Here is a 235231-nt window from a genome sequence, read left to right as displayed (position 1 = left end):
GTGACCAGAACATTCTTAGGATGTTTGCTGTGTAACCTGTGCTGTAAAGTTTCATATCTGGGCATAAACTATAAACCGCCTTGGGTCTCCACTCAGCCAACCGTAATATCTGTGTGTATCATAAAAAGATAGGAGGGAAGGAATATGTTTGGTGGAGGCACAGTAAGGTGTGGGGGAAGGGGGTGCCTCTGTGGGCCCATACTGAGGCTTCTCCTCCTCCCCCTCTGAGGTACCAGCCACAGGACAGTATAGAATAGAGTTTATTCAGGGCACCTGGAGGGGAGTTGAGAGAAAGGGGGGAGGGGAGAGAGGGAGAGAGAGAGAGAGGGAAGGGGGAGAGGGAGGGGGGAGGGGAAGGAGAGAGAGAGGGAGAAAGAGAGGGAGAGAACAAGCGAGAGTAGAGAGAGAGTGGTAGAGGCTGGTCATGAGCACTCGGAGGGAGAAGGAGGAGGAGGAATGGGGAGAGAGGGAAGCAGGAGCAAGAAGAGAAAGCAAGAACAAGAGGGCAGGAGAAAGGCAAGTGAGTCAGGCACACCTGGATGTTGGCAGGTAACTGTGGGTGGAAGCCCAGACTAAATGCCAAAACCATGGTCTTTATTCTTACCCTCCCTACACTGACATTTCATCTTAATTACATTTGCTTTCACTAGAAGGACATCTGTGTTCCCAGTGACTGTCAGAAATCTTGGGACATTGCCCCTGAATTGCATCCCTGTCCTTACACGTTCGTGACGGATATGCACCTCTAAAACAGTAATGAGCACGAGACTCCTCCAGGTATGGAGGAGGAGAGATTTCACTGTAGAAATGAGGCAGAGCACAGAGGGAGGCATCTGGTAGGGTCCAGACTGACCCAGGCCACGGAGGGTGGGGTGAGAGGAGGCAGGAGCAAAGAGACTACTTGGGAACCCGAGGGCCAAGGCTCCAAGAGGTGAAAAAGGACCAGGAGCCAGCATGGCTGAAGTTATATAGGAATCAGAGAGGCTAAGAGGAAGGGAAGTGCTGGGCTGGAGAGTTTAGGGTAGGGGGTGGGGCATGACAGTCAGGAAGACTTTGTAATGACTGTACTGAGAGAGGCTGGGAGAACCTGAAGGCCAGGTCCTCTTCGATATGTCAAATAGGCACTCCAATTAGCCTTTTGTCTTGAGTTTGAGACCTAACAAAAGGATATTAGGGAGTCTAGAAAAAAACAAAAAACAAAAAACTAGGAAACTGGAAATCTTTACTCTGCCCTGTTAATGCCCCACGAAAATAAAATATATTTAAATAAATGGATTGTAGCAGGGTGACATGTTGAAAACACAGATCATAATTAGAAGCTACTCGGACTGGGGTTGTCCTTCTCACCGGGCAGCAGGTTCTGTCTTCTAAGTGCCTGCGCTATTTGAAGTAACAATTCTTTTTTGTTACATACGGAAATCTGTGGTCAGGGAGAGGCTCCCCTCCTGTTACATTCAGGCTAAGAAGTACTAAATGCCTCCCAATGCTGAAAAGGACTAGGGGAAGGGTTCTGTCCTTAGTCTCTAGACTGGAATGGAAGTCACTGCCAACTTTGCCTTTTAGTGCCTTTACAAAGCCCATTTCTGATACGGAGGTCTGTGACTTTTCAGGTGGATGCAAACAGTTTCAAAGGCTGGGGAGACAGTTCAGTGGGCAAAATGCTTGCCCATAAGCACAAGGATGAGCACTAAAAACAAAAGAGCAATATTTCAATAAATCCCCATAGGTTCCCATGTGCACACCTGTACACCTAAAATCATATGACACTCACGGAACTGACTGGCTGATTTCACAGTGTTGGCCTCTTTGCTGGGAAGATATGTCTGATACTGAATTTTTATTTAAGGCGAGAATTGGGAATTCCTTTCACAAACTCCTCCTTCTCCTGGCACTGCTGGGTGTCAAACCTGGGGCCTCACACACGCTACATCAGCGCTCTGGGCATGAAGATACACTTCCAGCCCTTCCTTTCAGTAATTTTTCTCTTACTCTTTGTGCATTCACTCCACTTGTACCATTCAAGCCATTCATCCTATTTTTTAGCATTACTAATTTCATTCTGCTTCTTCTGATGCAGTCTCCTGCATGGTTTTCCATTTCCCCCTCTTCTCTGATTTCTTACACTGTTTTATTATTTCTCTCTGTTTCTTTTAAAATGTTCGTACGTATGCATGCATGCACGAACATATGTGTGTGTTTATGTGTGTGGAGGGGTATGGTGCCGGAGTACGAGGAGGCGGAGGCCACCACAAGATGTCTGGTGTCAATCTCTATTGCTCCCTGCCTTGAGCCAAGCTCCCTCACTGAACCCAAAACTTACCTTTATGTTATTCTAAGAGACATACTGGCCAGTGAGCTCTCAGAATCTGCCTGTCTTTCACCCCAAATGTTGAGGTTGTAAGCGCTCACTGGCTTTTCTGTAGGTGTACAGAGGCGGGGATGGGTGGAAGGATGGGGGTGGGGAGCGGGGCAGGGGCGGGGCATCCCTTTCAGGTTCCCACGCCTGTTAAGCATGCCTTCGCTCATTCATATCCCTGCTGCATATTCTTGTCTCTCATGAAACAACCGCTTCATTAAGATTTTTCTCACTTTCAATAAATACATGGTTTTAATTTTTAATTGCCAGTTGGCAACTTTCTTCTGGTGAGTGTGTGTGTGTGTGTGTGTGTGTGTGTGTGTGTGTGTGTGTGTGTGAGGGAGGGAATACCATATGTGCGTAGGTGTCCTCAGAGTCCAGAACAGAACTGGGCGTCATAGCTGAACGAGATGGAGCTGCAGGTAGTTGTGAGCCACCAGACATGGCTGCTGGGGACCAAACTCAGGTCTCCTGGAAGAGCGACAGACATTTTTTAACAGCTGAGGCATCTCTCCAGATGGTCTGCTTGTTTCTCGAAGGAGGCAAAGCTCCTCCTCCACTGCCAGGAAGCCAAGGTTGCGGTTGATTCTAGAGTCCTCACGTAGCATGTGTGAGGCCCTGGGTTCAATGCATGGAACCAGGTATGGTGCATATGTGTGCATATCCCAGTGCTAGGGATATCGATGAGAGGCTAAGGCCATTCTGCGTAGCATAGGACATTTGAAGCTGACCCTGTTTAGAAAACCAAAGATCCCCTTTCTGTTCCTCAGGCACCGCTGTGTGAGAGACAAACTGATTCTTACAGTTGGTTCACACTTCCTTCTAAAAACATGGCATCCCAGGGACACAAGTGTCTGTGAGTTGGGCCCCATCCACCCCGCCTATTTCTGTTCTGACTCTTTGTGAGATAACCAGTTGCAGTATTTTTCTCTCTTTGGGAGCCTCTGCCTGCCTGATCCTCACTGTGATGGAAGGCCCTTTCACCTGCTCTGTTGTTTGGATAAATTGGATAAAGTAAACTGCTGTCTACGATCATGTAAAATAGCTTTATTGCGTTCCTTTCTCTTCCCTCATTACTTTTGGGGGGTTTCCAGACAATGTCAGCCAAGCCAGCCCGCTGCTGCTGCTGTTTCCAAACAAGACATCCCTGTCTTGAATCTGAATGTTTCTTTTTCTTGCTGTTTGCAACATTTTCTTTCCATTCCTTTGTAGATTTGGTTTTGTGCTTAACAAACGAGTCAAAAGATCCTATCTCTGAATTTTCACTTTTCTGTAATGTGTTATTATAACCTAAGGAAGTTCCGATGGACTTGCGTGCCACACTTTTATGTCAGTGGAATTGGTTCTCAGGGCCAATATGGTTGAGCATCTCAAGGTCGCATCTGATGCTGCTTTTGGTCCATTTTATATTTTATGCTTGACTTCTAGTCTGGATGCCATACTGAAATCCTTTTCTACTTATTTAGTTCATTAATGTGCATGTGTGTTTGTAGGTACACATGTACAGTGTGTGTGGGTCCTCTCAGGGGCCAGAAGAGAGCATCGGATCCCCTTTAACTGGAATTATAGGCAGTTGTGAGCCACCATTAGGTGCTGAGAACCAAACCTGGGTCCTCTGCAATGGTAGTTAGTGCTCTTAACCAGTGAGTCACCCCTTTAGCTAGGGTTTACTTTAAAAATGAATGATTTTTTTTAGAGTAGTATATGAAGTCACAGATTCCATTATGGCATTTTAATAAAGTCATTGAACTTTTTCATGATTCATCCCCCTCCCCCACGGCCTCCCCCAGCCCCTGCTTCCCTGTGGTGGACCCTTCCTTCTTCAGACAGCCTCCGTTCTAGTCTCGTGCCTTCTGTATTCCAGTTCCTTTTTCCTCCTTCCTCTCTATTAGCATATCTTCTTTGCTCATGGCCTCTTTCCAGTTTCATATACTTAATACATAAGTAGTATACATATAGATGTGTATGTATGTGTGTATGTGTGTGTGTGTCAGAGTATGTTTGAGTGTGTGTGAGTGTGTGTGAGAGAGAGTATGTTTGAGTGTGTGTGAGTATGTGTATATATGTGTGTGTGAGAGAGAGTGTGTGTGTGTGTGTCAGAGTATGTTTGGGGGTGTGTGTATATGTGTGTGTGAGAGAAAGTGTGTATGTGTGTGTGTCAAAGTATGTTTGAGTGTGTGAGTATGTGTGTATGTGTGTGTGTGAGAGGGACTGTGTGTGTGTCAGAGTATGTTTGAGTGTGTGTATGTGTGTATATATGTGTGTGAGAGAGAAAGTGTGTGTGTGTGTGTCAGAGTATCTTTGAGTGTGTGTGAGTATGTGTGTATCTGTGTGTGTGAGAGAGTGTGTGAGTTTCTACAGACGAGAGAAAATTATTTGCTTTTCTGAGTTTGGCATGTTTTGCCTCACACACTGATTTCTGGTTCTCTTCATTTCTTGTGCATGTCATGACTGCTCTGTGACTCTGTAAATCCCATTGCTTACACATGACTTGTTTTATTTATTTCTCCACCCATTTCATCTAGTTGCAGAGTTCAAGCTCCCTTGGATGCACCTGAGTAAGCTATTCCAGCAGCAGATCAATGACACCGCTGAGTCCCATGTTCTTCCTCACGTCCTCCTTGTCAAGGCTTGACTGTTGCCTTCTTTCTCCTTCTCTTCTCTTTCTAAGAGAAAAGAAAACTCTCTGGAGCTCCCTTGACTCCCTTGACAATACTGCTTCTCCTGCCAAGAGCCAGCTCCTCACTAGCTCACTGCCGCTATGTTCACATACACTCTGGAGTTCAGGGTATGTTCACCTGCGTGCGTTAATACTGTGGGAAAGCCAGACATGCCACTGAGAGAAAACTAGGCTCCTAAGAAACAACAGTGCTTGCAGACTTGATTATGGGTTGAATCAACATTTTTTGTTTGTTTTCAGTTAGGTGTTTCTTTGCCTAAAATGGCAAGAACTCACTTTTCCAGTTATGGCAACCCGTCGCTCTGTCATTTCTAAACAGAAACCCAGCTTTGCATCGTCAGCTTAAATGACAAGTTATTAAAGACAACTTATTATTTTCAAAATTTATCATGAGTTTTCTAAGATATCAATAAATAAAAAGTTTTCTGTCAAGTTGAATAAGGTTTCTTTCTGTTTGACAGATTTTTTTTTTTTTTTAATTTCCGATGTCAGGGGACTTTGTTTTACATAGGGCTCTACCATCCAGGGTCACAGAGTTTTATTGCAGAATCTCCTGCGTTAAAGGGTGGAATTAGATTCCAATTCATGTAAATATATAAATGTACACACACACACACACACACACTTAAAAATAAATCCTTAAAAAAGTAGACATTCCAAAGTTTTAATAGTCTATAATCTGGCAGGGCGTAGGAAGGCACTGAATTATTGAAAAAGTCTATTGTTCTTGACTTGCTTGATTCTGCGTACTTATATCCATCACAATTAAATATTCTCTTTGATTAAATGTGCAAGTAAATAAAGTTGACAGCTTTTAAATGTCACAATGATAGATCTCTCTCTCTCTCTCTCCTGTCATATTCTCCAATGTGAATATAATTCAGTAGTTACATCAGTGGGCTTTTTATTTGTTGTTTTGTTGTGTGTGTTTTTTGTTTTGTTTCTTGTTCTTGTTTTTGTTTATTCTTTATTCTGTTTTTTCAAGACAAGGTTTCTCTGAATAGCCCTCACTATCCTGGACCTCACTCTGTAGACCAGGCTGGCCTTGAACTCAGAGATCCACCTTTCTCTGCCTGCCAAGTGCTGAGATTAAAGGTATGTGCTACCACGCCCAGCTCCTCGGTGTTTCTAGGAGTATAATTAACGTACCACAAAAAGTTACACGGAGTTCATTATACATTCTAACGAGCTTGGATGGGAACAACTGTGCTATCATCACCACAACAAAGTGCTGAGAACACACAGCACCTCTGCGAGTCTTGCACACTCGTGTGTGTGTGTGTGTGTGTGTGTGTGTGTGTGTGCGCGCGCGCGCGCGCGCGCGTGCGCGTGCGTACTATGTGAGTGCAGTGTCTGTGGAGACCAGAAGAGGGCTTCAGATTCCCCTGGAGCTGGAGTTGCAGGCGGTTGTGAGCTGCTGCACCCAGATGCGGGGAGCTGAACTCTGCTCCTCTGGAAGACAGCAAGTTATAGAAAGCTCTCCACCAGCTCTTCACCCCGGCTGGCCTCTTACAAGGCGCAATATTTTACCGGAGAATAAATCACATTTCCCTATCCTACATCCCGTCTCTTGATGGACATTGCATTTGTTTCCAAGTTTTAGTCACCATGAACAATTTCACGATGAAGAACTTCAGGGGCACAGGTCTCTTTTGAGATTCTGGTTTCCATTGGACTGTACACATGCAAGTAAGTGGGATTGCAAGATCCTATGGGAAGAGGGGAGGCGGAACCCGGGTCAGGCAGAATCTGGTCTGATTGGGAGCAAGGGATACCTGAAGGGGGCAGGAGGGGAGAAAGGCTTCCTGGAGAGTCTTAGGCACAGCTCTTGAGTTGCAGGCCTCACCCGTGGCAATCCTTAATGAAGCAGCTCTCCGAGGAAAGTCTTGCTTGTTCGTATTGGTTTATTTGATGGTGTATGTGAATGTGTACACTTTGTTAAGGGTGAACTAGGGATTAAATACCGTTTAGTGGAGGGAATACCCAGGAAGGGTAGCTCATTGGCTGAAGGCACAAGGCTATACAGATACCTCATTAGCATAGAGAAGAACTCCAGGTGTTACCCTGTGTGACAGACTGCACCTGGTCCCTCCCAGTGGGCTGTCACCTTTACCTGTTACAGGTAGGGAGTGGCTCCACTCCTACCGTCTCAGATTTCTGTGATTCCCAGGGTCTGAGCTCACTCAACCTTGCCAGTTCTTATGTCTGTCTGGTAGCATGGTCCCTCAAGCCTGGCACGAAAAGGAGTGAAATAGTGTCTCATTTTGGGCTTAATATGCTGTCTCTAATGATTGAGTTTGATTTTTGTAAACAAACATCTAGTCAAGTCTTTTACCCTTAATTTAACTTTATACTTAGGATCTAAGGAGGTTTCATATGTGTTGAATTTTGACCCCCTTCCAGACGGGTTTTGAACACACACCTTCCCACTTGTGTTGTTAGCTTTCTTATTCTGTTAGCTTTTTTAAAAAGTCTGGATATAGTTTTCCTTGTCAAGTTTTAATTGTTTATGTTTGAGTATCAAGTCAGTATTAATGTCAAGAAACTTTTCTGCACTTGGAAAATGAAGGCGAGGTCAGGAGTGCCCTGAAATTTGAAGCCAGACTGGAGTATTTAATGAATTCAAGGACAGCTTGCACTGCCACAAAGAAACAAAGAAACAAGGAACCAAAGAAACAAGGAAGCAAAGAGACAAGGAACCAAAGAAACAAGGAAACAAAGAAGGCCACTTTCTCCCTTTGTTTTCTCCGAGGGGTTTTAATGGTTTTGAATCTTACCTTAAAGTTTTATCTTGAGCTGAGTTTTGTGAATGGTATGAGAACCTAAGTATATGTATCTTTGGCATGCTTGTCTATCAAGCCAAGAAGGATTCAGAAAACAGCATGCACAATAAAACCAGTAAGTTTTTAAACTATTAGTTATGTCAAAGGTAAATGAAATAGGCTCTCCAATCAAAAATTCATATAACGAATGCAGGCATGGTAGTGCACACCCATTCATCCCAGCATCTGAGAGGCAGAGGCGGATGGATCTCTCAGAGTTCAAGGCCAGTTTGATCTTCATTGAGAATTCCAGGTCAGTCAGGGGCTAAATAAGGAGATTCTGTCCCAATTTTTTCTTTTTAAATGGCAAATAGTGTCCAAATGGAGCAAAAATATAAGGTCTGGCATATGCTGTCTACTGTGCCAGCTGCTCCCTTGACTTAAGGGTACTTAATGGAGTCCAAGTGTAGGAAAGGTTGTGTGATGCAGTGTTAGCCAAAGGCAGTGCTTACACCAGACAGAGTAAGGTTAAAAGCAAACACTGTGGACAGAACGAGGGAGATCATAAGTGAATGAGGAAGACACAGCAATTGTGGACAATATCCACCTGACACAGTAGCCAACAGCACAGAGCAAGTGACAATTACAGGATTCCAAAGAAAGACAGGGGGATGGATGGTGGAACTCCCCCACCTTCTCCACAATACATTCATCACCCGCACGCACAGACAGTCAGGAGATGCTGAACCCCCCATTGTGCTTTAGACCAAATGGTTCTAGCAGACAGGGGTTTTCTTTCCCTGGGAGGGGAGTAAACATTCTCCTCAAGGCTTCATGGAATATCCATGAAGCTAGATCACAGAAAAACATAAACCTGAAGAAATAAAACTTAACGTACACATTGGTCTGTGCGCAGTAGCAGGAAGCGGGAAGTCAATAAGAAACTGAAACTTTGTAAGAGTTAGTTGACTGTAAAGTGTGAGGACAAACTCCATTCCTGGGACTCGATGAGCATGTCTATATTTCCGTCCCCCGGAGAGCCTCAAAACCGTACATTCTCACGCTGTCTTTGCTGTTTTAACCTCACAGGACACAAAATAAAACCGGGCAAAATGTATATCCGTGGGAAGAGACTGCGGAATGTGGAGAAACACATTTGTGAGTTTAAATTGGAATGTATTCCTACAGTCAGATCATAAGTTATAAGTGACAAGCGTCAAATGAACATGCTGATTAGCAGAGAGAAGAGAGAAGAAGCAATCAGGAGTGGTTGCTTACTGTTAAACACAAACAACTTCAACACTGTTCCTAAGATGTGCAAACCATCAAAGACCGGACAGTATTCAGAATCCATCAACAAAGATGAAAAGTCATTTAAAATGTCGAGTTAAATATTAATAAATTTTAATTTTATTTGAATAATCTTTAGTTACAATAAGTTTATGTAAATGTATTTAGATGCAGTAATTGTATTTCTTTAAGGAATATCCTAGTGTCATGATGGGGTTGGTTAATGTTGTTTTTATAACCTGTGGGAGCCCTTACCATTCATGAGAAGTCTCAGACGGTGCGAAGATAACATTTGGGGGTAGCTCAGCAGCTCAGTGCTTTCCCAGCCTACACAAGGCTGCGGCTCAATTCCTTGTACTGCAAAGTAACTCACAGTGGGATTTGATGAGACCCTAAAGACAACAGAGGCATGCATTCTTATAGAAAGAAAGCACTTAAATTGAGCAGGAAAGCCCACAATGGGCTAACAGCAGAGGCCTGGTAATCTTAATGTAAGATTTGACTCACAGAATTGAAGAATGTTACAGGAATATGCTGCTTAACTTACACGCATTTGTGAAATTTTAAATCTTTGTATTATTGAAGATGATGGTCAGTCTCATACTGTCTTTGGAAAATTCATCACAGACCTCACCTCGAACATTCCGGAAGTTGTCAGTTTTTCTTTATGAAACACTCTTTGTGTTAGAAAAGCAAAACCAGCGTGGGAGATTTGTCACGCGTTTTCTTACAACCGAGGAGGCAGAGAAGTCCCAGCATTGTCTATCTACAAGCTGGAGGCCTGGGTGGTTTCAGGGCCATCTCCAGGGCCTGAGGCTGAGAGGACCAGGAACCTACAGGTAAGTCTCAGTTCAGGTCTCTTAGCTTGAGACCAGAAGCCATAGTGTTGAGTCCTGGCTCAAACCTTCAGGCCTCAGACCCAGGAGCACAGTTCTGAAAGGAAGAGGAGATGGTGTCCTGGCTGACAGAGCATACTTCCGTTTTCAGTCAGTGGCTTAGGTGACACTGCACACACACTGGTGACGCCTTGGCGACGCCGTCTTTCCCAAGCCAATTCTAATACCTTTCAGGAACAGCACTGCAGAACGTAAGCCAATAAACATGTCCCAGATGTCTATGCACCCTTACCCCCTGTCAAGGAACACAGGAAAAGAACCACCCAAGTTCCACCCGTCGTCAGCCGGGCAGCACACTCCTGCTAGTTCACACTTAATCTTCAGACCAGGATAACCACGAAGCCACGGCTCTACCTAGGCATCGAGGGCACGACATGTGCAAATAAATCAGGAGACCTGCGTCCATCCTGGGAAGGATTTGGGGGTTTACTCTTCCTCCATCTCGAAACTTAAACAGGAGGAGGAATAGTTGACTTGGTACTAATAAAGTCAAAATGCCTTGATTATGTCACAAAGATAGAAGGCCCGCACCAGTCCAGGCTGTTTTTCTATAACTGCTCACCTGTCTTAGCTAGTGTTTATCCCTATCTTCCTATATCACTCAGTTTATAGTTTTGGGTTTTGTTTTTCTCTACCGGGTACCTCAGTATAGCTGGTAGGATGACCCAAGTACTGACTCCTGTAGGATTTGTCTGAATGGACAACTTGTGTTTTTCCCCCACTGACCTTAACATCGAGGCACTGAAATGTTCCCACAGATTTAGAGAGGCTCTGATTTCACTGTGCAGTAGTTGCTCAGTTTCCCGTCGGGAGTCAGGACCAGCCACAAAAGCTGGCACCATACTTCAGTCTTTGCCTGTTAATTCAGAGGCCCGAGGAGGGCAGAGTGGTGAGGTGACAATCAGTGGCCGCCATCATTGTGCCTTTGGCTTGAGAGCATTCCTTCCTCTGTAACTGTGACCTTGTATGCCATGGGAACAAGAGGGAGAAAATACATTGGAGAGTCAAAGGCCTAAGACTGAAAGGCACCACTTCTATTTCCGCTTCTTGTTTACTGGGTCAGTGAATTTGGTGTCATGTACTAGCTACCGATTCAAAGTGTGTACAGCCTTTGTGGGCTCACCCCAGTCAGACAAGATATTGCACCTGGCTAATGTTGCAATGGTCTCCAGAAGGCCACTGCACAGGTCCACCACTCCGTCCGCTTCAGAATGTTAACGAGGCAGGTGAATTCTAGGAACGCGGACCTTTCGCTACACTCCCTTTTGCTGTGAAGTGAGTTTGTTGACCATAGATAATGCTTTGTGGGACATCTTGATGGTGCACACGGCACTTTGCAGGTCTGTTGCAGGAGTCTCTGGAATGAGCATCCCAACACCAATGAATGTAGAAGACAGGAGATGTATGTACTGGTAGACTGAAGCCAAGATAGTTCTGGGCCCACTTGCCATTCAGTTTATTCTCTGAAACCACGAAGTGGGTTGGGCAAGCAAGCAAGATTTTACTGACATGTACGCAGCAGTCAGAGGGTTAAGACCAATAGCCCGTCATCTCAGCTGTTCCTCCTGGTCTTTCTGTTCTAGGTAGCGAATGACATCAAGCCTGGCAAATAGGAACTACAAGCAGTGCTTTCCCTAAACTACTAGATAAACCAATAAATCACCACCTAATAATCGGTCATTGCTTTCTTATTCTACTCCAGGAATAATACGGCATCAAAGTTTGGTGTTAGGGTAGGCACTTGGTGATGGCTGGATGGATGGATGGTGAGTAAGCCCATGTCACTAAGGCATGAGTAACCTCCATTGCTGGCACCGTGGTCCTTTGTCTACGAGCCTGTTTGGCAATGACAAGGCTGGCTGAGGAAAGAACCCGCTGGTGTCTGCAGAGTGGGTTGACTTATGGTCTCCATTCCCTTTTAAAATGCTCATTCTGGGAAGTCAATCTGCATATCTCCGTGATTAATTTCCTCTCTCCCTGCCCCCGCTGCCCCTTTAAGACAAGCTCTCATCTGCCCCACTCTGGCCTCACACCAGCCAGGAAACTGACGACCCTGAGTTTCTGATCCTCCGACCTCCACCTGCCAAGTGCTGAAATTACCACTGGATACCACCAGATGTGACATTCCCAGTTATGTGCTTTCCAAGTTCACAGTCACACAGCCAAACCACTGAGTACAGTCTATGAACTGCTACATCACCTCATGTGTTCTGTAGCTGTCCATTTTTAGACGGTGCCTGCATAGCATGAAGAACCATCTGTAAGCCGGGCGCCAGTCTTCTCAGGCTCCGTCAGCTTCTCTTAGGGAATTCTCCATGAAGACTTAAGAACTGGTTGAGAGACAGAGGAAGGGCAGCAGGGGTGGGGACCATGGGCATTTGGAAACTTTATTTTGTAAGTTACATGTCATATATATATATATATATATATATATATATATATATATATATATATATGTGTGTGTGTGTGTGTGTGTGTGTGTGTATGTGTGTGTGTACTTATATACATATACATATGTCTACATATGTATATGTATATACATAAATTGTATGTGTATATGATGTACATGCATGTATCATAGAGTCTTCCCATTAGTGATAGAGTACAGCTGTACACACTCAGCTTTATGGTCCCGTGTTTTAACACAACAATCACTTCCTATGCGTGGTGCAACTCACATGGTAACTTGGTGCCCTCTACGAAGGCTCAGTAATGGAAAAAGAGATTTCTCTTTTCTCTCAGATGATGTTAGGGCCTTGCTCTAAAAGTCCCACACTGTGAGTTCACCGTTAGGGCTTTCCAAAGGCCCTGGGCAGCAATGGCTACTGCTACTTTAAACATAGCTGCATGCGTTGGGTTACACATCCAGTTGGCATGGAAGCTTACGTTGAGCCTCTTTCTCTTGTTCTGGGTCCCACTCAGAGATAGCTGCCTTTCTGGTTGCCCAGTAATGCTCTCCAGTGAAGATTATGCTGACTTCAAACCCAGAGTGCTTGCCTCTGTGCTCTTGCTTGAGAGGCTGTGGATGTAACAGCTGACGCTTAACCTAAAAGCAGATGCCTTGAAATGTGTTCCACCACTGGCCCCTAACAAGCTTTGCATAGGGAAAAGGTCCCAGAGTTTAACATTCATGTGGTGTGCATGCGCGCGCGCGCGCGCGCGCGCGCGCGTGTGTGTGTGTGTGTGTGTGTGTGTGTGTGTGTGTGTGTGGTGAGTGTGAATGTCAGAGGACATTGTGTGGGAGGTGGCTTACTCCTTCCACCGTGTGAAGCCTTTGTGTCAACTCAGGTTGGCAAGGTTGGTGGCAGGTACCATTACTGCTGAGCCACCCTCTTGCTTATCAGTGATGTCTTCTGAAAGGAAAGAGTAATCCGGATCCTTGCATGGGATGTAAGATTAAGTGCTAGCATTGGTCAGAGACAGGGCAGTGAAGGTGTATTGTTAGCCGTACCTGCTGGAAGCAAGTCCATTCTGGTGAGTCTTCTGGTAAAATATAGAGGGAAAAAAAAGAACTAATCACTTACTAGACCCACAACTGCATCTGAGTTTCCAAGGTACACGTGGGTCTTCCTGACAATGAAAATCATATCTGGTGCAGCTGCTGTAACTGGAGGTACAGCCTGGCCAAGCTCCCAGTATCCCACCATCTTTCTCCATGACCCATTTGTTTTCTACACAGGCAAAATGGAGCTGACCAGGGTTGTGGTGGAAACCACCCTTAAGAGCACTGGAGTTGGCAAAGGACACACCAAGACCAACTTCTCAGCATGAAGGAGATTCACTTGTCCCGGAGGGTCAAAGGGCAGGGAATAAGAGACAAAGACAGGAGATGGAGGACAAGAGAGAAGGGGAAAGGAACAAAGGAGAGAGAGAAGGAATATTTGCCCTGGAGAGACAAAGGACTGCCTCTGGGTAGAGAGGAGTCAGGCAGGACCCATGAGCAAATGGTAGTTTATCAAGGGAAAGGGGGACCCAGTGTTAGGATGAGTTGTTTTATTTTGATTGGGCATTTTTTAAAAAGATTTTTTAAAAAAGATTTATTTATTTGTTTATTTATAAGTACACTGTAGCTGACACACCAGAAGAGGGCATCGGATCCCATTACAGATGGTCGTGAGCCACTGTGTGGTTGCTGGGATTTGAACTCAGGACCTCTGGAAGAGCAGTCAGTGCTCTTAACTGCTGAGCCATCTCTCCAGTCCTCGATGGGGCATGTTAATTGGGTGAGCCAGAAGGGGGCTTTTGGTTGCTGGACTTCAATACTTTGTAGTTGGACTTTGGTTGCCTCAGGAGGAGGAAGTGGCCAAACAAGGGACTAGACCATCTAATGGTTTAGCTGGGAGGAGAGAGAAAGGCAGAACCTGTTGGAGGGTGCTAAGCTTGTGTGCTCTGGTCTGCCAGAGCCCTTTGACCTGTCTTCAATGCTCTCTGGTTTCAGCATTACACTAACCTTGGCGTTTCTCCAGGAACGCAGCATTGACTCAGATCACCATTGCTCTTAAATGGAAGGGACCCCGACAGGCACATTTGGCTTTCCCCACCATCTTAGTTTGAGCGCCACGGATCAAGGAAGGCTTGTTGACATTACACCTTAACTGCCAACTGTGCTTAACCCGATTATATGTTCTGGAACTGTGAAAATCACACAGGGGCGATCAGTGATATGGACATAGAGTGGTCCCTGACCCCATAAGCCTCTACTCTAAAAAGTCTCAGTAGCACTATGGTCACCCGCATCCACTGTCATTTCATAGACAGCTTCTGGAAGTCTCCCAACGTTCTGAGCAACTGATTTTTGCCTTGTGTAAAGATATCCTGGTTAAAGGCTAGAGATCTCTTTAGGGAGAGGCTGGGAGAAATATTAACCATATGAAATGTTTGACTGAGAACAAAGGTTTTCTCTCTCATTCCAAAGCGTTTGATTCTGTAAACTGACCCAAATATAGGGATTGGACAAAAGGCTGTAACTTTTTTTTTTAAATGATTCGAATTCGAGTTTCATTGGCTGGACACAGAAGTTTCTCTTGTCACATATGGGTGAGAATTGAACCTGACTTGTCTATCTCACTCCTAGACTCACTATGATTAATGAGCCAAGGCCTTAACTCTGCAGAATCAATGCCTCTGGTATCTGTTCTGGCTGCACATCTTGTTGTCTTGGTGACTAAGGACCCATTCCTCTCATTACACTCAGTCTTCCCCCTTTCATGGCTGCATCCCCCAACATTTGGTCTAGCCGATGAAGTGAGCCCTTCAGAGTTCTTCAAGGATGCTGTGGTTCCCACCGAAAATCTACTTCGTACGCTACCTAGAAAAAGTATGTCTTTCGGACCCTCCTTACGTGGGCAAGTGTGCCATAAGTGACAAATGTACTCATGCGTCACTCCAGCCTCTCCGAGCCTTTGGATCCCTTCTTTACAAGAAATCAAAGCACGTTTAGTTCTTCAAATCCGCCCACAACCTCGACATGAACAGATGAAGGATGCCTCTTGTCCACAGAAACAAACACTTCCCCCACCCCCGACACAATGCATTGTTCTCAGTCACTGAAGTAGAACAGGAGGGGCCTAGTGTCCTGTGGTAACGTGACGCTGCTCAGATGGGAAAGTTTTAAAAATATTTTGTTAAGTTATGTGTGCACGAAGGCAGGCGCGGGCCCGCAGAGGGCAGGAGGAGGCATCCAATCTCTTCAAGCTGGTAGCTGTGAGCCGCTCACCATGGGTGCTGGGGACAGAACACGGGTTGCTCTTCAAGAGCAGCTAGAGCTCTCCACTGCTGAGCCGTCCATCACTCCAGCCCCTGCATGAAATAAGTCTCAACACACAGAAAGGGCCTTGGTCCTCAGTTGCCTTTCACCTCGGCTGCACAAAGAGTTTGTGTTGAAGCTAGACATGGCTTCAAACCCCATTCCGAGGTTCTCCTAGCTGACTAACTCAAGATGTCAAAGTTATCAAGGCTTAATGGAAGCCACAAGTGGCCAGCAGATAGGGTGCACTCAGAGTGTGTCAACCGAGGAGGAGCTTTTCTGGCTACTGTCACTGTGAATGTCATTGCTGTGCCTGCTGTGCACGGTTGGGGACTGCAGTGGTAAACTCAGCAGAATGAAAGTATATCTGGTACTTTGGGTCCCTCCTCGATGATGTGCACGGCCGGAAGGCTGCGAAATCCCACGCTGATGAAGGGAGACAGGACTGGAGGGAGGAGAGGAGTCTCCTTGGCTCTGCCCTCTTTCCCTTCAGGGCTGGCTAGAGTCAGCTCACAAGAGTTGACTGCTAAATTTCTCAGAATATTTTAAAGCCAAATTAAACATAACTCAGATAGATAACAAATCGTAAGAATTTATAATTAAATAAAGCTATGCTGGGAATTCATTATCAAAGTATGTTTTTATTTAGATCAGTTTTATTTTAGTTCTTTGTCAAGGGGATAAGGACTCCGCTCACCTTAGCTCAGAGAACTGCCCTTCAGCCCTCAGTGAACAGAAGATAGGAGTCTGAGCAGCAAGCACATCGCCTCAGAGCAGGGAACTTCTGCCTGATGCAGGCAGAGCCCCACAGCGCCCCACAGAGTCCCACACAACTCTCCTTACTGAACATTTTCCTGCATTACTTTTTGCCAAAGTTGGTGTATGTCAAACTGCTATTACGTCACTAGCATTTCATATCACATTTAGTCCTCTAACCTTATCAACTCGAACTGTTCCTCCACTGAGCACTCCGCATATGTGACCGACTCTAGCTATCAGGCTCATTTATTTAGGTGTCTTATTTCTGAGGCAGGGCCCCATGTAGCCCAGGCTGGTCTCAAACTTGCATGTTTATAGCCAAAGATGACTTCACTCCTGATCCCCCTGTATCTTTCTCCAAAATTCTGAGATTAAACCCAAGCAATGGCTTATAGGCATGTCACCACGGTGTCCAGGGTATGGGGTGGGGGCTTTGTGCATGCTAGGGAAGTACCCTACCAACTGAGCTTCACCTCCTCCCCAGGAAGGACGTGGTGAGAATTTTGTTGCTGGTCCTCCTTCCTCCACTTAGTCTCTTCTGCTTTCTGTAGGATAGTACTCAGTATGCACACACACATACACACACATACAATACACACACGTACAATACACACATGTATATTCACATATATACACACATATGCACATATACATGAACATGCATATACACACATACACACATACACACATATACACATATATACACATGCACATATACATACACACCAAAACACACACATACACACATGTATATTCACATATGTACACACACATACACACATACACAAACACACATATACACACATATGCACATGCACATGTGCACACACATACACAATGCACACATAAACACACACAAACACTTACACATATGTATACGCAAACATACACACATACATATAGTCTTACATATATGCTCATATATTCTGCTTTCTCATTTTTTCTAAATAAATGATAGGATTATGCATGTAATCCTATTTTATAGAACCACATTTTTCTTTTCATTTAAATATATGCAGAGGTGTAAGTCTGTAGTAGCATTGTAAATATAATCATTTAATAAAAAGATGGAAGGAAATAATCTGAATTTTAATACCAAGTAAAATTAGAATCCCTTGCAGGCTTTTGTGGAAATTGATTACTGCTGCATTGTGAGAGTTGCTTATTGACAAATCGAATCAATTGGTAATCAGAATTTAATGTCTTAACTGCACATACTGTAACACACACACATACACACAGAGTGTCTACACACTGTAACACACACATACACACAGTAGCTTTTGCGTTTGTATGTGGTTTTGCTGGTGTTTGTACACTGTAAAAAAACTGGCAGGATTTGGGCTGGTTAGTAACATTTTAATTCTCTATATAGTTAAATAAGACTCAACTCAAACTAGAGACACCTGGGCAAAGTGACGCTCAGTAGTGCAACCAGCTCCATTGATTGGTCTGTGCACATGCCTGTCTGTGGGAGAATTTTCCTGATTAATGACGACAGTGGGAAGCCTCAGCCCACTGTGGGCATTAACAGCCCTGGGCAGGTGGTCCTGGGTCCAGTTGAGCTCACAAGGAAGCAAAGTGAACAAGCCTTGGAGAGCAAGCCAGCAAGCAGCACTCCTCTGTGTTCTCTGGTTCAGCTTCAGCCTTGAATTCTTAGCTTCGCTTCCCTCAGTGACAGACAGGAACCTGTAAGCTGAATGCACCTCACAAATGTCTGTGGTCACAAGTGTCTGCGGGTTAGCGTTTTATCACAGGGAGAGAGGAACAAGCTAGGACTGTAATATGTAAAGAATGGAGTCTAGTGAAACAGTGCAGTATACTCCCTGGATTGGCATGATCACGTGAACAGAAAGCAACTGTCTGGTGAGACAGTAGATGGCGCACTAAGTACACAATTGGGAGAGCCCAGGTTTTTAAGGCACACCATCACACGACTTATAGTTAATGCTTAAAGTGTCTAATGCTGCTCCCAAAGTGAAATATTTAGTCCATATTTCTATACTGTGACTTATTCAGAATTTTTAAAATGAAATTTTATTTGTGACGCTTGTATGGTTTTGTTTATGTTTTATCTGTAGGTTACCCCCAATGCTGAGGTCTACACATCTGCCTTCAGTTTTATGTAATAACTTAATAAATTTGTCACTTCAGTGCCACATTCAAGTTGCAGACAGACAATTCCTCTAACACTAACCAATAGGTTATGTCCTTGATACACTTAAAAATTGCCAATATTTTCAAAACAATAATTGACTCAGTGTTCAAAACAGTTTTGCTTGTCTTCCTTAAGCTTCTCTGCTTGCTTACTTAGTTATGTGTGTGCTTATTCGTTTACATGTACTAGGGACTCAACGGAGAACCTTCTATTTGTCAGACAAGCACTCTGTGGCTGGGCTACAATGTCTGTCTTTGTTTTTGCACCTTTAATTTTGCTCTCAAGGCTGATTGGATCTGTGATCCTCCTGCCTCCACCTCCCGGATGGCTGGGCTTGCAGGTGGCCGTCATGAGCATCCTCCTGCCTCCACCTCCCGGATGGCTGGGCTTGCAGGTGGCCGTCATGAGCATGGCTTGGGATTTTTGTTTTTGCTTTGCTCTGTGGTGCTTATGAGCTCCATTCTACTTCTGGGTTTCAGTCCTCAGGTCCCCATCCATAGACTTTTTTTTGCCTACCTTTCTTGCTTTTTTGCTTCTCTCCAACCTGTCCCGGACCTGTGGGAGTGTCCCAGAGAACCACCTTTAAGGACTTCTTCTCCTTCTCTGTACATTGTATCTTTTTTTTATTGGATATTTTTACTTACATTTCAAATGTTATTCCCTTTCCCCATTTCCCATCCATAAGTCCCCATCCCATCCCCTCCCCTTCTTCTATAAGGGTGTTCCCCCTCCAACCACTCCCTTTCCTGCCCTCCTGACATTCCCCTACACAGCGGGTCCAGCCTTGGCAGGACTAAGGGCCTCTCCTTCCATTTGTGCCCAATAAGGCCATCCTCTGTTTCATATGCAGCTGGAGCCATGGGTCTGTCCATGTACAGTCTTTGGGTGGTGGTTTAGTCCCCGGAAGCTCTGGTTGGTTGGAATTGTTGTACATTGTATCTTAACTGTATCTTCCCATGCCCACAGTTGAAGTGAGGACTGTTTCCCTGTTTCCTCAAGACTTAACTTTACAGGAGTGACTGCAGCAAGGTAAAGGGAAGCTGGTGTAGACAAGAACTCACAGGTAATCCACTTATCCTGCTGGTCTACAAACCCATGGGGCGTGCTACTTGAAGTTCTGCATCCCATCTGCACAGTGACAATGCCCAACGTGATAAGGCTGCCCCAAACTCCTCTCCGGATCCCAGACTTATAATTAAACCACCTTTAAAAATCTCAAATTGGATGTGCTCCACGTTTTCCCTCTTCATCAACTTAGATAATATCAATGCTGCCCTTGTAATTGTTCAGACCACAATGCAGAAAGGTCTCTGACTCACTTATTTCTGACCCACCTACAATCCCACTAGCCAGATCTGCGTGCCCACAATCTGACTACTGTCAGGATCACCTACAAGTCCATCATCTTATGCCTGAGTTATCACTAGGTTGGATAAGCTAGCCTTCCAACTAGCCTGGTCACTTCCATACTTCTCGCCTTGCACAGATGAGGCAGTGTGACCTTGTCCTGATGGAAGCCAGATCACATCCCGCTTTTACTCAACACTCTGCCCCATCACTCTTGAGTCATTCCGGATGAGGAATTTTCCAGCTTCTGGTGAGGATACACAGCGCTAGGGTTGGGACTGTGACCTCTTTGAGCTCACTTCTCTCCTCTTTTCTTCCCACTTCAGCTATCCTGGTCTCTGGGGCTTGATCAAACACAGCAGCACACTCCAATGTCCAGACCACTATGTGAGCTCTCCCTTTCTCTGAAAGGCTCATGGTCTTCTGACACTCATAATGTACCTCCTGATGGTAAAATACACTAAAATGTTTAACAGAATTTACCTGTTGCATCCAAACCGATTGCATGCCAAATCAGACAATCCACTGTCTTAAACAGATCATTGATAGCTCTAAGGCCCATCTCTAAGGACTCCTAGCTCAACCAAAATTTATTAATTTTAAATAAAAAAGATTAGTGATATTTATGTTGGGCCTCTGTATAACCTAGATCCAGAAATGTGAAGCTGGATTATCTCACATCATCATGATGCCTGCGTGAAGACAGAACAATTTTCACACGCTGACGCTATTTTAACAGGAGACAGTCCAATGTGCCACTCCAAGTTTTTTTCCATGGAAAAAGGAACTCTTTTCTTACCATAAATTTGGATGAAAAAATAATATAACCAAATATTTCTTATTTCTTTTTGAAAATCTCTCTCTCTCTCTCTCTCTCTCTCTCTCTCTCTCTCTCTGTGTGTGTGTGTGTGTGTGTGTGTGTAAGCATGACTTGTATGTAGAGTTCAGAAGACAACTTGCGGGAGTCCGTTCTCCCACCATTTAGGTCCCTGGGATTTGACCTAATGGCAAGCACCTTTTCCTGGCTGAGCCATCTTCAGCACGGAACTGGAAACTTGTGTGTGAAGATGACTTTTCCTCTACTCCCACAGTCAGGCCGCTAGTGACCAAACTGTCTGGGGATGAAATGACACACTTGCTTCCATACCTGGGTCTCTGGGGACAGCTAATGACCAGAGAGAGCGTGGGTTACCCACCACCTCCCCATGGTCCCTCTGCATCAAATCCACTGGGGAAAGCATCCTTTTCTCCGAGCCACCGGTGGCTCAGAGTCACACAAAGTCCCTTCCTCTCTCATGCCCCTGTGTTCCTCGAGTGACTTTTTAGGCCCAGGGATGTTCTGCATCCCTTTTATTTTGGGATTGCATGTCTTGAAGCAGCTGGAGAGTGTTAATGGGCCGGCCCAGGCGTTCAGGTCTGCACGTCCGCTCTCCGTTCTTCTCCTCACAGAACGAGGGAAACATCCTGGGCTGTGGTTCTCACAACACAAAGGGGACATGAAGCCTGGGGATTGTCTTCAGTGGGAGACAAACTATTTTTCAATTTGGCTCTGGACCAAGTCGCAGAAAATGTGAAACCATTGATTACATATGACTCCGTTTGGCCCCGAAGCAGAAATTATACAAACACACAAGAACAACCTTTAATTTTCCCACACTCTTTATTTCCCCAGATATATTGTTTAAATTTGGACTGCTCTACCCCAAGTCCCACGGGAGTGACACTTCCCACATGTCAGACTTTTAGTTCAGTCCTAGGCTCTAAGGGACAAATTTTAAGGTCACATAAAACAACCTCAAAAAGTCCTTGTCTGCCTCTCTTCTCAGGAAGGGAAGGAAGACTCAGGCCATTTTAGACATCACAGATCACGTTAACCTTTAGTTTGGTGGGTCCTCCATGAAATTTCTTAAGATTAACAACCTTTATTTTTAGTGCCGTCTGTTTATTAAATGAGTAGGTGTTCTAGGAGACACGCAAATGGTTTGATCTTCCTTTTGGTCAACTCTACTCTTTTATTAACTTAAAAATGATAAATTATGTCCTGTGAGATTTTTGTTTGCTTGTTTGTTTGCTTTTTAAAGATTTATTTATTTCATATATGTGAGTACATTGCTGCTGTCTTCAGACAGAGGGCATTGGATCCCGTTTCAGATGGTTGTGAGTCACCATGTTGTTGCTGGGAATTCAACTCAGGACCCCTGGAAGAGCAGTCAGTGTTCTTAACCGCCAAGCCGTCTCTCCAGCTCAATGTTGTTTTTCTTTTAAAGAGATTTTCTTCCTGTAGTGGTAGGGATTAAAGTCAGGCTTACTGCAGGCTAGGCAAGAACTCTACAACAGAGCTGCAAATCTCAGTTTTAGAGTTCTTTTTTAAAGGTTAAGGTTCTTTTTTTTTTCTTTTAAAACATGTAGCAATATCCTAAGTTAATAAATTATTAGGTTTAGTTCTTTTTAAAAGATTTATTTTTATTTTATTAGCATGAGTGTCTTATGTCCATGAATCTGTGTGCATTGTCTGGAGCCTGCAGAGGCCAGAAGAGGGCATTGGAATTCTGGAACCGGAGTCACAGATGGTTGTGAGCCGCCATGATGGTTCTGGGAACTGAACGGCCTCTTCAGAGTGTCTAGAGCTCTTAACTTCTGAGCCATCCCTCCAGCCTCATGTGCCAACCCACTTACACACAAAAAATCATAATTGTAAAGTAAAAATATGAAAAATTAGGATGAATATATTTCTTAAGACTCAGGGATTATATACAGGAGAGCATGGAATATTCTAGAATTCAGACTTGCTGGTATGCTTTCCCATATAAGAGCTAATGATGAACAGGATGGAGACTTGACTGGTCACCTCGATGTGTCACCATCTCCTGGAAGAAGATGGTCTCCCAGGTGAGCTTTCAGTGCTTCAGGATTCTTCTGGGTCCTCTACTTCACCTTCCCGTGAAGCTCCCTCTGGGTCTTGTACGTTAAGGTACCTCAGGGCTGCGGGGCCCCAGGACTCAGTTCCCCAGCACCTCACTAGCACAGTGTGCTGAGTAATCACCACTGCTCACGAGCAGAGGTGTGCTACCAGCTAGAGTGTGGATTTCAACAGTTCTGCTTTGCAGTGGCAGAAAGTGGAGCTTCTTCTGTGCACTGTTGTCCAGGTCAACAGTGACAGGACCCTAGGGAATGTTCCTAGCCCCCCTCATTTGGAGATAAGCCACCTGAAGGAAGGAGAAGGCGCTCCAAGGAAAGTTTGTGAATTCACCTTGAAAGGTCAAGAGAAGAAACCAGTATCCATCTGAAGACCTTAGTGAATACGTGGCACTGAGCTGAGCTGAACTAGAGGAATGACACAGCCCCTCACAGTCCCCATGCTGACCGGACAGATGGATATCTGATAAAGGTTCCTCAAAGGCATCTGAGGAAGAAAAGCAGAGTCTTGTGCAGCTCATCCTCAGGCATCAGCGGGCATGTAGTTCTGCTGCTTCTGCCGTGAGTCAACTGGGCAAGTGTTTTGTTGGTATTCCCCAGACAATTCTAAGAACCCGTCCTTTATGAAAATGAACACCAAAGTACAAATGGCTGCCAGTCAGCTTCCTATGCACAGACAACCAAAAGAAGCTTTTAACGCCAGCTCTCTAGGTGTGTCAGTGCAGTGCGGTTCTATTTTTCTAAGCCCAAGGAGTATGGCCACACTTTCCCCTGGCCGTTTTGACTTCTTAACATTTCATTGTAGTCAAATTATCGTTGACATCTGTTTTCCAGCAAGGAGACATCCCCACAGTAGTAAAAGCATGGATGACTTCTCCACACAAGCAAGGTAATAGAAACACAACCACATGCATTATGAACCAACCGTTGGTGCCTAGGGACAGGAAGACCTCTGGTCACTTAGTGCAAGCCTGATTTTGTGCATAGCAATGGGAGAAGGAGGATATATTTTTGTAGCTGTATTTGTTGAAATCTACAAAGAAGAACCAACTCATGACAGCCTTTCAGTTATTCAGAGCTCACCTCAGCCAACCGTGCAACCCCTCTGTTCATTCCAAGAGTCCCCAACATTGCCCTGAAATTTCAGTATGAGGAGGTGTGTGTGTGTGTGTGTGTGTGTGTGTGTGTGTGTGTGTGTATGTGTGTGTGTTGGCGCAGTGGGGGAGGCAGAATAGATATATGTACATAGAGTCTTTAGAGCTCAGGTTGGCTTGGAGCTCACTCTGTATGTCAAGCTAATCCAAGATATCATGTTATCACTGACAGTGGAAATAGTGTCCCATTCTGTCTCCTCTCCCTGGCTTTTCTTTCTTTTCTTTCCTTTCCTCACATATAGAACACTTGACTTCCAAATAGTGGAAACTTGGAGGAGTTAAAAATGCAAGAGCCTTGAGTGAATTGGGTTCAGAAAAGATGACCTTGTGACACTTGCTCACAAGCAAGTTGTGATCAACAAGTATGTGGATAGCAGCTTCATTCATAACAGACAGAAACTGGTTAGGACAACCTAGATGTCCCTCGAGGGGAGAATGGATAAAAAACATGCGGTACATTTACACAACAGAGTACTACTTGACTATTAAAAACAGGGACATGATGACATTTGCAGGCACATGGATGGAACTAGAGAAGTCCATCCTGGATGAGGTAGCCCAGACCCAGAAAGACAAAAATGACAGGATCCTGACATAACTGTCACCCAGCAACTGATGCAAACAGATGCAGAGACCCACAGCCCAACACTAAGGCAGAGCTTGGAGAATCTTGTGTAAGATAGGGAGGAAGGACTGAAGGAGTCAGAGGGGTCAAGGACACCAGAAGAAAACCTACAGAATCTGGACACATAGGGGTTCATTGAGACCAAACAGCAAACCCGAGGGCATGCATGGGACAGACCTAGGCGCTCTGCACGGATGTAACAATTGTGCAGCTCAGTCTTCTTTTGGGACTCCTAACGACTGGAGCAGGAGCTGTCTCTGACTCTGTTGTCTTTTTTTGGATCCCTAACTGGGCTGCCTCAACAGAAGAAGCTGCCCCTAGTCTTACTGCAACTGGAAATGTCAAGCCTAGTTGATATCCACAGGAGGCCTCTCCTTTTCTGAGGAGAAAGAGAGGAGGGGTGGATGGGGGTGGGTGGGTGAGAGGAATGGATTGGGAGGAGAGAAGAGAGGGGGAGTCTCAGTTGAGATGTAAAACAAAGAAATAACTTAACTAATATTAAAAAATGAAAGCCTGCCCTTGTGATCAATGTCAGTGGATGAGCTTGGACTCGGAAGTAGCCGTGGTCTTCGGAAGACCATGGCTGTGATGAGCGGCCCTGTCCTAAGGCAGGACCCCTCTTATGATCATAGGACCACATCTAAGCTCTTAGAAATTTCAAGGAAGCGGGTGAAAAATAATGGACAAAGAAAAGTCTTGAGCCATTGAGTAATAAGTTGATTGCTTTCAAATCAGAAACTGTGGTCTTTCCTTACTACGAAGTATAAGTTTTTTCTACCATGCACGTAGAATAGGCTGCCGACATAAGTGTCTGCAGCAGAATCAAGAAACAGCAGAAGGGGTTGGGGATTTAGCTCAGTGGTAGAGCACTTGCCTAGCAAGCGCAAGGCCCTGGATACTGTCCTCAGCTCCGGAAAAAAAAAAAAAGAAACATCAGGAAACGGGAGACAACAGGGACAGAAGGCAAGACTGGCTCTGCAGAAGCCTGAACTCATGGATGTAAACAAAAACAAAAGCAACAAACAAACAAAACCCCCAAAACCCAAAACTTCAGAATAACTGAGGTGCAAACGAAGGAAGGAGTGTTGTTGCGTTTGTAGTTCCACACAACGAAACAGACAGAAATCCAATTAATTCAAAAGCAAAATTGCTAAAATAATATTTGGATGTTCAGTAAGTATGTCTGTTTCCAGGCAGATTGTATGAACAGTGATTCGTTAAATTTAAAAGTCAAGGGGCTGGAGTGATGGCTCAGTGGTGACAATGTTTGCTGCTGTAAGAGTCCGTCAGAAGACCCCCACTCAATAAGGCCACGGACCGGAATGGCTGCAATCCGCAAGAGGTTTATTGTTCCAACATACGTTGGGGTCCCCCAGCATGCAGGCAAGAGGAGACCCTGAGCTCACAAAGCACACACTTTTTATAAACATTTTGGCGGTGAACTCAGTGGTCACCTGAGTTGGATGGCTGCAATTGGTTACCCTGAGCAACATTTAAAATTATTGGTCAACTCGAATGGGAAGGTTGTCCCCTTCATTTGGCCCTGTCCTGTGCACAATGGCAGTTGGGGGGTGCCAGTCAATGCATCCACAATGCTCAGAAGGAATGAATACAATCAAATGCTACACATACCCTAGGCACACAACCAAGTCTCGCTCAGAGTCAACTGGTCACACTCTCGTAGGTTTCAGTGACTGTAGGCCCTGAAACATTTTATGACTTTGAAAAGAAAATCAAAAAACTATCTTAAGAGCAGAAGAAACAATGGCTGTTCCTGTAGAAAGTGAGTGACTTCTGCCATAAACGGTATTAAAACTTCTTGATACGCAGAATGATTTAACATCTGTTCTTGGGCATATAAAAAAATGAGGCTCAGATATGTGAAATACTTGTAATGTTGGAGACCGTCTTCCAGAGGTGTTTGAAATAGAATGGTGTTATGGGTTGAGAGGCCAAACCTACTCCATCTTGGAACCAACCTCCATCCTAGAAAAAACAAACAAACGAACAAAAAACCCCCCAAAACAAATAAAACAAAATGAAACAAAAAGCACTTTACCTGCAGGAGAACCCAAGCTGTATCTGCGTACCAGGAAGGACCCCTTGGCTTGTCCCTGGTCAGAGTCACTCCCTAGCTGCTTTCTGGTAACACTTCATCAATGATTAACCGACTGTTTCAGATGTACTTTTAGATGTTGGCGACTGTATATGGTCTTGCTTCGGAGCACCCACCTGTCGGCTTACAGTAGACATTCAGTTAAATGCTTGCCAGGACAGAGCTCCCTCACTTACTTCCATTTCCTATAAAACCTTGTCCCACTGAGGGTTCAGGGCTGCTCTGCCTTCCCTTCCTGTCCTGTTGGGTCAGGGTTCGGTTGGAGGAGAACCCAAGCCCAAGCTCGTAATAAAGAGACCCTAACACTGTTACATCGGAAATGGTTCCTCGGTGGTCTTCTGGGGTTCACGTATACTTCCTGGCGCAACAGGTGAGAGAAGCTTGGAGATGAAATGGGTGAAGGCTCCTGCTTTGGTAGGATTGTAACTGTTCATTTCCTTATTTAAGATCACAACCTCACACTTACCTGCCGACAAGCAGCCAGGGTGCATCCTGAGCTAGGGTTTGTGGCCAACGCAGCTTAAGAAGTTAAAAAAATACAGTTTCAAAGCCCTAACCCCTTTCAATAATAAAAAAAAAATGGTGGTTCTAGCCACCAAAGTGTGGATGCTTCACTCCTTCTTAGAAGGGAGAACAAAAATATTCATAGGAGGAGATATGGAGACAAAGTTTGGAGCAGAGACTGAAGGAATGGCCATTCAGAGACTGCCCCACCTGGGGATCCAGCACATATACACACAGCCACCAAACACAGACAATACTGCTGATGCCAAGAAGCATGCTGACAGGAGCCTGAGATAGCTGTCTCCTGAGAGGCTCTGCCAGAGCCTGACAAATACAGAGGTGGATGCTAGCAGTCAACTATTGAACTGAGAACAGGGTCCCCATTAGAGGAGTTGGAGAGAGGATTGAAGGAGCTGAAGGGATTTGCAACCCCATAAGAACAACAATACCAACCAACCAGAGTTCCCAGGGACTAAACGACCACCCAAAGAGTACACATGGACAGACCCATGGTTCCAGCTGCATGTGTAGGCCTTGTTGGGCACCAGTGGGAGGAGAAGCCCTTAGTCCTGCCAAGGCTGGACCCCTCAGTGTAGGGGATGTCAGAGCATGGAGGCAAGAAGGGGGGTGTTTGGGGAGGGGGAACAACCTCATAGAAGAAGTGGGAGGGAGGATGGGATAGGGAGGTTATGGATGGGAAATAGGGATGGGGGATGACATTCGAAATGTAAATAAATAAATAAAAAATCCAATTAAAAATGGTGATTCTAAAGTTCCTATGGAAGAATGAATGGGTAGAGAAGCCAAGAAAAATAAAAGAAAAATACAGGAAAGGGGAGAGAAGAAAACATGTCTCATATTATACTTTCCAACCCTCAATGTATCATTTTAATAAAGTCCTTTGCTTCTTGCAAGGAGTTAGATGCCGGCTCTAAACCCATGTTGTCCCAGAGTCAGAAGTGACAGTCTTTGCATCTTGTCCTAGAGCTCATGGGAGAGGAACTCACCAATCAGGTTCTATAGGGAAGAGAGGTGACCATTGCTGTGTCCCTTCCAAGGTACTTTTCCCATCACTCACCTGGAGATTTCAAGATACCTTTTGACATGTCATCATTCCTTTGTTCTAGATCTTGACCCATTAGCCTAATTTTACCAGAAGTTTCTGCCACCTACCTGCAGCCCACTAAACCATGAATTTATGCAGGGACTGATCCATTAAAAATAAAATCAGATCCCTACAGAGTTTGCCGGTTTTTGGCTTAGTGGTCTCTATTTCTGCTTTACCACATCCAGCACCGCCAGTGAGTGGAAGTGGAAATGTGTAAGTTCTGGAAAGTTTCTTTGAAGAACAGCTGGTATGCACCCTTTGACCGATCTGCCCCAGCTCCTGTCTCCTTCCTGCAGCTTGAAACACAGATGTGGGTGATAGGTGTGGGTGGAAGGACCAGTCCGGAGAGTATGTGTGGTTTGTATAACTGACCATACAGCCCTCAGCTTGGATTGCACTCTCTGATGTATCGTGAGTTCAGCCTCTGTCTCACGGTCTTTTATATAATCAGGGAACCCAGTGCTAAATCACCACTCCTTCCTTCTCATAAAAGGCCAGTACTTTCAAGAACTAGAAGCCAATGGAAACTGGCAGCAGTGTTGTAAAGCCCAGGTTACGTTCTGAGGGACAGAATTAAATGAAGCGTGGGCAAAGATTCCTTCTCGTGTGCACCGAAAAAGAGGAACTGTTTAAGGTCACATGTTCAACATATTTTACTATTTTATTCTCACAAATGGGACCATTGTGTTGTGGGTTCCGTCTAATGCTTGTATTATGTTAATTGGGTCCCCAAAAGAATCCACACAGAAGATGCTGAGGGTCCCTGCCCCTAGTTGGTTTTGATTGGTAAATGAAGTTGCCGGCAGCCAATGGTCAGGCAGGGTGATGGAGGCGGGCCTTTTAGGATTCCAGGGCAAGGGACCAGAGGTATTAGGAAGCCGCCATGCCGGAAAAGGAGGAGCTGCCATGCCTGAGACGGAAAAGGAGTAGCTGCCACGCCTGGGAGGTACGGGACAGAGACAGCCAACATGGATGAGCCCAGGATTGTGGCACAGGAGGGCTGCAGGTCTGAGGCTAGGACATCAAGATGCAACATAGGTTTTGGTATGTGATGAACTGGGATTATTGGAAAGTACATCAGCCACGTGGAGGTTAGGAAGTAGCCCAACCATTGAGCTATTTAAGGCATATTAAAATATAAGGATTGAGTGTGTGTGTGTGTGTGTGTGTGTGTGTGTGTGTGTGTGTGTGTGTGTGTGTTTCATTCTGGAACCCCCAGAATATTGGAGCAGGTAGCGGCTAGGACTATTTATTTGAGTAGAGGTGTTTGGGTTATGCTACACTATAACTCCTCTGAGATGTTATCTTTTTTCCTTTTTTTTAAGAAACAGTTTCATGTGTCCTAGGCTGATCTCCAAGTCACTATGTAGCCAAAGATGACCATGAACTTCGGATTTTCCTGCCTTCACCTCCTAAGTGCTGAGACTGTGAGTGTAGGTCAAAGTGCCCAGTTTAAAACCTTGTGATATATGAGATGGTGCGGTGGTAATGGAAAATTCTCTGGAATTAGTTACTAGGGCCATTGTCATTGAAATAAACATTCTTAAAGTGCAAACATTTGGGAATAGCATCCTTCTTTGTGTCTCACTGCAGTGTTATTTTTTAACGTCTATTTTATTTAACTCACAGGATCATCCCATTTAATTCTTCTTTATAGAGCACTAACCCAAAAGGCAAGGACAGGCACTGGTCACATGCAAATCTGGTCACTCATGGCGTGCAAATCAGGTTGTTTTTTTATCCTCTTCACAACAGAGGCTACACTGGTAACAGTAGCTCCAAAATCTAAAATAATTGTGGTGATAATTTTTTTAAATCAGTCCAATGCAATTAGGGGCATCTGGGAAGAGGGAACCTCAGCTAAGAGGATGTCTCCATCATATTTTCCTGTAGGCAAGTCTGTGGTGCACCTTGTTTAATCATTGATGTGGGAGGGCTCCACTGTGGGCAGTATCATCCCCTAGCAAGTGGATGTGGTTGTTTAAGAAAGTAGCCCAACCAGCAATGGAGAGCAAGTCAATGAGCACAGTTCCCCATGACCTCAGCCTCAGTTCCCTCATTCAACTTCCTGCCTTGAATTTCTTTCCCAACTTCCCTTTGTGACAGACCGTAACTTGTAAGCAACATAGAATCCCCCTCAAGTTGCTTTAGGTCATGGTGTTCAAACAGGATACCAGTTATCCACAAAATGCCATGGCTTCTGTCCATGCTAGACTTGCACTTGACGCCATCCACAGGCAATGAGGGAAAGTTGAGAATCAATGGTATGCGTCTGTATGGTAGAGAACAGTAAGAGGCCAAACTCACATTCAAACAGATGCTGAGAGCAGAGAGTGAAGCCAGCAACCCCCTCCATCATGGGCATAGAAGACTAAAATCTTGATTTTCATTTTTCTTCTACAACCCTGTGTATGCACATGTATATCAAGAATGAGAACCATCTAATGCTTGTGTGCTCTTAGCTATTTTAAAACCTTTCCTGACCCAAGAAATATGAGCTCTGTCTGTTTTAGCTTTGTAGAACCTAAGAAAAAGATATTATTAGGACAAATACAAGGAGAGATTGAGAAATTAGGAAAAACATGGAAAGGAGAAAAGGTGTCATGTCTCAACAAAACAGTGTTTATAAAATAACAGCCCCCAAAGAATCTTTTCAGAAATCGAAGTGTGCACCTTTGGTTGTCTTTCATAAACACCCTTGTTGATTAGCATGCTAGTTTAATTGATTTTAGAATCAACATGACCACAAACCTCTTCAGTGGTCTGTAAGCATGTTTCTGGAAAGCTTTAACTGAAGAATGGAGACCCATCCTGAATGTGAGCGGCCTCATCCCACAGACTGGAGTCCTGGCCTGAATTAACAGAAGAAAGTGATCAACAGAGCACAAGCGTTCAGTCTTAGTCAGGGTTTCACTGCGATGAACAGGCACCATGACCAAGGCAACTCTGGTAAATGGCAACATTGAGTTGGGGCTGGCTTACAGGTTCAGAGGTTCAGTCCATTATCATCAAGACAGGAAACACAGCAGCGTCCAGGCAGGCATGGTGCAGGCAGAACTGAGAGTCCTACATCTTCATTCATTCAAAAAAAAAAAAAAGGCAGAAGTAGACTGTCCTTTGATGGCTAGGAGGAGGGTCTCAAAGCCCAACCCCTCAGCGACACACTTCCTCCAAGAAGGCCACACCTGCTTCAACAAGGCCATACCTCCTAATGGTGGCACTCCCCGGGCTAAGCATATCTAAACCATCACACTTCACCTATCTCTTTCTGCTTCCTGACTTGGGGTACAATGTGACCAATTGGCTCATGCTCCTGCCCCCATGCCTTCTTTATCATGATGGCCTGTGCCCTCTATGACCCAGCATCAACTCTTTCTTGAGTTGCCCTATAGAAACTAATATGGTCATATTAAGTCCCTATAACTCATTGGGATGTTTAAATTAGACCCATATTTCCTCAACTATTGAAAACATGTGCCCATCCACACACATTCTAGACCACTCTACTTCTGGGGATTTTTTTTTCATATCCTACATAATGCACTTTAATGGTAAAACTCTTGACAGCACAGTATGTATCTGACACGTCTTCTATTCTAGCCTTCATCCAGGCATCTACTTCCGGGGATTTTCACAGGCCTTCTAGGATACAGGTGAATGTCTGCATTTTTTCCTTCTAAAGTGATCTTGTCAAATATTACATTTTGTAGATTGTTTTATAAAACCAAAAGATTTGGTGGGCATGTGGCTCATGCCTTTAACCCTAGTACTCAATAGTCAGAGGCAGGGGGAATCTCTACACATTCCAGGCCTGCATAGTCTACACAGTGAGTTCTAGGTCAACCAGGGATAAAAATGAGAACTTGTCAAACAAGCAAACAAGCAGCCAAACAAAATAACCCCCTGCGACTCCAATGATAAGAACAAACCACCTACAGATATATATTTTTCAGAGGATGAAGGTATCTTACTTTGACTAGTACATGACTTCTTATGCCTAAATCCAGCCAGGTCCCTTTCTACTCCTATTGTTGTAGTGAAGAGTCCTGCTCCAGACCTGAAATGTAAAGGATCCTCCCAGTGAATCAGAATCAAGTGGGGTTCACTCTGGTTTGGGGCTGCGTGGACTTGGGGGTGTAGACTGAGGTGAACAGTGAGGACAAGTCTGGAGTCAACAGCAGACCACTGAGGAAGTAATTCAGGCGAGCTGTCACCCAGGAGACCTCACTTGGCAAGCAGCCCTCACCAATGCCAGGAACCACGGGATTGCCAGGAACTCGGAAGTGCCACCCATAACAGTGAGAAAAACCAGAAAGCTGAAGGACACACCATGCGTCAGTCACTGCTAAATTAGGAGATGCCAACTGGGTTCTTTCTGTGTCTCTGAACAGTGTGGCTAATGCTTTGAAGAATGTTAAAAAGAAATAGAACGCATGATTTCATTTGATAGCTGGTGAAATAGTGTTATTCGTGACACAGACATTTCCGGAACTTTGGGCAGACCCATAAAAACCACGCTGTATGTTTGATAATTTGGTCATTTTGTCATGAGTACTGGGAAGGTTGCCATTTTCCTCTGTGGTGTGGGCACTGGTAACATATCCTTGCTCCAGGAAGGACATGTCTGTTTGAATAAGAACCCTAGGCAGTAGCAGGGCGCTGTCTAAGAAGGGTTCCACTGGGAGAGGGGGTGGGCTGTGAGAGGGTATTTGGGCTGAAAACATCTAATATTTGTGGGGCGGTGGGCTGTGAAAGGTACCCTGTTTCCTGGTCGAGATAGGTCGAATCATTGGGAGACCCTAAAGGACAGCAGGAGCATTCCCAGTCTCCCAGGAGATCACATGGCTACAGCTCCCATAACCCCCTGTAGAGAGGTTTGAGGAAAATCAGTCCCATAGGGCAATGCTCCACGCCCCTCCTCCACAGGTGAGGATGTGACCACAGGTCACACAGGCTCAAGACAGATCAGTTACGTAGAAGCAGGACCACACACTCAAATATGTAGACAATGTATTCCCTGTTGTGGTATAATTTAAAAAAAAGGCTTGACCAGTTCTCACAAGTCACTGCTGCACGCTGGGCCCCTGGTACTCTCGTACCCTAGCCGTCGCTCCCTAGTGTTAGTTCTGGCACTGTAGGGCCATAGAGAACTAATCTTAATTTATCTCAGCAGCAGCTGGCTTCAGTGAGGTACCATGCCACGTTAGCCTAGCTATCTTCTGACCCCAGCAGTCTCTTCACCCGCCTTACAAGTCACCCTGATCAGCCCTGACCAGCTAGGAACTCTGGTCCCAGCTACCCCATAATAACAAGACTCAACAAACTGTAACCCAACAACTAGATTTATATGTTAAATACTCAATCCACAATACATCCACACAATAAACACAACCGATTCATGAGGATATAAACCATCCATCTAGATAAGGTAAATCTGTCTACAGAAATCCATCCCGGCTACCTTGGCAATTTAGGACCACCCAGATCTGGGTCATCCTTCTCAGTCTCCACCTTGATTCTCCCTCTTCTTCTCTCCCTCCCTACAAAAACTTTGTTCCCGTCTTATTCTTTTACTGTCCAATCGTGGCCTTGATCTAACTTGTGCCAGCCCTCACCTGCATAATGACTTCAACCTACAATTCCCAAGCTCTCAGGTCAAACCAATGGGAAATACCTGCTGTCAGACCCTGACCCATCCCGAAACTGTATTTAAGAATCCTATTCAGAAGGATTAGAGATGTGTGCAGGAATTATTCCACTGCTTGGAGAAAGAGATCTGCTCTCCTAAAATTGCAGCTAGAAGTTCCCCGGCACCTTTTGCTGGCTAGTCAGTCTCCTACGGAGCAGCATCAGCTGTGAAGGCCACAAAAGTGAAAGCGTTCCCCCTCCCTGCCCGAGTTCGTCCCCTTCACCTGAACCTGCCCACCTAGGTAGACCAGAGATCTCCATGGAAAGCCTCCAGCATGGAGGCCCACACATATTCATTTTATATGTGTATGAAATGGTCAAACGATTAAAAATTGAGGGAAAGATTTTCATTGGGAGATGTTTGTGTGTGTGAAACTCTATTGTAATGGTTAATTTGGCTTGAGAATTTTATTGGGTTAAGAAATGGCTAGGGGGTTGGGGATTTAGCTCAGTGGTATAGCGCTTGCCTAGGAAGCGCAAGGCCCTGGGTTCGATCCCCAGCTCTGAAAAAAAGAACAACAACAAAAAAAAAAAAAAAAAAAAAAGAAATGGCTAGGGTTGGGTTCGGTCCCCAGCTCCAAAAAAAGAAATGGCTAGGGTCTCAGGGAGGCACACACGTGAATGAGTCTGTGAGGGCACTGCCGAGCTGGTCAACTGAGGAGAGAGGACACACCTTGAATATGCGGCATTGTCTCATGGTCTGGAGTCCTGAACAAAGGAGGTGAAAGGAGCAAGTAAATTGAGAACTGGTATGAGCACCCCTTTCCTTCTGTTTCCTGTGTCACCCAAATGTAAGGATGTGGGAGAGCTTGGTTGGCACGGACAGGACCCTCAAACCATGAGCCTCAACGGACCCTTTCTCTCCTCAGTTGCTTCTTACCATGATTTTGACCACAGCAATGGGATAAATAACAAATGCAATTTCAGTATGCAAATGTAATAATTCTTACAGACTTTCTACCAGTTTCAAACCTGCCAAAGCTAAACAAATTGTGAATGTCTCTTAAGTCAGCACTAGAGGGAGCAGCGCGTAGAGGAAAGAGCTACAAAACTTGTGAGCGTCACAAGGTAACAAAGGTTGAACGTTACAAAATGGCAGAAAGAATGGCTAGAAGGTGGGGCGAGTCGCAGCCAGTGAGAGGCTTGGGTCTGCTAGTGAGGCAGCCTCCCTTCTAGGTTAGACAGTGAAAATTAAGGATGCTTTTTGGAGAGCCGAAGGCTTCTTCAAGGAAAAAAAAAAGATCGACAGTGGAGCTCATGCTCTAGGCAGAGGGAAGGAAACCCACCACTTTAAGGCTTTCTGCTGTGAGCTGCTAAGCAGTGAGAAGGTGGAGTGAGCAAACAACAGCTTGACCATGGACAGCACCAGGAAGACCATCCCACATCACCTCCAGGGATTCCCATACCAGAGGAGACGGCTGATATCTTACTGAGCCTGATGGAAAATGGAATCCTCTCACTCCCGTGAAAGCATCTAACCGTGACCTTAACTTTGCCTCTGACCGTGAATTCCACGTTCAGGGTCCAGATCAGAGGTTGCCATCCGTGGCCGAGTCTCAAATGTGATAAGAAGCATCATAAAGGCAGCATAGATGGTGACTTGAAGCTAGGCAGTGTGTTTCCACAGACTAGGTGACAAGGCTTGGTGAGGAGGGCTGAATCCTTTAGGGAGAACATGGTAGTGAGAGTTAATGTTAGCAGCTGTGGGTGGAGAGATGGTTTGATGGACACGAGAGCTTGATGTTCTTACGGAGGCCTGGGGTTCAGTTCCCAGCTCCCAAATCAGGAAGTTCACAACCTCTTATAACTCCGGTTCCAGGGGTATGACACCTTCTTCTGGCCTCCAGTGGGTACTGTGACACACACGTGTGTACACACACACACACACACACACACACACATACACACACACACGAATAAAATACACCTAAAAAAAATAGAAGAATATAGGTTGTGAGCCAAACACCACATTCGGGACTGGCTACATGTTTTCTAACCACGTGACCCCGAGTGACTACGTGTCCCGAAGCAAGAGTCTTTGAGAATCAAGAGTTTAGAATGCGTCTTGAGTGTGACGAAAGCTTACATCTAGACCTGTGTGAGTGCTTCACTAGAAGGGACATTGATATCAGCTATAGGGAAACACGCGTTTAATTTGTATGTAAATAAATTTTAATGTTGAGTATTTTAATAGACGAACATCTGTTGTCAGGCTTAGGGAAAGCATGAAATGTCCTTAACAACCGTAGGTCTTATGCAGCTTTTCTGAGACAAGGTACTATGTACTGGGTACTGGGATTACAGGTGTGTGCAGTGCGTAGTTTGTGTGGTGCTGAGAATTAAACTCAGGCCTTCATGTTAAGCAAGCTCTGCACTAATGGAGCCACACCGCCAGACCATGCAGTCTTTAAAATATTATGTTCATTAAAACTGTGCTATAAAAGTAAGTAATTATAGGGACCAGAGTGATAGCTCCATAGTTAAGAGCACTTGTCACTCTTGCAAGGACCCAGGTCCTCTTCCCGGCACCCACCTTGGAGCTTATACAGAATGTTTGTAGAACACTCTGTAACTGTAAAACCAGGGAATCGAACACTTCCTTTTGACCTCCTCAGGCACTGGGTACATGCATGGTACACATACATACAGTTAGGAAAAATACTCATATGCGTAAAATAAACAATAAAATTTAAAAACAAGTAATTATAACCAGAGGGTTTTTGTTTTCTGACAAAATAAGGCTGCTCTATAAACCAAATCTCAACATGACACAGAGACTTTGCATCTTAGATGGACTCAGCTTCTGCTCCCTGTACAGACTGCAGGGTTGAATGTTTGCTCTGCTCTTTAGCTCCTTATCTTGTTCCTGTCAGACCTGATGGAAACCTCTGTCCTTCTGCCACATCTGCTGTCTTGCCTTTAAATGACACACACACACATACACATACACACACACCACATCACACATACACACAGCACACACGTACACCACACATACACCACACACACATCACACACACCACACTCATACTACACATACGTATATCACACGTATCGCACACACACAGCACACACATGTACACCATACATATACCACACACACACACACACCACACACACCACACACACCGCACACCACACCACACACAACATACATACACAACACACGCCATACACACCATACTATGTGTATGTGTACCACACCAAACACACACACACACACACATCACACCACATACACATACACCACACACACACCACCACACACACATTACACACATATCACACCACATACACACCACACCACACACACAGACACACCATACATACCACACCACACACATGTACACATACACACCACACACAATGCTCACACACACACACACCACACACACATAGGCATACTACACACACACACACCACACATAGACACACACCCATCACACCACACCACACACACATACCACACCGTACATATATCCACACATATCACACATACACACTCACATCCCCCCGAACACATACACACACACCACATATATACCACATACACCACACCACACACACCACACATACACCACACACACACACACACACACACACACACCCTTCCTCTTCTGGGGCACCTTTCACAGGTCTCATTCACTCCTCTTACTGTTTTGTCAAATATCCCCTGAACAGATACCTGAGACATCTCTGCCTTTGGGGTAACAGAAGACGAGGACAGACAAGACAGACACAGAATAGCACAACAGTGGGAAGCGACAGAATGGCAGGAGATAGAGCAGAATGGACAGCAATATCCCATCCGTGCAGAGAGGGCCTCACTGAGTGGTGGCAGCCACAAGAAAGTAAGACTCATTAGAGCAGTTTTACGTTTTCTGGTTTATTCTGATCCATCACTGTCTCTCCGTGCTCCAGAAAGGACAGAGGATGAAACAGATCCTCAACAGACACTTCCTACTGTACAAACGCAGAGCAGACTGGAATGTGAGGGTTGTGTTTTCCAGGCAAAGAGACAGCGAGTGCCAAGGTCCCGAGAGAGAGGAGGCTCCAGGGAGAGAAAAAACCAGGGAACCATAAGAAGGTAGGGGAGTGGAATGTGACAAATTATGATTCAAAGGATAACAGGAAGCCACTGGGGGCAGATGAAATATTCACATTGTTTCCTTATAGATAAACATGGCACACACATCATTCTGCCCTTTATTAGGGATGAAAATGAATTTACTAATGACTATGGTACCTATTTATTGTCACATGAAGTACTAAATCTTGGGTTGAACATCTGATTCCACAGAACGTAGGGCATCTTCACTACTTTTAAGAGTAGGTCGATATCTTGATTTTATAATTGCCAACGCTGAGAACACTTCTTTGCATAAGTTTGTACTATGAAATGCCCAGAATACGTTTTGGGCCATTTCAGAAATTGTAGGATATTCAGTCATAATCACAAGTCAAAGTTCATCTAACAATCTTTTATGAAATTCAAGCCAGCAACCAGGAGACAATTTTCAAACCAAATATTACAACGGAGTACACTTTAAACAAACATGGTCTTAATACTTAACGGGATCTTTTTCTGTAATTAGTCTATTAATTAAACATTAATCTGTTGCTATCAGAACAGAAAACTTTGTGTGTACATTGAAAACACTGTAGTTTATAACACTAAATAGTCTGGATCTGAGCCCAAGTACTACCTGCGGTGACAGTCCGAGTTTTTTATTTAGAGCCAAGGCTGCATGAAGTCCCAGGATGCAACACGGGTAAGTGCTGTAGGTATCAGGAACGCACTGTCGGGATTTATCTAAAAATATTTAATACAACAGAACCCCCTCAGAGCCATTATTTGACTTTTACTGAACTAACTACTGATCCCGGAGGAGATGGAATCACAGACGGTTGTTAGCCAAGACGCGGGTGCTCGGAATCAAACCTGAGTCCTCTTTAACCACTGAGCCATCTCTCCAGCTCAGCTCAGCTCGGCCATTTTTAGTTGCTTCTGTCCACATTGTTCCTTGAATCTCAGAATCTATTTTTCTGAAGTACATTTCTTTCTTTAGTGAGAATTCTATAGCCACCATCAGACGATACCTGAAACACAGTTTTCTTCCTGGGAGTAGTACTTCCTTTAAGAGGCAAGCATCCTCCACTCTGTAAACGCTATCCCACTGTCTTGTGTGAAGTGGAAACTAACGTGTTCTTTGGAAAGTCGGTCGGTTGGTGTTTTGCTGGGGCAAACATGTGAAGAAATGCTTAACTGAAGCAGACACAGATAAACGTATGTTCTGCTAAAGCAAACGTGTGAAAGGACACGTGATGAAGAACTCTTTGCTAGTGACAGGCATGTATGGGTCCACCTTACACTGTGTGGTTGAGCTGCATTTAACTTCTGGTGGTGCTTTGCAGTTTTTTGCTGCTTCTGCCGACGTGGCTGATTGGCAGAGCAATGTCCGCTGAGATATATGCATGCCACGGCGTGGAGGACACGTGATGTTTGAAGGGCGCATGTGCAATGCTTGTTGGTCTCAAGTCTTCTTTGTTTCACTTAGAGACACAGCCGAGAACTTCTCCTGGCGTTCCTGTCCCTCTGGGTCCCTCCTCCTTACTTGAGTTGAGGCTGGGACCTGGCTGTCTCTGCTAGGCACTGCCACGGCTGCTGATTCCTATTTGCTATCCTGTCTATGCCGAGCTGGACTGCTGCTGTATCTGTGAAGTGTGTGTGTGTGAGTGGATCGAGCTGCGGCTGCTGACCTGTGAACTGAACTGCAGATTTCCAAATAACAGAGACCGGAGTTGCTCCAAAGACCCTTCCTAAACAGGTCCACTTCCCCTGTATCTTTTCTTTTCCAGAAAGAAAGGTGGTGGGCTAAGGGAGGTTAAAGCGTTTAAGAACCATCATTAAAAATAAGGTTTACAAAAATAAAAGTTACACTTGTGGACTCTACTGTTGCTGTTGACTCTTGGTCCTTCTATCCTTCTTTATAGATACTATGTCCTCTCTGTCTCTCTGTCTCTCTGTCTCTCTCTGTCTCTGTCTCTCTGCCTCTGTCCCTCTCTGTCTCTCTCTGTCTCTCTCTCTGTCTCTCTCTGTCTCTCTCTCTGTCTCTCTCTGTCTCTTTCTGTCTCTCTCTGTCTCTGCCTCTGTCTCTCTCTGTCTCTGTCTCTCTCTGTTTCTCTCTCTCTCTCTCTCTCTCTGTGTGTGTGTGTGTGTGTGTGTGTGTGTGTGTGTGTGTGTGTCTGTGTGTGTACGAGCTGTCCACCCGAAAAGGGTACTGGCTACTGGATGGGCAAGAAAGCAACTCAAATTTACCCTCAGAAAATGTGGGAAAAAAATGAGCTCATGGAGTTGGGTGAATCGCTAGACAGGCCATTCTCAGCTATGTGTCCTCAGGAGGACTACAGATTTGATTCCACTTGGCACTTGGAGTGTGACCAGATTGGGGTCAATATGTCTGCCTTTCAGCTCGGGAATTTTTTTTTACAGTACATGGTTTTTTTCTTTTGTTTTGTGTTAATCTCAACCTATCAGAAGTATAGGCCAAACGAACCCGTTCTCACGAACATGTGTATTTCAGGGCTTAGCTATGGGCATCAATGACTAATACCTCCGTTTTCTCGTGCATTCTTCAGTTGTCAGTATGTGACTTTTAGCATTCCCTCGGGCTTCAGAACCTTTCTGTAGTTACAACCCTGCAGTATTGCGATGACTTAAATCCCAAGATGCTTTCCCCCACTTTCCCTTGCTATGTCACATCAGTAAGCATCAAGTGATATTGGGTCCATAGTCAGAAGTCTCCTCCCCCTATCTCTCAGCTCATGCCCTTCTGCTCCCTGCAAGTCAAGCACAGGTCTTGTAGCTAGTAGGACTCCACACATAAGCCAGTCTCTTCTCCATCAACCAATCTTCAGGTTGCCATCAGATATTATCTACCTCAAACAGAGCTTAGATGACCTCCCCCACACTAACTTATAAGTCTTCGATCTTTTTCAATCTTTCATTTTTGTTCTGATTGAATTTCTTTTTTCTTCGATATTTTATCTATTTATATTTCAAACGTTATCCCCTTTCCCTCCTAATTCATACCCCCTCCCCCTGCTTCTATGAGGATGCTCCTACTCCCACCCACCCACTCCAGCCTGAACACCCTGGCATTCCCCTACATTGGGAAAATCAGCCTTCACAGGCTTTTCCTCCTTTTGATACTGGACAATGCCATTTTCTGCTACAGATGTGGCTGGAGACATGGGCCCTCCATGTGTACTCATTGGTTGGTGGTTCAGTCCCTGGGTGCCCTGGGATCTGGGTGGTTGATATTATTGTTCTCTTACGGTGTTGCAAACCCCTTCAGCTCCTTCAGCCTTTTCTCTAACTCCTCCATCGGGGTTCCCTTGTTCAGCCCAATGGTTAGCTGCAACCATCCTCATCTGTATCAGCAGGGCTCTGGCAGAGCCTCTCAGGAGACACTCATATCTGGCTCTTGTCAACCAGCACTTCTTGGCATCAGCAATAGTGACTGAGTTTGGTGACTGCATATGGGATGGATCCCCAGGTGGGGCAGTCTCTGGGTGACCTTTTCTTCAGCCCACTCTTTGTCCCTGTATTTCTTCCTGTGAGTATTTTGTTCTTCCTTCTAAGAAGGAATGAAGCATCCACATTTTGGTCTTCCTTCTTCTTGGGCTTCATATGATCTGTGAATATTTCCTTAGGTTTTCCAAGATTTGGATTATCCATTTATCAGAGAATGCATACCATGTGTGTTCTTTTGTTACTGGGTTACCTCATTCACAATGATATTTTCTAGTTCTATCCATTTGCAGAAAAATTTCATGTAGTCATTGTTTTTAATAGCTGAGTAATATTCCATTGTGTAGATGTACCACATTTTCTGTATTCATTCCTCTGTTGAAGGGCATCTGGGTTCTTTCCAGCTTCTGGCTATTGTCAACAAGGCTGCTATGAACCCAGTGGAGCATGTGTCCTTGTTATATATTGGAGCATTGGGTGTATGCCCAGGAGTGGTATAGCTTGGTCCTCGGGTAGTACCACTTTTCTGAGGAACCACAACAATTCTTGCATTCCCACCAACAATGGAGGAGTGTTCCTATTTTTCCACATCCTCACCAACATCTGTTGTAACCTGAGTTTTTGATCTTAGCCATTCTGACCGGTGTGAGATTTGCATTTCCCTTATGACTAAGGATGTTAAACATTTCTTTAGGTACTTCTCAGCCATTCAATATTCTCCAGTTGAGAATTCTTTGTTTATCTCTGAGCCCCCCCTTCAAAAATAGGATTATTTGATTCTCTGGAGTCTAACTTCTTGAGTTCTTTGTATATATTGGATATTAGCCCTCTATCAGATGTAGGATTGGTAAAGATATTTTCCCAATCAGTTGGATGAAGTTTGTCTTATTGACAGTGTCCTTTGCCTTACAGAAATTTTGCAATTTTATGAAGTCCCATTTGTCAATTCTTGAGCTTAGAGCATAAGCCATTGGTGTTCTGATCAGGAAATTTCACCCTGTGCTCAAGTGTTTGAGGCTTTTCTTGATTTCCTCTTCTATTAGTCTCAGTGTATTTGGTTTTATGTTGAGGTCCTTGATCCACTTGGACTTGAGCTTTGTACAAGGAAATGATAAATCGATTTTCATTCTTTTACATGCTGATCTCCAGTTGAACCAGCACCATTTGTTGAAAATGCTGCATTTTTTCCACTGGATGCTTTTACCTCCTTCGTCAAAGATCTAGTGATCATAGGTGTGTGGGTTCATTTCTGGGTCTTCAATTCTATTCCACTGATCTACCTGCCTGTCTCTGTACCAATACCATACAGTTTTTTTTATCACCATTGATCTGTAATATAGCTTGAGGTCAAGGATGGTGATTCCCCTAGATGTTCTTTTCTTGTTGAGAATAGTTTTCACTATCCTGGTTTTTGTTTTGTTTTGTTTTGTTTTGTTTTGTGATTCCAAATGAATTTCTGAATTGCTCTTTCTAATTCTATGAAGAATAGAGTTGGAATTTTGATGGGGATTGCATCGAATCTGTAGATTGCTTTCAGCAAGAAGGCCAGTTTTACTATATTAATCCTGCCATTCCATAAGCATGGGAGATCTTTCTATCTCCTGAGATCTTTGATTTCTTTCTTCAGCGACTTGAAGTTCTTGTCATTCAGATCTTTCACTTGCTTGGCTAGAATCACACCAATGTATTTTATATTATTTGTGACTATTGTAAAGGGTGTCATTTCCCTAATTTCATTTTCGGCCTGTTTATCCTTTGAGTAGAGGAAGTCTACTGATTTGTTTGAGTTAATTTTATATCCAGACACTTTGGTCAAGTTTTTTTTTTAAACCAGGCTTAGTAGTTCTCTGGTGGAATGTTTGGGATCACTTAAGTATACTATCATATCATCTGCAAATAGTGATATTTTGATTTGTTCCTTTCCAATTTGTATCCCTTTGACCTCTTTTTGTTGTCTGATTGCTCTAGCTAGAACTTCAAGTACTATATTGAATAAGTAGGGAGAGAATGGGCAGCCTTGTCTAGTTCCTGATTTTAGTGGGATTGCTTCAAATTTTTTCATTTAGTTTAATGTTAGCTACTGGTTTGCCATATATGGCTTTTACTATGTTGGGGTATGGGCCTTGAATTCCTGTTCTTTCCAGGACTTTTATCATGAACGGGTGTTGAATTTTGTCAAATGCTTTCTCATCATGTAATGAAATGATTATGTGGTTTCTTTCCTTGAATTTGTTTATGAGTGGATTATATTGATGGATTTCCTTATATTGAACCATTCCTGCATCCCTGGGATGAAGTCTACTTGATCATGATGGGTTATCATTTTGATGTGTTCTTGGATTCAGTTTGCATGATTTTATTGAATATTTTTGCGTTGATATTCATAAGGGAAATTGGTTTGAAGTTCTCTTTCTTTGTAGGGTGTTTGTGTGGTTTAGGTGTAATTGTGACTTCAAAGAACAAATTGGGTAGTGCTCCTTATGCTTCTATTTTGTGTAACAGTTTGAAGAGTATTGGTATTAGGTCTTCTTTGAAGGTATGATAGATTTCTACACTAAACCCATTTGGTCCTGGACTTTTTTGGTTGGGAGACTTTCAATGATTGCTTCTATTTTTCTTGGGGTTATGGGACTGTTTATATGGTTAATCTAATCATGATTTAACTTTGGTACCTGGTATCTGTCTAGAAAATTGTACATTTTTATCCAGATTTTCCAGTTTTGTTGAGTATAGGCTTTTGTAGTAGGATCTGATGATCTTTGGAATTTCCTCAGTCTCTGTTGTTATGTCTCCCTTTTCATTTCTGATTTTGTTAATTTGGATATTGTCTCTGTGCCCTCTGCTTAATCTGGCTAAGGTCTTATCTATCTTGTTGATTTTCTCAAAGAACCAGCTCGTTGTTTTGTTGATTCCTTTATAGTTCTTTTTGTTTCTACTTGGTTGATTTCAGCTCTGAGTTTGATTATTTCCTGTCATCTACTCACCTTGGGTGTATTTGCTTCTTTTTGTTCTAGACCTTTTAGCTGTGCTGTCAAGCTGCTGATGTATGATCTCTCCTGTTTCTTTTTGGAGGTACTCAGAGCTATGAGTTTTCCTCTTAGCTCTGCTTTCATTGTGTCCCATAAGTTTGGGTACGTTGTGCCTTCATTTTCATTAAAATTTTAAAAGTCTTTAATTTCTTTCTTTATTTCTTTCTTGACCAAGTTGTCGCTGAGTTGAGCATTGTTCAACTTCCATGTATATGTGGGTTTTTCTGTTGTTTTTGCTGTTATTGAAGACCAGCCTTAGTTCTTGGTGATCTGATATGATGCATGAGATTATTTCTATCTTCTTGTATCTATTGAGGCTTGTTTTGTGACCAATTATATGGTCAATTTTTGAGAAGGTACCGTGAGGTGCTGAGTAGAAGGTATATTCTTTTGTTTTAGGATGAAATGTTCTATAGATGTCTGTTAAATTAATTTGGTTCATAACTTCTGTTAGTTGCATTATGTCCCTGTTTAATTTCTGTTTTCATGATCTGTCCATTGATGAGAGTGGTGTATTGAAATCTCCTACTATTACTGTGTGAGGTGCAATGTATGCTTTGAACTTTAGTAAAGTTTCTTTTATGAATGTGGGTGCCCTTGCATTTGGAGCATAGATGTTCAGAATTGAGAGATCATCTTGGTGGATTTTTCCTTTGATGAATATGAAGTGTTCTGCCTTATCTTTTTTGATATTCTTTGGTTGAAAGTCGATTTTATTTGATATTAGAATGACTATTCCAGCTTGTTTCTTGGGCCCATTTGCTTGGAAAAAATTTCCCAGCCTTTTACCCTGAGGGAGTGTCTGTGTTTGTCACTGAGGTGTGTTTCCTGTATGTAGCAAAATGCTGAGTCTTGTTTACCTATCTAGTCTGTTAGTCTATGTCTTTTTATTGGAGAATTGAGTTAATTGCTGTTAAGAGATATTAAGGAATAGTGATTATTGCTTCCTGTTATTTTTGTTGTTAGATGTGGAATTACGTTTGTGTGTCTCTCTTATTTTGGGTTTGTTGCAAGAAGATTATTTTCTTGTTTTTTCTAGGGTGTAGTTTCCCTCCTTGTGTTGGAGTTTTCCATCTATTATCCTTTGTAGGGCTGGATTTGTGAAAAGATCTTGTGTAAATTTGGTTTTGTCATGGAATATCTTGGTTTCTCCATCTATGTTAATTGAGAGTTTTGCTGGATATAGTAGCCTGGGCTGGCATTTGTGTTCTCTTAGTATCTGTATGATATCTGTCCAGGATCTTCTAGCTTTCGTAGTCTCTGTTGAGAAGTCTGGTGTAATTCTGATAGGACTGCCTTTATATATTACTTGACCTTTTTACCTGACTGCTTTCAATATTCTTTCTTTGTTTTGTGTATTTTGTGTTTACTATCATGTTACAGGAGGAATTTCTTCTCTGGTCCAATCTGTTTGGCATTCTGTAGGCTTCTTGTATGTTCTTGGGCATCTCTTTCTTTAGGTCAGGGAAGTTTTCTTCTACAATTTGTTGAAGATATTTACTGGCCCTTTAAGTTGGGAGTCTTTGTTCTCTTCTATACCTATTATCCTTAGGTTTGATCCTCTCACTGTGTCCTGCATTTCCTGGATGTTTTAGGTTAAGAACTTCTTGCATTTTGCATTTTCTTTGATTGTTGTGTCGATGTTTTCTATGGTATCTTCTGCCACTGAGATTTTCTCTTCAATCTCTTGTATTCTATTGGTGATGCTTGCGTCTATGACTCCTGATCTCATTCCTAGGTTTTCTATCTCTAGGGTCATCTCCTTTTGTGATTTCTTTATTGTTTCCATTTCCATTTTTCAGTTCTGGATGGTTTTTTTTCAATTCCTTCCTCTGCTTGGTTGTGTTTTCCTATAATTCTTTAAGGGATTTTTGTGTTTCCTCTTTAAGGCTTCTACTTGTTTACCGTGTTCTGTATTTCTTTAAGGGAGTTATTTATATCCTTCTTAATGTCCTGTATCATCATCCTGAGATGTGATTTTAAATCCAAATCTTGGCTTTTTTTGGTGTGTTGGGATATCCAGTATTTTCTGTGGTGGGAGAACTGGGTTTTGATGAGACCAAGTAGTCTTGGTTTCTGCTGCTTTGGTTCTTGCACTTGCCTCTCACCATCTGGTTATCTCTGGTGATAGCTGTTCTTGCTGTCTGTGACTGGAGCTTGTCTCTCCTGTGGACCTTTGAGCCTGTGAGCCAGTGATCTTTGGAATGAGAGTGATCCTAGTAGACCAGCTCTCTGCAGGCATGGTTTGGGTCTGAGAGCTGAAGAGACTGGAAGGGTTCCGTCCCAGGCCATGCTGAGGCTCCCAAGTCCTGTGCACTCCTGGTGGGTCTCTCCTTGGATAGTCAATGGAGAGAAATTGAGGTCCCACCTGTGGTTTTTGGGCTTAGGAGGGAGAGCTACTCTTAGGCCAGCTCTCTGCAGGCAGGTTTTATGCCCTAGAGGTGTGGTATAGCCTTAGCTCTTGTCACAGATGGAGACTGACTGTTCTAATTTTTAATGAAATAGTAAATTCCTTAGTCTGCTGCATCAAGTTCAGGATTTGCACCTCTTTTTTCTTGAGTCTTACCTACTCCTCTGTAGATCTTCCTGGATTCCTGTTGTCTTAGTTAGGGTTTCTATTTCTGCAACAAAACACCAGGACAAAAAAATCCAAACTGGGGAGCGAAGAATTTATTTGGCTTACACTTCTAGACCATAGTCCATCACTGAAGGATGTCAGGACAGGAACTCTCACAGGGCAGGAACGTGGAGGCAGGGCCTGATGTAGGGGCCATGGAGGAGTGCTGTTTACTTGCTTGATCCCATGGCTTACTCAACCTGCTTTCTTTTTTCTTTAAATTTATTTATTTATTTATTTATTTATTTATTTATTTAGATATATTTCTTTACTTACATTTCAAATTCTATTCCCTTTCTCAGTTTCCTGTCCATAAGCCTCCCATCCCCTCCCCCTCCCCCATACACATATCCCCCCCCCCATCCATCCCCCTTACCTCCCATATTTCCATGCACTGGAGGTCCAACCTTGGCAGAACCAAGGGCTTCCCCTTCCACTGGTGCCCCAACAACGCTATTCTTTGCTATATATACAGTTGGAGCCCTGGGTCAGTCCATGTATAGTTCCTGGGAGCTCTGGTTTGTTGGCATTGTTGTTCTTATGGGGTTGCAAGCTCCTTCAACTTTTTCAATCCTTCCTCTAATTTCCCCAAAGGGGGTCCTATTCTCAGTTCAGTGGTGTGCTTCAGGCTTCTTTCTTATAGATCCCAGGGCAATTAACTCAGGGATGGCACCACCCACAAAGGGCCTTCTTTCATTGACCACTAATTGAGAAAATGCCTTACAGCTGGATCTCATGGAGGCGCCTTCTACAACTGAGGCACCTTTCTCTCTGATGATTTGTGTTAAGTTGATACATAAGACCAGCCAGTATACCTGTGGTTTGTATATGCTTGGCCCTGGGAGTGACACTATTAGGAGGTCTGGCCTTTATTGGAGTAGGTGTGGCCTTGTTGGAAGAAGTGTGTCACTGTAGTAGTGGACAGTGAGATACTCCTCCTAGCCATGTGGAAGCCAGTCTTCTGTTTGCCTTCAGAACAAGATGTAGAACTCTCAGCTCCTCCAATGCCACACATGTCCCTGCCTAGACAGTGCCATCCTTCCTACAATGAATGTAATGGACTGAATCTCTGAACATGAAAGCCAGTCCCAATTAAATGTTGTCTTTTATAAGAGTTGCCTTGGTCATGGTGTCTCTTCCCATGCCAAGACACCTGTCAAACTCAATTGGCTACTGCTCTAATTCCATGACAGCTTACAATGAAGCCATCTCCTCACGTTAGTCTGTTTCCTTTGAGTGCTCCTTGCTTAGCCAAGTGTTTGGGTGACACTCAGCTCTGTAATGACGGGAAGCAAGGAAGTCCTCGTGGTATTTCCTCAGTAAAATCCTGAATTTCATGAGACCTTCTTCTCTGCTTGGCCTGGCATTTAAGTGGCAGTTGACAATCTTACAGTTCTATGTTTTGTTTTGTATTTCTTCTATAATCAGTCACTCACTGTTACCCAATATTGTTAAATGTCATTCGCATACACACAAAAAATAACAACATTTGAAATATAAATAAAGAAAATATCCAATAAAAGAAAAGAAAAAAGAATAAAACACACACACACACACACACACACACACACACACACACAAACAGCAACAACAAAAATTAAGAAGTTTTTAGGCAAGTTTGGAGGATCATGGGAGCCCTCTTACACAGATTTGCTTTCCTGCTTAGATAATTCTTCCATTTGGCATCTCCCATCTCTTTATTTTTCTTCTCGCAGATAAGGGCTTTCAAGTTAAAACCAGAAGATGTTTGTCCTCCTCGTCTCGGTTTAGATCCTGGCAGTTCGGAGTGAACATTAAATAGCGTCCAACTCAGTGACGAAGAAAAGCTGGAGGGAGGGTGTGGGGGGCATGGAGGGATGAAAGCGTTCCAGGAACTGAAGTGGAGGAAAGTTGATGTCCTCAAGAAGGATAAACAGGAAGAAGCCTCCACTGCTCTCAGCAGAAGCTGGAGTGAGTGCGTTTCTCCATGGCTGACAGACCCATTCTGTTTTAGTAGGATGAAGAGGAACCAGTAGGAGAAGTGTCTTGTTGACGTGTCTCTGTGTAAGGATGCCACTTGTATGCAGTGCTCTTTGAGGCCAGAAGACAGCATCTGGTTCCCTGTAGCTAGAGTTACAGATGGTTGTGAGCCGCCCAGTGTGGGTGCCAGGAACAGAACGAAGTTCTCTGGAAGAGCGGTAAGTGTTCTTAACTGAGAGCCAGCACCCCAGCACGGACTCTGACTTTCTTAGAATGCAAATGGCTGGACCAGATATAGACATCCTAGGTTGTTCTTAGTGTTGGGCATAGGAAAACCAAATAGATCACTTCAAGGGCATTGATATTACTCTTGATTGCTGAGTCTTCCTAACTTGGCAGTGCAGAAGAAGTCTGGAGAGATGGCTCAGTCAGTAAAGCGCTTAGCACAGAAGCACGGAATCCACTTGAAGAAGCTGGGTGTGTGGCACACACTTGCAAACTTTGAGCAAGGGGGCTGGAGACAGGAGGATACCTCTGGTTCTCTGGCTACCTGGCCTAGTCTAACTGGGAAGCTTCAGGGTCAGAGAAAGGCCCTTCTCCCCAAAACAGAAAGGAGAGCAAAATTACACCCCTGAACACATAAACAGAGCCACGGGCTCCTGAAGGACATTCAAGGTTGATTTCCGGCCTGGCCTCCGACACACAGGAATGTACATTTGCACATTTATGTGTGCTTGCACACTAACATGAGCACATACATGGTAAATAACAACCTTTCCAACTCACTGGGTCCTCTTGGAAATGGCAGTAATAGAGACAAAGGGATAGAGACTGTATGTTAATATTGACAACATAGGCTTGGCAACATGAATTATGAAATCCTACATTCAGTGCCTTTTGGTATCTAGATGTAATCCCAGATACCTGGGAGGCTGAGGCAGGAGGAGTGAAAATTCAAGGTCTGTCTGAGCATCAGAGTAAGTACAAGGGCAATCTGAGCACTTTAATGTCAACTAACTAACCAACTAACTAATTAACTAATTAACTAACTGACTAGCAAACTAGTTAAAATAAGAAAAGGGCTAGGGGCATAACTCAAGGGCAGAGCACTTTTCAACTATGGCATGGCCTTAGGTTCCGATCCCAGTGTTCTGTAACATATATCAGAATGTCTGAGTAGAGACCAGAGCCTTTAGTCTTAGGCTGCTAGGTAGCTGTAGTGATCATGTGTCAATGGGACCATAGCTGCCATTTTGAACGTTGGGACACTTGGGCATCTTATCTTGATGAGGATCAGGGGATGAGAACACTGACGGGTTATTCTGTGGTTCTCATCAGTCACCTTTCTATTGCTTGGAAAAATACCATGAGCAAAGCCATTTCAGGACGAGTTTATTTCACCTTACTTCCCTAGATGGCTTGGTGTTGCTATTGGTGGGGAAGGTGGCCGGATCAGGAAGCTGAGCGATCTCATACTTATCCACATAACAGGAAACAGAGAAGATATACGTTCTCAGCAAGGTTCATCATGCCTTGCAAGTTTCATGACCTCCCCAAAGAGTGCCATTAACTGGGGACAAGGTGTTCAAATACATGAGCCCTTGTGAGACATTTCTCACTCCAGCCACCGTAGAATGTTATCATGTGTGACACCCATTAAGAATTTACTTGAGAAGCACTTCCGGGGGTCATATTTTCTTGAGAAATAAGTAGTTTGAGTGTCCCCCACCAAAATTCATATTGAAATGCACTTCTCAATATGAGGTATTCAAAGAGTAGTAACTTAAGCTGAGGAGAGATTCTAGGGAGGTAATTAAGGTTACGTGAGGCTATAATAGTGGGGCCCAATCCAATGTGATTGTGGCTTTACAAGCAAAGGAAGGACAAACCTAGGCTAGGATGCTTGATTCCTTTCACCGCATGGCGCTCTCTACCACACTGAAGAGCAGCAGGAAGGCCTTCACCCAAGCTTGCAAGGTGCACATGCTTTACTTTGGATTCTCTAGCCTAATACTGTGAGAAATCAATTTCACTTCTGTATCAATTACCTATCCTGTGGTAATCTGCTCTCAGCCGCACAAATGGGCTGAAATGACCACAGATTTCCTTTCATCTCAAACAGTTCTTTTGTAACCTTGTTTTAAACCAGATTGTTGAGCTCTGAAAGTGTAGGGGCCTATGTAAGGTCAGAAGTTGACTCACTTTCTGCTTTCTCTTCATGAATCATCCAAGCCTGGTGACACTCTGTGTCTCCTGAGGATGCTGAACTGAGCTGCTAGGATCTCCCTTCCAAACAGCTTCCCACCCCATAAGGGGAGTGAGGTATTGTAGTGTCCTGTAGTAAGATGCCCTAGGACATACTCAGCAGAAGTCCAGCTCTTCTCTGTGTGTCCTATGAGCCCGAGACTAAGCAGACCAGTGCTGTAAGGTGACAGACAAATGGTTTAGCATTGGACAGTTTTGTGATAGAGCTCCCTGCTGTGCAAGCCCGAACTGCCAAACCTGATATGCCTTCTTCCTTCCTTTCAATACTCTACAAGAAAAGGTACTCTGTGTGTCTCGCCACCTGTGTTCTCTGTCCCCAGGAAGGAAAGCGCTCTGTCCCCAGGTGATTCAGTTCTTCCCGTGTTGGAGCCCACAGCCTTTGTTAGTTCTTATGATGATAGTCAAGTCTGTACCATGGCAAAGATGGGGCAGAGACTGAAGGAATAGCCAACCTTCGGCTGGCCCGACTTGGGACCCATTCCATGGGCAAGCACCAATCCCTACACTATTAATGGTCCCCTGTGATGCTTGCAGACAGGAGCCTAGCATAACTGTCCTCTGAGAGGCTCTACCCAGAGGCTGACTGAAACAAATGCAGACATCCACAGTCAAACCTTGGACTCTTATGGAAGAGCTGGGGAAGGACCGGAGGCCCTGAAGGGGAGGAACTCCACAGGAAGACCAACAGAGCCGACTAACATGGACTCCTGGGAGCTCTCAGAGACTGAGCCACCAACCAAAGAGCAAAGAGCTTACACGGGCTGGAGCGAGGCCCCAGCACATATCCAGCATAGTCTCCTTGTGGGTGTCCAAACGACTTGAGCAGGGACTGTCCCTAATCCCGACTGTGGAATCCATTCCTCAAGAGGGCTGCCTTGCATGGCCTCAGTGGGAAAGGATGTGCCTAATCCTGCAGAGACTTGATGGGTGTGGACACCTTCTCAGAGAAGGGGAAGGGGGATGAGGGAGGGACTCTGTGAGGGGTGAACCAGCGCCGGGGGTGGGGGTGGGGGTGGGGGAGGGAGAGCAGCGTTTGAGATGTAAACAAAGAGAGAAAGAAAGAAAGAAGAAAGGAAGGAAGGAGAGAGAGAGAGAGAGAGAGAGAGAGAGAGAGAGAGAGAGAGAGAGAGGAGAGAGAGAGAGAGAGAGAGAAGAAAGGAAAGTTTAAAAAAGAGGAACGGGAAAGGAAAGAGAAAAGGAGATCCAGTGTTAGATTCGGACTGGTCTGAGCTTGAACTCTACCTCTGCCCTGAATGGTCACTGTAAAACCTAGCTATTCCTTCACAAGAGCCTCAGTTTCCTTGGAGTCTAAGCCACTAATCAATTTACCATTGGTGAGAAACATGGACGCTACCATCGCAAGCACCCGGGTAAATCTCCCGGACAGACCCATAACTAGTCTCTTGAATTGAACGGAAAGAGCATGCGCAGAGCAGAGCCAGCATTTAAAGGGGTCTTTGTACGTTTCATCACCTAACAGTGGACATAGTCGACTATAAAGGGAACCGAAAGGATAAACAGCTAATAAATTAAAAAAAAATAAAGTTTTGTGCATCTTCATGCTCGTTGACTACGTTTTACCTCAGCTGCTGCTTTTATTTCTGAGTGAGGAGGCACAACCGATCTCTAAAGCTAACAGGCTAATTTCAGACATGGAGTATATCCATTGTGCTGTTAGCTATTCTTTAAAAAAAAGAAACTTGGCTTTATAGGACTTCCTCTTTGTCCTTTAAAATAATCACTCTAAATATTTTCCTTGGCATTTCCCCAAAGAAACAAAACAACTGAGGAGGGGGGTAGGGAGGAGCATTATGGAAAATGTTCTATGAGAACTTAGCTGTTTTAGACTTTTTAAAAAATTTCCTGGCCAAGTTTAAAACCATGAGGTCTAAACTGGATAGTAAACGGAAGCTAACGTGGGACAAAGAGGACCTGGTTGAAACAATGTCACAATTCTTGTGTTGACGAAAGTATTGTTTTCCCCTAGTAAGTATGTATCACACACAAAGAGCAAACAAAGCAATGTCTTACAATTCTGTGGCGGAGTGCCATCTGCCAAGGACTTGATCATATGCTGACGGTGTGTGAAAAGATTCTCAAGGCTGAAGCACTGTTTAGCTGTTTAGATTCTACAGTGTACATCATCAGTGAGGCAGACTGTGGGGAGGGAGTCATGGCGTGCTGACACAATCGAGTCCAAGGGTAGCAGGCACCCACAAACTGGCTTCCTTACTATCGGGGTGGGTGGGAGACTTGAGAGCCACAGCCCAGCTACCCCTGCGGTGGAGTGAACTTACGGAGTATTTCCAACTTCACCTCTTTTTTTTGGGGGGGGGTTCTTTTTTTCGGAGCTGGGGACCGAACCCAGGGCCTTGTGCTTCCTAGGTAAGCGCTCTACCACTGAGCTAAATCCCCAGCCCCCCAACTTCACCTCTTAACTTAGCCCCTCATCCTTCAGCCTTATCAAGGATGATTCAGTAATTATGACCTTTGTCCTCCAAGCTGCAGTTTCCATGCACTGGCCTCACGTGATCATCTTGTAATCTAAATCCCCTTCTCAGGGCATACAGTTAAAGGAACTTTCCCCAGTTCAGAGGCTATAGGACTTAAAGAGTTATCCAAGTGGATCTGTATACCTTGTTTTTACAAAGCCGAAGCCCTCATAGTATTCTACTTCACTTTGAGATCTGGTATCTGCCGGCCTGAGTCAGACTTCTATTTTGATGGCATTCTAGAGATGTTTTTGTAGAGCTGCCCCTCCCCTGACTGCTTGCACAGGTAAGTAAGTGTATGCAAGAGAGTTGGTCCTCCATCAAAATGGATGGACTATCCTTTAGTAGTCAATCCTCATGTCAGATAATTTCACGTCTCATGAAACCATCCTATGACACTTTTGAAATATTTATTATTATTATTATTATTATTATTATTATTATTATTATTATTATTAGTGTGTGGGAGGGTGTAGGTGTGTGGATCCTGGTACTGGAGTTACAGACAGTTGTGAGCTGTCTAATGTGTGTGCTGGGAACTGAACTCAGGTCCTCTGGAAGAGCAGCCGGTGCTCTTAACCTGGGAACCATCTCCCCAGTCCCTTTCTCAACATTCAAACACGTATTTATTTATTATTTAACTATTCCTTCACGAGAGCCTCAGTTTCTTTGGAGTCTGAGCCATCAATCAATTCACCATTGAGTAGGCACACGGACTCTATCATCGCAGCACCCAGGTAAATTTCCCGGGTGCTGCAGACACCTGTTTGCTGTTACTCTGTGTGCTCAGACACACAGCTGGACGATGAGATCATGACTTCTAGAAGGGGTGTGCCTAGCTGTGGCCAATGTGCCATGTGTCTCTCCTGAGGGTGGGTATTTATGAATCACCTTTGACTTTTCTTCACTCTGTCCCTTCCTTATTCGGACCTCTCAGCCCCACCACCACAGTTGGGATTTAAGTCCTGTGAGGCACTTTGACATTGAAGTTCCCTCCCCTTATTTTGATTTAATTCTTTGAGAATATTTTATATTGTGTTTTGATCATGTTTACCCTATTCTTCCAAGATTCTCCCCATCTCCTACCTTCCCAACTTTGTATCATTCTTTTAAACCTCACCAAGTCCTGTTTGCACTGTCCATTCACTCTCAGATGTGTGGCCTTCTGCTGCTGCATGGCTGACGGCCACTCTCTTAAAGAAAAGGGACTCACCATCTCCAAGGAGCTTGCTGGCCTCTCCTCACTCTGTGTATAAAGGTGAGAAAAAGGCATCGGATGCTGGAACTGGAAGTGCAGGTGTCTGTGAGCCCCCTCGCAGGGTGCTGGGAACTGAGCTCCAGTCCTCTGACAGAGGAGCCAGCACTCTGAGGCTCTGTGTCATACCCCAGCCTCAGGGACTCTGGGCTTCACCCTTACAATCCCACTACAACCCAAGAAGTGTCCAAGTCTTTTTATTTCTTAGAAGTGAGGCTGTAGAGACTAGGGCTAAGGAGTGTGGTTAACACTTGATAACTATTTGAGGAAAGAACAAACTGACAATAGCCTGAATATTCTGTTCTAGAAAACAAATGCTTTCCAGGTGTGGTGGCACACAGGGTTAATCCTATCTACGTGAGAGACAAAGGCAGGAGGGTGGCAAGATCAAGGACTGTCTGGGCTATGCTGTCTATCTATCATCTATCTATCATCTATCTATCATCTATCTATCTATCTATCTATCTATCTATCTATCTATCTATCTATCTATCTATCGATCGATCTATCTATCTATCTACCTACCTATCTATCATCTATCTGTCATCTATCATCTATCATCATCTATATATCTATCTATCTATCATCTATCTCTGTCTCTCAGTCTCTGTCTCTCATACACACACAAACACACACACTCTCTCTGTCTCTCTGTCTCTCTGTCTCTGTCTCTCTTATACACACACACACTCTCACACACACAATACACACACACACACTCTCTCTCTGTCTCTTTGTCTCTCTCACACACATACACACACAACTCTCTCTCTCTCTCTCTCTCTCTCTCTCTCACACACACACACACACACACACACACGGAAGAGAGAGAGAAAATCCCTGTGGCATCCTGTGGATTCCTGCAGCCAGCCAGACCCTTTCTGGCTATGGCCCCTGTTTCCCACATGACTCATTAAAGAAGGAAGTGAGATCTTCTTTAAGTGGCTCATATTTGCAGTGAATGAAAGCTGTGACTTCGTGACAAAGCCAACATAGCCTTCAGTGCTTATCTAGCTTCTTAAAGGCCGGGGATCGGCCAAACCCCCTAACGGTCTCTGTGACCTGCTCTTCCAGGAACAGCAGTAGTTTGCCATTGACCTTAGGTCTTCTTCTGCCATTTCCGAAGCCGTTTGTCTGATTCACATCCTCAACAGGACCTTTCACACGTTCCATTTTCTGTGCATGGATGTGAGGCCGGATTTGCAGGCTTGTCAGCTGCGCCACGATGCAGAGATGGGACTTCAGTGCTCCCATCATCTGTCCTCCCCACACCTGTCTTCTTGGGAGGATGTCAGGTTCTTGACTCATGCAACTGACTATGGCTCTGGTTCAGAACCAAGGTCTTTACTTTCAAAGTGATTTACCTGGTTCAGAATTCTTTGGGGATCATGTCTACAGAGGGTGTTTTTTCCAATAGCTCTTTAACAGTATCTTCAACTCTACCCTTTTCCTCCACTAGAATGTCTGTGCCCAGGGACCATGGAGTGTCCAGGGCAGCTGCTCCTCTTAGTGGCAGCCAGCAGACCGAGGTGACAGAGTAGGGTCTTTGGTTTCTCTTTGTGAAACCTGGTCAATCTTAACACTAAGAGGGAGATGAGGAGGAACGGTGGCCACTGGGGCTGATGTCACCGGGAAGGAGGGGCAACGAGTGTAATGACAGGAACAGAGTTGGAACAACCATTCAGCTTTGTAGTGTGGGTGACAGAGTGCTCCAAGCATGGTTGTGTGACACATGGAAATAGGATGTATTTCAGAGAGGGAAAAGCAGCAGGATCAAATAAATGGTCCAGACATTTGACTGAACAAAACTAAGCATAGTGAGGTGATGGGGCTAGGGGTTCTGCGTGGCAAGCAGTAGAATTTGCTTGGACTATTGAACTGAAACAAGCTTTGAGAGGCACTTTAAGTAGGAGTGATGGTGTGAGCGACCCACAAGAGCCCAGGAATGTACAAATGTGTCATCTGGCCCCTGGCCCCCCTCTCTCTCTTCCTCTTTGCTTCCCGAATGCACAAGGCAAAAATCAATCCCAGAATGAAATAAAAACACTCATAACAAGTGTCCAAGGCGGCCGGTGTTTATTAAGTAAGGCCCTGGACTACATTGCAATGGGGAGAATGATAGCAAATTGAGGGTAGCGTTCTTTAGAAGTGTGTAGGGGACTGGGCCTTGGTTTGGTGAGAGAAATGCATGCCTGAAGTGCACAAAGCCCTGGGTTCTAACCCGGCATTGCCTAAGTTAGCTATGCCAGCACAATTCCTTCACTCAGGAAATTCAAAGTCATGCTTGGCCACATAGGGAGTTCCAGGTCAGCCTGTACTACAGGATCTGAAAAATGTGAGTTCCTTTTTATTATTATTATTATTATTATTATTATTAATGAAAATATTGGATGTTTATTTTGCTATAGAACACATTTCTGCAGTTTGGTATTAATTTTCATAGCCTAACATTTTCGATCCTGTGTCAATCCTATAATAATTTAATTATTATTTCATTATATAGAGGATGCTTTTTTTTTTAGACAGAAGACGGTATCTCACTATATAGCTCTACAGCTCCAGGAATGGCCAGGCTGGCCTCTAACTTACCTCTGCCTCCTGAGTGCTGGAAATGGAGCGGTGTGCCACCCTATCTCGCCACAGCAGGTGTATCTTAAATAAATTACCTACTAGAATTAATTAAAATTATATTTAGGAAAAGATACTATGGACAATTCAGAATTGAAAGCTTAATATCGCAAGGTGTGTTTAAGTCACAGAATGAAACATCATAGCACAATTTAACTTATTTCTATGATCAGTTCTAAGTGTCACTGGAAAAAAACTTACTGTAAAAGGCAAATTATGTGGTGTTACCAGCAATCAAAACATGGATAGCAAAAACAGTGTGAGAGCAGCACGCTCGCTAATGCTTACTCCAGGGGAGAGTCTGATGCCTGAACGTAAGTCTGTAACACATGAACTGGGACGTGCTCCACCGAAGGACAAAAACAAGGAGCTCTCAGAATTGTCCAGTCATTGAGACAGTGAGCAGAAGTGATAACCAGAAGTCCAGCTAGTATTGCTTGCTCTTGTCCTCTTCATCCTGTCTGTCTGTCTGTCTATCCATTCAACCATCCATTTATTCATCCATCCATCCATCCCTCTATTATCTATCTATCCATCCATCTGTCCTATCATATATATATGTATATATATATTCATCTATCCATTCATCATTTATCAACTATCTATAATGTCTATCATCTATATCCATCCACTCATCTAGCACCTATATCCTATCTACCTACCTATCTATCACCTATCTATCTAATCTATCAATCTATCAATCATTATCATCATGAGATAGAAGTAATGATTGATAGATTAGATAGATAGGTGATAGATGATAGAAATAAATGAGATATAGATAGATCCTATCTATCTCTCATCTGTCCATCCTATCTATTGTCTATCTACCTATCACCTATTTATCAAATCTATCACCTATCTACCTAATCTATCTACTATCTCTCATCTATCTTTCTAATCTATCAATCATCTATCTATATCTTATTTATTTCTATCATGTACCACCTATCTATCTAATCTATCAATCTATCAATCATTATTTCTACCTCATTTATCTATATCATCTATCTATCTATCATCTATCTATCTATCTATCTATCTATCTATCTATCTATCTATCTATCTATCTATATCTACCTACCTACCTACCTACCTACCTACCTACCTACCTACCAACCTATCTATCAGTCGGTAATCTTTGGTATATCCCAGGCTTGTTTGAACGCCTTGCCCATCAGCCTCTATGTGCTTGGTTCCTGGCCTGCCTCAAAGCCTGGCAGGCTTCCTTTCCATGCCCTTCTTTCATCCACACAGCACTTTGCTTTTATTTCTTATGGTCTGACACATGTTTTGCTTAGTCTTGTAGGTGGTAGCCTTGGTTTGTCTTACTTGCTCACATCTTCCAATATTTCTACAGTGAACCTATTTAATTACAGTATATGACCTTAACAGGAGATATTTTAGTGATAATTTCTTTTAAAGATTCATTTTTATTTTTCTAAATGTTTGCCCGAGCATGTGTATGTGGTGTAGTGTGTGCACCTGGTAGCTTCAGAGTCAAAAACGGCATCAGATCTCCCGGAAATGGAGTCACAGACACTTGTGAACCCCCTCATAGGTTCTGGGATTGGGGTTCAGTACAAGCGCATCAAGCAGTCTTAGTCACTGAGCCGTGACTCCAGTCTCAATAATAGTAATACGTTTTAAAACTCCAAAGCACAATTTCCTTTTGTGTATTTCCATTCAAACTATCTGTCTCCTAGTTCCCAATTCTCTGCCTGACTTGGTATTTCCACATTCTGAACACGGTTCTGAGTTTCCCTGTTCTCGAACCACACACGCTCTCTTTTCTTGTCCCCCAAAGCTTGCTATGCAGTTACATGCCATTCTGAGGCTGTAAGACCAGTCCCAGGACCCTTCTAGGTGCCACCTCTCTCTGGCCTTGTAGGTCCCTGGTAGTGGTACGTTTTGGCCCTGGAAGCTGGCCAAGGCTGTAAGGACCTTCCAAGAAAATGACTTCATTCTCATCTCCTCTGGGGCATGCTGTGCTGGGGTCAGCTTCTGAACACCAACTTCTGGAGGCCAGGAGGCCATGGGGTGCTGAGTTCAGCTGAGCGGCCAGTGCCTTTAGGGACAGCATGAGGAACTCCAAAGGCACCAGCCTGCCGGGCTGACGATCCTTTATCAGATAAGGACAGTTGCTACAAACACTGATTACTGCAAAGGACTCAAAACCAGCCCTTGGGAATCTCGAGAGTTTATTCAAGAGTTACTGGGGCCAAAAATTACCCAGTGTGATCGTGGCTCGCATCTGTAATCGCAACAATCTAGAAGCTGAGCCAGGAGGATTACTGCGAGTTTGAGTTCAAGCCAGGGTGTCAAACCTTCAGCCCCTTTAAAAAAACATTAAAATTAATTTTAAAAATTTAAGATTCATCCCTTCCTGCCTGATGGGAAGGTATTGTGGAATGTCACATACATGACATATCTATATCAAAACCATGCGTGCATGAGTGTGTTTTTGTGTGTGTGTTGGTGTGTGTGTGTGTGTGTGTGTGTGTGTGTGTGTAGCTGGCTTCTAACCCGTTATATATCTGTTTCTTGCTTTAAACTCCCTGTATCTTTCTCCCAAATGCTGTCATTTAAGAACACTGCCACACCCTGCCTTCAATAGATCTTGTTTTAAGCAGGTTATTTCAAGAGTTAATTATATCTATACTTTCTGAAAACAATGAAACAAACAAACAAACAAACAAACGTACTGTTGGTGTCGAAACTCGGAATCAAATTCAAAGTTTGGGGGTGCTCAGACAAGTGCTATTGGTCTGTCAGTCTGGAGCAGCAGGCAAATTTCCCGGGTCACTGGAGGAGTCTGCCCTGCTCCTGACCATCAAAGTGAGACACACTTGCTTACTTAGCCTGGTGGGGGGTTGTTCTGCCTAGAGTGAGCCAAGCCTTCAGTTCTCAGTCCCGCTGGGGGCAAAGCTGGGGGAACGGATGGCACTTCTAAATCTATTTCTTGGTGGCTAAAGCAAAGGCTGCCTGCGGAGCTGGCACTCTGCGTGTTTTCCTATCTGATAACCCTCCTCTCTAGGGTCCGGGAGTCAGTTTGTACAAGTTCCGCTATCTTGTAGAGCCACATACGGTGTGAGTTTGGCACATCTTCGCTGTGCTTACCCATAGCCATAGCTGAGCAGCTCCGGAGGGGTGGGGAGGGGTGGAGGAGCGTCTGGGGGAGGGTGATCCTGCGTGGGGATGGCGGGAGAGATGGAGGGTCTCAGGTGGGGATGATCCGGGTGAGGGGGGTCGGGGTGAAGAGGGTCCTGGATGGGGAGGGTCTCCCGCCTCAGGCGACGCGTCCCGGGCTCCTGCAGTTTCCTGCCTGGGCGCGGCAGTGTCCGCCCTGGCCCGGCCCGCAGCTCAGCGCAGCGCAGTGGAGAAACGCGATAGGAGGCAGCAGCTGGCCTCCCACCACCCTAAAAATAATCCACTCGCCGCTGTCTGCTGACCCGGGAGGAAAACTTGTCATCCCATGGAGTGTGTGAGCTCCTCGGCTTGCTCCAGAGAGATCCCCAACCGCTTTGAGGAGTCAGTGACTGTAAGCTGTTGATTTTGATTTGTTTTTTTTCCTCAGTAAAGGCATTCTCTATTTCTAGGATTGGGGGACTTGCTGGAGAGGAGAGCGTGGGGATCAGGTTTCCAGTCGGACTTACACAATCCTGCCGGCTGGAGTCTAAACCTACTGGAAACAGGGAAAGGTGCCACTGATTTAATACAGAGAGACTTTCTTAGCCATTCCCTTCACAATTCATGCAGCAGCTTCCTGTCTACTGACATTTGTTACTCTGCTCTGTAGGAGTTCTGTGGACTTGTTTGAAATTTACATCTTCAGACTGTGCGCAGGCGGTTGGAAGGTAGATCAAGTGCACCAGTAGGGGGACTAAGTTCCTGAGCCAAAGTCAAGGTAATTTATTTATTTATTTATTTATTTATTTATTTATTTATTTATTTATTTAATTTATTTGTTGATTGATTGCTCCGTGTTGATTGCAGTGTCCAAAAACGATCTTATTTGTGGAGGGGTCCCAGCACATTGCTTTTCCTGTGTCACAGAACGTCATAGCCCCTGAGGGCTAACTGCCTGGATAATCTAGTAAATTTAATAAACGACTAGATAATCAAGTCAGTGGTCATCTTTGCTAGGAAATTTCCTACTTGGATCTGCACAGAACCTGCCAGACAGCTAGCTAGATAGCCAGACACATCTACTTATTTCGTGAGGTCTCCAACTGAGCAAATTCAGTGAAATGGTTGCAGCATTTGCTTTGGTGGGTGACACTTGACATCCTGCGAGTGTTGTGGCTAACAACTGCCTTAGGTGCTTTAAGGGATGGCTAAGTGCTGAGAAACTCAGGGGTGAGCTGTTCCACATGCAAGGAGGAAAGCTTGGCTGGCACTGTCAATGGGTCACAATTGACAGCTTCTGCTGGGGGACCAGGGAGGTGGCTGCTTCTCAGCTACTCAGAGTCTAAGTTGGAAGCTGGAGGCTGGTAAAAGTAACTTGCAATTAGTTCTTGATACATTATTATATTTTAGTGTTTTCTTCGGTAGAAGTATCAAAAGAGTTGATAGATGAGTTACTAGAGTTCTGAACTGATACTGTGTCTTATAAATACCAGGAGGCACGGAGAACTCCTTTCTCCTTTGTATTCTGTTCTGCAGGCCACCCCACAGACCACATTTCACTGCTGATCTGTTTTAGAGTTGGTTCCTTCCAGTTCCTCATCCCTAACGACTGTTGTATACACTTGACTGTTTTGGAGGATTATGGACATAGGGAGAAAGTGTTCAGCTTTCCCTACTCCCTTTCCTCCTTGTTGTGGCTTCTGTGCATGAACTGAGCCTAGTCAGATACAGGGGAAGGTCACTGGCAATGGATGCCAGGTGACAGTTTGGCCCTCAAGATCAACAGTGTATCGCCTTCCTCAAAGCTCACAGCAGCCTGCACCACAGATGCTATTTGAAAATTTCAGGGTTTATTAGAAGGCTGGGGTATAGTTTGGTTTGTAGGGTGAATGTCTGACATTATGAGGATCTGGATTCAAATCCTCGAACAACATGTATAGGTGCACACACACACACACACACACACACACACACACACACACATCTCATTATCATCATCATCACCACCATCATCATCATCATCTTGGTTCAATATCTCTTATAGCTACAACAGCTAACATACCATCTGCAGTAAATTTCCTCTTTCCCTCCTTCTGGTTGGTGATGTAGCTGGCTATTACAACCTTCTTCCTGGACAGTGGCTTTAGAAAAAGGAATCTAAAGGTCAAGGGGGGGAGTAGAAGAGATGTCCAAAGGAAACATCGACATCTGTATAAGGAGCAGAGAGAGTGGGAGCCAGGGCAGGGCTCGGAGGCCACAGCAGAGGGAACACAATCTAGATGCTTTTGTGAACTGTCATCATTGGGCTGGGGATGGAATGCGTTGTTCAGTGGTAGAGCATTGGCCAGCATGTTCGATGCCTTGGGTTTGGTCTCCTGCGCTGCAGAAACAGATAGACAGACAGACAATCAAGTAAATGACAACGTTTCATTTTATCTTTTCACTGAACAAGGGAATAGTCTTAAAAAATCTCATTGCTAGCTGCTATTTTCTGATTGATTTTCTACCTTTGTCAAAATATATCTACTGATGTACACATAAGAACATACAACTTTTGCTGTAACTTAAAAAATTTCATTTTTTACCCTCCCATATCAGTTTTATATAGTGGTAATGATTTACCGAATCTATGGTCAAATCTTGAGTTTATTTTAAAAAATATGATTTTTATATCAAATATATGGTCGAATCTTGGGCTTTTTACTATATATATATATACATATATATATATATATATATTAAAAAAGATCTCAAGTTGAAACTCTATCAGTGACTTATCAAAATGGGTTTATCAACTATAATATGTGTAAGGGACTGTACACAAATGTTTGGGCTACAGTCACACAAGCTTTGCAACCAGTTACTTATATTATAATGTAATGACTTTTTTTTTATTAACTTGAGTATTTCTTATATACATTTCGAGTGTTATTCCCTTTCCCAGTTTCCGGGCAAACATCCCCCTCCCCCCTCCCCTTTCTTATCGGTGTTCCCCTCCCCACCCTCCCCCCATTGTCCCCCTCCCCCCAACAGTCTAGTTCACTGGGGGTTCAGTCTTAGCAGGACCCAGGGCTTCTCCTTCCACTGGTGCTCTTACTAGGATATTCATTGCTACCTATGAGGTCAGAGTCCAGGGTCAGTCCATGTATAGTCTTTAGGTAGTGGCTTAGTCCCTGGAAGCTCTGGTTGCTTGGCATTGTTGTACATATGGGGTCTCGAGCCCCTTCAAGCTCTTCCAGTTCTTTCTCTGATTCCTTCAACGGGGGTCCTATTCTCAGTTCAGTGGTTTGCTGCTGGCCTTCACCTCTGTATTTGCTGTATTCTGGCTGTGTCTCTCAGGAGCGATCTACATCCGGCTCCTGTCGGTCTGCACTTCTTTGCTTCATCCATCTTGTCTAATTGGATGGCTGTATATGCATGGGCCACATGTGGGGCAGACTCTGAATGGGTGTTCCTTCAGTCTCTGTTTTAATCTTTGCCTCTCTCTTCCCTGCCAAGGGTATTCTTGTTCCCCTTTTAAAGAAGGAGTGAACCATTCACATTTTGATCATCCGTCTTGAGTTTCATTTGTTCTAGGTATCTAGGGTAATTCAAGCATTTGGGCTAATAGCCACTTATCAATGAGTGCATACCATGTATGTCTTTCTGTGTTTGGGTTAGCTCACTCAGGATGATATTTTCCAGTTCCAGCCATTTGCCTACGAATTTCATAAAGTCGTTGTTTTTGATAGCTGAGTAATATTCCATTGTGTAGATGTACCATATTTTCTGTATCCATTCCTCTGTTGAAGGGCATCTGGGTTCTTTCCAGCTTCTGGCTATTATAAATAAGGCTGCAATGAACATAGTGGAGCACGTGTCTTTTTTATATGTTGGGGCATCTTTTGGGTATATGCCCAAGAGAGGTATAGCTGGATCCTCAGGCAGTTCAATGTCCAATTTTCTGAGGATCCTCCAGACTGATTTCCAGAATGGTTGTACCAGTTTGCAATCCCACCAACAATGGAGGAGTGTTCCTCTTTCTCCACATCCTCGCCAGCATCTGTTTTCCCCTGAGTTTTTGATCTTAGCCATTCTCACTGGTGTGAGGTGAAATCTCAGGGTTGTTTTGATTTGCATTTCCCTTATGACTAAAGATGTTGAACATTTCTTTAGGTGTTTCTCCGCCATTCGGCATTCCTCAGCTGTGAATTCTTTGTTTAGCTCTGAGCCCCATTTTTTAATAGGGTTATTTGTTTCCCTGTGGTCTAACTTCTTGAGTTCTTTGTATATTTTGGATATAAGGCCTCTATCTGTTGTAGGATTGGTAAAGATCTTTTCCCAATCTGTTGGTTGCCGTTTTGTCCTAACCACAGTGTCCTTTGCCTTACAGAAGCTTTGCAGTTTTATGAGATCCCATTTGTCAATTCTTGATCTTAGAGCGTAAGCCATTGGTGTTTTGTTCAGGAAATTTTTTCCAGTGCCCATGTGTTCCAGATGCTTCCCTAGTTTTTCTTCTATTAGTTTGAGTGTGTCTGCTTTGATGTGGAGGTCCTTGATCCACTTGGACTTAAGCTTTGTACAGGGTGATAAGCATGGATCGATCTGCATTCTTCTAAACATCTAAGGGCAATTTCTTTTTTCCAACAATTTACCTACTCTATGCCACATTATTTGTCTTGTTTTCAGGAGAAATGTCATGTCCATTACTAAATTAATTACCCATGGAAAGAAAGACAGGTACTGTTAATTGATGCAATATTAACTTTTAATTAACTCGGAATCCAACAGAGATATGGAAAAGAAAGTCTGGTGAGGTTAAACTCTTAAACCGCTATTTGTTTTCAATAGGAAGAGTTAAAGATCAGTTATCTAGGAAAATGGGTGGTCAGCTGACAGAGTGGGAAGCAGGGATTATAAATCTCACATGTGGGTGTGGATCCCAAGTTGTCTACTGGTTGACGAATGAATGAATTTATCTGAAGCTTAACACAGTACACCGTGAAATACCCCAAACATCACCGTCCTCATGGACTTGTTCTGAGGACTTCTGATAGCGCATGGGCTGCATTGAGAACTAAGCAGACACCAATTAAGTAGTAGGTTCCACACAAAGGTTTTTAGATGGCGGAAAGACAAGTCAGGGTCCTAGGGTCTTGCTTTGATGGAGCAGAGCCTCGAGGCTCTACTGTCTTTCCAGCATAGCAAAGAGGAAGATCTACTCAAAACCAAAACCAGAGCAGGTCTGTGCTCACACACAACGCACACACAATGCACACAGGGTAGCAGCTACAGTATTCGGGGGTTCTCTCTTTCTCTCTCTCTCTCTCTCTCTCTCTCTCTTTCTCTCTCTCTCTCTCTCTCACACACACACACACACACACACACACACGGTAGCAACTGAAGCCTTCACAGTGACTGACCCAAAGTCCCATGTTTCCTGCCCGTCTTCACCTTTCATTACACTGGGACACTGATCTCTAACTCAGCAGCTAGCTTTTGTCTCAGCTTCTGCAGACTTTAGGAACATGTCTAGTGGCTTTTTCCTAATAGTCAGAGGGTTCAAATGCACATCCACTGATGAAAAGATATATAAATGTGATAGAGTCTGTACCATGGAACGGTCTTCACCTCAGTGCTTAGGTAACGCTGAGAAAGTTCATTAGGTCTGTTGAGAGGGCTCAAGAAGTAGAGCCTGTGACTGCTAAACCTGATGACTTGAGTGTGAACATGTAATCCAGATGGTGGAGGGAGAGAACTGACTCCTGTAAGCTGTCCTCTAGCCTCCATATGCCTGCTGGAGCGAGGGGTGGGGTGGGGGCGGGGAGGATGCACGTGCACACACACACACACACACACACACACACACACACACACACACACACTACAAAAAAATAAAGAAGAGAAAATAAAGTATTTCTTTCTTAAGGGGGGAGAAGGAAAAGATGGAGGGAGGTAGATTAAAGGATACTAAGTTTCTTTGTGGATGATGAACTTTTCTAAAATTAGCTTGCTGACAGCTCGGCTACTCTGACTACAATGAAGCCGTTGAATTGCACACAGCCCAAGAGATGTCTGAGGCCTTAGGAACTTGTCAGGAGCTGAATTCAGTGTGTCTTAACTGCTTGTCACTATCATTCTTCAGGGAGAAGCAGCTTCTGTTCACACTATTCCGTGCCACAGGAGAGAGAGATGTTTCGGTCATCTCTGCTCCGATGGGCACGGCGAGGGAATCTTTCTGGGTGTGTGAATGAGCGCGGGAAAATAAGACAATTTCATTTTGTATCATTTTGGCGTTTCATTTACCAGTTTTGTTCCCTTTCTTCTTTTCCTTGCACACATGACCCTTTTTCTTCTTTGCCCGACCTGGGTCAGGTACGTGCTTCTCTGAGGTAGCGCTTCGCACACGTTTTTTATTTCTTAAACCATGGAAAATGTTTTACTGGAATGTTACGGAAAACCTGAAGTTACTTGACATGACTTTTGTTTTCTCAGCCACAAAGGTAAGGGGGATTAAAATTAAGCTGTGAACCCCTAGCTAAAGTCACCGTATTAGGAAAGTTTTATACCAAGTCGGATTCTTCTCTATTCTAGGCTAATCAACTAAGAAGAAATGAGCCTTTCCTTCTGTGGTAACAACATCTCCTCCTACAACATCTACCATGGTGTTCTCCAAAACCCCTGCTTTGTGGACGCACTCAACCTGGTCCCTCACGTCTTCCTGCTGTTTATCACCTTTCCGATCCTGTTCATTGGTGAGTCATGACGGGCCCTGTGCACACAGCACCTCATGCTTCTGTCTTGCTGGGTACCGAGGTTCTCCATAGTGCTATGCGAGAGCTGCATTCCTGGTGAGGTCACCCTGAAAGCTGATGTGCGGGTTTGTGAGGACAGGGCAATGCTGTTCTGTGTGTTTTAATGGTACACACTTGCCGTAGAATATTCCCCAGGCCTGTCAGTGACTGTATATACCATCCATGCTGCATGCGCTCTGTGAGGCATAACTAAAGCATATGGGGAGCGTTTGCTCTGAGGCAGGATGGAAACAGGGTGAGACAGAGCACCTGCCCCCAGCCACAGGAGCAGATGAGCTGTCACAACTCCATCTTGTCGGCCCATTTGCAAAAGCAAGAGCCAGTGGCCCTGAGCACTCACCCGCAGAGTGACAGACTGTCTGCACCCTGAAAGGAGAGAGGTGGATTGTGTCTTAGGTAGTAAGAATTCTCGTGAAAACCATTTGGAAAGTTAGCCGGATGCTTGGATAGAATCTGGAGTTCCATCACCTAAGCAGAAGGCTACGGCAGGAGGATTGCTATGAGTTCTAGACCGGCATGGGCTACACAGTGTTACCGACTCAGGAAACAAACGAAAAGGAGTGTAACTATACATCATTTAACCACTTATACCATTTATACATGCACACAAGCCAGTTATTGAGGGCGATTATGTATGACTTGTGAAACTTCCCGCAAATGACCGAAATGGATCATTTAACTAATTTCTTGTTTTTATTTTTCTGGAGGTGAGGCTCTGTTACACAACTCAGGCATGTGGAGCTTGATATGTATCCCACTATGGCCTGATGATGCAGCCCACTATGCCCTGATGATGTGGCCCACTATGCCCTGGTGATGTGGCCCACTATGCCCTGGTGATGTGGCCCACTATGCCCTGATGATGTGGCCCACCTTGCCCTGGTGATGTGGCCCACTATGCCCTGGTGATGTGGCCCACTATGCCCTGATGATGTGGCCCACTATGCCCTGGTGATGTGGCCCACTATGCCCTGATGATCTTGCAGTCCTCTTGCCTGAGTCTCCTAGGTTGTGGGGGGAAACAGGCATCACAACCACATCTGGACAAAAACTAGACCTGTCAACTTGTTAAACATTAACAATATTTCCATGTATAAAATGACGAAGATTGCTGTAAGGTGAAGTACCTTGACAAAAGCAAGAGAGATAGGCTTGTTTGGCTAACCATTTCAGGTTAGAATCCGTCATAGTGGGCCATCCCTGCACAGGTTGTCCTGTGCTGTACGTGGAGGAAGGTGAGCAGGTTAGGGACCTGAGCCAGTAAGTGACATTCCACCAAGGCTTCTGCTTCAAGCTTTTACCTCGAGCTCCTGTCTCGGCTTCCCTTGATGGAGGAGCACAAAGTATAAGATGAACTAAAGGCTTTCCTCCCCGAGTGGCTTTGGGTGCAGTGTTTATTGTAGCATCAGAGAACTCAACCTACATAGGTACCACAGGTCCACATTCCCGCAGTGATCGAAGAGTGTCTGTTACGAAGTATACAAGGAGGCCAGGATCACTCTCGGCACCTTGCTCTTTACGTTCAATACATGTTTAGGGACTGAATAGTGTAGGGCCAGAGAGGAGAAATGCCATTTTTTAATGTAGTGGTAACTGTAACAGGTATAGAGTTAATAATTCACATTGCGACAGACCCTTAGCCTCTAACTCCTCCCCACTTAATGTAACCACAGAGGCTGGACACAAGGATACAAGAATAGAAAGACTAGAGTGGACCCTGGCCGTGGAACACGATGGAATGTTTGTCTACGACATTGACTTCTTACCTAGATCAGTATCATCCTAGGGAAATCGTGACGTCACAGGAGACTCACAGAGCTTTCCTGTGAGAGGTGAAAGAGCATAGGCCACAGAACGTGGTAGCAAAGCTTACTTTCTAGTTCTGAGTTAGGAGCCTCTGGAAGCATTAAGCCTCCAGTTGGGTTTCTTACTGGGGTGCTGCTGGGGTTCCCTTTTCTAAACAGAGCTCCTCTCTTGCAGTATTCGTAGTACAAATCCTGCTTTGTTTTTGAAGTACATCGTATATTTCTGTATTCAAAACTGAAAAAGAAACAGGAGGGCAAAAAACAAAGGTGGGGTTCCCTTGTAGTATACCTAAGTGATGTGATGGTACTCCCTCCACCTACAGTTTGGGGAGGAAAACCTTAAAATTTGACCAAGAAGTAATTACCATTTTTTCTTCTGTTGTGCACTTAGCATGAGCTGGTAGTGTCCTCAATCCTTCCCAAGCCGTGTATGCATAACTAAACATTTTTATTTTGGTTTACTTTAAGTTGTGCCTGTATGCACACACACCCATGTGTATGTGATGCCCAAGGTAGTCAGAAGGTCAGCTGGAGCTAGAGTTACAGGCAGTTGTGAGCTGCCTGTCTGGAGGGCTGGGAACAGAACACTGGCCCTCTGTGACATCAGTATGCACTTTTAACTGCTGAGCCATCTCTACAGGCCAGTGTCTGCTTTCTTTGAGAAAAGCGTGGTATGTTTGTTGAACAGTGCTGACCCAGCCAGAGGGGATCATTTTCTCACATGATGCACATATGAGTCAGGTCTAGGGAGGCAGCTCAGTGTACCAGGCCTTACTGCGCAAGCATGAGGACCTGAGCCTGAATTTCCGGAACCCACAGAAAGGAAGATGTGCACATGTATGACCTCACCACTCCTGTGGTGACGTAAGAGGGAGACAAGGAAAATCCCCAGGAGCTCACAGGTCAGCAGTGACCAATAAGAACCCTTGTCTTACATGAGGTGGAAAGTGAGGGTTTCTATATGCACATCACGACACACATGTACTCACACATACATGTGAACGCATACATGAACACATGTGTACACAAAGATATGAATGTGATTCACAATTGACTCGAATATGTCCCATTTTTTTACCACCAAATATGTCTTTTCCGTTAGTCCCCTGCAGGTCTCATGTTTTAAAAGATTATAGATGCTGGTTTCCTTTTGATATTATCATTATTCATTCGTCCTGTCTGGCTAATCAAAGGTGTCAGAGCATCCGTTAAGATCACGTTATTCTCAGAGGCAGAGAATCAAATCTGAATGATATCACATGAGTTAATGTGTGCATGCCCATGGTGCTGTAAACCAAATGTAAACAGTCATTTTTAACATAATGAAAATAGACCAGCGTTTCATTGGTGTGAGGCACTGGGGTTCAGGATGTTCCCCAAAGCTCACAACATGCAACAGTGTGAATTATACCTGTGTTTATACTGGCCTTCATGTTAATCACTTGTCTCTCAGGATGGGGGAGCCAAAGCTCAAAAGTGCAAATTCATCACAACACATGGCTTCATTTTCCTGGACACAACCTGAGATGGATTCTGACGTTTGCACTCCTGTTTGTGCATGTCTGCGAGATAGCAGAAGGCATTGTTTCAGACTCGTAAGTGACTCGACTCATCCAGTGTCTTACCATGGGACCTCAGGCCCCTAGACAGATAGTAGCCAAGAGCACATGACCAGACTTAATTTCGGGGAAGGGATCAGATCGTGACTTATTAGCAGCAGTCACTGTCACTCACCATACAGGATAACCACGAGGGGTTTGCTTTTGTTTTGTACAAGTCTGTATGACGTGTGTGTGCTCATGTGTGTGTGGGGGGTGTGCATGTGAAGGTCAGAGGAAAGCCTGTAGTGTTTGTCCTCATGTCTGCCTTATTGATATGCGAGTCCCTTGCTTTTGCTTCTGCCAGGCCAGCTGGACCCTGAGCTGTCTCTGGTTCGCACTGCTCCTTATGAACCCTGGGGCAGTGGGGATGCAGATGTCTGCTACCCTGCTTGCTGATTTACACAGGTTCTGAGAAGTTGGGCCAGGTCCTCACACGTGCACACAAACCCTTTCCCTGTGGAACGTTCTCTATGGTCTCTCTGGGCTTCTCCGTCCCTGTTGTCTTGCTACATAATTTCTCTGACAGATAGTTTTAGATCTCTGTGTCTTGTGCTCTGTCAGGTGCTTTCATGTATCCTTGTTCCCTTATCCAGAGAGTTCTCTCCTTTGACCCAGTTTAATGAGCACTTTATCTTTAAAAACAGGTATATAGAATGCATATTTATACTAAATATCTTTATATGCATGTGTCTCTCTTGATGTTAACTGACTACAGCTCTAAGAGCTATGCGTTTATGCTTTAACATAGTCACCAGTTCTCAGAGACCCTCCTTTATTTTGTAAAGAAATAGACATAGAGAGGAAGGCATTTAGGGGGCCAGAGACCCATTAAGACAAAGAAACTCAAGTAAAGGATGAGACAAATTTAGTATCAGTATTCCCGTGAAGTCATATTTCTAATGGAATTTTGTCCTTCGTACAAAAGAAGTTTATATTAGGAAGTCAAATAAATGAGTTTTACTTATAAATGCAAATATAGTCTATTTTTATCTCACATAATAGGAGAATAAACTCAGGTAATAGGAAAATATTGGTCATGTGCTTAGGTCATATTTATTGAAAGATTCATGTGGAACCCTGTATGGTGGCACATGCCTTTAATCCCAGCACTGGGGAAGCAGAGGCAGGCGGATCTCTGTCGGAGGCAGACTTGATCTACATACAGTAGTGTGTATATACACTGAGTGAGTTAGTACATGACACAGCGAGGTGCTTCGAGGACAGCTGCAGCTTTTCTGTGTCACACTCCCTTAAATACGTCCTTTCCCCTGTTCTTTAAGCATTTACTTAATTTGATCATTAAGTTACTTCAGCAGGTCTGCCTTGATGCATAATTTGTATATCGATTTATATATCGACACACGTAGAACGTTTGGTGTACGTTCACTTCTGTAAGCACTTGAGGATAATGCTTCATCGTGTGTAATCGTGGTTTTCGCTAGGATAAACGCTTTCAGCACAGTTGGTCTGATATCTTTGCTCACACATCTCTAAGCAGCTATTATTGCAGTCTGGCTTTAAACATCGCTGAGTAAGTTCTCAGGCGAAGGTTGCGAACAGAATGATGAACTCTCTAGAACAACGTGCTTCAGACACCAACACCGTTCTGCTCTCTCTAGGCAACGGGCGTCCAGGCATCTCCACCTTTTCATGCCGGCTGTGATGGGATTTGTCGCCACCACCACATCCATTGTGTATTACCACAACATTGAAACATCAAACTTCCCTAAATTACTTTTAGGTAAGTATTCTCGTAGGTTTTCTGACCATCCTCCCTCAAAGAATCGTTCAGTTTCTTTTCCACACAATAAATAAAAATGTACTGAGGAAGGCCGAGAGTGAGAAGCCTGGAAAAAACCTAATTCTCAGGAGTCTCCCAGAGTGTGGGGGTGGATATACGTTAAGGTACCCTAAGCTGCGACCATTCCATGATCCCTCCGATAAATGTCTCTGCAGTGTGTTGTTCTGGGGAGAATGAGAGGGATGTGCTGGCCACAGGGACATCAGGAATTGTTTTCTAACAATCTGAGCTCTTGCACATAGTGGGCCCATTAGCATGACATTCTGTATAGCTCCACATCTCCCTGTGCCTTGGAGTCTTGAGACACCTTCCAAAGGCCTCTCCCATCCTCTGTTGGTGCCATCCTCTAAAGCTGCTGGTGAGTCCTCAGACAGCTCCTTGCCGCAGGGTGAGCATTGTAGCCCATGGAAAAGCCCACAGTCAGTCCGGAGGAACAGCTCTTCAAATCTCAGCCCCTCCCTCCTGCCTGCAACAGAGCTAAGGCTCTCTACTTAGCCTTCGCTGCTCCTTTGACCTCCAATGAACTTTGACTTTCTAAATTGGCAACCAAAAGGGAAAAATTCAAACTGTATGACTAAGTTACGGAATAAAAGGGGAAAGGAAGTGTACAGTTAAGTGGTGTACCTAAGGGCTCGAAGTCAACGTTGGAGCACAGTTGTTATGTACGTCTAAGTGAGGATGAAACTTTATTGCTGAGATGAAGGACTGAGAGAACTAAAAGATACTTTCCCTTGTTTTAAGAGAAACACTTGATATCAGAAAGAAATGTTTATTTTAAAATCATGAACTCGTAATTTTGTTTCAATCACAAATTTATGACGAAGTCTTCCAAACCTGAAGAAAACTGAAAGAATTACACAAATATTCATTTGCCCACTACCTAAAAAATTTCAATTTTGGTCTTACTCTGTTTTAGACAAATCTTTATTTTTGTTCTTTATTCATATATATGTATATATTGACATACATATATATAGTTTATTTATCTATAGCTGACTAACTATATATAAAACTAACTATATATTTTGTATATATGACATACATGTATTCTAACTAGAGTTAGATCTTTGTCTACAGTTCATGTGAACTAAAATTTGCATACTCTGTTTTAGACAAATCTTTATTCTTCTATATATCCATGTATACATATATATCCATATATTTTTCCATTCTTTATCCACATATATATTCTAACTAGAGTTAGATCTTTTCTACAATTCTTGTGAAGTAAAATTTGCATACTTGAGACCAAGAGGCCCTGAGTTGTCAGATGTGTTCACCATCCTCCCGCCACCATGCAACCCTCAGCCATGCATGCATTCCCTGTCCCTCTCAGACTACTCTGACTTTCCCCTCATCTGCACAGAGAAAATATCTATCCTGATTTCCTCCACTGCATGGAGACGGGCTTGTTCTCTGGTGGTGTCACACAGATTGAATCAAACAAGTTAGGCTGCTCTCTCTCAGCATGACCCTGGGAGGCTCAGTAGCAGTCCACTTGCACTAGGTTTTGTTCTTGCCATCAACTGTTGTGTGGTATTTCTCTGTACAAACATGTCACCTTTTCCCTGTGCTATTGATGTATACCTAGACTGAGTCATGAGTCGTCATGAAAGTAAAAGGGCTGTTGTGAAGAGTTTTGTGAATGTGTTTTAGGGTAAAAACCTCAGGAGAGATTGCTGGGCTAGAGGACAGGCAGAGGTATATGCATATATATGCTCATTTTAGTAAGAAACCAGCAGAAGTTGACCCAAATCACCTAACATTTTCACTAATGGTATGTGGCATCTTCAGTTCCATGTGGACACAGCCTCAGTGAGCTTGGTCCACCTAACGTAGCCATACTGGTGGGTGTCCCTCAGTCACTCACCGTGACTTTAATGACCATCTTCCTGGTGGCTGGTGCAGAGTGTCAGCTGATGACTTCACTGGCTCGTATCTCTGTAAAGTGTCAAGTTGCCGTTCTCTTCATCTTTTCAGAGTGGCTGTTGATGTGTCTTGTTCTATTTTTAGCCAGTTGTATTCTAACTTTCGGTTGTAGAATTTATTCTCTGAGACCTGAACTTGGAGCATCCAAACTCCTTTCTTTAACCGAGTCTCTTGTCAAGCAGAAAAATTTAATGTTGGTGTGTTACAGTTTACCTAACATTTTTTCCTGTTGGTATTGCTTCCTGTGTCTTAAGAAACATTTACTATCTTGTGTGTTATCTGATTAAGTCTGTTGTTTTAATTGGTCATCCTCCTCACAGATGTAGACTACAGAGACAAAGCTTCCTCTGTTCCCACCACAGGGTGTTCATTATTCTTCTTTGTCTAACCTGGCCAGAGAATTACTGATCTGCTGTGATCCTTTGGAAGAGCCAGCTTTGTCTGTGCTCCGGAATACGCTCCTTTCACTGACCACTTTAGGTGGTGTCCTTTCCCCTCTCTGTGGACTGCCTTCCTATTTTAGATTCTGTTCTTTCACCTCCTTTCCCTAACCTTTAAGGTAGAAACACCGATAGGGGACCTTCCCAGAACATCTAAAACATCTAAAATTATAATATTTATTCTTAGTTTAGTTTTTTCTTAGTTTTCACATCAGGTAATAGAATTTTTGTTGCAATTCAGTTGGGATAATTTCTAGTGTGTATAGAAATTATCTAGACACATCTTCTACATGGGCTAGACACGCTTGGTTTAAGCGTTAGGGGATGTCTTGGTAGCCGACTGAATAGAGAATCTCAAAGGTGACTGTACTGCGTCTGTGCTCCTTGTCTGTCATAGTCTCCTGAGGTCAAGGAGGACCCAACAAAACGACAAGGACAAAAGTTCAAAGTCAGCTTGTCCTGGGCTGACCCTCCACCCCCTGTCATCACTTGGCTCGCCGTATGACGAGAGAATCCAGATGACCCAGGCTTGAACTCAGAGCACGTGGAGACTGAGAGATGAGAGGCATGGGAACTGTTTTGAAATGCTAAGTTTCTGTCATCCACTAACCAAGTATTCAGAGGTGACAGACATCGTTCTTGACTTTTTTTTTTTTTAAATAACACTTTTGTCTTAAAATTTTATTTTATGTGTATGAGTATTTTGGTGGCACGTGCTATGTACCGTGTGTGTACCTGAGGTGGAACTAGATCCTATGGAACTAGAATTACAGATGGTTGTGAGCTACCATATGGGTTCTAGGACTCGAACATGGGTCCTCTGGAGGAGCAGCCAGTGCTATTAACTTCTGAGCTACCTCCCTAGTTCCATTCCTGACCCATTCCTTTTGTGTTTGAGGTAGGGTCTTAACGTGTAGTTCATGTTGAGCTCATATTCTCGTCTGAGTCTCCCCAACTCTGAGATTGCAGGCGTGCGCTGCCATGTCTAGCTTTATTTTAAAAACTTAATTACGTTATGACTTGAATGAAATCATGCTCTGTATGGTTTCTGTTGTTTTGTTTCCTCCCTTTTTCTTGTGCCTGTTTGTGTGGTATACCTGTGTGTAGGCATGCTCATGTGTGTGTGAGTACCTGTGTGGACAGGTACAGATGCATAGGTGTGCACGTACATATGTGTAGGTACCTCTGGTGGATGTTAGGAATTATCCTCTTTGCCCTTCTACCTTAGTCCCTGAGGCAGGGTCTTTCATGTTCTCCTGCACAACTGCTCTGGCTGGACCGCTTGCTCCAGGGTCCTCTGTCTCTGCCTTCTGGGTGTTGGAATGACAGGCGGTTCAGTGAGACCTCTCAGCCCTCACATGGTTCTGGGGAACTGAGACCCAGAACTCACACTGGCTGCTTGTGCAAAAATTGCCTTGACCACTGCCTATCCTTCTCCTATTTTAATTTTATTATGCCTCCTTTCCTAATCACCAGCTCCACGGTCAGTGAAAGTGGAGTACAGTCTGAAGGTGGTGAGTGGCTTTTATGAAGCCAGATTTAAATAATTTCACAAACATCTGATAATATGAGATGCTTGATCGTGTCCAGTTCTTCAAGTTCTCATTGGGGCCTTCACAATTTGGTCATTGAAAAATAGGCCCTTTTGCCACTGTTGGGGACATTTTCCCTTCCAGCGAATATTCCTTCTTGAAGTCTGCTTGTCTTGGAATTAACAGGGTCTTACTTTTCCAGCTTTCATGTTACATTTTTCCCACCACTTATTTTTAACCTGTCTCCAGTATTGAAGTGGATCTCTTAGGCAGGAAATCATTTGGCTTGCTCTCCCCCCTCCCTCAATCTAACCTTATTTATACATCTTAAGCTAAAACATAACCTGACATATGTTTAGTTCTGATGCTAATGTCCAGTTCTGCTTCAGTGAGGAAGGGTAGAGCCCCTTTAACCACTCAGGCTCTACTAAGTCTTACCCGACTGGATTGTTTGTTGTGTTTTGATTCCATTTTTACCCTGTATTCACGTGTAATGACCCATACGGAGTGGACTACAGTCTTTTCCAAAGAGGTGTATGGAATCTCGTCACTCATAACTCACATTTGTGGCATAGTGCTGGCTGTGGTAGTGAGGTGTGAAGAGTTCCGTCCGTCTTTTATATGACTAGTCAAGGACAATGGCTTTCGGGTCCTTGCTCTTCTCTGTTTCCTTCAAGCAGCTGTGCTGGCTAAGACTATTTGTTTAAGAAGAATCACTTTCCTCTTGAAGGTGAGCTGGACAGCAGAAGTCCTGCCGAACAGACGGATACATCCCAAGACCATTCATTCCCCACAAACAATGATCTGCACACACTGAGAACAAGCAGCCCACCTCACAAACAGATTACACAGATACTGACTTGCTAATTCTTCACAGAACTGAAGGTCTTAAGGAACAAGTTCAGAGACAATACCACAGACTCATATAAACCCTGAAGGCAAGAGGTTATCCTTACCTCTCCTTATGGCTTTCCACCTATCACACATGATTCGAGTGGAAGCCGTCAATATTTCTAACTTATTTTTATACTTTCCATGGATCATGTGATCAAAGTGTTGATATGCTCCAAAGCAATTCATAGATTCAATCAAATCCCCAAATCAAAACCTTAACCCCATTCTTCTCAGATCTGACTGAATTAAAGATATCAAACTATTGAATAAGTGTTGAGAAGAAAAATGCAAGGCAGAGAACATCACATGACTCCAAAAGGTACCACAAAGCCCTAGCAATCAAAACAGCATGCCATGGTTTCAAAAGAGACAGACCACTGGAAGAGGGAATCAAGTTCAGAAATAAGGCCATTCTCTTACAGCCGCATGACTGCACAGAGGCACAGAAACACACTGGAGTCAAGGGAGTCTCTTCAGTAAGAGGAGCTGAGGGAAACCGGATATCCACATGCAGAAGACTGAACCTTGACCCCTATGCCTAATCCTAAGGTCATACTTTCAAAACCCATGACACACACTCAAACATACGTCGTTTCTTACTAAAGGAGTGATTTGCAAATGAGATACTTTAAATGTGCTTGTGTGTAAGTATTGCTGAAGCCTTACATTCCTCCTTCTCTCTCTGCAGCTTTATTCCTGTACTGGGTCATGGCCTTCATTACAAAGACAATAAAGTTGGTCAAATACTGGCAGTTGGGGTGGGGAATGTCAGACCTGCGCTTCTGCATCACGGGAGTGATGGTCATCTTGAATGGACTGCTGATGGCTGTGGAGATCAATGTCATCCGGGTCCGAGTGAGTACCAATTGCACTGGTGTGATGCCTGACAGTGAAGACCTCAGCATTAAAGATTACGGCCATTCAGGAATTAAGGAGTATTTAATGGGGGGGTATGTGATTTATGTGGGTAAGCATAAAATTGCAATAGCCACTGAATTGCAGGACCTTAATTGTGGTTAGTTTTCCACTGCTCTGATAAAGTTCTGTGACCAAGGCAACTTAGAGAAGTAAGGGTTTATTAGGGTTAGTAACAGTTTCAGAGTCCATGGCCTTCAGGATCAGAACATGGTGGCTGGCAGGCAGGCGTGGCTCTGAAGCAGTATCTGAGAGCTCACATCTTGATACACAAGCATGCAACAGATAGAGATACATATAGAGGGAGATGGTGATGAAATCGGGGGGGGGGAGAGAGAGAGAGAGAGAGAGAGAGAGAGAGAGAGATGGAGGAATGGAGAGATAGATAGATAGATAGATAGATAGATAGATAGATACATAGATGCATAGATACATAGATACATAGATAGACAGACAGATACATAGATACATAGATAGACAGACAGATACATAGATACATAGATAGATAGATAAATAGATACATAGATAGATAGATACATAGATAGATACATAGATAGATAGATACATAGATAGATACATAGATACATAGATAGATACATAGATACATAGATAGATACATAGATAGATACATAGATACATAGATAGATATATAGATAGATAGGTACATAGATAGATACATACATACATACATAGATACATAGATACATAGATAGATACATAGATAGATAAAGACAGAGACAGAGACAGAGACAGAGATAGAGACAGAGACAGAGACAGACTGCAAATGGCACCAGTAGTTGAAATCTCAAACCCACTCTTAGAAACACACCACCTCCAACAAAGCCACATCTCCTAATCCTTCTGAAGTAGCTCCACCACTACTCGGGCACCCACCATTCAACTGTATGAGAGCATGTGTGTGTGTGTTCATGTGTTTACATGTGTATGTTCATGTGTGTACCTGTATGTATGTGTGTGCATGTATGTGTGGATGCATGTGTGTGTTCATGTGCATACACGTATATGTGCATGTGTGTACCTTTATGTATGTGTGCATGTATGTATATGTATGTGTGGGTGCATGTGTGTGCGTGTGTGTATGTTCATGTGCTTACATGTGTATGTGCATGTGTGTACCTGTATGCATGCATGTGCATGTATGTGTATGTATGTGTGTGTGTGTGTGTGCTCATTCCCACTTATAATACCAGACCACTCATTTCTCAGGACCTGGGTGAACCTAAGCTATATTTATGCTCTCGCAGGCAGTGATTGATTCCCTCATCCATAGATTTCTTCATCCATGATTTGGCAAAGGCAAATCTGGGTTCATCAAAACATGGATCTTGAGGCCGATCATTATAGAGGAAATAAGTTTATGTCATCTGCTCATTTCCCTGATGGAGCTTCAAGAGCGGTAACTTTAGGTCCGTGTCCAAAACAGAGTAATTAGGACTACCATGAGGGCACGGAGCCCGTGCTGCCTTCCATACTTCCTGTTCTGATGCTGTCCGTCACAGCCTGAGACTCTACTGGCACTAGCAGGCTTTTCAATGTTCATTTCTATCAAATAACTTTATGAGTAGGAAGATATAAACTGCAGTAAATCGGGACAGTAGACAGTTATCAGCCAAACCACGTGATTCAGCAATGGCATTAGAATCTCAATGACAGAACGATCTTCATTAATTTAACCCAGTCACAGGATAAACATAAGCTCTTTTAAAAGTCTAATGACTTTTTCAGGATGTCTACAAGTGGTTTCAGTGTGGAACTCTGGCAACTCGATGGTTAATCTAAGGAAAACAAAGAAGAATCAGTGCAAAGGAAATTTCAGAGTGCAATGGAAAGGACCATAAATTAAAACACGGGTCTTGGCTGCCTTAAACGAAAATGTAGAAAGGGGTGTGGTTTTATTTTTAATCTGGGGAGAGAGACGTGGGCTAATGGTCACACTGTGGAATTCTTCCTACCTGCAGAGATATGTTTTCTTCATGAATCCTCAGAAAGTGAAGCCTCCAGAGGACCTCCAGGACCTGGGCGTGAGGTTCCTCCAGCCGTTTGTGAATTTGCTGTCCAAAGCTACTTACTGGTGGATGAACACGCTTATCATATCAGCTCACAGGAAACCTATTGATCTGAAGGCGATCGGAAAGTTGCCGATAGCAATGAGGGCGGTGACGAATTATGTTTGCTTGAAGGAGGCCTACGAAGAGCAGAAGGTAACAGAATCTGTCTTACACACCTCTAACCACACTGAGCAGGCCTGTTAAATACCAAAGTACAAAGCTCAAATAGTATCTGCGGCCAAGGGTAAGCAGGTTTTCTCCGTCTGCCTCACCCAGTAATTTGGCTTCTTGTTAATTATGACATTGAGGACAAAGAGGAAGGGCTGATGAAGTTAAGCGGTGTCGTGACTGTTGTCCCTAATCATGTAAGGACTCTGAGGGCACTGTTTTCCTCTGGGACATGTACTCAAGTATACATTAAAAATAAGCTCAGGGACTGGAGAGATGGCTCAGTGGTTAAGGGCACTGGCTACTCTTCCAGAGGTCCTGGGTTTGACTCTCAGCACCTACATGGTGGCTCACAACAATCTGACATTCCATTCCCAGGGGAGACAATGCCCTCTTCTGGTTTTGGAGGGCCCTACATACACATACACACAGAAGGCATGACACCCATGCACATGAAACCTAAAGCTGAGTGATCCCATGTAACTAACCTGTTAATAGAATGTCTATGCTTCAAACTTGGAGAGTATTCAAATTAAATTTGAAGCACAAAACCCAGTGTTTGTTGGTAATTAATGTGAGGTTTCTTTAAAGTAATTATTAATGAACATATGTTTTTTTTTATCATACTTAGAAAAGCAATTCACAAGATCCTTGAGAAAAGTTAAAACCTGTGAGCTATTGGTACCTTTGCCTTATTCTTTGACAAATTCATGCCTGGATACAATGTATCTTCATCATCTTCTTCCCATTTGCTCCTCATTTCCATCTTTATAAATCTGAAATTTGTCCTATTACTATTCTAAGGGGTCCTAGGTGGGATACACAGTTCTAGATGTATTTTTGTTGCAACAGTCTTTACAATGTTGATATTCACAATGACAGAATCCTGAATGCTGAATCTGTTAGAGCACTGTGGCAATGTTAATTGAAAACCAACTAATTGTTTATGGTAAATGATGAAAACCATCTCTTGTCTCAGAATCTTGTGTTTCGAAACTGCGATTGCAGGAAAAGTTGTTACAAATGGGCCTGAGTCACTTCTTGGTTTTCCTTGAGGAAATATTACATCAAAATCTGTAAACTTCTCTCATTTAAAATATATAAAATAGAGAGTAAACTTACCCTGAGTGCCTTCAAGGAACAGCTTCAAGTCTCTGTGCTCATGTCATGTGAGTGAACCTGAGAAAATGTAGAAATCATGAGGTCCAGTGGACAACTGAATATGAAAGATGATTCTGTTCCAGTCTGTGGAGGTCAAGGAGGCAGAGCCTCTCAGTGAGACATAGCTACCTCCCAACCCCCATGGAGTTGGCTGGCTGGCCAGGCATGCCTGCTCAGTGTTAGGAATCCAAGCCACCATGCCTGACCTTTTTCATGTGGTTACTGAGGATTGTCCTCTTGTCTTCAAGCTTTCAAGAAGAGCCGTTTACCAGCTGAACCATCCCTCCAGCCTTCCACCACAGTGAGCTGGTTTCTTTGCCACCACACACGCTCAGGTCTTAAAGTCTTTACAAACAACGGCTGACGGCTCACAAGTCAATGGTTACCTTAAGCATGCATCCATTTTTTTTTCTTTTTTAAGCACAGCCTCTAATGATTTCAAAATGAACCGACTCCTCTCTGTGAAGCTGAGAAAATGTGGAAGATAAATGAGGTGTGATAATCCACTTTAGCTCACAGAGTGTGACTGGGAACCTCTCACAAATACAAAACACTCAAACACAGGAGCCTGTGAGACCATTTTTAATTCAAATCACTGTAGTGAGTTGACGTGTGGACATGTGCGTGCCATGCCTTATACATGACGATCAGAGGACAGCTTGTAGGAGTGGGTTCTTTCTTTTCACCACATAGATCCTGGTTTGATCTCAGGTCACCAGGCTTGGTGGCAAGCACTTTTACTCACATAGCCATCTTGTCTGCTCATGGTACTTTTGAAAGGAAATGTGATTGGAACCTCATAACAGTATGCATTTGTCCTTAAGAATCCGGTGATGACTAAGGACAGAGGTGTAGAACTGACTTGTACACTCCATTGTATAGGTCTCTTGTGTGTATGTGTGGGGTCCAATAGCTAATATTTGTATTAAATGAAAGGATGCAGACTTTCCCACGTCCCACTGATGTCTCCACAGTTATCTTTGGGACTTCAGAAAGCACCTCGCAGCTGCCGAGGCCGACTGCTGTCCTAAGGTTTTATTTACTTCAGTCCATTTGTTTCAGAAAAAGGCTGCGGATCATCCGAATCGGACTCCCTCCATATGGCTGGCCATGTACAGGGCTTTTGGGAGACCGATCCTGCTGAGCAGCACGTTCCGCTACTTGGCTGACTTGCTGGGCTTTGCCGGCCCTCTTTGTATTTCCGGAATCGTCCAGCGTGTGAATGAACCGAAGAATAACACGACGAGAGTAAGTGCACGGCTTTTAAAATTTATTTATCGCTTGTATTAGTTGCTTTTCTATTTCTGTGAAGACACCATGACCAAGGAAACTGATAGAAGGAACAATTTATTGAAGGGATACAGTTTCAGAGGGTGAGTCCATGACCATCACGGTGGGGGGCGTTCGAGCGTGGCAGCAGGCAGGCAGGCGGGCAGGCAGGCAGGCGGGCAGGCAGGTGGACCGGTAGGCGGGCGGGCTGGTGGGCAGGCAGGCTGCAGGGTGTTAGAGCTGCAGGTGAGAGCTTACGTCTTGATCCACAAGCATGAGGCTGAGAAAGAGCTAACTTGGATTGGCATGGGCAATTAAAACCTGAAAGCCTGCTCTCTGTGACACCCCTCCTCCAACAAGGCCATACCTCCTAATCCTTCCTGACCAGTTCCACCAACTCAGGACAACTACTCAAACATATGAGCTGACAGGCAACATTGTTATTGAAATCACTACTGTGCGTAGGCATGCGGGTGCCATAGCTAACGTGTGGGGCTCAATGACAACTTACGGGAGTGGAGCAGGTTCTCTCTTTTCACTGTGTGGATCCTGGGGTTGATCTCAGGCCATCAGGCTTGGTGGCAAGCACCTTTACCTGCTGAGCCATCTTGCCTGCCTGGTTCACCGTGTATTTGAAAAGAAACGCATTATTGAAAGATTACATTGTAATTGTCACTTTTTATTAATGCAGTGGTATGAGAAGTTCAAGCATGGTTATTTATAGAGGAATTTAATGTTTTTAGTAAAGCAAATAATTTTCTTTTTTTTAAGTTTTTTATTGTTTATTTAATTTTTTACATTTCCAGTGTTATCCCCCTCCCTGGTTTCCCCTCTGCAAACCCCCTATTCCCTCCCCTCCCCTGCTTCTATGAGGGTGCTGCCCCCCACACACACCCACTCACTCCTGCCTCACTGCCCTGGAATTCCCCTATGCTGGGGCTTCACAGGACCAAGGGCCTCTCCTCCTATTGATGCCAGATAAGACCATCCTTTACTACATATGTAGCTGGAGCCATGGGTCTCTTCATGGGTACTCTTTGGTTGGTGGTTTAGTCCTTGGGAGTTCTGGGAAATCGGGTTGGTTGATATTGTTGTTCTTTCTACGGGGTTGCAAACCCCTTCAGTTCCTTCAGACCTTCCCCCTGACTCCTCCATTGGGGTCCCTGTACTCAGTCAGATGGTTGGCTGCGAGCATCTGCTTCTGTATCTGTAAGACACTGGCAGAGCTTCTCAGAAGATAGTTATATCAGGCTCTTGTCAGCAACTTCTTGGCATCCACCATAGAGTCTGGGTTTAGTGGCTGTGTGCGAAATGGAATCCCAGGTGAGGCCCTCTCTTGATGGCCTTTCCTTCAGTCTCTGCTCCACTCTTCGTCCCTGCATTACTGTTAGACAGGAGCAATTCTGGGTTAAATTTTTGAGAAGGGTGGGTGGCCCCATCCCTCAACCAGGGTCTGTGCCTAACCTCTGGATATGGTCTCCACAAGGTTCGCTCTCGCCTTTGTTGGGTGTTTCAGTTAATATCATCCCCATTGGGTCCTGGGAACCTCTTGCTTTCCTGGTATCTGGGACTTTCTGGTGGCTACCCTCAGTTTCCCATCCCCATTGCCACACAATTTCCTCACCCTCTGTACATATCCCCCATCTTCTCCTACACCTGATCTGTCACCCCTTCCATCCTCCCTCTCCTCTTTTCCTCACAAGTCCCTCCCATCCTCTACCTCCCGTGATTATTTTGTTCCCCCTTCTAAGTAGTACTGAAGCATCCACACTTTGGTCTTCCTTATTCTCGAGCTTCATGTGGTCGTGTCGTGGGTAGTCAGAGCTTTATGTTATAATATCCACTTATCAGAGAGTACATACCATATGTGTCCTTTTGTAACTGGGTTACAACACACAGGATGATATTTTCTAGTTCCTTACATTGCCTGTGAATTTCATGAAGTCATTGTTGTTAATAGCTGAGTAGTACTCCATTGTGTAGATGTACCACACTTTCTGTATCCATTCCTCTGTTGAGGGACATCTGGGTTTTTTGCCAGCTTCTGGATATTAAAACTAAGGCTGTTAAGAACATAGTGGAACATATGTTGGAACATATCACAAGGGTATATGCCCAGGAGTGGTACAGCTAGGTCCTCAGGTAGTACTATGTCCAATTTTCTGAGGAAACTCCAGATGAATTTCCACAGTGGTTTGTACCAGTTTGCAATCCCACCAACAATGGAGCAGTGTTCCTCTTTCTCCACATCCTCGCCAGCATCTGTTGTCACCTGAGTTTTTGATCTTAGCCATTCTGACTGGTGTGAGGTGGAATCTCAGGGTCCTTTTGATTTGCATTTCCCTGATGAATAAGGACGTTGAACATTTCTTTAGGTGCTTTCTGGCCATTCAATATATCTCAGTTGAGAATTCTTTGTTTAGCTCTGTACCCCGTTTTTAATAGGGTTATTTGATTCTCTCTAGTCTAACTTCTTGAGTTCTTTGTATCTATTGGATGTTAGCCCTCTATTGCGTGTAGGATTGGTAAAGATCTTTTCCCAATCTGTAGGTTGCCGTTTTGTCCTGATGACATGTCATTTGGCTTACAGATGTTTTTCAATTTTATGAGATCCCATTTGTCTAGAGTTGATCTTAGAGCCTGGGCCATTGGTGTTCTGTTCAGAAAAATTTCCCCCTGCCCATGTGCTCGAGGCTCTTTCCCATTTTTCTCTTTTAATAGATTAAGTGTATCTGGTTATATGCGGAAGCCTTTGATCACCTGGACTTGAGCTTTGTATAGGGGATAAGAATGGATCGATTTGCATTCTTCTACAGGCTGACCACCACTCAAGCCAGCACCATTTGTTGAATATGCTGAATTTGGTTTTAGCTTCTTTGTCAAAGATTAAGTGACCAGAGGTGTGTGGGTTATTTCTGTGTCTTCAGTTCTATTCCATTGATCTACCTGTCTGTCTATGTATCAGTACCATGTGGTTTTTTTATTACTGTTGCTCTGTGGTAGAGCTTGCGGTCAGGGATGGTGATTCCCCCAGAAGTTCTCTTATCGTTGAGAATAGTTTTTGCTATCCTGGGTTTTTTGTTGTTACAAATGAATTTTAGAACTGCGCTTTCTATCTGTATGAAGAATTGAGTTGGAATTTCGATGGGGATTGCCTTAATCTGTAGATTGCTTTTTTTAAGATGGCCATTTTTACTATGTTAATCCTGCAAATCCATGAGCATGGGAGATCTTTCCGTCTTTGAGATCTTCTTCAATGTCTTTCTTCAGAGACTTGAAGTTCTTATTATACAGATCTTTCACTTGCTTGGTTAGAGTCAGACCAAAATATTTTATATTATTTGTGACTATTGTGAAGGGTGTCGTTTTGCTAATTTCTTTCTCTTTTTCTTTATCTTTTGAATAGAGAAAGGCTACTCATTTGTTTGAGTTAATTTTATATCCAGCCACTTTGCTGAAGTTGTTTATCAGCTGAAGGAGTTCTGTAGTGGAATTTTTGGGGTCACTTACGTATACTATCATATCATCTGCAAAGAGTGATATTTGGATTTTTTTTGTTCTAATTTGTATCTCTTTGACCTCCTTTTGTTGTATAATTGCTCTAGATAGAACTTTGATTACTATATTTAATAGATAGGGAGAGAGTAGACGGCTATGTCTAGTCCCTGATTTTAGTGGGATTGCTTCAAGTTTTTCTCCATTTTTTTTTGATGTTGGCTACTGGTTTGCTGTATATTGCCTTTACTATGTTTAGGTATGGGCCTTGAATTCCCAATCTTTCTAAGACTTTTGATATGAAGGGGTGTTGAATTTTGTCAAATGCTTTCTCCGCACCTAATGAGCTGATCATTAGTTTTTTCCTTAAGTTTGTTTATATAATGGATTACATTGATGGATTTCTGTATATTGAACCATCCCTGCATCCTGAGATGAAGCCTACTTGATCATGGTGAATGCTCATTTTGATGTGATCCTGGGTTTAGTTTGCAAGAATTTTATTGAATATTTTTGCATCAATATTCATAAGGGAAATTGGTCTGAAGTTCTCTGTCTTTGTTGAGTCTTTGTGTTGTTTTGGTATCAGTGTAACTGTGGTTTCACAGAATGAATTAGGTAGTGTGCCTTCTGTTTCTGTTTTGTGGAATAGTTTGAAGAGTATTGGTATTATGTCTTCTATAGAATTCTGCACTAAAAACTATCTGGTCCTGGACTTCTTGTGATTATGAGATTTTTAATGACTGCTTCCATTTCATTAGGGGTTATGGGATTGTTTAGATGGTTTATCTGTTCCTGATTTAACTTTGGTACCTTATATCTGTCTAGAAAATTATCTATTTCATTCAGATTTTCTAATTATGTTGAGTATATCCTCTTGTATTAGGATCTGATTATGTTTTTTAATTTCCTTAGTTATTGTTGTTATGACTCCCCTTTTATTTCTGATTTTGTTAATTTGGACACTGTCTCTGTGCCCCCTGATTATTCAGGCTAAAGGTTTGTCTTTTTGATTTTTTCAAAGAACCTCAAAAAACCTCCTGGTTTTGCTGATTCTTTGTGTATAGTTCTTTTTGTTTTTACTTGGTTGATTTCAGTCCTGAATTTGAATTCCTGCCATCTATTCCTCTTGAGTGTATATGTTTCTTTTTGTTCTAGAGATTTCAACTAGGTGGCTCTCTCCCATTTCTTTATGGATGTACTCAGAGCTATGAGTTTTCCTCTTAGCACTTTCATTGTCTCCCATAAGTCTGAATATGTTGTGCCTTCATTTTCCTTAAATTCTAAAAAGTCTTTAATTTATTTTTTCCTGACCAAACTATCACTGAATAGAGTTGTTTAGCTTCCATGTATATGTGGGCTTTCTGCTGTTTTTGATGTTGTTGAAGACCAGCCTGATCTGATAGGATGCAAGTGGTTATTTCAATCTACTTGCATCTGTTGAAGCCTGTTTTGTGATCAATTATATGATCAATTTTGGAGAAGGTACCATGAGGCGCTGAGAAGAAGGTATATTCTTTTGTTTTAGGATGAAATGTTAAATGTTAAATGCTAGATATCTGTTAAATTCATTTGGTTCATAACTTCTATTAGTTTCATTGTGTCTCTGTTTAGTTTCTGTTTCCATAATCTGTCCATTGTTGAGAGTGGGGTTTTAAAGTCTCCCACTATCATTGTGTGAGATTCAATATGCATGTTTAGCTTTAGTAAAGTTAGTTTTATGATTATGTGTGCCCTAGCATTTAGGGCATAGATCAGGACTGATAGTTCATTATGGAAGATTTTTCCTTTGATGAGTATGAAGTGTTCTTCCTCATCTTCTTGATAACTTTTGGTTGAACATCAATTTCATTCGATGTTAGAATGGCCATTCCAGCTTGTTTCTTGGGACCATTTGCTTGGACATTTTTTTTCAAGCTTTTTAGTCTGAGGTAGCATCTTTGTCACTGAGGTGCATTTCTTGTATGTAGCAAAATGCTGAGTCCCGTTTATGTGTCCAGTCTGGTAGTCTATGTTTTTCCATTGGGGATTGAGTCTATTGATATTAACAGATATTAAAACTCTTGCTGTCTTGCCCTCCTGCTCCTGCTCTCTCCCCATTCCCCCCTCTTTCCAAGTGCTCATGGCTGACCTCTACTCCTCTTCTCTCTCTCTCTCTCTCTCTCTCTCTCTCTCTCTCTCTCTCCCTGCCTTTCTCTGTCTCTGCTCTCTTTTCAACTCTATTCTATACTTAAAAAAAACAAAAACCAACCAAACAAAAACAGATATTAAGAACCAATGATTGTTGCTTCCTGTTATTTTTGTGATTAGAAGTGGAATTATGTTTGTGTGGCTAGTTTCTTTTGGGTTAGTTGTAAGAAGATTAATTTCTTGCTTTTTCTTGGGTATAGTTTCCCTTCTTGTGTTGGAGTTTTCCATCTATTATCCTTTCTGGGCTGGATTTGTGGAAAGATATTGTGAACATTTGGTTTTGACATGGACTATCTTGTTTTCTCCATCTATGGTAGTTGAGAGTTTTGCTGGGTATAGTATCCTGGACTGACATTTGTGTTCTCTTAGGGTCCGTATGACAAGTGCCCAGGATCTTCTGTTTTTTTTTTTTTTTCTTTTTCTTTTTCTTCGGGGCTGGGTACCAAACCCAGGACCTTGCGCTTCCTAGGCAAGGGCTTTACCACTGAGCCAAATCCCCAACCCCGGATCTTCTGGTTTTTAAGAGTCTCTGTTGAGAGGTCTGGTGTAATTCTGATAGGTCAGCCTTTATATGCTACCTGACATTTTCCCCTTACTGCTTTTAATATTCTCTCTTTGTTTTGTGCATTTGGTGTTTTGATTAGTATGTGACAGGAAGAATCTCTTTTCTGGTTCATCTATTTGGAGTTCTGCAGGCTTCTTTATGTTTATGGGCATCTCTTTCTTTAGGTTAGGGACGTTTTCTTCTATAATTTTGTTGAAGATGTTTACTGGCCCTTTGAGTTGGGAATCTTTGAGTTGGGAATCTCTCTTCCATGCCCATTATCCTTAGGTTAGGTCTTTTCATTGCGTCCTGGATTTCCTGGATATTTAGGGTTAGGAGCTTTTTACTTTTTGTATTTTCTTTGACTGTTGTGTTAATGTTTTTTTTTTTTTTTGTATCTTCTATACCTGAGACTCTCTCTTTTATCTCTTGTATTTTGTTGGTGATGCTTTTCCTAGTTTTTTTCTCTCCAGGGTTGTCTCCCTTTGTGATTTCTTTATTGTTTCTATTTCCATTTTTATATCCTGGTTGGTTTTGGTGATTTCCCTCACCTGTTTGGTTGTGTTTTCCTGTAATTCTTTAAGGAATTTTTGTGTTTCCTCTTTAAGGGATTCTACCTGTCTACCTGTGTTCTCCTGTATTTCTTTAAGGTTACTTATGTCCTTCTTAAAGTCCTCTATCATCATCATGAGATGTGATTCTAAATCAGAATCTTGCTTTTCAGGTGTGTTGGGGGTATCCAGGGCTTGCTGTGGTGGGAGAACTGGGTTCTGATGATGCCAAGCAGCCTTGGTTTCTGTTACTTATGTTCTTGCGCTTGCCTCTTGCTATCTGGTTATCTCCAGTGTTAGCTGTCTTTCTGTCTCTGACAGGAGCTTGTCCCTCCTTTGAGCCTGTGAGCCTGTGAGCCTGTGAGCCTGTGAGCCTGTGAGCCTGTGAGCCTGTGAGCCTGTGAGCCTGTGAGCCTGTGAGAGCCTGTGAGCCTGTGAGAGCCTGTGAGCCTGTGAGCCTGTGAGCCTGTGAGAGCCTGTGAGCCTGTGAGCCTGTGAGCCTGCGAGCCTGTGAGCCTGTGAGCCTGTGAGCCTGTGAGCCTGCGAGCCTGTGAGCCTGTGAACCCCTGTGAGCCTAGGTGTTTCAGCACTCCTGGGAGACCAGCTCTTTTTGGGCAGGATTGGGCTGTGGGTAGCTGTGTCACAGGGTCAGCTCCTGGGTAGAGATGGAAACTGGAAGGATCCTGTCCCTGGCTGCTCTGCATATCTTAGTCCCTGTGTGCTTCTGTTGCATCCCAGTTAGCCCAGGCATTGGCACAGTAGTAGTGGTCTCACCTGTGATCTTAGGTGTGTCAGCACTCCTGGGAGACAAGCTCTCTCCGGGTGTGGGATTGGGGTGTAAATAGATGTGGCACAGGGATAGCTCCAGGGTGCAGATCCAAATAATTTTCTTTTAGGAAAAATATCACACACACACACACACACACACACACACACACACACACACACACACACACTCACTCAATGAATGTATCTGTCCAAAAAATTATTCCTAAGACTTGAAGCTTATAAATATTTAATAAGCACCATTTGTGTTGAGGAACTTTGTGCGAAAATTAATTATCAGCAGTTCTACACCTGAAATGCAGGGCCAGGAGAATGAAGATGGGATAAGACTTGAGGTTCAAATGCATACTCAAGACAGATGAGGAAGAAAACAGAAGTATATTTTTACTAGATTTAAAAAACACATCCTATTGAAAAGCATTCACACAGCTACAATAAGCTAGCTATTCAAACAAACATTTGCTGGTCCCAAATTATCCGTCTCGGTGAGCTTCCTTGCAGCTAGAATGGACATTCTGAAGACACAAATGTTGCTTAGGGTCTTACACATTTTTGCCAATTACATTTTTTATTCACTTAGCTATCAGAAAAGGAGGAGGAGGAAGGGGAGGGGGAACAAAGGAAGAGAAAGAGAAGGAGGAGGAAGGAGAGAAAAAAGAGGAATGGGAGGAGGGGTTAGGAGGAGTTTGAGAAGGAAGAGGATGGCGGAGTAGGGGGTAAAGAGGAGGGGGAGGAAGAAAAGGAAGAGAAGGAGTAGGGGTTAAGGAGAAGGGGAAGGAGGAAAAGAAAGAGGGGGAAGAGTGGGATAAGGAGGAGGGAGAGGAGGAAAAGGAAGAAGGGGAGGAGTAAAAGGTAAAGAGGAGGGGGAGGAAGAGGAGGAGGAGGGAGTAAGGAGAAGGAGGAGGAGGAGGAAGGAGAGGAGGAGGGGGTAAGGAGGAGGAGGAGGAGGAGGTGACCACTACCCCAGATTCAGAACTGCAAGCCTATTTGTTCTATACACTCCTTCACAGCACTAAATTACAATCATGAAAAAGAAGAATGTCTCTAATATTGCTACACACTTCATAGACCGTTACCACACGCTTCTGCTGTGCACAAAGCTGACCCAGTGCTTTATATCCCTATGGACTCAGTCAGCTTCCTACTAAGACAGTTTTTCACAAGTCATATTTTCTCCCTGGAGGTGACACAGGGGTGAGATAAATAAAATGTTTTAAATTTTGTTTCACGCATATTAATCAAGATATATAGAACCTGGGTGAAGTTATCCCAGTCAGTAAACCCAGGGTGATTGCCATCCCAGCACAGGGGAAGTGAAGACAGGAAGGCCTCTGGGGCTCACCCAACATCTACGTGAGCTGAACCTGTGAGCTCCAGTTTGATGAGAGCCCCCATATCAAGGGAGATTGGTGCCTGCATTGTAAGAACACTGAGTTTTAAGTAGAGAGTCATGCATACTTTCACAAATGCAACTAGACATCTGGCACATGGAAAGACCTGCTTGAATTTGTTTCCTTTCTCCCTTTCACAAAAAGTTTTCAGAGACACTCTCATCAAAGGAGTTTCTGGAAAATGCCCATGTGCTGGCTGTCCTGCTCTTCCTGGCCCTCATCCTGCAAAGAACATTTTTGCAGGCTTCGTACTATGTGACCATAGAGACCGGCATCAACCTGCGTGGGGCTCTGCTGGTATGTGGAACACGGCAACCTTTGTGTCTTATAAATATCATTTATTCATCACGGATATTGATGAGAAGACTAGCCAGCCAGGGGATCCCCCCACTCCACACTGTGTTCACTTTAATGTTATAGCCATGAGTTTCCAGGATCTACTTCAAAACTTAGCACTTACAAGAGTGACTGTTGTGAAGTTTTCATACATACATTATTTTATACATTGCTTTCTCTCTCTCCCCCTCACCCTCCTTCCTCCCCTGCAAATTTTCCTCTCTCCTTCTGTTTTGGGGTTGCATAAATTCAATCACCTTTCTGTCACCCCAACTTTGAACCTCCCCTTCCTTCTCATATCCCCCCTTTGGCTTTCAGATCTGAAGCTTCTACTTGACAAGAGAAACACAGATTAATGTGTAGGGGGACTTTCAAAATCACGCACTAAGAAAGATATTCTAAAAATCTTGCATCTACCATCCCCACGAATGTCTGTTTCTGAGCATAGTGCTTAATGTAGGGTGTATGTTATAATTCTAGAAAACAGAAGCTCACATTTAAGATTACAATTAGTTTAAGAAGGTAGAGAAGCCTGTATATTTAAAAAAAACTAATAATTACCTTTTCGATTATTAGTTAGGCATTATTAACTGATTAGTATTGCGAGCTTGCAGCCTGGTCTTCATCCTTCCCCGCTTCTCCTTACAGGCTATGATCTACAACAAAATCCTTCGACTGTCTACTTCTAACCTATCCATGGGCGAGATGACCCTGGGACAGATCAACAACTTGGTTGCCATAGAAACCAATCAGCTCATGTGGTTCTTGTTCCTGTGTCCCAATCTGTGGGCCATGCCCGTTCAGGTAGATCAATGGACATAAGATGCTCATTAGCAGGGGGGTAAAACGAGCAGAGCAGAGGACACTTGGCTCACAGATGCTATACCACTGAAATACTCTAGTGCCCTTAGGCCCTGTTTTTGTAGATAAGGAATATGAGACTAAGAGATGTTAGAAGGTTAAAAAGTAGGAGGTGGGATTATATTGCTTAAGTTCCAAGGCCTGTGGTGCCCCTTGCATGCACTGCAGCTGAGCCCCTCTACTTGATAATTCTTTTTTTTTTTTTTTGGTTCTTTTTTTTTCGGAGCTGGGGACCGAACCCAGGGCCTTGTGCTTCCTAGGTAAGCGCTCTACCACTGAGCTAAATCCCCAGCCCCTACATGATAATTCTTTAACTGCACTCTGAATAGCACCCATCTTTTCTTGACCCAGTTGAGAAGGTCCTTGGGTTTAAATACGTGACCAGGTCTGAAGCATTTGGAAGTGGGGTCCTGCATTTCATGGCCCTTGGGAATCCACCAGTTGTTAGTGTCGCTGTCCAGATCCACCCCCAGGTTCGAACCCTTTCATTCTGACAAATTCCACAGCATTTCTGATCTAGAACGGTCACTTCAGTCCAGCCCATGGCCTCACCTGACAGTGGAATGCAGAACACCGAGCTTTGTAAGATGGTTGGACTGTGACAGGCTTCAGTGATATTTAGTTATATATTGTATAGACTAGCAGTTTAAATGTGTTTTTTCTTTAAAGACATGGTTTTTCATCCCACTGGGTAACAAAGGCCAAAGAAGCCCTTACAGTTATTTTTCTAGGTTGCCGTGCTGGGTATTTTTCATTATCTCAAAAATTTTCATCTTTATGCTAAAATTAACATTATACACTACGCTTATTAAAGTGTATAGATAGTAAAAATGCAAGTTCTTGTAAGTATTGCTTATAGCTTTTTTTTAAACTGGAAATTCAAACTCATGAAGTACAAGTGTTTGAACACAATAGATAGCAAGCCTGAGCCAGCCTTGGCTAGTTCAGCCAGCCTTGGCTATGTAGCAAGTTGGAAGCCAGTCTCAGAAACAAAAGTAACAACTTGATAAAAAGAGAAGACTCCATGTGATAAGTACCCCAGGAGACTTTCTATGTGCTGGTTTTGTTTGTTTGTTTGGTTTGCTTTGTTTAAGTTTGCTCATTTGGGTTTAAAGTTCGACCACGCAGTCTTAGCTGGTCTTGAACTCACAGCAATCCTCCTGCCTTAGCCTCCCAAGTGCTGGGATTACAAGTTTTTGTCACCACACCCAGATTTCTCCACAGGTTTGGTTGCTCATAGCTTTGTTGTCTTAAGTGTCTTTGGGGGTCACCAGGTAGGGAGCCCTTGGCCCCCAGAAGCCCTACTATGTGTTGGAATGCTGCCAATATGTAAATTCCCAAAACTTGGAAAAGCTGGCACAACTCCAGGGAAACCTAAAACATCAAGGTCATAGTGGGTGACGGCCTTTTCAGCCTCTTGATGTTAATTTATTTTTCAAGTGTAGAGCTGCGTTTTAAGACCAGAAACACCAGGAGGCCTCTCAGCAGCTTGCAGCAATCGGGTGGTCTGACACCAGCTGTACACACTAACATACTGAAAATACCTTCTTTCTCCATCCCAGAGGAATCTTAGAAAAACCCAACTGTCACGGTTGAGTTGACCCCCAAGTAAACTTCACATGATAATTAGGACAGTCCATTCTCGCCTGCAGCATTTGTCCCACGCCTGCTCCCAGCCCCGCTCACTCTCCTGTTCCCGTGCTCCCTCCTAGATCATAATGGGGGTGATCCTGCTCTATAATCTGCTTGGGTCAAGCGCACTGGTAGGCGCGGCGGTCATCGTGCTCCTCGCACCGATTCAGTACTTCATCGCCACGAAGCTGGCGGAGGCTCAGAAGAGCACTCTGGTGAGTCGAGTCCTTGGGGAATTTATTAGGAAATAATAATTATTATTGAATTATAATATAAGAGGTCAATCCATCTCAATCTGGGTAATTTCAAAAATCATTGTATTCCATGTATCCCCTCCAAAACCTGGAACCTTTCAGCCTGGCTGGCCTGAAATTGGCTGTGTAGACCAGGCTGGCCTGAATTGATGGGGCTCTGCCTGCCTCTGCCTCCTGAGTGCTGGGATTAAAGTGCTACCCTTCCTGGCTTCATTTTTATTCTCGGTCAGTGAATGTGTGCTTTTATTACTGCAAAAGTGTTTTAAAGTTGGTGTCCGTTCATCCCACATAGTAGATTTCATTCAAGTATTCAGTGTGTGTTGACTATATTCCGTCTATATCATCCGTGCTGCCTTCTTCATTTCCCATCAACCCCTTTGTCTGTCTGAGCAGCCTCACACCTAATTTCATGTCATCTCTGTAAAATCTACAGCTCACACATGACAGAAAACACGACATTTGCTGCTTTGAGTCTGATCTAATTTACTTTATATGATAATCTCCAGTTGCACCCATTGTCCTGCCAGGAACATGATTTTGTCCTTTATGGTGGAATGACATCTATGGTGTGTCTCCACACATTTTCCTCATCCGTTCCCCTGCCAATGGAAAGCTCACCTACTGTGACTAACGTTGTATTGACATTGATGTGCCACTGTCTCTGTGGTGTGTTCAGTTGGAGTCATTTGGGTGAGTATTCAGGGGTGGTATAGCTGGGTCATGTGATAGATGCAGCTTGAGTCCTTTGGAAGAACTTCCACAGTGGTTTCTGTAGTGGCCATGTGAGGACAGCTTAGAAAGATAGAGTGGGAACTTGAGACTTGACTGGTTTTGTCTCACACTGTGGGGATCACGGGTGCTAAGCCCTTGGGACTTTTGTTCTGTTTTGAGACAAGGTCTCACTATGTGGCTCTGGCTGTCCTGGAATTCACTAATGTAGACCGGGCTGCCCTTGAACTCACAGAGAGCTGCTTGTTTCTGCCTCTTCAATACTGAGAGTAGAGGTGTTAACCACCACATCTGACTGGATCAAGAAAGAAAGAAAGGAAGGAGGAAAGAAAGAAAGAAGGAAAGAAAGAAAGAAGGAAGGAAAGAAAGCAAGCTGTCAAAAGTGACTCTTAAGCCTTGGATGTCAGTTATGACCAGGAAAAAATGAATCATGAATCGAGCAGGAGTCTCAGATTGGGTACCATGCATCTGAAGTTCAATTCCCGCCAATGTTATGTGCGGTTGCTTGAAACCTATTGGAACCAGCAAACGCTACGGAGTGTAATCATGGTCATGAATACACAGTCCCTACTGACCCTTTCTGCTTCAACTTCATTACCGTGAAATCATTTTCTTTGAGCAAACACTGGCTTTCTGCAAACAACCATTTGGAAATAGTAACGTTGTTAACTGTTGTGGTATAATTAAAAATGCACATGACCAGTTCCCACAAGTTCCCACTCTGCATGGATCTGTGCGCTCTTGTCAGCAGCTTTTACACACTGTCCCCTTGGCAGGTTGTTACCATGCCTGATACACACATGGTGTTCCTCGGGCCGTGTTAGCCTGGCCCCACAGTATGCTAGCCCCAAGCATTCTATAGCCTAGCATGGCTTCCTGTCATAGACTCTGCTCACACTCCCAACAACACAGTTGAGTCATGACTCAACAAACTGGAATCCAACAACCAGACTTATGTGTTAAACGCGCAATGTGCAATACACCCACACAAATAACTTACAACCAATTGGTAGGGATATAAACTGGCCCACCTAGATAAGATACAGTTTGCTCATCTAGACACACAGAATCCTGTACACGTCCATCCTTTAAGAATAGTCATAACAACCTGGATCTATGTAGAGATGCACAGCGAGGATTGTTTACGTCCACCTCCATGTTGCTTCTCTCTTTCTGCTCTTCCCTCTTCTAAAACCTCTGTTCCTGCTTCCCTTTCTTCTCGTCCAATGGCAGGCCTCGTTTTATCTTGTGTCTGCTTTCACCTGCATAAGAACATCAACCTACAGTTGACCGCGTGTTTAGAAACAAAGCTAGATCAAGTGTGAGGGAGGCTGTGTGTCAATCGGATGCCACAGGTGGCGCTGCTCCCACCCATAGCATTGCCCCTCCAGTTGGCATTCCTACCGTGACAAGGGAGTTGTATGTTATACAAGTGGGGGACTGTTTCCCACCCCCTTGTTTGTCTGCTGCTTGGGTGAGGTGACTCTTCGTGTCTGTCTGTCCTCACAGTGCTCTGAACCACCTCCCCTTTTCACTGTAGCATTCAAACACAGAAAGGCATGGGATGGCAGCACAGATGGATACTGGGTGCCCCTCAAACATCTGTCCTTTATTGGCTGCTCATGGACCATCATTTGATAGGCATTTAAGGCCACACAGAGACAAAAAATAAAGAAAGGCAGTCGAATGGCCACCTTGCTTTCTTCTGTCTGCCTTTCACTCTGGTGTCCACTTTGATGGTAGTGGGGCCTCCTATGCCGTGTAGGCTGTTCTGGGATACTACTGAGTTGAAGGAGGCCACCAAACTAATGGTCAAACTGGGAACCTTAAATCCTCTGAAGTCACTCTGATTTTTAGCCTTAGACAAGAACATACAAAGAAGGAACAGGAACGTGGTGAAAGCGGGCTGGGTCTCAAGTACAAGACTCTGAGGGAAAATGTGAATTCATCCCACACTGGTCCCTCACAGCTCCACAGAGGAAGCAAAGCACATGCCTTTAGTTCACACTTGTCCTTCTGCAAAAGAAATAGAAGCGTATGTGTTTCTAGAAAGATCCCCTTCTTTACTTCTTCATTTTAAAGCCAAGGACTATTCTGCTGTGGTAGCACAAATGCTAACACTGGCAGAATCAGATACTATGTGTCTAGCACCTGGGTGTGGATGTCGCAAACAGAGGAAGCATTTCATATTTTGTGTGCATTTATGTGTGTGCACGTGTGTCCATTTGTGTGTGTCCATGTGCATGTGTGAGTGGCATAGGTATATATGTGAATGTGTGTCTGTGTGCAGGTATGTGCTTGTGCAGGTGTATGTGTAATATATCTATACATGTGTGTCCATTTGTGTGAGTGTGAATGCCTGTATGTGTGTGATGTATCTGTGTGTATGTTATTGTGTGTGTGCATCTGTATGCATGTGTATATTTGTATTTGTGTGTGTGTGTGTGTGTGTGTGTGTGTGTGTGTGTGTGTGTGTGAGACAATACTAAAAGGGAATTATATTGGGTGAGGAAGGCATCCTAAAGGGGAAAGGTAGAGAGGGCGATGGAACACACGTAGTAAGAAAGCAGAACGTGGGATCGATTGGGAGAGGAACAGGATCCAGCAGGAGGGGAGAGAGGACACGAGGACAGTAAGTAGGGGAACAAACAGGGACACAGTATAATGACGTATGTGTGATGAGACCGTGATGAAACCATTCCTTTGGATGCTGGCCTAAAATATCAGGAACGAATGAAGTCGAGACTGCATCACACTGAGCTGAGCTACCCCTGGGATTTTCTCGCGTGATTCCTGGTCCTGCCAATCAGAACCAAGGCCTCCTGGAGGCGTGAGCATCTCTGGGTCCCACCTCTTTATTGCCATTGGCTGAATCGGCATTGCGGTCTCCTCTTCTGCCTTCCAGGATTATTCCACCGAGAGGCTGAAGAAGACAAACGAGATACTGAAAGGCATCAAGCTCCTTAAGCTGTATGCCTGGGAGCACATTTTCTGCAAGAGCGTGGAAGAGACTAGAATGAAGGAGCTCTCCAGCCTCAAAACCTTCGCGCTCTACACGTCGCTTTCCAGTGAGTCTTCGCTGTCACGCCCAGTGACCAGTGCACACAGGATTAAGTTTGATTTATACCCAATGACCTGCTCTCTCTAGTCCTCAGCGGAAGCCCGTTCTTGTGAATACAGTTTTACCCAGTGTCCACAGGCCACACGATTCTCTTCACACTAAAGATCAAGACCAGCACAGCACAGGGCTAGCGTCTGGGAGTCCTGAATCTGACTCTCGGCACTATGCTTTTGGCTGTGATCCTTTACATACTGAGATCCTTGCTACTTTTAAAAGCTTTATTTTACTCATTTCGATGATGTGTGAGGACACCCACACTCCACGTGTGTGGAGGTCAGAGGACAACTTTGTGGAGCGGGTTCTCGACACTCACTCTTACGCCCACCTTTTGTGGGTGCCAGGGCTCGAACTCAGGTTGCCAGCCCTGTGCAGTGAGCGCGTTTACCTGCTGAGCTGTCTCCTCTGGTGGCATGAATTCCAGGTGGAATGCTCTTCAGTTATGGAGAGGAACTCAGGCGCTTCCCAGGAAAAAGGCAACGATTTCTTCTTTTTTTTTAATTTTATTTTTCTTGGATATTTTGTGCATTTACATTTCAAATGTTATCCCCTTTCCCCCTCTCCCATAGCTCCTCCCCCTGCTTCCATTCCCTCCCACCCACTCTCACCTCAATGCCCTGACATTCCCCTACATTGAGGAAATGAGCCTTCACAGGACCAAGTGCTTCTCCTCCCCTTGGTGCCCAACAAGGCCATCCTCTGCTGTATATGTGGCTGGAGCCATGGGTCCCTCCGTGTGTACTCACTGGTTGGTGGTTTAGCCCTGGGAGCTCTAGTGGGGTCTGGCTGGTTGATATCGTTGTTCTTCCTATGGGGTTGCAAACCCCTTCAGCTCCTTCAGTCCTTCTCTAACTCCTCCTCCTTGTACAGTCTAGTGGTCAGGAGCAACCATCTTCATCTGTATTAGTAGGGCAACTTTTTCTTTAAATTGATTTGACTACCATGCAAATGACTATTTTATATCTAAATTCTTTAAAAGCACCCACGCTTGGTTTTTTAATCTATTTTGGAGGGCACTTCTGGTAGACTTTCCTGAAGATTAAGTTAAGGAGGGAAAAAAATCTTCAAGTGAAAGAAGTCAAACTTCCTTGACATACAACCTGCTTTCCTAGTATGGTGTCAAGAACTTCTATGTGCTATGAAAGTCTCTAAGTACAGACTCAACTTTTTCTAGAATTATGGGCCTGTATTAGCGTACTTAGTCAAACGCCACCCATTCATATTTAATTTTATTTGTGGGTTATTTTGTTCCCAAAGATCTTTAAAGTTGTGGGCATTTGAAGGTTTGTGCGTTTTTTCTCTCGAATTATGAATGACCCTAGGTTTTTGTGGTGGTGTGCACCTCTGTTCTGAAATGTAACTGCAGTCAGCAACGAGGGCAAGGTGTGCTCTATTTTAGGTGCCATGAAAATGTCTCCACGTTCAGGGTCTTGTGTTGACATAACAGTGGTGCCAGTCTTGATAAAATCCTGTTTTTCCAAAAGGGATCCTTAGAAACATTCACCTGGTTTTACTACAATCCAAATGCTGTAATCATTGGCGGTATACAATTATAGCCCTGCCCTGGGGGGCCTAAGGTAGAGGGATTGCCTTGAGATTCAAGCCAAACTGTGCCACACAGTAAATTCCAGTCCAGCCTCAGCTACAAAGCAAAAGACGGCTCTGCAGTAAAAAGGACTTTCGGCTCTGGTAGAGGACCTGGGTTCAGTTCCCAGCACCCACATCAGGTGGCTCACAAGTGCAGCTTCAGAAATCTGGCGCCCTCTTTTGGCCTCCTCAGGCAACTGCAAAAATATAATGCACATATATACACTTAGTCACACACACACACAAACACACACACATACACACACACACACACACACACACACTAAAAATGTATCAATCAGTCTTTAAAGCAAAACAACAAGGAAAACAAACAAACAAGAGACAAAAAACCCTCTAGGACTTTAGCCTAAAATTCTGAGTTGCCTTTGCATCGTGGTTCGAAGGCTGGGGGAAGATAAGGAATTTTTTTTTTTTTTGGTTCTTTTTTTCGGAGCTGGGGACCGAACCCAGGGCCTTGCGCTTCCTAGGTAAGCGCTCTACCACTGAGTTAAATCCCCAGCCCCGGGAATTATTTATTAACTGAAAGGTTGAAAAGTGAAAACGAATAACCCCTGTTGGATCCTGAGCATGAAGTAATGTCAAATTCTCATTTTTCATCTTCACAATAACCAAATTTTCATAATTTAAATTAGTTCAGTAGAGCAAAGAAAATATAACCTGTAAATGCCCTCAAAAATGAACATTTTTTTTACATATTCTAATAGTTGGCACCACCAAAGGATTATTTTATCTGAATTCTGTTGCTTGGAACGTTTAATGAGATAAAAATTCATAATTCCTTATTGAAAAAATTACCTTCTGCCTAAAATGTGTATGTGGGAGCTCATATAACTACAGACGAGGAGAAAGCTCCCGGGGAGTATTGGCGAGTCCACGCAGAGCGCTGGGATTGCTCTCCGCCATTCTGGTCTTCACGGACAGTAAAAGTAATAGTGGGTGACTAAAAGCGAGCAGAATGGTTTCGCCATCAGTGACAGGGAGGGAGTGGTTTTTCGGTCAGTGACGGGAGAATGGGGGAGAATGGTATTGCGGTCAGTGATGGGAGGAATGGTTTCCGAGGTCAGTGACGTAACACGTTTGATTTCTCCCCGCAGTCTTCATGAACGCAGCCATTCCCATCGCAGCCGTTCTTGCAGTAAGACACGTTTTATTGCTTTTAGAAATAGAGGTAGCTCGGTGGTCATGGATGACTTCTGACAGAGAGTGTGTGGGCGGCTGTGGCTGTTACTTCCCACTCCTCTTCCTTCTCTGTGGTTTCCCTCCAAGGGTCCTAGTTCGAATTGCTCAGCCATGACACCACGGACACTTTGGTTTGGATAATTCTGTGCTGTCAGAGGATACCCTTAGCATTGGTATAAATGGTGGTATCCCTGGCTTCTACCTTACTAGATATCAGGACCTCTCCTAGCCATGACATTAAAAATTATCCCGAAAGGTAGGCAAATGCCCCACTGGGATTAAAACTAACAGTGGTTGTGAAGTATCCACCTTGATCATAGTGACCTGGTCCTCATACAAAAGAGCTCACATTAGAAACCAGGATGGGCTAAATGATCCTGTTTCTCACTGACATGCAAACTCAGTGTGGAAGTGATAATACAGGTGTGCAGTAGGGACATTTAAATGCTAGACCATTGTCTTTGCTTAGAATAGAGAGTCCAGGCTGCTTGGAAAGTATCTGACTGGGTATAGGGGACTCTGTCCAGGTCTCTTTCCAGTTTATTCCTCCCTGCACAGATAGTAATTTGATAGAAGTCACTTTCCTATTCTATAAATAAGATGACTTGTCTGTCTCTCTAGCTTACTTCAAGGATCATGTGCAAACCATTATGCCTTTGCCAACATCCAGCATTGTTTTAGCATTTAATATTTGCTATGAGTTCGGGCTGAAGTAACTCCCTCTCATGGTTTCATTGGGCACGCCAGCACAGTAGGATACGCTAGGCTCATCAAGTTGAGTGTCCGCGTGTATACCGCTTTCTCCAGAATGTTCTAATTAAACCCTTTTGTGTGTGTGCGTGCAGACATTTGTGACCCATGCCTATGCCAGTGGCAACAACCTGAAACCCGCAGAGGCCTTTGCCTCTCTGTCTCTCTTCCACATCCTCGTCACACCGCTCTTCCTGCTGTCCACGGTGGTCAGATTCGCAGTGAAAGCCATCATCAGGTATGAATCAGAGACCGTCAAAGCTGTCACAGGTATGATTCGAAGTCAGTCAAAGCCGTCATTGGTGTGATTCCCAGTCAAGGCTGTCACAGGTATGCACTAAACTGTCCTGGTCCCTTTGAATATTCATGGTATGAAGAGTGTGTGTGCCTCTAATTTTCAAAATTGTACAAAAGAAGCTGTGAAAAAGATGTGTGAAGATTCCCATTGTTAGAGGCTGATGATGTCAGCATGCAGTGTTTTATTTCCTATGAAATTCTTGCATACTTGGGTTCTTTACTTCTTTTTATTATTATATTTTTTTACCATTTAAAACAATTTTCGATTTAAATACATTTTGATCATATTTCTCCTCTTCCCTAAGAACTTTCAGATCCAAAAATCCATTCCCCACCCCTGCCAAACCAGGAAAAATAAAATAAAATCACCTTTCCCCTAAAGCACCAAACTGTGGCCAATTAAAACTGTGTGTGTGTGTGTGTGTGTGTGTGTGTGTGTGTGCACCCACGTGCATGCACCACACACACACACACACACACACACACACACACACACACACACACACACACACTGTGGAGTCCCTTGTATGTTGACCAACTACTCCTGGACACGAGGCCTGTCCTGGAGCGGTTGATAAACCCAGAGTCGAGTTGTTGGAGAAAGCTGATCTCCCTCCCCCGGCAGGTATAAATGACAGCTCAGTCGTTCACCTTTACCCCAGTGGTTCCTGTTTTCATTTGTTTATTTGATTATTTTTTAGAAATATAACGAAATAAAATATAATAAGATAAAACAAAAGCTATCACATGGAACTCGGACAGGACAAACCAACAGAAGCAAAGAGCCCAAGAGAAGGCACAAAAGGAGACTCGCTCATTTGCACACTCAGGGATCCCATGAAACACTAGACTGGAAATGTAACATGTACACTGGGGCTTGGTGCAGACCTGTGCAGGCCCTGTGCGTGCTGCCTCGGTCTCTGAGTTCGCATGAGCTTTGCTCACTCTGTTGATGTAGAGCCCTTGTTTGCTTGGTGTCCTCCATCCCTCTGGCTCCTTCACTCTTCCTACCTCCTCTTCTGTGGGACTCCCTGAGCACAGAGGGGAGGGATTTGATGGAGACATTCCATATGGGGCTGTGTTCCAAGATCTCTCATTCTCTGCATATTGCCTGGCTGTGGGTTCTGTATTTGTCCCCATCTGCTGCAGGGGACAGCTTCTTACCAGCTAGTCCACAGCCCTCTCTTAAGAAACAATCACATTTATTGAATAGTTGGCTTTTTACTGGACACTTAGAATGTCTTCTTTCCCCTAACATGATTAATACCAAGGCAATGAACAGCCGTTTGCCTTTGCCATCTTCTCTGGTGGTTGGGTTAGGTCAGATTTCTATAAGCGGCAGTGATAGCTAGGGCAGTCCCTTGAAGGATCTTCATGGAGACAACAATGATGCTTTCCATTGAAGTGACACAGGTCAAAGCTTGCACTCACATTTAATGTATCATGAATGTGGCCATCATGTTTTCCACTCAAGCTGAACCAATCTACGGGTGTACCAGCAGTGACGGGAGATTTCCAAACGAACAGAATAGGCTGCTTTGATTGTACTTTAATCTGCCAGAAAAAAAACAAATCCTAGCTCATGTTGTTGAAAAGAGAAAGACTTGACAACTGTTAGTTTTCTCTTTTAAATATGCTCACAGCAGGGTTGACTTTGTCTTGGTTATATTTCTGCCATGGCGCAGCTGCCAGGGCAGAGGTTATATGATGGTGACCATTTCCCCTTTGTGTCATAGACACAAATATGTTGACAAGCCACACCGTGCTGTACTTGCCACCATCTGCTGCCCTAGACCGCCTTACAAACATGGCGATCTTGAAGTTGTATCTTATTCTCACTTTGCGATCTTGATACAGCTTATAGAATCTCGGCGTGTGCTCCAGACAGCCTGTGCCACATTCGTATGAGTTTTGAAAGAAATATCTACATGTCTTGACACTGAAGACCTCAACACTTAAGGTTGCCCCTTAGCAGTGCATTCTACCATCAACAGCAATGCAGGACGTTTCAAAGTAATAATTGCCAAAAGGCCCAGGCATTATCAAGAAACCTGGAGTTTGATGCTCAATACATTGATTGTAGGCAACAGTTTATATTAATTTTCGGGTGACTAAACGTCCAATAACCTCATAATGAAAAAACCAGGTTGGGTGGGGGGTTGTTGGTATGAAGGTTAGCTATCCTGGAAAGAGCCAGGTCGGGGGATGGGAGGTGGGGTGGTATCCTAACAGAGCTTCAGTCCTCTTCTCTGAACCAGACTCTCAGTAACTGTTTGGAAGCTCTTGGACTTCAGAGCTCAGACCCTCTGGCCTCAGCTAACTTTCCTTTCTTCTCTCATTGCTCTGCCTCAGGGAGGGCTAGCATAGATCACTGACTGAAGCCCCGAAGTCATGCTTCCAAATTAGGCAGCACTCTGGAAGGGACGCCGCTTCAAACGATAAAGTTGATAAATGGCCAGAGTCTTCTATTTTGGTCCTTATTTTCGTTTTCTCCACTTAATGGCCATCCCTTCCAGGGTTGCAGTCTTAATTAATTGAAACTTGACTTTGCGCTAGAAGCTGAAGCAAAATGCAGCCTATAACTTACAATGTATCAAGCCTCTGGAAGAAGGAGCTTGCCAAACATTGAAAGCACTTGGAGAGTTGATTTGAGAAAGATTACAAAAGGCTCTTCCACAACTCCATAGTGTACAGTCCTGTTAATAAATCCTAGTGAGGTGGAAGGTGGATTATACCTCCATGAATTTATCATAGGCTTCTCTCTTTACCCCTCTGGGGGAAAGGCATTTGCCAGTCTGATAAAGCCCTGCATACTTTAGGGCCCCAGGCCAGCTTCCCCAAGCCACAGGCCAAACAGAATATGCTTCTAAAAGCTCATTTCTCTAAAACAACCTTCTGGATTGATTCGCAGGTCCTGCAGAGGTGGTGGGTCAGCAGAAGTGGCCAGATATTTTTTCCCCACTGGGTACTGGTTCTGGGAACCCAAGCAAGCATTTTCCCAGTGTTGACTGGCTTCTACATTTGCTTCAGTGCCTGGGAACCCGTGACTAGTCTCAAATGCCAGTTGGCCAGCAGTGAGCTGAGCCGCCTGTTTATAATTGGAGACTGAGAAAATTTTGGTCAGCTGATTTTGAAATCTCCTCTTCGGGGCTCTTAGAAGTCATATGCCCTTTACCGGACCTCTAAAGTACATTCAGAAATGTACTTTAGAATGGTTAGAATGGGCCGAAGCAAACTCACACAGGTCTGCTCTGTGTGCACAAGGTGTGGAAGTTCTTTGCTGGAGGAAATATATGCCACACAGAGTTCCCTGCTCCAGGCTAAGGCCTACAGTTTCTCTTCAAACTGGTCACATCAGTAGCCAGGTGCCCTTGTGGCATTCACAGAGTGGAGCATGCACACACAGACACATGCCACACACTTGGTGATACGTTTATAACAAAATAGACCAAAGAGGAAAATTTTTTTTAATTTGTTACAACTTGTCTGGGCACAGCCGCAAACCTCCCACCATGTTTTAGGGTGCTACAAAATAGACAGAAGAAAACTCACTTGTTACTTAAAATTTGACTCCTGTTCCAGAAAATCCAATCCCTTCTTCTGGCCTCTGCAGGGACCAGGCGTGCAACTGGCACACAGATGTGCACACACAAACACCCATACACATAAAATTAAAATAAAACATGAAATTTTTATCAAAAAGGACAGGCATGGTGACACATGCTCGTAATCCCAGGACTTGGGAGCTGGAGACAGGAGTTCAGGGCTATCCTCTGCTACATACTGAGTTTAGGCCATCTTGGGCTACCTGAGATCCTGTCCTAAAAACAAAAAAGTACTTAAATAAGAGTGTTTTTTCCCCCACAATGCTAAAGCTTCTTCTCCACTTCCTTGGAAATAATTTATGTGTTTTCCCTTCTGGAGTGGAATATGTAGTATTCCTTGTAGGTATTTGGTATTTAATGTGTAATGCAGTAACTATGTCCAAAGATGTTATTTGCCAGAGGGGAAAAATGTTATTCAAGAAATCGCTCATTTCCAGGGGAAAGTAGCAACAGCAAAAACAACAGCAACAACAACAACCACAACCACCACTTTGTGATTCCTCTCAGAGATGTTTCTGCTTGGCAAGTCTCCCTTATCACCATCTGTAAAATAAATACTGGTATTTATTATCAGGCATGCTCATACCTTGGCTACGTATTCCAATTGGCAAGGCTTCATAATCGATATAAAAAACCATGCGACTGTCAGTCACACAGTCGGTTATTCCACACTAATGTAACACCCCCTGAGGTTTTCAAGTTGTGTCTAAACATCCACGGTCCTACTGGTGGGGTTGGAGTGATGGCTCAGTGGTTAGGGTCACATGGCGGTCTTCTAGAGGACTCAAGTTAGGTTCCCAGAACCCATGTTACACAGTTCACCATCTCCAGTTAATGACGCTACAGGGGCTCTGACACTCTTCAGGTCTCCCTGGTACACATTCACACACGCGCAGCCATAACAGATGCATAATAAAAATCAGAATCAATATTTAAAAACCAAAGTAGTATTTGAGAAGTGAACAGGCGAGCGTGTATAAATACAACATTCAGCACATTTGTCAATTATATGAACAGATGAGGCACAAACAAAAGACTGAACTTAACAGTGGCAGGTAGGCAAACTGATTTGTACCGGACATGCCTACGTTCAAATTGTAGGCATAAAGTACTCGTTCGATTCCATGTGTGTTGTTGTCTGGTTGTATCTGAGGATCGGTTTTCTTGCTTATCAAATGAGTAGCTTAATATTGCCTGCTTCCGAGGACTGGTGAAGACCAGACAGTGCATAGAAATGGCCCAGCGCAGGCTAAATACTGCCACTCTACACGAATCTCAGGTTTACTCGTTTGACACCATCTTGACCACTTAATGGCCAAGAGTCTTCTGTGGGTCCACATTCTCTGATGGATACTTCAAGTAGACCAGCCACCTTAGTAATTTCAAGGAAGAGAGATGGATGGGCACGAGCAGGGGGTTCCACTGTGGACTTCAAGAGGCCAGGAAGCAAACCGAATCCCTGTACACAGAGTGGTGTGGCCTGAGATGACCGTCAGTCATTTAAAGGAACAGGAGGCTGTCTGGTTCCTGATGGTCTAGGGGCATGACTGTGCTTGATAACCCGAAAGGGCTAAGTTGCTCTTGACTAGTGGGAGAGAGAGAGGAAGAAGGAAGTTGATCAGAGGAAGCAGGCCGTAGAAGGGAAGGACAAGTACCCTAAAAATCTGAGTGTACTTGTGCGGCCAAAAGTGGTTTTGTGTGGTTGGAAAGATGATTCTGACCAAAACTATCAGGGCATGAGGATAGAAGACGATGGGGAAGATGCCAAAAGAGGTGCCATTTTATACCTCACAGAAGGTGCCTCACACCAACAGCTTTGCAGTGAGCGGAGAACCTTGGTGGCAAGGCTGATATTACTTTACCTCGGAACCAGGATTTGTGTATTTCCCACAGTTATTCGCCTCAGTGGTTCCGGTGAGGACCTCGTGCAAGCAGGGGGTGCCTTTACTATTTATTAACCACGATTATTTCACCAACATCACTGAGGAATCAAAATGAGCCCGTTGACATAGGCCCAGAACACGGAGAGCTTGGCTTTCAAAGGTGTCTACAGTCTAGTAGGCTAGATGAAGAGAACAGGGAGGGTCAGAGGTTTGAGCACCGTCTCTTTACATAGTAAATGGAAGCACCAAATTGGATGTGTCTTAGTTTCATTTCTGTTGCCATGACGAAATATCCCGACTCAAGACACCTTAGAGCACGAAAAGGTTTCTTTCAGCTTACAATTCTATATCACGGTCCATCATTGCAAAGAATCCAGGCAGGAACTTGAAGCATCAACTGTAGAGGAATGCTTCTTACTTGCCACAGGGAATGGTGGGTCACCCACATGGCCTGGACCCTTCTATGTCAACTCATAATGAAGACAATCCCCACGGGCCAGCCTGATCTAGGAAATCTTTCAAATGAGAAGACAATCTCAGATAACTCTAGAGTATGTCAGGTTGACAACTAAAACTAGGAGGACAGGATATTACCTAGAGAAGAGAAAGTTCTTTCCACTCCCAGCATAGCTGAGGACCGTGGCTTCTCGACATTCAGCGACATTAGGGCTCACAAACTCTGTAAAAACTTCAGTGAGATTTGTGTGCAGACTAGGAAGGGGAAATGGAGAATTGGATCCACCAGATAAACCGTGTGAATCACCGTTTATTCTTTGAGTCATTGAACAATCATCCATATGGTTTTCCAGGCACTTTTAGACCTGGAGGTTCAGACTCTTGGGTCTGGTCTTGGCACTTGGGCTTGAGCTCAGAGCTTCAGAATGAAGAGTGCTCAAGGGATATTCGTGTAGGTGAAGAGGGTGCTTCTTCAGATTCCACATTTTAAAACACGAGAGCACACAGCAGCTACAGAACACACTCATAAAAAAAGGAATGCTTGTCCTTCAAGATGGACAGAACACTGCTTCCTAAGGCAGTGCTGCTCCTGTGGCTTTCCAGGTATAGGCAGCAGACGTTGGTAACGAAGGCTCCTAGTGAACAAGTCAATGCTCTTAGTTACCTCATAGGATTTCCTGACACTGTGTTTGTCGATTGCTTTCTGCAGCGTTCAGAAGCTGAATGAGTTTCTCTTGAGCGATGAGATTGGCGAGGACAGCTGGAGGACTGGGGAGGGGACGCTGCCTTTTGAGTCCTGTAAGAAGCACACCGGAGTGGTAAGTGGGGTTTGGTTTCCTTTTGCCATACAGAGGATGGTCCAAACAAATTATATATTTTCATATGGGTTCAGTTAGAAGAAACTACAAGCTTTGTTTAAATCCACATGAAGAAAAATGGCTACTTGCGCCTACAAAAATAAATCCTCATACATCTAAAAGTGGTACACAGTTATAGAAATGTTGCTTCTATAAATCAGGAGAGAATGACCCACCAGTTGATTTAAAAGGGAGTTGAATGGTTGTTTGTTCTCCCCCACATTCTTAGGATGTGTTTTAGCTCCAGTACACATTCTAGTTTAAGACGTACTCACTAGTACATTAAGTGCTTTGATTCACCTAACGTATACAGTGCATTGCCTGTTTTAGTCTCATCGCAGCACACTGAGTTTGCATGCATCAGTGGCTTGGACAAAGTTGTAAGATTAGGAAGGATCTGACTCAGAGTTTAAACCTGAGTCTTGTCACCTGCAGACCAGCAGGTTCACTGATCCTGGCCACAAGCATTTATTCAATAGCTGCAAAGGGTCTGGAAGTGGTCAGTCTTGTCTGGACATGTGTCACACGCAATAGAAAGCAACCGTTGGTCATGGATCCACCAGGCTCCCAGATGCCCAGGTTACCTTGTAGCAGATGCCAAGAGCTAGGTTGTGGCTCCGCACCGGTGCGTGAGCTCTCTCCCAGCATGGTTTGTTTTCTTGCCACAGGAATCAAATGATACATTAGTTTGAAATTACAAGACCATTTCCTGGGTGGATATAAATGAAAGGAGACGTGACAAAGTAACGGGGTTACTAAGTTAGAGTGACCATCTGCCCGACCGCACTTCTGAGGAGACAGCAGTGGGCTGAAACCTCACCGGTGCGTGCCATTGGGAGGGACACTGGGGAACAGAAAGGCATTTTTTCAGAAGACTGTGTCATGAACATCTTGAGTTGTGGAGTGACTTGGTTTATATAATGCACAGAAGGGCAGTATGTCTAGAGCTTGGTGACAAGAAGAAAAATGAGACGCAGTTATAATAATGACTCATGGGTTTGTAGAACATGGGAAGGGTTTAGATTTTACTGAAATGCAGTAGAAGGGCTATGGAAAACATTTACTTTGTTTATTTTGGGTTTGGGAGACAGTGTCTCATGTATCCCAGACTGGCCTGGGACTGCTTGGCTGAGAATGACCTTGAATCCCTATTTTTCTTCCTTCCACATCCCAAATGCTGGGATTCCAAGCACAGAATAATCTTACTTACTGTTCAAAAGTTAACTTTGGTGACTGAGTGAGGTCAGCAGGCCAAAGGAGGGAACTGGGAAATGAGTAGAGGCCACTATAGTAACTACCTAGAGATGATGGTTGGGGTTAGGATTTTGTTGCAGTTGTGGTGAATAGGGTGAGGAACTGATGGACTTCAGTGTATATGCTCTACACTCCCTGTCTCTCTGTCTCTGTCTCTCTGTCTCTGTCTCTCTCTGTCTCTGTCTCTCTCTGTCTCTGTCTCTCTCTGTCTCTGTCTCTCTGTCTCTCTCTGTCTCTCTGTCTCTCTGTCTCTGTCTCTGTCTCTGTCTCTGTCTCTCTCTCTCTCTCTCTCTCTCTCTCTTCTCTCTCACTTAAGGATTCAAGAATTACCCAGGGCCTCATCCATGCTAAGCACATTACCAGATCCCTCTGCGTCTTTTTTATGTTCAGTTAATAAAAACGTGCTGAAAGATTACTTGGCAGCAAGGAAGAAAGAAGACTCAAAGATGGCTGCTTTTTGATTGGTCGACTGCTGGATGCCTGCCTTATGATTGGTTGACTGCTAGATGGCTGCCTTATGATTGGCTGACTACGGATGGCTGCCTTTTGATTGGCTGACTGTGGATGGATGCCTTTTGATTGGCTGACTGTGGATGGATGCCTTATGATTGACTGACTGCTGGGTCGACAGTGGAGTCATTCTCTGAAACTGAGCTGCTTAAGGAGGTGGTTAATGTCAGGGTGACATAAAGAAGTGTGTATTTTGCAGTTGATGGTTTTAACAACATTTATCATCACCCAAGGAGAAACGTCAGCATCAGAGTTGGAAATTTATGAAACATAGACTATCACCCTAAGCCAATGGGACTGGTTGAAACCTGTCTTCAGTTGTGGAGGTGGCTCTTTTGGTGAGGTGATTGGCACAGACGCATAAGGACCTTCATTTATACCCCAAGCATCTACATGTAAATCTGTGTGCGATAGCACGTGCTTGTAACCCCAGGGCTGGGGAGGCAGAAATAAGAGAATCCCTGGGTATTACTGGTCAGACTTAGGTGAGCTGATCAACTCCAGGTGCTGTGAGAGATCCTGCCTCAAATCGTAAGTGGGAAACAGTGAAAGACAGTAGCTGATGTTGACATCTTGTCTCCACATGCACACATACACAACACAAAGTAAATAAACAAATCAGTGTTGTTATAACTATTCCTCACTTATGTAACTGCTTGAAAAAGACATAAATACATTTACCACTGGTATGACTCATCAAAAGTGAGTACACTGCTGTCCTCTCAGTGGAGCTGGGTGAGACTGAGAGAGTCTTCGTGAAAAATCCATCTACAATACGCTTTTCTTCATATTGTGGTTAAAACTGCTAAAAAAAACAAAACAAAACAAAACATTAAGCCAGGTGCTTGACTACCTGTAGATGCTCTGTGTTCCTTCTTTCAAGGTTGTTTCAATGAACAGGCATGACTACTGTCTGAGAAATAACTCATGTGTGCTTGTCTACACGGCCATGGTGGGGTCTACAAAGAATGTTTCATGTTGTGTGGAGATGTACACCAATGCAAACACACATGGCTACTTCAGGTCAGAGCAGGGAGCTTATAGGGTTGAGGTCATTCACAGGTTGGATACCTGTGTGGGCCACACAGGAAATCTGTGGGGGCTGGCAAGGGGACTCAGTCAATAGAAACACTTGATGTTGTTGCAGAGAATTTGTTTGGGTCCCAGCACTCAAGTGGGACAGTTCACAATCACTTATAATTCCAGTCTCAGGGTATCTGATGCCTCTCTCTCTCCCTCTCCCTCTCCCTCTCTCTCCCCCCTTCTCCAACTGCGGGCATACACACACCTGTACGCACACACGCACACAGGCACATACACATGCATGCACGCACGCATGTGTATTGCATTACAATGTATTTATATTTTTTTTAAAGAAAAAGAAAGTCAAATATTGGATTGTAGCCAGCCCCTCGCACTTTTGATGCTCTTCCGTCTCCCAAAGAACACATCAGACCATCTTCCAGGGAGGCAGAGTGAGCAGAGCAAGACGACCTCGAAGAAAGGGGGAGGTCAAGTTTGTGGAGTTGGAGGTATCAGAAGAATTATTTTCTGTATGAGATGAGGTGGAAGGGAAAAATTATACTGCAAAGAGATTTTTTTGGAAGGAAAAAGAATCTCCTTCAGCCGTGTCCAATATTCAGTTATTGAATTCAGTCCGGACTATCTGGTGTCTTCCAGGGTCATTCATCAGCGTGGACAGCCCAAACCACAAATGACAAGCTTTTGTAAAGTGCCGTGTGTTTGAAACAATGCTAGTGGAAACTCCTCCTTGAGAGCACTTGGGGTACTCTCTATCCTGTGAGAGCTTAGAGTTGAGTGGTCTTGGCTATAGAATTGCCACAGAGAATCGGTTATGTTCTAGAGCCAACGCGTCTTCAAATTACATCGACGGAGCTGCGACTCAAGTCTCTGTCAACACACTCTTCTTCCCGACCTCGCCCTGGTTTCATGAAGTGCATGAAGTCATTCTTATGAGTCCCTGGGGAGACAGTAGTAGCCCAGAAGACAATGATGTTAGAATATAGGCCCAGGTATACTTTGTATGCAAGATATATCCACCCTGAAGAGTTGTGGTAATTCCAGAATGTTCCATGCACTGTTTCCAAGACTATCCGTGAGGGCTGTGGGCAGGGCAGGCAACTAACATAACATCTCACTACCACACACACACGTTCTCTTCCTTTAATGCAGGATACGTGTGCACAGTGTTTCCTAGCTGGACTTGCCTCAGCTGACTCTCCGTTGTCAGTTTTCTTTCTGAGATTTTGGGATGTGTTTCTTTCATGAAGCCTTGGCATTGTTCTGTTTGACGGTTGACGTTATTTTGGGACATCAGTTAACGGGAGTTGGAAAGGCAGTGTCTCGTTTGGATGATTTTCAGACATTGCTAGTTCTTATAGAAGCGATAATTTCTTAAGATGTTAAACCTGAAATTGTAGACAAAAAAATATTTTTAACGGTTTCCTACTTCTAGAATCACTTGCTTTTCTAGGTAAATCGACAGTTTTAGACTGTTACAATTTAACCTTAATCACCTCTACACGGTATTTAAGTGGGACATAATTATTTATCAGGAAGTAATTTATTGCTAAATGTATAGACAATTTTTGAGGTTTTTTTTATTCTAAAAGATTTTTTTAAGTCTTTTTTATGTGTGTGGGCGTTTTGCTTGCATGTATGTCTGCAGCACATATGTGCAGTACCCACGTAGGCCAGAAGAAGACTGGAGTTACAGCCAGTTGTAACGTCCATGTGGGTGATAGAAACCTAGGGCCTCTAGAAGAGCAGCCAGTGTTCTTAACCACTGAGATGTCTCTCCAGTTCTTGTGTGTGTATGTATGAGATCTCTCTCTCTCTCTCTCTCTCTCTCTCTCTCTCTCTCTCTCTCTCTCTCTCCCTCTCCCTCCCCCTCTCCCCCCTCTCTCTTCCTCCCCCCCTCTCTCTTCCTCCCTCTCTCTCTCTTCCTCCCTCTCTCTCTCTCTGTCTTTGTCTGTCTGTCTCTCTGTCTGTCTCTCTGTCTCTCTGTCTTTGTCTGTCTGTCTGTCTGTCTCTCTCTCTCTCTGCAGGGATGTGTAGGGTGTGTGTGTGTGTGTGTGTGTGTGTGTGTGTGTGTGTGTGTGTGCGCGCTTGTGTGTGGGTGGCGAGGTTGGTGCACAAGCCTGTGTATACAGAGAGGCTTGGGAAGGGCATCTGTGTCCTCTCTCACTCTCTGTTCATCCTTTGAGGCAGAGTCTTTCACTGAGCCAGGGACTCAGGTTTTCTGGGCTGGACTGAAACCAGCAAGCGCCAGCAATCAGCACCCTTCCCACCATCGTTTGCAAGTTCTATGTCTTCATTTCCCCCAAGACGTCGACTAGTTAGCCTTAAGTTCTCATCTGTCCCTGTTTGCTCTTGTGGAGAAGCCGTTAGGACCGACTAAAATTTGACATTCGCTTTGTTTGTTTTTCTTGGACTCGAAGTGGAATAGCAATGCGAGTGAGCATTTGGTAAAATGTCAATGTTTTCATAACGCGTCAACTTCTGTCCTCTTCCATTTGGAACGCAGCAATCAAAACCGATAAACAGGAAGCAGCCTGGAAGGTACCACCTGGACAACTACGAGCAGGCGCGGCGTCTTCGGCCTGCTGAGACTGAAGATGTTGCCATAAAGGTTAGCTCATCTCTGGGGTTCTTACCGGACTGCGAGCATTTATGCTACTCTCTAGGCTGAGGTCTGAAAGCGATCGAATGCAGATCGAGGGTCTCTTTGCTGTCACAGCCCTGACAGTATTTTAAGTGTACTCTGGTGAGTTTATCATCCTTTTTTTTTTTTTTGGTGGTTGTTTTGTTGTTTTCCTTTGAGACAGGGTTTCTCTGTGTAACCATAGCTGTCCTGAAACTCACTCTGTAGACCATGCTGGCCTCGAACTAGCAGACCTCCTGCCTCTGCCTCCTGAGTGCTGGGATTAAACCATGCACCACCACTGCCCAGCTGAGTTCATCATTCTTTTCTTCACGTCTTCAACCTTACATCTGGGACCCAGAAAAGAGCATTTCTTTCTACCAGAAATCTACCATTCAACCCTCTCCTGTAGCACTCACACGTAAACTAATTCACAGAAAATACCAGTATCATAAATCATCTTTTTAAAGGAAAAATATTCATGACCCTATTCCTAGGAGGGTAGGAGCAAATGTGTACCCACCACAAATAGGAAATGACATAACAATACCGTTAAAGTACAGCATGGTGAACCAATGAGTCTATTGAAGTTACTTACAGGAGTGTGGGGGAGGGGTTACCTACAGGAGCGTGAATGACTCAAAACTACATCCATCCCAGAATGGGTGGTGGCTCAGGAGAGCTGGAACCCAGGATCTCTCTGGACAAATTGTATGGGGCTTGACAGGCCAGAGAGTTCCCTCCTCAGCTTTTACTGGCTATATGCTGTGAGGGGTGGACAGGCATTGTGAATCTTGTACGTTTCAGATATTTCTTGATACTTGTGCGTTGCCTATTGCCTAAGTCTTAAGGGGTCTCTATTTTGGAGTTCCTGAGCCTTGACAAGCTTCCCGCAGGACAGAATGTGATGTCTGGGAGGAAATTGGTACCAACATGAATATGGGCACTGTCTGGCTTCATCAGCTTCCCCCGGTCCCTGGTGTATTTGATATAATTCCAGACATAGCTTTTATACTTTCTGCAGCCTCTTGTGCTTAAGTAGAACCCAAACAGAAATGGCGGCCTTGGGGGCACAGCTGGGGACTGATGGCTGGGACAAATCACAGGGAGAAGCCAATGGCAAGCAGGCTCTGGAACAGTGCTGGATATCAGAGGGCCAGAGTCCTAGAACCCCCCCTGTTGGAAGCCTCCTTATCCAGGTACCCTGCACATCCCAGACCACTCCAAGACAGCGGGGTTCAATGCCTGGCCTGTGAGAAGTGTGCAGTTACGTGTTTAGGGGCGACCATGTGCTCCAGGCTGTTGTCTGGAGGTTTCAGACCACGTTTTCCCCTCTCACCCTTGGATGAAGCTGTGGCATCTTCAATCATTTGTCATAGCTGTCACCAAAGACCTCGTAGTTCTGTGCTCACATTCAGGGGTGATATCAGCACTGGCTTCCTTTTCTGGTACGTGAGAAGAAAACATGATTCCTTTTAGTAGTTAAGGAAAAAGTATGCTGGGACATGTATTTACTTGTTATTCTTATGTGTGTGTGCCCGTGTGAGTTTATGTGTTCTGTGTGCGTGTGCGTGTGTGTGTTGGTGGAGGTTAGAGGAGGGCGTTGGGTCCCCTGAGCTGAGGTTACAGCTGGTTGTGAGCCCCCTGATGTGGATGCCGGGAACTGAACACGGGAGCTGTCAGAGAGGGGAGCAGCCAACACTCTGGACTGCTGAGCGGTCTCTCCAGTCTTACACCAGTGCTTCTCAGTTACACCACCAAACACACAGAGCTTAGGTCAGGCTCTGCTGTCCCTTGTGTTAGATTTAAACTTCTGAAAGGAGCCGCCCTCTGGTTATTCACTGGTACCACGTGTCTAACTTAGTTCCTACGTTCTTATTTTCTAGGTGACGAACGGATACTTCTCATGGGGCAGTGGTTTAGCCACATTATCCAATATTGACATTCGAATTCCAACAGGTAAAGCTCATGGCTTGAGCGTTCTTTTTCCTTTTACCAAGATAACTAAGCATAGCAAAAAGTGAAGCAAACTTTATTTGTGTTCATTTAGTTTCCACTTCCTGTGTATGTGTGTGCACGTGGATGCATGTGTGTGCAAATATGTGTGTGAACCTTTGCATGTTTATGTGTAAGTGTCTGTGTGTGTATGTGTGTATGTGTGTATGTGTGTGTGTTTCTGTGTGTGTATGTGTTTGTGTGTGTTTCTGTGTGTGTATGTATGTGTGTGTCTGTCTCTGTGTGTATGTATGTATGTGTATGTGTCTCTCTGTGTGTGTATGTGTCTGTGTATGTGTTTGTGTGTCTGTCTCTGTGTGTATGTATGTATGTGTATGTGTCTCTCTGTGTGTGTATGTGTCTGTGTATGTGTTTGTGTGTCTGTCTCTGTGTGTATGTGTTTGTATGTGTGTGTGTCTGTATATGTGTTTGTATGTGTGTGTGTATGTCTCTGTGTATGTGTGTATGTATGTCTCTGTGTGTATGTCTCTGTGTGTGTGTCTGTGTGTGTATGTGTCTGTGTGTGTTGTGTGTATATGTGTCTGTGTGTATGTCTCTCTATGTGTGTGTGTGTATGTGTATGAGTCTATGTGTGTGTGTGTGTGTGTGTGTATGTGTGTGTGTGTGTATGAGTCTGTGGGGGGGGGCATAGGGCGGGTATATATGTGGAGGCCTGAGGTTGCGGCCTGGAGTCTTTCTCAATCTTCTACTTTACTCTGTGAACCGGGGACTTTCAGTTCAATTCAGAGCGAGCTCAGTGGTATAGCTAGTCTGGCTTGTCATCTTGCTCTGGGGATGCCCTGTCTCCATCTTCTAAGGGTGACTGCAATTAGAGGTCGGCTAACAAGCCTGTCTGGCATGTACCTGGGCTCTGGTATTCTGAACTCTAGTCCCCATAATCTTAACCACTGACCTATTTCCCATGTCTCCTGACCCATTAAAGGAGGTTTTAAAGATATAACCGTAAGTTTCTATTACTGATGTGCACCAGGTTCCTCATAAGGCAACACTGTAAGCTAGAAATTATAAAGTGGGACTATCTTTAAAAATGTGTGTCTTTGGACAAGTTATTTCCTGTTCACTTGGCCATTTGTGGAACTTGAGAAATTGGGGTTGTTCATTTCCTGTTGTGTTTAAGAGCAACCTCAAAGGAAGGTTATTTGTGAAAACATCCAAGGCCCTGAAAACTGCTGGTGGTCCTTGTGAGTACTCCAGGATCACTCCCCCGATTATTTACTTGCCTGGTAATTTGCTTACCCTTCAGTTTTATTGAGATGCAACTGATCTACAGTAACTGGATCTCAGCTCTTTAGTATTCCGTCTCGAGTTTCTTTTCAGAATTTTGTATTTTGACTATTTTCACCTCCATCTTCCAACTCCAACCCCCTGTCTTTGCTCCCCTAACTCAGGGGAATAACTTCTCTTTTTAAACTCAGCAACCACAGTATCTGTTGTTCCCCTATGTTCAGCTACTCTTGGGAGAGGGACCTACGCTGGCGTGTGGTTGATCTACCCGTGGTTATACCGTAAATAAATCTGACTCCTTGTCTCCTGGCAGCTACCAAATACCATAATCTCCTCAGCCACTCATGTGACTTCATGTTCACCTCCCCACCCCATACGCTGTCTTCTGTCTAGCTTGTATTTTGTGCAGATCTCGTGCATGCTGTTATAACCTCTGTGGGTTCATATATAACACCGCCCAATTGTGCTCAGAAAACAGATCCCTTGGGGACATCCAGCACTCATGGCTTCTATAGTCTTTCTGTCTCCTTCAAGAGTTTGGGTCCAGCATAGCAGATGAACTTAATATACAGACGCTTCCAAAATTTTCTTTTTATTTTTCTTTTAGTTTATAATTTTTTTTGTGGGGAGAGCATCCCAGGAGCTATCCTGCCACAGATTGAAGTCATGCAGATATTCTGTGGAGCAGGCATGGAAGCATCTTGGAAATGTTTTACCCACCAAGCAACAGTCCCCCCTCCCTGCCCCACATGCATCCTCCATCCTCAGCAACCCTTTTCTATTTCTGCTTCTGTGAGTTTGAGAATTGTAAACCACAATCCTGGACGCATGTAGTATTTTTTTCATCATTGTCTGTCCTCATAATCCTTCAAGGTGCTTCTATATTGTCGAAAACAATTTCCTTCTTTATACGTGAGCATTGCATGTATGTAGCTTGTTTTCATGCCATCGGCGGACATTGGATTGTTCCTATCTGCTTTGATGTTTGAAAGCTCCTTCAGCGAATGTGGGAGCACAGCCATCTCTTCCGATCTGAACTCTAGTTATTTCGTGCAGACACTCAGAGGTGATTTTAATGGACCGTGTGGCAGTTCTGGTTGTAATGTTTGAGTCTCCTTCATACTGATTTCACACTAAATGCTCATGTTTTGTTTTTCTGCTATTGAGCTGTAGGGAATCCTTGTATATTTTGGACGATTAATAGTTTATCAGAGAGAAGGTTTGTGAGTGTTTTCTGTTCAACACCCCCCCCCATTTTTATGTTGAGGTATTCCCATTTTGCTGGTTTTTTTTCTATTGAATTTTGTTTCTATTTAAAACCCAAAAATTCATTGCCAAGGTCAATAGGAAGAATTGCTTCTCCTATGCCATCTTCAAGGGTTTTGAAGTTTTCAGTCTGTTAGGTCTTTATGTCGTTGTGAGATGACTTTGGCTGCAATAGACTCTAACAGCCGAACCCCACTCTTCTGCAAGTGGACGTTCACTCTGTGCATTGCCACCTGTTCCTTCCCCGCTGTGTGGTCTTGTGGTAGATTAGGTGACTGTTCATAAAGGTTTATTTCTGGGCTCTCTGTTCCATTCTGTCATCGCCCAACGTATGACCACCACAGAGATCACTGAGGCTTTGTATTCTTTGTAATACATTTTGTCACAGGATGCTGAGGAAAAGTTACCTTCAGTCTGTAGATTGTGTTGGGAAGTGTGGACATTTAATAATGTCAGTTTGCCGAACACATAACCCCGGGTGTATTTCCATATCACTCTGCTCTCCTGCGTATATCTTAGCGCTGTTCTGTAGTTTTTAGTGTGACGCTCTTCTTCCTTGGCTAAGTCTTACTTCTATATTTTGATTTGCTAACAACAAATGAACCAAGAGGGAAATTTAGAAAGCAATACCATTTACAACAGCACCAAACAGAACAAGACATGTAGGGAGGGTCACAATAATTTTATTTAAAATGATTGAATAACTGAACAGAAATATTCACTCAACCTGGTGTAACGATCAGTAGCTTGAGCATTTTCTATCACACCTGGAAGGAAACGGGAATTTAGAGTCCTAATAACAACATGAATCACTTTCATCCCAACAACAAATTTTTGCCATTATTGACCTTTTATTGTGTGAATTTAATGGTGAAAGTTAAAACTAATGCTGATGGTTTAATGAGTTACTTCTTTTGTTCTTTAGCCAGATGAGCAATTTTCCATTTACAAAATAATAAAGCAAGGGTCTGCAATGCAGCCCAGTTGGCAGAAGCATCAGAAATTTATAGCAAGTCTGAAAACAGCCTGGGCCACACCAGCTTTTCTTTCAAAAAAAGTTAAAATAATAAGTCAATACCCATATGTTTCACTTTTTCCTTTCTTTTCCAAAAAGACAGGGGTTGGTATATTTACTTCACTACTGGAAATCAAACAGGGCTAGGGGTCAAAACATTAGACCTGTCTAAATGTGTAGGAATTGCATCTAGTTTCTTTTTTTAACTTACATTGTTATTTATTTTGGTAACTTTCCCCCTAGCCTTTGTTTTGCTTTTAGTGTTTTCGGCAACATCTCGCTGTGTGGTTCTTGATGTCCCAGAACATTAGTGTAGATCAGGCTGGCCTTGAGCTTGCACCAATCTTCCCAGCTGTCTGTATTCCTAGTGCTGAGACTCCCGGCATGCCCCTAGGGTGGGTTTTAATCTTACATAACTAAGTGAAGTCTTCCTGTCCTCTGCTTTGTTTCTCTAGGTCAGCTAACCATGATTGTGGGTCAGGTGGGTTGTGGCAAATCGTCTCTCCTCCTTGCCATCCTTGGTGAGATGCAGACCCTGGAAGGAAAAGTTTACTGGAACAAGTAAGTATGTCTGTCCTACTTTGCTCTCCTGTTATGATAAACGCTCAGACCCAAGGCAACTAGGGGAGGGAAGCATTTGCTTGGCTAACCTGTCCAAGTCGCTATCCATCGCTGAGGGAAGTCAGGGCAGGAAATCAAGGAGGAACTTGTAGCAGAAACCACAGAGGAATGCTGCTTGCTGGTTCACCTAGCTCACACTTAGCTAGCTCTCCTATACAGCCCAGAGCCACATGCTCAGGGGATGGTGCCGCCCACAGTGGGCTGGGTCTACCTCTGTTAATTAACGATGGAGACAATCTTCCATAGACATGCCCATAGGCCAGTCTGATCTAGATAATCTCTTAATGGAGAGAATCCCTTTCTCAGGTGACTCTAGGCAAGTTGACAGGTGGTACTATCTAGGATACTACTTTAAATTGTTTTTCTTCACACAGCTAAAAATCTTCCAGGAGAATTCTACAACAATAATTCTCCATTCACAAGCCAAGAATCTCAGAACTAGGCAAAGATATGAAAACATAAATCACAGAAATATCAAAACCCAAAGAAACCTCAAATGTCATAAAGTTGTAAAATAATTCACTGTGACAATTTATGATCGTATAAACGAGTACACGCTAAGATGAAAGGTGGGGATGGTGAAAACACATTTTTAAATGTAAATGAGGAACACTCAAAATTCCTTCTGTCATAAAATAAGTTATGGAAAACTCACACTACTTATAAAGCTTAGATGTAAACAGATCATCAAGAGTTCAATGCTTGAGGAACAAATAAACGTTCTTTCTAAAGTCTTCATAAGAAGCTGAAAAGCCACAATTTCTCTCCACATTTAATGTAAGCCACCCACTAGGGGTATTGAGAGAGGCACAGGCAGGAAAGCCTAGTGTTTCAAAGACATGATGAGGAAGGGACCTGGTGCTCCTCAAGTGCTGAGACACTGTAAGAAGGGTTTGTGAGGAGCGAACACCTCAGCTGACACCAAGAGAGGTCACAAATTCGGGGAATGGAAGCAGGGGTTTTTAAAACACGTTGTGTAATGCAGTGATATGGGGCTGTATAGATACATAACTGAGTACTGAAGGCCAAACTAGGTTTATTTAGTCTGCCCACTTAGTTGAGTCCTCATAGGCAGTATATGAAGGAGTGGTTGTATCTTTTGTCAAATAAATAAATACGAGTGCTGTCTAGGAGTTCCTATCTAGCTGTGATTCTTCCCCGGTGAGCATAGCAATGGCTGGAGACATGGTTGGGAACTATGCCACGCTACTGCTTTTCTGGTTGCTGGAGGCCAGAGGTATCTGCTAAGAGTCCTCCTGCTGCATACGTCAGTGGCACCAAAGTGAAGTCTCACTGTCAAGGACCCAGTTTTGAACAGGTTCCACGTAGCAGAGCCAGCTGTTTGTGCACCCAGGTTTCTCTGAGGAAATATTGCTTCTGGGCCCTTTAGAATACACCAGGCTTGAAATACACATTACGAGAAAGAAAGGCTTGGCTGCGAAGTTTGACCTAGAACTCTGGCTTGCATTGTTGCTGGCAAGAGGAGGAAGCTGAGAAAAGTTTAGCATCCGATTTATCTGCCTTGGATAAACCAGAAAGCAGTGGTCATGTTTGCCCCTGCTCAGGGGAAAGCTTAGGATATAGCCACCCCTCAGTTGATGTTGATCACTGCGGTCAGATAGTAAGCAGCTCTCTGACTTTCATCCTCTGTTCTGGATGGAGAAGCAGACCCCACTGGACTAAGTTACATGATATGACAGTGCTGTCATAATCTAATTACTTGCCTCTCATTTAACATCGATTCATCAAACATGGGAAGAGTTCTGATCTGCTCTTCTCTGGGCCTGCACTCTGGTTGAGTCAACCAGACTCTGGGCTTCACCATTCCTGACTACTATAATTTGTTTAATAAATTAACAACATGGCAATGTGGAAATACATTTTGTTGTTTCTTTGCACTCAAAGCGAATAGTCCATGTATATTCCACCTTATCCCGTAAAAAGAATGTATAGTGATGGAAGATGGTGATAAAGAAGCCAAGAATGAAGTTAATGTTTGGACAATAACCTTTGGATATATTTTTCTGTAGTTTAGACCATGGCATACATGTGTCCACACACAAATACATAAGGTATATAATTTTAACGCATGACATCCTTAAAGGTCACCCTTTAGGCATTACCTCACTCTGCCTCCTGGTCACTTGATACTGAACTAATATTTTCCATATTCAGATGACCTTCTTGCTTGGTTTCTTGTAAAACTTGCAGTCTGGCTCTCCTCTTATGCATGTAGTAAGGCACAGCAGCACATGTGGGTGATCCCATGTCCCAGAATGATGAAGAAGAAGAAGAAGAAGCATGACTTTGAAGCTAGCCTGGGCTATATAATGAGACCTCATCTGAGAAGCACCAATCCAACCAACCAACCAACCAGTCAGCCAGACAGCCAGACAGCCAGTCAACCAGATAGACAGGCAACCAGACAGCCAGACAATCAGATAGACAGACAACCAGACAGATAGACAACCAGACAGACAGATAGACAGACAGCCAACCAACCAGATAGACAGACAACCAGACAGCCAGACAACTAGATAGACAGACAACCAGACAGACAGATAGACAGACAGCCAACCAACCAGATAGACAACCAGACAGCCAGCCAGACAACCAGATAGACAGACAACCAGACAGCCAGACAGCCAGACAGCCAACCAACCAGCCAAACAGCCAGACAGCCAACCAGTCAGTCAGACAGCCAGACAGCCAGACATCAGACAGCCAGACAGCCAACCGACCAGTCAGCCAGACAGCCAGACAGCCAACCAACCAGCCAGACAGCCAGACAACAAGATAAACAACCAGACAGACAGCCAACCAACCAGACAGACAACCAGACAGACAGACAACCAGACAACCAGACAGCCAGACAGCCAGACAGCCATAGATTTCTTCCTTAGTCAGTTCTTCAGGATTTTGCTTTCTCTCTCCTCTGCTTCTGTATTTATAGAAGCACCCATCTCAGCATGCATCTTCCCAACACAGTGACAGTTTCAGCTCTCTGCTTCTGGTCTTTTGTTCTCTCGTAAACAAATGAGGATTGTTGGAATCATTTACTGATTTTTTTTTGTAAGTAATAAGGGAATGGAAACTGGAACTTCGTTATCTAACACATTTGTCAAGACAGGAAATCATTCCAAGGTCCTTCTTTGCTTCCTGGATCTCCCTTGAGCTTTAAATCCTGCTTCAGGGCCAAGGTCATTTGGAAATCCCCCAGGCACCTCAAACTGGAGGCATTTGATGCTAAATCTCTGATGACCCCCATCACAGGCCCTTCCCTCCTGGGCCCATTGTCTCTCCCTCCACTGTCTTCCCCTCTCACCATCTCTGCAAGCCCCTGGTGGAGCAGGATGGTTCTCTTCATTCGCTCACTGCTCCTTCCAGTTCAAGCGTAGGAACACAAGACGCGGTTCCTGAGCTCATCACCATCCGGTGTGCCATTGACAAAAACATCGACTTTTCTTTGTGGGTCTTATGCCCACTGCTTACGCCATATTTCAGCCAAAGAGGATTTACCCTGTTCTTTGGGCGTCTTTCTGGCCTTTTCTCCTGGTGTTATCTTAGTGTGGCCAACTCTTTATACACTGCGTGGCATCAGCTCCTGAAAAATCTGCTTCTATAAGGAAATTTATTTAAGCTCACAGTTTAAGAGTACAGAGCTTCGTGATTGGGGGTGGGGGTTGGGGTGGGGTGTCCTGGTTGTGGGATCAGGCAGCCGCTAGGGGGCGTGGCTTCGGGATCAGGCTGATCAAGTTGTATCTGCACTCAGGAGACAGAGATGCAAGTGCTTCTGTTCAATTCTTCCTCCCCTTTTCGGTCCGACCCCAGCCAATTCGATATAGTTCCCCACATTCAGAGTGGGCCTTCCATCCTCAGTTAAAATTCCCTGAAAATGCCCTCATAGACATGCCCAGAACTGTGTTTCCATTGAGATTCTCTGCTCATCTTGGCCCTGAGTGCTTACCATGCTCTGACAACCATAGAACGCCCAGCAAGGAGGGGTAGAACCTTCATTTCCATAGTCTCTCTAGTGGTTTCAGTGCTAGGAGGTGACCAGACTATCTCTTCAGTTGGACTCTCTATTTATTTGTTTTGTGTGGAGATGCAGATGCCCCAGCACGGGTGTGGCGTTCAGAGGACAACTTCACGGAGTCTTTCCTTCTACCTCGTGGCTCTCAGGCAGAGCTCCAACTCAGGTCCGTTAGTTAGACATGGCTACCAGGACTCTATCCAGTGCGTTATTCCCAGCTCCGGTCAGTGCTCTGAGTGATACTGAACATAGCAGGGATTTTACTCAGTCATTGTTTACATGAGTTGATGGTTTCCAAAGTCTCCATGTGGGATGATGCCGCAGTTGTGTGATGAGCATTTCCACGCGGATGAGTACAGATGAGTCCATTAACTTTCAACGCATCTGCTTTTTCTTCCACGGGTGACTTAAGTAATGTCACTATTAAAAACATTAAGGTCAGATGTCCTGGACTCTAAAACTGGGAAATTAAGTATTTTTGTACTTGTCATTGATGAGTTACTTAAATCAGGGGAGAATAACTGAGGGACTTTTTAGTTTATTAGTTTGGTATTTAGTGGTATTATGTCTCTCGGCTTCAATTAAACACGCTGATGTGTCGTTAGCAGTGTGTAATAGTGGAATTTACTCTTAACAGTCCTAAGACAAATTTGTCACCAGAGGATGTGACTACATGCATTTTCCCAAAAAAAAAAAAGGCTTAGGACACTGTCTGAAGTAAAATGGTAGCTATTTTTGGATTAGAACAATTGTGTAAAACTATTGAATATAGAGCTTTCAAAATAATATAATTCAGGTGAGCCTAAATGCTTCAAAAATCAAATATAAAATATTGATATTTAATGCCTTTTTCCCACCCTAACGAAGGTATAAGTACATGTCATCAGTCCAACCCCACTTCGCCATGAGTCTCACCGCTCCGCTATTGTGTCCAGATATTGTAGTTTGAACCTGCTGCATGTCCAGCTTTCTTATGTGATCCTCAAAGGGAGATACCTGGGCTTTGAGTGCCATCCATGTTTAGATGCTCAAGGTGTTTCTTCTGACCCTTTCTCGGGGTAGTGAATGAGAAACTTAAGTAGATTAAAATAAAAATTTAATGGGAGAAGTGGGAGATACAGAACTGTGGGCAATTGTGTTCTAGAGAAATCGTTCAAGTTTTCCAGAGCTAATGGAGCAGAACGGGACATAGGGTATGGCTGGGACTTGAGGCAGAGGCTTGTGTGGAGAGAGCAGGTCTTGCTATCATCCGGGAGCTTAGTGGTGGCATATTCCTGCCCAAGGAAGACAGAAAGGAAGAAAATTATCTATATGGTTTGTCTTCGAAAAAATATTGAGAGAATACGAATATTTCCGGTGCCTGTTTATCGTGTACCTGATTTGCACGCACGTCCCCTCAAGGCTACCTTTCGTCATTAATGAACCATTGTTTGCCGTACTTGCAGTGTAAATGAATCTGAGCCTTCTTTTGAAGCAACCCGAAGGTATTATTTCTATTTTCACCCGAGTTTAATAAGAATAACTTCCTCCCTCGGTCTTTAATCTCTCGCCCCAGTTTCCCTCTTCATTGTGATGGTGTACAGTCACTTTTAGCATGCCTACAATGTTTCCAACAGCGGTGGCTCACAAAAGGATTAATTTGTCAGGCTTACGCCTGTTATGCCAGTACTGTAAACCCTAGGCAGATGAATAGGCTTGCTTTCTAAGCCGTTCTGCATTCTACCCTGAGCTCCAGATGAGTCCAGGCTACAGTGATAGTCTGTCTCAAGACAAAAGGAAAGAAAACATTTAATTTGGCAAACGAATTGTGTCAACTGTTTCTGTTTTAATGGATTTCGTGCCTTTCAAGTTTGGCTGAAAAATCAAACTGTCTTTTAGTAAGGGAGTTTGAGGGCTCATTAAATAAAAACACAAAGAGTTAATACGCGCATGAACTGTGCCTCCGAGGATATTTGAGTACAGTCCTGAGGTGGAGAGCCCAGTGCTTTAGCCGCTGAAAAAAAAAGAAAACAAAGTCAAGTTGAGCTCAATGCCGAATCTCAATGAAACGCTGGGTTTGGTCCCCAGCATCAAATGATTCCCCAGAGTAAGGGGAAGAGCAGGCAGACAGCCAGACTTGGGGACCACTGCTTTCCTGCATCTGTGGTTATCTAAAAGATGACTGTCACACTAGACTCTAATGTCCTCTAATGCCCCAAGATGCCCTGCTTCCCAATGGCCATTTAGCTGTTCTCAATTCTTCCCCTTAACCTTCCTTTTCTGTTAACTGCAATCCCATCGTCGTAACTGACACATCATGTACTAACCATGGAAATCTGACCTTGAAGCTCATCCACTCCCTGCCCCAGCCCGGTCCCATCATCCTCCAGTTCTTCAGTTCACGTGTATTCTGAAGTGACTGCAGGTGAAAGCCTAATGTATTGGCATCTGATATAATCTTTAAGCCAGAGAAATAGAAAAGGGAGGAGGGATTTATCAGCTTATTTTTATTTTGTGTCTTTCCCTTAAGAATGTTTCTTAGTTCTTAAGAGAATTTTACATAATGTACCATGATCATGGACACCCATCCCTTAACTCCTTTCCTTAAAAATATTTTACATGTTTGAAATATGGGACTTAAATGTTATTTCAACATTGAAACAGACTCCTCTAGATATCATTCTCCATTTTGAAATAGTTATGTTGCCTATGACTTTAAAATATATTTATGTAACTAAGTCACAAACAGATGCCCTGATTCTAGTTTCAATTCATGTTTCTTAAAGGTCACCATAAAAAAAGAATCCACTATTACATAAAGCGAGTTTAATACAAACCAAAACATCTGTGGGATACTAAAGAGAGTGAATTATTAATAACCCTTTAATCTCAATTTAGAAAAGAAATTTTCTCTTGATGGTTTATAGCATTAAACACTTCAGCACAGGAGAATCAAATTTTCCTTGTCACATGGCATTTTAATTAGATGCAGAGCCCTGTAGCTGAAGTGGCTTATTTGGTAATCACATTCTAAGGTCCGTGGCCTCCTCTGCCTTCTCTTCTCGTTGTCTCCTCTGTGTCTTCCCTCCCTCCCAGGTCTCATTTCCCTTAGGTACATGGAAATGCTGAGCACAGCACTTTGTGTAATCCAGGTTGTGTGTGCCTTCTTCACAGCAGAAGCAGGTACTCTGTGGCTTATGCTGCCCAGAAGCCTTGGCTCCTCAATGCTACGGTCGAGGAAAACATCACTTTTGGAAGTTCTTTCAACAGACAGAGGTAACTTTGCATGATTTTACAACCAAAACAACCACTTGTGAGCTGTGGTTTGGACCAATTCACTTACTGAGAAGCTATGCCCCAAAACTAAAGGGGGGAGAAGGAAAGGGGGGGAAGGTTGGGAAGGGAAGGGAGGTGAGGGAAGGGAATGGACGGAGGGAGGGAAAGGGAAGAGAGCTCTGAGGACTGGAGTGGGGGGAGTAAGGGAGAGGTGTGATTATGGTCTCGGTATATAAGACCCTTGAGGGAACATCTGTGTTCTCAGAGACCCTGAATCTTTTTCTCCCAAAGGTACAAGGCTGTCACCGATGCCTGCTCTCTGCAGCCAGACATTGATTTGTTACCCTTTGGAGACCAAACTGAAATTGGAGAGAGGGTGAGCTGCATGTATTTGAACTAAGCAGTGCACACAACTTGAGAAAAGTTTTCTGTTTGTCTTTAATCTCCAGAAGAACCTAATGAAATCTGGGGGCTTAGGAATCCCATGGTGTCCCAATGACAAGGGCCAAAATATAAGGGCAGACATCCTTTGACACCACCATCCCTTATGTACCCATTGAGATACAACTGTGTGTGCCACACTGTGCTAGCCACTCAGGGCTTGCGGTGGTGGGTGGGGGTTGGGAAGAGTGAATCACCACCGCTGGCTTTGACCAAGCATACGTTTGCCTACTGGTCCTGCTGACTAGAATTACTTTGGAAGACGAAGATTGCTTCTGACAATTTCTTTCAGTCTCATCAACATCTCCTTGTTTCGTTAACGTATAGTTTATCTTTTCACACCCTTATTTTATGATGACATCACGCTGTAGCTATCCCGAACAGCTGAAAGCATTTAGGCCTGCCATCTTCACCACAGTAATGACTAAAAAAATCGGTAACGCCTACAGATCTAAAGCTGTGCTAGGCAGAGGGCTAATTATCTACCGTGATAACAAATTGTGTCGCGGGTAATTTTGTCCTCTGCCCAGTACAGCTGAGGCTACAATGGCTGAAGCACTGAGAAAATTTCTCAGACTCAGTCAGTTTCAGCTATCCACGATCGGCCACCTTCTTCTCAACCGTCTTCTGATGCAGCACCATGCCTCAGTCAAGGCATGCTTCATGTCTCTGAGCTTGGCTTCCATGTGTGCCAAATAAGGGCACTCTTGATCTAATGAGCCATGAGGGCAATCCTGATCTAATGAGCCATGAGGGCAATCCTGATCTAATGAGCCATGAGGGCAATCCTGATCTAAGGAGCCATGAGGGCAATCCTGATCTAATGAGCAATGAGGGCAATCCTGATCTAATGAGCCTGCTTTGAGGAGTAAAGCCCAGAAAGCTGTAAAACTACCACGTACACAAGCTTGGTAACTAGGTGCTAAGTTAACGTTAATTATTAATTAAGGATTATATAATTATGATATAACAATTAATTTATTATTAATCAACATGTTATTGGCATAACTTATAACATCAAATTACAGAGGTATGTGTTGAGAGCTGGAGAGATGGCTCAGCCGATAAAAAACATTTGCTGCTCTTACAGAAGAGCCAAGTTCAGTCTGACCACCGGTCTAGTGGAGCTCACACCCTCCTGTAACTCCCAACTCCAAGGGATGTGACTCCCTCTTCTGACCACAGGCATCTGACACTCATGTGCACATATGCACACACAGGAACACACATGCACACATAATTAAAAATAAAATTAAAGTCTATGAAAAGAGGTATATGCCAAAGTATGTAAAAGGTAAAAAAAGGAAGAAAAGAAAATTGAAATTGCTTGTCTTTGGCGGTCACCAAGGGTGTTGGTTATTGGTACTCTTGCATGGCCAAGGTCTCCATTAGCGTGAAAGGAAGAGTCATGGGAAGGAGCGAGAATTATTGATACAACCAGCAGTGGCATTACAGAGAATCCCTAGTGTTGCCAACAAAGCTCAGAGATGCCTGCACTTTCAAGGTGATCTTTACCACCAGGTCCCTTCTTAGTGATGAAAACAGGGGTTTCTCCTGTTTGCTTTGCAGGGTATCAACCTGAGTGGGGGTCAGAGGCAGAGAATCTGCGTGGCCCGGGCACTCTACCAGAACACCAATATTGTCTTCTTGGTAAGAATAGGAACTTTAATTTTATTTATAACTTGTATTTTCCCCTCTCTGGACAAATGGGTCTTTACAATGCCAGGTTGGATAACTGAGGGAAAGCTGTCTTAATTTGTGGAATTACAGAGCAGAGTGAGCGCATGCTCACAGACTGAGAGTTGGTCGAGTGCATGCTCACAGACCGAGAGTCGGTCGAACCAGGCTGGTGTTCAGGAAATTACAATATAAAGCACTGAGGTGCTCTAAGCAGTATCTGCTTAAATTTTGTTGTATTTATTTATTCATTTTGTGTGGGAAGGCGAGGAAGTGTTTGCCTGCCGTGGTGCATTGTGGGGGTCAGAGGGCAAATCACCATGTTGGTTCTTTCCTTTCAACATCTGCGACCCAAGAATCCAACTCAGGCTGTCAAGCTTGGGGGTGATCTCCTTTAGCTTCTGAAACAATGTGCCAGCCCCTGGAGGTAATGGTTTACCTGGGTTTCCTAACCAGGAGAATCATGGAAGGAGTGTTGATGGTGATGGGTAATTGGGCAGGATTTTCTTCTGTGTAGTTCATGGCAAAGTGATAAGGGTTGGAGAGTAGGATTGTTGGTGGTCACAAGGCCATCTAAATAGATATTCCCTTCCATGGCATGTGCTCAGGCTGTAGATTAGAGTTAACCTCAATGATTCCTAAAATGGTAGCAATTTTTCCTCAACTTGAATAGAACCCATGTCTTGAAGACACTTCTTATGGTTTTCATGTAGTCACAAAATTTGTAGATTTGCCTTGGTTGTGATTTTTATCTGGTTGAGTTTCTACAGGAGATAGGAGCCAAAACAGCAGCATATATAAAGAATGGGAAATTTAGAATCCAGCAGAGAAGGTAAACGTGTCCTTCTCCTGTGACATTGTTAATCTTTATTTGTAAATATGCTCATAGAGGCTGACAATTCCTTTCAGTCCCATCAGCATCTCCTTGTTCTGTTAACGTAGAGTTTATCTTTTCACACCCTTATTTTATGAATGGTACACATGCTAGTTCATTTAATCCATGCTCTGAATACTTAATTTTTAATGACTGCTATTGGTGGCTTTTATTGATGTGAACGCTGTTCCTTTATCCAAGGTCCTATAAGAATTACTGACGCAGGAATGTAGATCCAGTGGGCTTGATTTCATAGTTTGTGTGTTTTCTAGTCCTGGGACTAAACCTACAGCTTTGTTTATGATGGGCAAGTGCTCTCCCACTGAGCTATAGGCTCAACCTTCTTTTTATTTTGATCAAACTATTGCTAAGTTACTCAAGTTGGCTTTGTACTTATTCTGTGGGCCAAACAAGCCTTGAATTTCTTGTTGAGTAGCTGGGATGACTTGCCTGAACTCCTGGCTGACAAGAGATGGAACTCTGAACCATCATGATCTCCTGTGAGTCCTGGGAGACATGACAGTGTCACTGCAGCACCTTAGAGAGGGACACACAGTGACAGCTACCACTGCTGTACTCAGACAGTAAGGGTAAAACAGCACTGTGATGTGATCGAAGGAAACACTACATTGTTTTGTTGGATCTTCGCATCAGTCTGGCCGCTCTCTTTAGCATCCCCCTCACTTTACAAATGACAGTCCAGACATTGCCCAGAAGAGAGAGAGGTGGTTACAAATGCATCTCAGCTCTCTTACGGTACTACAGTTCAGAACTGTGTGGAAAATTGACCTGAGTCAATTTATAATAATAAAAACTCACTTCTGACTTGTTATCTTTCTCCATATGAAAATTTCCTATACAAATGACTAGGGATGCTTGGTCTGTACAACAAACAAACAAACAAACAAACAACAACAAAATGCCTCAGGTTTTACAGGACCCAGAAGCAGAACTTGTGTCAAAAGCAACCCATTCGCCCCTTATAATAGTTATCTGGATTCTCAAAGCCAGTGGCTGGTTAATTAGACTCCTGCTGCATTTGTTTAAATGCTTCTTTCACTGCCAGCATGGGGACAGCGTGCCCTGGAATGATTTATACTGCTCACACGCACTTTCACTTTAAAGTAATCTGTCCTCTGGAAGAGCAGCCAGGGCTCTTCACCTCCGAGCCATCTCTCCACATCCATTCGTGACAATTTCTAAAAGCAAGTTATTGGGCGGCGGAGAGACAGATTAATCTCTTGGATGTTCTAGTTCATAGAATGTCTTAGAAATAGCGGGCATTCATAAAAATGACCCAAAGGTTCAGAAATATTTTTGAAACATTAGAAATTATAAAATTTGGGGGGTAAAATTCTTCTAGTAATCAATTTCGTTTCGCTACTATCTAAACTACATTCATAACTTCAGATATAAACATACATTTATATCTATATTTGTTAGGTATTTGTATACACGCATATACACACAATGACAATGTTACTTATTCTGTTATCTAGAATATCCATGTATTTTTTAAAAATTTTTATTAGATATATTTCTTAACTTACATTCCAAATGTTATTCCCCTTCCCGGTTTCCTGTCCATAAGCCCACATTCCCTCCCTTTCCCCACCCCCATACGAGTATTCCCCCTATATATCCCCCTTACTGCCCCCCCATATTCCCCTGCCCTGGGGGTCCAACCTTGGCAAGACCAAGGGCTTCCCCTTCCACTGGTGCTCCAACAAGGCTATGCTCTGCTACCTGTGAGGTTGGAGCCCTGGGTCAGTCCATGTATAGTCTTTGGGTAGTAGTTTAGTCCCTGGAAGCTCTGGTTGGTTGGCATTGTTGTTCTTATGGGCTTGCAGGCTCCTTCGCCTCCTTCAATTCTTCCTCTAATTCCCCCCAAAGGTCCCATTCTCAGTTCAGTGGTTTGCTGCTGGGCTGCTGCTTTCTTATCTCTGCTACTAAATGCATTTATATAAAAGGCGTCTAAGAATGTTCATTAATTTACCCACTTATCTGTAACTGTGATGTCTAAACAAAATAACTGTTTAATTACTTTGCTAATATTTATTTTTCATAAGTTTGCTCTTAAATACTTTAATGAAGCCATTACTACTGTTTCTGTTTATTGAGCAGAGAATAATTGAATGCTGGATAAATATCGAGCTAATTATATTATTCTCTGTGATGGCCGTGCACATAAACGGACTCTAGCTTCTGAACATAAACGCTTTGCTTCACTGTCTGCCTAATCCATCTCATCTGTGTAGAGAATAAGACGGTGCTACGTTCTCTCAGAGTTACCATTTCTGCTTGTGTGAGTGTGGGCCGAGGTGTGTAGAACCGATGGAACGAGAATCCCGCCACTTCTTCCTTGGGCCCATAAGTAGACATGGGTCTGCATATTAAACAAGCAGGAAAACAACACAGAAATCAACATAGCAGCGCAGACATGTTTGGGCACCCTCAGTTCTTCACAAGAGCTTGGGGGTGGGGGGGGCGGTGCTCTTTTCCCCATTTTCCAGTTGGTTCTCCCTCATCTCCCTCACACCTTCCCGCTCCTCTGCAGGACGATCCATTCTCCGCTCTGGACATCCACCTGAGCGACCACTTGATGCAGGAAGGGATCCTGAAGTTTCTCCAGGACGACAAGAGGACGGTCGTCCTTGTGACTCACAAACTACAGTACCTGACGCACGCGGACTGGGTGAGGCTCCCTATGTCTGTGTCGCAGCCGTACCTTACAGACAAGAAACATCAAACACTTCCTGGGGTAAAGGTTAATCATTTGGCCACTTCTCGGTTTTGCTATGTCTCTGCTCCCATGTTCTTTCCTCAGATCATAGCCATGAAGGATGGGAGTGTGTTAAGGGAAGGGACTTTGAAAGACATCCAGACCAAAGACGTGGAGCTCTATGAACACTGGAAAACCCTCATGAATCGGCAAGATCAGGAATTAGAAAAGGTAAGCCTCAGAGTGTTCTGTGTGATTACTAGAGATGCCTTTAAGGAAGAGCTATGCCTCATAACAGACACGATGGCCTATTACAACCTCAATGGAAGCCCGAGGTAATTGCATCTTTGCATACAGTTATTGAGCAGGCCATTTTGAACCTGCGACATCTTATTCCTTTCTTTCTTTGTTAGTTTGTTTACTTATTGTGTTTCTGGTGTGTATGCGTCTTAGGGTTTTAGTGCTATGAACAGACGCCATGACCAAGGCAAGTCTTATAAAGGACCACATTTAACTGGGGCTGGCTTACAGGTTCAGAGGTTCAGTCCATTATCATCAAGGTGGGAACATGGCAGCCTGCAGGCAGGCAGAGCTGAGAGTTCTACATTTTTATCTAAGGGCTACTAGTGGAAGACTTGATTCTAGGCAGCTAGGATAAGGGTTTTAAAGCCCACATCCACAGTGACACACCTACTCCAACAAGGCCACACCTCCTTCAACAGGGCCACACTGAATAGTGCCACTCCGTGTGTGTGTGTGTGTGTGTGTGTGTGTGTGTGCACTTGGAGTGCATACCCATGGACATGTGTAGAGACTGGAGGAGTGTACTATGTGACTTCTGTCACTCTCTACTCTAGTCGCTAGAGAGAGGGTCTCTCAGCCTGGATCTAGGCTGTTGACCACACATCATCTTTCTTCCTTGTCTTCCCCACAGTTCTGGGGTCCCAGTTGTGAATGTGCATTCCTGGATTTCTATGTGGGTGCTGAGTCTGAGACTCAGGCCCTCACGTTTAAGCAGCAAGTGGTCTTCTCCTTAAAGCCGTCTACCCAGGCCCCAGCCTGGGCTGTTCCGTGCTGTCCGTTGGATGAAGTCCTCTGTCTGTTTTGGCTCTGAACCATTTGGAACTACATTTGTATTTACAAGTAGAATGAATAGTTATCGAGCCTCGAGACTTCCTTAGTGTGCACTGCTTTCCGGATTTATGTCTCTTCCTTTCTCACACGTGGTAAGATCGTTTTCACGCGTTGCCTACAATCAGGCAACCGCCGTGAACACAAAAGCCAAGATGGCATTGAGAACTCTGGCTGAAGTCAGCAGTTGTGTCTGGAATAGCGTGGGGGGTGACTGAAGGTTAGCAGAAAGAAAAAAGAAAACAATTCTTTTTATCCTTTTTAGACCCCACAAAGCTGTTCTTACCCTTGCTGAGTTCTCAGGAATGCTTCTGATGAGACAGCATGGAAAGTATTTCCTCACTTTTACTGATAAGAAAATTGGGGTTCAGAGACGTCAAATAATTTTCCCGAGCTGCACAGCATATATGAATGGTACTGACAGCATTGAAATGAAACCTAGGTCCACATTCAGTGTAGCTGACCACACTACAGCCATATTAGGAGGAGCAATAACAGAGTTGGAAACCAGTTCAATTCAGGATTGGGAAAAGAAATAGGAAACTGAGTTTTCCAATCTTTGAGAACTTTTGCTATGGGGTTTGGGCTGGGAGGTATCCAGGTTTTAGTGCAGTGGCCAAGAATGAACGTTAAAAAAGTGAAGCAGTTATATCAGTCAGCATTTTAGAAATCAGAAAATTAACTTGTTCTATTTTAAGAAATAAAAATACATTATACAATTTCATAGAAAAAAGATTGAAAAGCCACACAGGTATCAATGCTGTGTTTTTTGTCCTGTGAAATTCTGAAGATCTCAAAAGCAAACCCCCCATGAAGAAAAACAAATGTGAAAATCTATGCAGGGAATGAGAAAGATCACAGAATCCCCCAGTGAAGATGCTATTACAATGTGCAATGCCATGCCAAGGAAACAGCGGAGAGAGCTGCCGAGAAGCATCTTGGAGGTGGTTCCAAGTAACATTGTTTTTAGCGACTAAGTGCATGGGGTAAAATAATAAGATGTTAGTTTCAGGAGCAGGATAATTTTATTGTTTATTTTGGAAAGAAGGATATGGAAAGAAAAGAAAGAGAGAAGAGAAAACACAAGCCAGAAAGAAAGTCTATTCAGTTGCATTTAGAGATGAAGTAATCGCTTTAGATAAGGCTGGCTTCCTAATCAAAGACAGATACAGTGTTTCCATTGAGCACTGACATGTGAGCCAGCCAGTGCAGGGCCATGGTGAAGCCAGCTAGGAAGCAGGATGGAGGCCAAGAGATGCCAGGCTGAATCTAGCACCTGCCTGGAATGCCCATCTGAAGCTGGAGAGATTTCTGCCACCTCAGAAAGGACAAGGTGCCCACAGGGCTGTGTAGGAGGTCAAGAGCTTGCTTTTCAAGTATTAGAACTTCAGCTAGACTCCCAGTACTCTCCTAAAAGCCAGGCAGTGTGCCTCACTAATCCCAGAGCTTGGATTGAGACAGGAGGAACCTTAGGGTTTACTGCCCAGCCAGTCTACCCAAACTGGTGAGCTCCAAACTCAGTGAAAGGCCCTGCCTCAAAAAATAAAGGAGAGAGGGATAGAGGAAAACATGTGATGACCTCTGGCCTGCACATGAATGCATGGAAATGTTCATACACACACACACACACACATACACACACACACACACATACACACACGCACACACACTAGCATACACACATACCTGCACACAGATGCATACACACATGCATACATAAACATCTGTGCATACACACTCACATAATACACACCTGCATGCACAAATATGCACACACCTGCACACACATCTGCATACATATACATCTGTTCACACACACTTGCATATATATGCACATGTACACATTCATAAATACGTGCATACATTGAACCTACACACACCTGCATGCACACACACACACACCTGTATACATACACACCTGAGCTCACATCCATGCCTAGATACACACATTTACACACCTACATAGAGACACCTGCACACATGCACTAACTTGTATACATGCATATCTGTGCATACACACTTGAATACACATACACCTGCACACATGGACTAACATGGTTCTACAGTAACAGCTTCCACTTTGTGAATGGTAGAACACAATGGGACAAACCCAACAAGAGAAGTGGACTTAGTTCCATTCCGTCTCCTATAATAGTATATGTGAGCCCAACACTTACTTTGCTTTTCTTAAAAAAATTTCCCTCCTCCCATAGCCACACACAGGAGGGAGTGTTAACTGCCCCACCCCACCCCTGGGCCAATTCTGCTTCTTGGGAGATGTTTGGCCACACCGGGAGATGTTTGTGTTAATCACAGCTGAGGCAAGAGGTAGCTCATGAATGCTGTGTGTAAAAGATACAGATGCTACTCTGGCTGCTGCGTGTGTGAGCTCACACACCAAGGCTGAGAAAGCCTAGCCCATGTATACAGAGCAAACGAAGGGTGCAGAAGGGATGCAGGACAGTAAGTCAATCAAAGTCTGGCACCGGGCTTCAGAAGGAGCTGTCAGTGGTGTGAATTAAGAGCAATGAACGAAGGACTCGGCCAAACGCTGACAATGGAGGCTGCAGTGGAGGAAGAGATGGCATGTTTGGCTGATTCTAATCAGACTGAAAACTCTGACTGGGGCAGCACCCGCTCTTCTCTGCACCATGTTATTATGTGATTCTCTGGATACATGAATATCATTTGATACTCCCCTTCTCTCACTGCGGGAGGCCTGGTAAATCGTCACAGTAAACGAAGCTGAATTTCTATTTATGTAACCCCAATGCTAACACAATTCCAAATACTCAGCCAGTAAAAAGCTCTTCTGTGAACACTTTCATGAACTTTTGCTTTAAGTTCGTGTGTGGGTATGGGAGGAGGGGAATATTTTTTTAAAAAGCAAAGTAAGTGTTGGGCTCACATGTACTCGTGTAGGAGCCGGAACGGAAGTAAGTCCGCTTCTCTCTTTGCGTTTGTCCCATGGCATTCTACCACTCACAGAGGAGAGAGATTCCCTGTCGTCTGATCTTGATCTGGTCCAACCACACATTGATCTTCACATCATTAGGAAACTCTGTGGCTAGTGTCTTTGTAGAGTAATCCTGATATACTGGGGACTTCTGTCACTTTCTTAATGATGAGTTCAGAAACAGTGAAACTTTCTAGAATGGCGAGCCTGCCAAAACACATATTATACGAGGAAAAATAAAAAAAAGCAATACTTGGGAACTGATAGTCAAAAGTTCATTGGCTTCATGATATAACTATGTTTGTTTTGGGGTTTTAGTGTTTTGGGCCACACTAGGGGCCACTCATGGCCAGTGTCACTCACAATGATTCTGGCCTAGGTATTTGGGGTTGGTTTCATGGCAGGTGACTGTCCCCAGCACCATGCCATGAAACTTAGCTGATGCTGCTGCCCCAGTTCTGAGGCTGGGACACGAAGGAAATGAAAGCCTTCCTCCTTCCTGGGGCAGATGACAGGCCCACGAAATCCTGATCACATGGCAATCTGACTTTGTTGGTTTCCTTCTTTTCCTTGTATATCTCTTTCCTACAGTGTGTTACGAGTGTCCTAGGCATGGAGAGACCCCCACTGCCTACTTTCTTTGGAATGGCCTGGTTCCTCCTGATGCCACTAAAGTACAGCTCCCTCAGTGATATGCTCAAAGAATCCATCCAGCTTACCTACTTAAGGGCACAGTATCAATGATAGTGTTTAGCTAGCCCAGAACTACATGCATTTTTTTTTGTTTGTCTGTTTCTTGAAGTGGGAGATCCATAGGTAGTTCCATTCAGCTTGGAATTTCCAGTTATTCCCTTGCCTAAGCCTTTCAAGGGCTGAGATGACAGGCGTTTGTCGTCATGCCTAGCTTGACTAATTTTTAAAAGAAGATATTTAACATAAACGAACCCTGAGGTTAAAGTAATTGTTTGAAATTGACGTAAAGACAAGCGGTGCCTCAGTGGTGGAGCTCCGTTTCAAGGTTTAGGTTCCTGATGTTGTAACGCCCTGAGCGTCTAAATTCCGAAACCTGGTCCGCAAATGTCCAGCATTATCTCCCTATCAGCTCCTGTGACAGAAGTCCTGTGTGTCCAGAGTGAACGGAGAGCTTGGGACTAGGATAAACCACTCAGTATGTCATTCAGGGGTAAGTTAAACCCTTCTTCAGACAGAAGCTCCTTCAATAAGAGCGTATTATTCTCCACAGGACATGGAAGCCGACCAAACAACGCTGGAGAGGAAGACTCTCCGAAGAGCTATGTACTCAAGGGAGGCCAAAGCACAGATGGAGGATGAAGATGAAGGCTAGTATATATATATATATATATACATATATATATATATATATATATACATATATATATATATATATAATCTGAAACATTCATATAGACTAGTATATTATGGGGAGTTTGTCCCAGAAATGCATGTGTGTGTGTGTCACACAGGTATAACTAGCTATTCGCACAAAACACAGAACCAAAGTAAATGAATAATATTGAATGTGAGAGAGTCGAGGTAAGGCTTCCATTCCCCAACAGCTGCCTCTGTGAGGGACACTCAGTGGGTGTCTATGTCTTCACAGCATGTGTCACAGAGGATGGAAAGCAGGGGTCTGGAAACAGAATAATTGGAAAAGTCTAATATAATGACTGGATCAGGTTATTACTAAAGTATCGATTCTTTAAACACGAATAATCAATGAACAATGAGAACACGTGGAAGACTCTGCCTACACTTGATTCGTCAGGTCTGTATGTGGTTCCCATAGCAACACAGTGATGAAGAATGAAAATGGTATAGAAGTAGAGGTATCACTATTTGTAGATGATATGATAGTACGTATAGGTGACCCCCCCCAAATCCCACCAGAGAACTCCTACAGCTGATAAACAACTTCAGCGAAGTGGCTGGATATAAAGTTAACCCAAAGAAATCAGTAGCCCTCCTTTATACAAATGATAAAAGATCTGAGAAAGAAATTAGAGAAACCACACCTTTCACAATAGCCACAAATAATATAAAATATCTTGCTGTAACTCTAACCAGGCAAGTAAAAGATCTGCATGACAAGAACTTCAAGTCTCTGAAGAAAGAGATCAAAGAAAACCTCAGAATATGGCAAGAGCATCCATGCTCATGGTAGGGTTATGTAGTGAAAAATGGCCATCTTACCAAAAATCAATATATACATTTAAAGCAATAGGCATCAAAATTCCAACTCAGTTTTCACAGACATTGAAAGAGCAATTCTCAAGTTCAAATAGAAAAAAAAAAAACACATGATAACCAAAACAATTTTTAACAATAAAAGAACTTTGTGAGGAATCACTGTCACTGACTTCAAACTATACTACAGAGCAATAGTGACTAAAAGCTGCATGGTATTGGCGCAAACAATGGAATAAAATTGAAGGCTCAGAAGTAAACCCATACACCTACAGACACTTGATCTTTGACAAAGAAGCCAAAACCATATCGTAAAAAAAAAGAAAGCATTTTCAACAAGTGGTGCTGTTCTGTCAGTCTGCATGTAGAAGAATGCAAATGTATCCATATTTATCACCCAGCACAAAGCTCAAGTCCAAGTGGATCAAGGACCTCAACATAAAACTGGATACACTGAATCTAACAGAAACTAAAGTAGAAAATAGCTTTGAACACATTGGCACAGGAGAAAATTTCCTGAACACTAATGACTCAGGCTCTAAGTTCAAGAATTGATAAATGGGACCTCATGAAACTGAAGAGCTTCTGTAAGACAAAGGACATTGTCAATAGGACAAATTGGCAACCTACAGACTGGGAAAAGATCTTCACTACCCTTAAATCCGACAGAGGGATAATATCCAAAATATTTTTAAAAAAAAACTCAAGAAGTTAGGCTTCAAAAAACACAAATAACCCAATTGAAAAATGGGATACAGAGCTGAACAGAGAATTCTCAACTGAGGAATCTCAAATGACCAAGAAGAGTTTTAAAAATGGCCAACAACTTTAGTCATCTTTAGTCATGCAAATCAAAACAGCTCTGAGATTCCACCTCACACCAATCAGAACGGCTAAGATCAAAAACTCAGGTGACAGCACATCCTGGCGAGATCGTAGAGAAGGAAAAACACTCCTCCGTTGCTGGTGGGACTGCAAACTGGTGCAACCACTCTGGAGATCAGTCTGGAGATTCCTCAGAGAATTGGAAATAGATCTACCTGAAGACCCAGCTATACCACTGCTGGGCATATACCGAAAAGATCTCCCACCATACCACAAAGACACATGCTCCGCTATGTTCATAGCAGCCTTATTTGTAGTAGCCGGAAACTGAACACAACCCAGATGTCTCTTAACTGAAGAATGGAAACAGAAAATGTGGTTCATTTACACAATTCAGCTTTGAAAAGCGTGAACATCATGGATTTTGCAGGCATATGGACGGAACTAGAAAATATCATCGTGAGTGAGGTAACCCAGACCCAAAAGGACATGCATTTTATGTTCTCACTGAGAAGTCAACACTCACCAAAAAAGTATGAAAAGCCAAGTTTTCCACATCTAACGCTGAGTTCTGAGGGAGAAGTAAAAAGATTAACTGGACGTTTGGTTAAAATCATTACCTTGTCTTGACATGGGACACCAAGAGAGTTTTAAAATAGATCATTTAAGGACACAGTGAATACTTTCCTTTTGCTTCATTTCCTATGTAGTTTTTAATCTGCTGTTTCCTCCTTTCTACTGGCCAAGCAAGAAGCAGGGAACCTCGGAATGTGGAGGTAAAAAGCACCAAACTGTGCCGCCTGCATGTTTCCGAAGTCTCAGTTCATGAAGAAGAAATAATAACTGAGAACAGCAATGTATGGCGGGTGAATTCTTTCATTTGAATTCTGGAAGCACACACAGGCTTCTGGTATTGTAAACCGATTGTTTAATTATTTAATTATTTCTTTCTTTTTTTAATAGTGTAGAGTCATATTCAACTATCTTTTTTTTTTCTTTTTTTCGGACCTGGGGACCGAACCCAGGGCCTTGCAATTGCTAGGCAAGCGCTCTACCACTGAGCTAAATCCCCAAACCCCATACTCAACTATCTTAAGACTCACACATTGTAGTAGAAAATTGATCACCGCAGAAACTGATTCTGCCCCGGGCTTGTTGGGTTAAAATCCTTCTTAGGTGTGAATTAACAGTACTAACCTTACTGGGTGGGGGATGGTTAGGAATTAATGTGACTTAGTTGTGGATGCACTACCATTTAGGATGGTTGCCGTCCCAGGTCCTAGCATTCCGAAGCCACCAGGTAGGGCAGACTGGAGAAAGAGAATGTTCCCTTTCGCTCGAGGGCCTTAAAGCAGCATGCATTATTTCTACTGACCGTTGACCAGGTCATTGCATGGACAGATTAGGTACCGAGAAAGTAAACACACATTGCCTTTGGCTGGACGCTGTGAGTAACTGGGCTTTCATCTGGTATAGAAGTGGAGGGTGGGGGGTTGGGGATTTAGCTCAGTGGTAGAGCGCTTGCCTAGGAAGCGCAAGGCCCTGGGTTCGGTCCCCAGCTCCAAAAAAAAAAAAAAAAAAAAAAAGGTCTTTAAGGATCTACCCCTTTCATTGTGCACATTTCTGTTCCCATACTTAAGAGACAGAGAACATAGCCCATCTAACCAAAGCTTTCATAACCAAAGAGAAGCTTCTCCGAGACTCAGTCACAGGATCCAGCTGAAACTGAGATGCTGGTGACATCAACCCTGGGTCCCTTTGGTCTGATGATCTGTAGACAAAAGACACAGCGTTCATCCTTCTGACTACAGGCTTGTACCTGTAGCTACTGCAGTGGTGGAGAACACACTGTTCCTGTGTAGTACTGCCTCTGGAGAAGGAGCAGAGAGGACATCCCACTGTCACTGGACCATGCAAATAACCACATTATGCCAAAAAGAAAATCAAAAGCCTTCCTGTCATAGCTGTGGAAATAGGCCCGGGACAGTTGGCCTCGGAGTTTCTAAGGGGCATCTGAGAGGATCACCCTGCCCATTGCGTCCTCTGGAACCTTCCGTCTTGACAACCCTCCTCCATGACCATATCTAAAGCAGAAGAGGAAAGCGACGGATGGGTGCTTCTAGAGTAGACATGAATTCCACAGCTGCTTTTCTCCTGGTGCAGATCCCCAAATGCAGAAAGCCATAGATTTAAAGAAAAAAAAATGTTTGCAAGCCAGGAAGGAGCATGTTTTTATTGGCAACTCAATCTCATCACTAACTCAAGTGTCTGGTCTGTGTGTTCAGTTTGGAAATCAGCAGTCTGGTCTACATGTGTATTTTTTTTTTTATACTGAACCAGTTTGTATTTTGAAACTATATAAAATACACTAAAACATATAAAGTACTATTTCATTGATATGATACAACACAAAATAGAATAATCACTGAAGGAAGTCCTCAGACTCAGATAGTATACAAAGTCAAAGAGTGTTTATTCTACAGAAACAACCAGTATGCAGGGATCAACCATTCTCCAAAATAGAGACCCCAGACCAAGGCATGCAGATCTTCTTATGGGGAACTAAGGGAACTCTAGAAGAATTAAGTAATCTCTAATGTGATTGGCAGGAACCAAAGCAGTGACATTAGCATAAGTTTGATTGGCTACTATGTTAATTCATCTATATTTAAAGAGTGGGTTAGGTAATCTCAAATTCCATTGGTGGGTAAGAGGAGGTCACAAATGTAGGCTTCTGATTAGATTGTGTCAGGTGGTCAGTGGCCCTCATTTCTATGTCATAAGTGCTTAACTACTGGATGACAGGACTTCCCAGCACAGATGGTCCATCCTGAGATCAGATATTTCCCCATTCCTGCAGTTATCCCCAGGCTGTTCTTTAGGAGGGGGTTTTATGAACTTGCTTCTTGATTTTATGGTCTGTTCCTGGAGCTGGTGCCTTATGGCCTTCTTTTTAAAATCAGGCCTGGTCCTTCAATGGAGACAAATGGGTTTATATTGTCCTTTCAAGATAATTAGCAAAACATTAATGATAGAGTAGCAAGTCTTTGCTAGAGTTCTGATCAAGAATGACATATGGAACTCAAAATGTCAAAAGAAACTTTACATAAGATACAATGTAGGTTTTAGAAATACAAAATAGGCAAAGAACTCCTTTTTAAAACAATATCATAATAACTTGTCATTAATACAGACTATATAAAGAAATAAAGTCAGAGATAAGGTACAGAGAATAAAATGTCAAGCCATTTCAATCCTCCAAGTCGCTGCCAGCAGTGAAAAAGAGCATAATGAAATAAGTCCTAGAAGATGCTGAGTGAAAAAATGTTGGCCCTAGAGTTGGACCTTGTTCATTCACCTTTACCTTCCTTTTCTCCCTTACTTCTTCCCACCCTTCCCTTCCCTTCCTTTCCCTTCCTTTCCCTTCCCTTCCCTTCCTTTCCCTTCCCTTCCCTTCCCTTCCTTCCCTTACCTTCCCTTCCCTTTCCCTTCGCTTCCCTTCCATTCCCTTCCCTTCCCTTCCTTCCCTTCCCTTCCCTTCCCTTCCCTTTCCCTTCGCTTCCCTTCCCTTCCCTTCCCTTCCCTTCCCTTTCCCTTCCCTTCCTTTTCCCTTCCCCTCCCTTCCATTCCTTTCCCTTCCCTTCCCTTCCCTCCCTTCCCTTCACTTCCATTCCATTCCTTTCCCTTCCCTCCTCCTCCCCTCCCCTCCTCCCTCCCCTCCCCCCTTCCCTCCTCCTCCCCTCCCCTCTTTGGACAGGATCTTATAGCCTAGTGTAGACTTGAACTCCCCATGTAGCCTATAGCTGAGGCTGGCCTTGACTTCCTGATTATCCACTTCTGCCTCCCAAGTGCTGGCATTACAGGAGGATGTCACCACCTCTGACCGTCTTGAACCCACTTTTTAAATAACTGAAGTGTGTCCCTGCCTAGGTTGTTTAAGACGCACAAGGCTAACACCTTCGCTTCTCTGAAGTTAAACGAGGTCACCTGTACTCCTCTTACAAACAAAGATTATTTCTGGTGCTCATCTGAAGCTCACACGGTGTGTTGTGTGTTTGTGTGTGTGTGTGTGTGTGTGTGTGTGGCTATGCAGAGGAGGAGGAGGAGGAAGATGAGGACGACAACATGTCAACTGTAATGAGGCTCAGGACGAAGATGCCCTGGAAGACCTGTTGGTGGTACCTCACTTCAGGAGGGTTTTTCCTGCTCTTCCTCATGATCTTCTCTAAGCTTTTGAAGCACTCTGTGATCGTGGCCATCGACTACTGGCTAGCTACGTGGACCTCCGAGTACAGTATAAACGACCCAGGGAAAGCTGACCAGGTACACAGCGTTCGGAGATGGTGGGCAGGGAGACCTTTGCTGACCCCAGCTTGCAGCCAGAATGTCAGTGGAACCTGTGGCTCGGTGTGTTAGGAAGTGGGGGGAGGCCTAAGACTGGGTCAACAGCCAGTGGCGTAAAGGGTGATGCTCTTCATTGTTTTTATCATTTTATATTCGATCACATCATCTTTATCTGTTACATATTTAAATAACATACGTTATGTGTCTGTGAAGTAGGCAGGTGCATGCGAGCGCAGTGGCCATGGGGGCCAGAACAGGCAGTTACAAACCACCCGGTGTGGGTTCTGGGGAACGAAATGCCTTCCCCTGGAAGATAAGCAAGCACCCTGAATTGCTGAGCCATTTCTCAGCCCTGATTTTACAATTCTTGTCCTAAGAAGCCTTCAGACATTGTGCTCAGGTTCATGCTTAAGGAGTTCAGAGCCTCCATCTCACAGGCAGCACATGTAATTATTATGTAATGTGTTAAGCACCTATGGAGGAAATGGTTGCCATTCTCATCGCTTTGATTCTGGAGCCCTACACTGAGGTGTCGTTCTGTAAAAAGAAGGACGGGAATCATGAGCTTGACCAGGTAGAAAACCAAGAGTCTGTCCCCAGCCGGGAAGATAAACAGATGCTGCAGTTCTGAGGCCAAGCTTCGAGTGTAAAAATAACAAGTGTGGGTGGCCGGGCCTGCAAGTCTGACCCGATGAGGGGGGTCCTGCCCTGGGGACCCACCATGCCTCAGCTTCCTAAGTGCAAGCCAGACAAGGATGCCAACAGTCTGTCTGACTTGAGTGCTTCGTTTCCCAGTTAGGAGAAGCCCAGGTGATTGTCTCATGTCGACTTCCTGTGCTGGTTCTTCCTAGACCTTCTATGTGGCTGGGTTCAGCATCCTCTGTGGAGCGGGCATTTTCCTTTGCCTCGTCACCTCCCTCACTGTAGAATGGATGGGTCTCACCGCCGCCAAGAACCTCCACCACAATCTCCTCAATAAGATAATTCTGGGCCCAATAAGGTAGGGAAAACCAAGTTATTCCTTGCCCTTATGCATGTAGTAATAAAAGTATGCATTTTAGGATTGAAACAAAATGTGAAAGTTTAAAGGAAAGTATTTGATCCGATGAATGTGGAGGCCTCATCTTGAAGACGCTAGCTGTCCCTCAGTGTGTTCCAGCTCGTCCACACCAGCATACTCTTCGGTCTGTTCCCTGCTCAGGTTCTTTGATACCACGCCCCTGGGACTGATCCTCAATCGGTTTTCTGCTGATACCAACATCATCGACCAAGTGAGTATCTGAGTCACTTCTAAGTTCTAATAGAAATTCCTCCGTGTAAACTGACAGCATTTCAAACACAGACAGATGGTTCTTAATGCCAGCGAATTGCTAAAATTTAAATCGGGGCCCATTTGACTTCATATCATAGTAAAAAATGATTTCTAGGATAGCATTTCTATCTGTGTGTTTGTGTGGGTTATATGTATGTGCTTGTGTGAGTGTATACACTTGTATATACAAGTGCCCATGCACACTCTCGTATGTGTGTGTGTGTGTGTGTGTGTGTGTGTGTGTGTGTGTGTGTGTTAGCCAGAGGTTGACATTAGGCATCTTCTTCAATTGCTCTTCAGCTGCTCTTAAATCTGTGGGAGTCATTGATTTTAAAATAAAGGATATTGAGACAATTATTCATAAAACATGAAACAAATGCCCATCAAATAAAGATGTCTATAAAAAGCCATGACGTGGTGAAATAAAAGAAGGCTGGGTAGCTTTTAAACCATGAACTGCAAAGGGTCTTTTGAAGTAAGACAGACATTAGGAAATTTTAGAAAAAAACAAGCAGGATTAATTATACAAAACATTTAAAATTTGATTGAGCTGGAAGCATTGAAGGTGAATTTAAATTGTGAAAGAAAGAAGGTAAACACTATAATATATAAAGAGCATCTGATATTCAATAAGGAAAAGGCAGATAATCCAATCAAAGATACTCAAAAGACACAAACAACTACCGAAAAAAATGGTCTACACATTTTACAGTGAAAGGATAGATGAGTTTTAAACGGTGCATATCCTTTTAAAAAGGAATGTCTGAAAACACTAATGTGGAAATAACTCTACTCGATCATAGGAAAGCAAAACAAACTCAGGGATGACCAAACTCTAGAATAAACACTTATCTAAAGTATCTGAGGCAAGTAGGTGGGCACCATGTTGAGGATGTGTCGATACCGAGCTGTGGTTGCATGTGACGTTGTTTACTGTGAACCAGTCTATAGCTTGCTTTGTTGATGGTTCCCATTTCTTAGCATTAACACGAAAGTGAGTGTTACTGTTACACTGCTGTGGACAGTGCACAGGGGCTACATGCATTGCCCTTCGTACTCTGTCTCCACAGCATATCCCTCCGACCTTGGAGTCGCTGACCCGCTCTACCCTGCTCTGCCTGTCGGCTATTGGGATGATCTCCTATGCTACACCCGTGTTTCTCATCGCTCTTGCGCCCCTGGGCGTCGCCTTTTATTTCATCCAGAAATACTTCCGGGTTGCCTCTAAGTAAGTAAGACCATTCTGTACATCTGACTGATTGGGAACCGTGTCTGCTCTAGTGTTTAAGGTGGAAAGTTTAGTGGAGAGGGCGACTGGCTTCGCTAACTCCTCATGTTTCTGTAAGTTCTATTGCCATCCTTCCTACAAGTGACTGCTTCTTCCTCACCCTTGACACACGTTAACCTGCCATTTGGTTTGTCAACAATTTGACTATTCAGTTGTGAGCCCGTGCGTGTGCCAGCTCTTGGGTTCTTTGGTTCTTTGGCCGAATCTAGGAAACAGAAACCCAAGCATCACCCTGAAGAGTGAGCCATGCAGAGGTGGTCTATCCCAAAACAGGAAAAAGGGTTAAAACTGCAAACATCCTTCAGACACATGGTATGAAAGAGTTAAAGATGAAGGCGAGGAGATAAATTATTCATGACTATGTAGTTGGATAATTGTGAGTGTCTGAGAGGCACGGCATCCCTTTAAGAGACTGGAGACATTGGATTCGCAGAATTTTCCTTGTGCCTGATATTACAGTCAAATAAATAAAGGGTCCTCATTAATTTCAGATTTTCTGTTGATATAGTACTTGTTCCCCAAGAATTTAAATGATTAGTGGTCAATACAGCATCCCCGTTTGTAAACTTGGAAGTTTACATTCGGCGCTTTCCTGAAGAACAGGATGGGTGAGCTGTGGTACTGTGGGGCCTCTGTGGCAGTACTCAACAAACACTTGCTGCTGATAGCCGTGTTGCCATGTTGTGGCTGGTATAACCTGTGCTCGATTAAACCCATCTGTTACTAAGATAAAGCCATATGAAAGGTAATCCTAACACTCACATTAGGCTGCAATGAAAGGCTGGTGTGTTTGCCTAGCACACTGAGCGTATTTCACAGGACAGGAGTGAGAGAGAAGATGAAGGTTACACAGGGGGAGGGAGAAGAAAGGGGAAGGGTGCTAGCGAGGTCGTTGGGACATACAGAACTTCACCTTACTTCATATTATATCTCCTCCCAGGGCTGTTAGTCCTTCCCACACTGGAGATGTGGGTTATATTTGAATGATCTTTTTTTCTTCCTCAGAATCTGGCCATCTTCCTTCCCTTCCTCCCTTTCTCCTTCCTTTCTTTCTTCCTTCCTTTCTTTCCTTCCTCCCTGCTTCCTTCCTTCCTTGTTCTCTGTGCTTCCTTCCTTCCTCCCTGCTTCCTTCCTTCCTACTTCCTCCCTCCCTGTGCTTCCTTCCTTTCCTCCTCCCTTCCTCCTTCCTTTCTTTCCTTCCTCCCTGCTTCCTCCCTTCCTTCCTCCCTACTTCCTTCCTTCCTCCCTCCCTTCCTTCCTTTCGTCCTTCCTTCCTTCTTTTCTCCCTGCTTCCTTCCTTCCTACTTCCACTCTCCCTTCCTTTCCTCCTCCCTCCCTCCTCCCTTCCTTCCTCCCTGCTTCCTTCCTTCTTCCCTGTGCTTCCTTCCTTCCTCCCTGCTTCCTTCCTCACTGCTTCCTTCCTTCCTCCCTACTTCCTTCCTTCCTTCCTTCCTTCCTTCCTTCCTTCCTTCCTTCCTTCCTTCCTCCCTTCCAGACTAGGAAGAAGGACAGCAGTCAGATTTACACTTTCATTTCCTCTGATGTTCGTGCCAATATTCTGTGTGGCAAGGCAAAGAGGTTCTGACTCTCTTGGTGACCTCTGGCTGACTTGTCACCAATCGTTGCCTCTCAACACTTACACCAAGCTTTTGTATCTTACTGTGCCCACAAGCTCATGTGAATCTCTTTTTGCCATTACTGAGAGAAACTGGGTGGCAAGAGTTTGGCAATGATTTCTAACCCACCACAAATGTGAACTTCGAGCTTTGCTCCTGAAACACCGTCTGAGTCATTGGTCCACACGGAGTAGTCACTGCAGTAGAGATTATGGTCTTTTAAAAATGTTATATAAAGAGTTTCTATTTTTAATACTACAGAAGAGCAAGGGGCACAAAATAGAATTTTTAAAACAAGAGCCAACTGTTACATGACAATGGTTAATTTTAAAGGAGTCAGGGTTGATAAGAGACCTAAGAGCCATCCAGTCTACACATTCTCATCTGAGAGTCCGCAGGGCAACCCAGGGACGAGAAATCATACAGGCACGAGGATTTTACTCCTGCCGCTGAACAGACGTTCTTTTATATCTTGAGGAGAATTAAAGTGGAGGAGCTCCTGGCACGCAGCAATGTGACCTTTTGAGTGTGGAAGTCTCAGGTCTAATGGGTGTTTAGCTTCCTTCCTACAAGATGCAGATCGGACAGTTCCATCATCTTCTGGGCTCACACACGACAGTTCCATAAACAGAGAGACTCCTCCGTGACGTTTTCTTCAGCCCTGACCTCAGTGAGCGGCCATCTGTTGTTGCTGTCAGCTGTGCCAATAGCCACCTGTTTATGTTTAAAGGTTAAAACCAGGAAGCTCCTCGAATGCCTTCACTGTGCTCACCACCTTCCTCTGGGTCTCCTCCCCACATCTGCCCTTTGTGAAGTGGGCCAAGTCCATCTCAGAAACTCAGAACGAAAAGACTCCATGCTTGTTTGTGGGACTGCACAGCTGATCAAGATGGGCCTTCGCGCTCTGTTACATAGGTGTAGGGGGACTAGGTCTGTCCCCATGCATGTTCTCTGGTTGGTGGCTCAGTCTCTCTGAGCCTCTATGGGCCCAGGTCAGTTCAATCTGTAGGTTTTCTGTGCTGTCCTTGTCCTCTCTGGCCCCATCAATTTTCCCTCCCCCATTATTCCAAAGTTCCTGGAGTTCTGCCTAGTGTTGGGCTGTGGGTCTCTGCATCAGTTTCCCTCAGCTGCTGGGTGGAGCCTCTCAAACGACAGCTACGCTAGGCTCCTGTCTGCAAGCATAACAGAGGATCATTAATAGTGTTAGAGGTTGGCTCGCTCTCTCTCTCTCACGGCATGGGTCTCAAGGTAGGCCAGCCATTCGTTGGCCATTCATTCAACTTCTGTTCCTTCTTTATCCCCGCATATCTTATAGGCAGGAAATATTGTGAGTCAAAGGATTTTTTGGCTGGCTTGGTGACCCCATCCCTCCATTGGAAGATGCTAGGAGTCTTATCTATGGTCATCCTCATAGATTCCTGGGAGTCTCCATGGCCCTGGGTTTTCAGCTCTTCCCAGAGATCCCTCAACACCCATTCCATTTCTCTCTCCTGGTTCTCTCTCTCAATCCTCCCCACATTTGATCCCTCTCTTACCCCCCCCAGACCCCCACCCTCCAGTTCCCTCCACCCCTCTACCACTGATGTCCATTTTACTTCCCTTTCTTAGTGAAATTTAAATATTTTCCCTTGGTTCCCTCCTTGTTACTTCACTTCTTTCGGTCTGTGGGTTATCCTGTACTTTGTTGCTAATACCCAGTTACTAGTGAGTATATACCATGTTTATCTTTCTGGGTCTGGTTACCTCACTCAGGATGATATTTTCTTATTCCATCCATTTGCCTGCAAATTTCATGATGTCCTTGTTTTTAATAGCTGAGTGATACTCCACTGTGTAAATGAACCACATTTTCTTTACCCATTCTTCAGTTGAGGGACATCTAGGTTGTTTCCAGTTCCTGGCCATTACCAACAAAGCTGCTATGAACATAGTTGAGCGAGTCTCTTTGTGATATTGTGGAGAACCTTTTGGATATATTCCTAGGAGAGGTATAGCTGGGACTTGAGGTAGAATTTTGTGAAAAACTGCCAAGTTGATTTCCAAAATGGTTGTACACGTTTTCACTCCCACCAGCAATGAAGCAGTGTTCCCCCTTCTCCACATCCTCACCAGCATGTGCTGTCCCCTGAGTTTTTTGATGTTAGCCATTCTGAAGGAATCTGAGTCATTCCCCTGATGACTGAGGATGTTGAACCTTTCTTTAAGTGCTTTTTGGCCATTAGAGAGTCCTCTAATGAGAATTCTCTATTTGGCTTTGTACTCCATTTTGGAATTTGATTTACTGATGTCTTTCTAATTTCTTGAGTTCTTTACATATTTTGGATATCAGCCCTCTGCCATATGTAAGGTTACTGAAGATCTTTCTGTAGCTGCCACTTTTTTCTTATTGATGGAGCCCTCTGATTTACAAAAGCTGTTGAGTTCATTGAAGTCCCATTTACTGATTGTTGATTTTAGCACCTGGGCTGTTGGTGTTTTGTCTCCCATGCCAATGCACTCAAGGTTATTTCCCACTTTCTCTTCTATCAGATGCAGTGCACCTGGTTTTAGGTTCAGGTCTTTCATTCACTTGGACTTGAGTTTCATTCAGGGTGATAGACATGGATCTATTTGAATTCTTCTTACATGCAAACATCCAGTTAGACCAACACCATGTGTTGAAGAAGCTTTCTTTCCCCATTGTACAGTTTTGCCAAAAATCAAGTGTCCATAGGTGTGTGGGTTTACTTCTGAGTCTTCAGTTTGGCGCTATTGGTCAACCTCTCTGTCTTTATGCCAATACCATGTGGTTTTTATTACTATTGATCTGTAGTACAGCCGAGATCAGGGATGGTTCAAGATTTTAAGCATGAGAACTTATGGGAAATAAGTAAGAGGTGGAGGTCAGATGACTGGATGGCAAGAGCAAACACTGGGGTCTGAGAACCCTGCAAGTTCAATGGTCTCAGAACCTGGAAGCAGGTGACAAATACCATCGTCTTTGTTCTAGGGATCTCCAGGAACTCGATGACAGCACCCAGCTCCCCCTGCTTTGTCACTTCTCAGAAACAGCTGAAGGGCTTACCACTATCCGGGCCTTCAGGTGAGTAACACATCTTCAGACTTCTGGCGAGGGGCAAATCCATCCATAAACGTCTATCAACAAATAATAGTTAACTATTATTGGAAATACCATGTTTCTCACAGTGACCTACAGAACAGGAATAAACGTGAACATAGTTGATTAGAGTTACCCATCTGAAAGTGCAAGAGGATAGAATGAATTGACACAGTGGAAAGGAATTTGTGGAAGCTCCCAATAAAATACTTAAAACAAATCTACAGAGAGTGGTAGTAATAAAGATACTAATCAAAAGAATATCATCACAGTAAAGTTATTTTAGAAAAGAACCCAGCCAGGCATGGTGGTACACATCTTCAGTCCTAGCACTTGGTGATTGTGGTTTTTGTGGTGTTGACGGGAGTACCAAGAGTTCAAGGACAGCCCGGGCTACAGAACAAGTTCAAGTCCAGCCTGAAGTATATGACAGCCTATCTCAAAAATACAACAAAAGAAAGGAAAAGAAAGAAAGAAACAATCCGTGTTTCTCTATGTTTGTGAGCAGTCATAGCTAAGCTTCCATAGAGCTAACTCCACTTCCTATTCAGATTACATCATGAAAGTGGCATCCCGGCCATTTTCTTCAATTGGATCCTCTTTCCACTCCATTAGAGATGGGTATTGACTTCAATCTGAGATTTGTCCAACCTGAGTTTATCTTAAGAATAATGGGATTGGGTCACAGAGTAGAACATTAAGGAGCAATTTTGAAAACCTTATGTATGGTGGGATTTCTACCTAAATCTATGAGTTTCACTTACCCAACTCGTACCTTACATCCTAGCATGCTTTCTCCACATGGAGTTTAAAGCCTCTTACTGAGAATTTCAACATCAATTATTGTTATTGAACATAGAGCTATTGGCATAAATTTATAGTCTAATAGTACTCAGCAGGGACCACTAGTAATTATAGCATATTGAAGATGGATTGCTGTTGCAACCAAGTTAGTCTTTTCCACTTAGTCTATATAAGAAATACTTATATACTACATATTATATAATCATATCATGATCATATAATTATTAAATATAATTATATTTATTATATATCATAGTATAGTACATAATAACACAACTAAGTACTATTCTTGTAGATAAAGATTGAATAAACATGGCCGTTTATTTCCATCCCAATTGCAATTCAGAGTCTTTACTTTAGCCAGTACGTGATCTTATTTTATTTCCCTTATGAGTATTTATGTGGGTGTGTTTTCATTATCTGTTTTATTTAAGATGTTTGTATGCTAATTACTTAATCTTTTCCTACTAGAATACAAGTTCTGGAAGAGCAGGGTTCTGTTCTCACTGTTGGTTTGCCCTGACTTGGGAAATGCTTATGATATTTGCTTAGGGAACAAGTGTTGACTCTGTCCTGAGGGAGTCACCACATTGGAGAGAGGATTTAAGGGATAAAGATGACAGCGGAGTGAGAATTATGGTGGCCTACCACGTGGACAGCTGTGTCAGAGGGTCGGGTGGCCCTTGTTTCTAAAGTAGATGGAGATACTTGTTGGACGGTGGGCCTTTGAATGAAGGCCAGTTGGGCTGGGAGGTAAAGGGGACAGCGGGTTCAGAGGGAAAAGCATGAAGGTTTATATCTTATGTATAAATCGAATCCAGGATTAAATGAGCCCAAGATGGAGGTCATCAGAGTGAAGCTTGAGCACATGGAGGTTGGTGCTAACAGGGAAGGAGTGAGTGCCTCTGTGTGGGACTTGGATTTTGTTCTTTCTGTGTTGTGGCTTCACTGAAGAATTCTCACCAGGAAACCTACACAATCACAGTTGTGTTAATTAGAACAATTGACTCATCAATGATAAGGCGGGATGACTGAGGCTAAATGTAGAAAGTTGCCAGGAGACTGTGTTTGAGCCACAGCCTTACAGGAAGCCTCCTTATGAAGGACCTTGATTCAGACTGGTCCTCCTCTTCCCAAGACTCCAGTGAAGAAAAAAGACCAGCGCACTTCTCAGGGAAGACCTTGTCTTCCTACCAGTGGAGAGGAATTCATAGCAGTTGAGAAACCACACCACCTCAGGAGGCAAAAGCTTAGGGTAGTGGGGAGACTTGGTTCAGTCTCCTGAGAATTTCATAAGAGTCAAGGCAAGTATCAGAATGGCATCGTACCACTTGGACAAGGATAGAGGTGTCACAGTAGTTACACAGAGGGACATGTTAAAAACTTTGCATGGACAACAGCAGTAAAAACAGAAAAAAAGGGGCTGGGGATTTAGCTCAGTGGTAGAGCGCTTACCTAGGAAGCGCAAGGCCCTGGGTTCGGTCCCCAGCTCCGAAAAAAAGAACCAAAAAAAAAAAAAAAAAACAGAAAAAAATAAAAGAAGTTAAAGATGTCCTCTGGGTATGGACACCACAATGCTTTGAGATGACCTTAACAGTCACAGAATGGTTAAGGAGTAGTGAAATCAGAAGTCAGAAGCTGGCGGGCTAACTAGAAGTGCTGTCATAGGAAGAATTAAAAGATTTCTGTCCCGGGGGTGTTTGGGGGGCATCTTTTTTAAAGAGAGTAATGAGCTAGAGGAGTTTAATGGCTGATGGGAAGGTGTGAGATACAGGCGGGATGGGCACTAATGGAACAGGTTTCAGTAGCAGGTTGACAGGGATGTGGCTGGTCGGAGAGGCAGCTTCTCTTGAAGGGGATTTTGTAATATGTGTCTCTAGAAAACATAGAGGGTATTGGGGGAGGGCCAGGATGCTGGTGATGGACAGCAGGACTTCCACACACCAGAACCTTCACTTTCTCCCTGCAGAACAACATGGTTTATCCAAAACTGCCAAGGAAAGGAGTCAGGGAGAGCATCTTAAAGAATTTGAGAAAGGTTTCGAAAAACAAAAAGGAGGAAATAGACCAGGGCAAGGTCCAGATTCTTCTTTTTAATTGTTACTTTCTTTTTTTAGATTAATTTATTTTTGTTCTTTAATCCTTTTTTACATCCAAACTTCATCCCCCTCCTGGTCTGCCCCGTGATCGCTCCCCGTCCTCTACCCTCCCCACCTCCCTCTCAAAGAGAATGTCCCCACCCTCTTATCCCACCCCACCAGGTCTCACCACTGCCTGGGGACTCAAGTCTCTCAAGAGTTAGGTGCATCTTCTCTCACTGAGGCCAGACCCGGCAGTCCTCTGCTGTATATGTGTCAGGGGCCTCATATCAGCTGGATATGCTACCTAGTTGGTGGTTCAGTGTCTGAGGGATCTCAGAGTCCAGGTCAGTTGCAGCTGCTGGTCTTCCCAGCTTCTTTCGAAGGTCCAAATTCTTGATTTTCCTCCTGCACACATGAGTAAAAATTTAATGAATTGTACATTAAGAAAAACTTTAGATAGCTGTGAAAATAACAAAATATTACACCTTTGCCTTTTTGTGCTTGAATAACAGTTGTGCACAACAAGGATTCTGTAACTTCCCTCTAAAAGGATCTTGCCTATTAAATATTATAAACAATAGCATTTCCCAGTGATAGTAAGTATTTTTTAAAAGATAGCAATGGCTTAACTGCTGTGGACAAGTTTCTAGGATTGTTGGGGTTGGTCTTCATGATCAAGAACGAAGCATGTTCTTAGGGCTGGTGAGATGTTCAGTGGTTAAGATACATCACTGCTCGCACAGAGGATCTGAATTTGATTTCTAGCACCCCTATCTGATGGCTCACAGCGGCTTATCCAAAATTTTCTTCTGTTATCCACAGGCAACTGTACTCATGCACCCCTAAATACCCACATACACAGAATTAAAATGAAAATAAATCATAGAATACTTGAAAAGAATTACGCACATTCTTCCCCATATCTGTTCTTTCCTGTGTTCAGCCAGTGTCCCCTGGGCCAGCTCCTTCAGAAAGCCCTGCTTTACTGACCATATCTTATGTTCCCTTTGCACCAATGTTCGGGGCACACTCACACATCGCAGGAAACCTGCAGTCATTTACAAGGACAGTGTCACAGCTAAAGAAGACTACGCTGTCAGTGACCTTTGCCGCTGCTTTATTTGTGTGTGTGTGTGTGTGTGTGTGTGTGTGTGTGTGTGTGTGTGACAGAATAAGGGTCTAAGAATGTTCAGAGGATGAACTGGATGTGGATGAAAAGATACAGGCTGAGTGTGTCAAAGTTTCCATTAGGAAAACAGACGGGCTCTTGCCAAAGAGAAGCAGAGGAATGCTGCCTGCGCCTTCAGCCCTCCTCCCTCTGCTCCAGCCGGTTGCCAGTTCCCTGCAAACGTGGAGTGATAGAAAAGGACCTCCACAACCACGGCAGCGGAAAGCCCTTCCCAGACAGCACACTGTCGGGACCACAAGTTCTGACCAACTGGGTGCATTTGTCCAGGGTGGTGAGGAAAAACCTGTCCAGAAAAACCCTGGGTCTTCTCACTTCTGTTTCCTCTCATGGCACCTACAATGCCTGTTCAGCCCAGGAACCTGCACCCTCCTCCAGTGAAAACAAAACCTATTCCCAGACCATTTCCCCTGTGCTCCAGGAAGCCTGGGCTAGCCCTTCCCCTCTCCCCACCCTCTTGACCTGGTTCTCTATTCAGGCCCTCCAATATAAACATCCCGTTTAGGCTCTCAGGCTCATGGAAGGAAGGTCCTGGGCTACCTCAGACTCACTAGCTAGCACAGTCTCTCCCACTCCGAGAAAGACACATCTTGTTCATTGCGTTTCTCCAGAGTCTAGCACAATGTCTTCCCTGCTGTGGAGAAGGGATGCTTAGATGCAAACATGGCTGACATTCCTCTTGCAAACCAGTCTACCTGGCACATCCCGCAAACATGGAAATGTCAGCCTTTCAAAGGCCATCACAGTTCGTCCTCATGATGGCTGTGGATCCTAAGACTTCAGAGGCCATTCTACCCTCCAGCTCCTCACTGTAGTCACCCCTCCTGAGGTCACGTGGAGGCAGACACACCCCTCGGGCTGTTCAGTCCCCTGCCATTCCTTGACACAGGTCCCCCTGGACGTGGCATTTAGTTCAAGGCTGCATAACTCAAGTCGAAGTAATGGTTTGGCTCTCAGTGCTGAGCTCTCTGATCACTGTAGATCAGACACTGCTGTCTCACCAAATTGTTTCTCTGGCTCGGCATGCCACAATGATCAGATTGATTGGAGAGATACCAAGTATCTGCTTTATATTGGCCTGTATGGACTCTGATCCTGGGCCAAAAGCACCCCACCCAGGACTTCTTCCTGCTTTGATACAAGTGATGAGTTATTTAGAAGTTTTGCAATTTTACTGGAAGATTTTAAAGGAGTGGGGGACTCACCAGGTCAGTAATTCCTTTAAAAAAAAATGACCTTTTGGTGGCCTGTGTCAGAGTGGCCATGGCCACAGAGAGGGAAGCAGTTAACTCAGCTGGGTATGCAGCCAGCTTTCAAACCAGCCATTTCCAGCTCTGTCTTTGTCTATTATTTAAGGGAACCGATTACAAAATAAGGGATATTTTTGTTACATAGAAGAGATTTCTTTTCAGCGTGCATGTGTGAAATCACGCCTACGATGGTCAAGTACTTAAGGATCTTCTTAATTAAAAAAAAAAACTTTGTATGGCACAGCATTTATTTTCCACGATAGTGAGTAGGGCAAGGGGTTTGAGGTATAGGGTGGGACATGCTCATAGAGAATATATGCTTGCATGAAGGCTACTCCTAGTTCTGCCGCTAAAACAAGCCACACAGAATTGTATTTGATTATGTCGAGCACCAAGGATGAACTTGATTTTCCCACGGACCAGTCACTCCGTCACTGTGACCATCAGGGTGAGAAACCTGCCCAACCCTGGAAGAGGGAGGATATTTCTGAGGTCTCTCAGTGCTCACAGTGTTCATCCTAGAAGCCCAGCTTCACCCCTAATGCTACTCCCAGACAATCTTCCCTGTGCTCTCAGAAGCCTGACTTTACCCTTCCCTCTCCCCACGCTCTGTCTTTATTCAGCTCACCCATCACCCAAGGTAAATCTCCTTCATGTTCACAGGGTCACTGTAAGCAGATCTGTGAGATCCCTCAATCTTCTGTCCCTTGGCACCCGATTTTCTTTCTTTTGGTTTAAAAAAAAAGCCAAACAAAAAGAATATTGAAGGGATATATTTACCTGTTTTAAATGTATAGTTTTCTGTCTCCATTGGTTCTCATCCAGCCCAGCTCAATGTCATTTGGAAAAATTAAATAAATGCCTCAAACACAGATAGAACATACTGTGATTTCCGTAGCCCATGTGGCATAGGCCAAGTCTCCTTTGCATGGATCCTCCAATACTGTGGACTACCAAGTGACCTTTAATAAAGATTTGTCATAGCCATGGCTTCTTTGTCTAGTTGTAGGGTAAAAACAGAGCAAACGCTTGCCCTCTTGGTTCTATCCAGAACTCAGCAGAGTGACTCTGGAGTCCACTGACCTGTCACCCATCCCATCCATGTGTCTCTCTGTTGCAAACCGTTCAGTCGTTCACCGTGACTGGTTTTACTGATTCTTCTGCTAGGTGACTAACATCGCAGTGTCTTTGTTTTGCACAGGCATGAAACCAGATTCAAGCAACGCATGCTGGAGCTGACAGACACAAACAACATTGCCTACTTATTTCTCTCCGCAGCCAACAGATGGCTGGAGGTCAGGACGGTACGTTCATGTTGTTCCTCGTGTGATTTCATAATGGAAACCAAACAGACAAGAGGCTTGGTGTAGAGACATTTGGTGGGACTAGCCTTCTACGGAGAGCCAGTACCAGGCCTCCATTGACTGGACTTTAAAATAGATCAGGTTTGGTTTTGCTCCAGATGAAATTTATTTTAATGTTGTAGCTAATCACAAGAAAAAATAGTACCCAGGGCAAAACTAATTCTGTGTTCCTTATATCCTCTGAATTACCTAAGTTCATGGAATAGCAAATATTTATATAGTGCCATTTTTTTTAAAAAGACAATTTGAAAAGGGACCACATACACTGATGTCCTTCACTGATCCGGACAAGCCTGTACGGGATGGTGAATTTCTTTGTTTTAAGGCAGTAGGCGGTTACGTTAGTATAAAATGTCAGCAGCTAAGTCGTCTATTGCTGTCTTCCATCCCGTGTGACACGCACAGACTTTGGCATGGTATAGACTTCATGTACAGATTAATTTCTTGCTGTGCCAGATTCCTCTTCATTTATAAAATAAGAATAAAAACATGCACCACATGGACAGGTCCCTAAAAAGAACAATGAAAACAACATAATTGCCCTAGTATCCTAGTCTAGCTTGATTTGTTGCTGTGATAAGATATCCTGTCAAAACACAAGTGAGGGAAGAAAGGGGCTTATCTCAGCTTACAATTCCAGCTTACCCTCCCTCGTTGTGAGAAGTCGAGGCAGGAACTTTAAAGAGCTAGTCACATCATATCCCCTGTCAAGAGCAGAGAGACACATACACAATATAAGCTCATGCACTTGCTTGTGAGCAGCTTACTTCCTCTACTCTACTCAGGACACCTGCCTAGGGGTTGGCGCTGTCCACAGTGGCATAGGGCTTTCCACATTAATTAACTCAATGGAGACAGTTTTGCCACAGACATGCCCAAGGACTACCCAGGATAGGCAACCCCTCACTGGAACTCTCTTCCCAGGTGACTCAAGGTTTTGCCAAGTTGAAAAATTAAGCTAAGTCCCTGCTGTAGATTATTTGAATCCCCAACCAGATGCAGTTTTCCCTTTAACACCCAACAACCAGAGAAGGTAGAGGATAAAGGAAGTCTAATGGAGTCAGGATGAAGGCTCCCAAGTTCAGGAGTGGCCTTAATGGATGGATACAGATGGACAGTCTCAGACCACCTATGTCTTAGCTACTGTGATTTCTCACTGGCTGACAAGAGTGGAGAAGACTTTCCAGCACCAGTGGTAATCCTTTACCACTGCATTAGTGATTATAGGAGCTCATTGACCAATAGAACACAAATATGTCACACAAAATTTTCAAAGAAGCATTAGATGTTAAAAACAACAAATAAACCATCTTTCAGGGAGATGTGAAGGTTGGAAAAACCAAGACAGAGTTCCTTAGGAATTACAGATTTCTGAAAGTAAGGTGAATTATTGTATAAAATCTATAAGCAAAACCCAAACATTGTTACCTGACTCCATCTAGACCACTATTGTTTTTTAAGCTTCTGTTTCCTTTCTTCTTTTAAAGATATTATATAGGAATACTAGAACTGACAGGATATTGCTGTGGGTGGATTTTCAGAATTGTAATGTGACAATGACAGTAGTTGCCCTTGAGTCTGGTCTTTCTCAGCATGGAGATCAGGCGTGACATTTAGGGGTAAGTCCGTTCGCCTTGGATTTGAGATGTCTATGGCTGCAGCCCTTAGCACTTCCCAATGACAGGTTCACAGACAAGTGTAGGACAAGAATCTTCATGCAAACCACATGTCCAGTTCATAGAGCCAAACCAAGATATTAGCGCCTGAGACTGCCAGGAAAGGGAAGGGCAGGGAGAACTAGAGAGAAGCAGCAGCCAAGTTCAAAGTGACTGCGTCCGACCCAGTATTTTAACCCCCACAAGAAAATGCAATCAAATCTACCTGAATATAAAAGAATTCAGTTTACTTGTAGACTAAAGAAGAGATTGCATTTTGAACGGGAAGGACAGACTCTGTCCTTCATTCCTCAACGTCCTGACATGTTGGAAGACATTGCATGAATCATGTGTTATTTCACCTTCTCTTTGCATTCCGTATATCTATCGCAAGGCTTCAGGGATTCACCAAACCACTGTCACGAGTAGACTTATTCCTCAAAATCTAATGCAGAGGCCAGTTGAGATCACTGGCTGCTTTTCTAGTAGACATGGGTTCAATTCCCAGCACTTACATATCTGCTCACAAGTACCTGCAACTCCGGTTCTAGGGAGTCCGATGCTCTCTCCTGGCCTCCTCAGATACCAGGCATGGATGTGGTACACAGACACACATGCAGATAAAACACCTTCACACTTGAAATAAAATGAGTCTGTTTAACACTAAATGCTGTAGTTCGGGAACGTATGTCACAGGTGGGTTGCTGTGTAAATCAAGTGAATGAGTTCTAGCGGGGAAAAGCTTTTGTGCCCACATGGCTTCATTACTGTGGGCGCATGGATGGGCCCTCACTGTGTCCACAACCACCACCTCGCACGAGTAGGTTTTGTCAGAGAAATGGATGCTGAAGTCAGGGACATGGAGATGAGAGTGTAAGTTGTTCTCAGCCCCACAACTACATGCGCTCTGTTTTGTAAGTCCTCTGAGGGTGGAAAAAAAAGTAAGGAAAGGCTTTATTTGGCTCAAAAAAAAATATAAAACTACATTGATCTTATCTGCACTGTTCACACAGCCCTTCGTGCCCCTAGAATTAACCACAGCATCCAGGAAATTAACAGGAAAATCTGTTCTGAGTGAATATTCATCACGTTATCAGGACAGACAGACAACTAGCAGGGCAGAAGGAGGGCTGGAGCATTGGGCATGAACTAGTCAGGCAGCTTTTCCGGAAACTTCTAAGAGGGCTGGAAGCCTTAGTATAGAAAGAAGAAAGCTTGACTTCAGAGCTTCCTGTGGCCAAGTGTCCTCCATTTCTTAAACACTTCTTGATTTCAGAGTCTCCTCACTCCATCCCCTTGCTGCTGGCAGAAAATCCCCATGAGAAGGAAGGAAGAGAAATCAGAGAGGATGGAGGGTGTTGAATTGGGAGAAAGATCCCTTGGGCTCCATCCAGCTTTAAAATTTTGTCTAGTAAACTCCTGATACTTGCTTCTTTCCCCAATCATTTTGAATAAGGGTTCAGAAAATTCCAAGGCTGAGGAGATGAAGTGCCATCCTGCAGGCCTAAGAAGAATAGTTTGGATCCTAGAACCCCAGGAGTGGGGGCCACCTATCATCCCAGCACAGGGGGAAGGCACCCCCAGGCAAGCTAATTAGACTAGATGAGTTAGCTAGCGGGACTCTGCCACATTAAATGCCCATTCCCCCCCCACACACATAAGCACATATACGCAAATGCAAATATGAGCATACCCCATGCAGGACACATCTACACATGAAAAGAGAAGAAGTAGAAAGAGTTAAGACCATCCAAGTTATTGTCTTTCCTTGGTTTCTGTGTGGAAAATTTCATCTTGCCTACCACATTCATTTCCCACCCGTTTAGGATTGAGAAAACATAATGAAGGCTTTAACACATCCGAGGGGTGTACAGAGGGATAGAGGGGACTTGACTGGCAGACTAACAGCAAGACTGGGGCCACCCTGCATGCCTTGGCAGCAGAAAGAACTGTTTTCCTATCGGTGCCGAGCAAAGTGGCCAGGGTTCTGTGTATGTCCCCAGGGCCTGGCCTTTGAACACAGCTTACTTAACGTCCTCTCTTCATCCCTCCGTATTAAACAATTCCAGTTCTCTGGCATCGGTGTATCCATTTTCAAAACATTGTGTAAGTCTGTCTACATGCAGACTGTGGCTCCAAGGCTTTGCCGTGCTGTGTGGTAGAAGGCTAAAAGAAAACCCACACCAAGAAGCCAACACAAACAAACAACCCAGAAAGTCAGTAGGCACGCCATACGGAAGTGGAACTAGTTGCTTTGTCTGTCTTCAGTCTGTTTGGTGAGACGGCCAAGAGCTCCCCAGCTCTGCAGTAGACGGGGCTGCAATCACACGGTAACCTGAGTCCCTAATATAATTTTCCTGTTCCCAAGTGCTAGAGACGAGACTCATTTCTATGGACTACTTGGAGAAAAGCAGAGCCCATAGTTTTCGGCTGCTGCTGATTGCAGAGAATTAGTTTTCATTATAACCCCAAGTACGGATAGATATCCTGGGCTCACTGAACTTGGACCAGAGGTTTCTCTATGGCCAATAGGAATCCAAGGCTTCCCTTCCAGGAACATTGGGTTTACATGAGGAGTAGAGATCACAGTTCAGGGGTAGCTGAGAAGCTTTCCTCAGAAACACAACGGCTTAGTTCAGTCCCTCCCTCCACCCCTACCCCAGAACACAAGAAGCCAGGCAGGGAGGCATGCTATCCCAGGGCTGAGGAACTGGAGACAGGCAGACCCCTGGGGCTCGCTGGTGGGCTAGCCAACTCAGTGAGTTCTATACACTGCCTTAAAACATAAAGTGGACAGAACCTGAGGAAGAGTGCCTGAGGTTAGCCTCAGGCTTCCACAAGGACACACACATACGCACATGCACCAACACACATCTGCATGAACATGTGCACATACACACCAAACATCACACACACACACACACACACACACACACACACAAATTATAGTTTGGTGCTGCACAAATGATTTGGTGTGGTTGAGCTCTCCCTTGAGTATGAGTATGAGTAATCAGGAACTTAGGTTTATTTCCTAAACAGAGTCTCACTGTGAGAGGCGTCAGTCACCAAATAGGTTTGTTAGGATGTGTTGGACTTTAGCCGAAGGCGTGCTACTCCCGATCCCTAAGTGTCTTCGCTCTTCTGTGTAGATTTTCAAACCATTTGCTTCTGTTTTCTTAATTTATTACCTTTAAGCTATTTTCCTATTCACAAATATCTTGAAGAAGTGGAAGGAAGACAAAACCCGAATCCTTCACGTGTGTTCATGCTAATAGCACAGGATATGGAAGGCAGGTTGCTGATGTGAACATCTGTATACTTGCTAATTCTCACCTTTCTAATTCACTTGTGTGTTCAAAAGGAAGTATAAGAAGCTTAGCAAGTCCATGAGAGACATCTTGATAGATACTCTGTACAAAAAAAAGGCATCTCTTGCGGAGATCAGTAAAATTCTAGTTACATGCTCCAGAATGTTTCTAATTCTTTAGCAAATATGCTGCTTTATTTATCTTCTAAGTTTTCTTGTATATGTATGTGTATGTGCCTGTGTATGTGTATGTGTATGTGCATGTGTACATTCCTGTGTATATATATATATATGTGTGTGTGTGTATATGTGCATGTGCATGTGTATGTATGCTCACTTTCTTTCTTTGACTATAAAATACAGACATGTATATGTATATATATATATATATATATATGCATGATTTTCTGTGACTATATAAAGTTTAAGAACTGCGAATGAGAGAAAACGTGTTTGCCTTTCCAAGGCTGTCTTGGGTACTTTTACATTTGCATCTACCTGAGAAAATGACGTCACAGATCTCTCCTTTATGGATGAAAATAATTTCATTGAGAGGATGCATTTTTTTAAATGAAGGGTGAGTTCGCCTTGTGCCTTATTCCATAAAGAGCAACTGACCTTCTGGATGCATTGGACACCATTCTCCTGGCCTGTGGTGGGTCAGGAAGTCACAGAGACCCCAACTTCCAGAACTCAGCTTCCCCTGAGAGTAGAGGCGCCATGAGCATTGAGGAAACAAATATCTTTGAGAAAGCCAAGGAGGACATTATGACAGAGAGAAACCCTGGGGCCGGGGTCAGCACCCAAGAGAGAAGGCCCCTCTCAGAAGGTGGCATCTGACGAGAAGGAGCCAGGGGTGCTGAGGAGAGGCAGAGCAGGGACAGAGTCTCGGGTGCTATCAGCAGCCAATAGCCAGAAGCCGGAGGACAGTGATAGAAAACAATAAACCACCGGGCCTTGTAATTGTTATTCATATAAGTGGGATTGATTAGTATAGAAGGAAAGCTATGGGCTGATATATATTTTCAAAAGAGTGTTGAACACATTTGACTGAGGCTTTTCTTTTTAAAGGAACCAGCTGTCAGGAGGCAGAGACTAGAAATTAAATCACCCAAGTCAAGCCCTTAGTGTGCATGACCGACAGAATTTTCCTGGGAACTGAGTCCCGGTGTCTTTAAATTCCACCAGGTACATCTTGCTGGAACTTTACCTTAAGGTCACCTTACTTTATTGTAACTCTTTGTGAATCCTTCTGTTTTATTTTTAAAGCTTAAAAAAATTATATGTATGTGTGTGTGCATACATGTACATGTGAATGAAGGTGCCTATAGAGACAAGAAGAGGGCCTGTGATCCCTGGAGCCACCATGTGGGTGCTGGGAATTGAACTTGGGTCCTCTCCAAGAGTAGTGAGTGCTCTCAGCTCAGCCCCTTACATAACTTGTGAACATAGCACAGCACGGTGAAACTATGGAGCTGAACATAGAGGGCTTGGGGGAGGGGGATCTGTAACCATAAATGTTTCAAAGTACTTGGGGACTTTTGGGCACTTACAAGCAATAGAAGAAGAGTGTACACTAGATGAGCCCTGCACCTGTGCAGTCATAACTTCAAGCAGAGGAGAGAAAAGAAAGCACTCACCGGCTGGTATGTGCTGTTAGCAATGACTCTATCAGAAGCAGAGACCACAGAAGAATTTGCTACTCAATGATGTTTACTGCTTTAATAGGTTAAGTCTACATCATTCCTTTTTAAAAACCCCTTTTTAACGGTTAGGGGATTTGAGGTGGAATTTTGTCTTGGCGCCTGTTCTGACCTCTAGTACTTTATGATGCACGCTGGTTTTTAAAGGCTGCTTCCAGCATTTGAAAAGTTACCTGTAAGTAGAAGCAACCTCAGTTCCCAGGACGGGGAAGCATAGCTATGACTTCGTCCCTTTTAAAGTTTCTGTGACTTAGGCATAATTTCTACTTTTCACAAAGAAATGTAGATCCAAAGGCATCTAAATTAGTTATCTGAGCTCGCTCGCTACTAACTGGCAAAGCCAGGGTTTGGACAATCTTCTAGAGGGATTGGACGTCTCTCTAGCTGCAGAAAGAGTTCACCAACTGTCTGTGTCTGGAGATAATCATGTCTGGAAGTCTCTCTGTTTCTAGGGTCGGTGAAACGCGGTCACAGCAAAGCAGAAACCATGATCACACAGTTGAGGGATGGGATTAGAAGAAGATGAGCAGATGTCTTTTAGTGGACTTCAAGGCTGGCCTCCGTGAATTTTTTTTTAAGTTTTGTACAAGTTTATTGTTGAGTCAGGGAAAAGTCTGGTGCTCTGAGGCATGTCTCTAATATTTGTAACTTACAAGCAAATGTAGCCCATTTCTTCATCTATGTGATCTGCGAATCTCGTGTCCCAGACATGAACACTGGTGACAAAATGCTCAGCTCCAGATTTCAGCAAGCACCAGAGGCTCATCTCTGCACGGCTTTGGAGGGGGGCCATAGTCACATTGACGTGGGCATAGGTGAAGTCTAAGCTATAAAATAGTTGCTTATCTGCCTAAAAAAAAAAAAAACATGTATGTAGAAGGGGGCTCTAAATCTGAGCTTAGTTGTGACAGCCACCACAACTTCTCTTCAGGTAAGCCATATCTTCCCTGGGAGAGCACACTGCCATTCCTGATTCCAGCCTCGTGACTGGCCTTCCTTCCTCTGCCTCTGACGAGTCACTTGCGTGAAGCCTAACCAGAAACTCATGCGATGGTTTGCTTCCCACTGACCGCTCGCTCCCTCTGCGTTGATTGGCATCTTTGGTTTTAATGACTTGGGAATCTTCTTCAGGTCTTTTAACTTGCTCCTCCCCTTTACAGGACTACCTGGGAGCTTGCATTGTTCTGACGGCCTCCATTGCATCCATCAGTGGCTCTTCCAACTCTGGACTAGTGGGCTTGGGCCTTCTGTATGCCCTCACGGTGGGTATCGATGGATGAAAATACCTTTCTTCCCACTCCATGCAATGCCAGGAGGGCTTTCCATAGAAGTGATCAAACCTCTTTCATGGACACTAGCGAAATCTGACATTTATAACAGGATGGCCTTTGCACATGGTAGTAGATTTGAGCCTAAAGCTAATGTTTTAGGACAGCTTGGAGTAATTACGTGTATTTGTGTGTGTCCATGTGTGCCTGTGCATGGGTACACACATGGATGCAGTGCTCACAGAGGTCAGAAAAGAATGTCAGATCCCCTAAAGCTCGGGAAGTAGGCAGTGGAGAACCACGCAACACGGGTGCAGTGGCTCTAACCCCAGTCCTCGGTGTCATATACTCTTAGCAGATGAACGAGCTCTCCATCCGTGTCTTTTCTCTTTGGGAGTGTGTAGCTAGTTTCTAAATCTTCCCAGGTCCCACAGGCATCCTGTTCCTGAGGTAGTTTGGGGTCCCTGCCTTGTGTTGTTTATGTCCCAACTGAGGCACTAAGGAGCATGGAAAGACACGAGATTAGCATACATGTGAATATTTGAGTTCTCCACTGTGTGGGGGAATAGGAGAACAGTTCATGGAGAGACACGGGAGGACTTTGAAGAACACACACCTTCTCTACAGTTGTCTCTCTCTGCCAGGGGACTGCTAGCCAGCAGTACTTATGGACCATGTGACAGACACTGTCCTGGTCCTTCTGTCTCCAATCATGCAGTGGTGGTGAGAATTGCCTGCTTACTTTAACTGTGACCGTTTTGTCACCTGATACAGATAACCAATTACCTGAATTGGGTTGTAAGGAACTTGGCCGACCTCGAAGTCCAGATGGGCGCAGTGAAGAAAGTGAACAGTTTCTTAACTATGGAGTCTGAGAACTATGAAGGCACCATGGGTACCGTGAACAAGCCTGCTCCTGACACTGGCATCTGCTTTGCTTAGTTACTATAATACCACGTGAACCCATCTCTTCTTGATTGACTCCCCCTTCCTTCCTTCCTTCCTTCCTTCCTTCCTTCTCATTTATTTACATATTTTTTGAGTTTGGGGTTCTGTCTATGTAGCCCAGGCTGGCCTTAAACTCAGATTCAACTGCCTCGGCCCCCTGAGTGCTGGGAGTATGGGTGCACACACCACACCCACTCTCATATTAACATTGAGTGGTGTCAGCAGCTGAGGATAAGCAAAATTTTAGTCTTGGACGCAAGTAGACTCTACTAGAAGCCATTTAGAGAGAATTGTAAATGTACTTATTACATTATCTTCCCTTTCTTCTGGCTTTACTGATTTAAATGCCAAGAACCGTGAAAGCAGCAACCAAGATTCTCAATTCTATTAGAGTAAAACTGCCAGGAAAGTTGGTGGGAGGCACAGTGGGGTCTTCATTAGATGGAAACTTCAATCAAATTTCATTTCTTTGCCTAAGCCGTTCAGTGGCTCTTTAGATAGAAAAGCACATGGTCCTGGTTATAGATGAGGCTTTGACTACTTGCCCAGGCCTGTTTCTCACTCACCCACACACTTCTTCCCTAAACAGGATAGTGTGGTCCATTTTCCTCTCATCTTTATTCTTCTCCTATACATATTTGAGATCAACTTCCTGAGCTTCATCTCAACAACTGCTTTTGCTTTAAGTCTCTTTGGATGACCCAGCTCTCCAACCTCTGTGTTCCCAGAGTGCTTTGCGTTTATGTCCCCATGCAGTTGTCCACTTAGAACCGCAGGTGCAGGCTTCTTGCCTGCCTCCCAAGTTCTATCTTCTGTCCTCAAATAACCGAAATGTTCACCTTATAAGCTCCGGTTGCTCGAGGATCCGCTTACATAGAAACCGTTCAGAAGTGAAATAGCATTGAATGCTGGGATGCTGAAGAGGTGGGATGACGGTAGTGCCCATCCCCCAGCCCCAGGTTCAACTTGTAGCACACAAGAATAGCAGAAGGAAGCTAAGGCAGGGTGGGTCAGGGTGAAGAATGGTCACAGTGCATTGTATATCTGCATGGAATTTTCCAGAGGCAACCTTGAAGGAAAGAAAATAACTCATAAAATTTTAAAATTCTCAATCAACATTGTTTACCCTGAATGTTATTTAGTTTGAAAAAAAAACTACCATAGTTTGATTCAGAACCACAATGAGTTTATGGAAAATTTTATATATATACACACACACACACACACACATATATATATATACATATATATATACACATATATATACATACAAATATGTATATACAAACATACACACATACTATATATATACATATACATATATATATACATATACATATATATATATAGTTAAAATTACTCCTGGAAATTGTTTGTGCATTTAAGTGTGTGTGTGTGTTCCTTTCTTCATTTCCCTTTGAACTACCGTTTGTCTCTTCTGCTTCTCCAAGATCCTTCTCAAGTCCCAGAGCATTGGCCACAGGAAGGTGAGATCAAGATTCACGATCTATGCGTCAGATATGAAAATAACCTGAAGCCCGTTCTGAAACATGTCAAGGCTTACATCAAGCCTGGGCAGAAGGTACGGGGTTCACACCATCCGACTGATTGTCTGCACAGATCTTTGATGGAGCCCCCATCACCACATGAATGGGACATCACCATGTCAGAGCCCGTCCAGGGTGTTCAGGCTTACAGTCCACACTGGCTGTGGGCAAAATTATCTGAAGAAAGAGAAGGGGAGAGGGAGGATCCCAACAGGATGCTGCATGCCTCCAAGTTATTCTGCCCTTCATTAGCCTCACGTCAAAAATCACAAAGGTCAAAAGTAAACAGGCATACTGTTTAACATTTCTGATTTCTGGCAGAGAGACATCTCCTTGGTGACTTTTGCCTTCATTCTAGATCTACTCTGAAAATGACTTTTTTATTCATATTTAAAAGGAAGGATTAAGTGAGGAAACATGGGCTCATTCTTATCACTGATTGTATGGAGGTCCAGCTATAACTTGGTGCTGAAGTGAAGATGGAGAACAGCACGGCCACACAGAAATAAAAATCAGAATGCAATCGTCAGGGGTTGAGCGGGACATTGCTTTGTCATATTCTTGAGATCTAAGAAGAGCTTTGTAGTGCGATCGTTTGAGCAGGCCTAAACTTTTCCCATGACACCTCGATAAAGCTAAACATGCCTCCGTCCCTTCCGTGCCTTCGCCTGAGTCTCCATCTCTGCTGTTCTTCTCAGGTGGGCATCTGTGGTCGCACCGGTAGTGGGAAGTCCTCTCTATCTCTGGCTTTCTTCAGAATGGTCGACATATTTGATGGTGAGTGACTAACTGAAATTTCGCCACCCAGGTGGCCTCTCATGGCTGAGCATGTAAAGGTCCTTGTCATCAACACCGGCAACCTGGACTCAGTCTCCAGACCTACAGACTGGAAGGACAGACTGACTCGTACAGGTTGTCCTCCAGCTTCCGTATGCACCCTGGTGTGTGAGTCTGAGCTTATATGCACACACACACACACACACACACACACACACACACACACACACACACATATGTATGTATATATACACATATTTGAACTATAGCAATCAGAATGGGGGTAGTAAATTCAGTAGCATAGTAAAACATCAACCTCTAGATTTGTTAGTGGTTCACTCATTCTATGCATGTCTTCAGCAGACTTTGTGTCTCTGAGCAGTTACATACTCCAAAGACAACTGACATTTAACAAAATTGAGGTTACTACAGAATTTGATTTTTTTTTTTTTATTATCTTGATCCTCAGGCATCTACAGAGGGGATCACAAGCCCTGAGAACCATAACTATCTTGATGCCTTTTAAGTAGCAGGAGTCTATTAGCATGCTAACAGACGATGGGCTGTTCAGAAGGAAACCCTTTAAGCTCATCTTCCTTGCCTCTTCTTGAACAAGCCCCTGCTTACTAAGTCAGTGGGCTTTAGTGTTCTGAGATCATCATACTTGCCCACAAGGAACTTTGTCTTTGCATAACAGGGAGGAGGAACTGAATCCATGAAGTAAAGGGGCCATGAAGAACGCATTGTCCCTGAGGCTGGAGAGGTGGCTCAGGGGTTAAGAGCACTGGCTGTTCTCCCAGAGGTGCTGAGTTCAATTCTCAGCAAACACATGGTATCTCACAACCATCTGTCCATCTGTGATGGGGTCCGATGCCCTCTTCTGGTGTGTCTGAAGACAGTGACAGCATACTCACATACATAAAATAAATAGACACATCTTTAAAAGAAAAAAAAGGATGCATAGTCCTGTAAGTCGGCCAATGGTATGGCACCCTTGATAAGATCTCGTGTCAGAATTTGCTTTCCTGTTTGTGGTGCTTTGTGCTATTCATTAGAGCTGTGGGTGACGGGCCAAAGGGTTTGTCTTCAGGAAACTCGTGTGTGTGGTAGGGCTAGACAGCAAAAACAACAACAACAACAGCATATACATATATACATATATATATATACATACATACATACATACATACATACACACACACATACAGAATGTCTAACTCCAACAAAACCCACAAAGCAAATTAAAACAGGAAAGAAGGGTAAAGGCATTCTAGAAGACAGAGGACCCAAAGGAGAACAGTGATCTTGGCTTTCATGGCCAAATACTGAATAATAACAGAACATTCCTTCTGGAAATAAAATATATCGGGAAGCAACATCTCACCAGAAATGTACGTTTTGTTAGAAACAGATGTTTCTGATGTTAAATGGGAAGCTCTGCATTCTCTATTTCAATCCAGAACTTGGAAAACAAATCTTTTATTAATTCATTCGTTGGTGGGACTGGGGATAGAGGCCAGGACCTCATGGCCAGGTGAAGGTGGGAGAGGGATACAATTTTAATTCTTTGATGAATGAAAAGGTCTCTCACGAGTTTGCTGCCTGTCTGTGGTGTCTGTTCTCTATAACAGGAAAGATAGTCATTGATGGAATAGACATTTCCAAGCTGCCCTTGCACACGCTCCGCTCTAGACTGTCCATCATTCTCCAGGACCCAATCCTGTTCAGCGGCTCTATCAGGTGAGTGGATTCGTGTGGCAACTTCCTAGAGAGGATCAAATATGGCGTGCTGCCCCACAACTAGAGTGGGAGCCCCTGGCGTTGGTGTGCCAGCCTAGACATGAGCGCTGAGCTCTCTGTTTGGTTCTATAAAGCTCACAGTGAGCGGCCACATTTTGAGGTATCCTGCGCCACAGACCCTGCTATATCAGTCCTGAGCTCAGCAGACACCGAGGACCCTCTCTGTCCGCCTCCCTGCCTTTTATTCTCCTGTCAAATCACTCGGACAAAGTGCTCTCTGTTCCTGCTTCGTGGTTTCCCATAAATCAGTAAAAACTACAAATATCTGGAGATATTTATTGTCTCAGTAGTTTCCTTCAATACTTTGTCTCATTAAATTCTCAGAAAAGGCTTTGCAGGAATATTGTTATCCCCATGTTACAAATGATAGTTTTGGAACTCAAAGCTGTTGTGGCTTTCCCAAGTTCTTATTCCAAGTGGTGGAATTGCTGTTTGAGAAATAGATTGTTTGAGTCCAAAGGCTGCACAGATTTTTTTCTACGAGAACATTGGGGAAGGGAGTGTGTGTGTGTGTGTGTGTGTGTGTGTGTGTGTGTACGCTTGTGTGTGTATGTGCATGCCTGTGCATGGCTTTTTTGTTTGTTTTGATTTTTGCTTCTCCCTCCCTCCCTCCCTCCCTCCCTCCCTCCCTCCCTCCCTTCCTCCTTTCTTCCCTCCTACCCCCTCTCTCCCTCTTCCCCCCCCCCTCTCTCTCTTCCCTCCCCTGTGGTCATCTGTTAGAGTTCTTTAATTAAAAGTTCTAGTGGTCCAACGTTAGACACAGAACTATAGGTGACTAAGGAATGGGGAGAGTGAGAAAAATGTCTTCCCCAGGGACGAACACATCAATTGCTTAATCCAATATGAAGTGGCTATCTCTGAAGACATACACACGCAAGTAACATTATGGGGACTGAGCAGGTTGGATTCATATAATGGTATTCATACCTATATATGCATATACACATACACACATACACACTCACACGCGTACAATAAAAAAATATACGTCATGAATTTGAGAGTCAGAAGGGGTACTTAGGAAGGTTTGAGGGAGGAAAAGGAAGGGGAGACATTATGTCATTATATTTTACTTTAAAATAAAAACATTTTTAAAAAGTTCTAGATGCATCAAGTTATTTGGCTGTACTCTTTCCACTTGTATCTCTGATACACTCCGAATACTTGTGTTGTGTGTTATACAGTCCCATATAGATCTGTGTGTTTAGCATCCATTCTCTGGGGATATCTACAAGACTGCATCCAGGTTCTGTGCTTGCTATGAACTGAGCCCTGTTCTGGGTATGGATTATATTGTCCTATGTTCACTATCGACTGATAAACAGAGGTGTTCCCTTACAGATTTAACTTGGATCCTGAATGCAAGTGCACAGACGACAGGCTCTGGGAGGCTCTGGAAATTGCTCAGTTGAAGAATATGGTCAAATCTCTGCCAGGAGGCCTAGGTACAGCTCAGGTTATTGGTTCCGTAGCACCACACGCTCCACGGGCCTCTAGCTCCATGCTCTGCTAGAATTGCATGATTCTAGTGCCAGTTTCCTTATTTTAAAATTTATTTTTCTTCATGTGTATGCATAACTATTCATCTGTACATGTAATGCATGCGTGGTACATGTAATGCATGCGTGCACTGCCCACAGAGGCCAGGAACCAGGCATCAGATTGGAGTTGTAAGCCACCATGTGTTCTGGGAACAAAACACAGGTCTTCTGCAAAGGCAGCCAATGCTCTTAACTGCTTGGCTATCTCTAAGCCCTCATCTCTGTTCATTTGTTTGTTTGTTTGTTTTAATAAAGCTACAGTAGTAATAAAAATACATAGATAAAAACAGACCAAGCCCTCATCCGCTGGGAAGTACAGATTAGCCTGGCTGATATATTACAAGGTGATGTAACAGAAAGAGAAGTAGTATTGTGGTTGGGACATTCTAACCCTGATTTGATCTTGAACAAGCCATTTGATCTTCGTAGGCCGTAGGTAGATATTACACAACTTTGTGGAAGAACTGGATTAAATAATTCAACAATTCCAAAGGTCTTCTGGTCTTGCTAATGGTTAGCAGTATTTCTTGGCTTGCTGTTAGGGCACACTTTCCCACATGTTGTCAAAAACAAGACGAGTCAGCATCATCCGTACTCTCTGAGGAGCCGTGCTAGCCACGCACATCTCATGTTCTTTTCTCCAACTTTGTTCTACTGCTAAATGCTACTTTCTATTGTCAATGAGTCTCTTGCTATCTTCCCTCAGACGCCACTGTCACCGAAGGTGGTGAGAACTTCAGCGTTGGACAGAGACAGCTGTTCTGCCTGGCCAGGGCCTTTGTTCGAAAGAGCAGCATACTCATTATGGATGAGGCCACGGCCTCCATCGACATGGCCACGGTGAGTTCACATCTCAGCTCTAAAAACCAATCAGCCGGAGGTGTGGCTGAAAACCGCAGTGTATTCTTCTGGCTAGGCTCCAAATCCTCAATGACCATGCGGCAAATGACTCCCAACAATGTCCTTGATCATCCAAAAGGATTTCTGTCACCAAGACTCACTTTTAATATGGTACAGTAGGACCTGAGATTCCCTGAGAAGATCAAAGTCAGCCTTCATACACTGGGATATTCAGGATGGTAGAACAGAAAGAGAAGTGAGATTGGGTATGGAATATTTCATTTCTTCTCAATCTCTACTAAGCACTACCTAAGTGTGGCCTTGGACAAGCCACTTGATCACTTAAACTCTCCTTAATATTTTCACTTGACATGAGTTCAAATTTCTAAAACTATTGAGTGGAAATGAGAAATGAGCACCAGACACCTTAAGGCAGATTTTCTTTTTGTCTTCTTACTAGTGAATGCTCACTACACACACACACACACACACACACACACACACACACACACACACACACACACAGAAGGAAGACAATGTGAAGTCATCATCCACTTTATGCATTGTAGAAAGAATCAATCAAGCAAATGAGCACAGTTTTAACCCAAGCAATTCATCGCACTTCTTTGTAGTGGAAATGTAGAAAATCTGTCAACAACTTTGCAATGTGTGACACTATAATAGACCAAGCTGATTGTGCCCTGCGATGAGCATTGTAGAGGATACAGAGACCCAAGGCACACTGTTGGTAAAAAATGAACAGTAGCACAACTGCTTTGGATTGGAATATGGGAGTTCCTCAAAAACTAAAAATGGGTCTGTCATGTGGACCCAGGAGCCAAATACTGGGTGTATATCAAAAGGAATCAGATTCTATAGTAGACAGGTCTAATTCCTGTCAGCAATGTTGACATTAATTCATACACCTAAGTGTGTGTGTAGACAGACAGATAAAGAGAATGTAGTGTGTAGAGATCAGGGAATGCCACACAGCCTTTAAGAAGGGAACCCCCTGTCACTGGTGACTGTGTAGTTGGAACTGTAAGTCACTGTTCTAAAAGAACAAGCCAGCCCTGGAAGACAATGCTGCATGGCCTTACAGAAGCTAAAAGAAGCAGAAAGGCTGTTATGAAGTTTGTGGGGGGCTGTGTGGGGAAGAGAAGAAAGGAAAGAAGGAAAGAAAGAAAGAAAGAAGGAAAGAGGGAAAATAGAGGCTGTTAGCAGAGGTCTCAGTCTGGAGAAATGAATTTTACTTATCTATACCAGATCCTTACTTTCTGATACATTTCAAGGTGTTATAATCTCAGAGCACAGCAATATGCTGTGCTCAGGAATAAGGCCACACATCAGGACTCCAAACTATGGAAAGTTCAGTCTTTTCAGTAGACCATGATAAGTAAGGCCATTCATCATCTATAGCGATTTGTATTTTTTAAGGTTACTAATGACTTAAACTAAGAGTGGGTTTCCCCATGTACTCATGGGAAAGGGCCAGAGACTTTACTGGTTGCTTGGTTCAGATTGGGTAAAGTTACACCCAAGTAAAACCATTTCAAGATTGTTAAGAACCAACTGTGTATGAAGATGCTAATGTACCTTCCTTGCTGGCCTGAAACTCACTGTCATGCCAGGCTCACCCCAAGCTTGCAATCCCCTGCATCTCTCTCTTCAGCACTAGGGATTACAGGTACACACCACTATGCCTGGCTTCTCAGTTCCCCTCTCCATTAAGACTAATCAAAGTATATTGCCAAGTTATATCACATCACATCTAACATTGTATATGGTTGGAAGTTCCTCCCATTTCAAAGATAACTGCTTCTCCATAGTATAGAAGAGAGGGAGTGAGAATCTGGGACTCAAGCAACCTAAGGGAGATACATAGGTGACCAAAGTTTCCTGTAGCAGATAGACTATTAACACTTTTCAAATGTAATGTCACTCATATTTTGTGATGTGAAGAAAGGTATATTTTTCATAAACGTTCAATATTGGTTAAGAAATATCCAAATTTTGGCATGAACCTCAGCTCTCTTTGTTTGCTAAGTCAAAGGTTAGCACCAGGGTTTGATAAGCCTCCACCGTGTGCAGCTTGTGGTCTAGTGAGAGCATGCATGCCCATGCTCCTGTGGTGCATTTTCCCCTTTGAGGCTCCTGGTAATAAATCTGTCCAGTAGATGGACCACTGAGTTTTCTTTTCCAGTTAGCATACAAAGTAATGGGTTCCTCATGACACTTTCTCTAGGATACAAGGTAACGGGTTCATCATGACACTTTGGCTAGGATACAAGGTAACGGCTTCATCATGACACTTTGGCTAGCATACAAAGTAATGAGTTCCTCATGACGCTTTCACTAGCATACTAAGTAACGGTTTCATTATGACACTTTCCCACCTGAATGTCACTGTGCTTTATTTTTATTCATCCCATCCCATGTGGCTTTTCTCTCCCCCCTTACTCTCCTCCTCCAAGTTAGACTTCCCTCTGCTTTCAAGGCACCTGTGTTCCATTACCGCCCCTCCCTGTCCCTTAAGATATCTGGGACTGCAGAGCTCAGTAGCACTTCAAGCTCTAGCACAGGACCTGAGCAGCTCAACCACCTGTAACTCCTGTTTCAGGTTTGGTGCCTGCTTCTGACTTCTGTGGGTTACCTGAGTGCACATGGCATGTATACACACAAGATTAAAATTGTTTAAAATAAATCTTTTAAAATAAAAGAAAGACATTTTCTTCCTCCATTCTCATGGTCTCCCTTTTACTTCAGACCACTGGCAATGAGCTACATTTTCTGTCAGCCTCCACAGAGGGCTTGGAGAGAGCATGCTCAGAAGGAGCTGAACAATGGCACTAATACCCTGGGGTAGCAAATGTTTTAGCAAGAGAAAGGCACTTTTTCAAGTAGGCACCTGAAAATTGAAACTTTTCTTTTCTCTTTTGGCAGGAAAACATTTTGCAGAAAGTAGTCATGACAGCCTTTGCGGATCGCACGGTTGTAACCATAGCTGTAAGTGACATGCATGGGGTGGGGTGGGGTGGGGTCGGGGCGGGTGTGGGGTCACTCATTCTTCTGTAGCGAGCTTCAAGTCTGAGAAGGTAAAACATACTTGTGTTGATTGTGTATTTCTTTCTTGTTTCACATTATATATATTTTCAATGACATCATCTGAAATATAAGGACACCAGCTGATCACATGCTAAGTGTCTGGGCTAATGTTTGGAAGGAACATTTCAGAAAGAACGCTCCTAAGTTCCATTACCAATTTAGCTAATATTCATGTATATTTTCCCTATTTCTATCATTTAAAGTAGAAGACAGTGGGAGACCTGACAGCCGGGGAAGGTGATATCCGTACATCCAATAGCAATCAGGTCCCTGAGTCAATTAGCCCCTTGTCGAATTTCTTGCTTGTAAGGGCATTAGTTTTCTGTCCCTTCCTCTTGATCTTTGTTATCATTGCCACCCACCGAAGACTCTATTTCGTGATACACTTGTCCATTCTTCCTGCTGATTCTCTTCTCTCTCCACCTCTCTCTCCTCCAGCACCGTGTCTCCTCTATTATGGATGCGGGCCTTGTTTTAGTCTTTTCTGAGGGTATTTTAGTGGAGTGCGATACTGGTCCAAACCTGCTCCAGCACAAGAATGGCCTCTTTTCTACTTTGGTGATGACCAACAAGTAGACCAGCAAGATCTGCTCCTCCAAGTGTCTCGTTCTCTGGTAGTTGTCATAGCAGAATCTGCTGAGTAAGGCAGAGAGGAGGCTTCGATTAGAGGGAGGGCTGGGGGAGGAACTAACCCCGGGTCTAACTGCACAAGTCAGCTCACCCAAGTGCTTGCATTGTGTGGCCTCTTATGTTTTCAAAGACAGCATTTAGGAAGCAAAACCAGGCTCACCTGTGGCCTAAGGACAAGTTAATCTGAGGCTGTTTTCTAGTCACCCTTAAAATTTCTGTGTGTTACCTGCCCAAAGATGGATTTCAGGGATTACTGAGTGTAACTGCGGAGAGCCCTGTGCTTTGAGGGACACTTGCTACTCTTGGAAGAAAGACCACTCTTTGAAGTGCATCTTTCTCAAGCTCCAGAAAGCGATTTCCCATGGGCCCCAGTTAAAGGAATTACCATTTTCTCTAAGCTCTGTGGTTCCTCCTTCCAGAAGGGGTGAGCTTCAGAACTTCATTGTCACCATGGTAAATGATTTAAGGAAGAGGCTAGAGAACCAGCTAACATGAAAAACACTTCTTGAATATGCTTCAAGAATTACCTTGCTAGAGACATGAAGGGCGGATACTTAGGGGAAGGAAGAATTCCCTGTTTCACCCCTTCATGATGTCGGACCCTTGCTAACCTGGGAGACCAAATTTCTGCCCTACTCTGCATGAAGCATGGTGGTGTTGAGCCCCATTTATGGCAAAGGTTACTTGATCATAAGTTATATCCTTAAGTGAAAGATTGCATTCTTTTACCTGGTTTCTAACCGTATTTAGGAATATTTAATGCAAGTCTTTTGTCCAGTCTTCTAGACCCTTAATGTCTAGGTCATTAAACTCCCAACATACTTGACACACCTAAAGCTTAGAGGGATGAGGTATGTCCGAGAGACTCTACAGAGGCCCGCCCTTCACAAGTGGCTCATCGACGATAGACCAGCACCACATTGTCATAAACTTCTTCTGGAACGATCCATGGCTCTGCTATGACATGTTCTCTTTCTCTGCCTAAAAATCCCCATTGCCTTGGTTAACTGCCACTGGGCGATATAAAATATCTTTTTAATACGCATTTTTCCAGCTTCCTAGGAATCATCACATACCAAACTAATTCCTGGTGTTTATTTATGGAAATGATTTATTCTTCACCCTTAATTGGGTTAACTTCTCTGGAGCATTTTGAAATTTTCTTAACACTGTCAAAACTGACCCCACGCTTTCTCAACAACAACAACAACAACAACAAAAAATAATGTGAATTAATGGGGTAAACACAAGCTACATCTATTTCTATTGGCTAAAATACTTCAATATTTATTTTAGTTTAGTAAACATAATTTTAGACTGTTATAGTAATGTTTATGAAACTGTCTTCAGAGATAGAAAGGCCAATTTCTTTTTTAAAGCACCATTGAAATAGTTACTGAAGAAATAGTATTTTTCAGAAGGGAAAGTGCATTGTTCTAAAACCATTTGCTCTGTTTATTTTTTTGAAGTGTGTGGGAGTACAAATGCCTCTGATCTTTTCTGAAAGATGGGCATTGCCCCTCAACTTCTGTCTAATTTCTAAAAATAGCTAAGTGTGATTACTGAGAACTTGAAAGTGGCTAGTAGGACTGGAGAGTCCCTCTCGGGTCCAAAACACACCGTGCATCTAAACAGCCAGGACAGAGGAATGGAAAAGTACTCATGAAGAGTTCTACCTTGGTTATACATCAAAATGCTAACACAGTGGGCAGATTGAGGCCACGTACACACACACACACACACACACACACACACACACACACACACACACACAAACATACACACACATACACACACAAACACACACAAACATACACACACAAACACACATACACACACATATACGTACACACACATACATACACACAAAAGTACACACACACATACACATACACAAACACACATACATACACACACAAACATACACACACAGACAAACATACACACCCTAACCCTAACCCTAACCCTAACCCTAACCCTAACCCTAACCCTAACCCTAACACACACATACATACACACACACAAACATACACACACAGACAAACATGCACACACATACATACACACACACAAACATACACACACACAAACACATGCACATACACACACACAAACACACACATAAACATACACACACACACACACACACACACACATCTGCTTTCAACTGTTTGTTGTTGTTTTAGTTTGGTCCTCTGCACTCTGTTAAACACTCAACGGGAAGAGCAACCACAATTGAATAGTTGATAGATCTCTTCGACAATCTGTAGAATCACATCCTGCAGACAATAGAAGTGTCGTTAAGGTCATTCTTTCTCACTAATAAATTTCTCACTGATAAGGCTTGTTGATACTTTTAAAACGTGTCTCCCAGTAACTTCATCTATCTGAACCCTAATTCTATCCATGATTAAGTAGTGGGAGGGGAAGCTGCAGCTGAAGAAAAATTTGAGAATTCACAAGTTCCTTATGTGGTACACTAGCATATGATGCATGCTTAATGAATGGCAGTTATTATATTATTATTGTTGTAATAACACCACAGCCCCTCTTCCAAGGGCGCCATAAGAGACTACAGGTCAATAACCCTGGAAAATGCCATGAGAGACTATAGGCCAATAACCCTGGATAATGCATTCAAATGCCAGAATACACTTCTCCAGATTTCCAGACCAGAGTCTCTCAGGGTCCTTCCCATTGTTAGTTAATCCGGGGACTTAGAGTGCTCACACATGAATTAACTGTAATCAAGAATAAGATAGAACCCAACTGCTTCACCCTGGCTCCCTTTGGCCTTTCATTGAGACAACGACTGATTGGTGTGTCTAGTTGTCAAGTTTCTGTGAAACAGTGACTAACGGCTACACTAAAATTAAGACAGATAAAACAAAACCCCTCCATGCTAGCTGAATTTTTAAAGTATATTAATTAATTAATTAATTAATTAATTAATTCAAGAAAATGGTAGGCCCAAGGTAAAAAGAAGCAACCGTGCATGACCAGTCTGAAATCATAGTCATTGTTTGGCCCCCCGTGAGCTCAAATTCATAACGGATGTCGATGTCTCTCGCGCTCCTGCAGCATCGGGTTCACACCATTCTGACTGCTGACCTGGTCATTGTGATGAAGAGAGGAAACATTTTGGAATACGACACCCCGGAAAGCCTCTTGGCCCAGGAGGATGGAGTGTTCGCCTCGTTCGTTCGTGCGGACATGTGACAGGATTACATCACAACAGCACCTGTGTCTCGATGCCTACCGTCGCCCACCAGAGGGATCCCCCAACTTTGCCTCGGAAGGGTGGCGCCGGAAACTTCGACAGACTTCTGTATGGAAAGTAGAGATTTCTGTTTCCTGTTTTGGTCTGAGGGACACTCCCTGTAGGTTCATCGTGGGTGTTGTACTGTGATCAGGCCACACTGGAAAGGTAGCCTATGCTAAAACATGCCAGCGACCTTAAGGGGTAAATCTGTCGATGTCTGTCAAGCACTGGAGCTGAAATGAGTCGTCTGTGCTACCACACTCTCATTAGGAAGACTAGCACTGCCCTGCTGTTGATGAAGAAAATTCATTTTCTAACAAAATACTCACGTTCATGATCCATAGGAGAGTCTTTTCTGTGCATTTAACATTGTTGATATTTTTTTTTAACTTTTCCCCTTTTAAATCATTTCCTGTCACCACGAAGCTATCATATTTAGTACCTCTATAAAGCCGACCCCTCACAAGAGAAAGATCATGAAAAGAGATTGAATATTTGAAAATATTATTTGTTTCCATTTGCCTCCATCCAATAAGGAGGAAGTTCAAGTTAGCTTCAGTCCTTCAGCAATGGGCCACCTAAACTAAGCTTTCTAGAGTTTAATTCTTTATCAGCCAAACAATGGCTCTGAACCCTGAAATGCTATATTATCTAGGGCCCAAAAGAATATAGATGAATGGCCTTATCTGTCACACACACAGACACACACACACACACACACACACACACATATACATACACATCTTCATGCCATATCTTGGCTGTATGCTAATCTTGGCATGTGCACATTCCTCGAAGGTTCCAGATATCCCCTACCCTACATCTCTGTGGGAAGATAGAAATAGTTCCCACTCTGAATCTACACAGGTAGCAAGTGTTTATTTTCACTTGGGCAAATTTCAGTGGCAGACATTGATGTCACACATGTGGCCATTGGTCCTGTTCTAATTTATAGAGTGTACCAGAAGTCTATATGATATTAGTGTCACATTTCATTTAACTGCCCATTAATAAAGCCAAACTGACTGAAGTTCACTTCCCTGTTATCCCAGCTTCCACAGTTTCTGTAACCTTTAACCATCAGATATAAGCACTGCTCAATTCCATATGAGGGTCTCCACAGAAAATAGATGCCCCATCCCCACCGTTCCTGTAGTCATATTGCGTTCTTTATTCTGTGTCAAGACTTATAGTTCTTGTGCATCGAGATATTTCAAGGTGCCTTTATGGATATAGAACGTAATATAAGAAAAACGTTCATAGAGATAGACAGAAACGGCCCAGGTTACTTAGCCTAATTAGTCACCTTTTCTTCCATATCAAAAACTTCATTAGAAAAAAATAATAGTATTATTTGCAGAAAGCTAGTAGGTCACAGCTATTAGCAATGAGTTCAACCTCAAAAGTACTTCATAAGAGAATCGACTAATCTACTAAAATATTGCTGGTGTGAGAAGGTTCTGCTGGGGCTGGATACCCATGACGTTTGTTGTCAGTCAGTGTCTCCTTCTCTCCTAGAAATGGCATTCATCTACAGAAGTAGCTCCCTCGCTGTAGCCCACTACGCCATCCTGTGCAAAAGTGACTTTCGTTTCCTCGAAACTTTTACTTACTTGATTTGCAAAAAACAAACAAACAAAAAAAAAACAAACAAACAAAACACCTACCAAACGAAGTCTGGTGACATCTCAGTCAGTCGATCAGGAATTGCGTTGTCTGGGTGACCTGCAATGACAGAAAGGAGCTTTTACTGTAGTTAAGACTGTAAGAAAAGAAAATCGCCTCCACAGAGTTAAATTTTACATCGATATAACCAAATCGAATTCACACAGATTGATCCTATCCTGTCTGTGAAAAGCAAGAAGTGCAGATGTGTTCATGATAAAATGACAGGGTTGTTGGGGTCGCCCTGTGTATAAGGATCGCTTTCCTCAAAGGTTGTGGCGCACACACCCTGCCACTACTCCTCATGACTCTTCTAGATGTAGGTTAGACACTGAAAGATCTTTCTAAGCATCTGGTGTGATCAGGACCTTATCTTGTCCATCTTCCTGTGCCCTTGGCACTAAAACAAGTGCATGGCTCCAAATAAATAAAGTGGTTTCTCCCCGGACTTCTTCTTTTATTTTTCTTTTAACTTCTCGTCATGTGGCTATAACTGTGGGCTCCTCTTGACTTCCTCTTTACTACGCTTATCCTATTTATTCTCAGTATATGGAATTCATTTATTATGCGCACTGTATGTTTTCTCTCTGTAGTACATGAGAGCTTATTGGCTTACCTTATATAATAAATTAACCCTTTGTTTACCCAATTGCAGTGAGTGACGTTCCTTCCACAGAGTTCCACTGCTAATCAGTCAACAACCGTGAATCAATATACTTGCCCACCTTTACGATTTCCAAATGTCATGTATGTGTCCTGTCACTTTTGTTAACAACCCCCATGTCTGTCTCCACTGAGGGGATCAACTCAAATGCCCTTAAACTACATGCCACCTATCAGCAGAGAAAACACCATCTAAAACTGCACCTGAAACTCAATTCAGTGATGGCAAATTATTGATTCCATTGATTTATTAAGTATCGGTAGGATTCACCTGGATGACACTCACCAAGGAAGAGATTTTTATACGTTTCTAGCAAGTGTCCCAGATGAAACCAATTGTACAATCGGCCAAGTTTGAGTTAAATCACCTCAGCCGGCTCCCACCACCCTCCCTCCTTGCTTCCTATTTAGCTGAGGCTGGTCTTGAACTCACGAGTGATCCTCTGGCCATGGCCTCCCAAGTGCTGGGTTTGCATGTGTGCAGCACCGTGCCTGGCTACACTGGTTTCTCTCAGCCACTGGTGTCACTTTACCCTGAATTACTCAGACACCCATGTCATGAGAGGCATTGTTTGGGTTCCTTGCTGATGCAATCTTGTCTTGGGTCTCATCTGAGAAGACAGCTGGAATGTTCAACACCATTTTCTTTGTCTCATCATTTAACCAGCAGTGGTGGTTCTAAGCAGGAATATTTTTTCATGAGAACGCAATGTGTGCTTTCCACATCTGAGTTAGCTGTTGAATCGTTTGTATAGGATTCTGCCAAGTTTGAGTACAAAATGTATACTTCCCGTGCCATATACCTTTCTGGATGTAAACAATGCTTGTATGTGTCTGTCCGGGGTGTGGGGAGTGTGTTGTGTGCATGTGTGTGTGTTGGAGGGGAGGGGTATTGCTGATGGTTTTTTAGCATTGAATGAGTGGAAGGGACATGATAGTGATTCTCTTTCCCACTGCCACATTTTTCTCCAACTGTCTTCATGTTCATATGTTGACATTTTCACATTCTGTGTTTACTATATGGTATTTAAGTTACTTTTTATTATATGCCCTGCAGCAAATTTCTACTGGCCAGTCACACTTCAGTCACCAAGACTCTGTTTCTCAAAGGGCAAGAGTCAGGAAAGGCATGTCAGTCTGTACTGGAATTAGGGGACATCAGGGCTCAGGAAGATTGATGACAGGGACAGATCTAGAGGTCAGTCTGGGAACAGGCCATTCAATCCATTTTATTGTCCCCCATGTGCATCATTTTTTCTGTTGCACAACCATCTCTGCTGCCTTTTTTGCCTTGCCCATAGACTTTATGACCAACTTCATGTGTTCTTTTACCTTCCATGCAGCCTTTATGAATGGTTTGACACAAAATTCTCTAGCATCCAGATGTATGGCCGTGCCTGTGTTTCAAGTTGTCTGTGTTTCAAGTTGCCCAAAGGGTCAGGCAAGTGAGTAGCCAGCTTCCTCTTGGTGTTCGTTCTGTGTGCCTAAGACAGTTTTGCTCTCTATCAGTTTAAGTCAAGGATTTGCCTCCGAGGTCAAAGCTTGTGGCCCGGTGGTACACGCAGATCAGAAGTAAAGCCTGGAATCGGGGTGGGGTGGATCAGTGGTTAAGATATCCAAGTTCAGTTCCCAACACCCATGTTGGATGACTCACCATGACCTATAATTACAGCGCCAAGGTCTGACTTCCTCTTCTGGCCCTGTACTCACATGTGAACATATGATTTCTTGCCACAAATGTGCATATTTAATTAAAAGTAAAATAAACGTCTTTTTTCAAGATGTAAATTTTTATGCTGAGGAGAAGTTAACACAAATTAGAGGTGACATGACAAGAAGTGATATCAGAAAAACCAAATCATAAGCAATTGTTTTAAGAAGGGGGTGATGCACTATCCTGGGCACTGGTGCATTGTGATGGACATTGATGCTCTGTGGTGGTCACTGAAGGACTGTGAAGGGCATCGATGCACTGTCAAGGTCACTGACGCACTGTGCTTGGCACTGATGCACTGCACTGAGCACTGGTGCACTACACTGGGCACTGGTGCACTGCATTGGGCATTGATGCACTGTCCTGGGAACTGGTGACTTTCACTGTGAACTGATGAATTTTGTCGCACACTGATGCACTCTCCTAGACATTTGTGCATTATACTGTCAAATGACTATCTTCGGGGTTGGGGATTTAGTTCAGTGGTAGAGCCCTTGCCTAGGAAGCGCAAGGCCCTGGGTTCGATCCCCAGCTCCGAAAAAAAAGAACCAAAAAAAAATGACTATCTTCATTTTTTTAGGGGGAGGGGTATTTAAGAATGGAAAATCTTTCTTGTTCTGCTTACCTCGTGATCAATCGGCTGACTGACAAAAACATTTACTCCAATGTCTCCCAGCCAACCTCAGCTATGACTGGAGGAAAAGTCCAAAGAAGGATGTGTTTTTCTTTGAAAACAAGAAATGAAAACAAAAATTTGCCATAAGGAATCTCCCCCAGATATTGCCTTTTAAGCCCATGTTTTACTTTCCCCCCATAAATGACTTTAATGCCGCACAGTCTACAAGAGACATCTCTCACAACGATTCAAGCAAGCAGCAACATGCACCTAGAGCTGTGTTCACCAGCCATGTTAGGGTTTTGGACCCACAGACTTTACATGTATTTCTCCCAGCAACCCTCAACCCACTCAAAAGTGCCAAACACGTAGCCCAAACCTTGCATGCCTGTGTCCTTGGCAGAGGAAAGAGGGAATGGTGGAAATGGGTGATGTGGATGATGATGGGACTGCCCTGTGGATTCCCACATCTAGGATGTAGTCAATGTGATAAAAGATTATATTGAGAACACAAGGCATCTAGGCCTTTATCCAGCCACGTAGGGGGAAAATTAGCAACCCTAATATTTCATGAGGAATTCTTGGCTTAAATGGTATTTTAATAAAGCTTAACTATGCTTGCCAATAAAACATCAGGATGAAATAATGATTTATGGTTTAAATATTATATAACCTCTGTAATGTCTGGTATCATCTCATGTCAAAAAACAGGAGAGAAGTAAAAGCATCAGGAGAAAGAACAGAAAAATAATATGACATCAGTTCACACATTAATAGGATACATATGATAAAACCGTCCCTTTGAAATTTTCCTACAGGGTTGTCACAGGCTGAGTGTGATGGGAGCCTTGCAAGTATGATCTAGTTTAAACTTGAAAAAATGCGAAGTAAAATTCTTTTTTTTTAAAGATTTATTTATTTCATGTGAGTACCGTGTTGCTGTCTTCAGACACACCAGAAGAGGGCATCAGATCCCATTACAGATGGTTGTGAGCCACCATGTGGTTGGTGGGATTTGAACTCAGGACCTCTGGAAGAGCAGTCAGAGCTCTTAACCACTGAGCCATCTCTCCAGCCCAGTAAAATTCTTTATCTCCCGTTATAATTGAGTGTCAGCGCACCTGAGAGGTGAGTTCAAGCAAGCTGACGTCCAGGCTGTGCTCCTAAGTGTGGGATTCACTGAAGACTAGGCTGGCGATTGAATGTCTCTTGAGAATAAGTATTTGTTGTGTATATGGTAAACAAAAAAAGAAGAACTATGTGACTATCTGGGATATTACTGACTAGGAACCGAAGGGGATTAGGAATCTGGGTTGTATAATACTCAACGTCCACCACTCAGTGCTGTCTTGCACTCATCCGGTAAGCCTGGGTTCCTGTGTCTTCATATGTGAAAAGCCAAACACAGACACATGACAAACCATTTCCATGCTGGACTGAGTTTTCTCACCACAAATGATAAAAACTGACTACATGATTACAAACCACACTCCTGAATGAAATATTAGTAATGAGACCTTAGGACAAATACCACATCATATTTTTTAAAAAATCACAAGATCTATTTTTCCTTTAAAAATAAATTGATATTCTAATTCTCCAATGGTGAAATCATATACTCAAGATGAGAGATTGTATAATTGCAACTCTAGAAAATGAATACCCCCGAGGTTTTGGTAAAAACACACAATATCAATGTGTTACAGTAACCTGTAGATCATGCATGGAATTGAAAAGAATAAAATATTATCACACATTCAAATTTAATTTGCTTGAGGAAATTAAAAACCTAGATTGATTTTGTTTTAAAAAGTGTGTTTTAATGCAATGTTTTTCAGACACACTAGTTCCACATCTAAAGTCACAGTGCTTGTGACAAAATGCACAAGAGCCGTGCACATTCAAGCCTGCCATGACACCACTGTTGAGGGGAAGAGCTGGGCACCCTCTTCCTACCCCTAGCTGGGATGGTATTTGGTAACTGGTAAATGCTGGAAGGACGAAAGTTAATTTTTTTTTTTTTTGGTTCTTTTTTTCGGAGCTGGGGACCAAACCCAGGGCCTTGCGCTTCCTAGGTAAGCGCTCTACCACTGAGCTAAATCCCCAGCCCCCGAAAGTTAATTTTCATCTACAATATAACTCATGGTAGGCCAGCTACAATACTAGATGACCACACACCCAAGAGTTTATAGGTAGCACTAACTGGATTCAATTGGCATTTTTTAAAAAGCAGAAAGAAAGAAAAAAGGGGGGATGGAAGGAAGGAAGGAAGGAAGGAAGGAAGAACAAAGGAAGTGGAAGAAAGAAGCAAAGAAAGAAAGGAAGGAAACAAAGAAACAAAGAAGAGAAAAAAGAAGATAGAGAAAGAAACAAATAAGGAAAGAAACAAAGAAGAAGAGAAGAAAAGAGACAAAGAAGGAAAAGAAGAAAGGAATAAGCAAAGAAAGAAAGAAAGAGAGAAAGAAAGAAAGAAAGAAGAAATGAGGACACAAAGTCGGAGGGCTATGGAATGGGGGTGTGGATCTCAGAGTTAGAGAAGAGAGGTGAATATGATCAAAATATCATGTATAAAATTTTCAAATAATAAAATATATATAAACAACTGAGAATATTAGCACAACACCTAACAAAAATAGTAATCAGTAAGGGGTTCTAAAGCGTGTGTGTTTGTTGATGAGTTTATAAAAATGTGCTCAACACGGTTCATCAGGAACATAAGCAGTAATAACTACCTTCCAAGAAAATGGGGAAGGTACCAGTGGAAGGAAAGGAAATGTCCCGGCCAATTTAGGACCCGGAAGAGTCTACCAAGGCTAAACATGTATTTATAGGATGCGATGTACAGTACATCCCCACTCTATGTGGGTTAGATAGTTGTGTAGACAGGCTCTTTTTTGGGTTGTTTATTTTTAGCTAATTGTATGTGTGTGTGCATGTGTGCATCCACACATATACACATGCACGGACACAAGTGCAGGTGCCCTTGGAGGCCAGAGGGGTGGGGTTAAGGGAGCAGAAGTTTCCTGACACAGGGGCTGGAAATCACATTTGGTCCTCTGGAGGAGCAGGAAGGTCTCGCCTAAGACAGGAGCTTTGGAAGAGCAAATGAAGCTAGGCGTGGTGGTGCACACTAATAATTCCTCAAGGACCTAAGCTCAGCCTGCTTACCAATGCTGCTTTATTCTAGAATAAATGCAAAAGAGTAAATTCATTTAAAATAAACAAGTAAAATCTTGGGAAGTAAAACAGAACGATTATAGTTTTGAAATCTGTGGATAGACTAAACAGGACTTAAGCCTAAACAATGCTTTCCAGTTCTTTCCGTTGGAAATGCACCCGGAACGCAGCATACAACAGACAGGAAATGTACAAGAACATCTAGAAGACACGGGATAAAATAAGGGGATCTTAAATGGGGTCTCATCAGGAAGTTCAAAGGGGCAACAGCCGGGGAGATGGCTGGGGAACAGGCAGGAAAGCCGGCTCCGTGGATGAAATGCTTGCCTCCCAAGGACCAGGACCTGAATCGGAGCACCAGAACCCACATTTACACCCACATAAAAAGTCTGAGATGACATAGACGCGGTAGTTCAGGGCTTTGATTTCAGCATACGGGAGGCAGAAGCAGGCAGCTCTCTGTCAGTCTGAAGTCGTGCCTGGGCTAACCGTGAATTCCAGGCCAATGGGGTTACAGGGGTAAGACCATGTCCAGAAACAAGATAACCAAGTCAGTGCTGGGGAGGTGAAGAGAAGTGAATCCGTGCGGTTCAGTGGCGGCCGGTTTAGCCGACTTGGCAAGTTCCAGTGAGAGATCTTAATCTCAAGAGAAGGTGGGCAACATCTGAAGAACAACATACAAGGTTCTTCTCTGGCTTCCTCATGCACACAACACACTTGCATACCCCCCCACACAAACACCCAACACAGAAGTAGGTGATGTCAACATTCTTGCAAACATTTAAAAGGTAGCTGGCTTTTCCAATCCACGAAGAAGAACTGTGAGTCTTCTGAAAGAGGAAAGACTGCATCCAAAGTCAGAGAGAGTCAATTAGAAGCCAGTCCAGTTTTGCTTAGGAAACGTCTTCCTTCAAAACCAATTGTTTACAAAACATAATTGAATACATTAAATAAAAGTTCACCATAAAAAGTGCAATTTATCTCAGGAGTGTAAAAATAGCTTGACATTTTAAATCTAGCAATTTAATTGACTGTTAAGTGGCCAAAAAAAAAAAAAGAGTCATTTAAACGTGCACATTTTGTAGAATTTAATCCACCCTCTATCAATGACTAAACACTAAAGAAGCATAAGACACACTATGTGGAAATACAAGGTTGTTGTTCTGAAAGATTTTACTGAAAATCACAAGGAGAAAGACCACACTAGTCACCTCTGTTGATATTTATCATTGGTTAGAACTAGTAGTAAATTGAAGGCAAAGAAAAACTAGAAACAGCAAATAAAGCTGGCTTTGTGAGAACCATGATTATTTTTGGTAATGCTGTCCTTAGATGCAGTGGTCACTTCTAAGCCCTTTGTATTTTACCAAACAGGAAACAGTGATGTTCAACGCCTCCACAGGAAGTGGCAGAATTGAGTTTTCAGCACGGTGCTAAGATCCGAACCCAGGGCCTCATGTTTGCTAGGCAGCTGCCCTACCACTGAGCTCCACTTCTAGCACCGTCCAATCACAAGTCTTTCTCCCTCTAAGGTGCTGTGAACTTGATCAGTACCTCATCTGCAACTTCCATATTCACTCGTTTATTTTACAAATAAGAGATGTCCTTGAAACGCATACAAATTTTCCGTGGGCTGGTAGACGTTATTCCTTTTGTTCTGACAGCAAATAAGATACGATATTTTAAGTTGGAAACAAATTTCAAATGTTTAATTCCAGTATGAACCTGTTTAGGAAAAAACAAAAAACAAAAAACAACTGACCCGACCCTATGAAAACTATTTTTGGCTCAGATAATCTTTACCTGAAGTAAGACCAAGGCTTTAATGATTGAAAAGAAACCCCTGACTTCCTCGGGCTTAAAACTAAAAACCCCTTTAAAATTTTCAAACTTTAAAAAGCAAACAGTTCCACTGTTAGGATTCCCACAAGGACACCAAGCTACTCATTCATAGCATAGATGTCAAGGACGTAGGTCAAACCCATACAGGCTCCCTGATCTCCTGGAGCCCCCATGAGTGCTAGCCAGTTGGTTCTGTGGGAATGTGTTCTCGTGGTGACCTTGATGTCTCTGTCTCCTCCAACCCCTCATCCCCCTCCTCTGCAGGACCCCCCCAAACTCCACCTAATGTTTGGCTGTGAGACTCTGCATCTGCACCCAACAATGGCTGGATGAAGTCTCTCTGGTCTCTTTGATGGTGATTCTGCTAGGCTCCTGTTCCAGAACATTCTGCAGGGAGGAAAAACTGTAGGAAGAAGGTTTTGTGGCTGAGTTGGTACCCCAATCCCTCCACTTGAGGCCTCACGTAGTTACAGAAGACGGTTGATTCAGGCTCTCTGTCCCCCCATTAATAGGAATCTTTGGTAGGGTCACTCGCATAGAGTCCGGGAAGTTTCCACTAGGTTCACGGGTGAACTCCACATCTGTCGGAGGTTAATCTCCAAAAAATATATAGATAAATCAGGAAGCAAGATATCAATAAAATGATCCAATTAAAAATGGGGACAGATCTAAAAAGAACTCTCAACAAAGAAATCTCGAATGGCTGAGGGACACTTAAGGAAATGTTCAACACCCTTAGCCACCAGGGAAATGAAAATCAAAGTGACTCTGAGATTACATCTTTCACCTACCTGTCAGACGGCTAACATCAAAACCAGAAGTGACGGCTCCTGCTGGCAAAGATGGCATTTTCTCCATATGACAGTTTCTCAGAAAATGGAGACTTGATGCGCCTCAAAACGCAGCTACACCACTCCTGGGCAGATACCCAAACAACGCCCCACCAGCCCACAAGGACACGTACTCCGCTATGTTCACGTCAGCTTTACTCGTCATAGCCCGAAACTGGGAACAGCCTAGACGTCATCAACTGAAGAATGGGTAAAGGAAACATGGCACATTTATACAATGGAGTATTACTCAGCTGTTAGAAGCATCGTGAAATTTGTAGACAAATGGATGGAACTAGAAAATATCATCCTGAGTGAGGCAACCCAGACCGAGAAAGACAAACATGGTGTGTACTCAATTATGAGGGAAGATTGGCTGTAGAGTGAAAGTCAATCATTCTACAGTCTGCAGACCCAGAGAGGCGAAGTAACAGGAGAGTAGGCAGAAGTGGGAGGCAAGGATCTCCCTGGGAAGGGGAGGAAGGATAGATTTCATAGGTGGACTGGGGGCAGGTGGGTTGGGAACAGGACAGATCAGATTGGGGGCTAGGGAAGGAAGAACGACTAGAATTGGGGGACATTTTGGGGGGTGAGGTGGAAATTTTTCAACTTTTATAATTCCTACTGCAGCTGGCCGTTCTCGAAAGGTGGCAGCAAGCAACCACTGGACAAAGTTCTGGGAAGTGTCAGGTTTTTCTTTCCATGCACTGCATGAGTCACTGGGTTTGCAAAACACAGGGAGGGAACCTTTGAAAGTACAGGATAGAGAAGGACATCTTTGGAAATTTCTTCCTCAGCCTTTCCACTGTAAGAGCAGAGACTGAGCTCCTCTCTCTCTCTCTCTCTCTCTCTCTCTCTCTCTCTCTCTCTCTCTCTCTCTCTCTCCTCTATGCGTGTGTGTGTGAGAGAGAGGGAAATAGAGAGAGAGATGGTTTGTCTTTCTGTCTCTGTCTGTTTGCCTGTCTCTGTCCCTCTCTCCTTCTCTGTCTCCCCCCACCACCCCCAACTTCAGGTCCTGAACCAAGAGCTAACAGCATCTATTCCTTGTGTCTTGAGGATGGGAATTGTCAGCTTCATCCAGAACTAGCATTTTATAGCTTCAGTGTAGAAAACGCTCCCAGATACTCTCTCCTTTGTAGTAGAAGGACCTGCTTTTCTCTTGGTAACCCTCATGATTCCGATAAAACAGACATAGGATATCTGAGTTCTTGTTGCAACACTGGTGTTTCTGGCTGGTTCCCTTTCAGTATCTGGTATCAGCCAGATTTAAGAGCTGAACAGGCACCACTAGGACTACTGAGTATATACCATACTCTGAAGGCCAGTAAGGTCTCAGAATTACCACTCAGCTCTGTAATTATCATATGGAGCCTTATTTTAGGTTAGGAAGAGAGCTGGGTGGTAAGTAAGGCAATCCAGGGACTATGTCTCCCCTCTTCCTATGATCACCCCTTGCTCTGACTTCTTGGCCACAAACAACCCTCACTTACTGGCAAGAGCGAGTAATAAGTGCCCGCTGCAGGGCAGGCAGCACCCAAAGCTCTGTAGGCAGCATAACTTGCCTGCCTTTGAGTACACCCATCTTCTGCTCCTGTAGCAAAACACCTACGATTTGATACTTTATAAGGAGAGGAGGTTAAATTGGCTTTATTTGGTTTAGTGACTGAAAGGGGGAGCTCGAGTATACTTCTATTCTCATCTGTGGAGAGGAACTCACAGAAGGGAGGAGCCTCGTGTGCCAGAGTTCCCATGGAACATGAAGCCAGTGATTCAGACATAGCCACCTGCTCTCTTGGGGACTAACTTACTCTTCAAGGTCAGCCTTGTGTCTGTCGGCAGATGCATGGATGTAGTACACACACAAGGTGAAATTTTCTCCAGTCCTACAGAAGAACTAGGGCACTGAGATGGCTCAGCAGGAACAGGTACCTGTCCTCAAACCTGACGGCACAAGTTCAGTCCCCAGGACCCGCATGGTGGAAGGACCCCAAAGTTTTCCTCTGACTTTCACACTCATGCCATGGCAGGTGTGCCCAGCCCCCAGACATGTGCAGAACGGTAATGTGAAATTTTATGAAGAATGGCATTGTGTCATTGGTAAGAAAATGGATGGAACTGGGGATCATTGTACTGAGTGAAATAAAACAGAGTCAGGGAAACAAGTATCCCCTGCTCTCTCACACAGAGGACAGAAGCGCAGGGTGGGGGGCAAGACAGTCAAAGCATTTGAGAGACGCAAGTGAATACGCCATTGTGAGACTCTTCTCTTTGTACCATGACTAGACACTTATACAAGTTTTAAGAAAAACGACCAACATTAGTGTCTTCTGATAGTAAGTATGTCTTCATGACTTACCCACCTCTTAAAATTCCCATCCTCTCAGAGCCTAGGGAGATGACTCAGTTGGTGAAACTGCAATGCAGATTGCGTTTGGCGCCCCAGGGTCCAGATAAAAAGGCAGGCTGCAATCACAATCACGGGGCCGTGCAAGCAGAGACCGCAGGAACCTTGGGCTTTGCTTGTCAGCTACTCTAGCCTGATGGGTGAGCTCCAGACCAATGCGAATGGTTCTCAAAAAATGAGGTGAATCGAGTCTGAGAAACAACACCTGAAATTAACTTCTGATCTCCACTCACATGCAAACTCCTGTACGTGTGCACCTGCACATATATGTGTTCACACACAATGTATGTGTGATGCACACACACACAAGTATTTCACCATCTCTCACACTGTCACATCTGGCCAGGTTTTGGGCCCAGAAATTCTTGCAGGACACATCCAGACTGAATCCAAGCCACGACACTCTCGCCTCGTAAGTCTGAGGCTCCCCCTATGTCTGGGATAATGTGTTTTCATTCCATCATATTGGAAGGATTTATGCCTTCTCATTAAAGACATTTTAATTTGTGGTCAAGGATTTTATTCGTGTTCTGTCTTTGCCCAGCAAAACCTCAGAGGAGCATAAAATCACATCCCCGGATATTTTTTCATGCAGCTTTACCGTGGGTAGAAAACCATCCCTCAGAAAGAGTGCATGGTGGGGGAAACATGGACGTGAGGAAGGACATTCTGAGCGTGCCACTCAGCACTTGCTAAGTGGATTAGTTTACATAGGTTATTTTACTGTGCTCTAGACTGATAAATAACATACGGAAGATAACCCAGTTCCCACTGGGTGGTTGTCACAGCCTAGTTGCTGTCAGGCCCTCGGTCCTTATTCACTAGGGTAAGCGAAGGGCCAGATGGACCACTGAACCACTGACATATCCCACCTCTCTCTTCTCCGTCCTTCCTCTCCTCTGTTAACTACTCTGCTCTTATTGGTAGTCTTCAAGCATGTCAAGCTATTTCCTAGGTGAAGCCTATTGGAGAGTCCTTGGGTTCCCTGAATTGCTCGCCCCCATACAAGGTCCCACATATCTTCCTCAGGTGGAGCTCACATAGTCACTGCAGTCCGAAGCTCTTGTTAGGAGCCCCGGGGATTCTTACCGATGCAGTGCTAGGATGGCGTAGAGACCCGCACAGCTACATTCTTTACATGAATCCCCGGGATTGAATTCTAGTCTTGTTAGCTGAAGGCCAACATACTGACTGACCTGGGCTGATTGTTCATAAACACGTAGGCTTCATGATATGTGATCTATTCTTTCCTGCTTGATGGCAAAGAGCGTGTCCCGGCACAGTTTGTTTTATCCACTCAGATGCAAATAAAAGGGATTGATTTTCATTAATCACCTCCCATCACGGCTTTCTGACTTGAGTTGAATGCACAAGCTGGAGGTGAGGTCTTTTAATATGCAATCCTGATGAATCATTTTTGACAATTAGAAGAAAAGAAATACTTATTATACATGTGTATACATATCATACATGTGCACGCATATGCACTTGCGCATACACACACACACACACACACACACACACACACACACACACATATACACACACCTAGCTCAAAATGGAAGTTTCCAAACCCCATGAAACAGATAAGTGTGAAGAGTTAAACGGTCATTCTCGAGTGATAAGGCTCTGAAAGTGAGTTTATAACATGTTGTTTTGATTACTAGTTTATGTAACGTTTTATTTAAGCCGATTCCAAAAGCAATATGTTCCCAAGTGGTTTAGATGAGGACACGAGTAAAGAAGCACACCAAGAAATTAGGCCAACCGTCAGTCATCCCTGCTGCTGACGCGAGTGCTCCAACTGTCATCTGGAAGGTTTTCTAAATCCTGATGTCTGACAGTTGAAAGCCCACAAGTCAAGTCAAAGCCATTGGACACAAAGCCCCCACCCTGCATCTCAGAAGTCTTTTCCAGGACCTCTCCAGTCTCCATTTGGTAATCAAAACAATAGACAGTTGAGAGAGACATCAGCCTGTCACACACACACCCCCCCACACACACACCTACCTGTGTCTGAAAGCATCTGACAAGCTTTATTTCTTTAGACAGTAGGAATGTCAGGAACCTCCTTGTGTTCATTCTTTCTCCTGTTGCTGGGATGAAATACCTAAAGAGCGTTGCATGGAAGGAGGGGTTTGTTTGGGATTGGGTTTAGGGGACACAGCCCATCATGGAGGGAAGGCATGGCATGGCGACAGGAGTTCCAGGCAGCTGCCCACACTGCAGCTGCAGCCAGGAAGCAGGGGAGGTGGGTGCCGGTGTTCAACAACCTCTCTCCTTCCTTCTTTCTTTGTTCAGTCTGGAACCCTGACTGCTGAATCACCATCCATGCTCTGCATGAGTCTTCCTTGGCTCACAAACACAACCACGGATGTGTCTCCTGCATGTTCCTAAATCCGGTCAACTTGACAATGAAACCCAACTGACAAACTCCATTCCCAAATAGTAGCTTATCAGTGCCTAAAAGACCCTGGAGGATTCTCCCTTGGCGTGGCTAATTATGTTGCTAAGAAAGCCAGGCTCCCCAAGGAGCCCTCGACCTGTCCCTGCTGGTTTACAGGTGCGTCCTAGACACTGGTTAGACTCATTTCTCCTGTGTCGAGGCTTTTGCCCCAATTCCATGGCTGTCTGCTTGTCTACGGAATGTCTTTTTCCCCCTACTTTTCAGCATACTCCACATGGGTCGAGTTTTTCAACTATTAGAATAGATACCGAACAATTCACAGATATCCCCCTGAGCCGGAGCCTTTCCTGCTCTGACCTGAATTACATGGCACGCTTCATGTTTTGTTTTGTTTCCACTAGGAACCATTTATTGCCATGTCCTTTTTTTCCCTGATTTTTCCCCCTCCATCTTTATTAACTTGAGTATTTCTTATTTACATTTCAATTGTTATTACCGTTCCCAGTTTCCAGGCCAACATCCCCCTAACCCCTCACCCTCCCCTTCTATATGGGTGTTCCTCTCCTCAACCTCCCCCATTACCTCCCTCCCACCAACAATCTAGTTCACTGGGGGTTCAGTCTTGGCAGGACCAAGGGCTTCCCCTTCCACTGGTGCTCTTACTGGGCTATTCATTGCTACCTATGGGGTCAGAGTCCAGGGTCAGTCCATGTATAGTCTTTAGGTAGTGGCTTAGTCCCTGGAAGCTCTGGTTGCTTGGCATTGTTGTTCATATGGGGTCTCGAGCCCCTTCAAGCTCTTCCAGTCCTTTCTGTGATTCCTTCAACGAGGGTCCCATTCTCAGTTCAGTGGTTTGCTGCTGGGCATTCACCTATGTATTTGCCATATTCTGGCTGTGTCTCTCAAGAGAGATCTACATCCGGTTCCTGTCAGCCTGCACTTCTTTGCTTCATCCATCTTATCTAGTTTGGTGGCTGTATATGTATGGGCCACATGTGGGGCAGGCTCTGAACGGGTGTTCCTTCTGCCTCTGTTCCAAACTTTGCCTCCCTATTCCCTGCCAAGGGTATTCTTGTTCCCCTTTTAAAGAAGGAGTGAAGCGTTCACATTTTGGTCATCCTTCTTGAGTCTCATGTGTTAGCTTCATATGTTTTTAATTTAACACTTAATACTTCTATCATTTATTTTCTGTGGGTTTTGCCTGTATGTATGTCTGTACACTGGTGCATGCCTGATGCTTATGGAGGTAAGAAGTGGAGATTGAATCCTCTGGAACTGGATTTACAGAAGGTTGTGAGCAACCCCGTGGGTCCTGGAATTTGAACCCAAGTCCTCAGGAAGAGTGGCCAGCGCTCTTAACTGCTGAATCATCTCTCCAGTCCCTCCTTTCCTGTTTTAATTATATCCTTCATTGTGTCAGATCTTAGCAACATCACATCTCTACAGTCACTGTCTGTCTCTTAAGATCAGTCACACCAACACATATTTATATAGCCCTAGCTATCTGAACGCAAACTAGATACTTAATAACCAGGCATAGTACATTGATTCTTTAATCCCAGCACTTAGGAAGTTGAGTCAAGAGAACTGCCTTGAATTTGAAGTGTGTCTGGGCTGTATAGTAAATTATAAGTTAGCCTGGGTTACACAACAACATGCTGTTTTGAAGGACAATGATAAAGTCAGGTAAAGAGAGAGGAGTAGCAGTGTAGTTCAGTTGGTAGAGTGTTTGTCTATCGTACACAAGCTCTTAAAAAGTAAAACAAAACAAAAACCAGACATGATCATCCACACCTGTGATCCCAGCACAAGGAAGAAACAGTCAGGAGAATCAGAAGTTTGAGGTCATCATAGACTACACAGGAAGTGTGACGCCAGCTCTCGGAATACATGAAACTCTGTCTCCCGAAAAAAAAAAAGTTTAATGTTTTTTGGTGTTAATTTGTTAGACAGTAAACTGCACAGCAAGCTGCACTTTAAACTGTATTTCAGTGGTGGAATTCACAGAACAAATGATGACACCTACTTGGCTGTTATCAGACGACAGCATGAATTACTGCAGAAAACAAAGGAAACAAAAACAATCTCACTGAGAAACAGGACAGACCCTCCAGCATGCAAGGGGTTAAGCAGATCTATGCCTAATGGAAAGGTGGGGGGGGGGGTTCCTCATTTTCCTTTATTAAAGACTAATTTTAGGTCTTTCTAGTAAATGAACATGTTGTTTATACTTCGTATACCCTCGACCCTCAAGTCTTGGAAAACACATAAAATTTCCAAGAATTAAAGTTTCCATTAATACAAGCGCCAAAAACAGAGGTTTGACCTGAGGGAGAAAGCACATTTCTGTCCCCTGGCTCCTTCTCAAAAGCTATAGAAAGACATTTACTGTATAATCTTTCTTGTGCGCAAAGGAGCAGTCTTATCATCTGACGATCTGGACCGGAGAGGCAGGCCTGGGGACCTGTCAGAAGAGAGCCCAGACTGCGCCCAGGGCGACAACACGTGTGGTGCAGGGACGTGGACAGCCACCCTGCTGGGTGTAAATTTTCTTTATCGGAAAATTTACTGCTGTGGATGGGGTTTTTGTTGTCTTTATTTTTGTTTTCCTTTTTTGTTTCTTTTGTGTGTTTTTGAGTTCCTGAAAACTGGTCTTAGTTAGTGAAATCATTCTTCAAAAGAATTTCAGCCCTCCCAACCCTCCGTATTATACCGTGAACAGATCTACACGCTCAGGGCAGGGACCCGATCCTCACACCAGTCTCACCCCACCCAAAACACCTACACTCTCTCCATCTGGTTTTATTTCATCTGAAGCAACCCAACGATTACCACACGTCCCCCCCCCCCCCCCGCCAAGTTACACTTTAAAAAATAATAAATTAAATCTCTTTGCGTCAGTGAACTTGGGTTCAGAAAGTTCTCTGAGCAGCGAGCCTTTTAAAGACGTGTGTGCCGGTCTAGCAGCAGAGTCGAGCTACTGGGAACCGAGCTGGCTCCGCTGGTGTCTCCTCCCCCGGTGGTCCCTCCCTTCTGGCCGGCTCCTGGCCTCCCCCCGACTGGCCTCCGCCTCTCCCCGCCTCGCTCGCTCGCTCGCTCGCTCGGCGGTCCGGCCCTAGCGAGGCCGCTGAGGAACTAACGGAGCACAGCCACTAGCATCACTACGCCCAGCTCCTACCCCGCCCTCCCAGTGGCCCAGCAGCAGGAGGGGAAAAGCCAAACCCATCCCTCTTCCTCCAGCCCTCCTCCCCGCATGCACTGTGGATCGCAGCCTCTAGAGTCCTAACTCAGTTCTGGAGGACCGACATCCCCCGGATATGCACTTCGGGAGGCCCCTGCTCCCGGGATGCGAGAGCTAGGGACCTGTCCGCCCTGTGCGGAGCTCCAGCCGCCGCCGGGCGCGCAACCCTGAGTCTGTAAGTTGCATCGCGCCTCCCGGGGACAGCAAGGGAAGCCGGCTACAGCCTAGCCAAAAGCCAAACAGCCAAGGTGTACTCAGCCCTGATCAAGCCCTGCCACTCCACTGCCGCGCTCAGCAGTGCCTCTGATCCCCGTGTCGCAAATTAGTTTCCAGTATATAGTATGATTTGTCCAGAGGGAGGGGACAGAAGGGGAGGGGAGGACGCCTTTTAAAACGCATCTCGTAAATCCTTCCAACTTAAAATCAATCATTTTCAAGTTCGGAAATGCATTGTTTGGTACCTTGTTAATTGCAGTTAATATTTTTTAATGAGCACGAAGCAGTGTCTTTGCTGCAACTAAAATAAGAATCCTTCCTTCTTTACTTTTAACCTTGCCACTTTATCTAAAAAGTTTAGCAATTACATGGTGAATTCAGCTGACTTTAATTTTTTTTCCCCCTCAGGGGCCTGTGTAGGTGGTATCCTTGCCCTAATCCCAAGGCCCAAGAGAAATCTCTTCGACCCTTTCTGTATATACAGAAAATGCTCTAAGATTTGCGTATCTGAGGCTATTTCCACGAGTACTCAGGGAGATAATGGGGCAGGGGGTTTGGAGAAAAGAGAGAGAGAGAGAGAGAGAGAGAGAGAGAGAGAGAGAGAGAGAGAGAGAGAGAGAGACTGATTCCTCTGTTTCAGATCAAAAGTTTTCCTCTGGGATGACTAGGTTCTCGTTTGAATTGATCACATCTTTAATTTAATATGTGTGTAAAGCAGCATCCCTTTGAACTAGAACCCGAGATGAGGAAAAGAAATTGACGGTTTTTAATGATTGTTTCTCTGGGTTTAAGAGGACGCGTTGTGGAGGAAAGGAGTCAGGGCAGGTGCCTAGGCGGGCTATGCTGAAAGGAAGATGCTGGCCAGGAAGAGCATCATCCCGGAGGAGTATGTGCTGGCCCGCATCGCGGCGGAGAACCTGCGCAAACCGCGCATCCGCGACCGCCTCCCCAAAGCCCGCTTCATCGCCAAGAGCGGAGCCTGCAACCTGGCTCACAAGAACATCCGAGAGCAAGGTCGCTTCCTGCAGGACATCTTCACCACCTTGGTAGACCTGAAGTGGCGTCACACGCTGGTCATCTTCACCATGTCCTTCCTCTGCAGCTGGCTGCTCTTCGCTATCATGTGGTGGCTGGTGGCCTTCGCCCACGGGGACATCTATGCTTACATGGAGAAAGGCATCACGGAGAAGAGTGGCCTGGAGTCTGCCGTCTGTGTGACCAATGTCAGGTAAGAATGAAGTCGGGTGAGACAGCGGCTGGTCAATTGTGAAATAAAAGGTTTTCACTGGACAGTTCAGGAACGAAAAGCAAATCTGGGTTGCAGGGTTGGGGCTAATACGTTAAAGTCTTTGTAAATGTAGTTTTATGGGTATTTCTGAGAATGTGCGGCTGCTTCTTTGTGCTAACCTCATGGGTTCGAAGAATTCTTGACCCCCCCAAATAAAACAGTTCGTTTTCACTCCAAGGATGTCCAGTGTGCCCCAGAAAATATCTCCAGTCAATCAAAAGCATTGTGCAAATACAAGAAATATTTTTCTGTAAAGCATTTTTAACTTTAAAATACACTAAAAGTAAGATAATTGAAATAAACATAAGCCTTTTCTTATCAAGGTTATTTTAGCATATCTGACAGATTGTTTCAGATTTTAAAAATTAAAGCTTATTCTAAACTTTAGAAGAGACGGTTTTAGTGAGAATCGGTGCAGGTTTTCACGAAAGAGGCTGAGTAACCACGAGTGCATATTGAAGTATCTTTCCACAGCTTCCACAGAATAGGAACAGGACAGCTTTTAGGTCACCTAACCTTGACTTCTGCAAATAGGGATGTTTCAAAGACCGCTAACTTGCATTTGGTTTTCGCAGCTCTCTTTTGTATTCCCATGAGGCAGGCCCCAAACATTGCAACAAGGCAAATTTTTTAAATTTGTTTCTTTGGGTGGGGACCTAATTTATATCAATTGCAAAAAATGATATAAATAAAATAAAACCGTAATAACATTGGGAAAAATTCCAGGGTGTTTTCTGAATCCTAGTCCGAATTCACATGATTCATGAGGCAGAGAGATGGAAGACACATCATCCAGCCAGGGAAACTGATAAGAACGAGACTTTCAGTGGTCCTGAACCTATAAAAGTATCAGAGCATGGCATGGCCAGGAGCTGAGTTTCTCATGATCTTACCTATGCTCCTTCCATTTGGCCAAGTAACTGCCAGGTCAGCGTGTCAAGGACAGAGGTCACCTGAGACCACACAGCTCAGATTTGGCTAGAGAGCAATGTACTAGACTGATCTAAGGCTTTACCCTTGGGCAGATAGGACTGTCTTTCCTCAAGCTTTTGCCTCAGTGACAATGTGAATAAGAAGCCCAGGTGAGCAGACAACCAGGGACACAGAGAACAAAGCCCTCTTTGTGTTTCAACGCTTCTAATGTGTTTGAGAGATTTGAAGTTAATGTTATTGTAATGGTGTGTCTCTTGCACTTACTGGCATTGACAGGGCTGGTGAGGGCATTCACATTCAAACAAGTTTCCAGTAAACAGGAAAGGAAAAGGTCCTGACAAAGGCAAGTAGGAAAAATGATCATGGCAACCTTGAAAACAAACTAATTTTACTCAAGGCGATCTATCATCACTATTTATGAAAATTTTACTCTTCTGGTAAATTTAAATATTGAAAGAGATTGTTCTTTCTAGGATGCTTTCTAGGAAGAGAATTTTATAGCAATCGCTGGTTTCTAAAACCTGCTTCTTGTTACTTCTTATCCAAAGAAGATATTCTGAAGAATATTTATTTCCTAGATGCATTCCTAATGGTGTTAAGCTGTGAGGAATGGTGTCAAAACTACAGTGAAGCAAAGGTGACTTCATCAACCTAACAGTGCTAGCTTTTAGATCACGCTCCTTAGTATACGTAAAGCCTATTGTCTTCCTAGAGAACTTTGAAGACGTACATAACTCTAATTGCTTGTTTTCCATTTCTTTTATAAATTCAATGTCAGGCAAATCATCAAATGTGGAAGCAACTTTTCCTCAGTGGCTGTCCAGCAGTATTTCCAAAGTTGCTTGGCTGCTCTCACTTAAGGGTGGCACATTTTCTCCTTTGTGCAGACGACTTTGCAACATGAGTCAGAAAATAGAAACAATGTTATTTTCCTCATTATTATTCAGCTGACGCTCTGCCCTCATCCCTTCTCCATTGAAGGCTTTTTTTTTCCACTTGAGATTGTGAGACAGGTGTCCAGAAAATATTGTTCTTATTCTGGATAGAGAAATTGAATTAATTGATTAATTGTTAATTGAATTAAACAATATTAAAAACACGGTTCAGGAACCATCTCCCAAGCCATGGACAGACATGGGACTCTTCTCTGACATACAAACCATTGTTAAACTCAGTGTTAGATGTGCACCCTCTTCTGAGGCCTGTTTCTACTGTCTGTGTGTTTCCCATCCATGCCACATATCTCAGGGTGTGTAAGGAGGGCAGAAGTCAATTCTTAGAGTTTTGCATGGACTGTTTTAGCCACAACAGAGATAAAGGGCTCTTTTCCTACCCCACTTGAAAGCAGATGGATGTGTGTGGACTCACACACTCTCCTGGCTTCCTGCCAAAGGGCAGCATGTATTGAGTGCTCAAATTCAAATGTTTGGTTTTCTCATTGTGCCTGGTATTCATAGATAATATTTTGACAGACTGTAATGTATGGTTTCTCTCCTATGAAGTTAGCGAAGTGTGGACCTGGGGTGAGTGTCAGGAATAGCGGCTGTGAAGAAGCCCCAGCAGTCCTGGGTATGCAGCCAGGCGAGTAATTTGCTAACAACAAAATGTGACTCTTCTCAGCCAGAGATTAAACAAAATTACCCAGGACTCACTCAAGTCCAGCAGGAGCCCTCCAAACCCTTGTCTATTCACTTAGATGCGGAGATGTACAACCAGAAAACACCTTCCCAAGAAAATCCTGACACCAGTTAGCTCTTTCCCCTTGCTCCTTTGAGAACAGCAGGCCAGATCTGACAGGACTCACGGATGTAGTCATTATGTATACATAGTTTTTGGGTCACATGAAAAACAAGATAATCAATAAAAACTTCTCCAAATGGAAAAAAACCCAACTCTCCTTATTAAAATACAAATGTTTTCTGGATGACATGTTTTACACCATGTTTTACCACTGTACTGGATTTTGTAAACAGGACAACCAATTACTGGATAATGACTATAATTCCAGAAGCTACAAATAATACAACATTCAGCCATTACCCAGTAGCTTCCATATGAACTCAAGTCTCTCAAACACAAGTAGGTAATAAATAACACTAGCTAGTAGAAAATTCCAGAAAGTAAGTTAGGCTTTGGTAAATGTGAAATATATCTACAATTTATATTTAGTTGTTTTTTTTATAAATGTCTTCACATGGTATATGATCTAGGAAGCATACAAATGGAAAAGGAGAGAGGAGGGGAGAAAGAGAGAAAGGGAGAGGGAGAGGATGTCAGAAGGTTGTGGGAGAGAGGAGGGAGGGAGAAAGGAGTGGGGAGGGTGCTTGTATTAAAAACGAATCTTTCCCAAGTCACTAGGCTGTAGTAGCAAGCGTGGCTCCTCCTGGGCACTTTCCACCACGCCCACGCTGACCTGGCGTTATTTCTGATATCATTCCTTACAGGTCATTCACTTCTGCGTTTCTCTTCTCCATCGAGGTTCAAGTGACCATTGGGTTTGGAGGGAGAATGATGACTGAGGAGTGCCCTCTGGCCATCACGGTTTTGATTCTGCAGAACATTGTGGGTCTGATCATCAACGCGGTCATGTTGGGCTGCATCTTCATGAAGACGGCCCAGGCCCACAGAAGGGCAGAGACGCTGATTTTCAGCCGCCATGCTGTAATTGCGGTCCGTAATGGCAAGCTGTGCTTCATGTTCCGGGTGGGTGACCTGAGGAAAAGCATGATCATTAGCGCCTCGGTGCGCATCCAGGTGGTCAAGAAAACCACGACGCCAGAAGGAGAGGTGGTGCCTATTCACCAGCAGGACATCCCTGTGGATAATCCCATCGAGAGCAATAACATCTTCCTAGTGGCCCCTTTGATCATCTGCCATGTGATTGATAAGCGTAGCCCCCTGTACGATATCTCAGCCACTGACCTTGTCAACCAAGACCTGGAGGTCATAGTGATTCTCGAGGGCGTGGTGGAAACCACGGGCATCACCACGCAAGCGCGGACCTCCTACATTGCAGAGGAGATCCAGTGGGGACACCGCTTCGTGTCGATTGTGACTGAGGAGGAGGGAGTGTACTCTGTGGACTATTCTAAATTTGGTAATACTGTGAGAGTGGCGGCGCCAAGATGCAGTGCCCGGGAGCTGGACGAGAAACCTTCCATCTTGATTCAGACCCTCCAAAAGAGTGAACTGTCGCACCAGAATTCTCTGAGGAAGCGCAACTCTATGAGAAGAAACAACTCCATGAGGAGGAGCAACTCCATCCGGAGGAATAACTCTTCCCTCATGGTGCCCAAGGTGCAATTCATGACTCCAGAAGGAAACCAGTGCCCATCAGAATCATGAGGGCAGGACGACCCTAGACAGCCACTCACTGAGTCCCGATGACTGACAGACCATCCTGAGACAGTTTGCTGAGTTCTGGTGATCGAAGTATCGGACCTGTCGCCAATTCAGGGCAGGAACACAACAGTATTCGTATTTTAAGGCACTGAAAAATATTCATATTTGAGAAATTAAACCTCTTGAATAAATAAACAATAGCACACAAAGCAGAGGGCTCGCGGCTCACACTTGTTTCCTCACACAGACTGCCGCAGCAGCGACACTTTTAGACATTTTTAGAGGCATGGAGTCACATAAAGATGATATCACCTTCTAAGATCCCTGCTCAGGTCTGTGGCCAAAGACAACCACAGTTTTCCCTTTCCTATTCTGTTTATTTGGGTTTTGGTTTGAAGCATTCTTTTTGGCTTGTCTTTCTGAGTTTGGGTTGCCATAGAAACCTGAGCCCTTCCTCTCTGATCCTCCTCTCATCTGGAAACTCTGTTTTCTTCCCAGCAGCCTTTGCCGTCTGAGTCAGTTGGCCTGCATGTCTGAGCTTCTGTCACTTAGCAGAGATGAGATCTTCTACCAGAGCCCAGGTTCATCCCCCTTAACTCCTGAGCCCTCAAGTAAGGGCAGAGTAGAGAGATGTCCTGAATTAACACAGTGTGTGGTGTGGTAAAACATGGAAACTAGGCAGTTGTGTAGCCTTTTAGTCAGAGTTTGGGGCTTGAATTTATTTCATATATGAGCCATTGGACCTCACAGGTCATCGGGAATATGTTCAAATCTAACCTTAAAAGACACATGATTCTAACCAGGTGGGCTAAGTTGACTGCTCCCAAGAAATCTGTGACTTGGAACTCTAGACTCAAAGATCAAACGGGTACTTGCAGCTCTGCTTGCCTGTTTAATAAAGTTCTCAAAACCCACTACTGTCTCTGTTGAAGCCATTGCTTCAGGTGTGGGAGTCTTGTGAAGAGTTGGGGTGGGGACTGAAGGAACCCACAAGGGATAGGGACCCCACAAGAAGACCAGTAGAGTCAACTCGCCTTGACCCCTAGGGGTTCCCATGCACCAACCATAAATGATCTACCCCACCCTACGCACATATGTAGCAGAAGTAGCTTGATCTTCATGTGGAGTACTTAGCGAACATGGAACAAACATGGGCTTGGTTTCACAGCATAAAGCAAGTGTGGTGAGGAAGCACCTGTTATCGTAGCCTGAGAGGTTGTCGAGGAAGGTCAGAAGTTCAGGTAAGCCTCAGCTACATATCAAGTCTGAGGCCAGCCTGGACCACTCCACCCCCAAAAGAAAAGGAAAGAAAGAAAATAAAAACCAATGAGCAACAAAAGCCCACACAATACTTTGTTTCCACTCACACACCCCGTCTTCTCTCCAGTTGTCCCGCCATTCACACCAATGTTTGGAAGCCATATTGATGTCTTCTTCATAGCTTCTATGCCGGTCACTAGTAAATATATCCAGAATGCAACTGTTTCCCTGTACTACTACCCTCTTCCTGGTCCAGGAAGGCCTGCTTCCCACAGGGTGCACATTAGGTAGGCCTGACAGTTGTTGAAATATTGAGACATTTCTTTAGAAGTAACTTAAGAATTTTCTTAAATTCCTTTATGAAACAGTGTAACAGCAATTGCAGATTCTGAACCAGTTGTGGGAAGGGTTTTTTCCTGCTTATGTCCAAAGGTGGCTAAGCAAACCCAGCAAGCAGCTGGCACGGTGGCCACAGGGATATGCACAATACTGCCTGCTCTGTCGGAAAAGCAGATGCTCCTGGAAGGCCACGGGCTGCGGGGTAGGAAACGCTGGGTGTGATGTAGGATTTCTGAGTCCGGTGATGGAGAAAGTCCTACAAACCGAGCATGGGCAGTTCCTCTGGTCACTTGTCATTGCTGGATAACAAAGATATAGTGACTATCACATTGATGGGGGTCTGATGGGGCACTCTGGGTCAAGTCATGGCTTAGAATGCTATTAAGTGACAGTCACATTGGGTAAATGCTCACAAAACAACCTCTAAAAATCTGCAGGTCCTTTAGAATTAATAAGACCCCATGACCTACTTCTATATTCACTGCATTAGTGATTTGGAGAACCATACCCTTTATTTTAGACAACTAGAATGTCATAGACTGTGATAGCTTACTCTGTAGTGAGCTTGAGAATCTGGGATCAAGACCAGAAAGCATCAGGCATGGTGGCACACTCTCGTAATCCCAGGGTGCTGGGAGGTGAAGCAGGCAGATATCTGACTCACCGACCAGAGAGCCCAACCTACTTGGTGAGCTCCAAGCCAGTGAGAGAACTTGTCTTGAGGACAAGGTGGATGGTGACTGAGAAACAACCACACTCAAGGGTGTCCTCGATCTCCTCTATATGGGAGCGTGTGCACACACACACACACACACACACACACACACAAAATTTGCTCCCTCTTTTTCTGTATGTATGTATGCCTTTATATGTACATGTGCATACATAATTATACTTCTTTATTAAGTTTATTATTTTATATATTTTTAAAAGATTTATTTATTTATTATATATGACTACACTGTCACTGTCTTCAAACACACCAGAAGAGGGCATTGGATCCCATTACAGATGGTTGTGAGCCACCATGTGGTTGCTGAGATTTGAACTCAGGACCTCTGGAAGAGCAGTCAGTGCTCCTAACCGCTGAGACATCTCTCCAGCCCTGTTCTATATTCAATATTTAAAGTTTTTCTTCCCACTTAAGTCTTCATAGAACAGCTATACTTTTTCAGATCACTAATCATGTTACAGTAAAACTCTCCCTTTCTCTATTCACTTTACATCAAGATTGCAGACACCTCCTACCTCCCAGTCCCTCTTCATACAGTACTACCCCTATCTCCCTCTCCCCTTCCCCGATAACAGGTAGATGTCCCCTGGGTACCAAGCCATCAAGTCAGTGTAGGAATAGGCACATCCTCTCCCACTGAGGCCACCCAAGGTATCCATAGGTAGGCAGCGGCCAGGGACAGCCCCATTCCAGTTGTTGGGGACCCACATGAAGATCAGGCTATGTACTTCTGCTACAGATGTGCACGGGTGGGGTAGGTCCAGATCCTTTATGCTCTTTATTGGTGCATGGGAACCCTTAGGGGTCAAGGTTACTTGACTCTACTGGTCTTCTTGTGGGGTCCCTATCCCTTGTGGGTTCCTTCAATCCTCCCCCCCCACCAACTCTTCACAAGACTCCCTGGGCTCCGCCTAATGTTTGGCTGCGGGTCTCCGAGTCTGTTTCGGTCAGCTGCTGGGTGGAGGCTCTCAGAGGACCGTTGTGCTGGGCTCCTCTCTGCAAGGATAATAGAGCAATGTTAATAGGCAGGGATTGCTTCTTGCCCATGGGATGGATCTCAAGTTGGACCAGTCATTGGTTGGCCTTTCCCTCAGTCTCTGCTCCGTCTTTGTCCCTGCACTTCTTGTAGGCAGGACACATTTTGGGTCAAAGGCTTTGTGGGTGGGTTGATGTCCTTATCTCTCCACTAGGAGTCTTGCCTGGCTACAGGAGGTGACCACACCAGGTTCCATATCCCCCACTGCTAGGAGTCTCAGTTAGAGTCACCCACATAGACTCTAGGATTCCCCATCCTAGGTTTTGGGCACATCCTAGAGACGCCCTCCCCACCCTGGCCCTGCCAGTCACAGATTTCTGTTCACACTTCTGGCCCTCTCTCCACCACTTTCCAGATATCTGATCCTTTCCCCATTCCCCTCCCCATCCTTTCTCCCACCCAGTTCCCTCCCTCCATCCACTCTGATGACAATTTTATTTCCCCTTCTGAGTGAGATTCAACAACCTACCCTTGGGCCCTCCTTGTTAGCATTTTGGGGTCTGTGGATTATAGTGTGGGTATCCTGCACTTGATGGCTAATAGCCACTTGTAAGTGAGTACACACCATTGGTGTCCTTTTGGGCCCGGGTTACCTTACACTATAACTCTTCTTAAAAGACTCGTATGGTTTCCCTGTTTCTCAAGATGAAAAAGAAAATCCTTTCCAAGCTCCACAAAGAACTACTTCTAGTCATGAGCAATTTCAACTACACTCATCTTTCTGTTCTTAGGGGAGGGTTTTTGTGGTTGGTGTGTGTGTGTGTGTGTGTGTGTGTGTGAGAGTGTGTGTGTGTGTGCATGTATGTGTGTATATGTGTGTACATGTGTGTATGTGTGTGTACGTGTATGTTTGTGTGTGTATACCTGTGGGTGTATATGTGTGTATGTGTGTGTACATGTGTGTATGTGTGTATATACGTGTGAATGTATGTGTGTGTGCGTGTGTGTACATGTGTGTATGTGGGTGTATGTATGTGTATGTGCATGTGTGTCCGTGTGTGTGTGACTGTGTGTTTGTGTGTGTGACTGTGTCTGTGTGTGTGTGTGTGAGTGTGTGTGTGTGTGCTTTACAACCTCTTTCTTTGTAGCTTATGCTGCCCTGGGACTCACTTTGCTGGCTTCACACTCACAGCAATTCTCTTCCTGTATATAGGTCCCAAGGAGGCCAGAGGAGGCCTCAAGAGCCCTGGAACTCGAGTTGCAGATGTGTGAGAGCCCCCATGTGAGTCCTGGGAACCGAACTCAGGTCCTGTGTAAGAATAGCGAACACTCTTAGCTGCTGAGCTGTTCTCCGCAGCCTCAGGAGCCATCGTTTAGCAAGCAAGGAAAGCAACCAATCCTTAAACAACAACATCTACCATCTGAATGACAAAACCCATGGGATTATCCAGTAGGAAACTCTCTCGTGTTTGAGTTCCTTTTGGAAAACAATTGTACGTCTTTAGGGAAATGTTTTGCTCTTTCCTCTTCTTAGCCTTTTGTCACAGAGAAGTTCAAACACGCAGAACAGAACAGGTATTACTATAACAACTGCCATATGCTCACTGCTTGCCTCAATAGTGCCTCGCGGGTGGTGCGCTCACCGTGGTGGCTTGGGTGTGAAATGACCACCGTGGGTTTATGTGTTTGAATACTTGGGCCCTAGCTGAGGTCGGAAGGTGTGGAACGTTTAGAAAGTAGAGCCAGTGGGAGGACATGAGTCACAAGAAACCAGGCTTGAGGTTTGAGAGCATGGTCCCACTTCCTGTCTGCTCTCTGCTTACTAACTGTGGATGCGTTGACCAGCCACATCCTATGGCTACTGCCATGCCTTCTTTGCCCCGATGGAATATATCCTATCAATTATATGCATTTGGCATGCACATATGTGTACATGCATGAGAGCAGTGCCCATGGGGATGAGACCTAGGCATCAGATCCCCTGGAGTTGGAGTTCTCGGTGGCTATGGACTGCCATGTGAGTGCTGAACTCTGGGAGAGCCACAGGTGCTCTTACCATGCAGCTGCCTCTGCAGCCCCAAGTAAAACTGTCCTGGAACCAGGAATTGGATGTCACATACTGCCCTCTGTTTGAAGTCTTTTAATTTAAAATTAGGGACATGGCCATAGGAAAAGTTGATGAAGAATGTCAAGTCTGTAACCCTATGGTCACGTTCCCAGAAAAGCAAAAGTTGTAGCCGTGAACTAAGAAAAAGGGGTCTGGGAAGAGAGGACATCTACCAGCCTCCTGGCACTGTGTATTTAAGCAAATGCTATGATAAATAGTCCGAAGGCGAGAGCAAGGGTGAGGGGATTGAAATGATTTATGAATGAAATTATTTATGAAATATGGATAAGTAGGCTGATGGGAGGTTTGAAAGGGTTAGTAAGAACATTTTGGTAAAAGCAGAGAATTTTAGCCTCAGTAGCTTACAGCTCCATGTGATACCTCTCGCACCCTTCCTCTCTGTCTCTGTCTCTCTGTCTCTGTCTCTGTCTCTCTGTGTGTGTGTGTGTGTCTCTCTCTCTCTGTCTCTCTCTTTCAATCTCTATCTATCTATATTATCTATATCTACATATATACCATAACCTATATCTATATAATAACATATAATAATTTATACATCTGTGTATCTCTATATCTCTGTCAATATAGATGTTATAGACAGGCAGATGCAGTACTAGGTGAACTTGAAGAGATATAAAGTGTTGAGAATGAAGCTGGAAAATGAACCCAGGAAGCCACATTGGAGTCCAGCTAGAAAAGCCTTGACTGCCATTCCCGAAAAAGTCGGTCTCTCTCCAGTTGTCTATGTGAATATGTGAAGCCTTTAGAGAACTCCGTTGATTTGTAGCATTTTCAACTGAGAAGCGGATCTCGGCTTTAATTTTGCATACAACACATTTCACCCTTTGCTTTGTCAACACACACCGAAGCGGTCCAGGAGTATGTAGATATTTAGCCTCAATCTGTGTGTGTGCACAGGGCTGTGTGTGAAGATGGTGCATGTGGTGGGTGTGCGCTGGTGCAAATGAGCATGTGGAGGCCGGAGATTGATACTAGATACCTTATTCTTTGCTGCTTTATTTTTTGAGAAAGGGTCTCCTCTCATTGACTGACCTGGGGCTCATCACTGCGGATTGGCTGGCTGGTCAGCAGCTTCAGGAAGCCACTTGTTGCTACTCCTGTCGTGTTGGAGTTGCACGAAGCTGTGACAGGCTTTGAGGTGGGTTCTGGGTCCAAAAGCAGTTCTTTCTGCACACTTGCACCCGGAGCACTTCACCAAGTGGGCCATGTCCTCCCTGCTGAGCGTTCATTCAAACAAACCGTTCTTGATACAATAGTTTCACCTCAGTTACCCCCCAGAGAGCCTCAGAGGGACAGAGGCAGGGCTTACACTGAAGGGAGCTGTAGAAGTCTTGGAGAGGGAGAGAGCTGCCTGAAAAAGACAATCAATAAAGATGTAAGCCCTTTAAAGCAGAATTGGCTCCAATGTCCTATCTTGACCTGACATTAAAGGCTGATTAAGATTTCCACGGACTTGAACTTGAATCTTTGCAGTAAATTACTGTCAGTGTAATTGGAGTCACATCCTCCGAAGGTCTGTGGGGAGTTCCCATCACATTTGATGAGAATCGTGTAGAAAGATCCTGGGAAGAGCGTGGCCCCTAAGCTTCCTCTTGAGCTGCCTGTAGGGTTTGTTGTGAATGCTTTCACGCACTGCTCCTTGGAGACACAAATTTTAGTCCTTTCTCTGCCTTCTACATCCTGAAAGTAACGAAATGAAGGGGATACAGAGGTCTTTTCACTCTTTCCTCTTTATCTGAGACTAATTTAGTCATCAAAGAGGAAAGCGTTCTCCCTATAAACTGCAGAGCGCAGAACAATATCAACAGGAGCAGGAAATGCTTCACCATGCTCACTGGTGACACTGTCCTCCCTGGAGGTCATTTCCTTGGGCCACTGGAGGATTGCGAGTTCTGAGTCACTCTGTCAGACCAAGGCCAAGGGCACTTGGAGCATCTATGGGCTGGGGATCCTAGAATTTCACTCAGAGAGAGAGCTTTGGAATTCTGACAAAGAACAGCCACGAATTGTCAGCTAACACTGTGTGGCTGGGAGAGAAGAAAGCCAGGAAAGGGAACAGCTCTGAGGTGAGCAGTGTGGTGCTTCCGCTCCCAGAAATCGGCAAAGCAACACTGTCATGGCCCAGGCACGTCCCCTGTCTTCCTGTGCCTAAGTAACTAGAGGGCGGGTGTGATTTTGATTTTGACATGAAAATGTCCCTTCTGCATTTCTGGAACGTGTCCCAGGTTTTTGGTTTATTTGTTTGTTTGTTTGTTTTTGTTTCCTGTTCCACGTTTTCCATCTGATCTCTTTCGGGTAGAGTTGCCGTATCTCTTAGCTTTCCCTTAGAGAAAACAAACACGCCTGGGTATGTTTTGCTCAACGGCCAATGTCAGAAATGGTAGATGTTGCATTTAAATCACTAAAAGAATAAATAGACTCGCGGAACGAAACTCTCCACTGTATGCAGCCTGCCTCGTTTGCATTTCGCTCTGTCGAGTTTCACACGTGGCAGTCTGGAAGCCACAAAACTATCAAGGGCGGTAGACTGGGAAAAAGCAAGTGGAGTGGGCAGATAGAATGTCTCCACAGCAAAGATCTGGGAATTAGGTGTGAAAGAAACTTTATTTCTGCCCTAGAGAAAAAGTGTAATGAATTTGCCCTGTACTGAGAATCTGATTGGCTGAAGAGACCGCTCTGTGGTTAAGAGTGTTTGCTGCTCAAGCAGAAGACTCAGGTTACATTCTCTTGGCTTCTCTTGGCAGCGCGCAACCATCTGTAACTCCAGTTCCGGGGAATTTGGCTCCCTCTTCTGGCCGCCTTGGGTACTACACACATTTAGGGAGTTCGCATACATGCAGGCAAAAATACCCACAAGCATCGAACAAGGAAACCTTAAATGGTTTTTCCTTAGTTGTAGTTCCCTTGTTTAACCTCCTGCATCCCAGAACAAGCTCTCTCTGTGTGTTTTCCTGTGCGGTGTCTGTTAGGAAACAGTTCCACGTTCATTGCGATGCTCTCTACGGCCTATTTCCGTTCTTGACAATCACACACTCTGTCTTCCAGGTGCAGAGTGCAGACACTCAAGAGAAAAGGGCACAGCGTGCAAGAGCTTCTGTCTAACTAGGGGTAGTTTTGCCTGAAATGGAACTTTCTGTAAGTGCGATTGTGTTCCAGGTTTCTTTAAAAAAAAAAAATAGATGCTTAAGTCAAATTTAAGAATGCCAAAATTTTAATCTGTATACCAAGGAGCTAGAGAGGTAGATCGGGAGTTAAGGGTGCTTACTGCCATTTTAGAGGACTTGCCTTCAGTTCCCAGCACCCGTTTTGGGTGACTGACAGTTGCCTGTAACTCTGGCTCCGGGACATTTTGACATTGTCTTCTGGCTTCCATGGGTACTAAGTGCAGATATGCAAACCCACACAGAAAAACACAGATATATTTTTAAAAATATACCAGCATATGCAATTTGAAAACAAATTACAAACAAATGTGACAAAATTTTTAATTATTAACTAAATTAAAAACACTAAACACGAAATTAAACTTAAATTTAAAAAGAAAACATTGGATATAACTTCAGTTGCAATGCTTCACATCACCAGTGCCCTCTGCTTTTTTCTGCATCACTCTGGGTGACCCACGATATCTTTGGGAATGAAGCCACAAGCCTTCCTAGAATCTGGAGGCCCAAGAATCCCCTAGTGTGAATCACTGCCTGAACTTGAAAGAACACAGGGTGTCAGGGCCCTGTGACAGCCCTGTCTCCATGTCTGTCCTTGCCACTCATCCCTGAACCCAGGACCCTGTGACAGCCCTGTCTCCACGTCTGCCCCTGCCACCCATCCCTGAACGGGGGATTTCCTGAACTCTGCAGCTGTCAATCATCTCCTTAGTCCAAGTCTCCGGGATGAGTCAGACAGCCTGGTTTTCTCTTCCCACCAACTCTTGTCATCTTCCTTATCTTTCCAGGCATTCCTTGGAACTTCTTTTATACTAATAAAAAGAATAACAATGCAAGGCTGCAGGAGATTAATTTGGCTTGGAATTTTTTGACTGTTACAGATGCAGTGGGGTCAGATGAAGCCATTGCCTCCCATGTGAGTGAGGGATTCTACTCAGAATCTCCCGCAGTTTCTGATTCGCTCGCTTGGCATTGCTTAATGATGCCCATTTCCGGAAAGTGTAGCATCAGAGAATGGGGGCTGACAGCTTCTCCTTCAACTTCTTTCCCTGTGTTAAATTACTTGGTGTTAAGACATTCTTGTTGGAAGACTAAGGCACAGCACTTGATGCAAGGGTGAGACTTCAGGAACTGACTTGGTTGTCAGCAGCCATAGCTGGGGTCTAGCCCCCATGGTCTTCTTGTGTGGGCATCATCACTATCTTAGGATCTATTGGGCATTCTAGAACAAATTCACTGGCTCTCCCTTGTCATTGGACTGTTGGTGCCTTACCTGTTAAAGAGCCCCTCTTTTCTGTCTATTGGCTAGTATTGCTGTAGGAACATCTCCTGTGAAATCACTAAAACAGTATTAGCTGTGGCAACTATGGTTGTAGTATAAAATGCATTAAGATCTTACTATTGTGAAGATGCTGTACTGATGAGAAATTACTACTATCTGGCCTTGGAACCAGGAACATTCTAGGAAAGTGCTGTGACAATCGGATATACTCCTACACTGAACTGAATCTTTAGTAACTTTGTACATAGGCACAGAGTTATGTGCTAATAAAGGAAGGGGACACTCTTTCACAAATGTGGTTTCAGCTGTTTTCATAACTGTGCTCCCATACACCTGCATGGCAAAGTCAGTACCTCACTGTGACCTCTTAATCAGCAGAGCTAAGGTCAGCTCCAGCTGGGAGTGGCCACAGTACAGCTTAGCACGTTAGTTACCCAGCTTCCCTCTGAATTGAAATGTTTTTTCGTGGAGGAAGAATAGAAGCCCATAAGACCCAAGAAGGTAAAGAACTCTCAAAGCTTGAGGAGCCCACATTACAAGATTCACAAAGATTCCTCCCCAAGGTTCTACAAGCTGTTGACATGTCAGTAGTTTTGTCTGCACTTGGGTTCAAATTGGGTCTTCACCCATGTTGGAGTGGGCTTTTCAGGCACCCATGCTCCTGTGAGAAGCTCCTCACCCATGCTTCAGCAAGTAGCTCCTCCCACATATTCCAATAAGTAATCTCAATAAAATGATTTGTTCACCAACCTAGACTTGGATGGAATCCTTTCTTTTCTGTTTTTAATGTCCTATATGGGGTGATAGTCACTTATTCATGTCTCCCTAGGAGAAACCATACAGAATTATCTTGTAGTAAGCTGTAGAATTTGTATGTAGAAGGAATAAACTCTAAAATAACAGTAGATAGAATAGCAGGCATGGAAGGCATGAACTTCTGCCTTGTCTATGTCCATCTGGTCTACCAGTGTCTTCCCAACCTTGTATACATTGTCATCCTTAACAAGTAACATTGGATCAATTAAGGAATCAATGTCTCTACTCTTCTTGCTCTGTGTGTGTGTGTGTGTGTGTGTGTGTGTGTGTGTGTGTGCATGCCTAAACTAGAAAGAGACTCACTTGGTAGTTTGTGCTGCACACAGTTGCATGCACTGTATTTTTAGATGACAAGATCAGCTATTCACACTAGCATCACCACAAACATGTGAGCGGTGCATTGGTGCATTGCATTGAGGCATCCAAAATGGCTGCCACATGTCACTAGGCACCAAGAATTATCGACTCCCTCCTAATCTCCTGGGATCCACTGTACTTCTTGCTCATTGTCAAAAAAAAAGTCATCACAGGGCTCCTGATTATATTTCACAGAACTAGAAAACAGCAACAGAGAGGTGAAAACACAAGCATGATAGATTGTGTCCAGACAACTAGGGGACTATAAAGAGGCAGGGATGAGTTTAGAATTGAGTTGAAGTGGCTGGATAGACAAATCAGAACTTAAGAGCATGTTCTGCTCTTCAAGAGGACCCAGGTTCGATTCCCAGCATGCTGTGCAGCTTTCAACCCTGCCACTCTAGTTCCATAGGATGAACTTCCCCTTGGCCTCCATGGGCACTTCACACACACACACACACACACACACACACACACACACACACAGAGCGAGTGAGCAAGCGAGAGAGAGAGAGGAAAGCAAGCAGAGTAAGAGACATTGATTCCTTAATTCATCCAATGTCATCCAATGTTACTTGTTAAGTAAAGGATGACAATGTATACAAGGTTAGGAAGACAGTGGTAGACTAGATGGATGTAGACAAGGTAGAAATCCATGTCTGCTATGATCTTATGGAAGATAATAAAACACAAAACCAGAAGCAAAATTTGAAATCACCATATTGTTTTAGATAGAGACAGAATGAGATGCAAGAAATGAACAAGTGATGTAATTGGCGAGGGATACGAGCAAGTTTTAGGTAGAAAGTTATGAGAAAGGCTTTCTGAAAATGTGTGTTTTTATTGAGGCCAGTTAGACAAGAGGTAGCCAGGCAGAGGTGCTAAGAAGGCAAAAGTTCCGACAGGCTCGTTTAAGGAATAGTCTATGTGCTAAGTGGAACAAAGGCTGTGTGCCTAGGTGGTAGGGGATTATGTAGAGGTAAAACGCAAAGAGTCTCCAATTTTACCTTAGAATCAGTGAGTGAGTGTCATCATTGTGTGTGTGTATATGCATGTCTGTGTATGTGTGCATGCTGGTTGTTTATGTGTATATATGTGTGTCGATGTGTGTGCATATATATGAGTGTGTGTGTTCATATGTGCATATGTGTGAGTGTCTGTGTGAGAATATGTGTGTGTGTGTGTGTTCTACACAGAAAACTCAGAAGAGCTGAAGAAATGTATAGCCTGACAGGGTAAATGAAGAATGTTTAGTAGAGCCAAGAAACAAATATGTTCAACTTCAGAGAACCAGAAGAGAAAAGACTTTTAAAGAAGACAGAGATAATTAGGAGAACAGAAAACAGATCACAAAAGATAAAAAACAGGCAAGTCCCCACAGTGTAGGGATCAGTGGTGTCTTCTCAGTTGGAGTTTCTATGGTAGTGATGAAGCGCCATACTCATGCAGCTTAGAGCAGAAAGAGTCTTCATGTCTCACACTTTCAAGCCCCAGTCCATCACTGAAGGCTGCGGGCAGGAACCTGAAGTCAGGGAACTAAAGCAGAAGCCATTAAGACCAGAAGTTTATTGGTTTCCTCCTATGGCTTGCTCAGTCGACTTGCTTATAGAAGTCAGAGCCCAGGAGTGTCACCACCACAATGGGCTGGGCCTTCCCACATCAACCATCAATCTAGAACATACCCTTCAGACTTGCCTACAAGCCAATCTGATGGGAAATTTTCTCGATTGAGGTTCTCGATTCTCAAATGACTCTAGATTGTGTCAAATTGGCATAAAACTAGCCAGCACACCTAATATTGGAGCGTTAGAAAACACACGAGAAAGAAAATCAATTTCTTTGAGTCACTGTGATTATTTGCGAGTTTATTTTAAAGATTCCGTTCCCTATTAGACTTGCAGATATATAACCAACTCCATCACACTGACCTCTGACCATTGTGAAATACCCCCCCCCCACACACACACACACACAGCCAATCTTTACTACTTCATAGGTTCTTCTTTTTCCCATCCCTTATCTCCTGGTTTCACTCCTATCACTGAACAGAAGAGAAAGAAGGATAGAGGGATGAGATAGAGAGATAAAGATCCCTGAATCTAATTTCTTTCTTCTTGTTTTTTCTTGGAGCGTGACTACTAACAAACTGAAACCAACCTCCCTGAATGACCAATAACCACCAACCTCACCTATCAGAGCTCTAGCATTTAAATACCCTCTGAAAACTTCCCAGAATTCCAAACATCACAGGATCACAGAAACTATCTACAGCTGGCAAAACCATGCCTCTGCTAGAGCACAGGGCAAATCAGTCAGCTGCTGTGAAGCAGCCGCCCCACATCCTCATGCCTGGGATTAAAATGAAAACATATTCTTACAATATGTCTGCGGTTTTTAAAGGAAATCAAAATTCCATAATTCTTGCTACACACGTGTACATGCACACATGCACGCGAACACACGCACACACACACACACACACACACAAAGAGGGAGAGAGGGAGGGAGAGAGAGACAGAGACAGAGACAGAGACAGAGACAGAAGAAAGAAATATAAGAGATAGATAGTAGTTTAAGAATAGCCAAGCAGATTAATACTTCAGCACTATGTTGATTACATTGTCAAACATTGCATCAAATTTCCATTCTGACTGAGCAGAAAATCTCTTCCTCTCAAACTTCCAAAAGTTTTGACTACTTAAATCCTTCAACCGCATATCAGACAGAAAATTTACAACTCTATCACGGGAGGACTGCTCTCAGGAGATGGGAACTGAGTGTGTGTGTGTGTGTGTGTGTGTGTGTTGGGTGAGGGGGTCACATGGTTTTAGCATCTTTATCCTTCTCCCTCACCTTGGAGTAATGGTTTATTCCCAAGATATTTTCCTCCTCCTTCCACCTTCCTGCCCACACATTGGGAAGAAAGGGGATGCTAAAAATAACAGATCATTTGTATAAATGTCAAAATTTTTATCAATTGACACAAACCTGAAGAGGTAACCACAACTGGGGGATTGTCTGGCCTGGGAACAAATCCATGCAGCATTTCTTCTTACTGCTGACTGATGCAGGAGGGCCCAGCTCATTTTATGTGGTTCCGTCCCTAGGTAGATGGGACTGGGCTGTGTAAGAAAGGGAGCCAAGCAAGCAAGAGGGAACAAACCAGCAAGCAGCATCCCTCAGTGCTCTTCCATTCAGTTTCTGCCCTGAGTGCCTTCTTTGGCATCTCAGTGGTGGGCTGTAACCAGCAAGCTGAATAAACTCAGTGTCTTCCTCAGTTCTTTCTCTCATGGCCACAGAAGTAAACTAGAACATTGGAGCTGGTGAGATGGCTCCGTGGGTTAAAGTACATACTGCTCTCTCAAAGGATTCTAGTTGCTTCATAGCATCCACATTGGAAAGCCCACAACTCCATCTCCAGGAGGGCTGGCATGCTCTTCTGCCTTCTATGTGCACCTGAAGTCAGTTACACATACCCACACAGAGATATATACAAACAGACACAGAATTGAAATTAAAATAAATCTTAAAACTATGTTTTGTAAATAGAGCCCAGCATATTTCCTATATGTTATTAGTGGCCCCTGCTTTTGTCATGGTCCCCATCCACAGTCATGCATGTATTGCCATTGGTGTAATTTCAGCTTTACTGTGCATCCTGACCAGTGAGCACGTCCTTGTCTCTCTGCTCACCCTTTAGCAGGGGCCATGTCATTACTGTCTCTGTAACAAATTATCACAAGGCACTGACTTAAGAACACTAATTCCTTACCCCATAGTTTTGGGAGCTCAGAAATCCAGATATGATTGACCTGTGTCTTTTATAACAGTTAATCATCACTGTCAACTTGACCAGATCTGAATCACTTTGGAAACAGACACCTATGTGTGTCCGTGAGGGCATTTCCAGAAAGAATTAACTGAAGAAGGAAGATCAACTCTAAATGTGGGCAACATCATTTCATGGGTTGGGGTCACAGAAAAGTAAAATGAGAAAGAGAACTGAGTATCCTGCATCCAAATCTCTCTGCTTCCTGACTATGGATCCAAAGGATCAGCTACCTCAAGCTCCTGATGCCATGATCTGCCACCATGATTGGCTATCCTCCCAAATCATGAGCCAAAATAAGCCCCGCCTTCCTTCCTTTGTCTTTGCCAGCAGTGAGGATGGCAGATTAATCCTGTACTCAGTTATCAGCTGGCAGCCCTCACAGAACTTGAGAAAGCCTCCTGTGAACATTTGCCTGGTAAAGAATCTCTTCTGGGGTCATGGGTTGAGGGGCAGGTACAGCTCCTTGAGAGTCCCTGAAGGATGGTTACTCTGGTTTGTTGTAACAAGAGCCTTCCTACAAGGCTGCTTAAGCAATGGAGAGCCAGGTGGTTAAGATATGAACCACCATCGCCTTAAGATAACCAGGAAAGAGACACTTTTGTCACAAAACAGGACTTCAGAGTGTGATTCTTAAAGCTAAGATCTTTGGGACCCACCTTTGACCCAGCCTGCCATAGACTTCTTTGGGAATCCAGTCACCCCCTCCTCCTATCCCAAGCTGTCATCCATCAACACTACTGCTCCTTTACTTGGACCCAAAACTGAGGTTGCGTAAGTCAAGCCTCTTTGTTTTCCAAGAGAGGATCCTAAAAGGAAGTTGATAGAAGAGGGTCAAACCCTTTCTCCTTGTTTACAAAGATATGTATTGTCTACTGTGGTATAGAACTGCTTGGGAAAAAAAGACAAAAATATTCATACCATATCATAGTTATCTAAATTACATGTACCACAGAGATTATGCAATTGAAATTGCATTATATATGTGAGCTGTCATGTTTTTAAAGATTTATCTGTAAAGCTATTCTAAATTTGTATGTTATAAATGAACGGTAACTCTAAGTTTCACAAGCTTTGCGATCAGATCTCTGAAATGACACAGTCTCCCGTTCTCTTGTTATAATGTTCAATGACCCAGGACTGGAAGGTAAGAGGCCGGTCCATCAACTTCCAGAATTAGCAGAGGGTCTTTTCTACTGTATCCTCCAAAAGTGAGATTCTGTTTTGGTCAATAAGAACTTTGCATTAATTCAACATCTGGATGGGGTCCAGAGTCAGTTGCAGTAAATCTTAGTTAACTGCCCCTTGTTTCAAGTAAAAGCCAGGCAGTTTGTTTATTTTAGAGGCTTGCTTGAAGGGTTCCTCCCCTGGGAAAATGACCTTGTTTTCATCTCAAGACCCAGAAAAGCTTTTTGTACTATGGAATCTTACTCTAGAATGCATCTGAAAAGCCAAATTTTGCAGTCCATACCCAGAAAGCATCATCTCGTGTTCTTCATGAACAAAGGTCTTAAAATTCTAACCTTTCCTCCTTAACCATCTCCATTACTGTTAATTGAAAAACAATTGTTCAAAGCTATCCAAAGCCCTTCACCCCTCCTTACTTGCAGATCCTTTTACAGTGGAAGTGGGAAAAACACCTCTGATGGGATCGTGTGTTGAATGTTTGGTTTGGGAGGGCTAGAACATTTAGCAAGTGGGGTCTGGTTAGAAGTAGACCACCAGAGGCATGATTGTGAGAGTTATGCCAGGTCCAAGTCAATTTTTCATTCTATGCTTCCAATCGGCCTCGAAGTATAAAACTGTATCACCACATGCTCCTGAATTCTGTCAGAGTACAAGACAGAAATTTGTGAAACCGTGAACAGAAATATCCTCCTCACTCACCCTGGGTCACTGAACATTATAACAAGAAAATGAGAGACTCTCTAAGCATCATTTCAGATCATTTCTGATCTGAAACTTTGAAGCACAATTCATTTATGACATGTAAAATTAGAATAGTTTTGCAGATAAATCTATAAAAACATGACAGCTCACATATACATTGTGATTTCAATTGCATAATCTCTGTGATACATGTAATTGAGATAACTTAGATTAAGGAGTAAAGGGTGTTTCTCTCTGGTATTTTGTCACAGCAATAAGAAAAGTAGAAAATTGGTACCAGGAGTTGGGTTGTTGCTGCGACTATTCCTGGCAGATGCCTTGAGAACTGTTTTGCATGAGTAAAATAGAAAGTTTGTAGATGAAGGCTGAAAACAACCTAACATGCTATGGATACAGCTTATTAGGTGATTCTGCTAGGAGTTCAAAATATCACGAGAGCAGAATGCCAACCAAGAGGCAGATAGTGCTGAACACTCATAAAGTTCCAATTAGAACAGGGATTCTGCTGCTAAATTAGGCAAGAACACACATGTGCATTCTGGGAAGTAGCTTTTCTACATTTAAGCCCTGAGACTTTGAGGAAGGATAGTTTGAAGGTGAAGAATGTACAGCATTCAGGACATAGCATGGTTGTCGCTATCCATTTTTAATGGTGTAGCAAGAGTCAGGAGCAAACAACAGAAAGACATAAAAAAAAGTTTCAGTTTGGTCTAACATGTTCATGTGAATTTGAAGCTAAATCACACTTGACCTCTGAAGAATCAGTTACATGGAAGAAGCCAAGGATCCAGGTGGTGTAGCGCATGTCTAAAACTGAAGTACTTGTAGGCCTGAGGAGGAGGATCAGGAGTTCAAAGTCTGCCCCAGTGTATAGTTTCAGGCTAACCTGAGCTACACGGTGAGGCTCTATCTAAATGGTGGTGAATAATCTAAAGTGCCAAAGACTGGAGATATAGCTTAGACTCTGCAGCTGGGTAACGGGAAAGATGCCTTTAAGGCCTCTCAGAAGTTGGCCAGAACCTATTTACCACAGGCTCGAGCATATGAAAGAGTCGAGTGATTTAAAAGGCTCTCTCTTGAGAAGATACTACTACCTACTTGCAAAGCATAGGCCAAAAAATTATTTCTTTCAGATTGGCTTCACAGTGCTCAACTATCCATTCATGTGGGACCACGGTGCATACTGCTAGAGTGAGAACCTGTGACAGCAGCAGGGCGTGACCCCATCTGTGTCACACTGGTATTGGAGGGGTAAAAAAAATAATAATAGATTTATAGGGTAATGGAAGCTTCCACCTAGGTTTCAAAAGAAGGGCAGAGTAAGATCCCCTCTAGGGAACTCACAAGAGAGTATTGTGTGCAGCCATGGGAATAGAATGTAGTATATCTACTAAAGAAACCAACAGGTAGAAAAACAGCCAGCTCAGAGACAGAAGCTGTGGGTGCAATCAGCAAGTCACTAGGGAAGAGCTGTCCAAGCACTTTGGAGCTTATATCATAACACCATCTGTCCATATGCTGAACAGGAACCTGCAGAATTTAAGGATTACCCTGGTGGATTTTGACCAGACTCTGCACTGTTGTATAGTGGAAGTCTGTAACTTTCTTTTTTGTTTCCAGTAGCCTTCAACTAAAAGTTTGTTTTGCAGAAGACCTTGGACTTTTCTATTCTTTCTTTTTCTCTTCTTTTCTTTTTTATTCTTTTTATTCTTTTCTTTTTTAACAATTTTGGGACTATCTAGTAGGGTCTGACCTTTGTCACTGTGACATGGTGTGGTCTTCCGAAAATGTGTTGACTTCATTCACAGTTGATTCTAAAATACACTTAACCTACAGGCCACAGGTTAGATGGGCCAGGTAGACTTTAAAACTCTTGGGAATTGATTAAATGCATTTTAAATTAAGAGACAGCCAAGAACCTACCTTCAGGATCCAGAGGTAGAATGTTATACATTGAGATATAAAATGTCCCCCTGACTCTTCTTTGAATGCTTAGTTCTAGCGAGTGGCAGTGTTTGGAAGGTTCTGGAAACTTTAGGAAGTTGAGCTTACTGTGAATAGTAGGTCACTACAGACATACCTTTGAAGTTATACCCAGTCATTGGTCTTGCTCAAGCTCTGTTTCTTCAACTTCAAGGTTCACTGCCCTTGTCTCATAATGAAGTACTAGAGATGGGAACATGAAGCAATGCCTCTAACACTATAAGCCAAAATAAGTCACCCTTTCCATAGGTTATTTCTGTGAGGCATTTCACAGCCATGAGAATATTGTTTGCATAAGGTGACAGAGATGACAAGCCCAACAGCATAAAGAGAAGCTCGAGGAATGTTTGAACCCTAGGTGTAAGCTTGTGAGATTCTTTGGACCTTGAGCAAATAATTTATTTCTTTTGTAGTCTGTAACAGTTAGCTTTAAATGTCAATAGCATGACCTAGAATCACCTGGGAAGGGAGTCTCAATGAAAGACTGCCCCCATTGGGCTAGCCAGTGAGTATGCCCATTGGGTGAAGTACCTTAATTAAATGAATTGATCTGGAAGACCCAACCCATTGTGGGTGGCACCATTCCCTACCAAAAGGCTCCTGAATATATGAATGAAAAATTCAAACTAAGCAAATGAAATAAACAAGAAATGCATACATTTGTTGTCCTCTGGTCTTGACTGTGGATGTTGTGTGATGAGCTGTTTGAAGTTCCTGCCATTTTGATTTCCCTTATATCACAGACTACAACCAGATTTTGAGCTTAGATAAACCCTTTCTCTTCTAAGTTGCTTTTTGTTGGGGTTATTTTATTACAGCAACAGAAACTGGTACTGAGGAAGTAGAGTTAATGATGTAATAAACCCAAGCATGTGGGTTTCAAGCCTTTAGACTGTGGTGGAAGAATCTGGGACTTTGGTTGGTTAAGCCATTAAGTACTATAGGAGGAGGCTAATGGGTCATTCTACAAGAAGTTTAGACGACAAATATGCAGAGATAAATATGAATGGTGGAAACTCTCAACTCATGGAGTAGAATAAAGACTGTCAGGAACAGGGGTAGGGTTATTTGTGTGATGTTTCAGCTATGAATCTGTGTGGTGATTATCCTGGGTCTAGAGAAACATCTGTGACTGTTCAGAGATCAATACCAGAGGGAACCTGTTTGGCATGGGACAATAGGAAAGTGTTTATTCAGGGTCAGTACATTGAAGATGGTACAGCGGTGGTGCAAGGAGCCAGCTACATCTCAAACTAGCAGCAGTTTACTAAAGTAAATGCTGTCCACGTGGTACCTGTTTTGAAGGCATGAGAGACAAGCATTGTAGGGGTAAAAGAGACTGACCAAGGGCTGACAGAGAGCAGCCAAGGCCTGGTATTTCACATGTCATGTCATGTCATGTCATGTCATGTCATGTATTACTGTAGAGAGTTCTTGAGGGGCCATTTCCTGGAGCTATGAAGGGGGAACTATCACTTGCAAGGGAGACTCAAGAATATTGGAGATGCTGAGATCATGGGAGAGCAGTCAATGGGAGCTGCAGGTGTGGAAAGAGCCTAGCTGAAGGGCAAGAAAGAGCCTGTGTGAGCTGCACATCTAGAGGGGTGGTGACCTGACTTCCAGGCCCTTTGGAACCAGACAGTGAGTCCCGTACGCTGGACGTTGGGCTGTGAGATTTGGTTCCCCATTGGATTCTGATTTGTTTTGGTTGTCACGGTGCCCCACTTCTTTCCTTTTGGAAAGAGAACGTTACTGTGCAACATTATGTGGTAGAAGCATATAAACTGTCTGTTGCACAGGAGATCTTTTAAGGAGACTTCCTTTGTGAGGTACCTGCTAGAGAAGACCAGTTGGACATGGGTCTAAACCGATACAAAGCTGGTTGGCCGCCACACTGGGTGTTCAGGATTCCAGGGCAGTTCCAAGCCTTTCTCAAGGTGATATTTTAAGCACAAGAAACATGTCCAGGGCTGATACACCTCAGCTAGCAAGAACAGTTGGCCAAACGCAGAACTATAGACGCCAAAAGGCAGAGTCAGTGTATTTAGGGACTTGTCCAATAATGGACTTTGATGGATTCAGCCTTTGTTGTCTTCTTGGCAGGGTTGTGTTGGGTTCCATGGCGCATCCATCATGGTGTCAGTTGTGTTAAGGTCTGCCGGCCTGTTACACTTCTGATGATTAAAATTGGACTATATTTTACATGGAGATGAAGGTGAAACCTGAAGATAAGGAGTGGAAAATCATGGTTTAAAAGTGATGTGCTTGTATGTCAAGTGGACAAGGGTGTGGTGTGCTTGTGTGTCAAGTGGACAAGGGTGCGGTGTGCTTGTGTGTCAAGTGGACAGGAGCGGAGTTTAATGGTTAGCTTTGTCAATTTGATGCAACCTCAAATCACCTAGAAAGAAAATGTCCATCAGGGATTGATTAAGGTGGATAGCTCTCTAGGTATGTCTTGGGATAGGGGTGACCTCAATTAAGCTAGTAGATGAGGGAAGCCCAAGCCCTCTGAGGGCAGTGCCATTCCCAAGGCAGGGAGATTCTGAACTACATGAGATTGGAGAAATTGAACGGAGTAGAAAGCAAGCATGGATTCATTACTCTTTTTTTTTTTATTAACTTGAGTATTTCTTATATACATTTCAAGTGTTATTCCCTTTCCCGGTTTCCGGGCAAACATCCCCCTCCCCCCTGCCCCCTCCCCTTCCTTATGGGTGTTCCCCTCCCAACCCTCCCCCCATTGCCGTCCTCCCCCCATAGTCTAGTTCACTGGGGGTTCAGTCTTAGCAGGACCCAGGGCTTCCCCTTCCACTGGTGCTCTTACTAGGATATTCATTGCTACCTATGGGGTCAGAGTCCAGGGTCAGTCCATCTCTTGATTACAGATGTGGTGTGATTAAGTTCCTAGCATCTTACCTTCCCTGCTTTCAAGGGCTATAATCTGGAATGTAACCTAAATAAAAACTCCCCTAAGTGGCTTTATGTCAGGGTGTTTTATGGAGGCTGTGGAGATGCCACTAGAACACACAGACCAGAAAATGAAAAATTTCAGGAACAAAACTAAAAGATAAAGTAGGATAAAACTAAAGGCTAGCAGGGAATTAGAAAGCTTTTAGTTCTCTAGATCCTCCCAACACACTGATAAATGTATTGTCTAAAACCTTTTAAGCTTTTCTTTTCTTTCTTTCTTTCTTTCTTTCTTTCTTTTTTTCTTTCTTTTTTGTTAGCTTTCTCCTGGGTCACTTTCTGTCCGTCTCTTGGAATAAGCATCAAGGCTTGTAGCTGAGAAATCACTCTTTCTCTACCCAGCATATCAGAAGTGTGGGAAAGTTGTTAACAGAGAGAGAGAGAGAGAGAGAGAGAGAGAGAGAGGGGTCAAGTATCCCCAAGCCAACATCTAAATGCATATTCTCAAATAAACACTATTGTTCTCAGAGAATAAAGTACATTATATAATAATAATAATAATAATAATAATAATAATAATAATAATAATAAGAAGAAGAAGAAGAAGAAGAAGAAGAAGAAGAAGAAGAAGAAGAAGAAGAGGAAGAAGAAGAAGAAGAAGCAGAAGCAGAAGCAGAAGCAGCTTGGAATGTTACTAAGTGGTAGCTTCATGGGTCTCATCCCAAGCAAAACACACATACATACACATACACACACACACACACACACACACACACACACACACACACACACACACGTTGAATAGTTCAGGTAACTACTGGGATGTAGACGATAGCTTTTGACTTTCTATTCAGAGGCTCTTCATTAAGAGAGAGTACCTATCTCCTACCTCTTTGCAACTAAGGGCTCAAAAAATTCCTCTCCTCCAGGATTTCCATGAGTGGAAAAGAGCTACCTTGTATAAAATAACCTAGGAAGTTTGTGTAGAAACAGCCCGTGGTCAAAGATCAAGGGCACAGAGGTGAAACCCCCTTGCCTTCTTGGAGAATAATGATCTAAGCAGTAGGTGAAGTCACACTTTGGTTGCTGTTTCTCTGTCTTTTCCAGGCCCTGCTTTGCCTAGTTTTCCCAGGCTTCTCTCCTGAGATGATCTCCTCGATAAAAAAACCCAGGAAAGAATCTTAGCATCAGGTTCTCTAGGAAACCCACCCAATGCATGGACAAAATAGAATTATTTAATGAGCAAGTATGACAGTCTCATTAGCCTCTTGTGTCTTTCAAACAAACAAGTTTAAACATACTTTTAAAGTAAGCATGCTTATGTGTCTAGGAGTAGCTGTGTATGAACATTCTAGGTGGTTTTATTAAACAGACTAGGTAAACAGAAAGGCAGAGAAGTAGCTGAAGCCTTCTATCTCTGAATGATACAGAGTAACACAGAACTATCTTCCTACCTCAAATGAGAAAAAATGGAAAATAGTAAAGCATTTCTTTTAAAATTTCTCTATCTCCCTCTGTCTCTGTCTCTCTTTCTGTCTCTGTCTCTGTCTCCCTGTCTCTGTCTCTCTCTGGGTCTCTGTGTCTCTGTCTCTCTTCTCTGCGTGTGTGTGTGTGTGTGTGTGTGTGTGTGTGTGCGCACGCGCGCGCAAGTGTGTGTGTAGCCACATGCATGAGTGGAGGCCTGGCAGGATCTGTTGTTCACCATGGTCTACACCAAACTACATGGCCCACTTGCTTCTGCAGATTCTCTTTTCTCTGCTTCCTGTCTTCCCAAAGGAGCACTGAGATTACAGAGGTGCTCCACTCAGCTTCAATGTGAGTTCTGGTGACTCACACTCAGGTCCTCAAATACTCAACAGGAACTTCACCCATGAGCTATGAGTTCTTTCTCACTTTGTTTCAAAGTATGGAAATGCTGATGAGGCTACAGATGCCAGAGTTATCAACAGATAGTGAAACAGAGCCATGGATGCTAGAGTTATCAACAGATAGAGAAACAGAGCCACAGATGCTATAGTTATCAACAGATAGAGAAACAGAGCCGTGGATGCTAGAGTTTTCAGAAAAGTGTTTTAAGATAATAGTACCTGAGCTCCAAGGAGATGGTTGAGTGGTAAAGACAGTTGCTATCAAGCTGAATAGCCTAAGTTTGATCTCGGGACCCGTTTGGTGGAAAGAGAAAACTGACTTTTACAGGTTATCTTCTGACTTGCCCGTGTGTCATTCCCAACAGATAGATAGATGATAGATAGGTAGATAGATAGATAGATAGATAGATAGATAGATAGATAGATAGATAACAGATAGATAGATGATAGGTAGATAGATGATAGAGATAGATGGATGATAGATAGATGATAGATGATAGATAGATAGATAGATAGATAGATAGATAGATGATAGAATGATAGATAGATAGATAGATAGATAGATAGATGATAGAATGATAGATAGATAGATGATGGGTAGATAGATGATAGATAGATGATAGAATGATAGATATATAGAATGATAAATAGATGATGGATAGATAGATAGATAGATAGATAGATAGATAGATAGATAGTTTAAAATAAAATACTGTGATACTTTGTTTGGGCTAGAGAGATCCATCAGTGGTTAAGAACACTGGCTGCTTTTCCACAGGACCTGGTTTCAATTCCCACTACTTGCATGGTGTCCCACAACCATCTGCACCCCCGTTCCAGAGGATCTGATGCCCTCCTTGGCCTCCACCAGATGCATCCCACATGTGGTACACAGACACACATGCAGGTAAAACACCAATATACATACAATGTATACATATACAATATACATACAATGAAAATAAATGAATGTTTTTTAAGAGAACAGTACTCAGCATGTTTGAATAAATGACAAGACCTAACACCTCCACCTGCATGGTGGAGCAGAAGGAGGTAGCTTTGACAGAGGGCGAGAAGTGCACAGTGTTACAATGAAAGCATGTGATGGTGGGCAGGTAACAATGAGAAGAGAAAACTGAAATAAAAACCTATCTGAGGGCTCAGCTACACTTGCAGGGGACCCAGGTTTACTTCTCAGCACCACAACCATCCATAACTCCAGTTCTACAGATCTGACACCCTCTTCTGACCTCCTTGGGCACCAGGCATGGACATGGTGATTGCGCATACATGCAGTCAAAACACACATACATATAACATAAAAATAAATAACACTTTAAAATGTAATCTAAAGAGAGACTGCAGAATAGCATGTGCTTGCAATCCTAATATTCAGGAGGCAGAAGCGTTCAGAGACAGTTTCAGATATAATAAAAATGTAGAGGCCAATCTGGGCTGCCTGAGACATCGTCTCAAAAATGGACAAACACTTAACCGACAACTAACACAGAAAACAAACACCTGCAAAAACTAACCTAAAGAAATAAATACACAAAATTTAAGGATACCTTGAGGAAGAAGTCACAGTACCATGGTCAAATCATATGCCGTAACATACCAGGACATGCCATGGAAATTATAATGGTGTTTTAATCGTAATTCTAAATCTCCTTATTTATTAAAAACTAAACACTCTCTAAAAGTCTCTATATAATAATATAGAAATCATTCGGTTAAAACAAGCAATTAGTCAACTCATACAATAAATATTCACCATATGAGTTATTATATACTCTCCCCTCTTAGCTTTGAGAATCTTTGAATATAAAAATGTATCAATCTTCAGAAGTCGCTGGAATAAGTTAGAATTACTGGAACCAAGTAGACTGTTTATTTAGGCAACTGAGAAAAAAAAATGTGAACTAAAATCACCACGTCAAACTAATGACTAAACTCCAACAACCCCTAAAGGTTGGTGACGGGGAGGACAATCTATTTATTTAATGTATGGGTCTTTTTTTCTGCATATGTCTCTGTAGCCCATGTGTGCAGTGCCCAAGGCGGCCAATTTTGTCGACTCCCATGTGGTTGTTGGAACCTGAACTTCGGTCCTCTGGAAGAGCAGCTAGTATTTTAAACCATTAAACCATCTCTCCAGCTCCATCATTATAAATCTACATGCATGTAAAGATAAACATCATGAAAGTTCCGGCACTATAACTCAACTAAAAATAAATCGTTTTTTAAAAAATCTGACTTTCAGAAGCCACAATTGGATAATCATAGAAAGTTTACAATTCAGGATCTCGGGAATGCAGAAAACTTGAAAGCGCCCTTCAACTTTTCGCTGATCTAACACGGGCTATTTTCGACTATAAATATCGGTTAAACTTCACAGAGGACACTGAGGTCAGCCAAGCTTTCTGTCTTCACTCACCATGGCTTGGGTGATCATCTTTTTTGTTCTCTCTTGGTGTTCAAATCCAGTTAAAGGAGAAAGGTAAATTTACAAAATGAATGAGAGAGTTGGTTTCCAGAACCAAATAATCGAGGAAACACAAGACTGTACTTTTTTTCTTTCTTTCTGGGGTTGTACTTCCAAACTAAGTGGATGCAGTTTCAATTGGACCTACTTCCGGACAAACTTAGGTTCTGACACCACAGCGACCATCATCTACAAGATCACCTTCTTTTCCCTGCCTGTTTAATGTCAATGACAACAAGAGCCCCGTTTTCAAGGGTAAAGAAAGCATAGTGACCTACCGTGTACACGTGCAGAAGTATGGAAACGTTAACACCGGGTTTTGATTTTGAGTCAAACAAACTTGTTATGTTTACTAACTAAGCATTGGGGAGTTGTTATCAGGGATGCGAGAATAACAGGAAAAGAGAAGACAGACAGGGACCTAGAATAAATGAGATTATTATTTTAAAGTAGATGTCTATGCAATCCACAGTGACTGAACAGTTCAATAGTTATATGCAAATTGTGTGGTCAGTCAACAGCTTTGACATTAAAAGCCTACCCTGAGCTCAAATTTACAAATATTCTGCCAAATTAAGAAATTTAGTGATGGTTGGGCTTCCCCTGACATATTCTTTTTTTAACTGGATTTTTTTATTTATTTACATTTCAAACGTTATCCCCCTTTCTCAGTTTCCAGTTCATAAACCCCTTTCCCATCCTCCCTCCCCCTTCTTCTATGAGGGTGTTGCCCCACCCATCCACCTATCCCTTCCCACTTCCCTACCCTGACATTCTCCTACACTGGGTGTTCCAGCCTCGGCAGGACCAAGGGCTTCTCCTCCCATTGGTGCTCAACAAGGCCATCCTCTGCTACATATGCAGCTGGAGCCATGGGTCTGTCCATGTGTACTCTTTGGATGGGGGTTTAGTCCCTGGGAGCTCTAGTTGGTTGGCATTGTTGTTCTTAGGGGGTTGCAAGCCTCTTCAGCTCCTTCAATCCTTTCTCTAACTCCTCCAATGGGGACCCTGTTCTCAGTTTAATGGTTGGCTGCGAGCATCTGTCTCTGTATTTGTCAGGCTCTGGCCAGAGCCTCTCAGGAGACAGCTATATTAGGCTCCTGTCAGCATGTACTTCTTGGCATCAGTAATAACATATTCTTTTTAACACAGAGAGCAAAAGCCATAAAATGATTTTTATCAACCATTCAGTGAATGAACCAAGATGTGAGAAAAAACTGTGTTCAGCCACCTGAAACCTTGCCTGCTGTATTTCACGTGGGCAGAAGGCACGTGAAACAAATCCCAGGCACTTACCATGTGTGCATCTCAGTGTTGCACCCCCAGAGAGCTCTCGATCACAGTAGTGTATCCCCAGAGAGCTCTCATGTGTACATCACAGTAGTGTACCCCCAGAGAGCTCTCACATGTGCATAACAGCAGTGTGCCTGCAGAGAGCTCTCACGTGTACTTCACAGCCATGTGCCCCCAGAGAGCTCCCATCCCTGCGGCCATGAGTTACAGTTCATTTTCATTGGCTCACGTCCATGCTCAAGCATGAAAGTTAGTGGTGTGAGCAGTGCCAGGCTAAAACTGGACTGGAAAGAATTTGCTAGAGGTACAAGTCTAGTAATCTTCCTGACGTGAGGTGCTGTGTCTGCTTTATCACCATGCATGTACCTCTTCACAGGCTGCTCCTAAAGCCCCGTGGAAGACATGAGCCCTTTGTCTCCACTGGGGCAGAGCTCAGTGACCCAGCACAGGTGGGTTAGTTGCTTCCCTACTCCAAGGGTGGTGTTATCATTGAGACCTTAGGTGTCCCCAGAAGGCTCCTCTGCTAAAGACATTGCCCCAGGGAAGCACTGGGAGGTCCTGGGACCTCCAGGAGGTGGGATCAGCTGGAAGGAAGTTAGGCCACTGGGGGATGCTCTTCAAGAATGTCAGAGGATCAACAATGAACACGCTAAATGCATCCATGTGGTATTCACAAACTTCATGACATCTTTCCTGGGGGGAGGGTAATAAATCCTTGATTTATTACTATTGCCTTAGCATGTGTTCATTTTAAACTGTTCTTTGGGGGCTTTAAGAAATTACGTGATTGTTTAATACAAGGAAGTTCATAAAGGGGAGGGGGAGTAGAGAGATGGTTCGGTCGGGATTAGTGCTTGCACAAAGACATGAATTTGGACTCCCAGCATGCGTGTCAAAAGCAGGCATTGTAGCAGGCGTTTGTAAGTTCGACTCTGGGGAGGAGATAGGGCGATCCCATGGGCTCACTGGACAGCCAATATGGGCAGAGTGGTGAGTTTTGGGTTCAGTGGGAGACCCCAAAAACAAGATGAAGAACAATAGAGCTGTGGAAGGAGGCACCCAACGGTTAGTCCTGACCGCCACACATGGATGGGCGTACCCACAAACAGCCCTGCTTCCTACGCCTTGTCTGCTTTTATCCACACAACCACAACCACACACTCACAAACCGACAGAGTAAGTACTTAGGAAAGAGCCTGGCAAAGGGCTGAGTTCTGAGAACACGTTGGCACCGGAAAAGGTGAAAGGACATAAAC

The 235231-nt window shown here is 43.8% G+C and overlaps 2 protein-coding genes across 14 annotated transcripts; both read left to right on the top strand.

Annotated features, from left to right (window-relative positions):
• The first annotated feature begins 60759 nt into the window (after window positions 1-60759).
• Abcc9 (ATP binding cassette subfamily C member 9) lies at window positions 60760-184646 on the top strand. Of its 13 annotated transcripts, none has more exons than XM_087656145.1 (41): window positions 60760-60974; window positions 61484-61585; window positions 61684-61791; window positions 67587-67747; window positions 71066-71207; window positions 72833-72954; window positions 78498-78664; window positions 80704-80946; window positions 83185-83370; window positions 92493-92645; window positions 93333-93488; window positions 95258-95392; window positions 99066-99228; window positions 101981-102021; window positions 102911-103053; window positions 109766-109874; window positions 115225-115329; window positions 117228-117300; window positions 121318-121423; window positions 126962-127000; window positions 128670-128771; window positions 129063-129147; window positions 130782-130862; window positions 134321-134458; window positions 134591-134716; window positions 139816-139912; window positions 145696-145925; window positions 146798-146946; window positions 147148-147217; window positions 148329-148486; window positions 153152-153244; window positions 159782-159884; window positions 167770-167871; window positions 168652-168772; window positions 170277-170407; window positions 171071-171149; window positions 172781-172889; window positions 174291-174394; window positions 175197-175330; window positions 178274-178336; window positions 182147-184646. In XM_087656145.1, the coding sequence occupies exons 4-41, from the start codon at window positions 67606-67608 to the stop codon at window positions 182282-182284; spliced, it is 4638 nt and encodes a 1545-aa protein (XP_087512271.1). In that variant the 5' UTR covers window positions 60760-60974; window positions 61484-61585; window positions 61684-61791; window positions 67587-67605; the 3' UTR covers window positions 182285-184646.
• Window positions 184647-200947: 16301 nt separating this feature from the next.
• Kcnj8 (potassium inwardly-rectifying channel, subfamily J, member 8) lies at window positions 200948-206794 on the top strand. The gene is made up of 3 exons (NM_017099.4): window positions 200948-201061; window positions 201895-202330; window positions 205768-206794. Exons 2-3 carry the CDS (start codon window positions 201957-201959, stop codon window positions 206666-206668), a joined length of 1275 nt encoding a protein of 424 aa, NP_058795.3. The 5' UTR covers window positions 200948-201061; window positions 201895-201956; the 3' UTR covers window positions 206669-206794.
• Window positions 206795-235231: the final 28437 nt, after the last annotated feature.

Source organism: Rattus norvegicus, chromosome 4 (genome assembly GCF_021556685.1).
Source record: "Rattus norvegicus strain SHRSP/BbbUtx chromosome 4, alternate assembly SHRSP_T2T, whole genome shotgun sequence".
Lineage (NCBI taxonomy): Eukaryota > Metazoa > Chordata > Mammalia > Rodentia > Muridae > Rattus > Rattus norvegicus.
This window is presented reverse-complemented; position numbering and strand designations above follow the sequence as displayed.

Coding starts and splice junctions, on each gene's coding strand:
- Kcnj8 (NM_017099.4), top strand. CDS start 201,957: ATGCTGGCCAGGAAGAGCATCATCCCGGAGGAGTATGTGCTGGCCCGC. Junction 202,331..205,767: donor GTCTGTGTGACCAATGTCAG/GTAAGAATGAAG, acceptor CATTCCTTACAG/GTCATTCACTTCTGCGTTTC.
- Abcc9 (XM_087656145.1), top strand. CDS start 67,606: ATGAGCCTTTCCTTCTGTGGTAACAACATCTCCTCCTACAACATCTAC. Junction 117,301..121,317: donor TGACATTCGAATTCCAACAG/GTAAAGCTCATG, acceptor TTGTTTCTCTAG/GTCAGCTAACCATGATTGTG. Junction 172,890..174,290: donor CTGTTCAGCGGCTCTATCAG/GTGAGTGGATTC, acceptor GTTCCCTTACAG/ATTTAACTTGGATCCTGAAT.